A 288358-nucleotide genomic window follows, 5' to 3' on the forward strand; every position below is an offset into this window, starting at 1 on the left:
TCTCTGCCGGCTCCTTAGACTTTTATGCACGGCGATCCTACTCGTAGCCCTAAAATTAATATTTTTCATAACTTTGTTTACTGCTTAGAAGTATACAATGTCATGTGTGTAATTGTTTTTCTGTTATAATTCGTCTTTCTTTGTGCAATGGCATGCCTGATAGCTATGCTTTCATCAAGGTTTTGCCACCTAGTGGCCTTTATTTTCAATACCTGTTTTATTTTTCATTTCTGTCAGGAATGTTTTTGAATGTAAACGTGTTTGAATATAATATAAGTGACACTCGCATCATTCAGATACTTTTAATTCGTTCCGGAAAATCGTTGGGCTCAAGTTAATTCGGATATCGACTTTTCACCACTAGATTTCATATATGGTTCAGTGTAATTCGCGAATATATTACTTATAATCTTAATTCGGCCTAGCATTCGTCCACGGTTTCGAGAAATCGTCTAATTGCGAAGATTGGTGTTGATTGAATTTTTTATACATATATATATTGTTAATTTTCGCGCTTTGGGTAAGCAATTCGGTAACAGGTCATCTCGTACCTTGGGCAACTCGTACCTTGGACAACTCGTACCTTCGGCAAGTCGTATCTTCAGTTAAGACGACTCGTACCTTCACGCGTAAGTCAAGTCGTACCGTCAGTCAGGATAATGATCCGAGGCTGAATAAAGTGGACCGTAACTCATTGAAAGTGGACTGCTTATTAAAATAAAGGCGAATCTCTTTTTGGTATGGGCTCTCTTTCTCCCCAAAAGAGGAATTTATTTAGCGCGAAGCCGGCCGCTATGGCGTGTCAAACGGTTGCAATATTCAATATTTTGCAATGTTCAATATGTGTTTGTTATCTTTGACATTTATATGCGATGTTCAATATAAGTGTGCGATGTTTTTCATTATTTGCGCGATGTTTAATATATTTGTGCGATGTTTTACAATATATGTGCGATGTTCAATATATGTGTGCGATGTTTCACATTTATATGCGATTTTCAATATGTGCGATGTTTTTTACGATATATAATGTGCGATGTTTTCAATATTATGTTCGATTTTTTGCATAAATGTGCGATGTTTTTCGATACAATTATTGTGTGTGTTGTTTTACAATATATTTGCGATATTCTCAAATATGTGAGCAATGTTTCACACATATGTTTGACATTTCGAGCTGTTTGTATTCGATGTTTCATCGGTATGTTTGCATTCGATCTTTTGCAATATGCATTTGATATTTCCCTTTTCATTCAATGTTTCTTTAAGAGTCAAAGTCTGGTTACTAGACCGCGAAAGTCTGACTATTTTGCCTAAAGTCAGTGTATGAGACGTCAGGGGATCGCGTAAAGTGATTAGAGCCAGACCTAAACGGTAAAAACCGGAATTGTGGGTAATTCTTTAAGCATACGCAATGCGTTCATCATTGTTTGGGCAGTACCCCCAGCTGTGCCTGTACTACCCATAGTGTTATGTGCATCATCTATGCATTGAGGAGTGCATGACACATGGTCTGAGCTCCAAGGCCGATGTGCACCTGTCCCGTTTAATGATCCAGTTACCTGATAATTTGTTAGCATAAGCTGATGTAAAATTCATTACTGGACCAAGCCCAGTCTAATGTGGCTTTCGCGAACCCGTGAATCCCGGGTTCGTATTCATGAGCCCCCTACTAAGATAATGGCTATTTAATCAGTTGATGACCATAAATATGTTCTTGATAAGCACTCAGGCTATCCCCAATGTATATGCGTCTGTTGTTTAGAGCCAGCCTGCCTCCCATCAGAATTTGAGTGGTGAGTGTTGCGCCAGTTAAGTGCTGGAAAGAAACGTACAGCTAAGAAAGCCACTTTAGACTGGGCTTGGTCCAGTAATGTGGGCAAAATTAGATGTTTATGAAAAAAAAATCAAATTGTAAGGGACCCCGCTAACCGTGGACGACGAATCGTTACCATATTTTTTTTAGCAAAATCGGGAAAAATCAGATGTTTTTGGAAAATTGCAGATTGTATGGGGTTAGATGTTTATGAAACATTTCAAATTGTAAGGGGCGAAAAATTTCAGATGTAAGGGATTAAGGCCAAAAAAAAAAGTCTCCGGTTTCTGGTATGCGCGCGCGTCGCCGTAGCCATGCGCGTCGGCAAAATGAAAAAGTTTTTTTTTCAATGAACGATGATGTCTCAAAACCGCCAAACTCACTGGTTTGACTGGAATCCTGCTGCTGCAAAATTTTAACGTGTTTTAGATGGGGTTATGATCGAGAATAAGCTTTATGTGGCCTCTCTGGTCTCCCATAATATTTGCACTAAGTTTAGTCGGGCACCATTTGCAGTCATCAGCCGACGTTTGAAGCAAAAAAAAGCAGGTAAAAAAAAAAAAAAAGCTGCGTCGCCGCACCACTTTTTGGGCTAGCTCCATACCAGAAACCGGAGACTTTTTTTTTTTGGCCTAACCTTGCTTTTTAAGTGAAATTTTGCAAAGTTAGATGTTACGAAAAATTTCAAATTGAAAGGGGTTAACCTCGCATTTTTTTTAAAGCGAAAATGGGAAAAAATCAAATGTTTCTGGAAAATTGCAGATTGTAAGGGGTTAACCTTGCTTTTTGAATAAGATTGGGGAAAATTAGATGTTCATCAAAAAAATTCAAATTGTAAGGGGTTAACCTTGCATTTTTTTTTGCAAAATAGGACACAATCAGATGATTCTGGAAAATTGCAGATTGTTAGGGCTTAACCTTGTATTTCTAGCAAAATTGGGCAAAAAGAAATGTTTATGAAACATTTTAAATTGTAAGAGGTGTACCTTGTATATTTAGTAAAATTTGGCAAAATCAGATTTGTATGAAAAATCTAAAATGGTAAGGAGTTAACCTTGCTTTTTTAGCAAAATTTGGAGCATATTTTACTAAAATTGGGCAAAATCAGATGCTTCTAAAAAAGACAGATGTAAAGTTTCCGCAAAAACAGCTGTTGAAAAAGAGCCCAATGTTGAACTTTACTGAGTCTGAGGTCTATCGAGGGGACGATCCTTATTTCAACTCCCGGAGATTCGCTGACAGTCTCTATTTTTCTTTTTGAGAAAGTCGAAATAGCTGAAGAGGGAGGTGAGAATCTATATGTGCCCAGATACAAAGAGTAGAAATCTACGCGTCTGCCTTTTGAAAATACACAATTGCGGTGTTCATTGTTGCGTAATGATCCGCCTAACACAGGACTGTTTTGCACAATGGGCTGTGTTATGCAGCTTCCTAACAAACCAAACACACTGGGCTCATTATATCGACTTGTTTTTACCCATTAAGGTAAAGCAAATGGACCCAGTAATCTTCCTGGCGCGTTTGCTCACCTATAAAGACAACTTTTCTCAGTTTAAGGAAAATTCTAAGGTAACGAAATGGCCGAGTGGTAACGATTCGTCGTCCACGGTTAGCGGGGTCCCGGGTTCGAATCCCGCTGGTGTCTTTTTGGTTTTTAACGAATGAGTTCAATTATTCACTATAAGAGATTTAATTTCCCGTCGTAAAGTACCAACAGTACCTTAGCTTAATCGGTAAGCACTGCTGCTGGTACTGTCCGCGAGTTCCAGGTTGGCGCCTTCGTACAGGTTCAGGGCATGTGGTCCACTCGGAGGATCAGGGCTTAGGGGCCGCCCTGTTCCTCCCTTAGCTCTTTGCTTTTACATGGTGCCTGGCCCTCCGGGGTTATATGGATGGATAGGGAAGGAAGTGTGTATTGGTCGGGACGCCGAGACCCCGGAAGAGAACTAAGGGATCGGCTGGGGCATTGTTATGGCTCAGACCGATCCCTGAAAGCTTGACTAGCACATAACTTTTTGATTTTGTGTACCCTCTATCTTTTATACTTTGGTTTAGTTTGATATCTACAGCTGCTCGGCAGGTCTACGGGTAGTATCAACATTGAAACAAAGGTGTATGTCATTAATCAATGAATATTTCATAATTGACCATAATCAAAACGGAGTTTCGTTTGGTCAATTTGACTAAGGGGTTAACCTTGCATTTTTAGCAAAACTGGGCAATATCAGATTTTCATGAAAAATCTCAAATTGTAAGGGGTGAACCTTGCATTTTTAGCAAAATTGGGCAAAATCAGATGTTTCTGAAAAATTTCAGATGTAAGGGGGTTAACCTTGCTTTTTTAGCAAAATTGGGAAAAAAATCAGATTTGTATGAATAATAAAAAATTGTAAGGGGTTAACCTTTGCCAAATTAGGGCACTAAAAAAGCAAGGTTAACCCTCTTACATCTGAAATTTTCAGATGTAAGGGGGTTAACCTTGCTTTTTTAGTAAAATTGGGCAAATTTTAATGTGCATGAAAAATTTCAAATTGTTAGGGGTTAACCTTGCATTTTTTAGCAAAATACGGCAAAACCAGGTGTTCATGAAAAAAATCAGATTGTAAAGGGTTCACCCTGCATTTTTAGCAAAATTGGGAAAAATCAGATGTTTTTGAAAAAAATTCCGATGTAAGGAATTAACCTTACTTTTTTTCTTTAGTGAAATTTGGTAAAATATGGTGTTTATGAAAAATTTCGAATTGTAAGGGGTTAAGATTGCATTTTTTTTTAAAGCAAAATAGGGCAAAATCAGATGTTCATGAAAAATTTCAAATTGTAAGGGGTTAACCTTGCATTTTAGCAAAATTGGGCAAAATCAGATGTTTCTGGAAAATTTCAGGTGTAAGGGATTATCCTTGCTTTTTTAGTGAAATTTGGCAAAGTTAAATGTTTATGAAAAATCTCAAATTGTAAGGGGTGAACCTTGTATTTTTAGCGAAATTGGGCAAAATCAGATCTTTCTGGACAATTTCAGATTGTAAGGGTTTAACCTTGCTTTTCTAGTGATATTTGGAAAAATAAGATGTGAATGAAAAATTTCAAATTGTAAGGGGTTAACCTTGCTTTTTTAGTAAAATTGGGCAAATTTAAATGATTATGAAATATCTGAAATTGTAAGGGGTGAACCTTGCATTTTTTAGCAAAATAGGGCAAAATCAGATGTTTCTGGAAAATTTTAGGTGTAAGGGATTATCCTTGCTTTTTTAGTGAAATTTGGCAAAGTTAAATGTTTATGAAAAATCTCAAATTGTAAGGGGTGAACCTTGTATTTTTAGCGAAATTGGGCAAAATCAGATCTTTCTGGACAATTTCAGATTGTAAGGGGTTAACCTTGCTTTTCTAGTGATATTTGGAAAAATAAGATGTGAATGAAAAATTTCAAATTGTAAGGGGTTAACCTTGCTTTTTTAGTAAAATTGGGCAAATTTAAATGATTATGAAATATCTGAAATTGTAAGGGGTGAACCTTGCATTTTTTAGCAAAATAGGGCAAAATCAGGTGTTTATGAAAAATGTCAGATTGTAAGGGGTTCACCTTGCATTTTTAGCAAAATTGGGAAAAATCAGATTTGTATGAAAGATCAAAAATTGTAAGAGGTTAACCTTTGCCCAATTAGGGCAAAATCAGTTGTTTCCGGAAAGTTGCAGATTGAAAGGGGTTAACCTTGCATTTTAGCAAAACTGGGCAATATCAGATTTTTATGAAAAATCTCAAATTGGGCAAAATCAGATGTTTCTGAAAAATTTCAGATGTAAGGGATTATCCTTGCTTTTTTAGTGAAATTTGGCAAAGTTAAATGTTTATGAAAAATCTCAAATTGTAAGGGGTGAACCTTGTATTTTTAGCGAAATTGGGCAAAATCAGATCTTTCTGGACAATTTCAGATTGTAAGGGGTTAACCTTGCTTTTCTAGTGATATTTGGAAAAATAAGATGTGAATGAAAAATTTCAAATTGTAAGGGGTTAACCTTGCTTTTTTAGTAAAATTGGGCAAATTTAAATGATTATGTAATATCTGAAATTGTAAGGGGTGAACCTTGCATTTTTTAGCAAAATAGGGCAAAATCAGGTGATTATGAAAAATGTCAGATTGTAAGGGGTTCACCTTGCATTTTTAGCAAAATTGGGAAAAATCAGATTTGTATGAAAGATCAAAAATTGTAAGAGGTTAACCTTTGCCCAATTAGGGCAAAATCAGTTGTTTCCGGAAAGTTGCAGATTGAAAGGGGTTAACCTTGCATTTTAGCAAAACTGGGCAATATCAGATTTTTATGAAAAATCTCAAATTGGGCAAAATCAGATGTTTCTGAAAAATTTCAGATGTAAGGGATTATCCTTGCTTTTTTAGTGAAATTTGGCAAAGTTAAATGTATATGAAAAATCTCAAATTGTAAGGGGTGAACCTTGTATTTTTAGCGAAATTGGGCAAAATCAGATCTTTCTGGACAATTTCAGATTGTAAGGGGTTAACCTTGCTTTTCTAGTGATATTTGGAAAAATAAGATGTGAATGAAAAATTTCAAATTGTAAGGGGTTAACCTTGCTTTTTTAGTAAAATTGGGCAAATTTAAATGATTATGAAATATCTGAATATGTAAGGGGTGAACCTTGCATTTTTTAGCAAAATAGGGCAAAATCAGATGTTTCTGGAAAATTTCAGGTGTAAGGGATTATCCTTGCTTTTTTAGTGAAATTTGGCAAAGTTAAATGTTTATGAAAAATCTCAAATTGTAAGGGGTGAACCTTGTATTTTTAGCGAAATTGGGCAAAATCAGATCTTTCTGGACAATTTCAGATTGTAAGGGGTTAACCTTGCTTTTCTAGTGATATTTGGAAAAATAAGATGTGAATGAAAAATTTCAAATTGTAAGGGGTTAACCTTGCTTTTTTAGTAAAATTGGGCAAATTTAAATGATTATGAAATATCTGAAATTGTAAGGGGTGAACCTTGCATTTTTTAGCAAAATAGGGCAAAATCAGGTGATTATGAAAAATGTCAGATTGTAAGGGGTTCACCTTGCATTTTTAGCAAAATTGGGAAAAATCAGATTTGTATGAAAGATCAAAAATTGTAAGAGGTTAACCTTTGCCCAATTAGGGCAAAATCAGTTGTTTCCGGAAAGTTGCAGATTGAAAGGGGTTAACCTTGCTTTTTTAGTAAAATTGGGCAAATTTTAATGTGCATGAAAAATTTGAAATTGTTAGCGGTTAACCTTGCATTTTTTAGCAAAATACGGCAAAACCAGGTGTTCATGAAAAATTCCAGATTGTAAAGGGTTCACCCTGCATTTTTAGCAAAATTGGGAAAAATCAGATTTGCATGAAAAATCAAAAATTGTAAGGGGGTTAACCTTTGCCAAATTAGGGCAAAATCAGATGTTTCTGGAAAATTGCAGATTGAAAGGGGTTAACCTTGCATTTTAAGCAAAATTTGGCAAAATGAGATTTTTATGAAAATTCTCAAATTGTACGGGGTGAACCTTGCATATATTAGCAAAATTGGGCAAAATCAGATGTTTCTGAAAAAAAAATCCGATGCAAGGAATTAACCTTCCTTTTTTTTTTTAGTGAAATTTGGTAAAAATTAGATGTTTATGAAAAATTTCAAATTGTAAGGGGTTCAGCCTGCATTTTTTTTTAGCAAAACAGGGCAAAATCAGATGTTTATGGAAAATTTCAAATTGTAAGGGGTTAACCTTGCATATATTAGCAAAATTGGGCAAAATCAGATGTTTCTGAAAAAATTCCGATGCAAGCAATTAACCTTCCTTTTTTTTTTAGTGAAATTTGGTAAAAATTAGATGTTCAGCTTGCATTTTTTTTAGCAAAACAGGGCAAAATCAGATGATTATGGAAAATTTCAAATTGTAAGGGGTTCAGCTTGCATTTTTTTTTAGCAAAACAGGGCGAAATCAGATGTTTATGGAAAATTTCAAATTGTAAGGGGTTAACCTTGCATTTTAGCAAAATTGGGCAAAATCAGATGTTTCTGGAAAATTTCAGATGTAAGGGATTATCCTTGCTTTTTTAGTGAAATTTGGCAAAGTTAGATGTTTATGAAAAATTTCAACTTATAAAGGGTTAACTTTGCATTTTTTAAGCGAAATTGGGGAAAAAATCTGATGTTTCTGGAAAATTGCAGATTGTAAGGGGTTAACCTTGCTTTTTGAATAAGATTGGGAAAAATTAGATGTTCATGAAAAAAATTCAAATTGTAAGGGGTTAACCTTGCATTTTTTTTAGCAAAATAGGACACAATCAAATGATTCTGGAAAATTGCAGATTGTTAGGGCCTAACCTTGTATTTCTAGCAAAATTGGGCAAAAAGAATTGTTTATGAAACATTTTAAACTGTAAGAGGTGTACCTTGTATATTTAGTAAAATTTGGCAAAATCAGATTTGTATGAAAAATCTAAAATGGTAAGGGGGTTAACCTTGCTTTTTTAGCAAAATTTGGAGCATATTTTACTAAAATTGGGCAGAATCAGATGCTTCTAAAAAATCCAGTTTAGTTTCCGCTAAAAATACAAGGTTCACCCCTTACAATTTGAGATTTTTCATATAAATCTGATTTTGCCCAATTTTGCTAAAAATGCAAGGTTCACGCCTTACAATTATATATTTTTCATGAAAATCTGATATTGCCCAGTTTTGCTAAAAATGCAAGGTTAACCCCTTTCAATCTGCAATTTTCCAGAAACATCTGATTTTGCCCTAATTGGGAAAAGGTTAACTCCTTAATATTTTTGATTTTTCATACAAATCTGAATTTTCCCAATTTTGCTAAAAATGCAAAGTGAACCCTTTACAATCTGACATTTTTCATGAACACCTGGTTTTGCCGTATTTTGCTAAAAAATGCAAGGTTAACCCCTAAATATTTGAAATTTTTCATGCACATTAAAATTTGCCCAATTTTACTAAAAAGGCAAGGTTAACCCCCTTACATCTGAAATTTTTCAGAAACATCTGATTTTGCCCAATTTTGCTAAAAATGCAAGGTTCACCCCTTACAATTTGAGATTTTTCAAAAAATCTGATATTGCCCAGTTTTGCTAAAATGCAAGGTTAACCCCTTTCAATCTGCAACTTTCCAGAAACATCTAATTTTGCCCTAATTGGGCTAAGGTGAACCTCTTACAATTTTTGATTTTTCATACAAATCTGATTTTTCACAATTTTGCTAAAAAATGCAAGGTTCATCCCTTATAAATTTGAAATTTTTCATTCACATCTTATTTTGCCAAATATCACTAGAAAAGCAAGGTTAACCCCTTACAATCTGAAATTTTCCAGAAAGATCTGATTTTGCCCAATTTCGCTAAAAATGCCAAGTTAACCCCTTACAATCTGCAATTTTCCAGAAACATCTGATTTTTCCCAATTTCGCTTAAAAAAGCAAGGTTAACCCCTTTCAATCTGCAATTTTCCAGAAACATCTGATTTTGCCCTAATTTGGCAAGGTTAACCCCTTACAATTTTTGATTTTTCATACAAATCTGATTTTGCCCAATTTTGCTAAAACTGCAAAGTTAACCCCTTACAATCTGAAATTTTCCATAAACATTTAAATTTTCCCAATTTTACTAAAAAAGCAAGGTTAACACCTAACAATTTGAAATTTTTCATACACATCTTATTTTGCCAAATTTTACTACAAAAGCAAGGTTAACCCCTTACAATCTGAAATTTTCCAGAAAGATCTGATTTTGCCCAATTTCGCTAAAAAATGCAAGGTTCACCCCTTACAATTTGAAATGTTTCATAAACATCTAGATTTTACTAAAATGCAAGGTGAACCCCTTGCAAACTGTTAAATCAATACATGAAGTGTCCTATTTGACTTTTTTAAAACAAATTATTTTTTCAGTTTTTAGGGTAAAGAAATTTTCTCTTTTTCCTTTCTCTTTTGTTGTTGCTATATTTTCCGAATTAACTCATTCGTATGGAATGCTCATAGTCAATCAAAGAATATTTCACACATAGGGGCCTAAATTATATTTTTTTAAATTTAATAGAGACGCATTGATCGTGCTATCATATACCATTCTATTACTATTGCGAATTACTGTATTGTTTGGAATGCTCACAATTAAAGACACGTTATTTGAAAGATGTATAAATAATATTTATAAATATATATTATTTTATATGGCGTTTCTTACGTCAATTGGCAATCGCGTCATTATATAATGATAGCCAAATTGATCAAACGAAACTCCGTTTCGATTATGGTCAATTATAAAATATTCATTGATTAATGACATACACCTTTGTTTCAATTTTGATACTACCCGTAGACCTGCCGAGCAGCTGTAGATATCAAACTAAACCAAAGTATAAAAGATAGAGGGTACAAAAAATCAAAAGTTATGTGCTAGTCAAGCTTTCAGGGATCGGTCTGAGCCATAACAATGCCCCAGCCGATCCCTTAGTTCTCTTCCGGGGTCTCGGCGTCCCCGACCAATACACACTTCCTTCCCTATCCATCCATATAACCCCGGAGGGCCAGGCACCATGTAAAAGCAAAGAGCTAAGGGAGGAACAGGGCGGCCCCTAAGCCCTGATCCTCCGAGTGGACCACATGCCCTGAACCTGTACGAAGGCGCCAACCTGGAACTCGCGGACAGTACCAGCAGCAGTGCTTACCGATTAAGCTAAGGTACTGTTGGTACTTTACGACGGGAAATTAAATCTCTTATAGTGAATAATTGAACTCATTCGTTAAAAACCAAAAAGACACCAGCGGGATTCGAACCCGGGACCCCGCTAACCGTGGACGACGAATCGTAACCACTCGGCCATTTCGTTACCTTAGAATTTTCCTTAAACTGAGAAAAGTTGTCTTTATAGGTGAGCAAACGTGCCAGGAAGATTACTGGGTCCATTTGCTTTACCTTAATGGGTAAAAACAAGTCGATATAATGAGCCCAGTGTGTTTGGTTTGTTAGGAAGCTGCATAACACAGCCTAATGTGCAAACAGTCGTGTGCTAGGCGGATCATTACGCAACAATGAACACCGCAATTGTGTATTTTCAAAAGGCAGACGCGTAGATTTCTACTCTTTGTATCTGGGCACATATAGATTCTCACCTCCCTCTTCAGCTATTTCGACTTTCTCAAAAAGAAAAATAGAGACTGTCAGCGAATCTCCGGGAGTTGAAATAATAAGGATCGTCCCCTCGATAGACCTCAGACTCAGTAAAGTTCAACATTGGGCTCTTTTTCAACAGCTGTTTTTGTGGAAACTTTACATCTGTCTTTTTTAGAAGCATCTGATGTTGCCCAAGTTTAGTAAAATATGCTCCGAATTTTGCTAAAAAAGCAAGGTTAACCCCTTACCATTTTAGATTTTTCATACAAATCTGATTTTGCCAAATTTTACTAAATATACAAGGTACACCTCTTACAATTTAAAATTGTTCAAAAACATTTCTTTTTGCCCAATTTTGCTAGAAATACAGGGTTAAGCCCTAACAATCTGCAATTTTCCAGAATCATCTGATTGTGTCCTATTTTGCTTTAAAAAAATGCAAGGTTAACCCCTTACAATTTGAATTTTTTTGATGAACATCTAATTTTTCCCAATCGTATTAAAAAAGCAAGGTTAACCCCTTACAATCTGCAATTTTCCAAAAACATCAGATTTTTTCCCCAATTTCGCTTAAAAAATTGAAGGTTAACCCCTTATAATTTGAAATTTTTCATAAACATCTACTTTTGCCAAATTTCAATAAAAAAGCAAGGATAATCCCTTACATCTGAAATTTTTCGGAAACATCTGATTTTGCCCAATTTCGCTAAAATATGCAAATGTACAAACCCCTTACAATTTGAAATGTTTCATAAACATCTAACCCCATACAATCTGCAATTTTCCAGAAACATCTGATTTTTCCCGATTTTGCTTAAGAAATGCAAGGTTAACCCCTTACAATTTGATTTTTTTTTTGATCTGGAATCTTTCAAACAAATTATCAGGTAACTGGATCATTAAACGGGACAGGTGTACATCGGCCTTGGAGCTCAGACCATGTGTCATGCACTCCTCAATGCATAGATGATGCACATAACACTATGGGTAGTACAGGCGCAGCTGGGGGTACTGCCCAAACAATGATGAACGCATTGCGTATGCTTAAAGAATTACCCACAATTCCGGTTTTTACCGTTTAGGTCTGGCTCTAATCACTTTACGCGATCCCCTGACGTCTCATACACTGACTTTAGGCAAAATAGTCAGACTTTCGCGGTCTAGTAACCAGACTTTGACTCTTAACGAAACATCGAATGAAAAGGGAAACATCAAATGCATATTGCAAAAGATCGAATGCAAACATACCGATGAAACATCGAATACAAATAGCTCGAAATGTCAAACATATGTGTAAAACATTGCTCACATATTTGAGAATATCTCAAATATATTGTAAAACAACACACACAATTGTATCGAAAAACATCGCACATTTAATGCAAAAAATCGAACATAATATTGAAAACATCGCACATATATATCGTCAAAAACATCGCACATATAAATTGAAAATCGCATATAAATGTAAAACATCGCACACGTATATTGAACATCGCACATATATTGTAAAACATCGCACAAATGTATTAAACATCACGCAAATAATGAAAAACATCGCACACTTATACCGGACATCGCACGTAAATGTAAAAGATAACAAACACATTATTGGACATCCAACATATATATTGAAAATATTGAATATTGCAACGTTTGACACGCCATAGGCCGCGGCAGGTTACACGCACTGTGTGCGCGGCATGCACAGGCCCACGCGGTACGTTTGCGGTCAACCTACGGTAGCCATCCGTGCAAAGTGACACGGTTCTTGCGCCGCGCTGATGACCGGTTAATATGGACGTCTGTGCACGCACGGTGACATTTTTGATGCAGTCTGCCGTTACATTTAGAGACTTAGGCTACGTGCAAATATTATGGAACTGATGTTTTTATCCAAGATTCACGTCTTACCATGATCATTTTTGCAATGAATGACCATCATTGAGATGATATATATAGGCCTATATGAAGAAAAAAGTGGCGTCAGGTTGCAACATTTTTTCTATTATTGATCCCTATAATCGCCTGAACTACTTTTTTTCTTCATATATATTATCACCGCAAAAATGATGAGACGTGAATCTTGGACTGGCAAATATTTCCAATTTTGTTAGGAAATACTAATTTTCATCCCAAACTATGTGTTTACCGCAATTTTTTTTTACAGATGAACCATTGCTGCTATATAGTCCACCATTATTAATTGATTTCATTTTAACAAGTCGGACCGTCCGTGCACGGTGACATTGTTGCAGTTTGCCGTTTTTCAACGGCATTTAGAGACTAAGGCCTACTTAAAAAATTGCAAATAAATGTATTACGGAATCGATATACTTTCATCCCAAAACTATGTGTTTACCGCTATTTTTTTTTTTATTTTCAGATGATCTTGCAGGTTTCTGATGAACCATTGCGCTGCTCAAGAGACGATTGCTTGTCTGCAGTTCATCGTGAATCGATTTCATTTCAACAAGTCAGACTATGACGAAACATCTGGCCAGTGGCGTAGCCACCGGGGGGGGGGGGCGTGGGGGGGCGACCGCCCCCCCCATGAAACCTTGTCGCCCCCCCCCCCCAGTCGCCCCCCCCCCCCCCCCCCCCCCCCTGAGATTTTGAGTTTCTAAAAAAATATCATTGATCTACATGACGCCATGGGCCCTATTATGTACTACAATGTATCTTTTGCTTAGAAAATATTGGTTAAAGTGGTCAGAAATTGCCTCAGATAGCACGACAGAGCATTTAGAATCCAATTTTTTTCGGGGCCCTTAAGCGGCCCCCGAACCCCACGCCTATTGCTCAGAATTCTGGTTGCTGATTCAATGACTCCAACCTCGAAAACAATGTTCACCATATGCCTTTAGCTGAAAAACCCTCGAAAATTATGTTTAAATTATTATCTTTTGTGCTAAGATAATTATTGGTTAAAGTGGTAAGAAATTGCCTCAGATCACACCACAAAGCATCGAAAATCCATTTTTTTCGGGGCCCTTAAACGGGCCCCGAACCCCACGCCAATAGCTCAGAATACCGATAGCTGATTCAATGTCTCCAACCTCGAAAACGATGTTCAAATAATTATCTTTTGCCAAGAAAATATAAGTTAAAGCATGGAGGAAAGTCGTAAGAAATTGCTTCAAATCACACCACACAACATCTAGAATCAATTTTTTTCCGGGGCCCTTAAGCGGGTCCCGAACCCCACGCCGTAAGGGCTTCGCGCTTCGCGCTTGCATTAGTAATGATCAAGGTATCCCCCCCCCCACACTTTTGAGAAGCGATTGACGCCCCTGCTTGACCCCCCCCCCATGAAATGTTCCAGCCCCCCCCAGCGCCCCCCCCCCCCCCCCCACTGAAAAATTCCTTGCTACGCCACTGCATCTGGCCAAACCCCCGCCCCCACAATTTGTAAATGTTTCGAATAAACCAGTTGATGAATAAACCAAGTGTTATTTTTGCTTTTACATTTTCGACTTTCAGACGTATAGCTAGGAAATGACTGAATCATTTAAAAGTACTGACTGCTCTTGTATACTTTGGTTATAAGTCTTCACAAGAAAACGCAGAAATTACTTTATTTAGACAAATTAAATGTTTAAATTTGCTTTCTAATATTTTGTCGGTTGGTTTTAATAGAGTTTAATAAAGCCCACTCTGGAAACAGGATGTTAAGATGGTTAGGCTGTATTGCATAATTAAACCACACCAAATCCGCATTTGTTTCTCCACTGTAAAATTCAATAGATGAGTGACACTTCGATAGATGAGTGACACTTCTATAGATGAGTGACACTTCTATAGATGAGCGACGCTTCTATAGATGAGCGACACTTGGGGTGTCCTTGTCAAACTAAAGGCCCCAGCATCGAGATTCGAGAATATCATAAGCTTTGAACTCGCCGTCCGTCGTGTCTTTCCCGAGGTGCAAGTGAGAGGTTGCCTGTTCCACTGGAATCAAGCGGTTTGGCGCCACTGTCAACAACTTGGTCTAGTCATTCCATTCAACAGTGATGTCTCCGTCAGGCAATACATCAAGAAATTGATGGCCAGAACCTAAAAAGAAAAGAAAGAAAATATAATGATTTAAATTTAGATAACAATTTAAATTCATAGATTGACTATTTATGCTAGACTGCGTACGAAATTGTATGCCCCGGCCCGACACGGAAAGCACGTGCAAAGCCATTGCAAATTGGTTCTTTGGAACATAAATTAACTTGCAAAACATCGTATTATGTGGAAGTCAAGGAACCACACGCTATAAGAATAAATTTACTGTCGAAAAGTGTCATCTGGTCCTTGCTAAATCCAGAACCTAAAAAAAAAAAAAAAGGATATTAAAATGTATTTCACAAGTTATCTAGCTACCGAATCAAACGTTGAATATGCACAAGGAATGTACATGTACAAGTACATGTAATTCCATTAAAAACAGAATGGCATTGCCGCGCGCGCCGCGCAGGCCGGCCGCTTCCGAGTCCGAGTCACCGGCATCGGTACGGCGCACGACCGACCGCTGCTCGCGCCCTCGGAGGCCGGCCCGGCAGTCAATTTCATTGCCCTGCGGCAGGCCCAACGCGCAAAATCACGCTGCCTGGCAAGGCCATAAGATCTTGAATGTGGTTCTGTACAAAAACATGATGGATTACAGGGTTCATTTGTTTATTGCGAGAATAAATTGGCAAACTTTCATCACTACATGTAGCTTTGAACCCAGTGCATGTGTTTATATAATACTATGTACATGTGGATTCAAACACTAAAATGCCACTTTTGCAATATACCCCGTAATCCTTCATTTTTCTGTGCGACTTCATCTGTGCCTGCATGGAAGAGGTTTTTTCCCAATTCTTTTCTTTCAGAATTCTAAACATTGCGCGACATGTGCCTCCTGCCTAGTTTAAGTCATATTTGCTATTAATTTAATACACATTTAACAAAATGGGCGTCTGCATGGGTGTCACTGGGGGTGGGATGGGCAAATGTCCCCCGCCCACCCAAAAACAAAATGATCAATTGAGAATATGCTAGAGAGAATACAAGGATTTTGGGGGACAATTAATTTGCTTTGCCTCCGCTACAAAAAAATCCTGGGTGGGCCCAATGAGTGGCAAATTAAGTGCTTTACCTAAGGGCACACGCACCACAACCCCAGGCCGAAATAACAAGAACTATTTTATTTCATAAACTTCTCTTTTTTCGCCATAACTGCTTGCAATGGTACCTCACCAGTTTAGTTTCAACAGAACGTACAATGTAGCCACGAACCATTCTTTCGTTGGCTCAGAGCAAACTTTTTATTACGCCCTGCAAAAACAAGAAAGCCATAATGAAAACATGTATTTTTAGATGATAAGCATAATGTTACACAAACTCCGGGGACTCAGAGGCTCTGTCAAATTCCAAATTGAAGTCTACCGACACTGCTTATGTTTTTGAGTAGTCATAATGTGAACCAAAAAAAAAAGATCACGTCTCCCATATTAGGCAGCTTTTTTTTGCTTCTATTACTTTGACTGGATGGCTGGCTTTAAAAAAAAAATTGTCTTCACAAATTAATATTCATGAGTAGAAACGAGGAAGAAAAATTGTTTTAATCAAAGACAAATGAACAATAGTTGCAGCCTCTCATTTCCAACAAGCCTCCTTCTACAGGATCAGATTTAGAGGGGGCGGTTGCAATTCCCTCTGCCGTTCAGCAGCTGCCTAATTTTATAAACTATTAAAATGGGACCAAAAAAAACCAGAGCAAACTTTTATTATGCCCTGCAAAAACCAAAAATAACAGCGTTGCTGTTGAAACCCCTCAGCCAGAGTCAAGTTATCATCCGGAAACCATTAACCTTTAACTCAACGTGGTGACCTTGACCTTTGGCCTTTGACCCCAGAACCAGTCCCAACATGCCTGTACCAATGGGAAACCCCCTACCGAAGTTAGACACCAACATTTCATTTCTAACTCAAGTTATCATTCGGAACCATTTACATTGAACTCACCACGGTGACCTTGACCTTTGACCTTTTGACCCCAAAACCAATCCCAACTTGCCTGTACCCAAGGGCAAACCCCTACCTCAGTCAGACACCAAAATCTCATTTCTAACTCAAGTTATCATCCGGAAACCATTTACCTTTAACTCACCATGCTGACCTTGACCTTTGACCTTTTGACCCCAAAACCAATCCCAACTTGCCTTCTCCCAAGGGGAACCCTCTTCCAAAGTTAGACACCAAAATCGCATTTCTAACTCAAGTTATCATCCGGAAACCATTTACCTTTAACTCACAATGGTGACCTTGACCTTTGACCTTTTGACCTCAAAACCAATCCCAACTTGCCTACTCCCAAGGGCAACCCTCTACCAAAGTTAGACACCAAAATCGCATTTCTAACTCAAGTTATCATCCGGAAACCATTTACATTTAACTCACCACGGTGACCTTGACCTTTGACCTTTTGACCCCAAAACCAATCCCAACTTGCCTACTCCCAAGGGCAACCCCCTATCAAAGTTAGACACCAAAATCTCATTTCTAACTCAAGTTATCATCCGGAAACCATTTACCTTTATCTCACCATGCTGACCTTGACCTTTGACCTTTTGACCCCAAAACCAATCCCAACTTGCCTACTCCCAAGGGCAACCCTCTACCAAAGTTAGACACCAAAATCTCATTTCTAACTCAAGTTATCATCCGGAAACCATTTACATTAAACTCACCACGGTGACCTTGACCTTTGACCTTTTGACCTCAAAACCAATCCCAACTTGCCTACTCCCAAGGGCAACCCCCTACCGAAGTTACAACCCCAAACAACATTTCTAACTCAAGTTATCATCCGGAAACTAAGCTGCCCGGACGGACGGACGGACGGACGGACACACATACATCCGGACGGACGGACGCCCTAGGCGATGACAATACCCCTCGAGCCTCTCGGCTGAGGGGTAAAAAGCCACAAAATGATTTTTTTTTTTAGAGCATATTTTATTGCTTATGCAGAAAATTAATGATGCGTACAGTCTAGCCACGAACCGTTCTTTCGATAATTCAGAATATAATTTTATTACGTCTGTGCAAAGACAAAACAGCCATAATTTTGTGTATTTTTAGATGACAGGCATGTGTTACAATAACTCCAAGGATTTTAGAGGCTCCGTCAATCTCCAAATTGAAGTTTGACGTTTTTATTTTCGGGTAGCCATGTGCAGCACCAGAAATGCGCTTCAAAAGTTAGATTATGTCTTCCATATTATTTGCCGAGGCAGCAACCAACTTCCAATTGAGCAAGCAGTGATCAAACTCCTACCGTACAGAGGAGCCAGTGGATTGGCCAAGATCCATTGATCACGCCCCTTCGTTTTAGTGAGGAATGTGATTTGCCAGGACGACCGTCATGACGAGCTGTCACGAACCGTCATGACTAACCGTCCAAAACGAAAGAACGCTAATTGAAGGTACGAGTCGTCCAAGGAACGAGGACGCTCTTTTAATGCAAAATATTAAGCGCTGTTCAACAAAGGGACATTTGAGTATAAAAGGGCAGTCCTTACAAAATATAAGGGGGGGGGGTAAATACCCCCTTTACACCCCCCCCCCCCCCCCCCCCCCCCGGTTGGCTACGTCTATGACACCCTTAAAACACATGGATCTTCCATCCTCACTTTTGCACATAGATTTAGTGGCGCAACAAAAGCATGTTCATAACATTAGATTACCTTTTTTTTAAATGAAAAGACAGCACTTTGTTGAACAAAGTCGTTGAAAATGTTTAATGTTTGAATTGGTTTGACTTTTTGACCCAAAAGTATTTATGAAAGTCAATAAATATGTGCTTGTCCTGTATTAAACAAGTACGCGCCTTCGGCTCGGGCCATTATTAGCGTCAGGGCCCCTGTGAGCCGATCCTGAACGTTCTTGTAATTAAAACCGGCCAAGCACATATTGTATTCCCTTTAATTAAATGATAAATGTTAAAGTAAGTGAGACAAACCTAAACTTGTTCATATGTGTAGCGTACTTTCCATGCTGTTTTGACCTTGACCCCAAAAGGATCGCGGGACCTATTTTTAAAAAAATGTTGTTTTTTTTTAATGAGACATCAACCAAAAAATCAGCCCACATTTACCATCAGGACTTCACAATTTTCGATTTTTTTGCGTCCTGAAAATAATTCAGTTCTCGCAGGGTACGTTCTCCGTTTTATGACGATAATGTACATCTTTTAGTAACACTTTAACCCAGGTGATGATTTGCATCAACTTTTCGTGATCTGTAGAAAAGGAGGTAAACAATTAATTGGAATGACTTTTATCACGTTTGTCAGTGCTTTCGGCATGGAAGTCATAAATAGTAATTTCATAAAAAAGAATGATATACAATGAAGCTAGCTTTCTGGGAAGACAAGCCCTATTTTTTGGGGGGGGGGGGGTTGCCGGGGGGGGCAGGTGCAAGATGCCGCCCGGCCCCCGGAAAAATTTGAAACTTAAAATGCTTTTTACTGCAGTCTAAAGCATTTGAAGTTAATTAGACATTAGCATTTCATTATTTTTTAGGCCCACTTTTACTTATACAATATAGTCAGCGACTGCAACCGCGGGAGGGGGGGGGTTGACCCCTATAGATCCGCCACTGCGCCGTGATGATTATTTGTTTAGGTTGATGATGTTCATCAATGTATTATTGATTGAAATATGCCGTGTCCATATCTGTCAAAGGTATGATCGATTGATGTCACCAATAGGGCTCATATTGACACCTCTTGCGCTACAAATTTACATGTCGTGACAAATCATCATTGATCGGGCGATTCAGCAGACAGAACAGCTGTTTCCGGCCTTGTGTCATGATGTAAAAATCCTCTTATGACACAGTTTGGAGAAAAGGTCACAGCGCTAATTGCGTAGTGACGAACCGAATGCAGAATTTTGATTATAAAATGTTGGCGTACGATAGCAAAAAGACGCACCTTGAAATTGGCTGCAATGCTAATACAGATACATGTAGCAATAAAAAATAGCTATTGAAAGAATTAATTGAGGACTTGTTACGGAAGACGGAGAGTGACACACTCAATAAGTCGGAATCTATTTCTTTGTACGTGTGAAAATATTTTTTTTGGGACAGCGGCGTTAATCCGGAAGTGGGGGGGGGGGGGGTTATATACCCCCACACTTTTGACGAGGGGGTGGACTATTGAATCATCTTCCACATTTTTTTGTGATGAGAAAAAAAAAGCAGATTTAGAGGTGTTTTTCGAACACCCCAACAACTAAAATGTGGTACTGAAAAATGGAGAAATAAAGTACAAAACCTTTAAAAATGCACCGTTTTTAGGTTAGCGCGAGTATACATATTGATGTGGTATCCAGCCCAGCCCCCCCCCCCCCACCCGCTTTTCGAATTCCCACGGCCGGTCAATTTTAGGATTTTGGTCATCCCCCATCCCCCCCCCCCCCCCCCCAGGACGTATTTGTGTGAACTATGTCTCCAACATGATAATTTCACATAAACACGACACTCCTCGGTCGGGGCATGATTTCCCGAAGGTGTTAAAGGCCGCGGAAAAACAAAATTGAGAAAATACCCCAGCCCGATTTCCCACGATAAATTGTGCACGCAAAGCATTAAAATGAGTTTAATGACCCTTCCATGTGTTACAAAAAGGCGTTTGAACAAAAGAGAGCATCGATTATTGTTGCAGCAACCGCCGAGATGAAGGTTGTCGCTGAACATCACCGATAGATCTGGTTTTTCAGACAGTTATTATCATTATTATTAATAGGTCCAAGCACGCACTACACATTTAATACCTCATGCAAAAATCACTTTGCTCCAACATCCTATAAAAAAACGGACGCATTTGACTGCCACAGTCAAAAAAATAAATAGAGAAAACAAAAGAAAAATCCCACCCCATTTAAACAAAAAAGACAAGTTGCGGCGCTTATATATCTCGATTAAAACAACCTACCGTCAAACAACATGTTTTGCTAAACCAGCACGGAAAAGAATGTTACTTCTGCTAAAGGTGTCAATAATAGGCTAACGTGCAAAATACTATTAATGAGTTCCTTGCCTTTTTTTACAACGTTAAAAAAGCACAATGGCCATTGCTCCCAATGTGTTATTAATGCTACGCGTTGGTTCTGATCTCTCCATTCGACTGTGGGTTGGGTGAAACATTATTTTGATAAGAAATAATACATTTTGTAAAACATTTTGTTAAACAAAGGTTAACGTTATTATGCCTGCCAATTAAAATAGGTAATTTTTAAATTATTTGAAATAACGATTGTGGGAGTGGTACGTACGGCGGTCGCTGACGTCACGTTGAAAAGCCGATGAGGTATCCAGATTTTTTTTAATGTTGAACTCTTCACCAGACAAAACCTACCCTGGGTCGCGTCGGTGTGGGTGATACCAACACGCCTTACTCTGATTGGTTCATGTAATTTGGTACTCACAAAGCAACTACAAATGATGTGTTGCGTATTAAGGCCGAACAGTTAAAGGGCAACAGCTTCGGAAATTTGGTGTCATTCCTTAGCAAGCAGGCGAAGCTGAAGTATTTGATCATCAAAAGGTAAGTGAAGATATACTGTCCATGTCACAGTAAGCACTGCTGTACAACAATAACAACTTCATCTGTAAATGATAGTCGGATTTCGCCGTTTTCCCTGCCCAATTCGTCAAAATCATCCTTATGGGTCCATCACCGATTCCAGATGCTGTTGCGATTAGTTGTTCGATTCATACACCGAAATTCGTTTTCAAAGACGCTCGAACTTTATTTAAGAAGATCCGCCATACACTTTCACCGGAGTGCCTGGAATGGCGATTGACGCTCGAGTTGTAATTTCATTTCGTTTACTGGCCCTTAAATTTGCAAACCGTACAACCACAGACTGTGGCTGCAGACTGATATCATGGCTGCATACTGAATATATATATTCTCTACACAGGACGACAGACTTAAACTTTAACACATCTTTGCTGAAAATGCCTTAAAGGATTTTTTTAAAGCAATAAAAAAAGAGTTTGATCGCTGTTTACTCTTAGACTATATGAACTTTGTTGCTGACTCGGCAGACATAGGCCTACATAAAACACGGAAGACATGGTCTAGTTTTTGAAGCGCATGTCTGGAGCTGCACATAAAAAAATATGGCAGCTCAAAAATAGAAATCGTATAGGTAGACTTCAGTATGGAGTTTGGAGTTTTATGCAACATACGCTTAACATCTAAAAATAAATTTATTTTTAATGTTTTTCTTTGTCTTTGCATGGGCTAATAAAATTCTGCTCCGAGCTAACGAAAGAATGGCACGAAAGAGTAATTGTCTGCATTTAAGGTATGAGAGGAAAACTAGCGAGGGACGATTCCCAAAAACTTCTCTCACTAGATATTGAAAGACCAATGTTGGCTCTGATCAAATCCAGAAGGAAAATATTCTGAGAATCCTGGCAAGTTGACTTTTTGAGGGACAAAAATAGGGTAAAAATTACAATTTTGCAAGTTCTAAAAACATGTTTTTACGCGTGTTCTAAAAAATAGCACAAGGGTGACGTAATGATGACGTAACAAAATATATAGTATCTTCGTAACGTGGTACAAGTTTACACTGGGTTTTATGATCATACCGTAAACCGTATGGAAGAAGTTTTGCTTTGTTTTGATTTTAGGCTAAAGTCTTCATTTTGAATTCACCTAAGTTTAACCTTCCGGTTGACCCGTAAGAAAGGGTCAAGTGAGTTCATTTAAAAGTTCCATTGACGTTGCTAGCATTCTGTACTCAAGATTTACAAATAGCAAGGTTCACCGTGACACATACCCAACCTAATAGGAGTGGGGCGGGATTTTCATTGAAACTAGTCATGCTTTACGCCAATTCCAGTGTAGTTTCGTTTTAATAAAAAAGCTATTAATGTTTTACCCTCTGCAAGTTTTTCCTCATAAAATCTCAGTAGACCGATAAATCCTGCCATAAAAAGCTATTCATGTTTTACCCTGCAACTTTTTCTTCATTCAATCTCAGTAGACCGATAAATCCTTGCCTAGCCCCAAACTTGCTATCTACCGAGCATAAACATAAAGATGCATTTGGTCTTTTAGTCTTTTACATTTGCCATTCCCTGTAACAAACAAATAGCACTGCAAATACATCGAGAGCTACATCGTTTGATGAAATAGAACTAAAGCGGCCCCTGGCCCTGTGGCCCCACGCCGTAATAAAACAAAACATATACGAAGGAATTTACTAAATGTAAGAAAGCAGCCTTGCAACAATATTATTTACATGCGATGTCATGCATAATGATACAATTCTTTTTCCAGAATGAAATGGAACCAAAAATGGACATAAAATACAGGGTTCTCCACTACAGTTTTAAGACCAACAGTATATTCTAAACAAAATAATGAAATAAATTGTCTTTATAATGTCAAAAAAAAAAGGTTTGCTAAAAAAGCCAAATGAAAGTGGCCAGGAATCGCCCCCAGATTGCACCACAGAGCATCTATATTCCAAATTAAGCCACGACGTAAGGGCTTTGCGCTCCGCTTTCGCATTAATTTTGTCCGTCCTTTATTCCAGCACCCCCTGGCAAAAGTTTGTTCCAGCGGCAGTGCTTGAAGTTTGTCACAAGTTTAATCATGCGGGGTCTGAACTGATTGCTTGATGTATCATGCTTTACCTAGATTGGATATACTAGACTCATGCGTGTACAACTTTTTTACATTTTTTGTACAGTATTTGTATTTCACACTTTTAATGTTCATTGGCATATCAGTACCTCAATCAATCACATTATATGAAGTTGTCGATACATGCATTTAGTGTGTGATTCAGTGCAAAATACAAGAGAATCCACGACAGCAGCTGAAATGAACTTTTCATATAATTTTTTATTAGTTTTTAGAATCGTTGTTTTTTTTAAGACGTCTAACTCTTTCAGCATGAAAGTTAATTTTGACAGCCGCAATTTCCGGTTTAATTTTATTGCGCAATGACCGCCATTGATTGGAATCACCAATAGAAAATGCAGCCTGACGATCAGAAATCAGTTTCTTAATTTTTGGCGTTATCCATGGCTTGTCATATGAACAAGGTTTCTTGGTAATTGTAGGAAAATGGGAATTAACTGCTTCATTCAATAACCGGTAAAAGGCATCGGTTTTACCTTGGACATCAGTGGAGTTACATGTATGCACATCAGCCCAATCCTGCTTTTGAATCCATTAGCGAAAGCTTTTGATGCCAGAATCTTTCAAAGGCCTAACAGTGCGCCCTCTTGATTTTGCTATGCACAGATTTATTACCTGGTTTTAAAATGATACAGTTGTGGTCGCTTCTTCCTATTGGTGGTAAACATATTGGCTCACAATAAAACCTGTCAATATTAGTGATTATCAAGTCTAAAGTGGCTTGAGCTCTAGTAGGAAATTGAATAACCTGTTTCAGGCCATTACCTTTCACAAACGTATCTATTTTAGATCTGTTAAAGTGCACCTACTATGACAAATTATTTCATTTTGATGGAGCATATTAATAACTCTTGTATAATCAGCGAAAAAGTCTTTGAACCCCATTTATAATAACCAGAGCTGTAACAGATTGGGTACGTGTTTTTCAACTATTCCATTGCACATTACACATTGCATTGGACATCGCTCAACCGGTACTCTACACTGGGTCTTTTCGTTAACAGTTTAAATCACATTGGAACGCGTGCAGGAAGAACACATCGCCATTTATAATCTGTTGTATCTCTGGTTTTATGGAATGGATTTTCATCAACTTTTCGCTGTGGTTATAGTTACACAAGAGTACAAACAATATACTCCGTCAACGTGAAATGCTGATGTTGGATACTTTTTGAGAAAATCGAAGATGTATGATTGCACTTTTTAGGGGTCACCCTTTTGTAACTGGGTTCGTTAAACTTGAAACGGGCACCTCACATCATAGGCAACATATTCTTTTATTGAGGTTAAACACGAAATTTAATATTAATTCAAATGTTAACTTTGGATTATCACCTTTGCGTTTTTGCCGGTCTACAACACTGGGACTTACATTGTTGCCACTCAATGGATTTTAAAGGACACGGAGCGATAAATTTGCACTTCTTTCCGTTGAATCATAATAATTCATTATCTTACAGTATCTTGCCGTTTTACCGTAAGCATCAGCTAGTGTTGAGGATGTCTGGACTTCTGAGCAAGTTGATTTCGGCGTTGGCAGTCATCTACATAGTGTGCATGAGAGATGTTCACGCCGGTACGTTCATTTATGAGAATTCTCTTCATTAAAAAAAAAGTCCCCAAGTCTTGCTCTTGATTGCATTTGCAATCGGGGCCGTATCATAAGTCCGATGCCTCATAGGTCCGATGCCTCATAAGTCGGAAATGTCGGACTTATGAGGCACACAATTTATTTATTCCGCCTCATAGGTCCGACGCCTCATAAGTCTGACGTCGGAAACACGAGGCGTTTAATTTGCCGGACTAATACGAGGCGACGCGTGCCTGACGAACCCGAAATTGACTCTTAATGCTGCTCGTAAAAATGTTCAAGAATAAGATTGGGGAAATGGGGGGGAATAACCCCACCCCCACTGGCTACGCTTATGATACAATTGTAGAATGCAAAACACTTTAAAAAAAAATGGGACCTCGTCTTCTTCCCTCCGAAGATTTGTTACAATGCAGCACGTTTACAAAAAGCAGAATGTCATAAACAAGGCGCCCATATGGGAAAACAACCCCGGGCGCCTTCAAATTATTTATGACATTCTGCTTTCTTGCATTATTGAAAGTATTACAAATCTCCAAGTTCTGCTTTCTTGCATTATTTTTATACAAATTTTCATACGTAATCTCAACGTTCGTTGTATTTTTCACAAAGAGGTGTGTTACTTGGACATGAGCGAGCTTTGCTTCTCGAACGCCCTGGCGTGCTGGGCCAACGATCCCTACCCAGGGGAACCCGCGACCCTGGGAAACCACTTCTTCCTGTACACCCCGGTAATCCGAAGATCGAGATAATGTGGGATGACGTCGGATCGGCGGGAAACTTCGACGCTGGACGGAAGACGGTGGTCATCGCGCACGGTTTCAATAGCGGTTACGAAGATGATTACTTCGTAGGGCTCCGTACTGCTTTCATGGCGGAGGTAGGCTGTATATTTAACTTACTAACATCACTGAAAATGCCACACGCAACTGTCAAGTCCATATTTTCAAATGTCTAGCCCTCGGGATGAGTCTATCAATGTAACTCAATATTCCTCTTCGCGTTCGACCGAGACAAAACGACCCCATATCTGGTTAATATCATATAATAACAACATATATTTGCTGGTTACCTTTTAAATCAGGCCTATTATCTCCAAGCTTTTATGCATCTGCTTAATCCCCACAAAACGAATTAATAATAAAATATGATTAAAAATGAATACAGTTTGATCCAATTGGTCAAGAGATAATTTTGTATAAGCTATGGCATTCGTGGCGATTCCCTGCGGAGTGGTTCGGAAGTTTCTTTCTGATAGAAACCGATAATGTTTCCATTGGTGGGTCCGATTTTGATTTTTAGAAACTTGGGTTGTGGCGTGCGGCAGTTTCAGGTTTGCTACTGTTCTTAAGTTTTATTAATGACTTTACTAAATCGTCCGATGTGCTTTCATTTATTCTGTTTGCTGTTGATTCAAATTTCATTATCCCATAGAAACATTAATACAATGTACCCGATTGAAATGGTCAAATTATTATGAGCTTATTTCAATTGGTTCAGGTTCAATAAACTTTCACTGTTTAGCAACTCTACCAGTGAACTTTATATTTGTGAACTTGATATGCGAAAATGGGAAATAAATGAACGGAACTAAACTGAAGAGGATCCCTACTCGAATTTTATGTCAAAATAAAGTCAGCTCAATATTGTTTGCCCGTGTTATAACAGTCCGATCTCAACGTTATCATGGTGGATTGGGAGGAGGCCGCAGAGGGTCTGAACTACATCCAATGCCGCGTGGACACCAGACTGGTTGCGCGGGAACTGGGTATCCTACTGCAGGGGCTTCATGACCACCACGGCCTGAACTACGCTGACGTGCACATGGTTGGCCACAGCCTGGGGGCTCACCTCGTTGGTTTCGCTGGGGAGTATCTGGGAGGCGAGATAGGTCGCATAACCGGTGAGTCGCAGATCTACTGGTACAATCATTCACTTAATTGACTGTATTTCTGGATCCTGGGACCCAAATGGATGGCGTGAAAAGGAGTGTATCGAGAAATAATCAGGCTTTAAAATAACAAATAATTTCATAAAAGAAAAAACAGTTTTAATTATTTGTTTTCTGAATGTTGCACGTTTTTTGGCACAAAAGTCTCCGGTTTCTGGTATGCGCGCGCGTCGCCGGTCAAATAAAAACAGGGTTTTTTTGTTAAGTTTAAGATGATGTCTCAAAACCGCCAAACTCACTGGTTTGACTGGAATCCTGCTGCTGTACAATTTTAACATGTTTTCAGAGGAGGTCACGATCGAAAAAAGCTTTATGTGGCCTCTCTGGGCTCCCATATATTTGGCACTAAATTTAGTTGGGCACAATTTGCACGCGGTGTTGTAATTTTGTTATTGTGCGCGAACCAGAGTGAGGGGGCGATGGCCGTGTATCTCAAGGAACCTGTGTAAACGCTTTTCAATTATTGCAATATGTAAGGGCCGGCGCAGACTAATGGCCAGCCTGGCAGCTCATGCACGATATTGATGTCGCTGTGGTCTGGCGTTACTGTTTTCCCTGATTTTTGTCTTGACTATCAAAATTTCCCGAAGAATGTTCGTGTCTGTCGAGATCGTAAGTGGATGCAGACTTCTCAAGCCTAATACAGCCTTACTGAGGTCACCTCAAGCTCTACTCTGAATTATATTTTTTTGAGAGTTTTAAGGGGATCGAATAGTCATTTGCAACATCAACCGACATTTGAAGAAAAAAAAGTAGGGTAAAAAAAGAAAACGCGTCACCGCACCACTTATTGGGCAAGCTCCATACCAGAAACCAGAGACTTTTTTTGCCTATCGCTTAGGCTATTTGCTGATATTATTATTTACTGACATACGTTTACTGCCATAAGCTACTATACAGAAATTAGAAAGAAAAACAAGAAATTTTGGGCAAAAGGCCTATTTCACTTGTGTGTAGCCTTCGCTCGACTCGTTTCGTACCTCACATCTCAGTCAAATATGCCGCCCAAGTCACCATGCCTTGTCAAAAGTCTGCCATGCTACTACGTTAGCAGCCATGAAAAACAGCCTGATAGTGAGTGACTTACCAATATTCCCCAAAGGACTCGACCCGGCTTCACCGAGCTTCAAATCCTTCACCGACACACCCGATTGTGTTCTGGATAAAAGCGACGCCGAGTTTGTTGATATCATCCACTCCGACGGAAGTTTGAATCTGTTAGGACTGGCAGAGGCGGTAAGTAAACCTCCAGTTTCCTGACTGATATAGTTTGATTTACGAACAAATCGAATACGGCAACGACGGTTATCTCTTTTTTCAAAGAAGATTGGTTATTAGGTATTGACCTTTTGTTGTTGTTGTTCTTCTATATTTAACTTTTTGGCCGCGAAATGTTGGACAAGAAACATTTGGAAACCAATTGTGTCTGTTTTGCCTATGTAAGGCTGCAAGTCTTCCCATCTTTTGTGACCTATACTTAGATTGTGATTTGAATTGTGATATACTTGATGCCTACATAACTATAAATGTCTTGTTACTGTCGCCTCCTCAGACCGGCCACCTGGACTTTTACCCGAACAAAGGCGCATTGTGGCAGACAGGCTGTTTTATGCAGTTCGACGGCTGCGGCCACATGCGGTCCATTGACTTCTTCATAGCGAGCCTGGATCATCTGAGAGACTCGTCTCAAGGCTGCAACTACCCGACGTCTCGCTGCAGCTGGCTCGGAAGTTGCCCTTCCGTTGGCTGTCCCAAAATGGGCATCGAGGCCAGCTATGATGGGGATCTGGAGAATTTTGCCTCTTTTTGCCTAAAACTAAGCACTAGTTGTTACTCATGATGAGTCGTGACTATCATACGCTCATACATGTAGAATAACAACACCGCGCCTTAGCGGACAGTATTTTGCAATCGTGATTGCAACGCTTGATGTAGCAAAATGGCTCTGCATTGGTGAAAAATTTTAACTTAGTTGTAACTTACTAAAGTTATTTGGGGTATGGGGTTTATTTTTTTCAATTTTTAAATGAACAGAATTTATTTTCATTTTGTGGTGTCGGTTGGCTTAATGCATACAAATCAGATCCCGGCAGGGTTGTTTAAAAAAAATCGGATTTTTAAAACGTAAATCAGATTTGTTTTAAGTTAAATCGATTGTTTGGTCTCTGTAGTTTGAGTTATCCAAAAACTGTTCTTCATATTCAATACATATTGTATTATTCAACATCCACTTGTAAGACTCCGTTTTACCTTCCCCATGCGTCGTATCATGAAAACGATATCAGAATAATCCCGTAAGTTGTTTCCTGCAACATTCCAATGGCGGTTCCAGAACACAATTTTTTTTTGGGGGGGGGGAGCCCAAAAATGTTTGGTCCTCCAAAAAGTGGGTCAAAAACTACGGCGTAGGGTTCGGGACCCCTTTATGGCCCCGAATTTTTTTTGGATTCTAGATGGTCTGTGGTGCGATCTGAGGCAATTTCCGACCACTTTAACTAATGTTTTTTTTTGGAGGAAAAGATGGTGGTCTAGGCTACTCATTGCCTGCCTTTATTGCGACGTCGCTTAAAAAAAATTGGGTTCATTTTTTGTTGGGGGCCATGGCCCCCTTTGGCCCCCCCCCGATCCGCCCTCGCGACATTCAAGTATATCTTACCTTGAAGCACGTTGTTTTAATATTGGAAGCAGAAGGTAATTAAAGAATTTTTCCATATGAGCTAGTTATCCTGGTTATGAGAGTGTTTTGATGCGTGTGCGTGTGCGTGTGTGGTTTTTTTTTTCGTTTTGTTTATCCAAAAACCGTGGTTCTTCATATTCAATACATATTATATTATTCAACGTCCACTTGTAAAACTCCGTTTAACCTTTCCCTTCCCGACATTCTTACATTGGTTACGTTTCAGGCTCAGCGCCCTTGAATTCCCCTCCGGTCTGATTTCTTGATTCGCCCGTGTGTTTCTAGGATTTAACCTGTACTTGCAGAAAGTTTGAAAAGTTGCATGCAATCATCCCGGTGTTTGTGTTTTACAGAGTGAGTGAAAAAAAGGGAAACCCAAATGGCACCACCTATTTTCTTAACTTTAAAGAAGTTCTGCATGTAGCACTTTTTAGATCATAGAATGTGAAAGTCCAATCAATATGCTCTCTTTTAGTAAAAGAATCATTCAAATCACTCATTTTCTTTTCTAGATATTTACAAAATTTGGAATACAAACACAGTTCTAAAATGTTGTCCGTGGCATCACATTTTAAGTACGGGATATTTTAGCAAGAGGAAACCATACGTCGTATCATGGAAACGATATCAGAATACTCCCGTGAGTTGTTTCCTGCAACATTCAAGTATACCTTACATTGAAGCACGTTGTTTAAACATTGGAAGCACAAGGTATAAGAAATTTACCATTAGAGCCAGTTATCGTGCCTATGAGAGTGTTTTGATGTGTTTTTTTTCGTTTTGTTCAAATATCACTTACCTTACAATTTTATAAATATATTATATATGCTTGAACGTCGATAACTGCATGGAAAAGTACATCAGTGCTTTGAATGATTTTTTTACTGATAGAATGTATATTAATTGGGCGTTCACATCCTAGGTCTATAAAGTGCTTCATGCAGAAACAGAACTTCTGTAAGAAACAGGGGGCGCCAGTTTTGGTTTCCCTTTTTGGACACGCCTTGCATTGACAAAAAAATGTGTAAATCTTAGTTCTTGTTTCTCCGATTTATCCAAGCTTCTTTGCCATTAATTTTCGAAGGGAAAAGCAAGTATGGTAAAACAACGTCATGAAAAACAATATGTTGACTGTGTCGTGTGTTTTTTTTATTGTGTCCTGAATGAGGAGTTTGAAAGAATCGATGCTAGGCCAGAGCAGCTAAATATCGATATAGACTCCTCATTAATTCCCAGGCCCGGATTATCCAATAGGCAGCAGGAACTGTGCATAGGTCACGCGGAAAATTCTAAAACTGATTTTAGAAAATGTGGTGTTCGTATTAGGCTAAGGGTTGCCTAACGTGAGGGACTTGAACAACTTCAAGGAAATCCCCAAATTTTAAATATTATTGTTGATCACAATAATTATGTCAACGTCTAAACATTTTCTTACCAATAACTCTGGGTATTTCCTTGAACTTATTCACGTTTCTCACGTTAGGCAACCCCGGGACCTTCGCCTACTTTTTAGCCAAATTTACAGACACCTCGTTGTTTCCCTGTTGTTGTTTTCAGGGCTAAATATCACAATGTTATCATTGTTCACATGATTTTAAATAAAATGTTAACAGGGTAACTGTGCCAGTAACCAACATGGTGAATTTGAAGTACTCAATACTGAGGTTTGGCAAGACTACTTGATGATATCTGGAGACGAGGTAAATGCGCGCAACTTTAGGGTGTAGTAGTAGCCATTTTGGTTGTTACTATGTCATCATAATTATTCAGTCACTTGTATGCTTTAGAAAATGATATTGGAGTAAGAAAATGTAAGTAGAATCACCGAAATAAAACTTTTCAAAAAAATTAAATAATTAAAAAATACGCTAATATGGGCACAAATATATTACACAATGGGTATTAAAGATTTATGCAAATTAGGCATATTCCACTAGAAATCAAGTTTGATAACCATCATTTTCGGATTCAGCACCCCGAAATTAGGCAAAATAGCTAAAATATCACCTAGTCTAGTGTGCCATTAAACACCCACACACCCAGGCACGTTTGTTTATGGTGTTTATCGAAGAGTTTCTCTTTCCACACGCAAAGAAAAGTGTCTAAAACGAATAGGTACGTCTCTCTCAGAAGTTCGATACATGTATAGGCCCTAAAATTAGCTGTCGTTTTGAAACACGGTGCCAACCATGGGCGTCAATCGCTTGGGGGCGGGGGCACATGTCGTACGTGTAGCCCATAGCTCAGAATAGCTATATAGGCTACACTGATTCAATGACTCGAAACTCGAAAATGATGTTTAAAATGGTGAGTTTTTTTGCTAAAGGCAAAATTGGTTTGGTGGTCAGAAATTGCCTCAGATCGCACTACAGAGCATCTAGAATCCATTTGTTCCCTTGGGGCCCGCTAAAGGGCCCCGAACCACACACAGTTAGGCTTTGCACTCACATTAGTTCTTGAAAAGATACACATATGTTGGCCTACCACCCTTCTCCACTTTTGAGAAGCGATTGATGCCAACATGCTTTTAGAGCTAGGACCCATACGAAATTATTCTGGCTAAATTTGTACACTGCTTGGTACTCTAATATTATAATGTCAACTTGAATTTGGTGCGGTGCCAAGGGCGCAGTATAGGGCCTATTGAACACTGGTGCCTTTAAAGGGCATACACAACACTTCATCCGGGTCTGTTGCACCTGAAGAACCCTTCGCGTGCTAATTTTTGGCGCTGTGATATTAGACGGCTGCGTGGAATCAATACCTTACCCCAATGTAATTTGAGCTACCCGGCCCTCAAAGTCCAACATTCACCCAGATTAACCCCTGGTATCACTCAGGCCCTATAAACAGTCAATAAAACCAGACACTAACCTCCTCAATGCCATTTGACAGTTCCATTTTTGCCACAGGGGTGATCGCGGTAATCCCTATGTGAACAATGCATTTGTACACAAGCCTATGTAAATGCGCACAAGCACATTAGGTTTTCCCGCCAATTTCTAACCCCTCCAGTAGGATCACAAGACTTACACCCCCTCTAGTGGATGTACCATGGTCCATACTAGGATCTAGTGATATATGACCTGGGCATGGCTACCACGTGGCTGGGACAATAAAAAACAAAGAAATGTGGAAGTGAGTTTATTCACACTGACTCCAGGTAAGGCTGAGATTGGAACGTAGTGACCGATGCCCGCATTGACGCAGGGAGAGGGGAGGGGGTGGCTTAATTCTAACCAGATCGAGAGCGAAGAAGACGAATTAGGCGTTAAAAAAATACACTCACACTCACGCACGGTCGTGTTTTACTATACGCCTATATTGCTACAGAATAAAACTATGGCCAATTTTAAAAGTGTAGTTTTTTATTTAATCACATTGTACAACGGAAAGGACAAAATAACCCGGGAACAATTATTGAAACCAATTCAACTACCCAATCTTAAGAAAACGATGAATGGTTCTCAGGTTTTAAACTCGAATTAACGTAACTGTAAAGTAGCCTAGTGGTTAAATTGCTGACCCACAGGTGGAGAATCGGTGTTTCGATTTCCGCATGTGTCATTTTAATTTTCAACACGCGCTGTTCGACACAGTATATGTAAAGGACTTAATTAACCGTTCAAAAATCAAACGGGAACCGTAGCTAAATCGGTAAGCAATGTTGCTGGTAATGTCCGCGAAGTCCAAAATGTGCATCTTCGAACGAGTTCCCAGTAGAGTCCTTTAAGGAAGTGGGCTCATTGTGATGGTAAGTTTGTCCAGAACCGTCCATGTTAAGGTACCTTTAGACTGCGATACATCAGAGCCATGCGGGTTGGCGCTGACAGGCCTTGCTATGGGACTTACTGCACAAAAACGAAACTAGTGGCATCAGCTACTACATCTGCGGTTCTCTCCAAAAGTTTCAGGTCTAGAGCCTTGCCGATTTGCATGCTGGTTGGCCTATTCATCCGCTTCCACCAGTACAAAGTTTGTCCTCAACCGTCTAGGTTAAGGTACCTTTAGACTGCGATACATGAGAGCCATGCGGGTTGGCGCTGACAGGCCTTGCTATGGGACCTACTGCACAAAAACGAAACTAGTGGCATCAGCTACTACATCTGAGGTTTTATCCAAAAGTTTCAGGTCTAGAGCCTTGCCGATTTGCATGCTGGTTTGCCTCTTCATCCGCTTGCCAACGGTATAAAGTTTGTCCAGAACCGTCCATGGTAAGGTACCTTTAGACTGCGATACATCAGAGCCATGCGGGTTGGCGCTGACAGGCCTTGCTATGGGACTTACTGCCCAAAAACGAAACTAGTGGCATCAGCTACTACATCTGCGGTTTTCTCAAAACGTTTCAGGTCTAGAGCCTTGCTGATATGCATGCTGGTTGGCCCATTCATCCGCTTGCCCACGGTATAAAGTTTGTCCAGAACCGTCCATGTAAAGGTACCTTTAGACTGCGATACATCAGAGCCATGCGGGTTGGTGATGGCAGGCCTTGCTATGGGACTTACTGCACACAAACGAAACTAGTGGCATCAGCTACTATATCTGAGGTTTTGTCCAAAAGTTTCAGGTTCAGAGCGTTGCTGATTTGCATGCTGGTTAGCCCATTAATCCGCTTGCCAACGGTATAAAGTTTCTCCAGAACCGTCCATGGTAAGGTACCTAGTGGCATCAGCTACTACATCTGCGGTTTTCTCAAAAAGTTTTATTTCTAGAGCCTTGCTGATTTGCATGCTGGTTTACCTATTCATCCGCTTTCCAACGGTATAAAGTTTGTCCAGAACCGTCTATGGTAAGGTACCTTTAGACTGCGATACATCAGAGCCATGCGGGTTGGCGCTGACAGACCTTGCTATGAGACTTACTGCACAAAAACAAAACTAGTGGTATCAGCTACTACATCTGCGGTTCTCTCCAAAAGTTTCAGATCTAGAGCCTTGCCGATTTGCATGCTGGTTGGCCCATTCATACGCTTGCCAACGGTATAAAGTTTGTCGAGAACCGTCTAGGTTAAGGTACATTTAGACTGCGATACATCAGAGCCATGCGGGTTGGCGCTGATAGGCCTTGCTATGGGACTTACTGCCCAAAAACGAAACTAGTGGCATCAGCTACTACATCTGCGGTTTTCTCAAAACGTTTCAGGTTTAGAGCCTTGCTGATATGCATGCTGGTTGGCCCATTCATCCGCTTGCCCACGGTATAAAGTTTGTCCAGAACCGTCCATGTAAAGGTACCTTTAGACTGCGATACATCAATGGTTCTCAGGTTTTAAACTCGAATTAACGTAACTGTAAAGTAGCCTAGTGGTTAAATTGCTGACCCACAGGTGGAGAATCGGTGTTTCGATTTCCGCATGTGTCATTTTAATTTTCAACACGCGCTGTTCGACACAGTATATGTAAAGGACTTAATTAACCGTTCAAAAATCAAACGGGAACCGTAGCTAAATAGGTAAGCAATGTTGCTGGTAATGTCCGCGAAGTCCAAAATGTGCATCTTCGAACGAGTTCCCAGTAGAGTCCTTTAAGGAAGTGGGCTCATTGTGATGGTAAGTTTGTCCAGAACCGTCCATGTTAAGGTACCTTTAGACTGCGATACATGAGAGCCATGCGGGTTGGCGCTGACAGGCCTTGCTATGGGACCTACTGCACAAAAACGAAACTACTGGCATCAGCTACTACATCTGAGGTTTTATCCAAAAGTTTTAGGTCTAGAGCCTTGCCGATTTGCATGCTGGTTTGCCTCTTCATCCGCTTGCAACGGTATAAAGTTTGTCCAGAACCGTCCATGGTAAGGTACCTTTAGACTGCGATACATCAGAGCCATGCGGGTTGGCGCTGACAGGCCTTGCTATGGGACTTACTGCCCAAAAACGAAACTAGTGGCATCAGCTACTACATCTGCGGTTTTCTCAAAACGTTTCAGGTCTAGAGCCTTGCTGATATGCATGCTGGTTGGCCCATTCATCCGCTTGCCCACGGTATAAAATTTGTCCAGAACCGTCCATGTAAAGGTACCTTTAGACTGCGATACATCAGAGCCATGCGGGTTGGCGATGGCAGGCCTTGCTATGGGACTTACTGCACAAAAACGAAACTAGTGGCATCAGCTACTATATCTGAGGTTTTGTCCAAAAGTTTCAGGTTCAGAGCCTTGCTGATTTGCATGCTGGTTAGCCCATTCATCCGCTTGCCAACGGTATAAAATTTCTCCAGAACCGTCCATGGTAAGGTACCTAGTGGCATCAGCTACTACATCTGCGGTTTTCTCAAAAAGTTTTATTTCTAGAGCCTTGCTGATTTGCATGCTGGTTTACCTATTCATCCGCTTTCCAACGGTATAAAGTTTGTCCAGAACCGTCTATGGTAAGGTACCTTTAGACTGCGATACATGAGAGCCATGCGGGTTGGCGCTGACAGACCTTGCTATGAGACTTACTGCACAAAAACGAAACTAGTGGTATCAGCTACTACATCTGCGGTTCTCTCCCAAAGTTTCAGATCTAGAGCCTTGCCGATTTGCATGCTGGTTGGCCCATTCATCCGCTTGCCAACGGTATAAAGTTTGTCGAGAACCGTCTAGGTTAAGGTACATTTAGACTGCGATACATCAGAGCCATGCGGGTTGGCGCTGATAGGCCTTGCTATGGGACTTACTGCTCAAAAACGAAACTATTGGCATCAGCTACTACATCTGCAATTTTCTGCAACAGTTTAAAGTCTAGAGCCTTACCGATTTGCATGCTGGTTGGCCCATTCATCCGCTTGCCAACGGTATAAAGTTTGTCCAGAATCGTTTATTTAAAGGTACCTTTAGGCTGCGAAACATGCGAGCCATGCGGGTTGGCGCTGACAGGCCTTGCTATGGGACTTACTGCACTAAAACGAAACTAGTGGCATCAGCTAATACATCTGCAATTTTCTCCAAACGTTTCAAGTCTAGAGCCTTGCCGATTGGCATGCTGATTGGCCTATTCATCCGCTTTCCAACGGTATAAAGTTTGTCCACAACCGTCCATGTTAAGGTACCTTTAGACTGCGATACATGAGAGCCATGCGGGTTGGCGCTGACAGGCCTCGCTATGGGACTTACTGCACAAAAACGAAACTAGTGGCATCAGCTAATACATCTGCAGTTTTCTCCAAAACTTTCAGGTCTAGAGCCTTGCTGATTTTCTTGCTGGTTGGCCCATTCATCTGCTTTCCAACAGTATAAAGTTTGTTCAGAACCGTTCATGTTAAGGTACCTTTAGAATTTGATACATGACAGCGATGCGCGTTGGCGCTGACAGGCCTTGCTTTGAGACTTAGTGCACAAAAACTAAACAAGTGGCATCAGCTACTACATCTGCGGTTTTTCTCCAAAAGTTTCAAGTATAGAGCCTTGCCGATTTGCATGCTGGTTGGACCATTCAACCTCTATCCAACGGTATAAAGTTTGTCCAGAACTGTTCATGTTAAGGTACCTTTAGACTGCGATACATGAGAGTCATGCTGTTGGCGCTGACAGGCCTTGCTCTGGGACTGGCTGTACAAAAATGAAACTAGTGGCATCAGCTACTACGTCTGCAGTTGTCTCCAAAAGTTTCAAGTCTAGAGCCTTGCCGATTTGCATGCTGGTTGGCCCATTCATCCACTTTTCAACGGTATAAAGTTTGTCCAGAACCGTCCATGTTAAGGTACCTTTAGACTGTGATACATGAGAGCCATGCGGGTTGGCGCTGACAGGCCTTGCTATGGGACTTACTGCACAAAAACGAAACTAGTGGCATTAGCTACTACATCTGCGGTTTTCTCCAAAAGTTTCAGGTCTAGAGCCTTGTCGATTTGTATGCTGGTTGGCTTCTGTCTTTCAACACTCCTTACTCCGGAGTGGGTAGGGTCTGGCCAATGGGAGTCTACAGGCTTGTGGTGTATAGTAGTGGTGAGGATTACATGGAAGCTTGGCCTTATTGGCCCATTGAAAAACAATATGCCCATATTTGGAAAACTTATATCAAGTTTTATCACCACTTCGCTGCTCGGAGGGTTAATTGATTACTTGATACGAAAATAGTTAAGCTTCAAGTTTACAATACCGTACAGTGCACGGTCTGTTAATAATTGGCCAATAAACTTTTTTCATAGTCAAAACTTCTTTTTTGTGACGAACGATGATAGATACAGTTCATCAGCGATATACGCAGGTACTTTGAACTCCGTGACCGATATTTGAACTCAGTGACTTTAGTTTTAGGTCTAGTGACTTTAGTTTTAGGTCTAGAGCTCAAGAGCGCTTAAAATATCTGTGTCTAAAACTGTTATCAAGCTTGTTGAACACCAGCGATGACACAATGGGTGCAATCTAAAGTCAACTGTACATTTTTGCTGCCTACCACAAGTCACTGATGCAAGACACACCAAGTTTAACCATAAAATTACCGGGCTTTTTTAGTCATCTATACAGCCAGGGTGAACTCGGTTTCCCCTCCTAATAGCAAGTTTCATGCTGGCGTTATATACAAAATTACGAACGAATATTTTAGTACACATTTGAAGTTGTGTACCAGGCATCGCTTTCGTCATTAAGGAAATCCACGAAGAATTCCGGCTTTGAATCGGAGACAAAACGGTAGGTTTGGTGACATATTTTGTGTAATTTTATTCCGATTTTGTCTCTGTATGCTTCATTCCAATTTAGTCTGAATTCAGACTTAAAGTGCCGGCCATGTAGAGGGTCAGCCGTAATGATCCAGCTTGGAGAGTAAAATATCATGGTTAACAGTATCAAACGCCTTTGAAAGGTCCAAAAATATTCCAATAGAAAATGATTTGTCGTCTATGGCCTTTTGCAATTTATTCACAACATGTGAGATTGCTAACTCAGTAGATCGGTTTTCTCTAAAGCCAAACTGTGACTCGGACAGAATGTTACATTTATTGATAAATGTAATTAATCTAGCATATACTATCTTCTCAAAAACCTTTGAGAACATAGGCAACACCGAGACAGGTCTAAAATTGCCAATATCATGTTTATTACCCCCTTTGTGAATCGGTATAACCTTTCCTACTTTTAACGCATCAGGGAAAATACCAGATGATAAGGACTTATTGAAGATGGCAGCTAATGGTTTAGCAAGGGTGTACCGTGCCTGTTTAATAACAAACGGGCTTAACCCATCAAAATCCAGGAGCCTTGTTACAGGAGATTTTACTGAGGGAATCAACAATTTCCTCTTGTGTAACTGGAGTCATGAAAAAGGAGTGCGAACACATATTGACAAGGAAAGTTTCACATGTAGTATTACCAGTTGGAAGCTTACTCGCGAGTTTAGTACCAATACTAACAAAGTACTCATTGTATGCATCAGCAATTTCCTTGTTTTTATCTACTGTCACACCGTCTTCTTTGACGACAAAGGTTGGGTTGGATTTCTTCTTTGTCTTATTTATTAAAGAATTAATTATTTTCCACGTTCCTTTTGCATTGCTCTTTTCCTAGTCAAACCTCTTATAAAGATAGTTTTGCTTTGAAATTCGAATCAAAGTATTCAATTTATTTTTATACACAGTATAAATAATTTTGTTTTGCGAATTAGGATGTCTGAGATATTTTTTATATAGATGGTATATTATAAATCGATAAGGAGGAAAAACTATCAGTTAGCCATGGAGACTTACAAGTATCATACCGTCGCTTCACCTCATGCAAGGGAAAATGTTTATCATAAAGTTTGTGAACAAGTTCAAGGAAGATATCATATATATTATGCAGATTATTTTGTAATGTTATAAATCTCCAGTCAATTTGATCAAGATCGTAAACAAAATTTCGAATATTATTTCTACTAAAATTACGCCTGCTATATTGTCGTTCATTCTGTTGGTTCTCTCTTAAATTATCAATAACAAAAAATACTGGCAAATGATCGCTTATGTCTGTAACTAAAATACCAGACTGATGATTAAGATATTGTTAAGATATTGTCAATGACAGTCGAAGTATTAGCAGTTATCCTTGTGGGTTTATTTATAGTAGAATAAAACGATTGAGAATGTATAGTATCCATGAAATCACGTACAGTATTGTCTGTGTCATACTGCATAATATCAATATTAAAGTCGCCCATAATATAACACTTTTTATTTCCATTGTTTACACGTCAATATTTCATTGATGTGTTCCATAAAAGCATTAAATGAGGCACTTGGTGATTTGTACACAACTCCAATAACCACGTTGCTATTGTGGTCGTTAACAAGCTCAATAAAACATGATTCTATATCCGAATTGTTCACTGATATATCATTGCGAATCTGATACACAATATCGTCTCTAATGTAGAGTGCCACCCCACCACCTCTTTTGCTTGGTCTGCAGAATCCTTCTAGAGAAAAATTCTGAATTTGGACTAGTGGATCTTGGATGTCTTTTAACCATGTTTCAGATATCCCAATCACTGGAAATGTGTTTTCTAAAACATTTACACAGTTAATAATACTAGTAATATTTTTGGTTATAGGCTGCGTGCATTAATGTGTGGTAATTTCAGGTTTGAACATTTATTTTTGTTAAATGCATTTACAAATTGTTCTTGATCATAGTAATCGCAGTTAATGGTAGGAGCTTGAAAGTTTATATCAGGATCTATGCTAGTTGTCACAACAGTATCGTAGTTAATTTCATATGATCAGGAACATACAGCAATGCTTTACTCCTGCACACACAGACAACACACAGAGATGTAAACAATGATAACATGAACACTTAACAAAATAATAAACTTGAGTATAAATTACACAGACAGGTCATAAAATACTTCTCCCTTTAGACAGATTCGAGAAAGCCGCTGTGTGGGTTGTGTATGCCTTTAGTCTTGGATTGTGAACGCCTATAGACCTTACTGCGCTTGGTTGTCAAACTGCATTTTTGCCAACCACGGCCTGCAAAACTATTGAAGGTCCAACACTGCAAAAATGAAGAAGAGTTATTACAGATCACTAAAATAATATCTGATACTTGAAAATACATCATTTTCAACAAAGCCACAAAACAATTCGTACATATGCCTTTTTACTATGTGTTGATGGCGTAATGAGGACTTTTTTGGAAAAATATGTTGCCAACCACGGCTTCAATTTATGCGCTTACGGCAGCCCATTTAAAATGGCGCCAATGTTTACAAACAAAAGAAAGGCCTATAGAGTGCAAGTCTTGCTACGATCCAGGTGATTAGTAACTGGCATTCGAAAAATGTATTAAAGCTCTACATTGTATGTTGCATTTATATGCAAATTGTGAGTCGGAAACGCTTACGTGTTACTGTTGGGGAGGCGACTGCTCTATGTTCCGACACCCCTATGTTCCGACAACCTAGATTGTGTTACTCCCGGTTAGGGTTAGGGTTAGGGTTAGGGTTAGGGTTAGGGTTAGGGTTAGGAATATGTGCAGTCGGAACATACGGGTATCGGAACATAGAGGTGTAACCGTTGGGGAGACTCTATTCATGATGACAAAGGCATATTCTTCAAGTATAACCATGGTTACTGAACACCGGTAGTAAACAACATAGTATCAATCGGTTGAAATGAAATACAAAATACAGAACAAATTTTAAGGTGGAAAATAAAACATGAAGTATGAGTTAACGAAAATGTGCTTGAGTGTTTCGTCAATTTTCCGTGTAGGTCTTGAATTCCCCGGTGTGCAGCTTGTATCTGATTAATGGCGGAATAGACCAAGGGATGTAGGCGAAGTACGCGCTCATCTCGTCGGATGGTCGGTAGATTGTCTTCCCGCAGCTTCTTACGGAAATCCCGGACCCTGGTTGAAACATCATCTGATATGTAGATTGTTGAACCCTGGTACTTGTTGCCTTTCAGGAGCTTCGCTGCATTTTTTAGGATGAACTGCCTGTCCCCGTAACGGAGTAGCTTACAATGGATCGGTCTTGGTCTTGGTCTTTGACGGCTTGTTGTGGCCGGAGTTGTGGCTTGACTGGCCGGTCTATGTGCTGGGGTTCGATGGGCCCGTTCAATCTCCACATCTTCGGCGCCTTCCAACTTCATATGATTTGTGAGGAATTCAGACACAAATTCCTCACAAGTCCAGTCTCCTTCAGCCCCCTCCGGAACACCGTGAATGATGATGTTGTTACGCCGGCTCCTGTTCTGTAGATCTTCAATCTGGTTGGTAAGTTTATCGATAAGTTGGTAGTTACCACCACATCTGTTGTTGATCAGCGCTACCAGATCCTTGTTTTCCATGTTGACATCATCTTACATTGAATTTTTTTTTTATTTCGCCGACGAGCATGGCTACGGCGACGCGCGCGCATACCAGAAACCGGAGATTTTTTTTTGCCTCATATAACTTCATGAATTTGGCGACCGATTAGTTTTGTTCCTCACCTTGCAGAAGATGTCTTTCAACGCCCACGTTACCCCCAAGATTATGTTCACCACCTTGACCCGCGTACTCGTCCCTAGAATTTGGCGCTACGTCTGGCACCGCAACAGCGTAGAAGACCGGCTCCTTGATTACGTTAAGAAGACGGCAACAAAGGGGGACCCGGCCAGCGTGCTTGCCGCGGTGAGAAAATACAACCAAGATCATGAGTGGACTATCATGCTGGAACGCGATAAAGGTGAGATTGTAAATGAATCCGTTTATATTTGAGGCGTTTTCCAAAACCTCCGGTTTGTTTTCAGCTTCATAACTTTGCACAATTTGACGTAATGCGGGTTTTGCTTCAGGAACATTAAATCCAATAATACAAAATAAAAAGGAAAGGTATTCCCATTTACCTCGGACGTTGCAGATTTTGGAATGATCTAGATACCGTTGATGAAGCCAAAGAAGAGTCGAAGCTGGAAAAAGTCTAGGGAAGGCAAAAGGTCTCAATCGCAAAGTATTCAACTCGTTACTTTTTGGGGTTTTTTTTTTCAATTTTGAAAAACAAAGCAAATAATCTGGAGAGGGTTATGAGAGAGGCCTCACCCAAGGTATGTTTGGGATGGGATGTTACATCGGCTGCTCGGCCATGACCATTGGAGCCCAGATTCCCCCTGGAGGGCGCCTGATCACGACAGAGCCTAACCCGAGATTTGCAGGCATCGCGAGGCAGCTGTTCAGCTTTGCTGGTCTTGATAAGGTACAGATTTGTGAACTGTTGCACGTTCTGCCTGAACCATTTTCTGCATTTGCAAAAGTATTTCTCTTAATATATCTTAAACGGTAAACGTTTCAGGCAGTGGCCTGAAACAAATAGATTATGAAACAAATAGATTATTCATGTTTATTTTCTTCGATGTTAAGATTCATACAAATGTGGACACATTTTGGACCAATGAAAGCATTATAAACGTTGATACTTTGGTAGACAAAACACGCCACACATGCATTTATACAGCCGTAGATAGTGTGCAGCCAACGTCTTTGTACATTTGTTATAAATACATTTGTTTACCATTCTGCGGTTTGATACATTTCTCATTCATAAAAATGACTACACTTGTAAGTTGCTCTATAATGACTTATTTCCGGACCATTGACAATGGGCACGCGCGCGCGTACACAGGCTTAAAAATTTGTATTTTGGTTGCCCCCCCCCCCCAAAAAAGTTCCTTGCCCCCACAAGTGCCCCCGCAATTGTCTACCCCCCCCCCCCCCCCAAAAAAGAGTCTGGCGCCGCCACTGGTTTCAGGTACCACGATCGCAATTTTGCCTTAGCGTCCAGGAGGACTGTTTGATGTCATTTTGAAGAGGTGTTATGATTTGAAACCCATTTTTTTTAAAGGAACATTCACTGTTTTAAGTGGAGAATGCAAATTAGACAGGGAGTATAGCTCAAAGTTTACCACGAGGTTTTGGTTTACAGGGTTTTGTGGGGGTACCTCAGGGTAACACCGCGAAATACCCCTTGTACAAGGTGGTAAAAAAAAAAACGTTTACATTTTTCAGATGCAGATTTCTTGGAATTGGGGAGACATGTTAAAAATGTTTCACGATATTTCAAAACTATAGCATCTTCGTGGTATATGGTGAAAAGGGCGCTGAAAGTAAAGCCTAAAATAATTGAGTAATTGTGATGGTTTTAAACAAAGGAAGAGGGTCAAAACCAGTTTGTCCTCATGCAAATCCATGAGATATGGTCAACACAACATGCGCACACAAATAACTGCATTAATTTTTCATTTAGGTCTACGTCGACTGCCATAGACGTGGACAAACTGAATTTAGTTTTGACCATTCTTCTGTAAAAGGCCGCTATTTCTTAACTTGAGCTTTATTTTCAACGCTGCTTTCTCCATATACGACCAAGATCTTGTAGTTAAGGAATATGTTAAAACAATGTCATTATGTCTCTTCAATTTTGAGAAATCTGCCTCTGAAAAAAAGGGTTGTTTTTTACCACCCTGTATAACTATGCATTCTTCCCTAACCTTTGTGACATCACAAACTTTAAAACGGGCTTAATTTTGGCAAGGAGAGGCCGTTTTAAAAAATGAAACCGTCTGTGCGTAGGGAAAGATGTAAAAAAAAAATGGAGTAGTTGCTCACTCTAAAAACTCTGAATCTGAATCCCAATTTGCTTAGTCATTTCCTAGGTCTAAAATGACACTTTTCTGGGTTAAAATGACCTAGAAAAAAAATGTCATTTTTGATTCCTAAAGGTGTCATTTTGGACCCGGATAAGGACTGAGCAAATGCGGACTCGGATTCCGAATTATTATGAACTAGTATTCGTCGTCTGAGTACATGAATTGTGCATCCAACATGTTCAGGTGATTACTCTGTGCAACGTCAAGGCAGCAGACCTCATTCAAGTCCTTCGCAGTGACCACTCGGTGGACAAGCTCGATTTTGTCTTCCTCGACCATTATAAAGATCTGTACTACCCCGACCTAAAGAGGCTCGAAGCCAGCCGCTTCCTACGAAAAGGATCAGTTGTCATGGCCGATAATGTTTTAATTCCTGGGGCCCCAGACTTTCTGAAGCATGTTGAGACTAGTGAGAAATATAAGACGGAGAGACATTATTTCACGGAGCCTTTTTTCCAAGTGCAGGACGCTGTGACAGTTTCTATCTGCACCAAAGATGACTAGGTCTCAATTGAAGGCCAAGTCCTGTCCGGTCCTGCCGGTCCCAACCTAACCCAGCCCAACCCAGCCCACCCCAATCCAACCCAACCCATCCCAGCCCAGCACAACCCAACCCAGCCCATCCCAGCCCTGCCCTATACCCGACCCAACCCAACCCAGCCCAGGCTAGCCTAGCCCAGCCCGGCCCAGACTGGTCTCACCCAACCCAACCCTGACGTACAGCCAAACCTGTAACCGATGACCCATACATGCAGTACATAATCAGGCTCCAACAAAATTAAACGAACTAAAGATGCATGGCTTCAAAAATGTTTCCAAAGGAAACCAGTATTTAGATGATTTTCTCCATTTTTAAGACGAGACGCATATTTAGCAAGTCTGAAATACCAAAGATAAATATTCACAGGAAATCATGAGGAAAATGGAGAGCGAATTTTTGTCAGATCCATGAAAAATGTAAAAGTGTAGTTTAACTGTAATCATCAAGTAGGCCTATAAAGTTTACAATGATTGCTTTCAAATCTGTTTTGTTTTATCCATTTTAAAGTTTTTGGTGCAACTTGATCTTGTTCGAATCAAGTTTCAGGCCTGATTTAAACTCTAAGACATTGTGATGAACTCAAACGCGACCCTTTATTCAATCTTTCCTTTAAAGATGCCAGATGGATATTATTTTGTAAATATTAAATTTTAGTTTGATTAAGTAAATACCCTTTGTGCTTTTGTTTAAGTTTTTGCTTGACTTTGAGGGCAAGCCTATTGTCCTCTTTGTACCCGACTACTGACGGCTGGTTCATATACTTCATGTATAGGGTGCAGACCAGTAAATCGGTCCGAAATTGCCTGCGCCGGCCAAATCACGATTTGCATGCCCTCAAAATCTTCGGTATTTGGGCATGCTTTGGGCCATGAACTTGAGGGTTTGTAAAAAATATGGGTGGAAGCCGTGCACAGGACAGGGAGCTTGCATTTCTGTGTAATTTTGATGTAATTTGGACCCTAAAAGCGCTCTATTTTGCAATGGAGTGTAGGCATCGTTTTTCAAAATGGCGATGGGCTTCAGTACTATTTTCAGGGGTGATCATCTTCAGATGGAAATTTCCCCTAAAAGTCATCAGTTAACTCCCCGAAAATTGAAAAGAAAATGAAAGATGATGAAATAAGCTTAAATTTGATGTGCGTCTCGAACACCTTGGAGAGTTGTGAGTATTTTTCCCGAATTTTTGAAATGGGAGCATTTACCATTGGGGTCTATGGAAGTTTATTTACTGGTCTGCTACCCGAATGCGATGCAAATGTGACGTCACGGGGCATTCGTTGCTAAATTTGCCGGAAATGTGTAACTAGCCCTGTCGTCACAAAATTTGCGTTCGCTTTCGCGCCGCGTGTGAACCGGCTTTAGTTGACTCACTAACTCGCTGCACGTGTGACTTAATAGACTGGTTGCATGGCTATCATAGATAAATTACCCTCCCCCCCCCCCCCCCCCATGGGTTAAGTCTGGCTCAAATATGTTTTGCTTCACCATTTTAAAGTTTGCAAGGCAATTTGATCGTGTTTGGGAACAAAATATATTAAAATTAAGTTTATACGGCCTTATTTCAACCCCAAGACGTTGTCAATGATGAATTTAATGGCGATCCTGAGTAAAAAAAAAATTGGATAACAGACAGATAATAAAAAAATATGTAATTTTATGTTGATTTAGTCAATACTTTCCTTTGAGAGGAAATCCCCCCCCCCCCCCCCGTTGTCATCCCCCAGCCCCTGCCCCAGATCTATAAGCACAGCCGTGTTTGATGGAATGCAGGATTTGCTCTTGCAATCTTTGAACCATCTTCAATCATTAAGTGGGTAGAGTAAATCATTTTGTGCATTGGTTTCGTTTGAAGCAACACTGCAAAACAGTTTATATTATTATTATTTGTGTTGAACCGCATCTAATACATTTTTTTTCAATCATATTGTATGAAGTAGCATCTCTGGGAATCTTTGCAATCGTGGAAAAAAATCAAGTCATTGAATTCCTCTTTACAATTCAGTTAATTGATAACTGGATACACAATATTTAAGCTTTACGAAGCTGTAAAGTGCACGGTCTATTTATAATTGGCCGATAAACGGTGTGTTTTTTTCAAAGTCAACAGTTCTTTTGTGACGGACTGTTTATGTAATAATTATAGATGCGATTCAGTGGCTGCAAGGTAAATAGTTTGAACTCGGTGACCGATAATGTTTTCGCTTAAAGAAAAATTATATATCTGTGTCCAAAATTATTATCAAGCTTGTTGATACGGATGATATAATGGGTGTAATCTCAGGTCAACTGTACAAGCCACTATTGAAAGACACACCAAGTTCAACCCTGAGATCTCCGGGCTTCTTCTTGGTCTAGTTCAGTCATCCATGCCATGCACTCTAAAAGTGTCCCGGGACATATTTGACTCGGAAACCGCCACGGGTTCTATTTAACCTGGTACTTTTTAGGGTCAAAATGATAATTTTCTGGTTCAAAGTGACAGTTTTGCCAAAATTTCCGGAAAACGATACCTAGAAGTGTCATTTTGACCAGGAAAAAGGTCATTATGGACCCTGAAAAGTATCAAGTTAAATATGAATTATGATCAGTCCGGGTCAAAGCGGACCCGGGACTTTGTAAAGTGCATCAACCGCGGTGGATTCAGGTTGCCCGTCTAATCTTAAAAAAATCTAAAAATGCGATTACCGATTCTTTTGAAATCACGTTTGCTAGTACCAACTTTCATGTTTAGTGTACAATGCCAAATGTTCAGTTGAATCCAGAGAAGGGGATTGCAGCTATCATTAAAACTTTACATTGACCGAATTGTACACAAACGTGTTCATTGAGAGGCGGGAAGCGCGACGTGTTCATGATCGGGGCCGTATCGTAAGTCCAACGCCTCATAGCTCCGACTCCGACTACCGCCCCTTTACATTGGGGGTTTCGGCTTTGCTGATACATTTCAAAAAACGTCTTTTTATCTAAATAAATTGAAATACTATGTCGAAGGTTTCTTTTATTATTTATTTCACTTCATAATTTCAGAAATCAGGGCATGACCATTTTCAGACGTCAGAGTGTCGAGGTCCGCTCATAAGTCCGACGCCTCATAAATCCGTCGCCTCATCATTCCGAAATTTCGGACTTATGAGGCGTCGGACCGTCGATACGGCCCCATTTTTAAAATAAACAGCAGGATTCTCTACCTTATACCATCCTCAAAACTCTGTGTTGTTGGCAATGTACGACGAGCGGCATGGCAATTCTAGGTGTTTCAAATTAATTGGAATGCTGTACACATGATTTTGTTATCTCCCTGTCTGCCAGGTTTGTTTGTCTTGCTCGCGTTTGTCTGCCTTCTTTTTTGGCAATGGGCCGTATTCACGAGTCGGCCGTATTGAATTTTAAGTGAGGTAAAATCTTCATTTTTGGAACTTGCAAAGAGAAATAAAAGCAATCACATAAAGTTAATTACACATTACAGCAGTCTGCTCTAATGAATAATTTTCAATTTGTGATTAAACAAACCCCAATGTTTTAAGCCACAAAAAAGGGAGGCTATAGAATGCATAAATAGTCTAGCACCATCCAATTCAACAGTTCACAATATTAAAAAAAAATACATTCAGGGGACCCGACCAAAATGGCTTTCTCATAAATAAGGTCCAAACAGTTGAAAAACTCAGTACGTCCGGAGGTCACAATCGGACACATGGCGCAAATTTCGAGGAGTCGCTGAAATAACCTTTCTCCATTCCAAGCCTATCCGCTCCGTTCACAAGTACCCCCTCACCGGCAAAGAGAGTATAGATGGGGGTGACCGACCGACGCCATCTTGCCTGACTGCAATTCATTTACCGCGAAGCGCGGCCACTGCGCGTACATACTACAAATTCCCTGGTGTACGTGCGTCACACGCAAGGAACGGTGCGCGTCAACCAGCGAAATGTCCCGCCCAAATAGAATAAATAATGAATAAAAGTGGACATAAGATCGACCCCTAGCCTACGGAACACCAACGTTTTTAGTGGCAGTACCTTTGACATGTTGCCTTCGATATTCACAGACTGACTACGACCACTTAGGTAGGACTTAAACCTATTGATTAAATAAGTTGACATATACAGCTTTTAAATTTATCCAGCAGGTTTTCGGAAGGATTTTGAATGGGATGGTGTCTTTATACATCCCTGGGATTAATAAAACGTGACGACTTTTTAAGAGAAACGCATGGGAACTTTCAGGAGCTAGCTATTGTAACTCAGTTGAGTGTTGCTAAAATTCGTGTTCCTGCCTTGGTGAACAACTGCACTCCGTTATGTATATTGTCATCGTCTCTGCTGCTTACACGAAACCAAGAGGAATCTGCAAAGATAAAAGAAATATGCCCTTTATCTATTATATTACATATTTCACATTCGAAGCACAACCCAAGATTGTCATAAAAAGTTCGATATGCCACTTCTCGAAGACTAAGACAAAAATAGAAAATGAATAGATGAAAAATACATCTAAATCCCTTTTGCTAATTACCTCAAGAATTGGTAAAGACTTGCTCTGCAAGCAGGGCCTTCGGTCCTTCCGTCGGTCCTCCTCCCTGCTTCCGGTTCCTTGGGATTCAGAAGTGATTGTATCTTCGTCCAGAATGACATCTCATCTTGCAGACCGTCATCTCTGTCAGAAGATTAGAAGGAACACATGTAAGAAAATGTGTGCGGGACAATTATGCGCCTGTTGCTCTTCTTTTGTGAAGTTGTTCAGTGATTATCAATAAAAAAAAAAAAAATAAGGTATCATTAATCGCAGCCAAAATAATCAGAACAATTTGAAACATCCTAAGACATTGTTCAAAAGGAAAATAACATTAATATTTTTACCTCGGAAATCAGTAAATGGATAGCCCGGCAAGCAGGGTCATCCTGCATTCGATGTTCCTCCTCCCTGCTTCCGGTTCCTCCGTGTCAGCAGCTCCTGATATGAGCACTCTGGCTTGCCGGTCCTCCTAATCTAATTGCAAGTTGCTGGAAATAAAAGAAGTCTTCCTAGCGGAGCTACATTTTGTAACTACAATGTACAGTGGATTCCTGATCAAATTTGTGACCGGTGCTGTGGTATAAAGAGAAGGAAACGTATATATTAGTAGTCCTTACCTGACCACTATAAAGATACAACCATAGAGAGAGAAAAGGGGAAACTTAATTTAGGTCTACGCTACTTAGATCTCTAAGCCTAATTAGATGCAAAGTATCTTACATACAGACAGTGAAAATAATCCAATTAGTGGCCCTTACCTGACCACTGTAATGGATTCAACCGTTGAGAAAGAAAGCTTAGTTTATTCTAAATAGATAATTTGGCATGCTGGTCGCGAAGATGATATTCCAGTTTGCGTAAAGCAACGCGCATCCGCTGACGCGCAACGCGGTTCAAAGGGAAACAACATTGACATTGCTGACCAGCTGTGATCGGACCATAGAGCTATATTAAATTTAATAAAACTCTATGGATCGGACTGAATTCAAATGTATCATCGATCAAACCCTCCACTGGTGTTGTGGTTGTTAAATTAATTAATGCACATTGTTTTATCCTGTAACTTCATGCTATACACTTTACAGAGCGATTACAAGGTGTATCCGACGCTACAGGTGTCATTACACCTGATTTACAATAAACAAAATTGACACAATGACCCCAACACAAAAGGTAATTATCGATCTTTGCGAATCGGATATTATGGAAGAACAAATCACAAACAATACTTCATGTCCATAAGACACGTTTCGACAAGGATCAGCGACTATTTCATGTCACAAAATAATCGTGGAATCGTTGAAACCATCAATCTGATTACGTTTCACGACCGCTACATGTTTCAATGAATCTGTAAGATCTGCACATGGCCCTATACATGTAGAGTTTTTTTTAACAATAGGCTAGATCTCCAAGAAAATTTGTGTTACATGGACAATTAAAGTAGATTCTTAAACATGGCCCTATAGAGTATAAACCCACTCCATTAACCACGGTCAAGTTACAACAGGTGAGGAATATACAGAGTATACAAGAAAACTTAGATCCAACATTTGAGCTTTTTTTAAGCTTCAAAATAGCTATGGATACTTAACACATGACCCTAGAGTATATTACACGATGATTCGCACTCAAAACGGGATGAATGCACAAGCAGCTTTCAAGAAAATTGCAGAAATTTCTACAGAACGGAGGAATAGAAGATATCTACACTACTTCACATGGCCCTAAATAATTTCGCATAATAAATTGGAAAGATTTTATACAAAAACAAAGTAAGACATGTTCACATGGCCCTGGAATCCTGTAAATGATCTGTCACATAAGTACAGAAATAACGCAAGAAAAATTGAGTTTGGCAGAAATATCTTCCAAACGGCGATGACAGTTTTGTACACATGGCCCTAGGATTTTTTTCACAATGACAATCAATATGGAACGACGAGAAAATGCATGATAGACGCAACTAGAATTTCAAAAAGTTTGATTCGTACACATGGCCCTAAATATCTAACACGAATTTTTACAAACGGAAAAAATATTTCGTACAAACATTGACCCTACTACAGCTCACAATCATTGTCTTTAAATGTAAAGCAGTAGACATGATACAACAGAAATGTGCAGATGGTGCAAATTGGAAGAGAAGTAGAACGATTTACTACACATGGCCCCATCATGATTTCGACATAAAAATCCTTCCTAGATAGCAGGTGCTACGTAGTTTAGCAGTTGGCCCAATCATACACATGCATGGCCCAATCATAATTTCACATGGCCCTATCAATTATTCTGCAGACACTCGTAGTCGTGTACATATTTCGTTCTTGTACGTTACTTGTACTCTTTAAACTTTGTTCGCACTCGAGCTCGAACACGAACTTGGTTCGCACTTGAAATCCAACACGCTCGTAATCAACGAACGACACATTTGTTGTTCTAATATACTTGCAGGTCGATATACCCCGTCTTATTTTCTTCCTATACACTAATCGGTCAAATGATTGACAAATGCTTGACAAGATTTAATGATTGACGCTAACTTTGTTCGCACTCGAACTCAACACGAACTCGTAAATCGTGAACGAACGATACATTTTTTGTTTTAATCAATACCCGCAGGTTCATCGTCTTATTTTCTTCCGATACACAAATCGATCAAATGATTGACAAAATGCTGGACAAAATGTAATGATTGACGCTAAATTTGTTCGCACTTGAACTCAACACGAACTCGTAAATCGTGAATGAACGATATATTTGTTGTTTCATTTCACTCCCGCAGGTCCATGTCTTATTTTCTTTCTATACACAAATCGGTCAAATGATTGACAAATGCTTGACAAGATCTAATGATTGACGCTAACTTTGTTCGCACTCGAACTCAACACGAACTCGCTAATTGTGAACGAACGATAAATTTGTTGTTTCAACCCATACCCGCAGGTCCATGTCTTATTTTCTTCCGATTCACAAATCGAACAAATGTTTGGCAAAATTTAATGATTGACGCTAACTTTGTTCGCGCTCAAACTCAACACGAACTCACTCGTAATCGTTAACGAACGATACATTTGCTGTTTTAATATACCCGCAGGTCGATATCCATCGCCTACTCTTATCGAACAAAATGATTGACATTTAGGGGTTTTTTCGATTTCACTTTTACGCTCCTAGAATTTCTCCTCCTTGATTTATTTTTCCTTTGAAGATTTTTGCCTTTTAATTTTATACGTTATCTTTTTTGAAAGACGTTTTCAATCGAACCGAGAGCGCGCTAGTGCTCATTTCGAATACGTGATTATTTTCGGAATCGTACATTACTGACACCCAAAAACGTTGGCATTAAGAAACAAATTATTTCAAATTTATTTGCACATGCAAGCGGCGGGATTTTTATTCCTTTCCCATCTGGTGCTTGGTAAGATTGTGTCTGATGAACTATTATTCGTGCGGAGAGGTTCCTTGGAAAATATAATTAGTATCTTTAACTCTCTTTGTCTTCTCTACAAAACATAATCTCTTACTAGTTTTACAACTTTATACATTAATAATTCTATACTGAATTAATTTGTTGGCAATGTAGCACCCATCAAGGGTGTTATATTTCTCAATAGAAGCACCCATCAAGGGTGAGGTCTTTCTCGATCACCCATCAAGGGTGTTGTGTTAATCAAAAGTAGCACCCATCAAGGGTGTCGTGTTAATCAATACAGTAGTAGCACCCATCAAGGGTGTCGTTCCTCTCAATAGTAGCACCCATCAAGGGTGTTGCCTTAGTACCACCCATCAAGGGTGTCGTGTAGCACCCATCAAGGGTGTCGTTCTTCTCACTAGTAGCACCCGTCAAGGGTGTTGCCCATCAAGTGTGTCGTGTTAATCAATACAGTACATGGTGTAGCACCCATCAAGGGTGTCGTTCTTCTCAAAAGTAGCACCCATCAAGGGTGTCGTCCTTCTCAATAGTGGCACCCATCAAGGGTGTTATAGTAGCACCCATCAAGGGTGTCGTCCTTTTCAATCATATATTTTAACATCTAGAGGGCGGTATTCCAATGGACATTGAGTTTACAGACTTATTTCGCAAAAGTTTGAAAATGAATGCATAATGAACATCTTTACACCATTATTTCTTCAAGGTACGTCCTTCGGCTTTACACAAAAATAATCAGCAAACTTAATACGGTTGTGATGCGGCCGCAGGCAAGCCCATTAACACTGATGTTTGTTGATATGATAACATCTCCGAGGGTCCGTCTTCATCGCTGATTATTCAGTTTGTATTATTCAAATAAAATCCCAAACGTTAAAACGTTAAAACGTTAAAACTTAATTTTCTTCATACTTCAACTGGCGTTATTATTGCCAATGCACAAAGGCATTGTCAGGATTACGTTGGTATAAATCAAATACGTTCGTTCCCTCCCCGATCCCCAAAGTTCCTAATTGTCTTGCAAGCTGCTATTTGCTCGCTTTTTGCAGCACGCTAAAGCTTCCTAAATTTTATTTTATAAGTATTATTATTTTATTACCACCTGCTCTTTATGCACTTTAATTTTTATACTTTATTTGGCTACATAATATAGCTTTGCCTTAATTTTTATCATTGGTATCCCTCAAAACAGGAAACCTCATCGAGTTTTTCTGAACTTAAGATTCAAAACTTCGGACATACATTTTCATTTTATTTTCCAGTTAGAAAAGCTGTTTTAATGATTTTGATTCAGTAAAAGACTTATTCTTTTTTTACAATAATTATATTTTAAAGAGCTCCACAGTAGCTATGAGTTGATAAATCAATTTTTTTTATCACGGAAGGTGGACATCTATCATCCGTTTTAATGAAATAATTAACTAATTTGGTATCGGAAAATATGAAAATTAAGATATCGTCAACCAGTGAATAATCTTCTCAGAAAGACGATATCCTACAAGATACCATCAACCCGAGAAATATTTCATTTTCTCGAGAAGATAACATCTCACCCAAAAGATATAGTCAGCCCGAGAAATATTTTATTTCCTCGAGAAGACGACATCTCACCTAAAAGATATCACCAATCCGTGATGAAATATTATCTCGGAAAAACGATATCTTACCTACAAGACATCATCCCCCGGAGATACATTTTGTTCTCGAGAAGATGACATCTGACCAACACGGTATCTTCAACCCGAGAAATGTTTTCTTTCTTAGGAAGAGGATATTTCACCTACAAGATATCATCGACCAGAGATTTTTTCTCGAGAAGACAACATCTCACCCTACAAACAAGATATCACCTACCCGTGATGACATTATCTCGGGAAGACGATATCTTATTTACAAGATATCATCAACCCGGGAAGTATTTTTTTCTCGGGAAGACGGCATCTCACCTACAAGATATCACCAAGAACACTTTCTCGGGAAGACGATATCATACATACAATTATAACATTGCGAAAACTACCCCAACGATGTCCTCCTATTTTTTTTTTTAAATGACGGATGCTCATCAACCCATGTTAGCTTAGAGCTCAGTAACGTCTACTTATTTCAAAAACCAAAATTGATATTGAAAAGAAATTTTCTAATATTGATAACATTGTATTTTTCCATAACAATGCACTACCTCGATGCAGATTTTCGTTAATTTTTTTTTAAGGATCAAGCTACGATTTGCCCGACGATTTTTACTGTGCCCGAAAAGGTAATTTTTAAATTGTTTTGTTAAAATATTTTTATAAGTTAATTTTTACACCATGGCTGTGCCAGGTCAAGCTCCCTTACGCTGCTGCTTGTGTGCTCGGCTGCCTACGCGCGCCATGTGCCTATACCCCAACCTACCCCGCCTTAATCCTACGCCTTAACCTGAACCGTAAGCATTCATTTAATACAATCATAACTTTGTCTTATTTGCCTTCTTCCAAACGTCGAATTTCGCTGGTCTCGATCGCAACAGCAGGTCTTCTCCAATTCATTTGAGTTTCAAATAATTCCGTCGGCTATCTGTTATAACATCTCTATTTATACAATCATAATAATTCAGCTCTCAATATTTTTCTTCTGCTGTCCTCTTGAACTTATAGTAGTATTTAAAATATACAAGTTACCCTGAAGCTAATGGTGTAAAGTTAATTATTTTGAGCAATTCTATACAAATTGGAGATCCGTGGATACATTGTCCAAAATAATTGATTTTGGTCCATTGGAATGCCGCCCTATAATACTCAAAATAGTGTGCAAACATTAAATAAATTCAGGTTTATGATAAAATCCGTTGGCTCCGTTGTTGACTCCTTTATGGTGTTCAGGTTTTTCATTTCATCTTTAAATAATTACATAAAAGTTCGAAACTATTTGTTCTGCATCTGATAAGTTTTGAACCTGTAATTTTAATACAATCATAACAAAAAGGCAATCCAAATTCCAAGGAACCCTCCAACGAAAATCTAAACACGTTTACTCCAACTTTTGAGTAAATCCCTATAAGCCCCTGCCTTGCTGGAATGTCTTTGAAAGTGTAGCAAAAATGGTGCACCTGGCCGCATACCGCGCGCACGGCCTTTCAACTTTTCAACCAATAAGAATCACTGGAATCTATTACCACGCCCACACTGTGCCGGCCACGAGCGGCTCACGTGCAGACTCGCACCACGAGCTAGCTTTTGACACAATGCGTGAAACGCGCAATGCACCAAATTTGCAAAAGGCATGTGCATGTATGAAATTTGACAAACAAATTGGCAGGTATTCACATGCTAATAACTCTAAATCAAAAGGGCTTTCGCCTACAGGAATGGAATTTCAACGTACAATAGGTTATTCAGCAATGAAAAAGACCAACTCAATGTAGGCTAAAATGGACGCGATTTCGTTGGCAACAAACACACATGATTATTTCGTGCTTGTCGATATTCCAATTTTCTTTAGCTAATTAAAGAGAATTGCAGAACTGTATCGCACAATATTCAACAATGCAAAATACAACGTCATGTACAGAATGCAATACATTATGCTTATTGCAGATAACATTACATTTTTTTTTAACTTAAATGCGATTCAAGGATCAAAGTCAAAGAAAGGAATGAATATTTTCTGACTCCACCTTTCTTCGAAATGAAGTCTAAAATGCAGGCGGATATATCATATACCATATTGCTATATAAGTGCAGAATATTGGGACGCTTTTTCCTCTTTTGGTTCTGTGTGACGGGAGGAGAAGATAAATTTTCACTCGCCTCGATAGTTCCTTAGTTAAAGTTGGACTTACCCCGACGAACTCCAAAAGCTTGACCAGTATTTTCCAAAAACGTCATTCAGATCATTCGACAAAATTATGAGTTCACAAAAATTCCATGTGTCCATTCAGTTCAGTTAAGCATAAAATGAGCATTCAAAGGAATGCTTTGCGAAGTCCAGTTCAGTTCTATAAAACAAAAGTTATGACAAGTTCTGTAGGCCTACAGCAAAGTTCAAGTCAGTCTTTCAATATGGGTGACGACGACGCAACATGTCTGCGTCGAAGCTTTGGAGTGACCCCGTACATGAGGCCGGTTTTCTGGTCGATTTGCAAGACTCCAAGCGTCCAACATTGATGATTTTGCGCCCATGAAGACTCCAGGGTATGATGTACAAGTTTCTGCTTTGGAGGCTTGAAGCTGGACGGCAGACTCGGAGGTTAAAGTATCAAGTTGTGCTTGTGAAATTTGATGCAATTTTTTGGTGACTAACCAAAAATAGCGGGAAGACATTGCGAGCTGCCTGCGCCAGTACAGTGTCCGTTGACCCGGCCCCGTTCTCGGTAAGTTTCCATGGCGTAATGATATGGAGGTGAAAAGTGTCATGTTTTATATCACTGGCTGTTGCTCCGTATACTGGTCTTTGCGCTGCCTTGGGCCGAAGTACTCAGTGTGTATTTCTCCGCATTCTAAATTTCTCCACTTATACATTATAAAGCATAATGCCAACAATTTCATCACGTATGGAAATTGTCAATTACAGAAAAAGAAACAAATATGATGGAATAGTCTTCCTTTCCAGATGGAGTAGCATCAGTTTCGGGAAAACTAAATGCCCTATTTTTTATGAGACGGGAGGGCGTTCCAGGAAGTATCCGTGACGTAGCACGCGTGGCTCGCTTGGCCTGTCTCTCACTGGTCAGAAGTATGTTGGTGACGTCTTCTCGTCAATCTAGCTAATTTGATTGGACGAGGGAGTCTGGTTTAAAAAAAAATTGGGCGTGAATTAAGTGACGAAATTGAATTAAATTTACCACACATAAGAGCAATTTAACTGAACTATAAATATTCACAGAATTTTATTTTCATAAGAAGGTGTTTTTTAAATTATTGAATTTGCAACTTCTCTGTTACCACTGCAAGCTATGGTGGTGGGCAGCCTCAAACAAAGTCGCGCAGTACAGCGCCACCGGACCATTTTGATTTTCTTAGATGTTGGAGCTAGACTTGAAGCTATATTATAACAAGAAAGGAAGTACACAGATGTTCATGAAACGGCATTTATCATTGGGGTATATGGCCTACGTACGTGTACTGACCATGGTGGACCAACTTGGAGCTGCTAGGCACAAACAATTTGCTTAGCACAACAATTAAAGTCTGGCTTAGTAAATTAAGCACCCGCCAAACTCTATGTGATTTTGCTAAGCAAGCAACAGCTGAATACCAATCACAAGTAATATACATCACATGGAAATTTGTTGGTAATCCTGTTTAAATGTTTTGCCGAGGAAGACTTTTCATGCTAAGCAAATTTCTGTGCTTAGCAGCTCCTTGAAATTGGCCGTAAAGTCCCGGTGCACCCCAAATCTACGCATTACACAGCGCCCTCTCTTGACAGTTCAACCGTACAGTACAGTCGAACCGAACATAGTTAACGTGATTGTGACTAGCATGAGTATAATTAATACACAGTCATCCTGCCACTGGACATGTTGTCCCAATTCTTTATTGTTTCATCGCGAGGAGATGTGCTAATTTATAAAGACTGTATCCTTTAAAAACTTGTGTTAATCTCTTTAAACATAAACGGAAAAATTCCCCCTGGACATCACTTGTCACTCTGTGCACAAACCAGACTGGTCTGACATTCACATTGTCAATGTCATTGACAATTTGTATCTTTTCTCAGTAGGCCTAAATGCTTCTATATTTCCTCTGCGAAATTTGACTTTTTAGGACATATTAATTTATTATCCCTTTTTGATGGCTGATAGGTCACTGTAGGGGAAAATTAGTGATGGCCATATATGGGAATCTTTCCAAGAAGACAATGAAAGGCTCAAGTATGTTTGCCGACTTCTGAGTGTACAGACAAGTACAACAAGGAAACACTTACTCCTAGAAGAACTATGAGGCTCCACGTAGGCTCCACTACGTGGAGCCTCATAGTTCTAAGAGTAGGAAACACTCACTCTAGGACCATTTTCTAGTACGAGTAATCGTGTAGTTTAGGACAACACCCCCCCCCCCCCCCCTTTTAACTGGTTCCGTTCAATAATGACTATTGAAAATGACTGCTAAATTTTCCAAAATGACTTGCAAAATGCAGCCTCAACTAAGCAGTCTTTTTTTATTGAGATTATTTGTTTTTGTAATGTTGATTCGTAGGACCTTGGCCTACTTGGAAGAATAGGCGACTTTCTTACATGTTTTAGCAGGACGTGCGAGTCAAGGCAGTTCAGGCACTGACATCATTTTACCCCATGATTCCTGTTCCTCATAAATAAGAACACTGCCCTCTTTCTACAAAATTAAGCTAACTAAAAAATAAACAGTTACTTTTCCTGCTGAGTGCTGGTCATGATTTTGGTATAAGTTCCTGTTAAAACGTCTTTCTGTTTCTCTTATAAATAATGGGACATGGTCCTAAGCTACACGATTATTAGTTCAATTATGGCTGAAACAGAAAATGAGGCTAATTGGACCAGAAAAGTGCACACACAGTGTGGTAAAAAAAACTGACATCAGGAAACTTAATTTCTTTAACATTTAGGCTAGTTCTAATGTTATCCCAGAATAAAGTGTTTCACGGTAATATCGCCATCTTGTTCACGGGGCAATAGAACACACGTTTCTAGACACAGGCGCAATTTGGAATAACCGCATGGTGACTTGGAAGTGCCAAAGTTTTCCATTGATGATGCGTACACAGCAAGGCAGGTAAAATTGCCCTGTAATGTTAGCAAGATGTTTAATACCCAGAAACACCTACATCAAATCATCTGAGTTTGCACACAGCAACTGTTATAGACTGAATTTTATCCATGTCAGCTTGATAACGGATAAGTTAGAATGGATGAGGTGTTTGAAACACACATTAACTAAAGTTTAAATTCTTTGGGGGGAAAAATTATCTTCCTGAGACTGCATTCACTTTCCGAGTAGTCCGAGGGGATGGACTCCCCAATGCAGCTGAGCTATTCCTGGAGAGATTGAAGCAGGGTAAAGGGGCAGAGCTAGCCCCGGCTGAGGTATGTAAACTTGACCAAAAACTCCTCTTTTTTTCCCCAAAAAAATAACAGTAGTCGAGGTCCTAGACTGAATTTGGATTTATCTTCCAATTCAGCCGGTCCGTAACAAGTGTAGTAGAGGTCGTAATTATCAACGAGACTAATTAACACCAATCTTGAAAACTTTGGCAGCGCTTCCCAGGAAATTCTAAGCATGTATACCTCACTTGCCGCCGTATGATTCAAGCTAGTGCACGCACATGAGATACACGCAGAATTTCCTGGGTGGCGCTGCCAAAATTACCAAGACTTCATGTGCCAGTGCTTGTCAAGGACCCACTTGATGAGGAGGGGAAAAAGTCCAAATCCAGTTTTGGACAAAGACTAAAGCTATGGGGCTGCCAGACATCTGTACGTTCCAAAGCAAATGAAAAAATTTTCATAAAAAACTTCTGCTATAGGGTACATGGTGCATAAACACTTTATTTGGAGAGCTTCCTTATATTACTTTCTTGTTAATCAAATTCTCATTAAAAAAAATCATCCCCAAATTTTCTGACAAGTATTTGACGTTTTTATAAAAAGATTGAAGTGCTTGAAATTCATTTTCTCTATTAGAATACATGGAGCGGTGCAAAAAATTGCTATTTTAACAGCAACTTCAAAACTAAAACTCTAAGTTCTAATGAGACCAGGGGCGGATCCAGGAATTTTCGCGGGGGGAGGGGGGTTAATGCCCATCAGATATTTTAATGTCCGATAGTTGCGGACATACATAGGCAGTGCAGCACATTGTTACTGATGCACTTATTGTTATACTTTTTGTTATACTTCCCCCCCCCCCCCTCCGCGCATCTGCGCCTGGAGACCATTGGACTGTTGTGCTCATCTGACAATGTCTGATGTTCCATCCGCCCATCTTTTGTACAATTCAATAATTATAATAGAACACCATGTTACATGTTTCAAGGCATTCTAGCGCAACATGTACATACTCCAATCAGTAATATCCAGAGGACAAATGTCAATTGTGCACTAACTTATGCCTTCCTTCACTTGTTGATTCTTATAGGAATTGGAGGGAGTATATTTTATGCATGTGAAACGCAACGGTCTGTACTTCGTGTGCACAAGCCGGAGCGACCTGTCCCCATTCGCTACATTTGAGTTACTCTCAAGGTACATTGTGGTATGTTGGGCAACCAATCTTTGAAAATGTCACCATCTACATGTACATGTAAGAGAAGCATTTGTGAAATAGTTCAGGGCTCCAGACCCCCCAAGTTATTTGGGCTGTTTTCAGATTTGTGCTCTCCAAAGTCAAGTTTCATCTCTGTAAAAGACCACCCCATACCCAATGATGTCATCCCCAAGGGTTAAAATTACCCACTGGGTCAAGTCCGTCCATTTATGCTTTCTACAACCAGTCTAGACTGGCTGTCTGGAAGTGTTTCATACCCTCAATGTCCCTCATTAACCCTAACCTTCCCAAATCCTCCAAAATTGTCTTTGCAAAATGGAGGATTTTGCAGGATTGAGGCTATAAATTATAATTATGGCAAAAATGTGTGGCTGATTTTGCAGGATGCACTGTGTCAATTAAGGTCTTGTGCTCAGTCGTGCATAAATTTAGGCCTAGATTATACTTGAAATCCTCCGCACTGCTCCAAGATGTCACTCTGCTTCAACATATTGACAGGGATTGCTGGAAGATTTTGCAGGATTGAGGCCGTGGTCACCCCTCCAAAGATGACATTCAAGAAATGACGAAGGATTTTGCAGGATTTAGGCTTTATTTAGGCTGCAATTTTTATAGTTGGAGGATTTTGCAGGGTTGAGGTTGCATCCTAGCAAAAATGCTTAGGGAGTTAGGGTTAAAAAATGATAAGAAGAGCACTGTTAAAAAACATCCTGCTTAAGGAAAATTTTAGGTCCCAAGTCATTGTTTTTCTTCACTGATTTTTTTCTTTACTTTTCTTTCCATTACTGATAATACAAGGTACCTGTTTTAACAAGGTAATATGTCAAGTTCCCAGAACCTTGTTTTAAAGGTGTTCGACTGTTTTGAATTTGAAGTCCCTAACTTTTTCCCCATTTACCATTAAACCCTCTGATTGAGATTTGCTTAGGCACAAACAGTCACAAATTTCTCCCACTTCCCCTGCCATGCATTTGCATATGGGCTAGTAAAAACAGTCACGTTACATTGACGTCAACACTGTGACTCGGTCAAATTCCATCAACAGACAAAAGAGGTAACTGGTACATGTAGGTACAGCTGGCATATCAATCACCTCCAGTCAAAGCCTGGCTATTAACGAGGGAAGTCTTAACTGTTAATAGCAGTCACTTTATGGATTTTAACTGCTGTGGTGGCGTAGAATGTTCAGTGTACATTGTACATTACTTGACTGGACTCTTCTCAAATTAAACAGCATGTGTTTTTCTTATATTGGCACTGGCTTTGTAAAATGCTTCTGTTGTGCTAGTGTTTACACATTTTAATCTGAAAAATATGAGCCCTGTCCTCTATGAACATTGCTTCTATTCATCACAGGGTGAGTAGCCTGGTGAAGGATTACTGTGGAGTATTGACTGATGAAGGCATCAGACGTAACTTTGCCCTGGTCTATGAGCTGCTAGATGAAATAATAGTAAGTTTTCTGGACTGTTTGCCAACCATATGTACATGTACACATCTTCCATGTTTGACCAGCTTTGGATGTTTCCTGCAACATTAATTATTCAACTGTCCCTGAGCCAGACACTAAACTCTAGTTTATTAACTTTGGTACCACTTACACGTAAAGGCTGTGCTGAATATTTGAATGCTTGAAGATTGACTTGTTAAAATCATGTATGAAATTTTGTTTGAGGGAGCAAATACTTGTATACAATCATGACAATGCAGATACATGTAGCATGTGAAATGTGGAATTTCAATATCAAATAAATCACAATGGGAAACTGAATAAAATGTTATGTTGAAGAAAGAAAAGAATTGACTTACAATTGACAATAATGGACAAGAATTTTAACCATTAAAAAAAACTAAACCTCTCTGAGTGATCCCAAATACTATTTTTGATGTTTGCAGCAGTGCTAATGTCATTAATATCATAACTTTAAGAGGTGATCTCTAGATGGCAAGATCTTGCCATATGGCACGTATACCCAGTTTATGGTTTCTTACTAGCACCCCTTAAAGGGAATGTACATCATTGGCTTTTGCTGTAATTTTCAGAAATGAACTATTTGAGGGGTTAGTATAATAGATCAAATATTGTTACACTGACATGTTTAAAGTTTTGTGTTCGAAAATGCTGGAAAAACCAAGAAAAACCAAAATTTTCAAGTAGTCTGGTTCCTTGACTCCACTAAAGATAAAATGGATCAATTTATAGATGCTGGAAAATTGTAAGGTAAGGGAACCAGTCTGGCTGGCCTGCACCCGTTCATGAACATGTAACCAAAGTAGCAAACAAACTTTGGACTGAAAAAAGTGTAAAGTTGGAGCAGTATTTGAAAAATAGTTAGGTTTTTCCAACGGTGGTCGGCCGACCACTGTTGGAAATGTATACAAAAACACCATTTTCTTGAAAATGACTTCACACCAGGTGCCTTAATTTTACAGGATGCTGTCATTTACCAACATCCTAGTAAGGTATTTCGTAAAAACTTTGTAGTTTTATTTTTCGATGTTTGCAAATGTTGTATATTCCCTTTAAACAACCGCCATCATTGGGCTATGAAAAATGAGTTTGAATTTCTGGTGGTGACGGGTTCAAATTCTGCTCCAGTCAGTTCCTCTGTTCAAGCTTATCAATTCCATTTGATTTTGCTCACAATCGTTGGCAGGATTATGGCTATGTTCAGACGACATCGACCAAATCCCTCAAGCCCTACATCCATAATGAGGCCGAGGTGGTTAAAGCTGACCATCTGGCAGACGTGGGGTTCCTCACATTTGGTCCCGGCCTGGTCAGTTACTTCTTTTATTGGCCATTTGGCTTGGACTGATGCCCTGGTATGCGATATCCAACTGGAAATGAGTTGTTATTACCCAAAAACCTATTTGTAGAGTCTGAAACAGCCTGTTGGTAGAAAAAAAAATCAAACATGGTTTTAAAGTATACACTCTAATTCACAATTTCAGCACAACGACAAGACTTGCTGTAAAGGGAAATGTGAAATTGTATAAATGTACATACATGTACAAGTACAACTATTATAAGGAGAAGAAAAAGCTTTTAACATAAAAGAAAATTGTTGTAGTCTACTGTAGCTCAGTAAGACTTTTGCATGTTCAAAGTATATGCCAGTTTTCTGAATTTCGACTCTTTGACTAATTTTTTATCTCATCGGATAGGCCAAAAAAAAAAATGTTCTGTCTCTGGTCAGACCAAAGTTCCGGAATTGACGCGGGGACACGGCTTTTTTTTTTTTGGCTTTTTTTTTGGGCTTTTTTTTTTTTTTTTCAAGCTTGGTGGGGTACTCTTTTGCTATTTGGTGTCCTCATGTACATTGGTGTCCTCCATAATTTGCCTTGGTGCTCTCGATCATTTGCCTTGGTGCAATTTCCCATTCCTTGGTGCTCTTTGGTAAAAAAAATTGAGGAGGTGCGGCAATAGAGGGCGCTGTTGGAGCTACCGCGGAACATTTTGGGAAAAAAAAGATTGACGCACATGATTAAAATCGACGCTTGCGCTGACCAGAGACCGACTTATTTTTTTTTTTTTGGCATTAGATGGAAAAATGTACAGTATCTGTTTTGCTTTGACTTCTCTCCTCACTCCCTTTTTAAACAGTTTGGGACAGAATTTCGGTTTGCGCCAAGCCATGCAGCCGAGAAGCCCATACCTGTAACACCATCTTCACAGGTGAGTTGATATTGAAGAATTGTTGACTGCTGTGGGACATATAGCATCTTCAACACCTGATGGATGCATGTCACGGGTGAGGCAAAGACGAGTGTGCCATGCAGCCGTGAAGGCACTTAAAACACATGTTCCACATTACCACAGTCATCAGTGGTTTATATTGTGCCAAGAAATGATTAAGCTGTTATGCTGGACATGAAATGCTCTTGTCATCATGGGGCGCACCATATGCATTGTTTATGCAAATGATGTTCAAAACAATATTTGATGATGTGATGCTATATGTTAATTTACAAACAAGACTGTTCTAAACCAACAAATTAACAGTATCCAAGACATAACAGATGAGTAAAGTGAATAGTTACTCTGCAAATCAGCTGTACATAGATTTTGATATAAAGGAGCCATGAGATGAATTTTTCTTAGGAATACATTTTGCGCAACTTTCTACTCTTAAATGTGTGAAAACTATTTGACATTCCTTTTCGGTTAAGTTTATTGAAAAGTGCACTTCTTTAGACGTTTTTTTTAAAATGTCCATGTTTTTCAGGACAACTGAGGGCGCTGTTGCTGTGATGTCATTTCAGGGAGACACTAGTCAGTTTAGGGGGTTTCCGTTCAAATTGTGAACCCAAAAATGTGTTCATTGAAAACATTTGTGAGAAAATTTTGGTCATTGGCTTAATACTGCCATGTACTGACACAACAACGAATCACCAAAGAAAAGAAAATTTACAACAGCAAAATGTCCAAAATTCTGGGAACTTTTGGTGCTGAAATAGCTGTAACATTGAGGTTTCTGCCTGAAATGACATCACACATTTGCTCATCATTTTGGCATTTAGCATAAAACCAAAAAGGCACCAGAATACCCTTGAAAATGACTAAAATGAAAATTGAACATAAAAGTTAAATGGGACACAAAGGTACATTTTCAAGGATTGCATTAAAAAAATTCATTACATGGGCCCTTTAATAGAGTTAACCTATTAGCTGATAACATGACACACTTAATAAGTGAACTATTTTACCCGTTTGTTTTCAGGGTAGCTCTAGGAATGAGGTGTATGTGGATGTTATTGAGAGAATGACAGTCATCATGGCTGCAAATGTAAGTAAATTTGGATAATTGATAATTTTTATCATTCTATGTTCATATATTTTTTTAACAAATCTTGTGGCATTAGCCGTACGGATGCGGTTCATCTCAACCTAATAATACTCTGTGCATTTTGTTAATATTTACATTTGTACATATTTTCCATATTTTGCATTTTTCACACCAGGGATCGCTGATCAGAAGTGAAGTGAATGGAAGTCTTCAAATGAAGACTTTTGTCATAGGAAGCCCAGGTATGTTAAACTTTTTTTAAGTGAAGTATTTCAAACCGTTTGGAAACACAAACCTTTCAATTGACATTACTACCCTGATGGAGAATTTCTGACTTACATCATTAATTAACCCCCCTACTCCTGAGGCGTTTTTGCTAGGATGTAACCTCCATCCTGCAAAATCCTCAAGCTGCCTCCATGTAAATATAGCATACAGCCTCAATCCTGCAAAATGCTCCCTTGAATGTGGTCCTTGGAGGGGTGACTACTGCCTCAATCCTGCACAATCCTCCAGCAATCACTGTCATGTTGTTGAGGCAGAGCCAGTGACATCCTGGAGCAGTGCGGAGGATTAAAAGTATAATCTGTGCCTAAATTTATGCACGGCTGAGCATGAACAACACAAGGTCTGGCCTAAATAAGTGCGTTCGCCAAAATCAGCCACAGACTTTTGCCATATAGCCTCCATCCTGCAAAATCCTCCATTTTGCATAGAGGATTTTGGAGGATTTGGGAAGGTTAGGGTTAAAGATCAGTCATTTTTAATGTGGCAAACTGCGGCAAAGCTATTCTGCCTTTCCCCAAAAACAAGAGTCATTTGGAGTATCTGCTACGGGCCCAATTTTGTATTGGGTTGCTGAATAAAAACTTTCACTAAATATCTAAACATTTAAAACAAAATTCTGTTTAGAGCTGAAACTTGGTCTGAGTGAAGACCTAGTAATTGGCAAGACGAGTGAGATTGGATATGGAACAGCAGTACGATTAGATCAAGCACAGTTCCATCCCAGCGTTGACCTGGCCGACTTTGAACACAAGAGGGCGCTAACCATTCACCCATCTGAAGGAGAGGTATAGCTTTCTTATATAAGGCCCAAAAAAAAAGTAAGTCGGTCTCTGGTCAGCGCGCGCGTTGATTTTAATCATGCGCGTCAATCTTTTCTTTTTCCAAAAAGTTCCGCGGTAGCTCCAACAGCGCCCTCTATTGCCGCACCTCCTCAATTTTTTTTACCAAAGAGCACCAAGGAATGGGAAATTGCACCAAGTCAAATGATCGAGAGCACCAAGGCAAATTATGGAGGACACCAGTGTACATGAGGACACCAAAAAAAAGCAAAATAGTACTCCACCTTGTCTGTACAATCCAAGCTTGAAGAAAAAGAAAAGCCACGTCCCCGCGTCAATTCCGGAACTTTGGTCTGACCAGAGACCGAATATTTAGTTTTTTTTGGCCTAACTGTCCCTGTCTTTACTAGTAGGAGCAGCTTTTTATCTGCAGGTGTAGTTATTAACTAGCTGAGCTATTTCAACCCTATAGACTTTATTCACGACTCGGCCATTTTTGATTGAAAGCGAGGTAAACTCTTCATTTATGGAACTTGAAAGCAAGTAAATGTTCATTACAAATAAATACCAGTCTGCTATGATGAATATTTTAAAATGTGTGATTAAACATGCTTGTTTTAAAGATGTAGTCCATCATTTGTAATTTGTGCATTTTGTTCGTTTGAAGCAACAAAAGTGTTCAAAATCTAATGAAGGATACTGAACAACTAACCTGATGAAGTTTCAGCTCAGCTTCAGCTGTATATTCCGAGAAAAACAGCATTCTAGGATCTCAATTTCCAATCAAAAGTTGCTGAATCATGTTTTGAATTGTTTTGAATTGCAGCTATATGCGATGTCGCACACTAATCCGACGAATTATGGCAACCGCGCGCGCCTGTGCGTCGTGCCAATGCTTGCGCGCGCTGCGCCGAATAACTAAACGAACTACTAATTTAAATTTTCCTATGGTGCGTCTTAAGACGCACCGTTGGAAAGGCCTTCTTTCTTCAAAATTACTTCAAAATGATAGCTTGCCAGAAAGATTAATTTCACAGGGAGTTTAGTCCACTTACTATCTTTCAACCAACTATGTTTTTGAACAATAATACGCCAGTTACTTTTTCAGATGGCTGCAAATGAAGGACTATAGCTTTAAGCCACATTTAAAAGAAAATGAAAGTGAGGTTTGGCACGCACTTCAATCATAGCCTCTGGCACCATCCCATTCAACATGTTCAACAGTTTACAATTTCTAAAATAGAATCAGGGAACACAATCGAAATGGCTTCCTCTTGAATAAGGTCTATAAATGGTGCTCTTTCAAATCACATTGCACAATATGTAAATAAGCAATATGCCATTAGGTATCAAGCAGTCACTGCAATGTTGTGGAAATAATTGGGAAGCAAAAAAAATTGATTTGGGTATTAATTTGAAAGTCTAAATATAATTGAGAGATCCAGTCGAAGTCGAGGTGATACAAAATGCAGATTTCGAAGCTTGCCACACAGATTTGTTTTGATACTGGATGGTAGGAATGTAAGAAAGCACTTTTGGAAAAGTTTGTAAGTTACCTGTTTTTCATTTCCATATGAATGTGCTAGTGCACCATTATGAGGTACAGCATAACTGGGGAGCTACCTAGCCGACTTCCGTTTCAAGTATCGGCCGTTACAACAGAGCTTGAAGAAAAACAGTAGGTGTAATTAAGCTCTTTTCTCAAAAGAAGTAAACCAATTAATTGTGACAAAGCCGAAACGAAATATTGTCCACGCTCTTCAACAATTTCAATTTTTTTTCTAACAATCTTTCTAACTGTGTAGTTTTAGTCTACATTTTGTACTTTTTCCATTCTGGTTTTTTTTTGGGGTTTTTTTTGGCATCTTAAACCCTGTAAAGGAGTCTTTTTTTGTTCCTGGTTGCTTTTCTGCCTCTAACGCAAGGCTTGAAATCAAGTTGGTGATTGGCCGGGTTTTGTTCACCTGCTATGGACCATGCCGTGATATGAACAGTTGCTGCATACTGTCCAATGGTAGGTGTAGCGTGCCACTTACATGTACATGTGGGGACAGTTTGTGCATCCTTGACCCCATTATGCGTGTACGTGTACTTTGATTCCAATTACCGACTTCAATAAACCTTTCTTTGCCTTGAATTTAGCGAACTATGGAAAGCCAACATGGTTCCAAACATCATTATCATTGTATTGTTGAAATTACAGAATAACCAACCATTAACACTACCATAGCCTTAATAAAAATGCCCCTTTCTAATAATGAGGGTGTTAATAATCAATTTTCGCCAAAATTTGTTGCCAACCATGGCTTAAAATTATGCTCAAACGAAAAAAAGGTCAATACCTTGTTCCCGAATTGGTACACATGTGGGAATTGCTACCAGATTTGGACTGTGCAGTCTGATTGGTGAGGAATCGAGAGAATAGCAATATTCATGTTACACCTTACAACGTATGGTTCTCTAGTGCGCACACGTACATACTTTACTTTGCGTGGTGCGCGCATGGCGAGTTAAAAGCTATTCCTGAGCCATTTACATGTAGTTTTGAAGTAATCGTTCCATTAACTTTCATGTGTTGATGCTTAGAAAAAGCAGTAATTTAAAGGGAAAATACAACATTTGCAAACATCAAAAAATAAAACTACCAAATCATTTTGAAATACCTTGCTGGACTGTTAGTGAATGACAGTGTAAAGCATCCTGTAAAATCATGGCACCTGGTATACTGTCATTTTCAAGAAAAGTGGTATTTTTGTATCAATTTCCAACGCTGATCGGCCGATCAGCGTTGGAAAAAACTGGCTTTTTTTTTTCAAATACTGGCCCCAATTGACCATCGCACTTGTTTGCAATCGATTACAAACCTATGAACGTGTACGAGCCAGCTAGACTGGTTCCCTGACCTTACAATTCCCCAATGTATGTTAACTGCTCTGTTTCTTCTTATATGGAGTCAGGGAACCAGACTACAGGAAAATGATTGTTTTTCTTGGTTTTTATAGCATTTTCGAACCCAAAACCTCAAAAAAGTCAGTGTAACTATATTTTCTATATATTTCCAACCCCCCAATTCCATCCATTTCTGAAAATTACAGTAAAAGCAAATGATGTATATTCCCTTTAAAAAGAAAACAGTATTTTTATTTTTTTTTTTAATTTGAAAAAAAGTCATACAGTACAACGTTATAGTCGTTCCTTGTGCTTATTGCCCCAGATGTCTTGAAGTGCAACTTGAGGTTCAGTGTGACCTTCCTTCCTCCAATCACGCTGTTGATGTTGATGTTCACCTCCCTGTTCCCAAGGCAACCACAGAGTAAGTAAAAGCAAAAAAAAGGTATTTCTAAAATCCAGAAAAGGTTGGTTTGGAGAACAATTGAGCATTTGTCAAGCCCCCAATATGGTGCGACAGTCATAGGCTACTCCAGCCAACAATGTTTTGTAAACAGTAGATTGTGAATTTTTGGGATTTTTGAAAAGAGAAAACGCAGTTAACAAATGAATGTTATTACCATATCGCATGTTGTTCCCCACAAATTTGCTCTTAAAGCTATAGTCCATCATTTGCAGCCATCTGAAAAGTAACTGGCGTAATTATTGTTGAAAAACAAACTTGGTTGAAGATAGTAAGGGAACTAAACTCCCTGTGAAATTATTCTTTCTGGGAAGCTGTCATTTTGAAGTAATCAACGGAAGAAGGCCTTTCCAACGGTGCGTCTTAAGACGCACCGTAGGAAAATTTAAATTAGTAGTTCGTTTTGTTATTCGGCGAAGTGCGCGCAAGCATTGACACGACGCACGCGGTTGCTATAATTCGTCGGATCAGTGCGCGACTTCGCGTATAGCTGCAATTCAAAACAAATTCAAAACATGATTCAGTAACTTTTGATTTGAAATTGAGATCCTAGAATGCTGTTTTTCTCGGAATATACAGCTGAAGCTTAGCTGAAACTTCATCAGGTCAGTTGTTCAGTATCCTTCATTAGATTTTGAACACTTTTGTTGCTTCAAACGAACAAAATGCACAAATTACAAATGATGGACTATATCTTGAAGACTAGAAGCTCTGTATGTTTGTGCTTAAACGAGTGTGTCAACAAAAAGCTGGCAGGCTTGCTCAAGAGGGATTTGAACCCATTACCTTCACCGTAGTGCAGACACCATGCTTGCTGAATGGAGCATCAGTGAGATCCACGGGTTTTGTAGCAAACTTTTTGCGAGGTAGCCAAATTGTTTGAAGATTTTAGTTTGTATTGGCACTACATCGTGTAACGTAGTTTTTGGAATTTCAAATATCCCATATGTCCTGTTATATGTTTTCATCCAGTGTGATTGCGAGTACATCGGCGGCTGGCCAATCAGCCAAGTACAAACCTCAAGAGAAGATCTTCACATGGACCATCAACAAGTTTCATGGAGCGTCCAAACTCAAAACGAGAATCAGAGTGAGTGAAGTTGAAAAATTAAAATGCCACAAGGAAACAACACAAAATGGAATTGGGCCTGCAACGCGAGAGTAGAAGAGCAAAGTATCATTTGCTGGGAATTCACTTTTGAAGGGGATTCGTTGTTATTCATATATTTTTGTTTTGTAGTTTTGATGCACACATTGATTTTAATTTACAAGGGTTCCGAATGCATTTGTATTTGGGTGGTACCACACATTAAAGAGGTTGTGGAATGCTCGAAGACATTTCCGTCATTGTTTGGGTATATGTAGCCTAAGGTGTGATGAAATAAAAATGACTATTGTTTCTGTCATAAAATGAGTACAAAAGGTACTTTTGAGAGCTGTTTTTCAAGTCCTGTCATGCCTGTTTCGACCCGAACGTGCCATTTGTGTAAAAGTCGTCGTTGCGGGCAGCAAACAAAACACAGTAAATCGTGATGTAATAAACAGGACTCCCGATGCAGAGTAGCATAAACGAGTCCTGTTTATTACGTCACGATTTACTGTGTTTTGTTTGCTGCCCGCAACGACGACTTTTACACAAATTGCACGTTCGGGTCGAAACAGGACCTGAAAAATAGCTCTCAAAAGTACCTTTTGTACTCATTTCATGACAGAAACAATAGTCGTTTTTATTTCATCACACCTTAGGCTACATATACCCAAAAATGACGGAAATGTCTTCGAGCATTCCACAACCTCTTTAACAATACAGCAGGACAATATGTTGCATCTGTTAAGTTGAAAAGTGGCTTCTTTGAGGCAAACTCAAGATGGTGCTCGTCCATTTTGTGAACCTATTCTTGTTCTATCTTGTGTCCCCCCCCCCCCCCCCCCCCCCCCCCCCCCCCCCTCCCTCAGATTCAACTCTCCCAATTCCATCGAGCCACGGTCAGGGAACTCGGCCCCGTAAGCTTTCAGTTTGAAATCAAGAACTACGTCAGCTCCCACCTGGAAGTGAAATACATGAAACTGTTTGACCGTCAGCATTCCTACGTTCCGTTTCGGTGGGTGCGCTATGTTACGCTGAGTGATTCCTACACAATACGGCTGAGGTGACACTGCACATGACTTAACATGATTAGCAACACTGATTGTAATGTTCTGGGGCAAAATTCATGGAGTCGCCAAATGCAGAAAACATTTTTTTGGCAAAAAAAAAGGTAACCAACCCAAATGCCTTGTGATCTATATATATTGCTTGTGATTTCTGCTCAGAACATAAATTGGCAAAGGAACGTTTTCTGCGTAACAGCTCATGGTCCTGGTTTCGATGTATTGTACAGTAAACTCCGGCTATGCGAATGCCGACTTCTGCTGTAAGTCCTCATTTTGCCGACTTACATAGGCCTAAATTGAATCATGGAGTAAAAAATAGATTGAATGGCCTATGCACATCTGTATCTGAATCAATACTGCAAACAATCTCCCATTATGGGATCACAGGCTTCGATTTTTTTCTACATCCAAGGTTGATTCCAGCAAATTTATCCTCAATGTTTATCATCACATACAGGCTGGGGTATTGATCACAGAAAGTCATGCCCATACAAAGCAAGGGCAGCAGGCCAGCATTAACGGTGTGGTGCAGAACGCTTGCATACATGTGTACGTGTACAGTTACTTATTAATGCGTGGTGGTACTGGTAAAGTTCATTCAATAAAGGAACCCCAAAAATGTACAGAGAGTACAGAGGGCATGCGTGCAGAACAAGAACCAGAAGGGGGTACTGGTATTGATGTGCTCACAGTATCGGGGCAACCCCTTTTTGATCGCGCACGTGGCGATCGCGCATGTGGCAATTTTTTGGGGGGGATGCCGACTTATACGGAGGAATTTTTGTGGTTTTGAGGAAATGGGACCGAAAGTAACACGAAAGTCGACCTAGACGAAATGGCGACCTACAAAGGCCAACTTAAAAATGAAAATTTCAATGGAACTGCAATAGAGACGATCGGGATTTTAGTCAGACGGCTGATTTGAGCGATATGACGAGTTTACTGTATTTAGATTACTGTTAACACTCATTTACCAAATAAAACTAGTACAAATGTTTTCCAACTTGGAGGTCTTTTCAAATCCCAAACTTGGAGGTCTTTTCAAATCCCAAAACTCAAGATTTGTTTTATTTACAACTAGCCTGTATGAAATACACCTTCAGATTTGGCCTTTTTAGCCACAGATCAAACCATTTCTGTTCACGAGGGTTGAGAACTTCATCTTGCATTAGAAGGTTAGAAATACATGCTTGACCCACAATTTGTTTTTTAATGGCATGTACACAAAATATGAATTCCTTGTATATAAAAAGCAGGTATTGATTAATATGTTGCCCTCAAAATTATAATTATTCTTTAAACGTGTTATTGAAAGCCAATACATGTATTGGGTGGTTTGGATCTGGAAAACAGAGCATCTGAAATCCGGGCCCTTGAGAGGTCTCCGACACTGCATGTGCTCGTATTCATAAACTTGCAAAAGTTGGTATGTATTTGGCCCTCAAGGGCTGAATTCCTCCCCCCCCCCCTCCCTTTTTGGGAAAACCTGAGATCCACCCTTGTTAAGTCATGATAAAAACAAATCCAAGGTACCAACTGCGTCAAGTGTACTGCGCAGCTGTTTTGGACAAAATAAATTACTGTATAATTTTAGAATTTGTATTGTGTACATTTGTGTCTGAATACACAACAGCTGGTTTTTTTTAAGTATATAGGAATAAATAAATACCTTCACAATGGCAAATGGACTTTTACACTGTGTGGTTTATTATATTGCTTCCTGTGATCAAACAGTTGTTTACAGTAAATTCGTTTTGAAAAGGTTCTGAATATTATGCGTGTTATTACAAAATGAACTTCCTGGATACAAAATGTGTAGTACTTTTTAAAATTATCATACTTGATGAAAAAATGAAAAAGTGAAAACAAGCCAAAATTGTATAACTTATGAGAGTACTTCTTGTATTTTTGTAACTTTCAGTCTGGTTCAGTAGCCCTGTACTGCCCCATAGCAAGCACTCTGGCTGTTACTCTCTACACATACAAGCATGTAATATTTCCTTGGCTTTTCACTCTCTCAATTTTCACTTCACACTTACAATGCCATTAAAAACTGGAAAACACTGTATGAAGTCATAAATCGTGGAAGGTGTTACTTCCCTGTTGCATACCAGCCTATACTGTTCCAGCACTGAATATTGTTTTAATGCATTTATCAAAAAGTAGATAGACATTTAATAAAGTAACAAGTGCTAATGGATTTACCCTTGCATGAACATACATTATGTGCAAACGGACCACTTCAACAGTTACAGTTACAGAAAGTTGGGCGGGATCACCAGAGGTGGGGGGCACTTTAACCCTAACCCCCTAGTTCCTCATGACTACCCTGCTAAATCCAAAAGAGTCCAACCGGAGTTTCCTGCTCAATCCACTGTGCCTTAGTTTCAGTTGTCTGCTGAATCCAACGGAGTCCAACTTGGCGTTATAATGCAGTTCAGTTGCCGCCTGAATCCAACATTTTGCATCAGGAATGTGCACAAGGGGTCTACTGCTCAATCCAACAGGCTCCATCGGGTATATGATATAGTTGGATCCTGTTGGATTCAGCAGGGTTAGTGCGAGTTACCTGATGCTCATTCACGACCCTTTGGGTTTGTGCACATTCAAAATAATAAACAAATTGTGCCAAATTTACGCCATATGCGCGCCTGAACCAGTACGCACACGTGCTCTGTCTCCCCGGCCCCACTGAAGCCCTCGTGAATGGTGACAAGTATTATATCAAGCGCCATCTGTACATGTACCATGTGTACAGTTCAAGCACAGAGTATTAGCTATTGCATTAGGTTTATCTTTAATGAGGATATCTCCGTCCGTTACAAATGAAGATGTTATCCCTTCCCCTTGTCACTACATTTCACGAATGTTACTCACTGCAAGAATATTCTACCAACCCTAGAGACATATTCTCAAGCAAAAGCTGCATTGACACACACTGACTGTGACTTCAATCAATAAATTATGTTAAATATTTGTTGGAGAAAGTTTTACCAATAAACAAAAGCAAGCTACAAGCCACTGTTATGATTTTGGTGTTGTGTTTATTTCTCTTTACAAGAGACTTCTTTGCACTTTTATATTTTTGCCGCAGGAAAGGACACTTTTGTCCTTGTCAAAGTTGACATGGCAACCACTGACCCTTCACAACAACAGGCCTCTGTAACAAACGGTATTCCGTTCATCCAATCACGTGTATGTCCATATAAGGAGTTTTCATACAACTCCCAATGGTTACAAGACACCCCTCATCGTGGCCAATCAGAATCCAGGATAATGGTTACTTGACTTGACACTCCTTATTGTGGCCAATCAGAATCCAGGATAATGGTTACTGGATGCCCCTTATCACATGGTGGCCAATCAGAATCCAGGACAATGGTTACAAGACACCCCTCATCCTACATATGGCCAATCGGAATCCAGGATAATGGTTACTGGACGCCCCTTGTCCTATAATAGCCAATCAGAAACCAGGATAATGCTTGGCACTGTTCACTTGAGTCCTCCGGCTGGTCCATATGAAACTTCTGTGGGTTCAATTCCTTGCAATTCTTCATATCTTCTCTGCACCATGCGTAGCTTGGCTCTAGTGTATCGACAGTATCCACTGCAACAAGTAGGGAAAAATTAAGAACTTTAATATGTACTCAACTTTTAGTTCAAAAACACCACTACAAGAATTTTTTTAAAAAATAGCGATAGAGGTAACTATTGACAACATGAATCAAATCAAACTTGTGAACTTTGCCAGCATGCAGCTAGACCAAGGAAGAGGACAGGGGCCAATTTCACGGCGCTGCTAAGCACAAAAATGTGCTTAGCACATAAAAAGTCTGGCTTATAACAGCAGGTTACCAGCCAAAACTCCACGTGATGTGTATTGCCTGTGATTGGTATTCAGCTGTTGTTTGCTTAGCATGAAAATCACATGGAGTTTTGGCTGATAACCTGCTTTTATAAGCCAAACTTTTTTTGTGCTAAGCAAATTTTTGTGCTAAGCAGTGCCGTGAAATTGGGCCCAGATGGTTCACCAAACTGATTGGATTTTGAGATGGGAGGACAGAATTGCTTTCACACATGCTTTCACTCGACCTGACTTTTAAACAGTGTCAGCTTGAGAAACCCTGACTCAATTCAACTTACAAGGTAAGCAACGTTGTCATTGTGAAAACGCCCACGCCAATGTCTGAGGATCTTTTTACGCGACCTGGTGAATAAAAGAAGCAAATGTACTATTAAAAATACATGTACAAACATTTTTGCTGAACCTGAAGGGCCAGCCCTCTTCTCAAACTGAATGAGTGACTGACACGAGTATTAAAAAATGTCCAAAACTGTGGCTATTGGGTCCAGCCAGACTAGGCAGGCATAGTCTTGTTTTACAATCTTCATGTACATGATGTTCAGTGACAGTTTGGCAGTATGTTGAACTAAACTCAATATGTGCTTGTGTTCTCGAGCAAGGTAATTATCTCCAACTGTGCATTTTGTTTATATACTGCTAAATCGAAGAATTCTGATATCAATGGAGCTTACATATTCCTGCCAAAAATTAACATAATGGTTCCGTTATGAACACTGGCATAGACAAAGATGCAGAAAAGTGACTTTACTCAACCCACTACCCTATGGGCTGATGACCTCAAATTTCTTCGAGCTCTCATTGGACAGATTTTGACCTGGGTCAAGACTAAAGTGTGCCAACAAGTCCACAAAATGTTCCTACATTTGTTCATTGATCATGGCAAGCAATGAGCTAGAGCTACCAACAAAGACATGTGACATATAACACACCCTTGGGTACGGCGGTGGGTACAAACAAACAATGTGTTGTTTTTCTAATACAGTGTGCAAGTTGACCTCAAAAACCTGAAAGATTTTATGGGAACACGGTACCTCCGGCACCATGTAATCTACAATGCGTGCAACTTCCTTTATTTTTGTGCATAATTTATTTTGTGTCCCGAGTATAGGCTTAACCGGTCATCGACAACAGACGGTCTCGGTGAACATGGTGAAAGGAGAGAAACCATTACAATTTACAACATAATTGAAATGAAGTATTGCATGTTGATGACTTGAATCAATTTTTAAAAATTTACTTCAACTTCCATTAATAAACGATCACGGCGCACATAAATGGGTAAATTCTAACACGGGAGTCACTTGTCGTTGTATTTGGTACCAAGATGTTCACATGAAAAATTTAATGCTAGCTGGCGAGAATTGCGTGCTCTTTTCCTGTCAGCCCTTACTGGTCATGAGGAAACTTGTTAGTCCAGCTCCAAATCCCCCCAGCAGTCCGTACATGAAGGCAGTCCTTGAACAGGGTACTGTTTGAAATTGACTGGAGATCCTTGAAAACACCGACTGGAGACAATGAGAGAAAAGGAAAATCAGCTTTACAAATGGGGAAATGAAAGTAAAAAGATATTACAAATTCATAAAAAATACATTAACCTTTGACTAAAAATAAGTAGCCCTTGAGTCTTCTGCTCAGAAATCTACTTACAATGTAGGCCTATTCCAATTTAGTGTCCCTTGCAACGATGTTGGGATCAGCCCTAGCTGTTGCCGGCTCCAGGCATTTTTTTTTGGGGGGGGGACACCAGAAGAACACAATACAGATACATATATAATTGTTATGCTTGAAAACCTCCTGATATTTAAAACAATCATATACAGTCAAAATTTCCATCCACTTCCCCTGCTATACTTTTAACATCTAGGCTAGTCACTCAGATCATATGTCAAGCAAGCACTGTGACTAGTCAAACTCAGTCAACAGACCAATGAAGGGACAAAGCAGGCAAGTTGAGGTCACAGCTCAGCTGGCTGATCAATCACCTGGAGTCAAAGCATAGCTGTATCAAGTTACAAACAGATCAAGACAGTCAATCCTGCTTTAAAGCTACAGTGCATCATTTGCAGCCATCCGAAAAAGTAACTGGCGTATTATTGTTGAAAAACATACTTGGTTGAAACAGGCGCGCGCGCTTGCTATAATTCGTCGGATCAGTGCGTGACATCGCGTATAGCTGCAATTCAAAACAATTCAAAACATGATTCAGCAACTTTTGATTTGAAATTGAGATCTCTAAGAATGCTGTTTTTCTCGGAAGTGAACAGCTGAAGCTGAGATGAAACTTCATCAGGTTAGTTGTTTAGTATCCTGCATTAGATTTTGAACACTTTTGTTGCTTCAAACGAACAAAATGCACAAATTACAAATGATGGACTATATCTTTAATAGGCTGGGAATTCTTAACTGTTGAAAACAGTCGCTTGATTGATATTGACTGAAAGGATCACTAGGCCTACTTGGCACAGAATGTATGTTTGCATAGGAAGGGGGGGGGGCAATGGTTTAATACCAAGTCAACCCCCTCCCCCAGATAACGACACCCCCAGCCACGGATCACTGCTAATTAGCATCAACCTTTCTGAATTTATACCGGTACTCAGTTTGTGCAGTGTGCAGTGAACATGGTGAAGGTGTTACGCCCAAACTACAGTCACGGTATATTAAACTATAGTTGGGCCAGGTCCATCTAAGTTGAGATGACGTCACACTAACGAACCGGATAGTTGGGATTTCCCAACTACAATGTACTCCGTCATTGTTGGAACCGGCCCAGGTACAGTAATAGACCAATGCCGCACTTGGGCATAATACTATAGCATAGCAAGTAGGTATTCTCTGCACATTGCATCCAGGGACAGACAGCTCGAAAGATTGCACTAGCGCTACAAACAGGGATTTTGCAACTATCCCACAATGCATGTACCATAGGCATATACCTTCACCAGTGTAGTTCTAGTTCTACATAACTTTGTGTTCAGGTCAAGAGAGAAAAGGTTGGGCCATTGGATTTCTGGACCTAAGCCCTACTCCGAGAACTATGAATGCTCCGCGTGTAAGCCCATTATGATATTGCCTACCTTTTTATCTTCTTCATTTAATGCCATACTTTAAGTTCCTGATGAGAAGCGAATGTAAGCAAAGAATCCAAAGGAACTAACAAATTAAATTAAGTTCACAGGAACATTAACTATGTACGAACTGGGAGCTGGTATAATTTCTACATATCAATTATCATTCATTCATAGGCCGGCCGTACAGTACATGTGCACATTCGCGCGGCATCTACATGCTTTGTAATTTTGCACGTGCTACACGAATGCCCAGGCAAAAACGTAAGCGGGTACCCGCAAATAATTATATACGTTAATATAATGAAACGTCGAGGTACCGACACAAGGTCATCACGCGTTCGCGATCGTTCACCCAGCACCCTTCGCAGGTCACGTCTCCTGGTTGAAAACCCCACGGCAATCTGATCCAACGGCTGAAGAAATTGAACAAAATGGTAAGTTTTGGTATTATTCCTTAGAATTGTTGATGACAAACTGAAGTCAACATATCAGAGATATTTCTGCTTGTAGTTTTAATGTAGATGAATGGGTTGGGAGTGTAGCCCCATTATTTATGTTTTGCCGGCCGGCGTCCTGTCTGGCCGCACGTACGCACACGTACTCAGCAGTGCCAATTTCCGGACTGGACTTTTTTATGAGTAGGCCTAGGCCTACACCATTTTTGAAAGAACGTTGCATCCTGACGCCATTTGTATTTTCATCATTTATCATCTCAGTGGAGGTCTGGTCATCAGTCATTGCAAAAATGTTGCAAAGACAGGAATCTGGCCTGGGACCATGGGGACTCAGAAACATTTCTAATTTTGTTAGAACAATTTTAGAAGCCTACTTCGAAATTCTTCTTGACTCTCCATAGATTACATGACCAACGAAGTGGCGTCTGGATGTTTGTTAGGGGTGTTCGGTCGATCTGCACGATCGGTCGATTATGACGGATATCTCGGAGTTTACTTAACTTTTTAAAAAATTCTCAAGAGCTGTGAATTAGAATAGAAAGAAAATGTGTTTGACTGGTGGCAGCGCGATCGGCCGATAGCGTTATGGTCGACCGATAGTGCAGCACGATCAACTGATCGTGCACATCGAGCGATTGCATCCAGCGATTGCATCCAACACTAGGCCCCTACTTTCTTTCCTGTCACTTTTCCACTCTTGAACATGTTGAAAAATAGAAAAACAAAAAAAGAACGCAGTGGCTACCATTACGGCAGCCGTAATGCCATTTTCCAACTGCTATCGTTACATAATATAATAATATTACATAATATTCAACGTCGGGATCTTTGGTTGTTGAAACCAATCATTTAACCGAATGATGCTCGAACTTTATTTCCCTTAAACAGTTTTTTAAAAAATTCTGCAAAGCCAAGGTTACAAAGAAGAAAATGAAATTTACTTTTTAATTAAAAACTAAAATAGAACTATTTGATTAAAAACATGAAAATGAAGAAAACTGTTAAATATTTAAATGTATCATCAACATTATGTTTTGCACAATAGCGATATGGTTTGGAGTGTTTTCACAGAGATAATGTTGTAATATTTAACTATTCAAGTGTCAAAGAAAGAAATTTCCCAAAAAGGCAAAACTGTGACTTCAGAGGCGGTCAAAAGAGGGCATGAAGAAGTCGCTGATTTGCTCAAAAGGTGGTCATAGTAGCTAATCAAATTTTATATTATGTTAAAGCCTATGGTCTGGTTTATAATTGGTGAAAATATCAAGCAAATCCATCAATGCAAACCAGAGATATATCGTTGATTTTGTAAGGCTATATTATTTTCTTTCTGCACAATTAGAATCCTGTAGTTAAACTTACATGTAGGCCAATACATTTCAGCTGTCAAAGAACTTTGCATGTTCATTGTCCTTTCAAAATCTGTGTCAAAGACTAAACACCTGATATTAGGCAATCCAATGGGTATTTGATTTGATTATATAATGTTATGTACCCAAAATGTTTTCTGTGAACTCTCTTATCCAAATGCAACATAAAGGCCATGCCTAATTTCAAGCACTGCGTAACACATACCAATAACCCAATTATTACAAGCAAATACTAAGTGTGGAAATTACATTGTTCAGGTTGAAAAAAACATAGCCTTGTCAAATCAAAGATATCTCTGGTTTGCATCATTGGATTTTCTAGATTTTTGCACCAATTATAAACAAGACCATAGGCTTGAATGTGCTAAATTATGATTACAATGTAGCTACATGTAGTCTGACCAACTTTTGAGAAAATCAGCGATTTCTTCATGCACAATGTTTATTGGGACACGCTGTAGATAATATGTATTTCTTAATGATAGTGTGCCACTTGCTCTTCTGCTCAGCTTAAACAATTCTGTGGGCATTTTAAGCTGAGAAGTTCCCTGGATCTTCCATAATCCAACTTTGTGGCTCCATGGACAAAATAAAGCTTGGCTGTACTTCTGGGCTAAATCCATCAAAACGATGTAAAAACCCGGGTGTACATTTTCATGGAGTTGGGTTGCTGTAGGTAGGGTGAGCAGAGTGAACATAGTTTTCCCCTTCTATTTTGTTTTTGTCTCTGTCTCTCTCTTTTCCGTAGGCTCTCCGTGTTTGTGTCACCGGTGCTGCAGGGCAGATTGCCTACTCCCTCCTGTACTCCATTGCCAAGGGGGATGTGTTTGGAGCTGACCAGGTACATAGGGATATAGGGTCAACTTTTAAACTGGTCAAATAAAAAATTTAAAAAATTTAACAAGATTTTTGGGCGAAAGAGTATGAAGCACTTGTGATTTGGGAAGTATCAAAGAACATGGAATGCACCCATGCATGGATACATCCATCTCACTTTTAATGGATAGCAAAAAAGCCGTGCCAATTACTGAATAACAAAATTGTGCTAACCCTCAGCAAATGTCATGATGTTGATGTACCAAATTTTTAACACAAGAGATTGCTGTCTTTACATCACTAGTTTCATTCAAATTAGCCTCTGGCAGTGCAAAACTGGATTTAGATTTTGTTTCGTAATATACAATTGGTCCTGACCCCTGGTAACAAGCAGTAGAAGGCACCGTCTACATGATAAATCAAATCCAGTCTTTCTCGGACTGGAAAAATCCAAGGCTTATGCATGCCTATAAAGTGTGCTTGAAATTTCTCAGGTCGTAGTGCCAAAGTTCCCAAGACTAGTTGATAATGTCCTCCAGTGCCTTGTGCTGTGCTTGCTGCATACAGTATCATTGCAATAGGAGGAGGACGGAAATAGAGAAAAAATAATTAAGGTACCTGAGTATCTAGCTCATCCTTAAAGTAACATTCTTAATTTATTATTATTACTTTTTTTCCAGCCGCTGGAGCTTTTGCTACTGGACATCCCACCGATGATGACTATCGTGGAAGGTGTGGTCATGGAACTCAGTGACTGTTCCCTGCCGCTTCTGAAGAGTATGTCATTAATGTTTCCTTTTACTGCATGCATTTATGATTTAGAAACAACGTGCCTTCTTTGTAGGTTATACAGTGAAAGATTCCTGATTTTAAGGCGAGGAGTACCATGATCTTTAGTTCTGATATTGTGGTGAAATTTTACACTTCCACTTGAAAAATAAAACAAAATGAAGATACATTGCAAGGTTATTTTTAAAGGGAATATACAACATTTGCAAACATCGAAAAATAAAACTACCTAGTTTTTACGAAATACCTTACTAGGATGTTGGTAAATGACAGTCTACAGCATCTTGTAAAATTATGGCACCTGGTGTGAAGTCATTTTCAAGAAAATGGTATTTTTGTAAAAATTTCCAACGGTGGTCGGCCGACCACCGTTGGAAAAACCTAACTATTTTTCAACTACTGCTCCAAATTAACCATTTTTCTTTCAGTCCAAATTTTGTTTGCTATTGGTTACATGTTCATGAACGGGTGCAGGCCGGCTAGACTGGTTCCATTACCTTACAAGTTTCCGGCATCTGTAAATTGACCCATTTTATGTTTAGTGGAGTCAGGGGACCAGACTACTTGAACATTTTTGTGTTTCTTGGTTTTTCCAGCATTTTCGAACACAAACCTTCAAACATGTCAGTCTAACAATATTTGATCTATTATACTAACCCCTCAAATAGTTCATTTCTGAAAATTACAGCAAAAGCCAATCATGTATATTCTCTTTAATGTATGTCATATATTTCACTCTCCCCCCCCCCCCCCTTGCAGATGTGGTGGCCACTGCTGATTATAACGTGGCATTTAAGGATGTAGACGCTGCTATTTTGGTGGGTGCCATGCCGCGCAAGGAAGGGATGGAACGCAAGGACCTTCTCAAGGCTAACGCCAAGATCTTCGAGGGCCAGGGCAAGGTCATCGACCAGATTGCCAAGAAGACAGTGAAGGTAGACTATCTAACGGTTTTTTATTACTTTGTGTCTCTCAGTCAAAATGCATATACATGACTTGAATGTTCCTTCATTTGAGACAGTATTGTAAGCATGAAATATTTCGTGTTTTAATTAGAAGGAACCTTTTGAAAGTTTTATGGAACAGGTTTTGACAATATCAGTTAACCCTAAACTTCCCAAATCCTCCAAAATTCTCTTTGCAAAATGGAGGATTTTGTATGATTGAGGCTATATGGCACAAATGTGTGGCTGATTTTGGAGGATGAACTGTGTCAAGGTCTTGGGCCGGACCTTGTGTTGTGTATGCTCAGCCGTGCATGAATTTAGGCCTAGATTACATTTGAAATCCTCCGCACTGCTCCAGGATGTCACTGGCTCTGCCTCAACATATTGACCGTGATTGCTGGAGAATTTTGCAGGATACAGGCAGTGGTCACCCCTCCAAGGACCACATTCAAGAAAAGAGGATTTTTGAAGGATTGAGGCAGTATGCAATTTTTAAATGAAGTCAATTGGAGGATTTTGGAGGATTGCGGTTGCATCCTAGCAGAGTTCAGTTTAAACAAACAAAAATATGTGATGCTAAAATGCATATTGTAAATTACAAGCCTAACTGAACATCTTAGTTCGGTATGATTAGGTGTGGTTCAGAAATGGCAAGTTCAGTCAATTGTACTTCAGTTTGGCTATTCGGCTGCAGCACTAGGTAGAATTAGTAGTGTGCAAATTTTTTTATTTTCGATGAAATTTCAAACAAAGAGGGGATTCACAATTAAGCTATACAATTTGTATGGCAATTGGGACGGGAAAATGTTTGGCAACATTGCTGTCGAGGACGACCCTGCGTGACGTCACTCTTCTGTGGATTTAATTCATGTAGTGCCCGCTACCAGGGGCTTGACCGTGCTTACCAGGGATTGGGACCGTCTGTATAAGGGGAACAGAATGTACATCCAGTCTTGGACAGAGACTAGTGCCAGACCAGCCTCATAGCTCAACCATTTATTTTGGTGTTTCCTGTTTTCCTTCCAGATTCTCGTAGTTGGCAACCCAGCTAACACCAACTGCTTGATCACCAAGTCCTGTGCGCCATCAATCCCAGCGGCCAATTTCTCCTGCATGACCCGTCTGGACCAAAACAGGGCCCAATTTCAGGTCAGTACATCTCCATGCCTGGCTACTGTACTTAGTGATCCCTGTCGTGAAATTGCTCACGCAGTAAATTGAAAAAATCGTCGGTTGACAAAGGAAAGTTCCTAAATTTAAAAATAATTGAAGTGGAATTTATTGTGAAAACAAGTTGTAATTTCAACTGTCTGATACGAGCTCATTTTTTGGACAAGTCAGCAATAAATGTTGGCCATGTTGAATTTTTTTGAGAGAAGATCTAACACATTATCGAATATCCGACGAGTGGTTTTGTTCCAAGAGTAAATGGATTTGAAAGCAGTTATCATATTCTAGCAATCATCATATTCTAGCAATACACGTTGACCCAACACACTTATAGATTGATTGCATTCAGCAGCCATCTTTGAGGTGTGTTTTGTTATGTTAAACAATGAATGCAGAAGAGGTCTATTTATATCCCTGTTGTGCAAAAGTACACATCACAAACGATCCATTGACAACTTCAGTCAAATCCATGTAGCTAACATAGCTATTATTGTAGCCTTCCAATGTCTCTTAATCCCTACAATTGATTTAAAGCGTTAATTGGTTTCTTGTAATTATTATTATTATTATTTATTTCTGGGAATGAAAACAAGGATTGTAGCTCGCAAGCCTGAAGAAACCTGTAGAGAGGAGACAATGAGAAGAAATTACAGTTTTAGAGGTCGGAGGAAAACCCCAGAAGAATATTCTGGGGAAATCCAACGGAACCAGGTAGGGACTGAAAATGCAATCCACATGTTGGCCCAGGTGGGATTCGAATCCGGGTCACAGCGGTGGAAGGCGAGGAAAGTACCGCTACGCCAACCTGACTCCCTAAAAATTCACGTCACATTAACACTTTGCAACTTGTTATCCCACGATTGCATTTCCCCCCGCAGATTGCCAACAGGGTGGGCGTGTCCTGTGACAAAGTCCGCAACGTGATCATCTGGGGCAACCACTCTGCCACTCAGTTCCCCGACGTCAGCCACGCCTCGGTCCTGGACAACAGTGGTAAGAAGACACCGGTCTATGAGGCTGTCAAGGACGATGCCTGGCTCAAGGGAGATTTCATCACTGTAAGCTTTTACATATTGTATAGTTTTCTCAACTGTAAGGTTTCATATTCATGTTAGCTCTGTACGCCATAACGATTGTTATCAATGTTATATAATAAGTATCTTAGGTCACAACATACCTAAATCTAACAGAATCTTTCATGGACATGAGTTATGGCAACTGTTGTTGATGACAGCTGTTGTCAACGTGTCAATATGACATGTGATTTATATTACTTGTGACTGGTTCTGTTTGCTGGTTTTTGTTAAGCATACAGCATAAGCATACATACATTTGCTATGCGACATTGGTCCTAGTTCCTATTTTTGGAAAGCCAACTGCAGTTAAACAAAATTATTTGTTTACCCATATGCAACTTTTGCTGTTACATTTATTTCACCTTTTGTGTTACAGACCATTCAGAAGCGTGGTGCTGCCGTGATTAAGGCAAGGAAGCTGTCCAGTGCTATGTCTGCAGCTAAGGCTGTTGGAGACCACATGCGCGACTGGTGGTTTGGCACCAAGCCGGTAAGTCAACAACCATACACATTTCGTACACACGTCCAGATTTACCAAAATCTAGATACTAACACTAGCCTAAGATTTTTCTTGTGCTTGAGTAGGGCATTCAAACATTCTGGTTTGCTATTGTCTAGTCTATTAAGCTCCGTCCACTTTCCAACGCCACATCACCTCGCCAATACCACACTTCATGTTATGGACTCGTACGCCATATGTTATGGGCACTCATTTTGCTTTTTTGTTGGACATTTGGTAGTGCAGTCAGAGCAATGATTGGTTAAAACTAGTGTATGGAATATCCGCTTGCAAACATACCTCTATGATATGCATGCAGATCTGAGGATTCGTTATTGCAAAACAACATGTTTAAAGTGTTAATGTTGAAAAAATACCTGAAGCTTCAGTGAATAGCAACAGTTTATTATAATTTGGCTTTTAGAAGTGAGTGTTGTAGCCTATAACGTCTAAATTATATTTGTGTATTATTATTTTAATATAGGATGAGTGGGTTTCCATGGGTGTGATCAGCGACGGCTCTTATGGCGTGCCCGAGGGCCTCGTCTACAGCTTCCCGGTCAAGATCACCGACAAAGAGTGGTCCATCGTCCAGGGATTGTCCATCAGTGACTTTGCCCGCGAGAAAATGGACCTCACGGCCAAGGAACTGCAGCAGGAGAAGGAGACTGCCTTGTCCTTCCTCTCCCAGTGACTGGCTCAATCCCAACTGTAAAGGAAACCCCCAAACACAACCAGGACCATTTATCCTCCCCCCCCCGCCCCCCCCCCCCCCTTTCCTCCTACTGTACACATCTCTCAGCTTGACCCATATTGTAATCACAATTTAGTTACTGTGCGTGTAACTTCCTAGCCAGTTGTTGAACGTGTGTACTCCACCAAGCCACTTTTACTGGCACACTGAATAAGTATGGGCCCAATTTCACAGTGCCGCATAATTGTTAACAAATTTTTTTTCCTATAATGGCACAAGCAAATTACCGAAGTGAGCATGTATCTCACTAAGCACAGACATTGCTGTACCAACATCTTTAAATCTCATCCGCTTATGCAAAAACTGTTCATTGAAAGTGATGAAAAGGAAAGTCTCCTGCTAAAGATTGCTCCCATTTTGACTGAATTAAGAGTGTGGCAATGCTTGAGCAAAAATGATCGCTTTAACAGTTACTATTAATTGAACAATTTGCTAGGTTTGTTTAAGTCCAAAAAATGGTTCACAGTGCAGCACTACGAAATTGGGCCCGCATCGTGAAAGAAAGGCATAACCAAGAAGAACAAAGCCTTCATAATATTTTTGCTGGTAGCCAGCAATTTTCAGATACTTGTATTCCTACGCAAGTACTTCACCAATGTTTTTGCTGTGCTTTGAAACTTGGCCACTTCAAACTTCTCAACATTGCTATGTACACAAATGTCCTGTCTAAAATGTCTCTATACTCAGTGTGTCAGTGAAATTGGTTGGAAGTCTGCTGCCCTGTTGTAGTAAAAACAAGATTAAGTTGAATTTGCTGTGATCAATTATGTATTTATGCATACTTCCTGTGAAATTAGCTTCATCAGTATTTATGTTTTTTGTAATTTCTTCCATAAGATCATAAATTTCATTCCTGAAGCATTCGAGGAAAAGGAGCACATGCACAGACAAAAATATTCAAAAGTAATAGACCCATCATATTTTTGAGTACATCCCGGTACCAGTGAAAAAGCAAAATCTTGTTCCGTAGCTTGTTGATTGAGTATTATGCCTGGTACGGTTTGATTCAGGCAGTTTTGCTGAAGAGGCGGGATTAAACTTAGTTTCACAAAAGGTGAGGGTATGATCAAGAGCCTATTATTGCTTTGCAGTTTTGCATAAGGCTCTCCATACTATATTTGTGTTGGCTGCAAATGCTTAATATTATTTTCTTTCCTCTACCTGGCCTTTCTTGAGGATCCGTAAAAAAAATACTTGACGGAGGGCAGGGCGTCTTTCTGCTGGTACCAGTATTTGGGTGTGCATGTTTTTCTTATTTTGTCAAAACTCCTTTTGTCAAAACTGTGTCATTGGTGAAATTTCTATAGAACAAAAAATATTCTGCCTGGTCAAATCCCGCTGCAGATGTTTTGATGATTGCAAAATTCCCCAATTTAACGATCATTCATAAATACCCGAGACAGTTTACCCATTCCTATTGGTTGAGAGGCCGTCACGTGGTTGGTTTTTAACAGCTGGTGAAACACTGCTGCGTAGTATGCGCCGTGTGTCTTCCAAGGTGAGGCACATACCATAGTCATGGCCAGAGGGTGTTTCACAAAACAAGAAGTAAAATTGTTGAACCAACTCATTGAAAATTAGTGACTTTTTACTTTTTGACCCTCGTCTTCGGCTCGGGTCATTATCTGCATCAAGGCCCGTAGCGGGTTTTAAACGTACTTGTTTAAAACTGGCCAAAATACAATTTATCCCTATTTTCACTGATGTTAAAAAGATTTTAAAGGTCCTCTCAATAGGACAAAGGGTTTGTATACAGCTTTGGGTTTTGGCATACTAAGAATTCAAAAGTACTAAGATTACAGAATAGAATAATGGCATAAATTATAAGCAATTTACGACCATCCTCATATTTAGACTATCCACCTGTGTTCTGTAAAGGAGTTTTCTAACAGTTGTTCAAGTCTTGCCGATCTTGTGGCATTTCAGGGGAAAAAAACTTTCCTTCTTAGAGAACGTCATGAATGACAGTGTGCATCTAAACCTTGACAGTACCCCCTCTGCCGGGAACGATACCCACTTGAATTTTGGACTCCCTATCAAGAAGTGGAAGTGTTTTTCCTAATTCTTGTTTTTGTCAAGAAGGAAATGAAATTTCAAATTATATGAATAATTGCCCTGTCCATTTGCAATATTTCTGAAACATTTTAATCATGGAAAAGTCAAACACAAAAATGAGGAAAATCCATTATTCAGGCAAGGTTTGTTGATTCGGTGATTGGGGTAATTTTGTCGTCGACTCTTGAACCAATTGGAAAATTACAAAACAGCCCTGTAGTTCTTCGTTCATACAGCCTTGTTCCACATAATGTATTTGAACACTTTACTTTCGAATCCTGCTATGTATGTTGTGTAAAGAAAAACAATCACAATTGAGGCTGTTAAAATTGAAAGTGTAGTAAATGGGTTTATCGTGTTTTAATGATAATATGATGAAAAGTTACTAGTTAGCTCTAGAAAGCAATAAAGGCATGCCTAAATATTGGCTTGGTACTCTCCTTTTGACTTATTTTAGAAGATAGTAATTTCAGTGTCTGATATGACATTTGACAATTTTGATTGATCTCTGCCAAAACAATTAGTAAACCAGTTGAAAATATATCTAGATTTGATTGATGAGTAATCTTGTGAAGATTGTGATATAGTGATTTTTTCATGACATTTGTGTGCAGTGAAAAAATCAATAAAACGTAATGTAATTACCAAGAACCAATCAAATTGTACTTTCGTTGTTTGATTTTCTTCAATGCAATGCCTTATCCGCCCCCCCCCCCCCTCCCCCAAAGAAAATCTACAGGCTCCACTTGCACCCCAGCCACCTCCCGGATCCCCATTAATCACTTACCACTACTACACCCTTTACGATTTATATGAATAAATTAATCAGGCATGACCTTTGTGACCCATCCATAGATTTTAATATGCATGTAGCTCTATGCACTGCCGCTTGAACCAACTTTTGCCCGGGGTGCTGGAATTTCTAAAGGACGGACAAAACTTAATGCAAAAGCGGAGCGCAAAGCCCAATACGGCGTGGCTTAATTTGGAATATGGATGCTCTGTGGTGCAATCTGACTGGAAGCGCTTCCTGGCCACTTTCATTTGACTTTTTTTGGCAAAAGCTTTTTGAGATTATAAAGACAATATATTTCATTATTTTGTTAATATACTGTGCTCTTAAAACGTTTAACTGTACTGAAAAGTGGAGAACCCTGTATTTTTATCTCCATATTTGGTACCATTTAATTCTGGAAAAAGAATTGTATCATTATGCATGCTATCGCATGTAAATATTATTGTTACAAGGCTGCTTTCTTACATTTAATAAATACCTTCGTGTATGTTTTGTTTATTTTCTGAGCTTTACGGCGTGGGGCCACAGGGCCAAGTTGGGGGTGCTGCAGCACCCACAGCACCCCCGTTCCCGCGGGCTTGACTGGGCACATCTTGGTCAAATTACGACTGATCAGTACAAAAACTACAGTTATTTCTAAGTAAATATCATTCCAGCCATACTCTTTGTTTGGCCCCGCAAAACAGTGATAATGTGTACAAAATTACTATGCAATTTATGACAAAAGTTGCATTTTGTATACGTGCAAGGTGAGTGTGAATTACCACAACGTGCACGTGTGCAACTTGAAGTGCAACTGTTTTCCATACCATTTATCATAAATTGCACAAATTCGTACACATTATCACTGTTTTGGGCCAAATAAAGAGTATGGCTGGATTGCTAAGGAATGTCTGTACTGATTAGTCGTTATTTGAGCGAGAGGTGCTCAGTATAGTTAGACAAAAATGTATGTAAGAGGGGGGGACCTATCTGTTTTGGTTGAGTATACTAAGCCCGACCTGACCAAAGATATGGTACGGAAATCCGGATGTCGAAGGTTCAATCCCGCTCCAATCAATTTCTTTGTTCAACTTTATGATTTATAATATTGTATATTATGCAGTGCTGTAGTCGAGTCCACCCCATCCGAGTCCGAGTCCGAGTCCGAGTCCGAGTCCGAGTCCGAGTCCGAGTCCGAGTCCGAGTCCGAGTCCGAGTCCGAGTCCGAGGTATCCGAGTCCGAGTCCGAGGTATCCGAGTCCGAGTCCTTCCTTGGTATCCGAGTCCGAGTCCTTGGTATCCGAGTCCGTCCTTGTCTCCGAGTCCGAGTCCGACTGATCCGAGTCCTTGGTATCCGAGTCCGAGTCCGAGTCCTTGGTATCCGAGTCCGAGTCCTTGTCTCCGAGTCCGAGTCCGAGTCCTTTTGTGAATCTCAAATACACATCATCGTGGTTGAGAACCAGGACAAAGTTTATTGACCCCTTTTAATACAAAGCAAAGGTCAAATGTAATGTGTAGTATACACTTTTACCAAATTCATAAAAGGTTTCGCCCTCAATATTTTTTTTAAGTGAACTTCAGGATTTAAAGGGCCTTTCAAGTGTTAAAAATCCCAAATTCCGATCCTCTTTAAAAAAACAAACAATGTTGCTGGAAAATTGTCGCTGCTTGTACTCAGAATGCCGTGCCAGGTCACAAGTATGAAAATTGTGTTACGATTTAAAATTGTTAATTACGATTTAAATCTATGCTCATTGCATCTTAGAAACATAAGCATTTCCAATATGCGGGAAGATAAGCTGGCACGATGGGGACGCATTATTATACCCCCATGACTGGAAATGCGCTCCAAAAGAATGACTGGTGCACTTGATTGGGTATACAAGTGAAATATTTCACAGAATTGTATAAACGACCAACACAAATGGTTCAAAATTTTGGGAGGGAAAAAAAGGTCCCCCCGCAACTGGAGTGTCCCATCATCATTTTACGAAGTTCCTCAAGCTTATACCAGGATTTGTGTACACGCTGCAGATGAAGTTGGAGGTAGTTCCATGATCACTAATATCAGAAATCGTGGCTTTGCAAAAGTAACAGTTCCGAGTGCAGAATGTCTCTTCTTGCCAGTTTTGTGGCACGAATACTTCTTGCGATTGGTAAAGCGGATGAATTTCTGTTCATAAAAATATTCACATAATTATATAGCATGTATAGTCTAGTTCCCGCGGGCTTGGCTCTATCGGCCCATCCTATCGTTTACTCCTTCCAGTGAGAATCCCAGCCCTTTCTTAAATGTTGCTACAGTTTTGGCGTTTGCTTACGGACAGGAATTCCATATGTTTATACTCTTTGGGTGAAGCAGTTCTTCGTATAGTACAACCAATGCTTAAATTTCTTAGAGAGTGACCTCTTTTACTGGTTGGAAGAATCTGCTGCTGTCTACTTTTTCAAAGCCTTTCAAGACACTTAAAAAATTCTCTGTAAATTCTCTTTTTTTCTCAAGGAAATCATGAGCTACCCAACTTCCTTTCCGTGTTCTTTGTGACCAGGTAAAAGAGTAAGTTCCCAACCAAGAAATAAAGTTGTAAAACAGCGTATTTTCAAAGCCAACAAATCAAATTTTCGCCATACATTGTAGGAGCCTGTGGTACTTCTGGGGCAGCTCTACTCAGCTCTATGCGGTACATCCGGGTATTCGGGTAATGTGCATGTTTGGTACCTGACCACCATACGCACACGAGGCAGTATTAGGGCAGCCTATTAATGACAGCTCAAAGTTGAGGGTACCTTACCATGCTTCTAATCTAAGTTCTACATGACTGAGGTTGATGAAGTTGATCGCTCATCCAGCGAAGACATGTCTTCGGTAAACTCACCAGAACGCCGGCCAGACAATAAGGTAGGAACCTTTTTAAGGTAATCCTTACTTTTAGGACCCCTTTCCTATATAAGGTTAAAAGACTCACCAAAACAGCTGACTATGACACTCAAAAGTGACATTCTGATATTTATTGACACATTTGAACATTTGGCAATGACACCTCTTGAATATCAGCAGGTTTGATTTTGTAGAAAGAGGGCAGGGTTTTGATTTATGAGGGGTTAAAGACGACGATGACAAACAGAAAATAAATTTAAAAAGCAAGATGGCGAACTGCAAAACAAGGTAGGAAAGTCACATTTTCTTTGAAAGTGCTTTCAAAATTATAACTAACATGAGTTTGTCTGAAGAAAAAAGACTTCTTTAGCCTGCAAAAGTCACTTTGGTACTGGACAGTCATCTGCAAAAGTCAGTTTTGAACAGAACTCGTACAAAATAGAGGTGTCCTAAAAGTAAGGATTACCCTTTTTAAATTATCATAACTATTATAATTTCTCTCCCTGTGAAAATATAAGCGTATTAGTATGCTTGTCAAGTGCATGAAATACGACGAGGCTATGCGCGGATGGCAATCAGCACGATCAGTCGTGTCACATGAGTGCTCGCACTGCATGCAGTGCAAATGTTGGTGATCTGCCCACGCCCACAAAATGGGACATTAGGCCAAAAAAGTTCTGCTTCCGGTTTTCCTACCTACCTTATTCTGACAGCCTGTACCCTATTTTTTCATGGAAAAAATGAGGGAAAAAAACACCAAAAACCATCAATTACTACCTTCATGACCTTTTAAGTTTTATGTGCTTGGCTCGTAAAACAGTGAATTGGGCAATGTTGGGGGGGGGGGGTAGCCTGGTGTTGCACTTGTGTTTCTGTAACGTTCTTTTCTTTCCGTTTCTTTGCATTCATTTAAAATAGGCCATATCATGCATGACTTACCCCTAGAACTAGAAGTATGGGTATTAGCCGTATTCAACGCGAACATGCTGTATACTCTACGAATAATATACAATCAACCCGGAAGTGAGTTTTGGAGCGACCGCTATTAATTGGTACCCCAAGACTATGCCCAGTACTTCTTGACACACTCAGGTTCATTTCGCTAACAAGTACAAGGGTTGAATCAATTCCGATGGTGCAAAAAAAAAATGAAAAATAGTCCCATTTCCGTACCGAAGCTACAGTTTGAGTTGTAAATTTAACGTGCACGTGAAGCGTTGTTGGCGTGACGTCAAAATAGTCAGAGTCTTTTAGCTGGGTAAAGTCCCCGGATAGTTACATTACCTACTGCAAAACACTCCAGCGGCCCATAATATCCATTGACGCATGCAAATTTTAACCGGCGCGCTTTGTATGCAATTTCTTTCCTAGCGAGACAGGCAGCTGCAGCTGGCATGTGTAAAACTTGATCGGCGAGTTTTGAATCTTCAAATATTTAGTCAAGTGCGGAAAATTGAATACTAAATTATTCTAAAATGGATTGCCCTACTAACAAGATTAACTTAACCTAAAAAAAATAATATTTCTGCTTCCGGTTAACCCTACCCTATTTTGACAGCCCCTACACTAATTTCGTTGGGGGAAAAATGAGGAAAACCCCCGAAAAACCATCAGTTACTGTCTTACCCTTGACTACATGAGACACCTCTATATGATCATACACACAAAAAATTGCCAAAAAAACATCCCTGCAGAATATACATGTACCTACCCTACATGCCCTATTTTCAAATGCCATGTAATCGGAAGCAGAACTTTTTTTTTTTTTTTTTTGGTCCTAAACAGGATAAAACTTGCTATTTGCACTGGGTTTTTTTTACAGACATTGTATTCCATCTAAGCAACCATCCAAACTAACCATCCTATGCAAGCATACATTCTGTGCAAGTTGTCCTTTCAGTCAAAATCATCAACCAAGTGTCTGTTTTCAACAGTAAGAGCTCCCAGCCTACATAAAGCTAGCCTTTAGTCAAGTCCCACACGCCTATACCCGGACGATCCGGACACGTAACGCACCCCGGAAGCTGGCACGTAAAAAGACTAGCACGAGCAGCGAAGCCGCGAGGGCCTTTACTATCTCGTGGAACTCATCACTTATTCATTTATTCACGTAATATAAATCAAGCAATATAAACCAATCATCTAACGGTGGTTTGCGGTTACCAGCAACAGCAGGTGCGCCATGGCGCGCGTGCTGTAGGGCGCCAGACGGCTGATTTACGTTAGTAATTCTGCATTTTCATTGGTCAATTCACAATTGGTAATGCATTATGCATGTCTACCAAATCGGTAGACAAATGTAAAGAAAAACATAAGCGTTCTCCACGAGATGATAAAGGCCCTCGCGGCTTCGCCGCTCGTGCTAGTCTTTTTACGTGTCGGCATCCGGGGTGCGTCACTTGTCCGGGTAAGCGTGTGGGACTTGACTAAAGGCTAACATAAAGTAAGATTGACTGGTTGTGACTGTTTATGTAACTTGATACAGCTACATTGTATGCTTTGACTGTGGGTGATTGATAATCCAGATATGCCTACAACTTGCCTGGGTTTTTTTGTCAGTTGACTGAATTTGACTAGTCAAAGTGCTTGCCTGAAATATGATCTGACTGTTGGTGATTATCCACAGGTGTAAAAGGCATGGCAGGGGAAGAATATTGATTTGTTGACTATCTCTGACTGTTCAGACAGCAGAAGGGCTAATACATAATTCCTAGGATTTAATTTTGAGGACCAAAATTGTGTATCCTGATTGAAACACTGGCTGACTGATTACATGTCACACAAAAACTGCACTTCAAGGTGTAGGCCTAGTATTAAAAACTATTTTACATTGTACATGTATAGTCGGACTCCCTATTATTGCGGCATCCCTATATTCGCGGCATGGGAAATTTCTCTTTTTGCGTTGCCAAAACTCCTTCAAGTGGTAATTTTTTCCAGTTCACCAGTCATTAAGGACTTTTTGCCAAGTTGTATAAAAAGGACGATTAAAAAATGTTGTGTCTTTCGGGACTTTTAACGATTTTTACCCCTCAGCCGAGAGGCTCGAGGGGTATTGTCATCGCCTAGGGCGTCCGTCCGTCCGGATGTATGTATGTCTGTCCGTCCGTCCGTCCGTCCGTCCGGGCAGCTTAGTTTCCGGATGATAACTTGAGTTAGAAATGTTGTTTGGGGTTGTAACTTCGGTAGGGGGTTGCCCTTGGGAGTAGGCAAGTTGGGATTGGTTTTGAGGTCAAAAGGTCAAAGGTCAAGGTCACCGTGGTGAGTTAAATGTAAATGGTTTCCGGATGATAACTTGAGTTAGAAATGAGATTTTGGTGTCTAACTTTGGTAGGGGGTTGCCCTTGGGAGTAGGCAAGTTGGGATTGGTTTTGGGGTCAAAAGGTCAAAGGTCAAGGTCACCGTGGTGAGTTAAATGTAAATGGTTTCCGGATGATAACTTGAGTTAGAAATGAGATTTTGGTGTCTAACTTTGGTAGGGGGTTGCCCTTGGGAGTAGGCAAGTTGGGATTGGGTTTGGGGTCAAAAGGTCAAAGGTCAAGGTCACCGTGGTGAGTTAAATGTAAATGGTTTCCGGATGATAACTTGAGTTAGAAATGAGATTTTGGTGTCTAACTTTGGTAGGGGGTTGCCCTTGGGAGTAGGCAAGTTGGGATTGGTTTTGAGGTCAAAAGGTCAAAGGTCAAGGTCACCATGGTGAGTTAAATGTAAATGGTTTCCAGATGATAACTTGAGTTAGAAATGAGATTTTGGTGTCTAACTTTGGTAGGGGGTTGCCCTTGGGAGTAGGCAAGTTGGGATTGGTTTTGAGGTCAAAAGGTCAAAGGTCAAGGTCACCGTGGTGAGTTAAATGTAAATGGTTTCCGGATGATAACTTGAGTTAGAAATGAGATTTTGGTGTCTAACTTTGGTAGGGGGTTGCCCTTGGGAGTAGGCAAGTTGGGATTGGGTTTGGGGTCAAAAGGGCAAAGGTCAAGGTCACCGTGGTGAGTTAAATGTAAATGGTTTCCGGATGATAACTTGAGTTAGAAATGAGATTTTGGTGTCTAACTTTGGTAGGGGGTTGCCCTTGGGAGTAGGCAAGTTGGGATTGGGTTTGGGGTCAAAAGGTCAAAGGTCAAGGTCACCGTGGTGAGTTAAATGTAAATGGTTTCCGGATGATAACTTGAGTTAGAAATGAGATTTTGGTGTCTAACTTTGGTAGAGGGTTGCCCTTGGGAGTAGGCAAGTTGGGATTGGTTTTTGGGTCAAAAGGTCAAAGGTCAAGGTCACCATTGTGAGTTAAAGGTAAATGGTTTCCGGATGATAACTTGAGTTAGAAATGCAATTTTGGTGTCTAACTTTGGAAGAGGGTTCCCCTTGGGAGAAGGCAAGTTGGGATTGGTTTGGGGGTCAAAAGGTCAAAGGTCAAGGTCAGCGTGGTGAGTTAAAGGTAAATGGTTTCCGGATGATAACTTGAGTTAGAAATGAGATTTTGGTGTCAGACTGAGGTAGGGGTTTGCCCTTGGGTACAGGCAAGTTGGGATTGGTTTTGGGGTCAAAAGGTCAAAGGTCAAGGTCACCGTGGTGAGTTCAATGTAAATGGTTCCGAATGATAACTTGAGTTAGAAATGAAATGTTGGTGTCTAACTTCGGTAGGGGGTTTCCCATTGGTACAGGCATGTTGGGACTGGTTCTGGGGTCAAAGGCCAAAGGTCAAGGTCACCACGTGAGTTAAAGGTTAATGGTTTCCGGATGATAACTTGACTCTGGCTGAGGGGTTTCAACAGCAACGCTGTTATTTTTAATAAATAATAACGTTTGCCAAAACTTGCAAATTTTCCCTCACCGTGTCTGCTAAAAGGTACCGTCTATATTTTAACATAAATCTTTAATGGTGCTCTGTCCATGAAAGTTCCATTGCCTGGTTCCCATTCTTCAGCTGCAAATGTAAAATGAAGTCGAAGGACGATATTTGCACCGCGAAATCGTAAAAACTTTTACGGGATCAAAATAAGCACAGCGCGTTAACAAAAATAAAACGGCACACCGTGTAAAGTGAATGGCGCCCCCAATCGCCAAACAGTAGACTTGCCTCAGTGAGTTGTGTTCTCCTTTCGGGGGAAGGGCAGGGTCTTAGAAATCATCATGCAGATAAAATAGTCTTTAATCAACTTGAACTTACAGGGAAAATATCAGACTTTATTCAGGGGGTGTTTTGGTCAAACATTAACTATGAATAAAAAAGTTGAGATCATTATAAAAACCACTTCCCGCATACCGCGATAATAGGGAGTCCACCTCCGTTCTCACACTCCGAGCATGTCTATTTTCACAGGCTTCGTACACGGAATAAACCATACCACCGTCGGAATTTTTTATATCAATTTGAAAAGGAAGAGTTATACTACACAAAAGACAGGACAATTCTGGAAGGTTAGTGGGGAATCTCTATTCCGAACGAGAAACGTGATAAGTACCGCGATAATATGGCAACCCATCCTACATGCCATTGCTTTTCTTTTTATGATTTTTTCAACAATTATCCTCTCATAGGAAATGTATTCTAAATGCCAAAAGGGCACATTGCGAGTGAAGGGGCTCCTTTAACAACATCAAGCCCGCGGGAACGAGCGGTGCTATGGGTGCTGCGCTTCGAAAGTCTAGCACAAACACTGTAAAATATCAAGAAGAAGTATTTTCTAAATCTTCAGGCACTGCAGAATCGATAGTTCTCTCAAGGTATCTAAAATCATGACATGTCTATGATATTTCCGCTATAATGGAAGCTTTGACCCGAAAGCAATAACCTTGGCCATGACAATGGTGGCAAAGTTGATTATGCTTGCCAGGATTTTTTCCATTCGATCTTTCAATAGGGGCAAAAGTTCATACCTTTCCCCTGAAGGTTTATCTTTTCATTTAAAAGTTTCATTGACGTTGCTAGCATTCTGCACTCAACATTAACAAATAGCAAGGTTCACACACATCCCCAACCTAAAAGTGGGATGGGCTTTCATTGTTGAAACTAGTTATGCTTTACGCCAATTCCAGTGTAGTTTCGTTTTAATAAAAAAAACTATTCAAGTTTTACCCTCGGCAAGTTTTTCCTCATAAAAACTCAGTAGACCGATAAATCCTTGCCTAGCCCCAAACTTGACATCTACCGATCATAAACATAAAGATGCATTTGGTCTTTTAGTCTTTTATATTCGCCATTCCCTGTAACAAACAAATAACACGGCAAATATATCGAGAGCTTCATCGTTTGGAATTATGTGAAATTTTTTTATGAACAGAAATTCATCCGCTTCCAGTGGAACCATTTGTTTTAACTTAAACAAAAAACAAGCCTTTTATAAGGTTTTATAAGTTTCAGTATACTTCAGTATATTTCATCACAGTGCCTCCAGAATCCAACATTTTCTGTGGCCCCACGCTGTAAGGGCTCGAAAAAAGAAAAAAAAATACATTTGTACACGACGGAATTTACTAAATGTAAGAAAGCAGCCTTGCAACAATAGTATTTACATGTGATGTCATGCATAATGATACAATTTTTTTCCAGAATTAAATGGAACCAAAAATGGAGATAAAAATACAGGGTTCTCCACTTTTCAGTACAGTTAAAAGTTTAAGAGCAACAGTATATTCTAAACAAAATAATGAAATAATTGTCTTTATATAGTCTTAAAAAACTTTTGCTAAAAAAGTCAAATGAAAGTGGCCAGGAATCGCCTCAGATTGCACCACAGAGCATCCATATTCCAAATTAAGCCACGACGTAAGGGCTTTGCGCTCCGCTTTCGTATTAATTTTGTCCGTCCTTTAGAAATTCCAGCACCCCCTGGCAAAAGTTTGTTCCAGCGGCAGTGAACAAGATATACATTTTGTAGTTTTGTAGCATAAATCCTGGAGAGCTACATGTAGAAGGGCAGAAGGGGAAGTACAAAATTTATCTCACCACCATTTATGAAGTTATTTCATACCGTATACGTAGATGTGCACATGTTCTTTATAAATGAATAATTTAATAGTCGTATTTTTGTCTATTTTGTTCGTAATGCAAATAACCAAAGATCTGTCTTTTCAGGAAGGTGCCCTTTTAAAAAAGCAGTTTTACACACAAGTTAACTTTTTACACATATGTACTGTATGCCTGAGCTATTGTACATTGTACATGGAGTGCATTGCACATGCAAACAGATTTCCATTTAAGGGTGTGGCCCTAGACAAGTGACCACACCTACATGTATGGCATTGGTGGATCAGTGTCCTCAAGGGATCAGTCAATTTCAAACATTGGAACATACCGGAATATAATTTTAATTTGTGAGCTCTTCGCCTGAAAGTATGTGATTGCTCTGGCCAGTCACCATTCATTTCAGTCACCATTCATTCATTTCAGAGTACGTACAATGTACACGTGTACATAAAGTATACAGTGTGTATACAGACGGTGTACAACAACATTGTATATTGAGGAGCAATACTGCCCTCTTTGGGTTGGTTTTGGGGAAAAAATGCTGCACAACACGAGCATTGAATGGTCCATTACAGTAATCAGTGTGCTGCATATTGAGCCATTTTTGTTTTGTCCATATTATAATATTCTAGTTCGTGCTTGTTCTTCTTGCAGTATGTATAGGCCCTAATTTAAACTAAAGTCCTTCAGAATTCATTAATTAAAGACAGTTTACCCATTCCTATAGGTCAAAAATCTAATTCTCAGTTGCATGCCTGACATTTAATATGTTCTTTCTTGTTGTATAATGATAAACATGCCATTAGTAGACAACTTTTGGTGGTCATGCTACTATGTAGTTAATGAACAAGTTTAGTATTCAAATATTTTTCCAGTGCTATGAATGAGATTGAGAAACAGTACCATGATGTGTAGATGGGCATTTTCCCACTAATGGGGTACAATTGACTGCAAATTTGGCATTCGAGAGGGGGACACTTGAGGGTACAGCAGAGCAAGATATTTTGTTCAGTTTTTTTTCCTAAACATTTTTCATGTGTACAAAAAATAAAGAGGACTTTGTCTGTACTTCAGAAATTACAGGGGTCATAATGTGGTCATCGTAAATAATTATGTTAATAACATGGACAGAATTTTTGATGACACTAAATTGTGCACTAATTATCATGTGCATGAATGTCATAACCCATCAGCAAAAAGAACACAATTTTTAGGGTGTGTAGTACATACATACATTTGTACATATGTATAAGACACTTACATACACATGTATAATATATGTGTAAAGACAACAAGCCATAGTCCCCTGAAGAAGGTGCACCGCACCGAAAGCTCGGGAGTAATTTTCCGGTTAGCACTGTAAATATTTTTTACTTCTTGTCATGCTCCACAGTGCTATGCAGCATCTCCACTTTTGTTACATGTACATGTAAGAACAATGTACGGTATGTACATTGTACATTTGTAACTTGTAAAATTGGTCTCAAAGCCTTTAATTCTTGGTGAGCACAATCCTCAACAGTGCGGTGGGAATGTACCGGTACAAGGGGAAAAGAGGACAAATAACTTGAGTTACTTTTCCAAATCACTCAGCTCCACATGAAAGCAAGTAGGCCTACATGTGCACGTAAAACTTGTGCAAAGAAAAATTGTGCAAAGAAAGACTCGCTGGTGTACAGACTGTTTACACTGTGTGGAGGAAGGATTTCAGATCTTCTTCCAGTCAAGAACGTGTTCTTTCCATTTTTATTCATGAGTGTACACTTTTGCACAGCCCAGTCTTTAAAGCAAACAAGGTATTGAATCTCAGCAACAATGAACAAGAGCATGCACCTGAGGCAAATACTTATCAGTACACATGTTCATTCACATGGGTAGGTGACACTAACAGACTAAGGTAATTTACATACGTGTACTTACATCACAGTACACAATGGTGTTCTCCAGAAAGTTAAGAGGCAACAATTAAATATTTAAAAAAAATGTGTGTACATATGTACATACATGTAGTCAATTTAATTTTTGTGAAGTCTGTAATTCCCCCCCCCCCCTAAAAAAAGTACAATGTACAGGGGTTACACTGTTCATATAACAACCTTTTGTCTTACAAATGTAATTGTAAAGTCTGTACATTTGGGGAAAAGGGGGAAAATTACAGACTTCACAAAAATGAAATTTGACTATACATACCTTTTGTTTTTAAACATTTAATAATTGCCTCTAACTTTCTTTACAATATATTGTGTTGCTGCAAAAATAATGCACAAATTACATGCATCACGTGTGCACACGCGCATTACACAAGTAGGTTTACATATGTAACTAGTTGGCTTAATGATGGAATTTGCCATTATGCATGTTGTTCTATGGTATATGGCATGCTGAACATGTCACTTCCACTGGACTAACTCTTGTCATTACAAAAGGTCAGAATGCTTTTCTCCAAATAATGTTATGTACATGTACACACATGTACAATGTACATTGTACCTATTGTACAGTGTGGGGGTGTACAGTTCTGTACAGTACTGGTACATCTGGCCACACCCCCTATGCATGTAGTTAACACATGTCAGATCAATTGGAGTTTTAACCATTGGACTCAGCAAGGTTCTTTTTTTAACCAAAGTCAACATATTTGAAGTGGTCGTGTATTATTTGCAAGCTGATAATCGTGTGCTGGTACATGTACATGTACACGCGCTAGTTCAAGCAGTTCATCATTTACGTACTGGGTGGCCGGGTTGGGTTTGTAGTTATCAGCACCCACATGTACATGAACTTTAGTCATCATCAATGGACGAGTATACCGTACAGGTGGTTTTTCATCCATTTGATAATTGTATGTGCATATTTTATTGATGGGTGTACATGTGTGCCATCATCTTTGAGAATACGGCTGAGAGATTGGCTGGCTAGTCTACCCCGCGATATCAGCGTTTCCTGATAACGCCTCTGTTGCTGGTACAATGTACGTACATTGTACGGGCGGGATGGTTACACCTGGATGCTTGGAAACGGGGATCGCTGGTTGAAATCACTGATCAGTGGGAAGATGCTGGTTGGGGTATAATATAACAGTCAGTGTCAAGGGCTTGTCACAGAGAGGCAGGACAGGATTTGTTCGGTCGGACCTTGCCAGACTATTTCTGATTCTGTAAACTTTTGTGTGCTTCGTAAACGTGCATTTACAGCATGCCAGTTATGAATGGAGGATCTGCATTATACAATATGGTAAGTCTAAAGTAGTTTTGGGCATTTGTTAGTTTGTTTGTTTTGTTTTTTCTTGGGGGTTGACAGACATGGGCACAATTGTTATATATTTTTTCAAAAACAACAAAAAAGCAGGGAAAATCATCACTGTACATAGTAAGACTGATTATCTATCTGCATTGTCTTCCGATGGCTTTAATGAAGTCATAGAAAATTGGAAGGTGTGTTTTGAAAAGTGTGCGAGGTTATTCAGATATTTTGTTGGTTTTTTCTTTTCACTTCATAATTGTACAGGAGATTCAGTGATGCAATGAGATTTAGACTTGCGTAATTTAAAAAAGAAATTATGATACTGTTTCAAGCCCTCTTTCTAAGCAGAGGGTCTTCAAAGTGTGTCATTGGAAAGACGGGGGGGAAAAAACATTTACCGGTATTAGTTCAATTGTATTTTTTTAACGTAGAGAAAACGTACATTTTGTACATACATTTGTACCAGTACATGCATGTAAGGCTTCACCTTTCCATTATCCAAAATCTGGAGATGACCTCAAATCCATATACATGTACATGTTCCTTTCATCACCATGTTCACACTTTGAAAATTTCAAAGCAACCCCAGCCAGGACCATGACTGGAAATTGCAAAACAAGGTTCTGTATGCATATTGTGTGCAATTTGTGTGACTTACCGGTGCATGCGTTTGTGGTATAAATCAAGGACACGCACGTACAACATCATCATGAATTGAGAACAGGAACCAAATCGAGGACTCCTCGGTTATAGAACCTGAACAAAACCAATGAGAGCTGTTGCAAAAAAGTTAGAGAAAAACAAAGGAAAAGGGAACAGGAACAATAGAAAATCCTTGATTTACACCATAAACAAACGTGTGTGTATGTACGTGTTCTACATAACCCCCGAGGACCAACACACAAATGGAGAATACTTACTGAACCAGCTATTTTTAGTCTGTAAAGTTGCCAGATCGAGGCTCTGCATGCCCAATGGCGGAGTGTGAAAAGAGCGAATGGTGATTTGATCTTACAAAACTGCCTCATAATTTTTCAAAATCCTTTAAAAAATAATAAATAATAAAACTCCACCCACACGAAACTGGATAAGTGTGACACTTTCTCAAATTAATACTGGACAATCACAAACCCACGTGTTCGATACTATTGTTTCAGTGTACTGGCAGTGCTCAGCAGTATTAGTGGTTACTATAGTTGCGAATGGTCAACTTGTCGCGACTTTTTATCAATAGTCGCCATGGCTATTGAAATTCAATAGCTGTACACACCTACCGGTAGTACATACCCCAGGTACTGTATACAAAAAACTTGCATGCTGCAAGTATACGAGGTGAGATTTAGGAGTGCAAGTGGTTTCAGTCAGTAGCCTATCCCCTATCTACATACCCTAAACAGTATTTTCTTTTCTTTAATAGGACCCTTCCAAAATCTGGAAAAAATCCAAATGACATATTTGTGACCTGTTCTGTCAAAATCAGACTTTTCTGGGCAGAAGGTGAAAAATGATATTTTTGCATATTGTTAAAATATGTTCTTTTTCCTTTTAATAGGTGGTTTAATTTTTGAAACCGGTCATTCCTGGGCAGAGTTATGCTATTTTGAAGTTCATTGTGTCGGAAAGTAGAAAACGGAGCAAATGGCCACTAACGTCACAAAACAGTCATTTCTTATACCTTATACCTTAACAAATATACCTTAACAAATCATCAAAAATATCTAGAGTTCAAATTCGGGTTTCAAACTTTTATAGTATATTTTAGACATGTTCAGGATTACAAATATGCAAAAATTTCAACCTCTGCCCAGAAGCGTCTGCTTTTGACAGAACAGGTCACATTTTAGCACTTCTTTCTTTCGGACTTCTTTCAAATGCCATGGAAAATTATGGCACCAGGGATCTGCACTCTGTACTCTGAAAAAAAAACACTGACCAGTATGTTCTTACATGTAGTTTTAAATTCTCGTTCTCAATTTTTTTTTTTAAAGTTGTTGGATACATTAACCATGATGTTTGATTATAAAGTATTGCTCTGAGAAACAGCAACAAAAATTACTTTATCTGTCAGCTAGTAAAATTTCCTATCATAAACATGTCTGCGAAACTGTCGTCATCGTGCTAACAACTGCATAATATGTAGGCCTACTTATTGTTGTAACAATACTTTGATTGCTGCCTTTGTGTGTCCAAAAAATGCAAATTGGAATTTCACTGATGACGTCACTCACTCAACTATGCATTATGTATGTATTGAACCACTCAGGCAGTACATTAAAAATAAAAATAGTTGGTAGGGTTGAGAGAGCATTGGCATCCGGCCTCCTTGACAATGCATTTGTGGTGAAAGGCCAGTAAGGGTACACGTTGTATAGCCCATATGCATGACAGTTTTGGCACAACCATACACAAGCATTCAGTCTTCATGACATTGCTTCTCTCATTGCTTGCATGTATCATTTAATACTGATAATTTGTTTGTTTTAGGTCCTACACATGTATAGTACACATTCTTTTTAACCCTAACGCCTTGGGCTCTTTTTACTAGAAAGTATTTCTTTCAACTTAGGCTGTGGGTGATTATATGTACACTATGATGTGTGCAAAAATATTTCGAGCATTAATATCTTCTTTCAATGGATTATTATATCTTACTTTTATGTAGTTTATGAATGGAGGTGGCGATCCCAGCATTGCTTTGTCTGGATCGCTTATTTACATAATCCATAAATATGTTGAGGCCTAATAAGCCCAAGCATTGCTTTGTCTGGATGGCTTATTTACATAATCCATACATATGTTGAGGCCTAATAAGCCCCAGTCACAAGCTCCCATTCCCCCAGTATGTACATTTTTGTACAGCATGTGAAAGACTTGGGCAGGGCTACAAGCAGTATTTACTTGACCACATAGCCAAAGAGTTAAAGTGTTGAAATCCTGAATCCATCAAAGTCCTCCAACAGCTCAATATAGAGGTATCCTGATTCCATCAAAATCCGCCCTGCAGTTCCGCTAGGCTTACAATCCTGAATCCATCAAAATCCCACAGTTTGTTCCATAGGGACTAGGGAGGTATCCTGAGTCCGCCAAAATTCCCTGAACAGGGGTGTAGATTTTGATGGATTCCGATCTGTGCATGTACGTTAGGGTTTTTGTAATACATACATTGTACGTACATGTACAGTACAGAGCAACATGCGTACATGTGTACATGTACACGTACACGTATGTACTTTCTACAGGTACATGGCATGCAATGGGGTCGTATGAAACATGAATGAAAACTAGCAAATGCTAGAAAGTGTATTAAGCAAAAAGTTAAACGATTTACTTTGGAGTAAAAGCATTAAAGAAAAGCAAATGCTTGATTTTGTATGAATAAAAGTTTTCCTTTACTGTTCAGCATTTACCATGTTTACCAGACAAATGCTTCTTACTGTTGGATTGTTTTCATGGATGAATTGTTGTCAACACTAGGGTCTCTTTTGTGTACAAACTGCCACACATACATGTACGTAGGGTAATAATAGTCCAAATCAAAGTGATGCATACAGTACGTGTAGTACATTTGATCCTCAAATCCAGCCAAAATGATGAAAACATTTTGTTAAGCCCCCAGGGTTCCATTGGATAAAATTTCTCCTTAATCATTCTATGGCGCACTGAATTGTACACTAACTCTTCGCATATCGTGAACAAAATGCGAAATTATTGTTTCTTCTAGTAATGGAATTAATAATAAAAAAAAGTGAAAATTTTGCATAAGTGTATTCGATAAAAAGTGTATTGTATTACCCGGTATATGTTGTTTTTAACGTTTTGTGTTAATTTTGGCGTGAATAATATTAATAAATGCAGCAATTTTTGCTTTATATTCTCAAGGTAGCCCCAACCCAGCCTTGAAAAATGACCAGTTAATACTTCAAATCTGAAGCATTTAAATACTCCTTTTTATTCATACGAAATGAAGTAAACACTTCTAGTCTAGCAGAAGCTAAAAAGTTAAAAGTAAATACTTCTAGTTTTTAGCAAATGCTTTCCAGTAAAAGCATTTGCTTCATTTTTCTACATACAAATGCAAGTAACTTAAAAATCGGCAGTAAAAGCAAATGCTAGTTTTTGACCCATTGTGTAAGTCTCTGCCAGTGTTGGATTACTCTGATTTCATTTTTGTGTGTGTGCACACAATCAGTCAATACACTTTATAGTAAATGCACCAGAAATTCCTTTAACCGTTTGTTTTACAGGTTGGCAGTGGATGATGCTCATTTCCATTGCTACTACATTTTCACCAAGTTCACTGTAACTTCAAGAATGTTCCCAGAACTGCTTTTAGGTTTCTTTAATAGTTTGAGTAAATCGTACTCATTCTCAACCATCAAACAAGGCCGTCAGAGCTCCCCCTTTAACCCTAACAACCCTGAGCCCATCAAGCTCCAACAGCGGGTTTTGCTTGATTTTGGCAGGGTTGGTACCGAACACTGGCCAGTTGGTGTTGGACTTTGATTGACTGGGTACCAAAGGCCCAGGGAGACCCTGTTGAATTTTGTGAGGTTCGGGGCAGAAGGGCATGAGATTTGTGAACACGTTGGAGTTTGAGGGAGTTCACTGGCATTTCTTCGTGGGTATGCTCACCCACTGTCCTCAGCACAGCTTGTGGTCAAATGTGCATGTACATGGGAGTTCACAGGCATTTCTTCGTGGGTACGCTCACCCACGGACCCCAGTACAGTTCCTGGTCAAATATATTGCTTTATTTTGTTAGGTTTGGTACCATCCCTATCCAATCACTCGACAATACATACCTGTAGGCCCATCCATACCAAGTCAATCAAACTCCAACAGTTGGAGTTTGGCAGGTTTAGTACTGTTCCCCCTACAAGGCCTGTTGGAGTTTGGCAGTTTTGGTACCAGTGCTTACAGACCTGTATGCAGCTGTTGAAATTTGTTAGGTTTGGTATCCTTTCTAGTGCAAGAGCCTAGGGGGTTAGGGTTAAAGCTATAGTCCATCATTTGTAATTTGTGCATTTTGTTCGTTTGAAGCAACGAAAGTGCTCAACATCTAAAGAAGGGTACTGAACAACTAACCTAATGAAGTTTCAGCTCAGCTTCAGCTGTATATTCCGAGAAAAACAGCATTCTAGGATCTCAATTTCAAATCAAAAGTTGCTGAATCATGTTTTGAATTGCGCCTGAATTCAGCGTCCGAGACACGTTTTCGCTGAGCCGATTGCAGCTACGCGATGTTGCGCAGCGATCCGACAAATTATAGCAGCCGCGCGCGCGTGTGCGTCGTGCCAATGATTGCGCGCGCTTCGCCGAATAACAAAACGAACTACTAATTTAAATTTTCCTACGGTGCGTCTTAAGAAGTACCGTTGGAAAGGCCTTCTTTCGTTGATTACTTCAAAATGACAGCTTGCCAGAAAGAATAATTTCACAAGGAGTTTAGTCCCCTTACTATCTTTCAACCAAGTATGTTTTTCAACAATAATTACGCCAGCTACTTTTCGGATAGCTACAAATGATGGACTATAGCTTTAATGTAAAGCACCAAGGATCCTGACTATTACGATAACATTTCCTCTTTTCCCCCATTTTTGAACAGGGAGGGCTGAGGCGGAGCAGCAGTCAGCTAGAGTTCCATACCCAGGGCCGGAGGGATGCCCAGCGGGCGCTATGGAAAGAGCTGGACAAACTCAAGGAAATAGCACCCATGAAAGAGGTGAGATGTTCTTCTAAATGGACAACTGTTTCCATTCTTACACTTTAACCCTAACTCCCTAGTTTAGTTTTACGTGAACAGTTGTATTATGACAGTTATTAATTTTGTTTGGTTGTGTACAGATTGTATCTAAGGAATTTGAAGGCTTCAAGGAACTGTTCAGTCGTTTCTTGGCGGAAACTGGACCGTCGGTTCGCTGGGAGGACATCCAACCATTATCTGAAGATGCTGTGAGTTCCAAGAAAATTTATGATTTTGGTCTGTCGTCAGTCATTTGATACAACTCATTCAGTTTTGAGAATGATGACCCTCCCAAGTTCACAAAAATCCAGCACTATGGATTGCTTAATTGTGATAGAGATAACACTGAATTCCCCAGCAAGAAATTCAAGATTACATTAATTCTATTACATGTATCAGTACGCACATATCATATTCCTTGATGAGCACATTTTTCAAATACGTGTACTAAGAACATGTACATGTAACATTATTCAGAATAGCTGTCGTGGAGTATTTGCTTCGACCAATAGCTAATAGTGGAGTGCGGCCTAGTGGTGAGGGTTTGTGACTCGTGATCAGAGGGTCAGGGGTTCAAATCCAGCTGCTGGTCATATGTTGTGTCCTTGGGCAAGCCACTTCATCTCCACTTGCCTCTTTCCACCCAGGCGTACTGTATGAATGGGAACCGGCATTAGCTGGGGAATAAACTGCAATGGACCAGCATCCCATCCAGGGGAAATAGAAATATTTTACACTCCTTTCATTCTACTGCAACCGGAGATAAACACGGGCCTGATGGGCCACATTGGCTCGTGACAGACGTTACCTCTTACATTATAGCTAAAACAGTTCTTTTACCATTACTGCAGCCCTATATTTGCCTGGATTTGTCTGAAAATAACCGAGCGAGGTTTCGGAAATGATTATTGGCTCAAAAGTCAGGGGTAATAGTTATTCTGGAGCACTGCTTTCCTCTTTACATGTGTTCTTTAGGTTATGCCCTATGATAAGCTCGAGAAGCACAACCCAGAGTCAGTCAGGGAACTACTGGACAAGCTCGTGGTGGTCAAGTTGAATGGAGGGCTTGGTACCAGTATGGGTTGCAAGGGCCCAAAGAGTGTCATCAGTGTCCGCAATGATGTCACTTTCCTGGACCTCGCTGTCCAACAGATCGAGGTAAGACTCGGACCCTGTCCAAAATTAGCATGTGTTGTCTACGGCTATGATTATTTACTGCAAAGTATCGATGTCAAATACCGAAGCCGCATCCAGAAACATCTGATTTACACACAGCCGTACTCCTGTAAAAGCAGAAGTTAGTAAAGGATTTCAAGTTGGTTTAGGTTTTCTTGAGGAAGTCTGATTGTCCGTGCTGCCTTTTTGGGTTTAAATTGGCGACTCACAGAAATATGTTTTCCAAGTGCAACATGTGTAAAGCAAATTACTCATTCCTATTGCAATGTACATGTAGCCACTCACAAGGCGTTAATTACTGAACATTTTTATAGAATCCTTAACGACATGTGTTGTTATTTTGTCAAACAGACTTTTTCAGCTGGTTTTGTAAATTAATACATTGTGATTCACTGGAAATTGAATAGATATTTAATACTGAAGATTGAAAGTATTGCAAAGTAAATATGGAAAATATTTCAACTTCTGTTCAATCGTGCATATGGATACTTCATTTTGGGTAAAGGAGACTGGCTTTATTTGTTAGCTAGACACTCACAGAAAAAGGTAACAAGGATCTAAGCATTACTCTCTCGCTTTATCCACAAGAAGGTTCATTCAGTTACGCCCTTGGTTCTTGTTCTGTACAGCATCTGAACAAGACCTATGGCAGTAGTGTTCCTTTGGTCCTGATGAATTCATTCAACACACACGAGGACACCAAAGCTGTGCTGAATTGCTACAGCTCCTGCAAGGTCGACATCCACACCTTTATGCAGAGGAGGTGAGTGGCTGTCCCGAGACTTCATGCTGGCTGTAGTCCTCATCCAAGCCTGGATCGGATTTTATTCCCCCAATTCAGCGGCCGTCCCTGACCTGCTTCTCCACCAGCCGAGTTCTGTTTTAAACCTGTCGAGATTCCCATAACCCTAACAGACCTCAACCCATCAAATTCCAATGGCATATTTTGTTGGAATCTGTCAGTACCCCTAAACTGACAGTCTAAACATGACCAATATTGAAGCCACAGTTTTCAGGGATTTTTGGGAAAATTGGGAAAATTTCATTCACTAAAGAAATACACATACGCGTGAATATGTACATGTGCAACCCCAATACACACTACAGGGTGTCCCAAAGAAAATGCTCCACTCTCCTTTTTTTACAAATTCAAGCAAACCTGAATGCATTAATGTTCTTATTATGCATGGTAAGAATGCTATGTGTCTTGGTTGTTATCTACCAAAAAAATTGGATCATACTGTCAATCCACTAGGGACAGAAATGCTTAAATATGAACTCGCCTCCGTTTGCCAACTGCGCTTGGGACTCAAATCACCAATTTTAAAATGTCGATTTTTGTCAAGTGTGCTTTTCAAAAATTCTACTTGGTATCTATTATGAAAGACCAGTCATCAGTCGTTATCAAGCATACAAGAGAAAACCAACCAACCATGGCATTGTCCATTTGTTGGACTTTGACTAAAAATACCTATTTGTAAATCAACCACACGTAACAATTGTGAACAATGCATAATAAGAAAATGTATGCATTCAGGTTTGCTTGAATTTGTAAAAAAAAAAGGAGAGTGGAGCATTTTTGGGGGGGACACCCTGTAATTCTAGAACAGTGATTGATGAATTTAATTTTTTTTTAACACAAAGGATTTTTGTTGAATGCATGGTTTTGCAAATTGTTCACGGTGTTTTTGAATGTGCACACAGTGTATACATACAGGTACATGTACGTACATGTATATAAATACATGAGTATACATGAATATACACGTGCATAACATATACATGTACGCAAATGCTGAGCTCAATGCATGTTGTGTTTGTTAAACTGATGACAAATGTTCGTGTAGATAATTAATGTGTACCACATAATGTTGAGTGCATCATTATTTTGGTCTGTACAGGTATCCAAGAATTAACAAGGAAACACTGTTACCAACTGCCAAGACATGCTCCATGGATGGAACCAACCTAGAACAGTAAGTAGACTGGAAGCAAGTCTAGTCCCATCTAATTAGATTACACACAGGTTGCTATAGCAACACCAAGCAGCGGCAAGTTAATATTTTCCTTGGTTCGATAGCTAGGCTGGGAGAAAAGTGCACTGTGTGTGCGTGCTCTTTTCTTGATTGAATGAATGTGGCATTTCCACCACAGACATAATCAATTGGGGTGTCTTACAACGGCAAATAAATGAGCGTCGTGCATTGTAAGTATACCTTGGCAATGAGCTAATCAGATCTGCTACACACTGTGTGGAATATGAGCATCGTGTTATTTTTGTCATTTCTGTGCATTTTTCATTTTACCCAAAATTACAACTTATGGGTACAACAAATTTGGATGGGTAGTATTTTTGTAATTATTGTAAAAAAAAAAAAAGAGCTCAAATACCGCATTGATTTTCCATTCTGTAAAATTCAATACAATTTATCTGTAACAAGAAAGGAATGGCAAACCCCATCCATCGTATGCAGCAACTGTGATAATGAAATTTTATGTCCATAATTGATGAGTGCAAAAACGATGACACGCAGTATCGTTTAGAACATATTCAACAATCGGCAGGTCTATTAAATTAATAGATATGACCACCTGTTTTTAATAAGGGAATAAATGTGTGGTCAGGAGGTATTATAACACTCTGTTTAAGACCGGTGGGAGTCTGGATGGGTGATAATTACCCAAAGCGAAGCCAAGGGTAATTATCACCCATCCAGACTCACACCGGTCTTAAACAGAGTGTTTAATACCGACCGGACACATATTTATTCCCATTCATAAATACCTTTTCGGTCCAAAAAAAAAATCTTTTCGGTCCAAAAATTAAAACATGTCAAAAACTAGACTTTGCCAACCATTTTGTTCAACAATTTTACTTCATGTTTTACGAAACACCCCTCTGACTATAATATGAAATGCCCCTCCACAACTCGTTACCTTATAAGGACATTGGCGTGCGCGTCGCGCGTACTGCGCGATGTCGCGCATAATGGGAGGGAGGTGTTATAATCAAGATCAAAAATTTAAGAAAGCCAGTTCCACGGACCGTAGCCAAATGTAATGTAAAATGTAAAATGAAAAATTGGAATGTAAAATGTGTAGTTTTCTTGTTTGTTTATGTTTGTTTGTTTGTAGGTTGTTTGTTTGTTTTTCTCTCTCCCTAGTTTAACAGCAGGCGAGACAAGAAGAAAAGAGCATGATTACAGGTCACACAAAACTGGGGAAAATTTTTAACAAAAATGGTTTCAGTATTGTATTTCTCTGTATTGAAAATAGTATCTGATCTCATTGAATGGAAATGATTATACCACTCCTGAATAAATCCCCGTCATCTGATAGGTGGATCGTTGATCACTTGTCATAGAATTATTCGTCCAAATGCACAGCACAGCTGCACTGCAAAAATAGAAGTTCCATTCCACGGTAAATAGAATTTCCTTTGCACAGTCATACAGCTCTAATAACTACTCTGATGCTGTACATTTATATATAGTACCAGTTTGCAAAACAAAATTTTTTTTTAAATTAAAAACCTCAAATTTTTCCTTAGTTTCCCAGTATTTTTGAATGCAGAAAGTACTAAATAGAATGCACAGAGATGAAAACGGAAATAAGATTCTCATGCAAATAATCCTTATACCCAAACCGACTGATAAATTGAATGATCATTTCAGCCGAATGACATATCTTCAACTTAGGATGTGTTAAACATGAAAATGTCAGGTCTGACAATGAATTTGAACGTACATGTAAATCTAATATGAATAGCAAATCGGCCACTATGAAGATAATAATAATAATAATAAGACAGTCTTATATAGCGCAAAACATAACCCAGGGAAATCTCAATGCGCTTAACAAAGCAAACATAGGTAAGCAAAAATTACAGTGAATGAGAGTAGGCCAATTGAAACAGATGGGATTTGAGGTTAGATTTGAAGTTGTCTATGGTTGGAGCTGTTCGAAGTGGGGATGGAAGGGCATTCCACAACTTGAATGCTGTTTTTGCGAAATTGGCCGATAAAAACCTGTACATTAAAACATCCCTTTCTCATCATTTCCCTTCCAGCTGGTATCCGCCAGGCCACGGTGACATCTACCAGTCATTCTATGACTCGGAATTGCTAGAATCCTTCATCAGGCAGGGCAAGGAGTACATGTTCATCTCAAATATTGACAATCTTGGTGCCACCGTCGACCTCAGTATCCTTGCCATTTTAGCACACATCGATAATAAAATTGAAAGAGGTACTCTCTGACCTCTTAAAAAAAACTGATTTCTTCTCCTGATGAATTTCCAACTTGATTTGTGTTATTTTGTATGAAAAGTCAGAAAAATCTGTTATTTTGGAGTGCTTTTTCCACTTAAACAGATCTGCTGCTGCAGCCTTGCGAGTAGACTCCAATCATTCTGATTAGAGCAAGAACCAGTCTACCCTATGAGAACTGAAGATAACTGTTTCGTTTGTTTCCCTAGTTTTCCCCTAATATTTTTTTTAATTTGATGTCTCATTCAAAGGTGAATTACTTTGATCTTGCTAACAAATAGCAATCCAAAAAGAAAGTCCGGGTCTTTTGTGGTGAAACTCAAAAATAGCACTGACAGTTCTTTAAAGCAGGGCTCAAAATAAACCTGAGTGGGCCACTAAGGCCAAAAAAAAAAGTCTCCGGTTTCTGGTATGCGCGTGCGTCGCCCTAGCCATGCGCGTCGGTAAAATGAAAAAGGTTTTTTTTTCAATGAAAGATGATGTCTCAAAACCGCCAAACTCACTGGTTTGACTGGAATCCCGCTGCTGCACAATTTTAACATGTTTTTAGATTGGGTTATGGTCGAGAATAAGGTTTATGTGGCCTCTCTGGACTCCCATATATTTGCACTAAGTTTAGTCGGGCACCATTTGCAGTCATCAGCCGACATTTGAAGCAAAAAATCAGGTAAAAAAAAACTTTTTGGGGAAGCTCCATACCAGAAACCGGAGACTTTTTTTTTTGGGCCTAATGTACTGAGCATAATGATATCAGTGTTGGCCAAGAACTCTCTGTGACCAAAGTACTGTGAAATGGTCCGTACAAAGTCCCATACAGCATCCCATTTGACAAGGTCAGATGTTTCACTTTGTGAACGCACGATATATGAATGGGAATTAGGTCAATTCCATATTAATGGGCCAATTAGATTAGGTTTTATGGATGTTGCATATAAAGTGTGAAAGATGAGCTAGTATTTTTTTCTATACCTTGCTTAGTTGGAAGTGACTAGGGCAGGAAAAGACAAAAGATGGTATATTTTTTATTTGAGAAAATAACAGGTATTTTTTACGTGTTAAATGTATGTAACATGGACAGACACACTGCAGGGAAAAGGGTGCTTAGGATATATTAAGTTTCAAATCAGTTATATCCTTCGCAGGTGAGGATATTTGTTCGAAGCTTGCAGCGTTTACAGCAAAAATTGGAACACCAAGATCTTAGTTTTATTATCAAAACTCAAAGGCCTTCACAAATGTCACACTTTTGGGCCCATTAGTGTGGAATTGCCCATTTTCGTTCCACTTTTTGGATATATGGCAATGAATAATGGCTTGCCAAATATTGACTGTGCATGTATTTCTTTGCGTCATAATTTATACTGCAAATGTGGAGCCGCGGGAATTTGACAAGAGTGGGACTTGAACTTCCAACAGAAGAATCAGGACAACAAAGAATCTGTTGTTCTCCCTTTGTCTGTCTGTCCTTGGGGTGTATGTAGTGCACGTACAAAGGGAAACACAAAGCCTTGTCCTCGATAGTATAGTAAAACACGACTGGGTGTGTGTGTGTGTTCACAAGTTGATCGGTCACGTTAGATCGCACGCTAAGTGCACCGCCTCATGGCACAGTCGCCTCCCTGGCATAGCGGGCGAGGCAAAGCCTTGTTAGGCCAAAAAAAAAAATAAGTCGGTCTCTGGTCAGCGCGCGCGTCGATTTTAATCATGCGCGTCAATCTTTTTTTTTCTCCAAAATGTTCCGCGGTAGCTCCAACAGCGCACCTCCTCAATTTTTTTTACCAAAGAGCACAAGGAATGGGAAATTGCACCAAGGCAAATGATCGAGATCACGAAGGCAAATTATGGAGGACACCAATGTACATGAGGACACCAAATAGCAAAATAGTACCCCACCTTGTCTGTACAATCCAAGCTTGAAGAAGAAAACAAAAGCCAAAAAAAAAAAAAAGCCGCGTCCCCGCGTCAATTCCGGAACTTTGGTCTGACCAGAGACCGAATATTTTTTGGGGGGGCCTTACATAAGCAAAATTGTTTTTGAGGTGGAGTGGATGTAATAATTCACATTGAACGTTAAAATATGTAATAACACCACCAATATGGAACAACAACACTGACTAAATGATATAAATCCATTACTTTCTATTGCTGTTTCAAATCAGAATACAGGAAGCAAGTATCCCATCCAGGGGTTTACTATTGAAACGAGGTTGAAAACAAAGTAACCCATTGCACGGGGAGGAGGTTGCTGCCTCCCCTTCCCCCTTCGGCAGCGAGTCATGCAGCATTGTTATTCTAGTTTGCTCTCACATTGCCAACAGCTGGGGAACTTGTCATGTGCAAATAAAGTCTATTATTGAACTGTTTTCAATTATTTGTTAATATGAGCATAACCATCTGTTGAATGTGTCAATAGCACACATTGAAAGATGCAGTTTTGTAAAAACAGGACAACTTTTTAAACATATGTTGACGCAGCTTGCTTGTCTTGTATTGATTATGGGTTTCATTTCTCAGGATATATGTGTGCACTCATAAGCGTTGTACAACATGTACATGTAGGTGTTAAATAGCAGACCTGACTATAATTTACATGTTTTCAAATTTGCAAAAATTTACAAATAAGTGACACCTATTCTGGTGTGTTGATGGTGTTGATGGTGGTGATGAGGTACATTAATATATTGATTTTTATCTTGGCATTTACAAAGCTGACCCTACAGCCAGGCATACCCTGATCGCCTTCCATCACCCCCATCCCCAACCCTACCTTCAGCCTCCCCCCCCCCCCCCCCCCTCAGGCACGAGCCATGGCAGCTTCGTCGTTCTAGTTTTCTCTCGTTCCCAACAGCTCGGGAACTTGTCTTAGGCAAAAAAAAATATGTGTGTACTATTTTCAATGCTTTGTTTATATTAGCAGCACCATCTGTTAAATGTGCCAATAGCAAACACATTGAAAGTGCAGTTTTGTTAAAATATGACAATTTTGTAACAGCTGTTGATGCCTTCCTTAATAATGCCTTCCACAGAAATTCTGAATTTATTGGTAAAACAGAAGAATCGAGATTTTGTGATGGAGGTAACTGATAAAACGAGAGCAGACATCAAGGTGGGTTTTCATTTCACGCTGGACTGGACGCTGATATATCAGCGACTAGGCCCCAAGCCGGTCTTAAACGTACCTGTTTAATACCCGCCTAGCACATATTTATTCCCATTCATTAAATACCATTTCGGTCCAAAAGTCAAAACAATTAAAAAATTATAAATTTCAAATGATTCTGTTCAACAGTTTTACTCCATGTAAGTTTATTAAACATGCCTCATCTAACTTTGTTATGGTATATGCCTCTCTTGAGTAGTCGTAAACATTTTATAAGACATCTCCTTTAATATATGGAGATATATGTGGCGCAGAATGCAGCTGTGCTGTTGAAGTGTGAATTTATGACACTCGGAATACGGACTCATTGGTAGTATTGCGCATGCCTAAGTGAAGATTGTGAAGATTCACAACGAAAGAAAGTGTTTAAGACCAGCCAGTCGGTGTTTTGTCAACTGTTTAAAACCACCCACGTGACAGGCTCTCGACCAATAGGAATGGGTCAACTGCCTTAGGTATTTATGAATGTGTAAAACTATTGTGAAATTTGATCCCAGATTTCCGTTGGAAGCATGTAAAAAAAACTTGAAAAAGTGTTGTAACCATGAAAAGTATTTATGAGTTTGCCTCTGATGATGTGCTTTCTTGTGAAAACATCCAATGTGACCGGCCATTTCATATAAATCGAAGCCTGCACTATATTTTCACATAAACCTCCCACTGTACTATGAAAAGAATTGAACCATTGTGCACAGTGCAGATAATGAGCTCATACCTGCATACACGGCAGTATATTTATTTGTGTGTGTTCTGTTTGCTTTTGTGAGCTATTGTGATAGACCTTTGGCTTTTCCAAAAATAACCTTGTTGGCTGCTACCGGTATATAGACTTGCCTGTAGTTTTATCTGTAAACCTTTTAACTTTTTGAAGTACCACACATCTTTCCAGGGGTTTGGGGTCTATTTTTTTTTGGGGGGGGGGAGTTGCTTTTTTCAAATCTCGGTGTTTAATTATACAGCACTTCCTGATAACTGACATGAATGATCCTACATCTTATTTCTTTTTAAAGTGTCTCTTTCATGGTTGTACAAAATATTCCTGGGGGGACAATAGTGGACAGGGAGGTACATATGAATTTACACACGATGAGATTGGTCGGGATTTTTCTAGATTTCAGGAATTTTTGTGGGGATTTTTCCTGGAATCAGAATTTATATAGAAACCCCTTTGAAACCTGGAATTCCTGATGTTTTTACTGTAAAGGTGTTTTTAACTATAAAAGTTTATATCAAACAAAAAGAATATTGTAGGGGATGCCTTTGTGCAGATACAATACCATAAACCCCATGTTGCTTTTGGGCCCTCAGCAGCCCTCAATCCCTCTGTCGATTATTGTTTTGTGGGTTTTTCATTATCCCCAATCACACCAGGGCGGGGAGTGTGGCCTAGTGGTTAGGATGTGTGACTCATGATCAGAGGGTCAGGGGTTCGAATCCAGCTGCTGGCCATACGTTGTGTCCTTGGGCAAGCTACTTCATCCCAAATTGCCTCTCTCCGCCACCCAGGAGTATAAATGGGTACTGGCATTAGCTGGGGAGTAACCTGCGATGGACTGGCATCCCATCCAGGGGAGTAATAATATTCTCAGTCGTTTCATGCTACTGAAGTGGGAGATAAACGCTGGCCTAATGGGCCATATTGGCTCGTGACAGACTTTATTTACAATCTCGCCCCTGCACAACAAGACCACACAGAGTGAGGACCCATCAAAAGTTCAACCCATCAACTATTCACTCGGGCAGACTTTCCCCTTTTCATTTAAAAAAAGTTAACTGCCCTTTGTTTTGCTGTGCCAGGGCGGGACATTAATCCAGTACGAAGACAAGTTGAGGCTACTTGAAATTGCCCAGGTGCCAAAGGAACATGTAAGTAGTATTATGCTTTTCAAAAAAAAGTATTGCAAAGATACTGGATGTATTGAAGAAAGTGCATGGGTACTTAACTCAGTTCACAATCTTTCATGTGATTTTGTTTTTTACACCAACATATTTTGTATTGTTACATTTCATACAAAAAGGTAACAATGATAAGTGATGTAGCAATTCTTGAAACTACTTTTGTCTTGGAGAAAGCGATTTCAATTCAGCTATAACTATATGATACAGTTTGATATGTTGCTGCTGACAAAAGTACTTGGAATAGCTGATAGATTAACAGAAAAGTTCATTTTTCCTTTCCATGCAGGTGGATGAGTTCAAATCTGTTTCCAAGTTCAAGTAAGTAGTTATAGGCAAGTGAGTTAATAAAGGAGTTTTACAGCAATCCTCAGAAATTCTCACAACATTTTTTTTAAATTACTAGAGACCTCGCACAAACTCAATTAGTCCCCACTAATCCTACAAAATCAACTATATATAAGAGGTTTTGATGGTTTTTGCAGGATTGAGGAAAGTACAGCTCAGCCATTATGGGTGCTCGATGTTTAAATACAAAACGGATGCCTGCACGGATGGGATTTGAGAAGGGTCCTAGCTTGTAAAGTTAAGGTTCAATAAAACAGGAATGGCAAACGTTTTTCTTGACAAAAGGGCCAATGTCAAATTTGAGCATCACTGACAATGTTTGCCATGAACTATATTGGAAATTGAAATTGCAGCACTTTTTTGTTGAGTTTGAGCAAGTACGTGTGCATATATATTTGTACATTTACCAAATGCTTGGCCAGCTGTTTTATCTCCGTTAATATTAGCTTTCGCTTTTTACTTCTGTAGTTCACTGAGTTTCTTTAGCTGATTTCTTCCGGCTTCAAAAGTAAAAATAAAAGTATCAGAGTGCATACATCCTGTGAGTGATCTGTTGCATATAGAGCAAACACATGAAAGAAAGATTTGTATAAAAGGAATATGGGGATGCGTATTTCTTATATATGTCCATAAATCTGTGTTTTTTGCAGGATTTTCAACACCAACAATCTCTGGGTCAAGCTTTCCTCCATCAAGAGGCTGATAGATGAGAAAATGATGGACATGGAAGTCATTGTCAATAACAAGGTTTGTCTCGTTGTCTGGAGTGCATGGTTTTAAACCATTGTTGTGGGATGTACATTGAGTCCGACAATTGCCTGATTTCAGACTTTTTTCAAATAGTAAAGAACATATTGGTACCATGCTAGTGTCTATACTTTTCCTTTGTACCTCCTACATGTATTTTAGGCAAAAATGTCGGAGTCCACTTACACCCCTGCTTATTTTATGCAGAGCAGGTATATCTCAGTGGGTGCCGGCTAATTTAGTTACAGTGAATGCACAAAGAGTTGTGCTAAACTCTTTCCCTTTAATACTGCAATAATGCATTAGGCCTATCATGCGTTGCATTTCATGCATCAGCCGATACAAAAACACGCAGGGGATGGAACTTATTACCAATAAACATGCAGACGATGGATATTGTTATACCACGGTAATAGATTGTGAATTTTTATTGGTCAAGAGTGGATCACGTGACATGGCCGTGGTACATGAGTGATGTACCCTCACGGGGTACATTACCTTCATCTTTCCCGCTTTTGAAAAGTGTCCTTCCACCGCGTTGTATTAATTAAGTGTACTGGTGACCTCGGGTACGAGGTTGTAGCTACGCTGGTACTACGTAAATTGATGTATGTTCCTATGAGATGTGCCATGGGGGACATTGAAGCACTATTTCTGCTACAACCGCCATTGTTTTTTACATCGTTCATCACTGTTCGTCTGTTTTTTTTAACTTGGCCATAATTTGACCATAATAATGTCGGCAGATGACAACAGGTCGCCTCCAGAGAAGATGTTTCTCTCTTGTTCCAAAGACAAGATCAGAAATTTGATTTTTGAACAGGACAGCATAAGCACAAAGAAAAATGGCAAATGGCACCTGAGGCAAACTCGGCTTTGCCTCGGGTGCCATTTGCCCCTCGGGTGTACAAAACACCATGGATCCTGTCACAGCAGGCAACAATTGAACAGTGGCTTACGTGTGAATTTAAAAAAAAAAAAAAAAAAAGTATACCACTTTTTTAGGAAAAAATTTTGCAACCTGACGCCACTTTTTTCTGCATATATCATCTCAATGAAGGTCAGTCATTGCAAAAATGATGATAAGACATGAATCTGGGACTGAGAAACATTTCCAATTTTGTTAGGAAATACTTAAAAAATGTTCTTGACTCTCCATAGACTTTGTACACAACCACTGAAGTGGCGTCAGGTTGCAACATTTTTCCCTTTTTTAGAGAGTTAAATTTAGGAATGTTGTAAGTTTGTGGATTTGGGTTGATCAACAGATTTTTGTTTTGGCAGAGGTGAGTTGAAAACGGCATCTATCCATTTTAAAGTATAGATTGTTTGATTACATGTACGTGTACACCGTATGTTTAAGTGTGACATGCAGAGTGTATGTCTCTCTTCTTTTGCAGTCTCTGGAGAATGGAACGAATGTCATCCAACTTGAGACAGCTGTTGGGGCAGCCATGAAGTGCTTTGATGGGGCACTTGGTAAGTAATTATCATTTTTCGTTGAATTTGGGTCATTTCACACAAGTGTGTAAACAGCTTCAATCGTGAGTAGGCCTACACTGTGTTATGTGGAAGTTTTTTATTGTTAGGCAAATTAGGACTGAGTTATGGGGACTTTCTGCTGTCCCAACAGCGGTTTCGGTCCCCACAAATACCTCGTGCAGACGAGTGTTTGTCCCCACAACTACGGAACAAGAAGGGTTGGGCACCCTATTTTCCCCTTTTTTATTGGTACTTTTTTACTGGTACTTGTACTTTTTAGGAAGACCTCCCATATGTTTTGTAAACGATCGTCAATTGTGGAGCTTTCGGGAATTGTGGACCCTATCGTTTTGTATTGTTCAACGTCCCCTATTGAATGCAAAAACAAACTCACACACACACAAAATTATATTGTTCGATGTCCCCTATTGAATGCCGAAACAAACTCAATCACGCATCACACCCTGACTCAATAAATTCATATTATTTAGCGCCTTGAGTACCTAATTGTTGGTAGATACGTGCGCTTTATAAGACTCCAGTTAATATTATTATTATTATTATTATTATTATTATTATTATTCCTACAAATGTACCATTAGGGAGACACGTTATCATAATTTCTTCAACAATAGGGAGACACTGGTCATTAGGGAGACATTTTTGTGTCTCCCTAATTCCACAGCCCCCCTTTAGAGGCAAAATGTTACTGTCCCAATCAGGTTATATTTGTTGCTCGTGGTCTAATTAGTAAAAATACCGACATTTGTGGAAAAAGGACAAGGGAATATTGGGTTAGGGCACATTTAAGTTTGAAAAATTTTGTGCACAAGTCTATGGGTTTGTCTCCCAAATGACCCATTCTTTATTATTATGTGTGTGCGGTGTAATACATTTTAATACATGTACATAACAATACACTCTTATAACAGATACAACGAAAGCACAGTAGTTTCATGAGCAAGCTGTAAACTCTGTTAACAGTTACACATAAATCGCCAGATCAAACTCTGGCAGCTAGGAGGTCTGTGGGATTTTGGCAGGATTCAGGAAGGTACAGCCATGCCACTAAGTTAACTCTACGAATAGGGCAAAGACAGCTGATTTATTTGTTTGTTTGCTTGACCTTTACCCACAGGTATCAATGTACCCAGAAGTCGTTTCCTACCGGTCAAGAGGTCATCAGATCTCCTCTTGGCCATGTCCAATCTCTACTCCCTTAAGGCTGGCAGTCTGATCATGAGCCCCCTCAGAGAGTTCCGGACCACGCCCATTGTCAAACTGGGTACCCATTTCGACAAGGTACGGAGGAATGCTCATCAGGGTTAAAGCTATAGTCCATCATTTGTAATTAGTGCATTTTGTTCGTTTGAAGCAACAAAAGTGTTCAAAATCTAATGAAGGATACTGAACAACTTACTTGATGAAGTTTCAGCTCAGCTTCAGCTTCATATTCCGAGAAAAACAGCATTCTAGGATCTCAATTTAAAATCAAAAGTTGCTAAATCATGTTTCGAATTGTTTTGAATTGCAGCTTTACGCGATGTCGCGCACTGATCCGACGAATTGTAGCAACCGCACGCGCCTGTGCATCGTTCCAATGCGTGTACGCGCTGCGCCGAATAACAAAACTTAAATAAATATTCCTACGGTGCTTCTTAAGAAGCACCGTTGGAAATGCCTTCTTTCGTTGATTTCTTCAAAATGAGAGCTTGCCAGAAAGGATAATTTCACAGGGAGTTTAGTCCCCTTACTATCCTTCAACCAGTATGTTTTTCAACAATAATTACGCCAGTTACTTTTTTGGATAGCTGCAAATGATGGACTTGGGCTTTAAAGTCACATTGCTGCTTCAAGCCACATAGGATCGTTTGCAATTACCCGAAAACTGGCTGCCAATTTAACGATCGATTGGAAGAAAACTTACATTGAAAGTGGTTTCAAATTACGGTACCCCTGGGTTTGGTTTTCAACGTGCATCAGCAATGGAGTCCAGTTATGAGACCAAACAAATTGTGCATACGTTTTCCCTGCTTTCTTAAAACATATAGTATCAACTGAGCTGAAACTTCAACAGATTAGTTGCTGTCATGGCTGTGGACCCTATTTAAGAGTTATAGCAATTTTGTTGTTTCAAACTAAATCTAAAGATCCTACCAACCTTTAACTCTCAGCAGAAAAGGAGCAAGTTCCAGTGGGAAATAAAAACACTTCCTGATTCTATATATGTCCTGGTTGGATAAAAACAAAGTCACATGGGTGTTGAAATCTTGTGGGGAAGGGCAGTAGGTAAAAGTTATTCACATGTACAAAAATTGATGTATACAACTGTAAAAGTATTGATGAACTCCCGGTATTAATTTGTTGGTAAATCCATGTAGGTGCGTGATTTCCTGAGGCGTTTTAATGGTATACCTGACATGCTGGAGCTAGACCACCTAACGGTTTCAGGAGACGTCACATTTGGCAAAGGAATCTCTCTCAAGGTTTGTAGAATTCCTTTTCCCAAGTCCGACAGGAAAACTCACATTTATATGCGCTGGTGCAGAAGGAATTTGACAAACTAGACAGAGTGGTCCGGGTATGTGGGCTTTTGATTGTGGGTAGGAGTACTGAAAAAAATGTCCAAGATTTTTGCCAAAAGATTTGCCCTTTGTGGATGCAAAGCTGACACAGATATGTACTGTAGTGTCATTTTGAAAACTTTACTCTGTAGCCACACCACAAAAAAAATATCCAATTGAAATCTATCCAGTTGAACATTTAGTCCACAGAATTGTGACTTGGTTACGGTGGAACAGACTGTTTCAAATGCAGTGCATTTAATTTAATGTAAAGTTAATAACTTTGTGTGATTCAGGTTCACAGTTGGGAAAAGCAATAGTACAGGGGTGTGATTTTTCCGGATTTTTCCGGATTTCCGGATTTTTAGTCTAACGTCTGCGGAATTTTATGCGGATTCCGGAATTTTATGCGGATTCCGGATTTCCAACGTTTTCTGTTTCCGTAATATCGCCCAAAAGCTTCTGGAGAAATAGGCCCTAATTTACGATAATGGATGGACTGGTGACACAAGTCTAATAAGCAGTGCGGTCAAGAACCTGTTAGACATCAATGCAGTGTGCGCAGTGGAGTACTTGAGGACCAGACTAAAAATAATTTTCATTGGGTTTGCACCTCGTGTTTGTGTATTGCGTGTGGATGTGTGTGTATTGTGCATGTATTGTGCACTGACGATCGTGAACTAGCAATTCGCAAACACATTGGAGTCAATATTGCCGCAATTTTGTCAAGGAATTTAAGAGTATGGTTGGAAGAATTGGTAATAAAGTGTCACTGTGGATGGAAATAAGTTTGAGCTGCAGTAGTGCTTTGAAAAATAGCCACCACCAACACAAAATTTCAAAAATGTTTTGGAAGCCTGGGACTGGAGTTTAAAGTAAGATTACTATTATATTAAACTTTTTAAGCACCGTTCATATTTTTTTGTGTGAATCGTTTCTTTCTCTCTGAAAACATGCAAAAGTAATAACATCACACACAGAAAAAGACATTGAATCAATCACATATGGATTATATTATTTAATGAACAGAAATTTTTTCGTAATTTTCCCCCATTTGTTTTCTTTACTGAAGCGACAAAATTTGCAAACATTACAGAAATTACAGTAGGCCTACATAAAATGTAAATGCTATATATGGACATATGTGCATGTATATTATGTTTACATGTACATCTATACAAGTATATGTACAATAATACATGTATATGTACAATAATACATATGTACATGTACACATGTCAACCGAAGTTCGCGGATTTTTCATTTTTGTCCAATCACACCCCTGAATAGTATTCAAGTCCAAATAGGTTTGCATAGATGTTGTTGCTTCTTCAATCTCAATTTTTCCCCCCTTTTCCCCCCTTTTTTTCCTTTTCTAACAGGGAACAGTTATCATCATTGCTAACCATGGTGACAGAATAGACATCCCTCCAGGCGCCATCTTGGAAAACAAAATTGTCTCTGGTAACCTCAGGATCCTGGATCATTAACCATTTGTGTGTATTCTAATAAAAGTTGTAGAGTGAGGGTACCAGACCAACTTTTGACTGATAACATGAGTGAAATAGGTGTGCAATGGAAGAATTTTGAGTACAGACATGTCAATTTTCTAGATTATCGGGGTCTCAAGGAATACGTAGCTGATCACCAGTTGAGAGTGATATTTTTGGGTTTACAAACCTCCTAGCTCTGTCTCAGGCTTCCTAGCCTCTTCGTCTCCAGACCGAGATCTGTGAATCGTAGCTGCATTCAAATCCAAAGAATATACACCAAGCAGTGGCCTTGTGTGGCATACTTTGGTGTCCTTGTAGCAGTGAGCAGATTTGTACTGGAGTCTATATGTCGAGTTAGGGGACTAAAATTAGAAAGACTTTGTAAACCTATGTTTTTTATACAGTGGAAGGTCGCTATACTGAACATTTGGTTATACCTAACATCGTGCTTGGCTCCCGATTTTTGTGTACTAAACGTACCGAACATTGTTGTTGAAAAAATGACAACAAGTGGCTATTATTTCCCCAAGGAATAGAAGGGGAAGCCACCCATTGCTGTAGGTAACGTAGTAAGCTCAAAAACTGTGTAATTACACAATTCAATAGCACGCACGTGTTCAAAGTTGTCTTTCAGTAACTTCAAGGGCGTGATTTCTGAAGGGAGTGATTTCTGAAGGGCGCTATCTATTGAAAAGTGAGTACCACAGGCACCGGAGCACCGGCAGCTGAAATACGCTATACCAAATGATTGCTTTTACGAACAATTTATGTGGATCCCGCGATGTTTGTTATAGCTGCGTTCCACTGTATGCGAGATGTGGCGGTACCCTGTTTTTGAGCTTGAAGTTTGATCCAGAGCTGTTTCATTGCAGCTAATTGAATTGAAGGAGACTTAGAGCCTTGAAATCCGTAGAGGACTACAATGCTGCTGTAGCAGACAGATTATAGCTGGAATCCAGCTGCCAAGAGATCATGTCAGTATAAACTAAAGTTTGGGAGTATTTGTATAATTATTAGTTATCCTGAGAAGGGTGTGCTATTTATATTTTTTACGTTTAGCCAATGTGGTGACACTTATGACCTTGAGATGATAGCCATGGTAGTTTTCCACTAGACAAAAAACACATTGTTGTGTCTGCACCCTCATATTCTTATTAGTAGAAGGGCTGACTATTCATTGTACTTCTTGCATATGCAATTACTAATGCAACTACTAACAAATAAACTCGTTTCAATAGCAATTACACTTACAACATTACAACTCTTGAAACTGCATTTCTTCCAAATGTTTCCTTTGTTAGCAGAAATTTTCGATTCTGAAAGGTTTTTTTTTTCTGGGTGTTTCCCAAATGAAGGGGAATTCTAGTGAGGTTTTAGTATGACTTTGAAAAAGTATAAGGTGCTTGGACACTAAAGGTACTGTTTTCAGTTGCAAAGCACAGTAGTTGATTTGCACTTGCAGTATTTTTGCTAAGGATTGACCAGTCAGAATTCAGATTCGGTTTTCAGGTGATTGGTCAATTTATAGTGAAATCTATGAAATTAAAGCTGAAGTGTCTGGGGTTAAAGTGCCATTAGGCCTCTCAAACAAAGTCAAATAGTGCCATAGAATAAAATTGTTCTGTTCTTTTTGTTTATAATCTGTGAATATTTTACAGTGCACTGCACAGCACTCTAGGATAAAGACCATATCAATGTCTTAATCTGCATTTAAATTTTCATTATAATAAGTACATATTATTTATTTTTTGTTGTCTTTTGTCTTCCTTTCCAAAGCATGCATTAGCCAGAATAATAAGTTATTCATGCAATTTGGGTTAGGTGGAAATATGCATGGAAAATCTTGAATCGAATATATGCCTCTTTCTTTTTGCAGTGGTTTTTGCTGTTCATCATTGCAATGGTAGAGACGTTTGTGATGTATTCCATATACATTGTATCTTGTCCCCAAATTCTCAAGACTTTATCTAGCCGTTCTTTCCATGTGAAAATGATTCAGTGATGCTGCTCGATTGTACTATATCCCCACCCCAATGTTGCATATCATGGGATGAGACTTTCACCCAGTAAGTCCACTCCAAGCAAATCTCTGTGACTCAAGAATTGTATCTAACAAATAATTACAATGAATGTTCTGCTTCAGGGGTCATCTGTAAAATATACAACTGTTTTATTTTGGGCCACACTGTTTTTAAGAACATGCTTTGTTTGTGATTTTGAAAGTTCCCTGTTCCCAATGGAAATGAATCATTCGCTAGTAAGCAAGTGTTACATGAGGCATTTACGAGCTGTTCAAACTGTTCCGAAGACTGCAATAAAAACAAAATCATTAAATAGATTTGTACTTTCTTTGACTTTTATTTTAAATGGGAGGTATTAAATACTCTATGAAAAATAATTGTTCACAGATGAATTCAATTTGGTATGATGACCCTCAATTCCCTGTGTGACATTTTGTGTGTGCCCAAAATTGAGTCTGACGTATTTTTAAATAAAATAAAATACAAAGACACAAACATTTATTTTTTGAATAACAAGGAAAGAAAAGAAAAGTAGACATCATTTGTGCTCGGAGAGCACGAACCTTAGTCGTCAGTGTTTGGTGAAGGTCATGCACTTTTTAATGACCACTATAGGCTATTGGCTGACTTTTCACATTAATTTGTAATTTGTTTTAAGACGCCATCACGGGGCTGTCAAGAGCGGTGTAATGACCGTTTGTGCATTCATCGATCGAACAAGTTTATGAAGAAAAAAAATATTTTCTGCATTTTTCATGAAAAAGACTGCTGCTGAGACCACTGATTGACCCTTGGCCTAAATCTGCCAAAAAAACCACATTAGGAACGGCAAGACGGTATAACTGACCAAGTCATGTTAGAATAAACGTGAGAAAAGAGCTATTTTGCACATTTGCCAGAAAATGACTACTGAGTGACCTTTGACCCCACCTGCCAAGACCCTGTATAGGGCTTGGACAAGGAAGCGTTTGACCAAATATGGATAAAATCGGCTGAATCGATTTTCACCAAATGACCGCTAGTTACCAATATTTGGCCAAATTCTGTGTTCACCCTATATGAGGCTCGGTTTGGCTACACCCTGAGACAGCGTTTGGCTGTCATTGGATGAAGAAGCGTTTTGTAATTTCAATAAAATGACACCCGGTGACCACTAGGTGACCTTTGACAGGACGCTGCAGTTGGAGCTGTGAAATGCACCCCCCAAAAACATGGCTTTTTGAATGTTGTGTTTTTCAGAGAATATGCTCAGTATGGTTGAAATGTTAAATTATAAACAGAAGAAATTCTAAACTTCACGTCAGTGAAAAAATATTCGCCGTTATTGATGCCAAAATGTCAATACTGGTCACTGCCGTTGGAACAAACTTTTGCCAGGGGGTGCTGGAATTTCTAAAGGACGGACACAAAAAAAGCGGAGCGCAAAGCCCCTACGTCGTGGCTTAATTTGAAATATGGATGCTAGGCCTATGTGGTGCAATCTGGGGGCGATTCCTGGCTACTTTCATTTGCCTTTTTTAGCAAAAGTGTTTTGAGATTTATATAAAGACAATTTATTTCGTCATTTTGTTTAGAATGTACGGCTGCTCTTAAAACGATTAACTGTACTGAAAAGTGGAGAACCCTGTATGTTTTGGGCTAGGCAAGGATTTATCGGTCTACTGAGTTTTTATGAGGAAAAACTTGCAAAGGGTAAAACATGAATAGCTTCTTTATTAAAACGAAACTACACTGGAATTGGCGTAAGGCATGAATAGTTTCAATGAAAACCCGTCCCACTCCTTTTAGGTTGGGGATGTGTGTGAACCTTGCTATTTGAATGCTAGCAATGTCAATGGAACTTTTACATGAAAAGAAAAACCTCCACAGGGGAAAGGTATGAACATTTGCCCCTATTGAAAGATCGAATGAAACAAATCCTGGCAAGCATAATTAACTTTGCCACCATTGTCATGGTCGAGGTTATTGCTTTCGGGTCAAAACTTTTTTCATGGCGGCATTATCATAGACATGTCATGATTTTAGATACCTTGAGAGAAATATCGATACTGTACTGCCTGAAGATTTAGAAAATACCTTCTCTTGATATTTTACAGTGTTTGTGCTAGACTTTCGAAGCGCCGCGCTTAGCAGCGTGTTACAACTGATAATGTAGTAACCAACAGATAACGTATCACCAACCGATAATGTATCACAAATTGACCGATATTGTATCACTAACCGATAATGTAGCAAAAATTGACTGATAGTGTAGTAAAATTTGTATCCGATAATGTATCACGTGTCGACGGATAATGTACGATCAAACGAAGGAGATATTTGTAGCGCAAGCATAATGTATAGCGTAGCGGCGCAATTTTATCGTCGTTGAACACTGCTGGCTGGAACACATTTTGTTTTGCCCGGCAGTAGGGCGTGCTGAAGCATATTCCAGCACCCCAATCCAAAAAGTTAGGGGTGCTGCAGCACCCACAACACCCCCCGTTCCCGCGGGCTTGATACTGGTCACTGGTAAAGGTGACCTAAAAGACGTGGGAAAATCGTTCGAAAAGGTCCCAAATGTATTTATCTCAATTTCTAGGAATCCTCACAAGTTATTTGACAGATAGTTGAACACTTTTATCTCTAAGTATATTCCGTATAGTGTAAACTCGTGAAGGAGGCTATCTCATATTTTTTACTGCACACCATATATGGATAGGAACCTTATTAATGTTCGTGAGGCTTGAAAAGATTGACAGATATTGCAAACACCAGTATTACAGCTTTGAAAAATGGACATACCCAAGCCTATTTTTCCAATCTTGTACCTTGTACCTTTACTGTATCTTCTTGTTAACCCTCTGGATGGTCTTGGGTGTACAACCTTTTTTTTCAAACAAACACAAAACAAATACGTAAAAGATAGGAATGGGAATAAAATATAAGATAAATATTAAAATACTGAAATAAACAGTAACTATCGACAGCACAGAAATTAAATTGAGCAAAGCAAACAAAAACCGTTGCGGCCCGTTGGATCCGTAGAGTTGAAGGCTGTGCTTTCAGCAGGCCCAGCCATGCTTCATTTGCCACAGGCCCGGGTTTAAAAACACCCCCCCCCCTGCCCCCCATACTAAACGAAGGTGGCGAATGGACTAGGAACTGTGTATGTACATGTACGTGCTAAGAATGTACAAGGTCGCAGTTCCGAGTCTATTGCATTGATCGCGTTTCGCACGGTCAATCTCGTCGCTCTGGTGATTTTTGCTTTCAACTTTAAATAATAAGAATGCAAGGAAAAAATATTGTGGTTTTGTTTGTGTTTTTTTTTTGTGTGTAATAGTGCACGTCTCACCGCCTCTTCGGCCACCGTACTTAGTCATTTGTACCAATGAAAGTTATGTTGGATGTACGCGAGGTGCACGTACGTGGCGATCTACGGCACGAAAGTTTGTGGCTACGGTCCGCACATGACTTGGGTCATGCTTGGGTTAACAGCACACACCCCGAGAAATCGGTGATTGAGTACAAAATGCTGAGCTCTTCAGCAAAATAGAAGATTTGGTGCCTCCTTTGCCTCGTGGAGGTCAAAACTCACGATCTGGAAACCTTGTACAACGGCAACGGAGTGTCTGTAGCCGCCGTGCCTGTTGCAATTGTCTGCGTGCAACGGTACGCTGGGCGACGGAGGTGCATGGCCTGCAACCTCGTCCCCAGGGTGTCGAGCAGTACGCGCCCACCACTACCTGCTCTCTCACCCTGGTATTGGATCATTTGCATGTGCAAGATTTTTGCACACGTATGCAAATGAGGAACAGTCTGGTGCCTGGATATGCGTTACACATTAGCGTTTGTTTTTGTATGCGGTGTCTGGGGTAAAAACAGAGTCAATTCGTAGCAGCGCGAGCACGGCGTGAGTTACGAAAACACGATTTTTGAAATCAAACTGTTACGATCTTATCGAGACAACATGCAGTATCATATTTCATATTAATATGAGCAAATTGGAAAGGAAATTAGTATTTTCGAGAAGGCGTGGACGAATGATCGCGAAAACACGTACTGCACGTTGTGAATATATAGCACCAAGTACACGATAAAAATCCATTACTAGCCAATTGCGGTATCCAATCAGGATACAGAAAGAAAGCTTCCTATCCAGGGTTTACTATTGGAAAAGCGGTTGGAAATAAAGTAAGCACTGGGGACGAGGTTGCATGGCCTGCACATCACAGGACATTGCTGTAACAGGTGATTCACGGGGACATTGGGTTAACAGCATATGCACCCGAAGTTTTGGAGTATAAAGGTAAAAAGAGATTTGGTTATGTAGAACAAAACAAGGGCAATGGTTAATGTGGCATCGGGGAATCAGCATATTAAATCATGTCAGTTTTTATTTGGATTTGAGGATCTAAAGAACCACTTGTTTTTGTGGTGAAAAAATGACTGTCGTGGCATGTTTATCATGTCGGGAAGGCTACAAGTGTGATTTGTTGACCTATGGTGGTGGTTCACAAACACTTTTTTACAAACATTTTAGGGAATACTTTATTGATGACATTATCAAAGCAAGGCAGCCCCTTGCCAATAAGTTCCTCTCCTGCCCGTCGCCTTTGGGGAGCTTGAGCTGGTTCCTAGGTTGAATGCCGAATTGGGTGACAAACTTGTCTAGCTTGTTGTTTTTGATTGGAATTAATGTTCTGATTTATTGGATTTATCGACTCTTGCACTTTTTATGACTTGTGTTTCTAATTCTGTTGATAAGGCGAAAAAAAATAAATAAGTTGGTCTCTGGTCAGCGCGCGCGTCGATTTTAATCATGCGCGTCAATCTTTCTTTTTTCCAAAATGTCCCGCGGTAACTCCAACAGCGCCCTCTATTGCCGCACCTCCTCAAGTTGTTTTTACCAAAGAGCACCAAGGAATGGGAAATTGCACCAAGGCAAATGATCGAAAGCACCAATGCAAATTATGGAGGACACCAATGTACATGAGGACACCAAAAAAGCAAAATAGTACCCCACCTTGTCTGTACAATCCAAGCTTGAAGAAGAAAAAAAAGAAAAGGAAAAAAAAAAACCGCACCGCCGCGTCAATTCCGGAACTTTGGTCTGACCAGAGACCAAATTTTTTTTGGCCTAACTTGTATTGGCTCTTGATCTGTTGTGGAGATGTAGAATTAAACCCAGGTCGTACTGGATCTCGCCACACAGGCAGAGTTCTTTTTTCGAACAACAGTGGTCTTTACAAAAAAACCTTAAGGATCTCACATTAGAAGTCAATCTCATGACGTCATCATCTGTGCTGAAACGTTAGTTTCTGACTTTCGTCATGATGCAGAGCTGGAAATTCCTGGGTTGTGTCAGCCTTGGCTCATTCGTCGTGACGCAACTAGTCGCCAACGTGGTATGTCTATTCATATCCGTGAAGGTTTCTCGGCTCACAGGAAGACAAACTACGAATGCAACTGTCACGAATTTGTTGTTGTCCGTTTGTGCGCTAACTTCAGAATGTTTACATCTTCGGTGCGTACAGAAATCTCGATTGTGACGACTCCATTTACGATTGTAAACGACTCCACTATACGAAGTTGAAAACAAAAAACGCTAGAGCGAGGGAATCTCGATCACAGTTGTCCTTGTCACTGATTTTTTTTATCTTGCATTTTCACACGTACTTATCAGGGGATTTAAACAAGGTGCCGTATAACCAAATTATGCAGATCTTTTGTGATTGAATTTTAAATCTTTTTCATTTTATTGTATTTTTTTGCACTCAGGTCAATTGCATACGAACTACAGAATGGAGTCAGTAGTAGTATTTGTGGCAGTTTGGTGGATTGCTAACATGGTTTCCACCATAGCATCGAAGAAAGCAGTGAGTGACATCAAACCTGACGTCTTTGACAGTCTGACTTCTTGCACACCAGCCTTAAAGGATCTCAGGTGGATTGAATTGACAATGCTACAACACCTCTTGGGGGCGCTGTTAGCCAACATATGGGTCGTTGTAATCCGTGGCAAGTCAGTCTTTCCCAAAAATACTCTCAATCCCAAACATATGCTTCTAACAGTTATTGGCAACGCAGTGGGAAATCTGGCCACTAACGCATCTTTTGCTGCAGTCAGTTCGAGTCTGACTCAAGTGATCAAATCTTGTGAACCAGTCCTCACCTTTGTGTTCACCCTGCTGCTTTACAAGAAAGGTGGCAACTTGACCCGCAGTGTGCTGTTCTCGATCATCGCCATGGTGGTGGGTACGTGTCTGTTTATCTCAGGCGAGGTCTCCTTCAATATCTATGGACTTGGTGCTGCAGTTATTTCAAGCATCGCTTTCCCGATACGCAACATCTACCTGAAGAAGTTGGATGAGTCTTTGGATGATCCTCTTCAAAAATTTGCAGTAATTTCTAATTTGAGCGTCTTGATTCTGCTTCCATTTGCAATTATGAGCATGAGCAGCTTAGATAAACTACCTCCTGTGGAGAGTTACACTGCTGCCATCTTCCACTTCATCTACAACGCCGCCTCCATAACGGTGCTCCAAGCATACAGTCCCGTGGTACATGCTATGTTGAACCTCTCGAAGAGAATGTTTGTTATTGTGGCAAATATGTTTGTCTTCTCCACACCGTTAACATCATGGACAGTCACTGGTCTCTTGGCAATTTTCATTGGACATTACATTTACCAAGGAGGCCGCATCCCTTTGAAGGTAATTCAAATGCCGTCAACCAAGCAATGGTTCTCTCTTGCTGTCATCATCTCATGTGTATCCTCGTTTTGTTGGTTCATTGGATTCATACACCCAATCAGACCCATAAACCCAAATCACATACGATTGGACAAACCCTCACCACAGGCCACCACTGCTTGGGTATATGAAAGGCCTATTCCTCACAATGTTGTAGAAAATTTTGAAGCATTTTTGGATAGGAATCCCTTCATGACCATGAAGGTATTCTGTGGTACCTCGCAGTGTATGGAAGCAGTACAAGATTTAGACAACGCGCGCATTACAGCGAAGTTTCTTGTGCTACCAGAAATCTTTAAGAACACCCCTCTGAAGCTTTGGTTAGCCCGACATCCAATCCACAAGATTCTGACAGGTGTTGACTTTGAAGACCACGTGTACGAGGCGGTGAGGTTAGCACTGCTATGGCATCATGGTGGCATTCATTTTCATCCCTCGATCAAGCTCAGCGAGTTTACTATCCCAGGGCACCAAGAGGCTTGGGTTAGTATTGGGACAAACCTCACACAAACTACAACACACGGAATTCTAAGTTTATCTCAGTTTCCAGCGCACAACGCTTTCATTGCCAATCTTACCGAAATGTTTTGCCGTGAATACTTTCAGAATGTTACTAACGCAGATCCTCGCTCATTGCAACAGTTAAATTTTGAGACATCGGTAAATGATGTGTATAACCAGTTCTGCACATCTGAAGACCACCCTTGTCCAAAAGGTATGGTAACTGATCTCGAGAGGCTTTCTTTACTTGACGTCAAAAGACGTCATTTCGGAACAATTTCATACTCACGTCGAGCCGCTCGCGTTGCACCAAATTTGGGGGATGAGGTTCAAGGCTTCCCTGGGATACAATTCTTACCTTTCGTTGACCGTTTTGTTGATAGAGAGAACTTTGGTGGATCAAAAGAGCAAAATCGAATCCGCTTGTTCCTCAACGCGTGGTATGGAGATACAGCAATGAGATGGCCGCCACCGCGAAACATCGACCCCATCCTGCTGTCTATGCATATCCACAAAAGTGTCAAATTTAAATTCAAGTCACATGCAAAATACCTTCGAGCTAAAGAACCAATAGGATGTAGGGATACTGGGACATTGGAATTTCTGGAGCGAATCGAGGTTGACGCCTTCCTTTCTGGCTGTCTAACACTTCTAATTAAAACTCCAAACATTCAGAAAATACATTCAGGAAACATATTCCTAGTCGACGTAGGAAGAACATTCGCTGCCCACCTTCCTGCGGACATTCAGAAGAGAGCGATTCATGTCACGCATGTAGGTACAGGTGGCGTCAATTCTACCATCATGGGACGTTTTAAAGCAGCATATGGTTTGATACAAAAATACTCCGAGGCAGATGTTGTTATCACGCAACGCATCCACTGCGCACTGCCCTGTGTGGCCATGGGAACACCGGTTATTTTCATCAATTCCAAGAACATGCCCGGAGACGCCGAAGGTGTAAAATTCTCCCGCCGTGTGATGGGACTTACGCCTCTCTTCCACACCATGGATATCCATAAAATGTCTACAGAATCGATTGTGCAATGGCTGCGAGATTTTAACTGGACACACCCACCGCCAAACCCTAACGTGAGCTTGCGCATGCGCGTGCGGGCCACGAACTGGAATGTGATTCGACAGGACCAAGTTTTGTACGATAGCGCTCATAAATTTGGCCTGTTACCCCTGTCAACCCCCGCCACAAACACGCCGCATCAGTTACTGTTCCATTTTATCCCAAACATTACTGACAATCGCACCAGCCTCGACCGGCCAAAATGGCGGTCCATTGAATCGATATTTTATCATTATCCCCATGCCAGGATTATCATTCATAGTGATAGCTTACAGACAGGTCAGTTTGATGTATTAACAGAGAGTGGTTACACTATTGAAGTACACAGCCTCAGTGCAACTGTCGGTAATGACTTCATACAAAGCAAACTTTCTATATATAATCTCGGAAGATTTGATGGAGTCTTTGCAAAACTCGCCGTATTATTACACTGGGGTGGAGTGTACATTGACGCAGATGTTATCCTCTTACGACAATTGGATAACTTGATGACAAATAATCTCGTTTGGAGAGGTGAGGAGCAGAACTCATTCGATCTTTCTTTTATGAAGTTTGAGAAAGGTCATCCGTTCTTAGAGACTGCTCTACTAAAAGGAACTAAACGACATGTCTCCCAGCTTATTTCTACGTACCAAACATCGTTATTTAATACCTGGTCTAACCACTTTAAAAGTAGTGTAAAAGTATTGTCCAAAAAAGGTGTCTTCATGCAGTTTAACGCCCAAAACGCCAAGGAGTGCTTGGAGAGCACATCCGGACCGGCTTTTGAGTCCAGTATGAAACTAGTGAAACAGGATATGGTTTTCGCAAAAGTTACGAGGTTAACAAACCTAAGCAAACTCAAAAGGGGGACTATTTGCAAACATTTGTACAACTCATTTTGTGTCCTGTGTAATAATATCTACTAACGCAAGCCGTGGGTTGCAGTCTCGTGAAGTCGCGTTCACTTTTATGTCCGGGAAAACAAACATTGACTATACAGTGTACATGTATAGCCCTAGACTTCATTTTTGTTTTACCCGATTGGCAACATTCATGATTCATTGCCACAAAGTACTTAAGGTATTCCCTGCTGCTACCTCAATTTGTAAATAACAATGAGCTTGTAAAACTGCAAGCCCAGAGATTCGACATAATTATATAAAGAATTCCTATCATCGTATCCAACCTTCCCTTCCAAGCTCGGTCAATAATTCAATAATTTATTTTGATGAAGCTAGACATTTTGTCATGTTAATACAAAAGAAATTGTGGAAATCCACATTTGTGTTGAAATTACTTCTCTGCTCGTGTGTTAGTGATAATTAACTTTATCAACAGTCGTAAATTAATACCTTTTTACTAAGATTTATCAGGAATTTCACAAAAAATGTTCTTTTAAATGTATATACATGTAATTAGTGTATTTCAATTTTCATTTGATGTTGGAAGGCTGTATAGTTTTGAAGTTGGTATATTGATGCTTTTTTAGGTGCAGTACCCGGAAAAGTACATTTCTAAATTAATTGCTACTTTAATCAACATATGTACCACTTTAAAATTCGCTTTTACATTATATGAACAATGAAGATTCTGATGAGAAATTGCTAGAACAACAACAAAATTGTTATGTTCCATATTTGTCAGTAAGGAGTGTCCCACTCATAATATCAGTGGGAACTATGTAACATAGTCATATAATATTATGATATCAGTTAACAGTCTTCACGACGTGTAGCACATGTGTTTATAATATTAAAAAAATTGAAAACCTAATTGATTGTAAAGTAAGTGTCTGTTCGTTCAAAGGTTCGTGTATTAATAATTGGTTGTAAAGCCGCGGGGTATATGCAGTGGCGTAGCCAGGAATTTTTCAGTGGGGGGGGCTGGGGGGCTGGAACATTTCATGGGGGGGCGTCATGTAGATCAATGATAATTTTTTTAGAAACTCAAAATCTCAGTTGGGGGGGCGACTGGGGGGGGGCGACAAGGTTTCATGCGGGGTCTGTCGCCCCCCCCCCCCCCCCCCATGCACCCCGTGGCTACGCCACTGGGTATGTGCATCAAAACTTTAGTGTTTCATCCAAACCTTGGTGTGGGAGAAATTGCAAAAATATCTTGTTGTAACATGATACCGAAAAGTAAGACAAAAATAAGAGTGACTATTTTTACGATTTGTAATTGGAATGTTGTGTATCTTAGCGATTATCTGATCACTGTTACCTGGGATTTGTTTCATATCAACTTCCTTTAAATATGTGGAGTTTGTAAACTTGTTTATTTGACTCTTAACATTTAGGCGTAGGCAACCAAGCGCAAAAGTCAGGAGCTGGAAATCAGTATACATGTTATATTAATTATTAAGTTACAAGAGGATGTTCACGTGATCACGCAGATTGTTCATTTATGACATCATGATGCTTGTATAAAATAATTGCAAAAAAAAAAAGGTGCCAGGGCGTCCAGTTTCCTGTAGTTTTTCTGTAAATTGTGGTTTGTTTATGAACCGTGGGTGTGCTCTTACATGGCTTTACGACCGAGGATCACACACAAAAGGGAGCTCAAATGTTCTTTTGTCAAGAGGGGGGCACCTCCCCCCCCCCCCCCCCCCCAGCGGATTTGTGTGAAAGATATTTTTTCAGTAAGTAAAAAAAAATGAAAACCAAGCTCCAAAACCACAATACGCCCTGAAAATCGGCATACATTTTCCAGTATGCATTACTGGTCAGTTTTAGCGCTCCATTTGGAAGATGCCCCCCCCCCCCCCCGCTTTGTGATTTACAGAGGCCAAGTTTGCGGAGAATGAGAAAACATGTCTACATTTCCACGTACCGTTGGGCCCCCCACTTTAAAAGCTGGATACGCCACTATAGAAGGGGGGCGGGGGAGGGGGCTTGTGTGCGCCGATTGACATCGCAATGTATTGTGGGTAGCTCAGCGCGATTGAAACTGTATACTTATAAATTTTGGTTATCAATTTTGGGGTACCAGTACAGGTGGCCCTTTCTTCACGACCTCTTTGTTTCACGAGCATAAGGACGGCAAAACGAAACCAATTCACACATATCCCTATGTGATTTGTTTTCGTTTTGCTGAAAGAACACTTATCGTTTTGTGATCCGGGGACAGAACTTTAAAACGGTGGTTTTGTTTAAAAGTCGGACATTTGAGTTTCGGTTTTTTTACTCACCCTGTACATTAGCAAGCGACCAGTCAACGCCATCTTGTAAAGGACAACCAAAACTTCACCACCTCCACCCCTCCTCCACTCACACTTAGGAACGGGTATTAAGGGTCCTTATACTTCTATCCAAAGATTAAGTAAAGTGCAAAAGAAAGGTATAACAATATTTATGGATTTAATGTTGTATTCACGAGAAAAAGTAAGGTACAGCTTATTAGATTTCAAGCGACTCATGATGAAATAGTGGCGTCAGGATGCAACATTCTTTCCCGAAATTGAACGAAAATTATTAAATTATTGTGTGGCCACTTCCCGTTTTCTATCATGCCCGTCTTATGGGGGCGGGGTAGTTTTTAGGCTGCATAACATTTCCGTTGAAATTTCCGTGAAAATTATGCCCCAGAAGAAGACTCAACCAATAATGGCAAATTCTGGGCCGATTGTAACATGATCTGAAACTTCAAATGCAGGCTTTTGAGAAACTGAGCCCGAGATTGGAAAACAAAAACGCATGCAAGTGACTAGGTTTATTTATTCGCAAACGAGCAGTTTGAAATTCCACTCCTAGTATTAAGTGTTATTTTAATTAAAAGGTATAGCTTTGTTTTGTTTTAAACATTGACTACACTCATTGTGTTCCCCCTCCAGCAAATAGGAACCCAATAAATCCCCCCTCAACACCCCCCCCCCCCCCCCAATGTTTTAATATTCTAGCTGGTTTGTTGAAACCATGGTAGCTCTCTGCTTTCGGAATCAATTAGAAAGTGATAGGGGAAAGGTATAGGCCTGAAATCAATATCAGTTTTTGCTTTTCACCGACGTATAAACACTGTATACTCAATGTGAAGGGCAAAAACTAATATTGATTTACATAACCCCGACGCAAAATTCCATCTTATGCATAGGCCTGAAATCGTTGATCTTTGGGTTTTCGTTTTCGTCTCGGGTAGTTTAAGGATACATATCAAGTGATTCCATGATATTCGTTGTCAACTTAGGTCAACCGTGAAAGTCACTCCTAACTCTAGCCAAGCGGCACTAACATCAATCAGACGGAGTTTTTTTTCTTCCTTTTTTTCTTTTTAGGCCATGTAGGCCTACATCCTTGCTAACATTCGCAAGCCGAATATTTACCGAGTTTTAACCCTTGATTATTCAACCATCATGAAGTAATACTCCTTGGCTTGAGTTTGATTTGGGTGGATAATAAGGCATCAAGTACCCATAAAACTAATAATGATTATGAGTATCCGTGCAAGTGTTCTGCGCTTTATTTCGTCTCACGACCATGATGGAGCATTATTATGGGCTACTATAGCTGCAGGCAAATGTAATGATTTCCTGCAAGTCTGGACGTCATAAAAGAGTAGGACCTGACAAAACTTCGATAGCTGCCATGCAGGCATGCAGGGAAGTGAAATTTGCTGGGAAAATATTGGTTCTCATGCTACATGCATCAATATACGTGTGTATGAATGACGTGCCTCCGCACAAAATTAGCAGCCGGCAAAATATATACTGAGGCCTGCTTTATTTAAAAACTAATGCTTCGTTATTTGTTCGTGGACTGGAAGAAAAGCTGAGGAGTATGATCGAGAAACCGAGCGTGTACTCTCGCCGTTTGCAGAAAGCCTTACGAATCAACGAAGCTGAATCTCTTCTGCTCCGTGAGCGGTTAGATCACCTAGAGGCTCAGCGCAGACTCCTTGCCCTGCGGAACGAAAGCCATCAGCAGTCTCTGCGTAAGACGCTCCGCTCAATCCGACAAACTTCTGGGACCCTGTTCCCTGAGGCTCCCGATGCCCAGCACCACGTCACGGGGACTTTCTTCCTGTACGGTGCCCCCGTTGCGCGTTCCACCCGACATCTCCGGCACGCGTACCACCAGGATGCCAGACTCTGGAAATCCGGCATCGCACAGACCAGTTGTGCTTTTCAACCGTCCTCGGGCGGCCCTCAACCCTGTTACCGATTCTCGTCACCAGTGCAGGACATGGACACCAAGGCTAGGCAGGCCCGGGGTTCTTGCTCCTGCCGTTGCCTACCGCTACGGTTGCCCGCATTGCCCCGGGTGAAGCAGGGTTTCAGCATGTACTTCTCAGAGATGTCTGCAGCTAGTTCGGTATCACCGACACAATCTTCAGATTGGAGGAAGAATTCTGGGGTAATACCCCGAAATTGGGAAGCGATAAATTGATGGAATCACCATTATGCAACGACGGTCTTCGTTGAATCGTCTACAAAATGTACAATCATGCTGTCCCCAGGATTTTCCTGTTATGTTATATCTTTCAACACAATTATGAAACTAACAATTATCTAGGTCAACACTCTAAGTTTTAAAAAAAAATTAAAAAAATTCGTCATCGATGTCCCACAACAAAATAAGAAACGAGCGCGAAACAATTTAGTTCGAGCGCAGGAAATGATTTCGATCGCACAAAATATTTAACTGAAATTATTGCTTTCATGTTTGAAATATTTTTGAAAGTCCTTTTGGGGGCTCGATGATCCGTATCGTAGGGCTCTGTAGGCTTGCAAGTTTAGCTACTGTTCAAAATGGTTTAGCTACAAAGCCCGTTGTGCTAATAGGTAGTCTAGGGGCTAGACGTTGTTATGTGGTTTGATACGCGATAACCGGCGGCCGCGATAACCCGCCGCCCGGCGAGAGGTTGCTATCACGACCAACCAATATCGCCCACGGACTTGTCAGAACAACGTCAAGGGAAACTCGTATTAATATGATATGCAGCGCGCAATTCAAAAAAAATTATAGTAATTTCAAAGCAAACTCTCAATTTCTTCCAGTGCAATAAAAGATGTAGCCTTACGCCAAGGCCATCGTGTCTTAGAGTGGCATAGCTGCGAAAAAACGAAGCGACTGGAGCAAAGATTAAGTCAGACGTACGAGTGGCAAAGCCACGAGGCCTTTTCCAACTTGATTTTGTTGAATTATTCATAGTGCTGAAAGGTTAACCAATCACAACGCGAATTTTGCCTAGTTGCTTCCATTTGTGAAAGAAGCTTAGGGTGAGTAAGGAAAACGTAAGAGCAAATAACTGTAAGTTCAGATGAAAAATAAGTTCATACACTCAAAAACATTCTTGAAATACTTTTATAAGTAAAATTAAAATAAGATAATGCAAGAATAATTACGCGGTCACGATCTCGTGGAAAACTAGACTCGCATTTTTTTGTTTTTAAATTTTGTGCAAGCATCCGGCCGGCTATTCTGAATAGCATAAAAGGATGTTGCTTTTCAGAAAAAGTTCCATCAAAAAAACCTTTGCCCAATAAAATACTTGGGAGGTTATTCCCTTTCAAAAATTTGCTTTCTGTTATGATGTTACAGTTACAGGAAAAATGAAACTTTGTTCTTTTTCGCATTACTACTTTGGTACATGGATACTAGCAAGCATAAATAACGCTCTTCGTTTGATTTAGTTATTAATTATATGTTTATTATTATTAGCTTAATTACAACGTTAGTTTGATTTCAATTATGATGTAATTATAGCTGATTATGTCTGCATGTACATGTATGTATTGTATACATTATATACATATTACTTTTTAACTCACAAGGTATGAAAGTGTATGAACAGTTTCTAGTATTCCATTCTTTTTTTCTTCTGAAAATCTATCGGTCGTTCCAATTCATATTTGTATTCTTTGGGTGTCATTGATTCTCGGTGGCACGGTAGGCTATTATGTAGGCCTACAGTGTACATGTACATGTATTTGGATGAGGCAAATCGCCTGCTTGTATGTGTAATTCCTTCATTTGCCCTCCTTTACCCCATCCAAACCTCATCCAATTTTCTTCCCCCATCTCCCTCCCCCTATCTTTCTATCATCCCCCAATTTTATTCTTATTTTTACCGTTAAGTTCCACATACAAGGTTTTTTTTCCTATCTCAATTCGTATTCAGTTCTCCGATTTTTCCCTTTTTTAAATGTACCTTTAAACTAATATTGATGTGTTTTAAATGTAAGTAATTACTGCCAATTGCTTGTAGATAATGTGTTTACTGTTAATACGAACTCCTTTTCAAATCTCCAGCTTGTATGTGTAATTCACCTCTTTGCTCTCCTTTACCCCATCCCAACCCCTTCCAATTGTCCTTTTCATAACTCCTTCCCTTCCCCTATTCTTTATTCCGGCTTATTTTTCTGTTAAGTTTCGTAAACAACCCTTTTCTATCAATTTGTATTCATATTTAATGTATGTATCAACTACTGTTTTTGTGTATTTTTTAATGTAAATTGTATTCGCAATTCTGCCACTGGCGGCGAGGAGTACAATTAAAATAAACCATTCATAATAATAAAACAAAATACGTGTAATGACACGTTCAATTTTCTGGGGGTTAACATATGACTTTTGGGAGAAAATTCCATCCAAAGATGATCACCCCTAAAAGCAGTCCTGAAGCCCATATCGCCATTTTGAAAATGGAAGCCTACGCTCCATTGCAAAATATAGCCATTTTAGGGCCTAATCATCATCCACATTTTCACAGAAATACGAGCTCGCAGTCCTAGGCAAAAATTCTTTTTTACAAATCATCAAGTTCATGGCCTTCAAAATGCTCTAATACTGAAGAATTTGAGGGCACGGTGATTTAGCTGGCGTAGGCACATGCGGACCGATTTACCGGTCTGCACCCTTATACGCGTGCTACACTTTGGTTGTGTGGCACATTCAGCCAATTAATGTGTATGCTTATATTCTTTCTTGTATAGCTTGATCTTTGGCCCTGGCTATTTATATTCTTGCACATCCTGGTATCAGCTGAAATTAACCATCTTCTTTTGAGGGGTTGGTTAACTTCATGCATGTGTTATTGTGGGTGGTCAAAGGCAGCACGGCTTATGCATAATACCTTGACGGTTACATAAAATTAAAAGGCGTAATAAACTAGTTCACGAACACTTGTTATTGTATGAGACTAGAATGAAGTGAGGGTGCAGGGTGACCAAAAAAATAACCCTAAAACATTTGCCTATTTTTCAAAAATGTGATCGTTTAATTTTTATGTTTTGTATATCAGATTAATTGAGAGTTTTTTTTTTCAATACTGAAAAATTCATGAAAAAGGTAAGTTTAATAAGTTAATCGCCATTCATACATTAGTCTATGTATCAGACGTTCGTACGGAGCACACGGCTCGCTCCGTAGAACGGGTGATACTCAGACTATTCATACATGTGGGTGAAACCGAAACCACAGTACAGTCTTTTAGGAGCCCGCCCTCAGTAGCTTGAATGCGTTCAGAACTTAGTCGGATACCCTTTGCGCGAAAGCCCTACACTTCTTAACTCTGTATGTGGCAGTATTTCATTGGATAAAATACCTTGACGCACAATATGCCATGTATGTATCGTAAACCAATAGCCGGTAGCCTTTCATCAATCTCATAGCTAATAGCGTGTGTACAATTTGTACGTACGTAATATTGCATGTATTGCAGTGTTCATGGTGTTTACGGACTAGGGCCCATGTATAGGGATAGGCGCAGGCATTTAACGTGTTACGTACGAACTGTAATCTGAACGAAAAATGTCAAAATCCAGGGACTGTTTTTGGCACAAAATGAAGTCTCTTTTCCCATGAACGTGTGTCTTTTTTGTACGTAAAATAAAGCTTCCTCGTATTGTTTTCTTCAGAATAACGTTAGATTTAATACTTCGCGGCATATTCATATTGTCGTGACGAACATCTGCATCTGCATGGTCTGCATCTGATTCTGACGATCTGACTTCTGACTTTTTTACAAACGCCCGCCCGGTGTGGCTATCCCGTACTAGTAGTAGGGGCCTACATACAGATCTGATTGGCACAATGAAAACCATAACCCAAAGAGCAACTGTTGCCTGCTTGTGCTGCCTTCTTTATGTTGGTAAGTACGCTAATTAAAAGTTACTTGTTGATCTAGCCCAGGTGGACTCTCTTTCCTCCCTACGTAACGGAGGGAGTCCAGGGTATGAAGTGCTCAAAACCAGGCGAAAAAATGTATGACCAATATTTTTAATATTTTTACCTTGTTGTAGAAGCCAATTTTTACGTCGTAGTATTCTATGTGTCCTTATCTATTGGGCCGCTGGGTTCAGAAATTCCATATGCGATGCTGACGTGACCGACCTTAATGATAATCTGGAAAATAAACTCGAAAGCAAATTTGTACGTGTTTGTAGACTCTTTTCATCAGTTTCTCACCGCCGAGTCTATTCTAGTCGTACATGATGTACGTCTGTGTGCAGCGTGTAGTCTGGTTCCCTAGACCGGACAATTATTCTCGACGCTCATACATGTTTTTGTATCACGTCTGGTCCGGGGGCCAGACTATGTAGCATGAATATGCAGTGCGCACGCGTGATTTGCTTAGTAACCACCCTCATACGCACGCGCACTTACTTGAAGGCGCGGTCGCTAATCCAATGACCAAGCGTGTTTTCGCGCCAGTTACCAGAAACCCGTTTCGGCTTCGGTCATTGGTTGAGCGTTTTCGTGACATCGGTTGGCTGGAGTGACGTCACGGTTCCAACCAAAACTAAACAAATGAGGGCGCTAGCGTGCGTGCGCGCTTTCGTACGCACGTACATGTACATTGTACATGACGTACGACTCTGGGAATAAACTGATGAAAAGAGACTACAAACACGTACACGTTTAACGCTGCTTTAGAGTTTATTTTCCTGATTAATGTCGGTCAGCATCACATATGGAATTCCTAAACTCAGCGGCCCAATAGGTAAGGACACATAGAAAATGTAGGCGTGAAATAAGCTTCTGTAACGAGGTAAAACGTAACAAAAATCTGGTCCAAATTTTGGGTGGTCTTATGTAGAGAATTCTCGTCCTGGACGTTAGTCGTAATGCAATGAAGACTTCGTCCAACCTGGGCTAGGGCCTAACCCTACAGGCTACACCCCATCATTTTCCATCAATCAAAGAGCACGTTACAAAAACACCAGCCAATCAGTGATAGCTTGAGTAACATCCAGCTGATATGCTCTTCAGGAATTCACATGTAGCGCTGGAGACATAACTACGGTGTAAAAGTTATACATGTATGTAGATCTTAAGAGACCCTTAAAAAAATGGCCTCCCCAAAATTGCCCTTTTTCACATGCGGCGCAGTGCCCGTGCAACGGCAGTGTATAGTGTGCCCCCAAAGATGTTGAGGATTTATTAGATGATCCCATGATTTTTAATTTATTAATGAGTTTTTAATTAATTTTTTACGTAAAAATTAATTTCTATTTAATTTCATTTTTTCTTATTTATATATTTGTTGGGTCGTCTTATTGCTTGTTTGTTTTTAATCAGTAATGGTTAATTGTCCTGTTGATTAAGATTGTGCCATGTGTAATTTTAATTGTTATTTTAAATTATATATTTATATTTTTACATTTTTTTGATACCTGTAAATGGCGGGTCTCCGCTGTTGGTTATCCAATAAATAAATGAAATAAATGATGTTACATGTACATGAACAAAAAACATTTACTGTATTGCTGTCATACATTTTACCTGTAAAAGTTTTATACTATACAAGTACATGTACATGGCACACTGTTCTTTGCATGCTAGATTATTGACAGAGTGTTAATAAATACACCGATTGTTTATGTGTAATTTGCACAAATACAGAGTGATGTCATCATCGGGTTACGTGACTTCATTTGCATACATAATGCACACTTTTATCCTAGCACTGCCAACTATCTGTAAAAGTTAGCTGTTAGAACAACTATTGAATGCTTTCTTTGCCCTTTGAAAGGACAAAGCATTACTGAGATCAACCAATGTGGAGAAGGGATGCAGAAAAGGACAGAGGTCACAGCACCAATGATTAGCCCATCAAGTCCAAGTGGTTCAGCACAGTTGGTCCACAGGAAGATTGAGGGGACAAGAAAGAAATCCTTAGAGAGTACAAGGCGAATAGAAGGGGAAAGTGGAGAAGGGATGCAGGAAAGAAAAGAGGACACAACAGCATCATAGGCCAACTAAGTCCAAGAGATGTAGCAGAGTTGGCTGACGGAGGGGAAAAGAAAAGGATCCAATGACACCCTTGATGAGTTCTTTATCTGGGTGATAAAGAATGCATTATTGAGTAACCAAAGTTGATTTTATGCTGATATCAAGCGATTGATTATTCCCCAATAAAACAGATAGTTTCCTATTGAATTCCAAGCCATTTGTTGATAATGCCTGACTTTGTGTTGTAATCCAGTCAATGTCTGTCAGTCAGTTTATGTTGGTCTTGCTCAAGTCAGAGATTCCTTAACCAACGCTGCTTCTACCAAGTCAAAGTGATGCGGTCGAGTGGGTTGATGAAGGGAAAGATTGGACAAAGAGGCTATACGTAGATAAGGACAATTACAGACCAGGATACACCAGTGAGAAAAAGGGAGCAGCAAGGAAGAGACCCCAATATTAACAATTATCCTACTTAGTCCAAGTGCTATTGCACAATGTGCTGATGAGATGAAATCTGGAGAAAGGACAAGGCAAGACGGAGATCAACTGAGTGGAGAAGGGATGCAAAAAAGAGACAGAGACCAAACCTGAGTGGTTCGGCACAGTCGGCCACAAAAAAGATTGAGGGGACAAAGAGTGAATCCTTACAAAGAACAAGGAGAAACTGTGATAGACTAATGTGGAGGAGGGATGCAGAAAGGAAAAAGAGGCCACAACACCAAGATGAGTCTACATAAAGTCCAAGAGATATAATTTGATTTTATTCTGATAAAATTTGTTTAGAATGCCTGACTTTGTGGTTTAATCCAAGTAGGCTATATGTTTGTCAGCCAGTGTATGTTGGTCTTAAGAATGCATTATTAAGTGATCCAAGTTGATTTTATTTTGATATCAAGTGATTGGTTGTTCCCCAATAAAACAGATAGTTTGCTGTTGAATTCCAAGCCATTTGTTGGTAATGCCTGACTTTGTGTTGTAATCCAGTTAATGTCTGTCAATCACAAGTCGAAGTGATGTCAATCACAAGTCGAAGTGATGTCAATCACAAGTCGAAGTGATGCGAAAGAGGCTATACGCAGATAAGGACAATTAGAGACCACGATACACCTGTGTGGAAAAGGAGGCAGCTACTGCACAGTGTGCTGATGAGATGAAATCTGTAGAAATGACAAGGCAAGACGGAGATCAAGTGGAGAAGGGAAGGAAAAAAGGACAGAGGCCACAGCACTAAATATGGCCCACGAGGTCTGAGTGGTTCGGCACAGTCAGCCCACAATAAGATTCAGGGAACGAGGAGTGAGTCCTTAGAAAGGACAAGGGGAACTGAGATAGACTAATGTGGAGCAGTGATGCAGAAACGAAAAGAGGCCACAACACCAAGATGTGCATTCTCAGTCCAAGAGATATAGCAGAGTTGGCCTGATGGGAAGGAGGGGAAAAGGATGGGATCCAACAACGCCAAAGGCGAGCCTGGAAATTCTGGGTGTTATTATAAAGAATGCATTATTATCTGACTCAATTTGATTTTAATATCAAGTCATTGATTATTCCCAAATAAAACAAATAGTTTCCTGTTGAACTGCAATCCATTTGTTGATAATGCCTGACTTTGTGTTTAAATCCAGTATACACATGTAAATGTATATCTGTCAGTCAGTGTATGTTGGTCTTGTTCATGCCAGAGACCTGAAACCAATGATGATTCTACTAAGTCGGTGTGATGCGGACAAGACAGTTTATGAAGGAAAGATCGCACAAAGAGGCTATATGCAGACAAGGAAAACTAGACACCAGGATACACCAATGTGGAAAAGGAAGCAGAAAGGAAGAGACCCCAATATTAACGATGATCTTACTAAATCCAAGTGCTACTGGTACTGCACAGTAGGCTGATGTGGAGAAGGGATGCAGAAAAAGACAGAGGTCACGGCACCAATGATGAGCCCATCAATTCCACTTGTTTGGCACACTTGTTCAACAGGAAAATCGAGGGGACTAGGAGGAAATCCTTAGAAAGGACAAGGCGAAACTGAGATTGACTAATGTAGAGGGGGATGCAGAAGAGAAGAGGACACAGCAACAAGATGTCCCTTCAAGGTCCAAGAGATGTATGGAGTCGAGTTGGCTGATGGAGGGGAAAAGAAGAGGATCCAATGACACCAACGATAAGCCTGCAAAGTCTGAGTTCTTTATCTGGGTGATAAAGAATGCATTATTAGGTAACTAAGTTGATGTTATTTTGATATCAAGTGATTGGTTATTCCCCAATAAAACAGATAGTTTCCTGTTAATGTCTGTATGTCTTCCAGTTTACATGTATGTCTGTCAATCAGTGTGTGTTGGTCTTGTTCATGTCAGAGACCCCAAAACCAACGATGAAGCTACCAAGTCGAAGTGATGTGGCCGAATGGGTTGATACTGTTATGTGGAATAGAAAGTAAAAAAGGGAAAAGACCCCTGCTCTATATCAACTATGATCTTACGAAGTCCAAATACTTTTGCACAGTGGGCTGATGAGGTGAAAGAGGAGACAAGGAGGCTACCTTCAGAACGGATAAAGGCCAAAGGGAGATCAATTAATGTGGAGAATGGATGCAGAGGTCACAACAGCGATGATGAGCCCATCAGGTTCAAGTGGTTCAACACAGTTGGGCCAAAAAGAAGATCGAGGGGACAAGGAGTGAATCCTTAGAGAAGACAAGGAGAAACCAAGATGAACTGATTCTGAGAAGGGATGCAGAAAATAAAAGAGGACACAACACCAACCACGAGCCTACTAAGTTCAAGAGATGTAGCAGAGTAGGCTGACTTGAAGTAAGGGGAAATGAAGAGGATCCAATGACACCAATGATGAGCCTACAAAGTCTGGGTGATTCTTATAAAGAATACAATTATTCAGTTACCCAATCTGATATCAAGTGATTGAATTTTTCCCATTAAAACAGACAGTTTTCTGTTGAATTGCAAGCTATTTGTTGTTGCTTGCCTGACTTGGTGTTTTAATCCAATTTATATCTGTCAGTCAGTTTATGTTGGTCTTGTTCGTGTCATTGAGGTCTTTTTGTTATCTAGGGAATCTACATGTACAATGTACGGCAAGCCAGAAGAAAGAAGAAGTGATCTGTAGAAAGGAAAAAGGCGACGTTAAGATGGACCAAAACAGAGAAGTAATGCAGAAACGAAAAGAGGCCGCAACAACAATGTGCCTTCAAGATGTAAGCAATCCAGTTGGCTTACAATTGGAGGGAAGGCATGAGGAGGCGCTCTGTAGAAGCATAAGGAGACACTGAGATAGAGCTATGCAGAGAATACAGAGAAGAAAAATCCAAGATGCACTGATGTGGAAAGGAGAAGCTGATGGTAGAGCCCCCAAAACCAACGACGATTCTACCAAGCCCAAGTGATGTTTAACTCTAATCAAACCAAGAAAAACACTTGAAATTAAATAAAAAGTTATGAAACTCCTACATGTAGTTGATAATTATTAGAGAAAAATAAGTAATAATATTACAAACCAATAATATTTATTTACTTCAGTGTACTTAGTATTGCTATTATTCGTTCAAATGAATCTATGACCTACGCAGTCCTTGAGATGTAGCACAATGGGCCGACAAGAGGAAGGATGGGACGAGAAGGCGAATCCATAATAAAGACCAAAGTTGAGCCTACCAAATCCAAACAATACATTACTGTTGGCCAATAGAAGAGAGGGAACAAGAAGGTGATCCGTAGGGGGGAAAAAAGCATGACGGAGATAGGCAAATGCACAGAAGGATGCAGAAAAGAAAAGAGGCCACAACATCAACGATGGGCCTACCAAGTCCAAGTTATGCTGAGCCTACCATACCAAGTCCGAACAAAATTTCACTGTTGGCCAACAGGAGAAAGGGGACAAGGAGGTGATCTGTAGGAAGAAGGCGTGACTGAGATATAGACCAATGCACAAAAGGATGCGGAAAAGAAAAGAGGCCACAACATCAACAATGTGCCTACCAAGTCCAATTGATGCTGCAGAGTTGGCTGACAAGAAGAAAGAGGGGAAGAGGAGACGTCAGTAGAATGGAAAAAGTCTGCCCCACAAGAACAATTTGAAATTTGTGTAGTAATTATTCCATGACAACTATTGGGATAACAGAGTTTTACCGAAGATGTGTGTTGAATAATTTAATGGGAAAAAAAATGACAAGATGAAAGAGGGATGAGGAGGTGAGTTGTAGCAGAGAGGGGATTCAGAAAGGAAAAGAAGCTTCAACACTGATGGACTTGCCATAACCAAGCAATGCAGCACAGTGGGCCAACATTGGGCCGAGTCCACCGAAAGTGTAACGTCCAGCAAAGTGACGGCCATATTGACGGAGATGCTGGCCACATTGACCGAGACGCTGGTTGTGAGCCTCTGAGATCAACAGCGCTCAGTGTCTGAATCAAAGAGGCAGTCTCAGGCATGACTGGGCCCATTGACACCCTGTGCAGGAGTGAAATTGATGCGGTCAAAATGGCCAACTTGCAAAATACTGTGATAGAGCTTGGCCAGTCCAGCGACAGTGCACACAGCAACATCATCAAACCCATATTCTTCTGCCAAGATAGGGATGGGGCATCACAGACGGTGGAAAGTGAGCGGGGCTTTTTCGCTAACAGCACGCAGAGCCATCAAATTGGCCCTGATTACCAAATGCTTAGCAACAGAAATGTCCTCATGCTCTACAGGATTGTCAATGAATAAGTAGCCATCCATACTGGACATGCCTTACCTCTTCCCGTCTGTCCAATTAATCAACTAGAGATGGTCACCATCTCCAGTTCCCTTATCAACATTGTAGAATCCGAGCTTGCCAACATATTTTATCTGCCTTTTGAACACTCTTTCTGCTTCAGTTGTTTCAGTCAAGCCACTGGAGATCTTCAGGAGCTCTCCAGGAGCTCTCTAAAGCCACTGACTCTCCGCTGATTTGGTTCAGTCATAGTACTTCGTCTCCAGCACCACCTGTTCCTGTACCCTAAGTTTGTAATTTTGTATTGCTGTAACCGCACTGTTGCACTTTCATAAGTAAATGATGTACATGTACTTTACTAATGAAGTTGTGATTTCATCATTAGGGTAGGTAATTATGCATCCAAGATTTTAAAAAAAATCTATAAATGGCAAGCTGGAATGGCAAACATGCCCTGAACAGTCCCTCCCAAACATGCCCTTTGAAAAGAAGTAAACCTGTGTCAATAGAAAGCAAAGAAGAAGAAGCACGGCTGGCATCCAGACGAGAATGTTTACTGAGAGTGGGGCGAGAGACCTGAGACGGCAAGATAGTCCAGCCCCAATGCACAAGCAACATGTATTTTATTAGTTCCCAGTGAGAATTTGTTGAATAATTGAATAAAACAAGAAGTTTTCTGTTGAATTACTTGAAGTCACTTGTTCCCGGTGCCTGACTTTGACTTTGAAGTTAAGTTTGAATTTTGTCAGTCAGTTTATATTGGTCTTGTTTGTTTGTTTGTTTGTTTGTTTGTTAAGTTTTCCATAAGTCTACAGAATCTGCCACATAAAAACGTCTTGGGCAAACAATTACGAAAGTCCCCAATTTTACTCCCCCAGCCTTCCTTTCATTTTTTTTGTTGCCAAACTGAAGTTGCCCCCCCCCCCCCCCAGTTATCCACCCCTTCCCTTCCCAAGATGTCACTTAGGAGTCTTGGGTGGTGCCATCCTCAATATCCAAGCACCACCCCAGACATGTACATGTATCCCACCTGGCCAGGCTCATGGGAGGATTATGGCAGCAGACTCATCGCCGGTTCCAGTCAAGTACTAGCTCGGCAAGTGTCGCCAATATGCCCAGGCATGCCAGACTGATCCGGCGAGTGTTAGCAATTCATTATAGCCCTTTTGGTAGACTACCGGTAATTCCCATGTCTTACAATGGACTCTGTGCACAAACACACGATGCTTACTGACCACTATTGAGAGCTCCAGTGAGAGGAATACACCGAGTGCATGCCACTGGAAGTACACACAACTAGTTGTGCACAAGTTTGTGGCATCCTTCGTGTGCATGTCAGGTGCGCTTGTACTTCTTAGTTGTCTCCCCAAACTCTCCCGTTGAGGGAGTACATGTTGTTGTGCACATAATCCATAGTCTATATTGACAGCAGGTTAATAGCAACAAGAATCCTAAAACTTTGAGTTTCTGGCAATCTGGGTAAAAAAAATCAAATTGAATTTCATTAGGAAAGAGATAGCCAATCCCACTTGCTTTTACAGTCATACTCAGTTGTCCCATTCATAGAAAGTTTGTAAACATTCTCATGTCCAATTTGTGAAATGAGTGAGTGGGTTGATTACAGAATATTATTGATAATTTATTATCATTATAAAAAAGAAGGTCAAAATGATGTGTGAAGGGAAAAAAACCTGAGTTGAATTGTGAGACATTGAAATCATTAAAATTACTTTATAATAAAACAATTGGAATTTGTATTCACAGGAACGTTGCATTTAGCTGAAGCAGACCAAGCCAGGGAGACCTCAAAACAGCAGTCTCTGCAAGAGCAGCAAAAACAGGAGCAACAGAAGCAGCAGCAGCAGCATCAACAACAGCAAGCAGTTCACAGAACTGAGGAGAGTATGCCAAAGGTTAGCCAGAATGTACCCAGGGACGTTGGAGCTGGTAGTCCTTCAGAGGGCATTGAGCCAAATATTGCAAACTCCAATCAGGAAATTTTAACTCAGGCAGCCTCAAATGACAGGACTGGTGGCCAGAGCCAGCAAAAGCAGCAGCAGCAGCATCAACCCACAAAAGAACATGTACATCAATCTCATCCCACTGGTTTGCAAAGTCCACAACAGCCACCTGTTCACCAGCAAGCATCACAGACTCAGCAGCAGCAGCTGCAACAGCCACCACTTTCCGTGCAACAAGAGTTTGCAAACCAAAAAGTTCAAAACATGCATCAATCCAAAACCACTGGTTCCCACATTCCTCAAGACCAGCAATCATCACAGACACAACAGCAGCAGCAATCACATTCTCAAGCACCTAAGCAACAACCTAATGTGGATTCCAGGCCTACACCGCAGCAGGCTTCCCAATCTGACCAGGTCAATGGAAAAATGCAGATGAGCTCGGCCGGTAACCAAGGTACTGGCCAACCATCAAATCCAAGCCAGCAGGTTAGGCCAGATGTGGGATCCAGCACCCCAAACCAGCAAAGCAATACAAATGCCCAGCAGCACGCCTCTGGCCAGCAGACAAGTGGAGGTAGTCAGTCTACGGAACGGTTGCTTGATCCCGAGAAGTTAGAGCAGTTACAAGAAGAAACAGAACGCCGATTACAGCTGCTTCAGCAAAAACACAAACAGCAACAAGAAATACTCAACCAGCAAAAATTGCAGCATCAACAAGCACAGCAGCAACAGCAACAACAGACTCCTCAACAACCTCTACAGCACCAAAATCCACAAGCTGTTGCTCCTGAGCAGCAGCAGCAGCATCTGCAAACTTCACAACATACAGTCGATCAACAACATGCTCAACAACATCCACACCAGCAACCTGCACAGCACCTGCATCAACATCAGCCGCAAGTACCGCAGCAACAATCTCTGCAGCAACAGCAACAAGCTGCAAATCAGCAGCAACCTTTGAATTCACAGCAGCAACCTCCAGCTCAACAGAAGCTGCCATCACAACAGCAAAATCTACAATATCAGCAGCAGGAAAAGCCAGTACTAAATCAGCAACACGTCCAACAGCAGCAACCCGCACAGAACCAGCAACCTCTCCAACAGAACCAACAACTTTCCAATCAGCAAATACACCACCAACAGCAAGTGCAACCGCAACAACAGACCTTACAACAGCAAACCCAACCGCCCCTTACTCAACAACAACAACAACAGCAACAGCAGCAACCTGACACCAAACCCCCAAAGATACCGGAGCCTCCCAAAACTATGCAGCACCAGCAAGCACAGCATCAGCAGCAGTCACCCACACAGCAGCAGCAACATCAGCAGCAGCAACCAGCATCTCAGCAGCAAAATACAGCAGCATCCGGCTCAAGTCCTAAATCGTCAGCATCTAAGACACCAGGCAAAGAGGCAGATGACAGTAAAGATTTGGCCGATGAGTTTGCTCCAATTCCCCTGGCAGTACCACCTCTTCAACAGCCAAAGATTGAAGGTAAGATGAAAAAAAATATTTACCCTAAAACATTCTGAAACACTGGTCCAGGTATATAGGAAGGACAATAATTGCATAATATAACTTTCTTCGAAAGCCTGTTTTTGTGCATGCTCTTCTCACCCTCTGATGTATAGTTTTTGTTTATTCGAACCAAGATATATCCAACATCTAACTACCGAATTATCATGTTTAAAAGTATTCTGTGATGCTGTTGATGATGACTTGTCAGTTTCTTCCCAATTATTCTGGACTTTTTAAGTTGTGAAATGCTCAGAACTTTATAAATCTTTAAAATGAATTGTACACTTTGCCTCCTACGTGTTGCTGTATGTGTAAGTATGCATGTTACATCCTGACAGTCCATGCAAATTGATATTACATTGTCAAAACAATTCATCGGACTGTTTGCAATGTCAAGCTTGGAATGCACCAGAGTTCAGGGGTGCGTTTTGGTGGTAACCAAGCATTGGTTCAGTGGTTTCTTGTCGGTGAATTTCTTCAGCAATTTTAATTGGGTTAGAATTCAAATGATCATGTAGTACTCAAATCCCCAAAACAATTAACCAAAGAGAAACCACCGAACCAATTCTTGGTTATGACCGCCAAAACGCACCCCTGGAATGCACAGTTGTATAGATGATACCGTTTTACATATATATGTACTTTTCTAGATGATGAAACTTTGTTCGGCAAAAGACCACAGGATCCAAAGGAGGCTGAAGTTTGGGAAAAGGGTAAGATAATTTCAATGAATGATGTACTGTAGAACGCCATGGTCCAGTGGTTACGGTGTTTGACTCATGTACGAAGGTGCTTGGGTTCGAACCCTGCCAGGAACATGGTGTTTGTGCCCTTGGGCAAGACACTTAGCTACAATTGCCTTTCTTCACCCAGGAGTATAAATGGGTACCTGTGAGGGTTGAAGACCGATTGAGCGCTGATATGGGCTGCCGCATGGTCCCATGGCCTGATGAACGGGGTAATAATCGTAAAGCGCTTTGACATTGTTGATACGATGGAAAGTGATAAGCACAATTATTATTATTATTATTTATTAATGTAACAAAAAATGTTTTGAAATAGACACGGGCAGATTATTTTGTTTTTTACCAGGTGCTTAACCCTAACCTTCCTCAATCCTCCAAAATCCTCCAGGCGGTTTTAGAGGATTTTGAGGATTTTGAAGGATTTAATTCAATTCAAATAGCCATTCATTTCCGTATACATCAAATACACAATAGTAAATGATTAATGATGACAATTATACAAAGATACATGTACATACAGAGATAAAATTTGAGGCTGAATGGCAAAAATTGTCGGCTGATTTTGGAGGATGCATTGTGTCGAGTTTGTAGGATGTACCTGGCATTGTTTATGTTCAGCCATGCATAAATGATCCCTGCATTATGCTCAATATCATTCACACTGCTTCTGAATGTCATTGGCACTGCCTCCACCCATAACAGTGATTGTTGGAGGATTTTGAAGGATTGAGGCAGTGATCACCCCTCCACTGAACAAATTCAAGGAATAACAGATGCTTTTGGAGGATTGAGGCTGAATCCAGTTTGTACATGGTGGCAGTCGGAGGATTTTGCAGGATTGAGGATGGTTCCTAGCCAAAAGGGCTTAGGGGGTTTAATAGGATTAAGGGGGTTTAATAGGATTAAGCATCCCCGATACCTACAGTGTTCTGTTAGTTACAAGTTCATCTCATCCTCATGTCACTTGTTTGGCACTCCAGCAATTTGTGTATGTTTTTATGTAATGGACCGATCCAGTAAGCTCCGCCCAGTACGCACGTGGGTAAATGAACATGTGCTCCTCTCCATTGCCACGCTGCATTTTCCTTCCGCGCGCATCATACGCGCGTGCACGCATGTCGGACTTTAGTGCACGCACGTCGGACATAAATCACGGCTGTGATTGGTCAGAACACCATGGGGCGGTGCTTACTGGATCGGTCCACTGACCGCATGAAGAATTTTGAACATGAAATGAATTTTCCCTTTTATGGATGCAGCTAATAAGATGTACAAGGATTCATTGCCGTTGATCAATGGAAGCAAAGAAATGATTACACGGTAAGTTCATGTATTTATGATTGTTGGCTGTTTTCTTTGTATAAACTGCTCAAGTCAATGGGTTCCAACTAAAGTAAGGTGTAAGCGCACAAGTACATGTACTCCCTTAAAGGTATATATCATTTGCAGCTATCCAAAAAGTGTACTTGGTTTAAAGAAAGTAACAGCACTAAACTCTCTGTCAAATTATTCTTTCTGGCATGATGTCATTTTGAAGAAAACAGTAAAAGAAGGTCATTTCCAAAGATGCATCTAAAGACGATTTTTTTGGAAATTTCCGCTAGTACTTCGTTTTTAATTCGGCGAAGCCGTGAATGGTTGCGCATCAAGCATTGACACGACGCACACATGTGCGCTGTTGCTTTAATTCGTTAGTTCAGTGGGTGACATCGCGTAGCTGTAATAGGCTGAATAAGGACGTGTCCTGGATGCTGAATTCGGGCGCAATTCAAAACATGACTCGGCAACTTTTGAATTGAAATAGAGATATTGTTTTCTCGGAATATACAGCATTCATTGAGCTTAATCTTCATCAGGTTATTTGTTTAGCACCCTTCTTTAGATTTTGAGCACTTTGTTGCTTCAAACGATGATGTACTCTACTTTTGATATACACAAGTGGTGAAGACACTGTGTTTAGGAAATTCAGAATGAAATAATCATGCCTGTATGTGTGCTTATGTGTCATGTGTGTGTCTGCTCTTGTATGGCATTACGATTTGAGGACAGACCCACAAAGGATAACAAAAGATCCTTTCAATTCCTCGAACGGCGGTGCTTTTGTTTGAAACTGTCCTCGATCCTTACGTGCTTAGTCTATGGGAAAGTGTTAAAGTACAGGGACAAAGGGAAACACAATAGGTTGTCCTCAGGCGTATTGTAAAACACGACTGTGTGCGTCCACACATGACAGGAGCTACGATTCCAGCATGTACTTGTACATGTAGATACGAAAGGCTCAGTGCATTTAATGATTCATTTTTCAAGTATACCAATTTCCATTTGATCAAAAATTCATATATTGAGTGTTTCAGGGGGAGTCTGGTTCAGCATGTGAGTAATCATAATACATGCAAATAACACACAAAACTGCATGTTGTAATCATAACAGCGTCTTAATTTTAGGGAAAATTAGAGCTACATGTATGGTAGTAGCAAGCAGTGCATTACAAAAAGTTACAGAAATAGAAAAGTGAGAAAGACAGTGTGGAAATCCACAAATCTTTTTTGTTCTGTTATGTTTGATGCAGACAAATTATTCAATAATTTATCAATTATTGTATTACTTGTTACATACATGTACATATGTATGCACAATGCTGTAGGGGTTAATAGTGACTGAGTTGAATGATCTGTTCTTGGACTTTACAAAATTTCCAAAACATTCAGATGTTTTGAAAGAGGATTATCCACCAACAATTTGTCACCATTTGAGCAACTGCAATCCGATGTTGCTAAAAAGGCCAAGTTTCTGTAGTCCACTTCTGAAAACTTTCATATTTCATTTAAATTTGTTTGCATTTGCCTTTAATTTTAGTCCCAAGTAAATGTTGAAACTTTTTTTCGTCTCTAAAGGCAACTGTCAAGTCTAGGTCCAAAACACAGCAGATAGCAGAAACTTCCATACCTTTTTACAATCAAGTTATCAACTGAAAGAATTCTGTCAGTTTTGGTATTGCTGATTTATATTCACAGAGCAAGTCACAATTATCCACTCAAGTAAAATTTAAAAAAATCTTTGCCTTTTGTTCTTTTCCCCTGAAAATAGAGGTTATGGATTATTACGGGATGCAGCGTACCTCAACCAATCGAAAGCCCAGGAGTTGGTCAGCTATTCATACCTCGTGGGTAACCATCTACCCATGAACCGAAGCGGGGCTGAAGATATATTCCTCCGACTTGCTGAGAAAGGGATACCAAAAGGCCAAACGGTAGGGCATTGACCGAGGCCCGTAGCCTGGGAAAGGTTGCGGGGATCAAACAACCCAACCCAAATCCGGCATGGGACATTTTTTAGCAGTATATTTTCAATGGTATAACAACTGTGAAAATAAAATTTTCAAGTATTTTTACTGGCTTTTAACCCTAACGTACCTGAATCCATCAAAAATCCACACTCCTGTTTTGGAGGGTTTTGGTGGATTCAGCATACCTCTATATTGAAAAAGTTGGGGGATTTTGATGGATTCAGGACAGTAAGCCAAGTGGTATTGTAGGATTTTGATAGATTCAGGATACCTCCATATTGAGGGGTAATAATGATGTAGCGCCGTGAGCGCCAGTACCTGGTGGATACGTGCGCTTTATATTAAAGTACCCAACATTATTTGAGCAGTTTGGGGACACTGATGGATTCAGGATCTCAACATTTTCACTCCTTGGCTATATATTTGGTGTGTACGAGGTATATGCACTACACTGGTGGATTCTGATGGACTCAGAACACCAACATTTTTTTGCATGACAAAATTGGTGGATTTTGGCGGATTCAGGATACTTTCTAGCAAAAGTGCTCAAGGGGTTAGGGATAAAGTGAAGTTGGAAGCCATGTCTTCAGCTCACATTTAGAGGGCAATTCCATGCAAAAGTGGACATGACTGAAAAGTAACAAGTTTAAGAAATCTTCAGAACTACGAGCATCGCAACCTCAAATGTGGTATCAAATTATGATATGGCAGATAGGTGCATTTGATGACACAAGCGTGGCAAAAGAGGATGTCATGAGAAATGTATTTGGCTATTGGGCTCCGTGTGCCAACAACAGATTTTTTACCACTTTGGATGGGACACAGTGTGTGCGTACTGCACTGGTTCGCGCCCAAAGTACGCACGACTTATTTATCCTGAATGTGCACAAAGCTAAGCCATAGTGTCTTCGCGCATGAGCGTTGGGCATCGTCGGCGCGCGAACATGTTCGAATTTGACTTGCAATGGTCTCCCAAACTAATCCCGCCCCCAATAACTGTGGATCATTCATAATTTGCAGTGGATGGACTGGGAACCAGTCTACGTCCTCTCCAACTCTCCTGTTCTGGCCGTTGGAGGTGTACTTGTGCACAGAGCCCATAGGACCATCGCAGATTTGTCCTTTGAAAAGCTTTCCTGAGTGAACTCAAACTTTAAACCTCATGTTTACTAGTGCTGACGTGCTAACCACTCCACCACAGAATATACCAGGATCTGCTAGCCATTTGAAACATGGTCTAAGTTTCCCTCTATAAAAAGAAGGGATCAATGCATTAAAGGTATTTTTTAGCAGAGCATGTATTGGCATTCACAGTGTGGAGCAAGAGGAAAAACTAGTTTTCTTTCTTTACAGGGTTTAGGCTTCCTGTTTGCCAACGGCATCAGCTTCAACTCCAGCCAAGCCAAAGCTCTGGTCTTCTACACCTTTGCTGCCCTAGGGGGTGACCCCCACGCCCAGATGATTCTGGTAGGTTGGATATGCTACCAAAATGTGATTTTCACTTTCTGTCCAGGTCAGGCTCTCTGACCTGGTGCTGATTTCATAAAAATCCTAACGTCTTCTCTTAGGACTTAAGACGAGTCCCCGCTCTTAAGATCGATCTTAGCTAAGAATCATCCTTTGACCAATTTCACTAAACACATCTTAAACAATATGCATAAAAACTACCAATTTGATGGCAGTTTCATGTTTAAGACGAGTCCCCACTCTCGGATGGATCTTAGCTAAGAAGCATCCTAAGACTGATTTCCCTAAACACATCTTAACAAGACGAAAGAAAGTACCAATTTGATGGCAGTTTCAATATTTGTTTTTCTTTACGAAACAGCCGTTGAAAAGAAAAGCGCAAAACAAATTTCCCGCGTATGCATAGAACATAAACTTGCACCAGAAAAAGTACTGTACTCAATAGATTTCATACGCAAGGAAGTTCTACACAAGATACGATAGAGTCATTCTTGCTCCCCGTTTCATAACTCTATTTGAAAAAGTTGACCAGATGTTGGCATAGGCTGTACTTAATTTTTTTTTTAACTACCCGTACCCATGTATCGGAGATCTTTTCAAACCTGTTTATACAGCGGTTTTCTCCCTCGAAACTATTACTCTAGGTCGTCACTCGTCTTTAACAGCAATGATTTCCAAACAATATACAAATTAACACACTCATTAACGAGTTAAGCCACGTGGCTAATAAAGGAAGTTGGGACGAGTTGAAACAGTCTTAAGTTTGGTAAAATCTATCCTAGTACAAGCTGCAAGTTAAGACGAGTATTAGACGCGTCATAGCGTTTCGTGAAATCGGCCCCAGTGCATTTTATAGTGACGTAATCGTGTACGTTGAACACTTGGTCACAGACAGCAAATGTACTCTATAACTTGAGGGTATATTTCATGGAATTAACAACTGAAAATGTTCAAGTTCTTTCCAGAGTATTTTACTCGACAGTGACTAAACTAGTGAGAACTACAATTGTGCTTACGTTTTATGGGAAGTAGATTATAACATAACGTTATGATTTTAGGATTCCTTGGCAAAATGCTTTGTTCACGTGGACTGCTGCAGTGTGCATAACTCGGTACCGGTAACCATGGTTCCACCAAGATAACTTCCGAGTGAGGTCACAACTTTTTAAGTGTATTTGCCAGGCACTGTCCAGAATTAATTCCCAGGGATCTAGAATCATCAGCTACTGTAGAGAGTTGATTCCAACTGAAGCAGGCACGATTCAGATTCCAATTTGTAATATCTTGATGTAGATTGTCCAAACCTAAATAATACATTTCGCTTTATACAACACCTGAATAAATTCCCGTCATCTGATTGGTGGATCACATGTCATTGAATTATTTGTACATTGAATTATTGCTGCGCGTGGTGCGCAGCACACAGTGCAATGGAAGTTCTATTGCACAGTGAATAGAACTTCCATTGTACGGTGTCACTGCTGCTGGTGGTGGCGCTGTTTTAAATGGAGTTAAATTGAATAAAATTGTTCTCAACCTGTTGAGCAGGTTGCAATATTAATATAAATATGATGAACTTGTCGAACTTTTAAACAGTTTTTAGCCTGAATAAATTGGCTATTAAAAGTCAACCAATCAGATGGCAAGGATTTATTCAGGTGTTATATAAAACAAATAATGAATGTTTCACGTTCGTGCAATGGAAAGAAGAATTTCATTCGGTGACATGAAATGTTCCATTCCACTCGGCTTCGCCTCGTGGAATGGAACATTTCATCTGTCACCTCATGAAATTATTCTTACCATTGCACTCTCAAACATTCATTATTTGTATAATAATTCGACCATGGTATAGGGCACAGCCTTGTATGTACACGTAACTTCAGTTTGAAAGCCTTTTTTTCTCTTGTGTTTTCCTCTTTTATAGGGTTACCGTTACTGGTCCGGCATTGGGGTGACTCAACATTGTGAGACTGCACTGACATACTACAGGAAAGTTGCCAATACAGGTGAGTCTAAAGCCTAGCATGTGATTCCGTATCTTAGAGCTCTTAACTGTTGAAAACAGTCACTTGATTGATTTTGACTGAAAAGACAACTTTGCACAGAATGTATGTTTGCATAGAAGGGTTAATGCATACTGAAGACAACAACACATGTGATGCATCCATGGTATTTATTTGTGTACCATGTACCACTTTTTGCGCAACACTAAGATGCGCAAATTGATGCTAATGTGACCTCATTTAACAGCAAAAATCAGACCATACTGTGATGGGGAGAACTTTGTGCCCATTGCCTTCAAAACTGTTATGAGATACATTGTCTATATTGTTGTACCAAGTAACTGATGAGTTGTTCAAAGAATTTCCTTGGTTTCTGTTTAATAATGGCCTTCCTGCTTATAATATGTATAACATTATGAGAGTTTCAATTGTCACATTGTGCAGCAGTGTCGCAGCTAAATAGTTTACAGTTTAATAACAGACAACATAGCTCAGTAGAAGATGATTTTTACTCAACTGCACTACGGTTGAAAACATCGTCTATATTAGCCTTAACTCTTCATTTTTGCTTCGTATTCTTTTTTTTTTAAATGAACGTGTAGTTGCAGACCAAGTATCCCACAGCGGTGGATCATTGGTGCAGCGGATTCGACTGTATGATGAAGATGAGAGTACAGGATCCCATGGAAGTGTGTTGGATGAGGACCTGATTCAGTATTACCAGTTCCTGGCAGACAAGGGGGACACCCAGGCCCAGGTAATACCATAACTTATGAGATTGCCCAAGCCTTGGCTTTACTCCAGCTTAGGCTTCAGGCTCCGGTTTCATAATTTTAGGGCCTGGACATGGGAGACAGAGGCTCAGTATTAGGTATGAGTATTTGATATGAGCACTACAAACAAACAAACTTTTCATTTTATTTCATCATGATAGACTTTTCATTTACTTCATTCAAACCTTGGAATGTCAGTTTGAAATGGGGGTAAAATGCTCTGCAAGAAATTGGTTAATCTGCAAGAATTGGTTTGGGTCATCACAGTGTAAAATGGACTTGAAATGCTCTATACTGGACGTTTACAATGCAAATGATGTGCAAGACAGTTTCGAATAATGCGAATGATGTCATATTCGTTGTTACATATATTGACATGCGTTCTGTTTCAAGTGATGTGAATGATGTCATATTTGTTGTTACATATTTTGACATGCGTTCTGTTTTGAATGATGCGATTGATGTCATATTCGTTGTTACATATTTTGACATGCGTTCTGTTTCAAGTGATGTGAATGATGTCATATTTGTTGTTACATATTTTGACATGCGTTCTGTTTCGAATGATGCGATTGATGTCATATTCGTTGTTACATATTTTGACATTCGTTCTGTTTCAAGTGATGTGAATGATGTCATATTTGTTGTTACATATTTTGACATGCGTTCTGTTTCGAATGATGCGATTGATGTCATATTCGTTGTTACATATTTTGACATGCGTTCTGTTTCAAGTGATGTGAATGATGTCATATTCGTTGTTACATATTTTGACATGCGTTCTGTTTCGAATGATGTGAATAATGTCATATTCGTTGTTACACGTTTTGACATGCGTTCTGTTTCGAATGATGTGAATAATGTCATATTCGTTGTTACATATTTTGACATGCGTACTGTTTCGAATGATGCGAATGATGTCATATTCGTTGTTACATATTTTGACATGCGTTCTGTTTCGAATGATGTGAATAATGTCATATCCGTTGTTACATGTTTTGACATGCGTTCTGTTTCGAATGATGTGAATAATGTCATATTCGTTGTTACATGTTTTGACATGCGTTCTGTTTCGAATGATGTGAATAATGTCATATTCGTTGTTACATATTTGGACATGCGTTCTGTTTCGAATGATGCGAATGATGTCATATTCGTTGTTACATGTTTTGACATGCGTTCTGTTTCGAATGATGTGAATAATGTTATATTCATTGTTACATGTTTTGACATGCGTTCTGTTTCGAATGATGTGAATAATGTCATATTTTGACATGTGTTCATAACAGAATTCAAGACATGACATTGCAGTTTTGATTGTTGTTATCTCTCAGGTTGGGCTTGGCCAGCTGCACTATCAAGGTGGACGTGGTGTACACCAGAACCACATGGTAAATACCACTTTCAAAATTTTCTGTGGTAAATGCAATATTAGAGAAGCATGGTTATTAAAGTTGTTGCAGTCTTATTTGACTGCATGTTCAACTATCTTAAGTTTTAGGAGTTGACATCACCTATTGAACACTTTTGTTCCTTGCCTAAGTAATAGTTTTACTTTAAATTGCAGAGAAACTGAAATTTTGGTATATTCAAAGTACATGTATGAATTTCCTGACTTATTTAAAAGTTACGGGAAAAATGTTACATGTACAAATTTATACAGTGAACCTTTTTAAAATGACCCCAGAAAAATTGAAAAATACATTTTCTTGCAAGCATTAAGTTGGTTATGCAGATTGAGATAATTAGGATTAATCAAATTTCTATTAACCTCACGGAAATTCTTACAAGAAAACATACTGCCCAGTTTTGAGCCGAATGTTCAACACATTTTTGAACTTCTTGACTAAATTTCATAAAAGGACTTGTTAACATGATTTCCATAACAATTTTGTTAAGATAATAGTACCAGTATTCAGCTAATTGAATTTGAAGCTTGTCAACTAAGGAGTTTGGCAACACTCCATCAGAAACTTTGGAAGAAAAGTCCAAGTGTACCGGGTTTAAGAAACTCATAACAATTGAGGCCAGAATTTTGGGATTAGTTGTAGTCATGTTGAATCACATGTTGAATGTGTTTGTTGTGGTCTGACCTAGAGAGTCTCATCCTTGTTCAGCATTTCTTATTGAGGTTCTGTCAGTGCTCTTCAATTTATTTTCTTCAAGCCTTTGAAAGAAGAAAGGGCTCATATTTTGGTTTGCTTTTGCGCACATACGGATCCGCCTTGTGAGTAGACTAGTTCCTGGGGCCGATTTCACGAAACTCTAAGACGCGTCTTAGGAAGGGTTAATCGTCTTAACTCGGGAATCGTCCTAAGATAGATTTCACCAAACTTCAGGCGCGTTCAACACGTCCTAAACTTCCTTAGCAATGCAGCTGGACTCGTCTTAACTTCAGATCGATCTGAGGGTTGTCTTAACTCATTAATGTGTGCGTTAATTTTGATAATAATCTGAACGAAACGGGGAGCAAGAATGACTCTATCGCAAGCTTGTGTAGAAATACCTTGCAAATGAAATTTATTGAGAAGAGTAGTTTTTCTGGTTCGTGTTCTATACATGCGTGCGCGGGAAATTGGTTTTGCACGTTTCTTTTCAACGACTACTTCGTCAAGCGGTAAAAACAAACATGAAACTGCCATCGAATTGGTAGTTTTGATGCGTCTTGTTAAGACCTTCTTTTTTTATGACCTGCTCACATTAAGGAGCACCCCGATGAAAACAAGCAGAATATCCCATAGGGATAGCTAAGTGCTTGTTTCAACAAACCATCCCACAATAAAAAATAAGAAGAGGAACAATATTATTGGACTATGCCTCACTCACTAGAAAGTGAAGAGAGACATGTCTATTAGCATCACACTGCAGTCACATTTACCCTCAACTGATTCTTTACTTAATGCGCTTATTTACTCTACATTTGAAGGACTGCATGCCCTGGTAGTGAAATCGATCTTAGAACACGTCTTAGCTATTAAAGATCAATCTTAGAGCGGGGACTCGTCTTAAGTCCCAAAATGAGTAAGTAGCAAGATAAGAGGAGTTTCGTGAAATCGGCTCCTGGCCCTACATTGATGGTTCTGATAAGGGGCAGGAAACAGTCTACCCTGAGGGAACTGAATTAATGTCGGGCCGCAAATACTTCGTGATTATTAAAGTAATTGTTCCGTAACTCAACTTGGGCCAGGTTTTTTTGGGGGGTGTTTGATGTCTCATTCAAAAGTCAATAACTTTTGCAATCCTGGAAAAATTCCCCAAAGTTTCATTCTTCATTTTCTCCTTACAGAGGGCGTTTGAGTACTTCACACAAGCTGCAGAGGCTGGGGACCCTACTGCACAAGCTTTCCTTGGGAAGGTAAAAACCCTTATAACATAGACTATCAGATCTTCAACTTACCTGGCAGGCTTCTGGTCCATTTTACTGTACTTGTGCAGAAACTTTGTGACTGTTTATGAATTGGCGTAATATTAGCCGACTTGGTTATCAGAACGAATGTAGGAGTTGACGTTTGGCTCTCAGTTCCAAATAACTGGCTTTTTCGCAAACTTGCCAAAAGCCTTATTGTTTGAATTCATCATGACGTTGTCAAAAAAGCAATTGGTCAAAACACATATTGGATGATCTTTGATGACGTCATCAATTTGTTTTTCGGCCATCTTGGATTACAAACACACATTTGCACACGTTCTTGATTGTACGTGCCATTGCATGCAATCATGCATGTCAAATCGGATGTCCACTGTTTTGAGGCAAAATCGGGACCCATTCGGCCCATTTTTTGTTCATCACAACAGTTTTGAGTATGACAATAAATACCAGACGGAGTTTTGGGGCAAAATGTACATGGGTTTTTGAGCAAATGCGTTTGTTTCTGTCTTGAATTCGTGTGGTAGCAGCCTGATGATTGCTCAGCATGTGTAGCCATCGTACACTTACTGGCTTACGCATTTACACTGTCTGTAATCAAAGATGGCTGACCCGTACACGTTACCAAGAATAATGTGAAGGGTCAAAGCGAAGGGTCTATGGGGCAAGATCTAGTTGTCATGAAACTTGGTGGGTACAGAGAACTGTTATTTGTATGCAATATATACATTTTTTGTACTTACAAAATTTGATATTAACTTCAATCAGATGGACCTCAGACTTGGCACAAGGATCACATATAAAAGTAAAGGTGTGCATCACAAGTGACATCATGATGACTTCTTCATGTGTCATGTGATTCAGCTTAAACCCACATTTTTCAGAGTCTTCTAACTTGGTTCTTGGTTCTTGGTTGGTTCTTCTCCTAAATACTCCACGTGGGAGTTTATACAGGAGGCCAGAAACACCGGGTTAAACCCCTTCTCTTAGCGATAAGTGTCACTGGGTTCTTTTACGTGCATTTATACAACACACGGGACCTACGGCTTAACGTCCCATCCAAAGGACGAAGCAATAATGGTTAAGTGCCTTGCTTAAGAGCACAAGTGTCCGCCGGCGGGCTCGAACCCACGTCACTGTTGCCTCTGAAACACCAGAACGTGAGTCCGGTGTTCTTAACCGCTAGGCCATCACACTCCACTAGTAACTAGTAAGCTTCAAGCCTGATTGGGTTGAAACTCTGTCTGCATGTTCATATTAAGAGCTTATAATTTGAGATGATGATGGCTTAACTAGGCAGTCACTTTGACATATTACCCCCCTTAACTATACACCAGGTGCTCAGCAGGCAACTGCGCTACTGGACAGGCTGGTTTGTGCACATTTAGACTAAGATAACTGGTGTGCACCTCACACCATAAGCACACAAACTAATGCACCCAAGTGTGTCTTGCACATATATGTGTCTCATGCCGCATCTACATGCACTGTTTGTGTTATAGTGCTTATACAGTGGAGAGATACATGTATGTTATTGACTAATCGGGATGCAGAATAACATCCAGATTAGTATAGTACACATTGAAAATCCCCTAAGGTTGGGGTTTTTTTTAGATGGAAATAAAATCAGAACCCATGCAGGGTTTCAACGACTTTGTCAATGTTTTTGAACGTCTGTGTGTGAAATCCCAGTGGATCGCTTATATTTTGTGTGTGCTCAGATGTACTCTGAGGGAAGCCGGGTCGTCAAACAGAACAACAAGACTGCCTTCCAGTATTTCAAGAAAGCAGCGGACCAGAACAACCCTGTTGGCCAGAGCGGTCTGGGCCTGATGTACATGTACGGCCACGGAACTAACCAGGTATTCATACAGTTCAGTGTTGTTGTCAAGTCTCTATCTCAAGTAGCATACAGTAGGAATCAAGCCTGAACACCAAGGCTGTCTGTTAATGAGCTCTTTAACCAGTTCGTGTCGGAGGATGTTTTTATATACAGGCACGGCCAGCTGATGGGTTAAGATGTCAAGATTACTTTGAGTCGCCTCAGGGTGACGTCTTATAAACATGCTAATCCCTCGTGCCTTTTGTACACACACACGAAGTCTGTGGAGGCGGACCATGTGTTGATCTTGAATTGGCTGTTGTGCACAGCCTATTGTTGTTTATACAACACCTGAATAAATCCCCATCATCTGATTGGCGGATCTTCCAAAGAGGGGATTTTGATGGAGTTGGGAAGGTTTGGGTTAAGTGAGTAGGATTTTGAGTGATGGGCACAAAGCTGATACATGTGTGCACAAATGAACTTTGTCTCAATGTTCACAACATTACCCATGATAGAAAAGCCCAAGTACTCCGTCCACACTCGCTTATATTCCGTGCAAAATTCCTTCTACATACCCCTCTATTGGAGTATACCGGTACCTGGTGAACACAGCAAAATGACGCAACTTCAACACTGAAGAACACGTTCCTACCTTTTGTAGTTGTCCGGAAATGAAAAAGAAAAAAAGCATAGATGTATTCTCAAAACATTTTCTTACGTTTCACTTGTGCAAAGCAAACTGCAATGAATTTCTTTCACAATATTATGCCAACATGTATCTATGCACGTGCATCTATGGGAAGTGAATTCAGCCACTAGCATACAGCCGTGTGGTAACGAAGGATGATTGCTAAAGGTTACGTAACACTTTATTTTGAATGAAATGCACACAGGCATGTTCATGTTGGCGGGTGAAATCTTTGAAAATGAATTTCTCCCGTATGGAAAACTGTATCTTTATGTAACTTTCAGGGTTTATTTCCCTTGGGTTTATTTCCCCAGTATGTGATAAAATTGTGATATGTTCATTACTTTTTGTTGAAATTAGAAAAATAGGCCTCGCTACGTGCATTTTTGAAAGTTGTAACACATGGCGTTTGCAATATCTGTCAATCTTTTCAAGCCTCACTAATATTAATAAGGTTCCTATCCATTATGGGTGTGCAGTAAAAATCTGGAGAAAAGCCTCCTTCACGAGTTATTAATTGATAAATATCACCCCTTTTGCCGGCCTCCATTGGTCAATACCTAGACCACTGATCTCTAATATACTGACTGGATAGCACTTCGGGCCGTGAGGGTGAAGTCACTTAAACACATATTAACATGAGTAAAATAACACTGTGGGCAAAATGAATAACTACAAACTTGTTTGATGATCCAAAATCGCTTCCTAAACTGTTTCTGTGCTTTCTGTATATGGATTCGTGCCATGTGGGGCTATTGAGGGAGCTTCAAAATGGCCACTGCGTGTGTGCGAGGGCGTCATGGTCTTGCGCACACGCATATGGTCGAAGCGCTATCCAGTCAGTATAATACACATCAGTAACCGAGACCCACGCCAAGTCATGCCAAGTGACGCTTATGAATATGCTAATATGCCCTTTGTCATTGTGTTGCTGGGCAAAAATCGGTCAATCGTAGTGCCTACGGCGCTGTAGGATCTTTGCTGAAAACCATGCACGTGGGTTTTGTCGGAAAAAATCCTCGTCGAATTTTCCTTGGAGATAGTTCAAGATGTAACATTAGCGTTTGCAACAACAGATTAAGCTGAAATATGGAATTTACTTAGATGATATAAGTGCACAACTACTCGTGGAATAATAACTTGGAGATATTCCTAGAAATTAAATACACTATAGATTTGGGGACGTTTTTGAATGATTTCTTCCTGACTTTAGGGTCAAATTTACCAGTAACCAGTATTGACGTTTTGGCATCGATGACGGCGATTTTTTCACTGACATGAATTTTAGAATTTCTTCTTCCGTTATAATTTAACATTTCAATCATACTGAGCATAATTTCTGAGAAACACAACGTTCAAAAGGCCATGTTTTTTGGGGTGCATGAATTTCACTGCTCTGTTATAACGTCGTAATCGTACGTAATCGGATTAACTTTGCTTATCAATGGCCGACGTTTTACCTTCGCAACCACAGGGCTGCATAGGCGCTAAATTATAAATACCTTGGAATCTTGGGTTGTGTATATAGCAATGTATACTCGCTGTGTTTGCACTGTACTGGTGGCTTTATTATGACATCACACATACATGTAGAAACTGGATATTAAGAAAAAAACAAAAATCAGTGGGGGGGGAAGAAGGCTGTATGAATGCATTAGTAAAGTCCCCCTCCTCCCCCCCCCCCCCCCCCCCCAGGTTTGGCAGCATCATGCACTTGTTTATACCTGGAGGGGGTTTGGTCTGTCAGCAAGCCCCCGCCTGTTTTAACACCTAAGTGACTCTGGAAATTAGATTTCTCTTCATCACCTGTTGGCGTTTCCTGAGTGCGTTTACGCCCAAGGCTTTAGTGATGCCGCTTCTGATGTTGCACTCTTGGTGAACTATGATTTCCCCCCCCCCTTTTTTTTCTTTGGCCATGTCTTGCCTTTTGACCAGTTCAAGCACAATCAAACATTTGCACAAAATTCTCATTTGTTACAGTCTACAATAAGCTTTAATTTGTAATTGATATTGTTCTATTTTGAAATGCTCCGTCTAACGAAGGCACCAGCAGGACTTTTAAGCATGTTGGCATTTCCACGGAATTATAAACCTCAATGCTAAAACAAGACCACAAATGAAACAAGTTTATCATTTTGACATGTTTGAAGCTTATCATTATTGAAACATATTTTTTTTAACATTGTTGAACAGTTAAACTGTATTGAGCTGTTACTTTTAACTGAAAAATTAATTTAAAAGTGCACACAATAAATACTAAGGTGTTTCGAGTTGATTTCTGCTACAGCAAAAAAGTTCGATGAATTCTTTCTTTTTTTTAATCATTGTAGTCAGCACCAGTATCTCATACATTTTATCAGAATTAAAATCCACTTCATGATTATGAATTGTTTATGCACACTGTTCAATTGTCCAAAATGTACATCAGACATCGTGGAACTGCCCATATACAAAAATTAAAGTCAGTCTTTTTACATTTATAATTTTTGATAGAATCAAAGTCTTCACAAACACTTAACCTTGTAAACAGATATTTGTGCCTATAGATTTGAAATTTGCCTTGATCAATGCCAAATGAGTGATTTTGGCACTCCTCGTAAGTAGAAGGAAGGGCGGTAAAATCCTGTTTAATTTCTCATGCTTGGAACATGAAAGATTGGTAAAGACATTGTTTCCAAGGTCACGCAAACTACTGTCATAATCATTAGACTTTGGAAGTTTATCTCAATAAAAAAAATTTCAGCGATTTAAAAAAGCTTCACAAACAAGCATTCTATGAAATTCCTACTTAATTCTTTTTCTGTGTACAAGAACGGGAACCGAAGTTACCAGTACGTGGTGTCATATGCGTCTAGCAGATAGTGTAACTTTACCTCTCTATTATTAATGAGAGCTAAGCTAAGCCAATTTCCTGAAACTGCGTAATGCTGTAACCTACTTATCGATTCCCCTTGAACTGTCTTCCCATTCAGGACTACACCAAGGCCTTCCAGTACTTCCAAGCCGCAGCCGACCAGGGCTGGGTGGACGGACAGCTGCAACTCGGCACTATGTATTACAGTAAGAGAAGTTGGCCCAACTTTTTTACATTTCCCTTCTTTCATCAAATAATTTCCTCCTTGCCTCAGCGTGTAGAGTTCTGCAAATAAAATGCCCCAAAATGACAGATCACCCCTCCGCAGCGGCTTGCATTATTCAGTCTTCAGAAGACCTACAGCTGGTTTTTTTTCCCTCGCCATTATTACTTGACAGAGGGGTGTTGTTTATCTTTTACCTTAACATTGATTGCACTTTTTTCTGCATTCAGTACAAGTGCTGTTTGCCCAGAGCATTTCCTGAGTAAGGCAAAACTGTTGAATTCATCTCAACGAAAATTTCAAACAAAATGATCTTCATGAAATAATATCTGGTCATGCCAAGTGTCGAACCAATAGAAACTGTGCAGCTCAAACGCCTTTAAGTAGAATAAGGCTTGTTTTACTCCTCACAAACTTTACACATTGTTTACAAGAAAAGTACAACTCTAAAACACCATTTGTTTTTTGAGAACTGCACTTGAAAAATATTTTAGTGGCCAAAAACAGAACTGTTAAACTAAAACACTTGATGCTTTGGCTTTTTACACGGGCCTCAGTTCATGTTGAACTCAAAACAAAAGTACAATATTATCACAAGACTCCAATTTCAGAAAGATGTGCGTGTCTTGTGGACTGTTTATTTAGACTGTCTCAAACGTTAGGTGTGCGTGAAATTTCATGACAGAAAGTAGCACTCGGCTGCGCACTAGCTTTGATAGTGCATTCCTCCTGTAACATTAACTGCCAATTCACATTCCATATGCATTTTTGTTTTCCTTTTGTTTGTGTGCTTTATCCATTTTGAAATGACACCCTCTCTGCTGAAATGACAGTTTGCATGGCTTTTATCACGTCCTGTGTATTGTGGATTCAGTATGACAGCTGCAGTGAATATTTGTGTCAGATTATGTGTGTGTGTGCTTTACCTTCATTCTTTTCTTTGTGCTTGCAAATTTAAGTTATGCTTTTGGTCGTTAGGGTTTTAAAAGGTCTTGGAAAGCTTGTAGAAAGTGTCATTGAGTCACAAAGTGAAGAATAGACTGATACGTTAAGCCCAGCCCCAAGATGTTTTGACCAATCGCAGCCTAGATTAATGTCTGACATGTGGTCACATGCATTTAACATGCGCAGTGGGAACCTGCAGTGTGGCATTAGAGAGGTGCTCATGGTGTCGACCACGTGCCCAGTGGGCAGGGCTTATTATTGGATCGGTCTGTTACTGCAACGCAGTTGTTCATCTGCCCGTCAGTTCAAGCTTGCTCACAGTATTGTGCGACCTGTGCAACTAGGGAAGATTGATGTGCAAATTGACTAGTCATGGTGTTGGGACTAGTTTATGGGACTACGTGTTTGGGACATTCATGGGGGAAGTTTATTGGAAGATCGATGTACATGTACCTGCTTACTTGTACATTTGTAATTTACGAATCGTTCATTTAAATGGACATTCCATCAAACAGAAGTGTTCCGTAACCCATAAAAACTGGAATAAAACTCCACTGACAAACTGCATGGGTTCAACATGACCAAAAATGCTTACTTAGCATAGTAGTGCTACTTAATAAAGAGAGAATTTCTTAATTACTGTATATATGGCAAATTGTCCCGAGTAGTTGGGGAGTCACTGAACAATTGTTGACTACTGTGATGTGGGATATGTTGTTTCTAACACCTGAGGGGTGCCGAGGGTGCTATGGTCCCTGAGGGGGTTAAAAACGGCAATAACTCTAAAAAGATGAATGGTTGTAACTTACTGTGTGAGAAATAAATTAAACCACTGCGATGTAACCTTTGATAACTGAAGGTTTTGATGTCCTGCCGGACATGAAACTGAGCATTTGATGTTGCAGTTCTCATTGCGCAAAGCTAGCGCGCCGGCAGGTTCCACACGCGCGTAATGAATGTAGTGTGATGTCACCTTATTGTCCAGACATGTTGCTGTCCTAGACCTGTGAAATGACAGTATCCAAGCACACGATAACTATTCCTAACTGGCATTGGGAAAGAAAACTATAGGAAAAAAAAGAATTCTCTCCCATCCTTAGTATTCTATGTTGTTTTCTATTAGTTTCCTTTGTATTTTGGCAACTTTATGTTTGTACACTCCATGTCAGTTAGTGTTTTCTACCTGTAATTCTGTTCTTTGTATTTGGTGCGGTTGCCCTTGTTTCACCTAATAGTCTACAAGGACAACAGCATCAAATAGTGCTTAGAAACGTAGTATTAAGCGCGGTATAAATGTTTGCTATTATTATTATTATTCTCCTTACTTGAATGCATTTAAAAAAAAAAAAGCAGTGAGTGTTTTCCTTCTTTATCAGAGTTGTAGTGAAACTAATACCAGGCCTCACAACAAAGCCTTTAAAACCTATAAAACCTCATATAAAAACCTATAATTCAACTTGGGGCCTATTACAGTTTCAAATTAACCTATACACCTTTAAAAACCTATATTTTTATTCTGCTGTACATTTTAGAAAAAATTCAACAACAACAAATCAAATTTGACCCACAGTTTAGTTTTCATAATGCCAACATAGCCACATTGCCAATATACCTGGGTAAGATTTGTTTGCAAGTGTTTGCATGTGATGATCACTTCACTGTATTTCTGTTACATCATGCTGAAAGTTATACGATTATGCATCCTTAATAAAATATATATAAATGCCAGAGCTATTTTGGAACATAAAAGCCATTAAAAACGTATCTTTTGATTTAAAAAAAAGTATTGAAAAACCTATATTGATGAAGAGGAGCATTGTTGGGTTCTGTTATACACATAATTGCCTTCATGCATTGTACCTTATTTCGGGGGGGGGGGGGGGGAGGAAGGAAAAAAGGAAGAAGTAGGGCAAGTGTTGCTTGAGAGCAGAGATGTTTGTGAAAATCACCTGCCTGCATGGTGTAGAGAGAAGTGGAATATGAACAAGTCTGGGCCAAGGGCAGACACGAAAAAATAGCCGGTAGGGAACATTATTAGAAAAAATCATTTTCTAATTGAATGTTACGCTGTGGGGTGTGGAATTGAAAAAGGCTGGTAAATCTTGGCACTTGCTTTTCTGACTGATGGCTTGTGTGTTTTTTGCTCTGTTTCGTCAGTTCTCTGGCTGATGGCTTGTATTTTTGTCCTTTTTTAGGGGGTGTAAGGGAGGTTAGCTTGTTTTTCTCAAGGTGATATGGCAAGTGTCGCAAGTGGACACATGAGGAGGGTTGGCAATTTGTAACTAATAGCTCGTGCAGGCTTTTGGCAGTGTCGACATGTAGCTCACGTCATGCCTGGATGTGGGAGTCAAAAGTGCCTTGGGGTTGAGAGCTCACATGTCTGACCCGGTAATCCAGGTTGATACATATATTGTTATAAAGCGAACAAATGATACGAGATTGGAGAGGTTTGACTAAACGTACGCATGCCACCAGGTACATACACATGCAAATTTGACATAGTATAATTACCTTTATCTTTAATATGCAGTTTGTACATGTATGTCAACCATGGACATACAGGTACATGTATATGTAAACATAAAAAGGCATGACAATTTCCGATTTGGGATAAACACATCACACAAATATATACACCTGTCTATGAGGGCAACTGATTCTGCAGTATGCAATTTTTGCATGCATTAAAAAGAGATGGAAATACATGTATTGTACAAGTTGAGCAGAAGGTAACTAAATAACATGCAACATCTTTTTCCAATTAGTGTTCATCTTGAAGCCAGTTTTCAACTTAACAGTTGACTTTGTGCAAATGTTATACTGTTCCACAGTCAACCAATTTGGGCGATTCACAATGCAGTGCACCACCAAGAGTTTGCCATGGAGAGTCCATTTTTCAAGTTTACGGTCGACAAAACATGGCTCATTTGAATGAGTGTCAGTAGACAACTTGATCTAATATGTTATGAATTGGAGCATAGCGTCCTGCCGCCTTACAAAAAAACACCATATTGATAATAAGAAAAGAAAAGGGCAAACAGATCCTCGAATCATACGCTTATGAAACTACTAACCGGAAAAACTAACAATTTCAAATGTCCCGCGCTGCGAATTTGTAGACCATCTCCCACAATGCACTGGGAAAAATGAACTCTCCGTGGCAAACTCTTGGTGGCGCACTACATTGTGAATCGCCCGAATTCCACGACCTCGTCTTTTTGCAGTAACACACATTGCATTCAGAAGCCTCAAATATGTACATTCATTGTATTCAACGTAAACTTGAAGCATCCATATCCCCAAACATGTAACAAATCATAAGTCACCTTACAGTGTAGTGTAAAATGAATACCGTTGGGCAGCGTCTACAAATGGGTGTTGACTTTTACCCATGATGCACTGCAGGTTAAGTAAGATTTGCAGCTCAAATGTTAGCTCTATAATTTTGTAAATTTCCCAAATTTTGGAGGGTTTTGAAACGAAAGTGATTTAGGCACCCCGAAACTTGTTTATCATTACATACACTTGGCTGCCGAATATGCAGTCAATCGTTCTTTATAAAGGGCAGATACAACATTTTTCAAACATCAAAAAACATAATGATCAAATTATCACGAAATATGGAATGACAGTCTAAAGCACCCTGTAAAATCGTGGCTCCTGGTGTGCTGACATTTTCAAGAAAAATTGTATTTTTCCAACACTGGTCGGCCAACCAGCATTGGAGAAAACTTGCTTATGTTCAAAAACTGCTCCTAATTTTTCTTTGCAATTGATTACACACCTGTGAAGAGGTACAAGCCTGCCAGACTAATTCTCTGACCTTACAATTCCCCAAAGTCTACAAATTACTCTGTTTCATCTTAAGTGGGGTTAGGGAACCCCAAAACGTGAAACAAGTCAGTTTAACAATATCTGCTCAACATTCTAATCCTCCGAATCCATTTATTTCTGAAAATTGCAGCAAAAGCAAATGAAGTATCTGACACACTTGATTGATATTTGGGGCTGCCATTCTGTCTGTCGGTGGAATTAAAATGCCTGCAAGCTGTGAACTCCTTCACTCCATCAACACGAGTAATGACAATTAAGCTCTGCATAATTGATGTTTGGCTTTATTTTTCTGTGTGTGGGGAAGCACTGCAAACAGTTTACCTCAAGAGTCCTTTCATCAAAGCTAACAGCAGTACCCCGGGTGCTAAATATCTGGTAAGATTGAGGAACAGGACGCGTGGCGAAAAGATGAGAGATTAGCAGGGCCCAGGTGGCAGGTGGCTGGTTTTTGTCTGCGACGAGCCAGCCAGGTGCTGCATCCCTCCCATCAATCAGTAGGTGGCATGTCGGTTCCTGGCCAAACGGCATAGAATTGGCTCTCAGGGGGAGGCGGGGAGAAGACTGGGAATTGTTACGTGTTTCACGGAACCACCTGTGCTACTGTGCTAGGAGCGGAAACGGCCATTCAGCCACATCTCAGCCCACCAGTGGGCTGGATGTGATGTTCAATTGTGCCACATCACCAGGGGGGTCTGTTTTGTCATCCTCCTGGGGAAATCACATGCAACAGTACATGTACTTAACAAATCTTACCTTGAAGGGAATTTGGTATTAAAACAAGCAACGGATGACACAGAAAAGCTGCCTTTGGGTGGTGCTAATCCTTGTTTAACTGTTACTGTATCATGGGAAAGTCACTAGCCATATACGCTAATTCAGCAAACAAAATTAGAAGCCATTTTTAACGCAGAGCCATGTTAGCGCACATGCCGCACACATTCTGAAAGACAAGGCACGTGCATTTTGGTAACACTATTGGATGAAAGAGCCCGGAGTGTGTCCATATTACCTGAGTACGACTCGGGGTTGAAAGTTGGTATGTCATCACATGACATGTGACGTCATATTAAAAGTGCATATTTATTTTGAAGGCCTACCGGTATATCTACAGAACTACAGGTCCGATTGGGTTGAAAGTTGGTATGTACCTAGACCGGGATGTGCTATAGATGAAAATTGAAGGGACGTCACGATGACGTCATCATATGACATGTGACGTCATATTAAAAATGAATAGAAGGCCTATACCTGCAGCACTATAGGTCCAATTGGGTTGTAACTTGATATGTACATGTACTAAACCGGGATGTGCTACTGATGAGTTGTAAAGTGACGTCACGATTACATCATCACATGACATGTCACATCATTTTAAATGTGCATTGTTATAAGCCTATAGCTACCGAACTATTGGCACTGATCACTATGCAACTTTCTACTGCACATCTCTGTCCTATCAATCTATAAGATGACATAAAAATACAATAACAAACAGCCATGTCTTTGTGTACAAACATCTATTTTTTTTTGGTTTTTTTATTCTTTTGTTTTCTTTCTTTTTCTTCCTTTTTTTTTTTTTATTTTGTTTGGGGGTGATTTACCTTTGAAGTGGAATTCGTCTTAATAATAGTCATGGTAGTCAGAATGCATCACATGTGTTTGTGTGTGTACAGTTAGAATGCATTCTTTGTGTGTGTATGAATGACAGCTGAACAGTTGAAGAAGGGTGGTCAAAGAGTGATGTTGAAATGTCGCATCTGAAAGGTAAAAACCTTTGTGGCGCACTTTATTGTGGATCCCTTCCAAGTAGTGAGTCAATTTACGTTAGAGAAAACATGTTGCGTCTCATATTTTGGACATTTTATACATTGTTTTTAAAAATCCAGACATGTTGTGGACTCGGAAATTAGAAGTTTAAAGATGTTACACGTCAATACTGCAGCCTATACATTTCAGGTTCCTGGAAGTTTACTCTGTTTTCGCCTTGTGGAAAGGTGTTGAAGCTGACAAGATCAGCTGCTGACATTTTGCAAAGGAGAGAAAGTCCAGTGTAGTCGTGATCATACAGTACATACTTAATCTGCATCTTTCATCGATGCATTTCAACGTTATTGGGACATGCATTATGTGCAATGTGTGGCATTTGGATTCTTTGTGTTGTCATTTCTTGAGGTTGCTGACAGCGCATTTTGTTGTAGAGGCCACCTGGTCTCCGATCCAGCAGGATCAGTGGAGTATAAGAAAATGCGTCTGTGTTGACATGAAAGGGTATGCTAATATACAAGCATGTAGGTAATTACCCAGAAACAAACCTACCAATTTAACTAGAAAAAAAACCTTGCTCAAGGCGAAGATAGGGCTGGTACGAAATACCCTGTGAAATTTTGCCACCTGAAATGATATTGTTCTGAAGAAAACCATAATTGGAATTTGGTTTAAAAAAGTGTACCCGCGGGCAAATTGTTTTGTTCATTTAATATTTGTTAAACACTGCGAAAATAACCCAACCACAAGGACGTCGACGTCACATGCATGTACAATAACCAACTGAATGAGAGGTTGCATTTCAAAATATGAAATGGCAGCTTTTGTATCGGGTGTAAGGAATCCACATACAAGACCAAAAAAGTTGTGCATAGATCTTCTCTGTTTTCTCAGAATGTAAAATGTACATTTCATTGTACAATACACTGAGAGTTCAAAAGATTTATTGTCTTGCACCCTGCTAAAAATTGTGAGCAATTTTGTTGCTTCAAAAAAATACTATGCAACAAAAGCAAATAATCCTTTGTACCTTTATGCCTCTAGTCTTCTTGAATGAAGCCTTTGTGAACGAATCTTCAGTTTGTTTGTTTTATTTAAAGGGGAAAAGCTACTTTTTTCCCCCCTATTTTGGACATTTTCAACCCTCTGATAACACACTTTTATTTTGGTTAGCTTTTGTGCCCACAATGCTTTATGCCTGAATTATTGTCTGGCTACAAAAAGTTCAAAATGTGTACGGTAAATATTCCATAACTAAACGTGGGCTGCTTTTTTAGGGGGGGGGGTCTATATATCACACACTCAAAAGTGAATAACTTCGGTATCGCTAGAAAAATAGCAATTCAAAAAAAAAATCAATTTTTCGGGGTGAAACTAGAAAATAGCTAAGGAAAAGCAACTTTAAAGGTAGATTTTATCATTTGTCATTTGTGCATTTTTTTTTTGCGTTTGAAGTAACAAAAGTGCTCAAAATCTAAAGAGATTGGTAGAAGGTTTAGCTCAGTGAATGCTGTATATTCCGCAAAAGCAATATTCTAGGATCTCGTTTTCAATTTAAAAGTCGCTGAGACATGTTTTGAATTGCGCCTGAAATCAGCGTCTGGGACACGTTCTCATTCAGCCGATTGCAGGTACGCGATGTCTTGCACTGAATCGACGAATTATAGCAACCACACCCATTCACGGCTTTGCCGAATTAAAAACAAATTACCTTTTAGACGCATCTTTGGAAATGACCTTCTTTTATTGTTTTCTTCAAAATGACAGCATGCCAGAAAGAATAATTCACAGGGAGTTTAATGCCATTACTATCTTAAAACCAAGTAAGCTTTTCAACAATAATTTGTCAGTTTTTTGATAGCTGCAAACAGGGCCAGAGTAAGTGTTCCGTAGGCCCTAGGCACCAGTGTTCCGTAGGCCCTAGGCACTAGTGTTCCGTAGGCCCTAGGCACTAGTGTTCCGTAGGCCCTATTCCGCACTAGGCACCAGCACCAATTTCATGTTGATGCTAAGCTGTACTAAGCAAGCCAGTCCAAACTGGTAGCTCTTAAAGCCTGTTGGCACACAGTGGTATGTTTCATAGGCCCTCAATTTTTTCTTAAGCCCCCGAAGTTTTTGTAGGCCCTAGGCACAGAGCCTACTGTGCCTATTGGATAATACAGGCCTGGCTGCAAATGATATACTCTACGTTTAAATAGAGAAGAACAATTCAGTTGCTATCCGAAAGCTATTGAGTGCTCACACTAGTTCAACACCTGACCAGCTGAAGTAAGAAACAGACACATGCGTGATCCTCTTTACATGTAACCTGTAAATTTGACACTTTTTTGGTGTTATCCTGGACATTGAGGGAGTCCATGAGATTACAATGTAGAAAAAAAAACCTCAGGGCAGAACAATAAAACATGTAACACCATGTACATGTACTCTGTGTACTGCTACCCTAAATGTGTACCATTCCCCTAAAGACACTGAGCTACACTGATGGATGGTTGTCACGTAGCAAAGTGCACCCCAAGGCTGGGGCAGTAGAAAGAACCAGCTAATGTGTTTATCATGAAGGAAAAAAATGGAATTGAAATTGTGAGCAGTGTATGGACTCAGTTTATTAACTGGTACCGGTTCATGTAGGTGCAATTAAGCAGTGAAATGTAAGGTTTTCAAGTTTGATATATTTTTTCTTATAAATTGAAGAAGAAAATTGTGAATGTGTAAGACCAGTTGGCATGTTGATATGCACTGATATACTGTACAATTATGAATGGGAAATGACATATTTGACCAGCAAAAAGGGGTATAAAGTCGCGCTGAGCATATTGTGTAATGGCCCGCTCAACAGTAAGAGGGTGACAATTTCGTCAAAATGTGATTGTCATTTTTTGTCATGAATGACATGTTTTATACCTAAAGTTTCAGGTTTCACTCACAGAAATGTTGATTTTGATGAATAAAGTTGAAAAAACAACCATTTTGTGTGCATCGTTCTGTTGTTTTACAACAAAGCCAGGTATTTTAAAGCCTGTTTTCTCGGTTGTGTAATTTGAACTCCAAGGAAGTAAATAATATGCAAATATGTCATTTCTCCAGAACGAGAGGGGCTAAGGAGTTCTATTATATACCAAATGAAAGCTTACATTGTGGGCTTTCCAACCATGTATATAACTCAATTTCACTTTTTTGCGATATAATTTCCTTTTTTTGTGGAGCCGGTCACATATATATTGTCTTGCTGTTGTTGAGATATATTGCTACATGTAGTGTTGGAAAATTTACATTTTTCTCATCCCAAAGGAGTCCTGTTTACCTGCATTGTATTTCACTGAATCACTGACTAACTGACTGCACTTGTGAATAAGACTTGCTTAACCAGATCGCGTCGGAGGACGTGATGACACGCACTGGTTGTTTTTATACACAGGCACGGCTGACGGGTTGAGACGTCAAGATTGCCTCGACTCGTCTCCATGTGACGTCTAAACACGCTAATACCTCGTGCCTTTTGTACACACACACATTAGTCCGTGAAGTCTGTGGAGGCGGACCGTGTGTTGATCTTGAATTGGCCATTGTGCATGGCCTATTGTTGTACAATTAACGCTCCAGTGCACACCCCGGAGTATTGAAACATAGGAGGTTTCGGCAAGAAATATCGTACAAATACTGTTGAAATGACTTGCAAATCAGTATTTGTGGCGTTTGGCTGTATATCAGAAGTTGGCTGGGAAATTTTGCCTGTTACGAAAAATTGAAATTTTCAGCAAATATAATCCAAAGTAGTTTAGTCTTACCTAGGCCCAAAGATTTGACTCAGATGACTAGGTACCGTAGACCTTTTAGTCCAAATTGATCTTGGACCAACTTTACTAGGCTTGTCTTGTCGTGTTGAATGCCAGCACGTACTGACTGGCTTAAAAAATGACCGCGCTTGTTCATAATATTGTTGATGAAAAGTAAGTGGGGCATGTGATGGGCATTGCATATGTTATTTCTTTTGTTGTTTTTCTTTCAACCCAAGGTGGTCTTGGTGTCCGGCGAGACTACAAGATGGCCGTCAAGTACTTTAACCTGGCCTCGCAATCCGGCCACATCCTGGGCTTCTACAACTTGGCACAGATGCATGCCACGGGCACCGGCGTCATGCGATCCTGCCACACGGCCGTCGAGGTAAGATATCACAACTATTTGCGTAGTCTGGACACCGGAGCCCCCGCGCTTCCGTATTTTACTGAGGATAGGGCAAAGGCTCTCCTAGCCTTGGTCAAGGCGCTAGTTGTTATTCATCCCGGCCGTAGCGCGGTAAACGATATCCTTGCTAGCGCTGTGCATGTGCAGTGCATTAAAAATACAGCGCGAACAGCGACCTCACGCGGCCACTATTTTTATGCAAATCAGTTGGACCCAATCTAGCGCCTTGGTTCAATCGTCCATGTGAGGTTTTGGGGGTGGTGCTCATTATGTTAATAGCCTTAGCTGAACGTAAATGTCGTTTTCTTATTGGTCGATCGTTGCGTGGAAACTTGCATAGTGAAACGTGGCACCGTACATAATCCATACACGTACACGCACACGTTGTGTGTCTCTGCACACGGCACCAATGCACAAAAACTGTGGTTCCTGTCACGTCCGCAAAAGGGGAATAGCTGCAAATAATTTGATGACGTCCGGATTTACCAAGGTGTGATTGGACTCTCCACATATTAGCCCCGCCTACACTTATCTGTATTCGCATACGAGGTCGTGCACTAGAAATCCAGCACAAAATAAAGAAAAACATAAGCTTTTGCCGACGATTGAACCAAGGCGCTAGATTGGGTCAACTGATTTTTATAAAAATAGTGGCCGCGTGAGGTCGCTGTTCGCGCTGTATTTTTAATGCACCGCACATGCACAGCGCTAGCAAGGATATCGTTTACCGCGCCTTGACCAAGGCTAAGGCTCTCCTGGCTTTTGAGATTTCATTGTTGGCTATTCGCCCTGACAATTCTTCCCCTCCCTGTAGTTGAACTGGCTTATTAAACTGATCAGTAATTATGCAGAGCACATGTTTGTGTGTATCTCTAAAGTTTTCAATTAATGTGGCATCACTACTAATTATATGTAGCTGGTCAGAATTGAGTTATTTTTGGGAATCAGTTAACATGCACTTTCATAAATTTACAACACATTCAAGGGGCTTAATGCTCAATTATTATACAGATTAAAAATTTAAAAATTTTAAAAAGGAGTCACAAATGAAATGTTCACAACATAAAGAACTTTTTAATAATACAAATTATGCAACCCTCCCAAAGAGGTTATGGTTAAGTTTATCTCTTGTTGCTTCCTTTTAACTTTGTGATTGACATTACTTTTTGAAGAAGAATGTTAAAAAGTGCACATCTCTTACAAATTCCAAGATATTAAGCAATACACATATCCCAACGAAAAATTCCATTGCACTATTTGCACTTCCCCTTGCTTTATCAGCCAGCTGACCCAGGTAGCTGAACCGTTGAGTAGTAAGACATCTGCACCATCAAGTAGGAGGTTAAAGGTTCGAATTTCACCTGAGAAAGCTCTTGAGTTTTCCTTGCAAACCCTCATACAGTATTGAGTATACAGTGCTTATGAAAATATGTGCAGAGCAAAACCCAATATTGAATTACTGGTACATCTTCCTGACGCATATATACAAAATAATGTTTGCATTTTGTGAGATAGTCACTCACCTCAGTGAGACAGAGAGTTTCTTCAGGGTTGAAATTTTCACCCGTATCACATTCCTATCGATTTTTCATGTGACGTCATCACTTTTTGCGTTCTTCTCATCATGATACAAGAAAATGACATGTGAACTATGTGTGGAAGCAACTTGACATGGGATCAGTACCTACAAATTTCCATTTCTCGCTCAAAGTTTCAGCCAGTTTAATGTTTATATCAATATCTCATTCTTAATTTATGATGTACCCGACACGTCGGATTGCAATTGGAAGCTATTTAAGAGTGAACTTTTCACAGCGTAAAGTGAACTTCGAGCGTTTTCGTGACATAACATTGTGACTTGGTTTCCTTAGCAGCAATGCGTTTACACAGAGGTGTGATGGCAAAACTGACTTTTGAACATGACCTCTTGTATGCTTACACTTATCAGCCATAGTCATAAGGATCCGTAAAAAAAAAGTTCCGGATGTCAAAAAGTGTCTGTTATAATACCCCTTTTCTTTGTCTTTAGTTTCCGTGTTTTTCTGTTTTCTTCAGTGTCAAAACCCTAGTGATAAGCTACATACTTCTACCCTCGTGAAGGGCCACTTTCATTACAAACACAAATATATCCGCAGACAAACGTATACATAGCTGCAGGTGATCAATATGATTTATCTAATTGACCGTGTATGTATATGACCAGTGTACATTCCTACCCATGATAAGAACTTTTGGTCCTGTGGCAGTTTCTGCCCCCGCTGCGTTCTTTCCTTAATCTCAGAACATTGGCCCAGATATGTCTGCGGAAGATAAAGATACACAGCCACAAGGTATAATGTATCCGTCTGGTTTATTCAAACCTTCGATGTGTGCACTCTGTCAAAGCACTCTGTCGCCTACATTTTGTAGTGTTAAGAAGGAGAAAATGTGGAGAGTAGTGGTTGGTAGAAGTGGTGGTTTTGGGAAAGGGTTCTGTGTAGGTTCTGGATATGGACATCGATGGCCCAGAAAAAAAATGTACTTAGAGCATGAGTTTTTCAGGAACAAATGATTTACACATGTACATTGATATTATGATATTTTGTACATGTACCTTAGCTGCTTGTTTAGCATTGTGAAGGGTGTTTCTGATTAATTTAGAAAAAGTGTTTGCTTACAAATGTAGGTGGAGTGTTGTCATCTGAGAAGTTTGGCAAAGACTAGCCCCAACTGGCCTCTCCAACTGTAAACAGCCTCTCTTTTGCCTCTTCCTACTTCGTCCTTTCCCCTTCCCTGCTACCCCCTCCTCATCCCCTCCTCATCTCCTCTCCTCTTCCTTGACATCCCCTCCACCAGCACCTTATCTCTGCCCTGACATCTCCTCATCCTTTCCCCCTTTCTGACACCCCACCCCCCTCATCCACTTAACCTTCCCTGTTAACCCCCTTACCTTCATTGACCCTTCCTTCATCCTTCCTCAATCTTCTAAATCCCTTCCCAGACCACCACATTTTCATCCCCTCACCCCTTCCTTGATGCCATGTCCATCATTTACTTACCTCCTTCCCTGACACTTCCGCCACATCCCTTACCCCTCCCCTCATTCCCCTCCACCATCACCTTTTCTTTTCTCCTCCTGTGTGCGCATCTTCTCCACCCAAATGTTGACTCGGTACTTTTGCCTTCAAAAAATCTTACACCTGCTGGCCCTGCATTGACCCCAGCAGCTTAGCCGGTATATCATAATTGCCTCTGCCACCCTTAATGAGTATGGAACATCAGGCGAAAAAGGGAAAACAACGGAGACACCGATCGAAGGGAGGCTCTTTAGAATCGGTCACCCTTGAAATTGTGTAAAGAACATCTCACCCACACGAGCAAGCATATATAGAGGAATATGTACACCTCATTGACAAGGATGATTCAAAGCACTCTTTGAGTAGAAGATTATGGCATTGCACTTTTGGGAGTCCACTTTTGTATTTGTTGCTTTATAACATGTGAAAAAAAAGTTTACAATTTTGTTGTAAAAGATTTGTCTTGGGACCTTTGAAAATTCACCAGTGGAGTAGTTATTTCAATATCAAAACATGTTTATCTTATTTTATGAAAATATATACTCAAGATTGCTGTTGAGTAATCATCCAGGTTAGTAATTTTGACATATCCCGAAATCCTGTTTGAAATAGGGGACAAGACAAGAAAAAAAAAGAACAGGTATGTGCCCATGCATAAGTGTTGTACTTGTACTGATGAAAGACTCCAAAAACATGTCCCTTTTTCAGTTTTGTAAATGCCCACATTGTTTTATGTAGGACAAGATCTACGTGTACATGTACTTGCATATCTATCAATGCCTCCCTCTCCATGCCAGTAAACAAGTTTGGCGGAAGGTTCTTGATGTGCAAATGTCTTTCTGCCTCTGATGTCGTTAATATTGAAGTTAATGCCCTCTTGTCACTCGCACCATTTCCCAGATACATATTCGCCAGAGATGACAGATGCTAAGTACAGTGACCTGCAGATAAACGAAGAAAGTGGTTATGTGTACTGCATATCCAGATTCTGTCTTTCGAGTTGTTTTAGTGTGGAGGGATATTAGCTAGACGTTTCGCATGCTTACATGTGCACATTTAGGCATTTACTCACGATGTACGCGTAAAATGTGCATAATCTTAAACAGCTATCTTGAACGGTTATTAATGGATCCTACAATACAGCCTTCATGGATGCCCCATGTTCGTAGCTAGTCTTGCCTTGAAACATAGACAATTTCTTGTCAATATTGGGAGGACAGAAGCTTGGAAATTCAAAAGGTCGGGGGGGGGGGGGTCTACGCCATTGGACTACAGGGGCGCTGTTCCAAGATGTATGTATGCACCCATACAAGTATACATACGCACATTTACACCTTTTATGTGCAATTGCAGTGAAAAGGGTGGTGTACAAGCAGAATCTTACACCTATAACGCCATTTTTGGGGGAAAAGTGCAACTTAAGGTAAATTGGGCTAAATTCTATACACACACTGGGATAAATTATTGGCTGGGACGTCATTGAAAACCCCCGCCCTAAAGTTATTGCGGGTCCCCCTTCCCCCCAGCCACCCCCCTGGTATAGCTGCCCATGCCCCCAGATCACTGCTCATGCACTAAGACTTTAATTTAAATTCCTAAAATACAAGTTGGGAATGGTCGGTTATGTTCTCAGCTATTCATTTGGGGGAAGGGTTTGCATACAACTTTTAAATACTAACCAAACATGGTAAACATGCTGTTGGTGTCTATGTTATATCTTTAACCTGTTTTACTTGAAAATATCATGCTGAACACGCATAGTACCGGTACCCCAATGCTCAGAAACTTGGTAAGATAACACTTTGGTTACTCTGAGCAATATACTTCATCTACAAATATGTCCAAATGTCAAAAAACGTTCCCCAACTGCATGGAAAGACCCACATCCGTAATTCCAAACACAGACAAATATCCTGGCTATATAAGTCACAACTTTTCTGCTAGATGTCCGGGGGAAAAGTATTGCCATAAAATCGGTTGATGTAATTTAGCGGAACTTGTAACAGGTGCCAGTCAAATGCGTACAGACGTGTCATTCACATGTCGGCACCTTTGCGTCAAAATCAACATGCACCGTGGTCATGTAAGCAAGATGTTTGCACATGCACTTGTACAAGTGTGCTCAGCTGTCAGAAAAGGGGGGGGGGGGAATTGAAGTGGAAAGTGATTTGTAGTGCTCTTGTTTTTTTGTGTGTTTTTTTTTTTTAGATTAATCGATTTCATGCCTATCTGGCAATAGAGCCATTCATGTCATCTTAACAGTATTCGTATCAAACTCAAGTACATGTACATTGTACTAGACAGTCCTTACTGTGTAAATTGAAGTGTTGTTTAACATGGTTAATGTTGCTCATCAATAATGCTTGTGGTAGAACGACATTAATATAAGGTTAATCAAGAACTCTCCAGGCATGTGGCAGGCTGTCCACACAGGTTGTCCCCTTCACTGATCCAAAACAAGCAAGAAAAATAGTCCAACCTACCTGGAAAATGCCCTGGCGAGTCCCATTCCCCCTTCCCTTTGCATCCTAGATCTGGACCATTGGGTTGGAGGGGACGTGGCACTCTGAAAAATGAGCCATCTATCACCCAGCCGATGTGGGGATGGAGTACTATCACTCGTAACACAAAGACAACTGGCCCCGCGGGCTGAGGGGAGTTTGCAATTTCACGCACCATCACCTGCAATGAAAGGAAACACCATCTTTGAGGAAGGGTTTGGATTGAAAGGTTTCACAATTCATCTTGAGGAAAGAGCCGTAGGTCAGATAACAACATCCGCTGTCTGTTACATGTTATCATGTGTGCTGAATATGTTATTTATCCAGTTTTACATCGGTTTCACATTGGATTTTTTTTGATGAGTTTTTGCATAAATGGGGATTACCCCTTCCAGGTAAAATATGTTTTACAGGTAGCAGGGAAATTTAACCCTCAACATCCTGTTTCCTAGTGTTGGCAGTTTTCAACTTCTCGAGGTTTTTCAAGTCAGTTGGCATCGGCTTAGCAGATTCAAGTATTTAACAACAGGATATAAAAAAAGTACTAAAAAGTGAGGAAGGTAAATGAAAGAAATCATTTCCTTTACAGTCTGCAGAAGGGCTCATGATTGTTTTAAAGATGTTCTATTAAATCACAGAATGAGAAAAGCACTTTATTGTACATTACATTCTCTGCATGTAAAAATAGCATATAAAGTGGGATGTGAAATATACTTATCTTCCTGTAAAACAAAGAAAAGATTACATGCCACGCAAAATTGTATACATAGTCCTGGGAAAACTGTACTGGGACATTACCAACAGATTACCTCACGTGGCAAAGATATTGATGGGTTGGGAGACGGTGAACATTGGCATAAAATGCACTGTCATACATGTACAATGAAAACACAGGCAAAAAAACTGTTGTGTTTAATACCGGTAACATTGCCAAAAAAGGAAGGGTCAGTAGGTACATGTAGGTTTTCTGTCATCTGCTGAGTAACTTTCTTAAATGGAACTACATGTAGATGAAAGACATACATAGAAACACTGGTAAATTTTACACTGAACCTGATTACCCTGCCAAACGTGTGTTCACCGTCGATCGTGGACGTCCTATTGTCCCTCTTTTGTTTGTACTCTAACATTTTAGGACGACTCCCATCGCGGATGTATGCTAAGAATCGTGGATGATATTGTTCTCTTTTGTTCTCTGGTATTTTTCATCCGCGGTTTGAAAAGATGAACACGTACAGAAATGTACCTACCATACATTTGCACTTATGTAATGAGATAAACCTTGTTCAAAGTGAAGTTGGGGCTGGTCCCAAATACCATGTAAAATTATTCTGACAGAAATGGTATCGATCGAAAGATAACAATAATTGAAGTCAGTTGAACAGGTGTGCCCACAGGCAAACTTTTTAGCGCGTTAGCAATGGTATCCTTTTACGAGACCCAAAAATGTGCATTACATGTGTTTTTTCTGTTTTCTGAAAAATGTAGAGTAGCCACTGAGCTAAAACTTCAACAAGTTAGTTGAACCTACATGTGCTTAAGCATGTTAAGATTTGGAGTAATTTTGTTGCCTCAACTAATAAATGCACAAAGAGCAAATGATCTTGTGTGCTACAATGCATCATTCAGAAGTAATCACTGGGTTAAGAAAGTAGATGTGTAGAAAGTAGATGTGTAGAAAGTAGATGGTGAAGTTTTCAAGCGACAAACTTTTGATAGCAAACTTGGCAGGTATTGTAACTCACATGACAGATAAGTACATGCTGACCCCAACGCTTAAATAGTCTAGTTTTGTGCAGTACCCTTCAGGGGTCACTCTTTCACTCACAGAGTGCATCCTTCCAGTTCCTTCGCTTTCATCTTCCCGGAATCTCTCGGGTTTGCCAATATTTATTTCTTTGGCGAGCTCAACCGTTCGTGGCGCAATCAAGTCCGACTTCACCGAGCCAGAAGACATTCCAGGAACATCTGTCCTTTCTGTTGGGTCGGTCATTCATCTTTGATTCTGCCGCCCGCTAGTCTGATTTGAATAATGAAATCACTCATATTCTCCAAACACTTGTGAGTTCGCTAGTTTGCCAGTTCTACCGAATTGGCTAACCGCAGTCATAACACACCTACGACATCTGGCCGTATTTGTTAAATGCTGAGATCGGTTCCAATATCCGAGGTCACTTTTTTATATCCAAGTTCACTTTCATATCCAAGTTCACTTTCATATCCAAGTTCACTTTCATATACACTCATTGATCCTGTAATTTCCAATTTTGAAATTGAAAAGAAAACAGCCTCATTCATATCACAGGTGGCAGTGGTAAACCCTACATTGTACGTGTATGTGTTGCAGGTTTAAAGTCTGTAGAAAGAAAACATTTCAATTTCAATCAATCATGAATCAGCTGATTTTCCTTATTTCAATAATTATAACTCTATAACCACTTTTATTACATACACATTGATGTACCGGTACATACATACATGTATACGTGTACTACATTGTACAAAGAACTTAATCCCAGTCATAAGTCATCAAAGGAATGTCCAGGGACGAGGCTGCATTGCAAAAATCCTTACGAATCACATAAAAGTTGATCTCCAGAAAGTAGACGACATTCGTGCGTGCATGCTAGAAATATGAAACAAAACTCCATTGACACTTTATCAGTTTCCGGAAATTCACTTGGGGGAACATTCACAAATGACATTCCAACCTTGTTACTATAAATCCCATCTCATGAAACGTACCACTTATAGATGGACATAAAAGCGAAGTCAACATTTTGGGAAATTGGGGTAAATTTATGAAATGCAAGAAGATTGTATTTGCGATGTGCCACATGTAATCTTGTAGATGGGTATTCTCAAAGGGGGAGATCTCAAACAGCACCCCAATGGAAAATTGCCATGCTGGAGAACAAGTGCTAAGCTCTGGCCGTCTGCCACGAAAGTCTTGCATGGAATCTATCCTTGCCTGACGCAGTCTGCCTTAATGTAGCCCGTACTAGTGTTAATTTGCGTTTAAAGGGTCATTGTGTTTAAATGGTGATATTCTTTGACTGGATTGAGCAATTTCAGTATTTTTTTCATCTAAAAGTAGTTTATGAAATTGGCTTTCCAGTCATTATTATTTTTGGTGCTACATTTTTTTTTAAATATTAAATATATGTATTTTGGGTTTTGGGTTTCACTTTTCTTTACTCGCCCTGTACATGTACATGTAGTGTGAATGCCGAATAAGTACCGGTAACTGGGTACTTATTTAATGTTGAATGTCAAACGGTACACCGATCTCCTTTCCGCACCTGTGAATGACCAAAATAAGCATCCTAATTTTCCCATAAAATATAGCACACATACCACGTGACCATAACATTACTGCACATAACTTGCCTCCATTTACAAAATTTTCATTTTCAACTTCACAAAGTTTTAGAAACAATTTTTGTGAAGTATTTAATTTATTTTGTTTCCTTTTTTTTTTTGTGCAAATTAAAATTTGGTATTTTATGGGACTTTTATGGGACACTTAGTGGGTTCACTTAGTGGGGTCATTTTTTCGGGGACCGACCGACTGACCGACCACAGAGTGACATGTAAAAGTTCTGTGCCAGAGCTTAAAAAAAACAAAGAGTTTGATTAAAGTCGTTGTACTACCGGGTACAAGTACATGTATATAAACTTGAAATTGAAGGAGAGATGCCTTCATACAAAAGTCATTAACTAAACAATCCAATCGTTCACTTGAACCTTTCTTTCTCTTTATTTGAACTTGTTAGCTAGTGGACACTTTCTGACTGTAGGGCTGTCCATTTTCGAATAAATTAGTATTCGATTATTCGAAGCTGCACTTGACCGAATATTCAAAACTTGCCGATCAAGTTTTACACACGCCAGCTAAAGCTGCCTTCCTCGCTGGACAAAAGAGCCATACTAAGCACGATGGATAAAAACCAACCACCACGCACCCTACGCTCTGGCTCAGCACTGTTGCTGAAGACTCCCGCCATTCACACCAAAACGTATGGACATCGGTCCTTCACACACTCATCTGCTACTCTCTGGAACTCTCTCCCACAACACATCAAGACTGCAAGAACTGAAACTGAGTTCAAAATTGCACTTAAGACATACCTATTTAACATTTAATTATTTTGTGTGGTAAAGCCCATTGAGACATTGTGTAACGCGCTATATAAGAACCGTTTTTATTATTATTATCATTATTATTAAAACATGCATGTGGCGATGGATATTACGGAATGCTGGAGTGTTTTGCAATTGCAGTAAGTACTGTATAAGTGTCCAGGGACTTTACCCAACTTAAAAGACTGGGACCAATAAATAAATGTATGTGTCAACAAGAAAGTTACCGTTGACACAAAAATATCATCTGACAATAAAAATGCAACTTTATGATTAAAATGACTCTACAGTCCAGTGTGCACGTGCATAGTTTTCTCTTTTCGATTATTTTAACCAGCAAAAAGCTATTCGATGTTTTGATTGATGATCGAAGATTTGAACAGCCCTATCTTACTGTAAAGCTACATGTATGTTAATGTACAGGGTAGGCATACATGATAATGTGTAAATGTAAAGTGGATACAGGGAATAATTAACTTGGTTATAGGGGATTTACCTGTCAAAGGGCCACAAACAAGTTTTGATCCACAGTATCAAAATTTAATCCAGCAATTTTTTTATTGTGCAATAGTCCAGTGTTTCCTTTCCCTATTGTATCATTGCACATTATAAGTGTGTGGAAAAAAGTTTTATTGTCGTTTGAGCATGTGACTTAATTGTAAACATTTTCACACTTGAAAATCAACTCAACACGGGTTTTGAAAAACAAAGTTACTGAAGTGAAGGACCCTTGAACATCAGTTTTAGATTTTTGTTGTTGAGAAAACTACTGATTTTTGTCAGAGGAAAACCCATGCAATGACATGGGAACTGACAGTATATCGAATTCACTAAGTGATTACGATTTGAACTGGCCCATGGGGTCATCACAATTGCACTGCAAGAATAATGGTCATCCGCACTGAATTTTAGATGTTCAGTGCATTTTAATTGTGTCAAAATCTTAAATGCAGAGTTTTCTGCAGTAAAAAAAAAATGCAGGAAAATTGCCAGGACTAACCACTACACTCTGAGTAGGCCCTCGCAAGTCTGTGTGTATTCTTGCTTGTGTGCATGTAGTGCAGCTCTAAGGAAGAGGGATCCAGAAAATGAATAACGGCAATCCACTTAGCCGCTAGTGTTACAGGCTGAACGAGTTTGTACAGGAAATGCAGGCGACTGTCAAGTGGCAGTTTCAGAAGAAAACCGAGTGGCGCTTGACGGCCGTCAGTTGCTGTCGCTACGTTCCTCCCAGAAGTTAACATGCTCAGAGCCAGTGCTTATTTTTTGCCTTCGGCGGAATGTGGGTATGCACATCTCTGTCCCGACAGGTCTGGGTTATCTACACAATTTGTTAAGGGAATGAAGGGGAAAAAATCTGAGAGTTTGGTTTGTTAATATCTCAGGAATGCAATCAAGTTTCTTCCTAGGTTTTACTATAGAAGTCTGAGAAAAATGAGAAAATTGGGGCTGTTTGAAAATGACAGGGATGACTGTTGGCAGTTATACTACCTGTTTGCTAAATGATGAAGTTGAAAATAGAAAAGTGCTTTCATTGAGTCCATTAGTCCATGAGCATAAGACCCATTATACGGGTAGGGGCCAAGCAAGATTAACTGGCTGCAGTAACTGTGGGTGCGTTCGAGTAGCTCACCCAGATCGACTCGGGTAAAGGCAGATGGGTTAGCTATACTGCAGCCGGACTAATCGGAAGCTCAACCGCAGGCCATTATGATCCTCACGTGACTTCTGTAGCCACGACAGTAGCTAGTGATAAAACGCCCATTTAGGGCTGGGTCTTGGTTTGAGATTTACTGCTTTTCAGTCAATTGCAAAATTCAAAAAAGTGGAGCTTGGATTACAGCCTCTTAAGTCGCAATGAACTCAATAAATAATTATCTTTAGACTTCAAATAAAGTTGGTTTTTGGGTCTACTTGGGATGTATGCTGTCCGGCCGCCATATTCGCCCATTTCTTGGAATGAACAACGCATGCGTGTGACGTATTTCCACCACTGCTTTTGCTCCATGAGCAAGGTCTGTGGTGGCTGACGCTGTGGCTGACCCTCCGGGCTAACCCGAGTTGCTGCGAGTGAGCTAGTCGAACACACCCAAAAGGATTCTGATAAGCCAGTTGTACCTACCAGTTACCTGGTTGTGTCTGTTGATGGAATATAGTCAAAGTGCTTGCCTTTCATATTATCTGTTGGTGACAAGGTATGGCAAAAGAGGATTTAATTTTTGAATTGAACTTCTTTTTTTTTCAGGTGCATTTTTAAGTCATCCCCTTTCCCAGGCGCGGTTCTAGAACCAATATTTTTTTTGGGGGGGGGGCTAGCACGTGGATCCAGAATTTTTTTCAGGGAGGCGTTCTGAAATGTAGACTGTTTATTTTTTTCCAGACACTTAGGTCTCCGAAAATCAATGGGGGGGGGGGGGGGGGGGGCTCATGCCATATTTTCAATGGAGAGCGCCAATAAGTAGTTGGGGGGGGGGGGACTCACTGGCACAGTTTGACCTTTGGCATAGAAATATGTAAAGGTCACATAAATATGTAAATATGTATATATAAATATGAATTAATGGGGTTAGGAAATTCTGGCACAGTTTGACCCCTATTGTATGGATGGGATGAATAGGAAATAGGTGTGGGTAAGGAACCGAGTACAGTTTGACCTATTCTATGGGAAAGATTGCATAAGGTATGGAAAAATATAAATGTTTATGGTACATTTAAATCTTAGCTCGAATATGAGTTTCATATGTTAGTCCCTGTGAACGAACAGCTGTGGTGTTATATAATCCCCCAACAATAGACGGGAGAGGGCGCGTGCCAAGTCAGCGCACTAGTATTGTTACGAAGTTAATCCGATCGATACAAAAAGTAATTGGATTTCCAAATGCTCGAAAGCAGAAAGCAGTAATAGATTGCAAAAATGAATTTTGCGTTTATCAGACTGAAACGAGTACGATTATTGTCTATTTGAAGAATTATGTTAAAGTCATTTTTATTGGGTTTATGGGTATTGTGCACGTTGCGTTTTCCAAGTTATAAACAAACACTCACCGCAGCATACTTGCAGGGTACAGCCTGTGTCGGCCATGGGGGTATATGATAAATCCACGATCCATAATCCAGAATTCTGGTGGCAGTGTAGAAGAGTGCCATTGGTATTGTATCGATTAACAAGAGGAATATAGGCGCACGGACGGAGTTATTTGTTCCATGATTGGTGCGATCATCGAGGGGTGATCGACCACCGGTCTCCGTACAGACGCATGGATTATGGATCGTGGATTTATCATATACCCCCATGGCCGACACAGGCTGTACCCTGCAAGTATGCTGCGGTGAGTGTTTGTTTATAACTTGGAAAACGCAACGTGCACAATACCCATAAACACAATAAAAATGACTTTAAAATAATTCTTCAAATAGACAATCGTACTCGTTTCAGTCTGATCAATGCAAAATTCATTTTTGCCATCTATCACTGCTTTCTGCTTTCGAGCATTTGGAAATCCAATTACTTTTTGTATCGATCGGATTAACTTCGTAACAATACTAGTGCGCTGACTTGGCACGTACCCTCTCCCGTCTATTGTTGGGGGATTATATAACACCACAGCTGTTCGTTCACAGGGACTAACATATGAAACTCATATTCGAGCTAAGATTTAAATGTACCATAAACATTTATATTTTTCCGTACCTTATGCAATCTTTCCCATAGAATAGGTCAAACTGTACTTGGTTCCTTACCCACACCTATTTCCTATTCATCCCATCCATACAATAGGGGCAAACTGTGCCAGAATTCCCTAACCCCATTAATTCATATTTATATATACATATTTACATATTTATGTGACCTTTACATATTTCTATGCCAAAGGTCAAACTGTGCCAGTGAGTCCCCCCCAACTACTCCAATAAAATCCTAAAATCATTCACACTATATTAACTAATGCACCCTTGTCACGGCTATTTCTTCTTTAGGGGGAGACCGTTCGCATGTACATTACAATCCTTTTTCCTAATGCAATTTTTTTTTAACGGAATTTATTTTGGGGGGGCTAGACAAAATTGGGGGGGGGGGGCTACAGACCCCCTAGCCCCCCCGTAAAACCGCGCCTGCCCTTTCCCTTTTTTTAACTTGGGTATTTTAAGTGTTCAGTATGTATCTCAATGGAAAAATTGAAAAATGTATGCTTGAAAACGTGAGCCTCTTACATGTTTGATATTGACTCAGTGGTTTTCTTCTCTGACTGTAAAAACCAAGTTCTTACAATACTTCTGGTATAATTGTTTGTGTACAAAAAGTGCGAGTGCTCAATAAGCTCTGGCAAAAAAAGGGAACCAATGGCACACATGGAACACCATACTTTTCGTCAATTTTCATTTCCTCCTTATGGATACCGTCCAACCACTACACAAAATACCAGGTTGCTACAACATTACTGCACATATCTTGCCTCCGTTTACAACATTTTCACAAACAACTTTGCGAATTGTTACAAATAATTTTTAGAGTGCATTTACACGACGGCATGGCATTTGCTCGATTTTTGTGAAATTTTTTGTGAAATTTTTCGGTGACCGACCGACAACAGAGTAACTTGTTGAAGCTCCTGCCAGAGCTTAAAAAGTCTACATTACTTTCAAACTGTATCCATCATTCTTCACCTTTGCTTATAAACAACTTGTTTTCCCTGTATGTCTGTTTCATGGTCAAGCATGCTAATTTTTAGCACGAAGTGCACAGACGTACGTACATCCTGTCATGGAAATCATTTACGCGCCACGTCAACTACAAATGTACATCAAATGACATTTCCGGCTGCGCTCTGCTAAAATTGGCAGAATGACTCTTAAAATCATCGTGAGTATTGGGTTTATGTTGAAAGATTTGGGTATATTAGTGAATATTTCAAGCTAATCAAGGTATTCATCAAATAAACAACAAACATTGACAGTCAGCTACCAGTGTTTTTGTGCACTATTTAAGTTGTGTATACAGGTGCTTCGTGGGGTAGGCGGCTTGGCCCCCCTCACCTGCTTTAATTGTGGCAATCAACCTACGCAAACACACATCCCTTTTCTACTGTATACAATGTCGTACAGCAATGATTTGCAGTAACATGTTGATCCACTCTGGAAATTCATTTGTGTATCATATGGGAAAAAATCAAAGAGGGTGATAATTTTAAGTGAGGCAGGTGAATGTACATGCACATGGAAAAAAATGGCATTTTACAGAACCTGCAAATAGCACAGTAATTCTAGAGTGCAAATCTTTTGAAAACGAAGTTGCCTGATGTGATCTGGCCATCTAACGCAAATTAATGACATCTATGGCTGGCAAACAGGTTGTAAGACTCTACAGAGTTTTTCTTTGTTAAAAAAAAATCCACTTCAGAGTTCGTCAACCCTCTAACGAGAGAAGTGTAGGGTTATCATCAACAGTTTCAGAATTCCCAATTGACCAGTCCAAGTAGATGTAAATCAGCAAGTCAAGTTCTAAATCAACTTTAAAATCAACGGAGGTATGATATTTTTTTTTATTTTTTTTTAGAAGCAATTGAGGTGCAGAGTGTCAAAATTGTTTTTTTCAATATTCAGAGTTTTACGAAACTTTACAGCTACAAAAGGGATCGGTAATACAGGGTATAAATTCATCCCATGCAATGTTTCTCACTTCCATGACTAGTTTGAAATTATTGTTTGGGTGGAAATTAACCATGACTGATTTGTGAAAGATCCAGGGGTGGATCCAGGGTGGCCACCCTGGAGGGAGAGACAAACTGAATAGGGCAGTTCACGTCAGACCATAGCCTGCTAGGATTACAGCAGTTGCACATAAGAGAACCATTATTATTTGGGGTCTGGATAGCTGATTCAATGACTCCAAACTCGAAATCGATGTTTATTTGATGATCTTTTGCTAAAAAAAAACAATGGTTAAAGTGGCCAGATATTGCCTGAGATCGCACCACTGATCATCTAAAATACAAAATGTCAAATTTTCCCAACTTCCCTTCACCATTTGCTGCATGTTACATTTCACACACCCCCCTTTGTGGAAAAGCCTGGATCCGCCCCTGAGATCTACATGTGGAATTGAGAAACGGAAAAACAATTGATCCTGTCTTGATGACAAATTATTTCAGTTCAGATTGTGTAGAGTTTAAGCTGTTATCTTAGTGTCTTATGCCATGCCTACAGTAATGAGAATTTATTTTTCCAAGGCTCCGAGGAAGAACAGTTCTTTGAAATCTGATGGGGCTACCCTGGTTAACAAAATGAAATTAAAACAAAAATTATTACATCTCCTTCCTTCAGAACAAAAACACATCCACCGTAGTTCTTTTAATCGGATGTTGTATTGACTTTCTTGGAGCTGGTTGCCACGGTTATGTAAGTTAATCCAACGTGGATGTGCCCTGTGGGAGCTGAGGTTTTACCAAAGTGTGGCACACTGGACATCTTCACTATGTGAAGAGCTTTTGACTGCCGGCGGCCATATTGTCCATGCGGAAGTCAGTGCCCAAAGCTTCCATTAGTCCCCCGTGGCGGGCATTAACCTTATGAGAAGTGCTCTCGAGTCCAAAAGTGAGAAAAAAGGGTTTGCTTTTTTTCCCCCCAGAGAATTTCGTTTCACTGTCAGAGATAGCTTTTTGCAGAAGTGATCATTTCAAGATGTCTTGAAACGTTCAGCGTAATCTTCATTAGAGATTGGCATAACATCTGCAGTATCAAAATACAAACATGTACGATGTAAACTGCATGTTTGTGTGCCAGCAGGACATTGCCTACTAGTGCTTTTGGTTTGGTATACTGGTATGGAAAGTTTGTAGAACTTCCATGTATGGTTCCATTTTGTGACTTGGACAGTCAAGGTTAAAGAGTTAAAGGCATATAAAGGATCATTTGCATTTATTATCAAAGAGCTTACTTCGATTAACCCTCCTGCTATCTGAACAGTCAAAGACAGTCAAAAAAAAATCAATCCTCTTCCCTGCCATGCCTTTTACACAGGCTAGTTACCAACAGTCAGGTCATATTGAAAGCGAGCACTGTGACTAGTCAAATTCAGTCAACAGACAAAAGCAGGCAAGTGGTGGGCACAGCTGGCTTATCAATCACCTACAGTCCAAGCATAGCTGTACAAAGTTACATTATAAACAGTCACAGCCAGTAAATCCTGCTAAATCCTGGGGGGGGGGGGGGGCTTGCCTTCTTTTGACGCTATAGCGCGCTCTTTTTTCTTATCAATTTATTCACATTTCACAAAGCTATGCTGTCCAGGGTAGTCAAAAATAGTCAACTGGATTAATCTGTGTTTAAATATACTCAAAACATCCTGCTTTATGTAGGCTGGGAGCTCTCAACTGTTGAAAACAGTCGCTTGATTGATTTTGACTGAAAGGACATCTTGGCACAGAATGTATGTTTGCATAGGAGGGTGAAAGATCGTACCGGTACTAAACACCCCGCAAAATTACTCCATCTGGCTTGCTGTCATTAAGAAGAAATCAAGAAATGTAGGCAGTTTCCAATCAATTGACTCATTTTTGGAAGTAAAGTGTGCTATAGACCAAATCGTTTTTCATTGCTTTTTTTTCTTCGCAAAGTGTACATGTAGTATTCACTGAGCTGAAGCTTAAACAAGTTAGGTGTTGGGCATTCTTCTTTGGATTTTGAGTGGTGTTATTATTGGAAACGAACAAAATGCATGAAACACAAAGGATCCTACATAATGCCTTTAAAAGGTAGGCTATGGTAGACCTATAGATTCCATGCACAAGTTTCCCCCTCGGTGGTTACATAGATAGATTCAGATGCTATTGGTTGGTGTACATTCAGACGAAATTTGCGTACTAGCCAGGGTTACTTTGTCATTATTTGAAAAGAACTACTTATGTATAATAACATTTGATACAGTTGAAAACATGAAACATAGTTCTACATTTGAAGCATACATGTATCTACGTGTTTGTCACGCTCACATCAGGTGTGGGATTACAGAACCCGATCAGTTCTTTGCACTATGGCAAATGCACTCAAGTTTCTTGTGCCCATCCAGAGGTACTCTGAGAAATGCCAAGACAATCAGCCGTATACATGTTCTTTCCTTTAAACTTTTCTTATACACTACCGAAGTGTGATGACACCTTCTCCCCCGGTCAAGCTCCCATCCTCAACAACGGTTTACAGGCATTCTTTAACAACACATTCCACATACGTGTACATTTAACATAAATGATCACAGACTGCAATTTTACATCCTACTATTATCATGATTATTAAACATTTTTCTCAATTAGTACCTGAAAATGGTAAAGTGCTTTGCAGCGGATCATCACCGCACCAGTTAAAACCAGGTTGTACAGTGGAACGCCACTATAACGAACAAGGCTACATGTATACCAAACAATCGGCTATACTGAACATCATCCTTGGCTCCCGGTTTTAATGTACAAAACGTGCCAAACCTTGTTGTTGAAAAAAGTCAACAGATTAACCAAAAAAATCTACCGGTTGTATTAAACACTATTTGGGCCACTTTTAATTCCCGAACATCAAACGACCCATAGTTACATCGTGTTTGAATGTTGAAGAGCGATATATGGCTATTATTTCCCCAAGGAATAGAAGGGAAAGCCACTCGTTAGAAATGCCAGTTCACTAATGGTCCAAAGAGGGTACCGGCGGTTCAAAATCGCTATACCGAACGATCGTTATTACGAACACTTTCTGTGGATCCAACAACGTTCGTTATAGCGGAGTTCCACTGTACTTATTTGTGCTTCCAGAGGAGATTTCGACCACTTTTAACCCATTAGTCACTGTAGCGCCCGAAACTGCCCCAGCACTCTTATGGTTTTATTGATTCTTCAGTGAATACACACAGTGTCATATATATAGTTCGTCCTTCGAAATTCGAAGATGACAGCCAACATCTCCATACTAGTTGGTGTTGTGTGTTCGCAGATGGCTAATAAGTCCAATTCTAGCCAGGAAGCTACGGTCCTACACTGGACACACTAGGTTGGGGGTGGGGGTGGACACGTAGGGAAGCATCTAGCTGACGAGATTTTCGTTGCTGTCGTTTCAGCTCAGCCTCCCTGATGCGACGGGCTTTGAAGCTTGATGCACCTTCGTGTGATAATCTTCTCCATGCCGTTCGATCATGGGCATGTTCTTCCCAGCTACTCACATTGAAGTTGCATTGCTTCATGGTTTTTAAGGCAATCCTTGTATCTCTTGAATTGACCACCAGCCGATCTTTTGCCTGTTGTTAGTTCACCGTAGAAGATCTTTTTGGGGAGTATGACACAGTGTCGTACAATGTAGTACAACTGCTAATTGGGTAAAACTTGGGTGCACAGCTGCCATAGCAAAACACTGTGTTCACGTGGGCCACTGCAGTGTGTGTGAAACGATATGATTGCACTGAGTTGAACTCTGACATTTTTTTTTCTTCATTTTTTCCAACAGTTATTCAAGAATGTTGCAGAGAGGGGCAAATGGTCTGAGATGCTGATGGAGGCCCATGACTCTTACAAGGACCACGATGTCCACTCAGCACTCATGCAGTACTCGTTTGCAGCCGAGCTCGGCTACGAAGTTGCCCAGAGTAACGTGGCATTTATCCTGGACCAAGGTGAGTGGACGAGCTGTTCTTGACTAGTGGTGGGATTAACATTTTGTGTAAACAAAAGAGGGACAATAGGGGGTCCCCGATTGCAGGCAAATACACACTTCCATGCTCATACACGTTTGTTTTTAGGATCTTCTTTTGTTCCTCTTCCCTTTCCTTTGTTTGTACTTTAACTTTTTCGCAACAGCTCTCATTGGTTTTGTACACGTTTTCTAATCGAGGTCGTCCTCGATTTGGTTCCTGTCCTCGATTCACTGATGATGTTGCACGTGTGTGTCCTAGATTTACACTATAAACACGCACTTACATATTGGCACCTATGGGGTACCGGGAACAAAAGGCAACAATAGGGACAATGGTACCCGCAAGTCTGTCTTTAGAAATTGAAGTACTCCATAGCCCTAACGCTATGTATTTGGAGATTTCTAAGGGGACAAAGGAGAACAAAAGAAGGTAATTAGGGTCGAACAGTAGTGGTACCCCATAACCCCAAATGCTAAGTAAAGTTGTGTACATGTTCATCTTTTCAAACCATGGACAAAAAGTACCAGAGAACAAATAGAACAATATCGTCCACGATTCCCAGCAAACGTCCGCGATTGGGGTCGTGTACAAAACCTATGGGAGTCTTGCTAAAAAGTACAAACAAAAGAGGGACAATAGGACGTCCACGATGGACGATGAACACATGTTTGGGTGTGTGTGTGTTCCTGCATGGCATTACGCCTGAGGACAGACAACAAAAGGAGCACAAAGGGGCCATTGATCCTCGAAGGAAGGTGCCTATTGTCCTCGAACGCAGGTTTGTGTGCTTAGTCTATGGGAGAGTGTTATATTACAGGGACAAAGGAAAACACAAAGCCAATCCTCGGAAGCATAGCAAAAAACGACTGGGTGTGTGTGTGTGTGTGTTATGTTTTGCTTAGGTTAACTTTTGTCAGCGTGGTAACTTGAGAAATACTTCACTAAGGAACTTGAAATTTGGTTTGTTGGCATAACATTTTGTTGGCATGGCTGTGTGCTGAATGAGAACTTCTGGTGAAATTCGATAACCGTTATTCAGTATGAAAAAAATAAGATAAACGGATTTTGAAATCTCTGATTTCTCCCACCACTATTCTTGACCCCGTATCTGAATTTGGGAAATTAACGCAGCCATTTTTGCGCAGGACTATAAATGAACAAACACAAAGAAGATAACTGTTACCAGTTAAATAAGATCTGATGGTTTGCATTCTGAAGTCAGCAATAAGTGTAAGTTTGCCAATGCTGGAATGCATATCGGCTTGCTAGAGACTATTAACCAGTATAACTGCACAAACACGATAGTGCATTGCTTCATTGTGTCTTAACCCTCCTATGCAAACATACATTCTGTGCCAAGATGTTCTTGCCATCGAATTAAACAAGTGACTGTTTTCAATAGTTAAGAATTCCCAGCCTACATACGGCAAGATGGAGTGGATGGGACTGTTTAAGTAACTTGATACAGCTATGCTTTGACTCTGAGTGAGTGATAAAACAGCTGTGACCACAACTTGCCTGCTTTGTCTGTTGACCCAGATTGACTAGTAACAGTGCTTGCTTGACATGATCTGACTGATGGTGACTAGCCTTTGTTTAAAGTACATGTATAGCAGGAGAAGTGGAAGTGAATTTTGACTTTCTGTGACTGTTTAAATAGTAGGAGGGTTAAGGCATATAATCCCATACTCCAGTTAAGTAGGCTTGCAACCAGGTCATCGGTTCATAGCCTACATTTCTCAACCTTAGCCATGTTGTTAAGTCTCAATGCACCACTCTTTTGCTCTGTTTGTGCATCATACCACAGGGCACAACTTGCATGTGAGATTTTCAGCGCCAGCAATCTGCATTGTAACACCACAGGCAATACCTGAACAAATGTCAAATTAAGCCCAATATAGTAGGAGTAATTTGCTCTAGCTTGCCCCACAAGTTCTGCCCCTGACCAAAAGCACAAAGAACCAGAGCCTAAATGTAAGAGTAAACAGTCATTCCAGAACCGTTTGGCTACACCAGTTTCCAGACACTGATTCAATTCTGGCTCCCTTATTAGAGATCTCCCCCTCGGCTCATGGTAACTTAGCTTGTTCATATTAACACACCTGCTGGCAGGAGCGACAAGATGCGATTTTTTGACGCGGAATTAAAGTATCAAGGGCTCCTTTGTGTATCAAACATGATAGCATAACCCGTTTGTCGGGTGTTTATTCTGGAGCAAGGAGAAAGCAGACTGCAGCGATTCAAACAATAACAGGAAAGCTTTTTGGACTATTCCTGTTTACAAACGTTTTCACTGTTTTTATTCAATGTTGGATCTGGTTAAAGGTGTACATCAGGTCTTGGCTCAACATGTACAGGGTGAGTAAAAAAAACCCGAAACCCAAATGTCGGGACTATTGTTTAAGTGAAGTTCTGCATGTAGTACTCTCCAAATCAAGGATATGAAAGCCCAATTCATAAGCTTTCTTCTAGTACAAGAATCATTCAAATCACTAATGTATGCAGCAAGTTACGGAATTTTAAACACAACCACCGTTTTAAAGTTCTGTCCACAGATCACCAAAAAAGTGATTTGTGATTTGTTTTTGTTTTGCTGAAAGAACGCTTACCTTTTTGTGATCCGTTGATAGAACTTTAAAATGGTGGTCTTGTTTAAAATCCCATAACTTGAAAATCACAGGACTGATTTGAATGATTCTTGTACTAAAAGAAAGCTTTTGAATTGGGCTTTCATATCCTGGATTTGAAATTATTTTAGTGAAGTTCTGCATATACATGCAGAACTTCACTAAATTAATGGTCCGGACATTTGGGTTTCGCTTTTTTTGACTCACCCTGTTTACATATACATGTGCATAACAGCTAGAATATAAACAATTGATCTAGTAAATTATAAAAAAAAATATTACAAGATAATCGATAAAAAGCTCGAGAATTTTACAGATGATATGACATAACCCTTCCAGAACTCCCCTTTCAAGAATATGTATAAAATTAAAATAATCAATAAAAAAGGCTTAAACATCTTGACAGTAAAAATCGTTAAATTATCAATAAATATCAATAACACACACACAACCCTAACTCCCTAGGGGGTGTGCAAAATCGTATTGAAATTGGAGGATTCATGACTGTTAAGGTTAATAAAAAGCTTGTTTAAAAAGGTGAGTCTTCAGCACTGATTTAAAACACCAAGGCTAGCAGCGTTCCTAACATTAAGTGGAAGTTTGTTCCAAAGGTGTGGTGCACTATTCTCAAAGGCTCGATCCCCAAGAGTAGCCTTACTGCAACCTACAGGATAGTTCAGAAAAATACCATCACCAGAACTGCGAAGGCAGTAACGAGACTGGGACTGGATAGAAACAAGCGGACTTAAATAATTCTGTTGAATGTTGTACTTTCAGCTCAATCCCCAAAATCTGTCTGCAATTTCTTGCATAAAAGTAGACTGTGCATGGTCCTACACATGCCCATGGGAAAAAATGCCAGACTTAACAAACAGTTGGGTTTTTTTTTCTTCAAACTTGGCGAAGAAATCATACGTGTACAACTATTGACAGCCATGGGCGTAGCGAGGGGGGGGCAAGGGGGGCACTTGCCCCCCCCCCCCCCCCCCCTGGAAAAGCAACCAAAAAAAAAAAAAAAGGAAGAAAAGAAAAAAGAAAAAAAAAAGAGGCGCGAAGACAAAGTGGTGTTAATTTAATGAGGGGGGGGGGGCAAAATGTCCCTGCCCCCCTCTAAAACTGATAAATCGAGAATGTGTTGAGAAATACAAGCATTTTTTGGCTAAAAAAATTTTTGCCCCCCTCTACAAAAAATCCTGGCGACGCCCATGTTGACAGCGCATGATGCTTAAGCCTCCTGCTATCTGAACAGTCACAGACAGTCAAATAATCAATCCTTACCCCTGCCATGCCTTTCACACAGGGTAGTCACCAACAGTCACATCATATTTCAAGCAAGTACATGTACTGTGACTAGTTAAATTCAGTTAACAGACTAAACCAGGCAAGTGGTAGGCACAGTTGGCTTATCAATCGCCTACAGTCAAAGTATAGCTTATCAAATTACATAAACAGTCACAGCCATGTAGGCTTGGAGTTCTTAATGTTAACAACAGTCACTTGATTGATTTTGACTGAAAGGACAACTTTGCACAGAATGAGGTTTGCATAGGAGGGTTCAACAAATTTTTACACCTGTAATTGAGGGCAAGATGTACCTACATGGTGGTAGCTAAAATTGCATGCACTGCAGATGTTGCTTCTGATTTGCATTGGAATGTAACAATTGACTTTCTCCCTCATTAGCTTAGATTTGCTCTTTTTTTTAATCATGCAGCAATATACTTGTACACCAGCATGTAAATGTGATGCGATCAAGCTAAATGGGTTGTTTGTTGGGAACTTTCATTAAGAGATTCAGGCCAAAATAGGGCCACTTCATAATCACATCACTTCTTCACATCTCTTGGTGTTCCGACTTCCATAATTTTTGTACTAAATATGGTACCAGCATGCGGTTTCCACAGCAGTAATGTTGAGTTTGTGCTCTTTTCAAATCTGTAAATTAAAAAAATGACCAGGGTCGACAAACGACTCATGTAGCTTGATCGCATCACAAATGCTCATGTGCATACGTATAAAATGCATACGGTATGGAAGCATTAGAAATATTGAATTTCAAACTTTGAGGCTGAGTCAATTTAACTCTACTGTTGAAATTGACAGTAGCAAACTCAAATACCGGTACTATATGTAATTTGGAATATTGCTTTTTGTCTTCAAGTGGAATCTCGAATGTACCACAATTGTGGAATGCCTGGAATATTGGCTCTTCATACTCTTGACCGTGAAAGCTAAATGTTTTTGTGTAATGCCAAGTGGTATGTTTGTTTCTCGTTGCTCTAACCGCTGCACTCTGTCCACCTTGTTCAGCAACTCTCCAACTTGCGCATACGGGTCTCTTATGTCAACACCCGACACGCGCGTACACAAACACTGCCGGTGCACTTGTGACACGCTGTTGACACCGAACGTGAGAAGTGCAGGCTGACCGCTAACCCTCGCTATTCTCCGTTTTCTTACTGGGGAACATATCTTCCTGTCTGATTCAAGTGAAAGTAAAAAATGAAAATCTGAATTGCCGAGGTCTCAATCAATCACTAAAATGCTCTTCTTTCTGCATGTCCTGTACTCAACACAAATCTGTTATCAATGGTTGTTGCCAAGTGGCGTGAGTCCCGTTTTCAGAAGTTTGTGTGGGTGAATCCCATGAATACGTTTTATACTTATTCCTAAGAATAGGTACAAAACGTAGTGTTTTTTTGTACAAATATCAAATCTTCCAACAATGTGCTATTCTAGAGTAAGTGATTAACTGTATAAAGTTCCATCCAATTTGCATTTTTACATGGTTAAATTAGCACTTGATTTCTTGAGTTATACATGTAAGTAGCTTAAGAACGCAATCGTTTTGCCATTCAACAAGCAGTGTCCCTCCAGCAAAAAAAAAGTGGCATTGTTAAGTTAGGAAAAAAATCAGGGTCACACGGTATGGGCTGTGTGCAAATGTTTTGCCTTCTAGTGGTGTACGTACAAAATTACAGAAAAGTGTGGGTAGGGCACTCAAATAGGACTGAAGTACCACTTTTCCTCGTGTGCCCAGAATTCTTCATAAGCACTAAATTGACCAAATTTGTACACCCTACATTTTCAGCCTGCGGTTTGCTCATATTAAATTTTTAATTCGGTGAAGCCGTGAATGGATGCGCGCAAGCAATGACACGATGCACGCGTGCGCGGATGCTATCATTCGTCGGTTCAGTGTGTGACATCGCATGAGAACGTGTCCCGGACGCTGATTTCGGGCGCAATTCAAAACATGACTCGCCAACATTTGAATTGAAATTTAGATCCTAGAGTATTGCTTTCTCAAATAATACAGCATTCACTGACCTAAAACTTCATCAGGTTAGTTGTTAAACACCCTTTTTTAGATTTTGAGCCTTTTTGTTGCTTCACACGAAAAGAAATGAACACATGACAAATGATATACATGTAGCCTACTTACATCGCTAACGAGAAAGCAGACACATTATAGTTTGCATCATGGTAAATATTTACGTTAGTATTGACAGGGGGTTTCAAAATTGATTGGTAAGGGTCCCAGCCACTTATCACCTGGGTGTCAGGAGAAAAGTTTCTTAACTTGAATCTGTTATAGGCAAGACAGGAAATGTCACAGCTATTAGGCCTAGTGGTGGGATTGCAATCCGGATTTTTAAAAATTTGGTTTGAATTCCACTATTTGGTGTGGATTTTGGAAACCGGATATTCGAAACCAACCTAAAAAAAAAAATAAGCCCTCCAATTTTTTGTGACACAAGCTCAAGAAAGTATGTGTAACATCCCCTTAATTGCTCCATGGTTTCTGATTGTGACCACATTCACTCGCTGATGGTCTTCTGGGTTCATGAATAGCCTGCTCATTGGACTGATCAGAGAGTTAGCATCCATTTTTTCACCATTTCAACTCTGGTGTATTTTTTGTGAAGGAGAAGTAGGCAAGGAATCTTATCGTGAAGGGCATTGCATGCAGCACCTCACTCGTCACTTTTAGTTGGCATATGACTCTGAACTAAATGAAAACTTCCGTTGAAATCAGATAACTGTTATTCGGTTTGAAAAAAAATTAGGATAACCGGATTTTGAAATCTTTGATTTCTCTCACCATTAATTAGGTCCAATTCTGCTATATTTGGAATTTGACATTTTTTATATTTATTGATACCTGTGACACTTACACTTTCATTTAAAACAAGCAATTCACCTGTGTGTATATATCACTCATTGACTGTGCAGTTTCAATTCATTTCATGCATCCAATGTTACAACTTGCAACTATTTGAAGTTACCAATTCTGTTTTTCTTCTGCTCATAGTATGTAACAGTTGTTTCAGGGTTTTTTTTCTAATAAATGGCAGATGGATTTTATATGAAATTGTCTAAAAAGGTATACAAATTTGTGCATATATGAATGTATTATCCATCAATTTGTCCCATATTTTCCTACATTGAGCTTGCCAGCAGTACAGGTACATTTACATATCTATACTTACTGACATTTCCATGCAAAAGTGGAGAATTTTCAGAACTACAAGCATCACAACCTAAAACGTGGTATAACATATTAAGGGGACAACAAAATCGTTTTTTTGAGTGGTGTGCCAGTGACATGTTGTAAAATGTACTTTTTGTCCCCCCCAAAAAAAATGGTTTTGGGGCTAAAATTATAGGTAAGTCTTTTTGGCATCTTGTTTTCACAAGTGTTGTTTTGAGTTTTGGTTTTTAATGCCGAGAGAAAGGTTCATATTTTACAAAAATAACACACAGAACTTAGAATACCATTATTCAGCATGTTTTCAGTCATGTGTGAGAAGTCGATTTCATACAACACTACAGTGTGACGTCCGTAACGCTATAATGTAACATCCGTAACGACAAAAATATGATGTTTCCATAAAATCAAAGTAGCTTTCTGTTAAATGTCATTAGTGTTTTCATAGAGTGAAGCTACCGGTATATATACATTTATCTACTAAATTATTATAGTTATTTCATTGGATTGATCACAATATACACTCCTATGTATGTTAAATATAAAAAAATCAGCATCCAATTATCCCCATAATATCATCCAACATGACCAGAACACAGATACATGTATCTACTTAATCTTGACTTTTTGTAAAATCGAGTATAAGCCCCAAGCTCATTTCAAAAATAATAAAAGATTGTTATTTTTTATTTTTGTTGGTGTTGCTAGTTTCCAATAGGGGTTTCAGAGAGCCCTGCTCCTAGTTTAATATCAAAAGTGACCGACATCCACTAAGACTTGCAGGTGCATTTGGTTCCCCTCTGTCCTCCATTTTTTTTTTCTTCCTTAATCCTTTTAGTCCTTGCGGCTGCGAATGCTCGTATTAGGGCGAAGTAGGCCATTCTTGGAATAGCTTTTCCCATATGAATGGGTCGGCTCTCTTCCCACCAGCAGGTGTTGAGCAGGAATCTCTTGCGGTGCACTGCCCGTAAGTTTTCTTGTTTATTTTCACTTCCGTCTGCGGTCCTCTTTTCAGGCCAGCGCACAGCTCCAAAATGAGATTCGATTGTTTCAGTTTGATGAACCGCAATTTCCACCTGAGGGAACTTATTACATGTAGTCAATGTGGTCAGGATTTTTTCAGTGAAGGGAGACTTCAAAAAATAAATTGATTATGTGTACACGTAGGTACATGAAATACACGTGTTTCACTTATGTGAAGTTGAATTTGCACTTTGCTTAAACATCTTGGAAGACAAACCTCCTGTGAGTTTAATTTGCATAATTTGCTTTTCGAATGTAATGATCGTAGCAGATTTTTTTTCTGACCAGGTAACCTTGGAAATGATGTCATAAATGCATATAGAGCATTAAAAAAAATACAGAAAATATAAATGTACATGTATGTCTTCCTATAAACTTCTTGAAAATGTATTCAAGATGTGACTGGTTAGCAGTTAAAGGTACTATAGTCCATCATTTGTAATTTGTGCACTTTGTTCGTTTGAAGCAACAAAAGTGCTGAACAGCTAACCTGATGAAGTTGCAGCTCAGCTTCAGCTGCATTTTTCGAGAAAAACAACATTCTAGGATCTCGATTTCAAATCAAAAGTTGCTGAATCATGTTTTGAATTGGGCCTGAATTCAGCGTCCGATACACGTTCTCACTGAGCCGATTGCAGCCAAGCGATGTCGCGCACTGATCCGACGAATTATAGCAACCGCGCATGTGCATCGTGCCAATACTTGCGCACGCTTCGCCGAATAACAAAACGAACTTCTTATTTGAATTTCCTACGGTGCTTCTTAAGAAGCACCGTTGGAAAGGCCTTCTTTTGTTGATTTCTTCAAAATGACAGCTTGCCGGAAAGAATAATTTCCCAAGGAGTTTAGTCCCCTTACTATCTTTCAACCAAGTATGTTTTTCAACAAGAATTACGCCAGTTACTGTTTGGATAGCTGCAAATGATGGACTCTGGCTTTAACAATTTTTTACTGCATGCTGTAGATGTTGGATATGACGTTTTTAACACCCGAGGGGCACATAGATTTTTGCTATGCGCCCCAAGGGGTTTAAAACGGCACGTCCCATATCACAGCAGTCAACAATTGTTTTGTTATATTGTGTCAATAAGTCAAAAAGATAAATGGTTGAAACTTACTGTGTGAGAAATAAATTAAACCACTGCGATGTAACTTTTGATAACTGAAAGTTTTGATGCCCTGCTATGCCGGACATGAGACTGAGTGGTTGACGTGGCAGTTCTCATTGCGCGAAACTAGCTCGCCGGCAGGTTCCATACGCTTCTAGACCAATGAAATTACAGTATCCAAGCACACGATATAACAATATGAAATGAATAATGAATTAATTACATTTGAACCTTGAGTTTTTCATTTGTTACGGTCAGGCGCGGTTCTAGAACCAATATTTTTGGGGGGCTAGCACGGTGGATCCAGAATTTTTTTCAGGGAGGCGTGCTGAAATGTTGACCGGTTATTTTTTCCAGACACTTAGGCCTCCGAAAATCAATGGTGGGGGGGGGGGGGGGGGGGGGGGGCTCATGGCATATTTTCAATGGGGAGCGCCAATAAAATCCTAAAATCATTCACAATATATTAACTAATGCACCCTTGTCACGGGTATTTCTTCTTTAGGGGGAGACCGTTCGCATGTACATCACAGTCCTTCTTTTTGCTAATGCAATTTTTTTTTTTACGGAATTTATTTTGGGGGGGCTAGCCAAAATTTTTGGGGGGCTACAGCCCACCCTAGCCCCCCCCCGTAGAACCGCGCCTGGTTACGGTCCATGATTGATGAAACTAGCTAGCAAAAAAATATATGTAACGTTCTTTGTGGAAGGTGGCAGTTTAGAGTGCAAACTACTGCTGAACTAAAGTACTGAGCTCAGAGAATAAGCATAGCTACAAATTTTATGCATGTGATGTGCATTGGTAGAAAATGGTTCTAAGCTGAATTTTTGCACAAACTTAAACATGAAATTAGCTCCGACATTTGTTGGAGGAAAGGCAGTTATTTGTACATTCCTCAAAGACGGTGTTTGCATTACAAAATTGAAGTACCTACACAATTTATTATATGCAATATACATAGATGTAGAATGACATCTTAAATACCTGGATGAATTCTAATGCAAACCCCTAGAATGCAAGCATGCAAGTTCACACACAAAATAGAAATGGGAAACATTTAAATGGAGAAACGTGATTATTGCAATTCAGAAACTCTTCAACCGTTTCCTATAATAGGTGTGTATTTATTTATTTACATTGTGTACTTATTCCATTTCTTTAACCAGGGTACCGGTATGCCCAAACAGTTTAAATCAGGGCCATCAGGGCCCTGCATACATTACAAATTATTAACTAATGTTAAACAAAGGAAAACTCATAAGGAAAAAGTTTACTGGTGAAATAGACATCGAACATTAATAGTTAAACATTTTACAAGTATTTCAGAAATATTACGGAAATACATGTAATGTTATAAACACAACACAAGTTCATTTTAAATTACAAGTATGGGGCATGAAGTACTGATTACGGGATGGGCAAAAACCCTGCAAAAACCCTCTTGGGGAACAAAATTACCATGGCAACCAAGTTTATAACTCTGTAAATCAGTGCGTCCTTTGTTTGCCCTTGCATTCTACTTTGTTACTCCACTGGTAGAGTTAACTGTGAAATTCATCTTACTATAAATTCTGTGCACACAAAAAACAGCTTACATGGAAATGCACACGTCTGCCCACATTTGCTCAGGGCCTCTGACTTATTCCTGGATCAGTTGCAATACTCCTTCAAGCAATGAGGACTTTACGTTTTGTGGACTTTACGTTTTGAGGAAACACCTTAGATTTTCTCCTCAACCATTCTTCGCCAGTAGCATTGATTATTTCAATCCCATCTCAGACTCTGAATCCATTTTTTATTCGCTTCTTGCTCCACCCCTTAAATTTAAGTATGTCTTCAAGGCTAAAAGATGCGGTGACCTCATTTTCAATCAGCTTAAGCATGTCATACCATCTGTTAAGTTAAAAAAAAATACAATGTTGCATGTAAAGCAAACATGTTTGATTGAGATTTGTAAAGATTTACATGCTGTTCCAGAAACTAGAATGGTGCCGGGCAATTTGAGGAGGGAAACGACTAAACAGCTCTGGATAATCTGAGGTTTTATCGGCTCAAAATAATTATTAATAAATTCTAGTTTACAGAGTCATCAAATAAAGTTTAAAGTTGAAATGAAACTTTCTGAGAAGTGAGGGCCAATTTAATCTTTTTAAATAATAATATCTGTCTTCTATGTTCACTAGCTTTACATTAGTTTTGGTTACATGCTGGTTCACCCTAACCTTCCCAAATTCTCCAAACTCCTCTTTGCAACATGGAGGATTTTGCACAATTGAGGCTACATGTATACGACAAAAGGCTCATTTCAGAGGATGCACTGTGTCAAGGTCTTAGGCTGGACCTTGTGTTGTTTATGTTTAGCCGTGTATAAATTTAGGCCTGTATTATACATGTACTTGAAACCCTCCACACTGCTCCAGTATGTCACTGGCTCTGCTTAAACATATCGACAGTGATTGCCGGGGAATTCTGCAGGATTGATGCAGTGGTCACCCCTCCAAGGACCACATTCAAGAAATAACAGAGGATTTTGCAGGATTGTGACTGTATGCTTTTAATTTACATGGAGGCAGTTGGAGGATTTTGTAGGATTCAGGTTACATCCTAGCAAAATTGCCTAGGGAGTTAGGGTTAGACTATTGAGACCTAAGTTCTCCATAATTCAATATTGCCTGTCTATTTTGGGCTGGTCTTAAACCCTTTCTCGCATCACAAAGTCACAACTACATGTACCCATTTGAACACATGCCAAAACCAATGCAGCTTCTTTTGTTTCACAATCGCCAACAGGTAATCTCTTGTTGAAAGTGTGAGAAGAACAATGTAACTGAAGAAACTTAGGCAAACAGTTCATCTTGAATGTGTTGATTTGGTTTTTCCACTTCGGCTGTTATAAATCATGTGTGATTTAACTCTCAGTCTGCAATGCTGACCATAGACACTGATACATGTATTTCTGCCATTTCAGTAATGGAGAGGATGCAAACATCAGGTTTTATTTACAAATTACTTGTAGGCTTGTCCACCCTTGTCAATACTGAAATCCCATATTCCCTACTTTCTTCCACAGGAGATACTTCACTATTCAGTGTCAACGAGACCTACCAGCGAGCTCTACTCCACTGGCAGAGGGCAGCAGCTCAGGGTCAGTTTATTAACAGCATTGGTTTTTTTTTTCTCCTAGACCTTGTTTGTAATGTCTTTCAATTCCTGTAATACTTTCACATTCTGAGTGGAAGCAAGTTTCAAAGATTTCAAATTAATATGTTGCGATAACCAATTTGTTAACCATTAAATAATTTTTTTCCCCTGAAAATCAATCAGTTCCCCACTTAATAACATATACCTTTGAAAACTGTAACCTGAATGTTGGTTCTAGAACTGGTCTGTAAACCTCCTAAAGAAACATTTGGTCGTAGTTTAACTGTACCTGCTTCTATCCATGCTCTTCATGATGATGTTGGTTCTAGAACCATACTGTATGAATTCCTGGTCATTAGTTAGATGTAGTTCCTGGGACGGGTTTGTAAGCTCCTCAAGGCAATGTTGGTTCTTGAACTAGTCTGTATCAAAAGCTCCTTAAGAAGATGTTGGTTCTCAAACCGGTCTGTAAGCTCCCCAAGGAAACATTGGTTATAGAACCAGCTTGCGTCTAAGCTCTTTAAGAAGATATTGGTTGTAGTACCAGTCTGTATCTAAGTTGCCCAAGAAGATGTTGGTTCTCAAACCAGTTGGTATCTAATCTGCTCAAGAAGGGGTCTAATCTGCTCTAGAAGATGTTGGTTCTAGAACCAGTCTGTATCTAAGCTGCTCAAGACGATGCTGGTTCTAGAACCAGTCTGTATCTAAGCTGCTCAAGACGATGTTACTAGAACCAGTCTGTATCTAAGCTGCTCAAGAAGATGTTGGTTCTAGAACCAGTCTGTATCTAAGCTGCTCAAGAAGATGTTGGTTCTAGAACCAGTTTGCATCTAAGTTGCTCAAGAAGGACGCCGCAGGTAATGGTTCTATTTATAACCAGTTTGTATAAGCTGCTCAAGAAGATGTTGATTCTAGAACCAGTCTGTATTTAAGCTCCCCAAGATAATATTGATACAAGAACTGGTTTGTATCTGAACCACCCATCTGTCCTTACCTGTAGGTTACACCAATGCCAGAGTGAAGCTTGGGGACTATCACTACTACGGATATGGCACGGATGTAGACTATGAGACTGCAGCCCTTCACTACAGGCTAGCCTTTGAGCAGCAACACAATGCCCAGGCTATGTTCAATTTGGGCTATATGCATGAACAGGGACTCGGCATGAAAAAGGTAGGAAACCCCAATACTTACATTCTCATTTCATGGAAAACACTTTCAGTAGGACTTGATGTTGGAAAATAAAGTGTTGGAAAGTGGAATCCTTAGTTTTATCCATCTACTCCGCCCCCTTTGATCTCCCCCAGTCCCTGTGCCCCACTGGAGCTGTAACAAGTTGCGTACAGGTTTTGGTTCCAGGAAGAGGGGGGTGCAGAATGGCTAATTTTTGTGGTTGCTGCAAAATAAAAAAGTTGGGGGGGGGGGACTGGACACCATCTGACCATTGGGCATTGTTCAAAGCGGACACTTTTGAACACTATCACGCAATAGGTGGCACTTTTCAAGGCAGCATAATATTTGCCAACACTCATACGACTTTGCGGACAGGACGACGATCGTGTGGGTTGTAACACCCCCACCCACTCTATTGACGCCCATTGGGAGCGTCTTAGTACTAGCAGCAGCTGTATGTATAAAAAAAAAAATTGGCAACATGTCACCAGGTGGGCAATTTGCCCCCCCCCCCCCCCCTTCAAGAAAAGACACTGGCTGTATCCTGCTTTGGGTGAAATGCGATTAATGCTAGCTTTTGGTCACTATAAAAGCCCCATTGATACTGTTTTAATAATTAAATACATTCCATTCAAAATCATGATTTTGTTTCCTGATACAACACCTTTAATCGACAAACTGCTGTTGTGGTCATAATATGAGTTTATGGAATGTACAATTGAATTACTTTGGATTGGAACAAGCAACCGAAGGACACCTGCTGAAGGGGAGAAAAACAACTGCATGTTTTTACGTTTGATCGTGTGACAGCTTGTCAATAAGGCAGATGGACAGATATTGTTTGATTAGGAGCCTGTGTTGTTTTCTTTGCTGTTCATCGATCCTCGTGCAGGACATTCACCTAGCCAAGCGATTCTATGACATGGCTGCCGAGACCAGCGCTGATGCCTACATTCCTGTCATGATTGCGCTGTCGAAGTTAGGCATCCTGTACACGTGGCAGTACTTGCAAGAATTTGAGGTAAGGCATGAGCAATCATAAAATACCATCAGCAATTTTTTTAAAAATAATAATAATTATGTGTGGGATAAAAAGGAAATCTTTCATTCAGATTCTAGTAACAAAATTCCTCTAATGTCCGATTTTTTTAATGGAAATTTTGTGGCAGTTTTGCTCAGTTTGTGCAGTTTAAACAAGTTCTTGGGAAAAAAAGTTTTCACATTTGGAATAATGGGTTTTTGAAATGTGAAATTTTGTTTTAGCCCCTGTTCCTTCCCAAAGAGGGAATTTAACTTAGTAAAGAATAAGCAGCAATTCATGGACTTGGGCACAAAGGTACTAGATAATGAATTGTTCTGTTTATAGCCACTGTAAAGCGCTCAGTAATGACTGCTGTGTGAACTATTAACCCATAAGTCAATGTACCACCCGAAATCGACCTGGCTGTTTCTCCCTGTGGCACCCGTCAATTGACTGTTTTTAACAGCTCCCAGCCTAAATAAAGCAGGATTGACTGGCTGTGACAGTTTATGTAACTTGATACAGCTATGCTTTGACTGTTGGTGATTGATAAGCCAGCTGTGCTTACCACTTGCCTTCTTTTGTCTGTTGACAGAATTTACTTGTCAGAGTGCTTGCTTGAAAAGTGGTCTGACTTTTGGTGACTAGCCTGTGTAAAAAGCATGGCAGGGAAGAGGATTGGTGTTTTTTTTTTACTGTCTGTGACTGTTCAGACGGCAGGAGGGTTAATATTTATAATTTTTTTAATGGGCTTTTGCACAGTCAAATTGCCATGACACGTTACATTCTCCACTCAGCTATTGTTGTGGAATTGTATACATCCAAATGTCACACTTTTTTCTGGTATATTAAGAAAGCCATATTACATGAATGTCAGAAAGAACTGAAAAACATAAAAAAAAACATTGTAAAAAACACTACGTTGCCTGATTTGGACATAACCTGCATATTGCCTGTGACTGCTAAGTTATTGGCCCATGTTCATAACAGAAATTACTATACCGGTACGGCGCTACCTCATAATGTATTCATTCTCGTCTCAGCCGAAGTTTACCAAGCGCGCACGCAAGGTGTCACGCACAGGTAAAATATGCATGTGTAGTCAAACCTTCGCACTGGTTACCTGTGCGCTAGTCTACCAATATGCGCGTTACGAAGCCGTCATGGAACTAGTGCATAGGGATAGTGCACACGAGTGAACATTGCCCTAGCAGCATGCAGCAGCTACATGAAAAGATGGGGCAAGCTCACAACAACTTTTTGCCAAGAAAAGTTATGCCCAACTTCATGAAATTTGTGTGCTTATGTATGAGGTATAGTCAAACAAATATAATATGGTTTAGTTCGGGTGGAAAGTCGATATTAGCTCCCCTCGGTATTGGAAGTTAAAAGACTAGTTCCTGAGGCGAAGCCAAGGGATTTAGTCTGTCAACTGCCAATACCTCTGGAGCTACATGTAACATCGACTATCGACCCTCAGATCATGTTTTAATTGTATACTATTTGCTCAGCAAATAACTCACAAAGCAAAATTCGTCCGAGAGCCAATAACAATCAGTGTACGTGTACATAGTATAACATTTGGACTCTTAAGCTGTTTTTCCTCAGCAAATATTTTCTGTGGTTTGTGAAGTTTATGGCTTACATGTAGCTGTTTCATGAATACAGTGTGTAATGGACCTCAAAAACCTGCACGACTTTGGGAATACAGTACATCCAGGCACCATGTCTAGAATCTACAACGTGTGCATCCTATTTTTTGCATATATTTTGTAACCTGACTAGGTTTGTCCAATCAAGGGCATTAGATATGGACTCTGTGAATGGAGAAAAAAAACATTACAGTTTACAGTGTTTGGTACCAAGATGTTCACATGAAACTTGAACTGGGGAAACTTGCATGCTTTATTGAATCCAACGCTTAATTGAAAGGCACCATGTTAATATGATGGAGAGTTGTTCTTGCCAGTATTGGCATGGTGTATGTACCTGTACATACCGGTACACAACATGTCCTACTAAAAATAAAGACGTGATGGATTTACCCCCACAGGAATTCAGACACCCAGAGTATGTTGTGATTGCCGCATTTTTTCGGGGGGCTGGTCGGCAAAAATGAGTGATTTATCATTACCACTTTGTGTTTATTGATCTTATTAGCTCCAGCGTGTAGCTCGTCAGCCGTAAAATGAAATATGCCCGGAATTGTGCCTGATTGATCGTATGTTTGAGCACGACTATCATCATTGATAAATTGACAAAGTTGCTTGTGTTGAGCGACCATTGAAAACGTGTGTGGCCGTTTGATGCACTGGGCTCTAGCTGTGGGTTTGGAGCGCTCAGATTATATTTTGGGAATTAACCAATTCTTCAGTACCTGATTTTTTAAATGCTTTGCAAAATGTAAAGGCACTGAAACAGTAAAGTGTCCACAGTGCAGCACAATTTTGTGTGGATGGGGTTAAAAGGATAATTTAATTTCTGTGGAATTTTTACCATTTTAAACCAAGTTTTTATGTCACTTTACTTTTCCTCATTTTGAATTTACCATTTACCCTTTTTTTACCCGTCCATTCCTTACGTTTAATTTCAAATTTTGGTTCTGAACTGCAAATGTACCTCTGTATGGGAATCTCTGCACTAACAATTTTTTAATTTTGAAATTACTTGTAACATTATCCTTTGTGTTATTAGCATGTTAGTTTTGTCTTGTACCTTTCGTACCTTGTCTTTTCTGCCTGACAGCTGATGTGTCAACTTCTGAAAAACAAGATCCTTGAAAACATTGATAGAATGCATGTATTTCTATGTGTATGTAACATCTGCCTTGCCAAAGCCCTTCTATCTGAGCCCCTTGTCATTGAAAAAAAAATTGAGACTGAGTGATCTGTCAAGCAATGTAACCAAATCTAGAATCACAACTTTGAATTATTATGATTAGAACTCTTCTATTTTCTTTTTTCTTTTTTAATTATTGCCAACCAATTTGTTCCTCAGCATCCAGTATCAATACCAGTATCTGATAACAGAGTGAAGGAGTTAATTTCTAGTCAGATTTTCTTGGCTAAAGAATCTTCTTCCTTTTAATCTTTGTGTTGCCTCCATCATGTCTATCGGATGCCTCCTCTATCGCCTTTCCCAATCCGGCCAATATCCAGATGCAGATACTCATCTGTAAATACTTTGCTAGAGCCACCCTTAACGTCCCAAGCACGCCCAAGTTCAATAATTTCACCCTCGGCGCTTTGAAGACGCCGGTCCGCCGTGTACCTCGGTGTGATAACACGCAGTGGCTTAGATGGGTATCATATGATTGGCTCCCACAAATCATTCTCACAAATTAAGGGTTCATCGCAAATGTCGCTGTCGGTTCTGGGGTACGCCTTCTGGGGTCAAGAGTCGTAAATCTTTAGCAGATAAGAATCTCTAGCTTTTAGCAAGTTTGATTCGCTGCCACAAGGGTTTTACTCCAGGTTTGGTTTTGTAACATGCCAGCGAATGATGTTTCACTTTACAAAGTTGTTCTTGTTTTTCATAACAGCTTGAGGAGTTTGGACAGTGATTCAGGTTTTTCAATGTAGCCTGGTTTGATTTTTTTTTGTGTGAAGGTAGTGATCCTGGAAACTCGCAGTGTAGGGTTTCCACTCTAGCAAAGGGGCATTCGCCGTGAAATGTGAACCACAGTAGCACACTCTTGACTTGTTAATGATTGTTTGCTCTTCTGTGGACACGCACTTCTACTTGAAGTCTTTGCTGTTTCAGTGTATTTTCCTAGTTTGCAATTCCGAGAAAAGAAAGAGTTAGTTTTCAGTTGAACATGCAATGCTGACGCAAATGTACACGCATGCAGAAGGCACATGGCCTCAGAATAACACCCCGAGTAGATGAAGTTTTCATGGGTAAACAGAGCTTAGACAGCCAGGATTGATGAAAAGTACATTCGTAACATCTTCATCTCTGGCTTGTGGGGATTTTTTTGGGCGGGGGCAGTTTTAAGTTTGCAGGTCTTGATTGCCATTACTAACCTTTTGGGCGTGTTTACTTACCCTTTGCTATTAGTTTTTAAAGCCTGTAGGATTATTATCCAATTTCCAGTTTATTTTCATGATAAGTAACATTGGGATGCTTATTTTTTTGGCCACTCTGTCATGCAACTAAGTTGCACTAGCCTTGCAGCGTTTATGTATAATTGTTTACTCACCCATATTCCAACAGAATATGGTCAATTTGGAAAATTCATCCCTCCATTCGGCAGCTATGATTATGAGATCATGTGTAATAGTCTGTTTCATTCCGCTTACTCAACAGTTAAAAGCCCTTAATCAGGCAAACTGATTGTCTTGCCATGTCGTACAATCCTTCCGAAGCATGCGTCTCAGGTGACTCTTATATTAGAACACTCCATTATTAAACCCTGACTCCCTACTGTCTTTTACTCAGTACTTGACCAAGTCCGCCAAAATCCATATCTGACCCTGCTTCACATAATGCTTTAGGACCAAATCCACTGAAATCCACCACAAGACCTCCGCTACTATAGGTGGATTTTGATGTACATGTACTTAGTGCAGATGGCTTGTCTGCCAAAATCTCCCAAAGGGGGATGGATTTTGATAGAGTTGGGAAGATTAGGGTTAAAAGAAAAAGATTGGGGTTATTATGTCTCATAGGCCATCGGGTTTGCACTTGCTATGGCAATTTTCAGATCTGTTGAGATGCTTTCCAATCCTGCCGTTTACCCTCAGAAGGCATGTTGCAATTGCATGGTTGTATTAAAGGTATTTGATTTTTGGTCCAGATCATTCAAATTTTTTAATTGATGTTTTGAGATAAGAAACACACATTCAGAAACAAACATTCACTTGTGGAAGGCTCATGTTGAGCACTGTCAAGGTTGCTGGGTGCTGACAGTACACTCAGATTTCTGGTTTTGAAAGTACTTTTAAAAGCATAGTTCGAAAATGTGTTTTATGAATTTAAAGGAAAAACTACTAAAGAGGAAAATGAGACTTTGAAGTAAATATGTTTGTTGCAGTTTACTAGGCCCATGCATTTTCAAAAAATGTATTCGATTATATTAACTTGGACTTATCAAATGTTTGAATATATTCAAAATGCACTGATGAAGTTTAACATGCACCGGACTAAACTAGCCGACGATCAGGAGTCGCATATGCCAGTATTTGTTGAAAATTGACAAAGATCTTACTAAAATTATATTGAGAAGACGTAGCGGAACGGCTGATATTTTACCAATTTTAAAGAACAAATTTGAGCTAATACTCCAGCTCTCAAATCAGGCACTAGTGAAAGTTGCCTTTGACAAAAGTATGACCTCTGACAAACAATAAAACCACACAACTCAGAACATCGTGCACTTTTTGTTTTTTTCATCATCTCCTTGAGACCATTCATATTTTTTTAATATTTGAATAGAGAAAGTACTATGCAGATTTCAGTTGATGATTGAATATTCAAAATACATGTATTTAGCACAGCCCTAAAGTTTACTCAAGTCATGGATGCTCAAATTCACTGGTGCTAACAATATGGATGAAGACGAAAAGAGCATTCTGATAGGAATTTCGAGTTTTACAACCAACCGGTTCTGTTCAGAATTACACATCTTCCCAAAAGAGATTTCCACTTGGTGTCGCTACACTCACTGGTTAATGTCAGTTATTAAAGAATTTTTAGGTCAATGTCTCTCATTTTCTCAAAAAGATCATGCTGAAGTATTTTTTCTGGATTACTTTTTCTTGAAAAGTGACATAGTTCTATGGAAATATTTGCAAAATGCCAAGCCAGACATACACACATCCAGGAGGTTCTTTACATTCCATTCATAGTTCAATTTGGTTTTCAACTTCTTAATTTCAATGTGTACAACTGTTTTAAGGCTTGTTGGTGTCTCTTTTTATTATAAGACGGTCCAGTGGTTACAGCCTTACCTATGTGTAAAGAAAGAATCCCTAAGTCTGGGTGATTAATGAGTTAATATATATTTGATTCTTCGAGATTGAATTTCAAACCATTCGCAAACCATTAACTCTGCATCACCCATTGAGCAGACAGATACATGGACCGATTAAAATTGCTGGAATTTTGCTGTAATTAAAAAAAGATTCATACATGAAACGGGGGCCGGTGATGATTCAATGGGCTCCAGCTGGAACATGAAAACGCATACAGTAGCAAGGCTGTCTGACAGCACTAAAAGCAATAAAAGTGATATGATTACTACATTCCTCCTGAATGGTGGTATACCAGAGGAAATGCCATGGCTTGTCAGTTGATGAACCATGATCAATGAAATAATAAATCGGTCAGGGTTGGGTTCTGGGTTCCTTTGGTCGGGTAGTGTCAGTCAGTCAGAATGAATTCTCATATACATTGTATAAATACCTGCTCAGTGGAGACATGAATTAAGGAGGAGGGGCTAGGATGAAGCCGCCTCCCGTTTGAAGCCTGATTAAGAGACCCATTTTTTACAGTTACTCCAGAACAAAGTGAGCGATAAGTAAGCCTGAATGAGAAGAGTCCACCCAGTTATATCAGTGTACATGTACATTATATCATATACATGTACCTCATATCATATACATGTACCTCATATGCTGAGTTCTCAATCCATGAAATTAAACATTTATGATTTTTAAAACATTTAAATGTATAAAGTCTGTAACATTTAAAAGTCATATTCTACAGGTTTTGCTATTGACAACTCATTATAAACATCTCTGGCTTGAGATCAGCGTTTAGAGGAAAAAGGTCAAGGACGCGTCTCAGAGTATTTATAAAGGTTTTAGCACCAGTTCATAATCTGTTTGATTTGGGGTCCCATAAATGGTTGTATTTTAGATATGTTTGGGTGCACCATGAAGTGATAAATATGATAGTTTCGCTAGTGTGATGGATCATCAATGGATTCTGCGACTATCCATTATACATGTACGCATCCCTGTGGTGTATTTGGAAGTATGCCATTGATCCTAAAGCGTTTTTTTTTTTTTTAGCCAATACACTTACGTGTCATTGATTTAAATTTATATGGCAACGATCACTGTGGTACATGACTGACACAATATATTGAAAGTCATCTAAATAATCCGCTGTCAACATCCACACGCCGGGAGAAAGCCTCGCGGAGTGCACCCTCCGTAACCCGCTGCCATCACTGGCAATCCCTGGTCGCACTAATTCTCCAGAATGCTAGACAATTGATTGCTTGTCTAGTCAATGCTGATCAACTCTTGTGTTTTGTTTTGGGGTTTTTTTTGCATTCTTATGGGTAAGTTGTCGTTAGGATGGTAAGGCCGGGGTGGCCTTTTGATCGAATGAGACTATGACACCACGTGAGTCTTGTCTTATGAGGCGGCCTTGCTCCCATCAATCTGTCTCTCATAAAAAAATTCCTCCCTGTTGCTCTGCATCATTGACGCATCCTTTAAGATGTGATGGCCTGTACCCTTTTTATTACTGCTAGAACCTCTTGACACTATTTCTCAAGCCACCCAAGAAATTATACGATTACTACCAGTGCGTGTACTTCACGAGGTTTATCAGTGGAGCAACTGTTGGTGTTTATCAACAAGAAAGGTTGGGTCAAGGCCCAAGGGCCAGACCTCATGGGTCAGATTATCCAATTCGGAACATGATTCTCGAAAAAATGAAACTGCACAAATGAGTGAACCTTTACTACTAAATGTGTTATTGTCAGTCTTTTTTCACAAAATACAGTTCAGGTATTAACCCTAAGTCCTAGCCATTACTTTGGGATAAAGAACTGAGTACTACTACACAAATTATGTATGCAGGCACCAAACACCAAACAATTGCTACTGCATTCTACAGTTTACTATACCAGTAGTATTTTGTAGCTTTAGGTGAGGTTTATAGGGCTAAAAAAAAATGCAAAACGTGTACTATGTGCACTCACAGCTTGTACGCCGGGCTGAATTTTTGCGGTTTTGCTTACGGACGGATTTTTTGCTGAAAAGAAAGTGAAGCAGAAAATGCCACAAATTTTAGCAAGGAGTTTTGGAGTGTGGGTATGCAGAGATCCCTCAACTAAGGATTCAATGCGTACAGGGTAAGCAAGGTTTACATAAATGTATACTACCACTGTATTTGACACACATAATGGTGATAATAATGACATAATTCTGTGTTTAGCAGAGTCATAAGGTCCAAAGCTCTAGATAAATGAAGAGTACTGTTGCATTTATCTAGAGCTAGTGGTATCCTTAAACTTGGACACATTGCAATACTGATTGCTGTCTTTATCTTGTCATATGGGTATGTGCACCTGTTCATTATGGAGCCATTTTGTCTCCAATTTGTAAGTATACATGTACCATTAACAAGAACTCCATCTTCGACACACAACAGGCAACTCACAAAATAAGCACTGTTCTTTTTTATATTTCCACAGTATGCAGAGCAGTGGGAGCAGCTGGATATGGAGTCTAGGTTTGGACCTCATTGGGATATGTACCTGGTCACCATTCTACTGGGCCTCAATGTCATCCTTGGACTGTACGTCCTCGCCAGGCGAAATTATCTCTAATCTCCACCATTAAAACTCCAATTACTTTTCACGTGACTGGTAATGTTGATTTTTATGTCATGGGGTCTGTGTTATTCACGTTTTTGTGTTAGGTTTTAATCTGTTATTTGTTATGTTTATTTTTGGTCAATTTTATTATTTTACTTGTTAGCGAGTGAAGGGACTAATTTTCACAGAGCCGCTAAGGAAGCAATATTTGCTTTGAGGAAATCATTTTGGGAAGCCGCAGTGTATATCTCACTGTGGTAATCAATCGTGCTTAGCGAAGCATTTCTGCGCTTAGTATTTTTTGCATGTGTTCTGTGAAATTTTCCTGAAGTTGTGTATTTTTTATTTGTATTTTTTTGTCCAGGTATCTTTGAGTGCCCCTGTAAGTGTGTTTAAGTGGTGAACTGTTCTTTTCCATCATAAATACTTTTATTTTTCCTGTCCAAAAGGTGTTACCAATAAATAAATTAGGCGTGGGCGACTAGTGAATTTCAGTAGTCTCGACTGGTTGCGATAAAAAGTCACAACTAGTCGTGACTACTAACACATTTAATTATCCAGTCAAAGGACCACTTTACTAGTAAATTCATTATTTATGTGCGCATGCGGCCATGTGCATAAATGTCGGCAAAGAAGCAAAATTGGTCCATTGAAAGGTTACGTCTCGATAATCCGACGTATATTGGTTCGACGTCCCATTGGTCCAACATCCCATTGGTCCGATGAAACATAATACTGTGTTTACTGACCCTAACCCTAATCCGACATCGGACCATTGGGACGTCGGACCAATGGGACGTATAGACCAATGGAATGTATGGAGCAATGGGCCGTCAGACCAATGAGACGTGGGACCAATGGGACGTCGGACCAATGGGACTTCGGACCAGTGAGTTGGACGTCGGACCAATGGGATGGCGGACTATAGAGACGTCCCCCATTGAAAATATACAAGGATACAAACGTTCTGGTCATTTTCTCTCAATTTCTCCAAGATTTGTCCTTTTTGAAAGAAATTTGAAGACTGCTGTCTGTACAGGTAGGCCTATGTCTTTGTGTGTAACCACATTGTTTACTGTACACGTGCACTATTTCATGTACAACAGGGCATACAGTGTGTAGGTGCAGTCACGCTGTGTGACTGTCAGCGTGTACTGCATTACACAATGTTACACATGGGCTATTCATGGACTGTGTAGTTGCTTCAGAGTTACAGTGCAGCGACTATTCGCGGTATAAGAAGAAGTCGAATATTTAGATATTGATAGTCGTGACTACAATGCATTTTAGCATTGGCGACTAGTCGCACTAGTCGTACACGCCTACCAATTATTGCACCATATTACGTCTGATCAGTATCATACATCATGTACATTGCATTTGCAGTCTTCTTTTGAACAAAGTTCTTCCCATATAAGCGGAGGTGAGAAATGTCAGGATATTTTCTGATTTCAGGATTCTTATTATTGTTTTTATTAATCATTTCTGGTAATGAAACCAAGGATTCCTCAAAAGCCTGAAGAAACCTGTGGAGAGAAGACAATGAGAAGAAGTTACAGTTTTAGAGGTGGAAGGAAAAGCCCAGAAAGATAAACTGGGGAAAACCCACGGAATTAGGCAGGGACTGAAAACCCAATCCACATATTGGCCCAGGCGGGATTCAAACCCGAGTCACAGCGGTCATGGGCGTCGCGAGGGGGGGGGGCAAGGGGGGGCACTTGCCCCCCCCCCCCCCCCGGAAAAGAAAAGAAAAAAAAAAAAAGGAGGAAAAAAAAAAAAGAAAAAGAGGCGCGAAGACAAAGTGGTGTAAATTTTATGAGTGGGGGGGGGGGGAATGTCCCTGCCCCCCTCTAAAACTGATAAATCGAGAATGTGTTGAGAAATACAAGCATTTTTGGCAAAAATTTGTTTTGCCCCCTCTAGAAAAAATCCTGGCGACTCCCATGACAGCGGTGGAAGGCGAGGAAAGTACCACTTCGCCAACCTGACTCCCCATTTAAAAAAAACTTTGCAAAATCCCTTTTGGTTTTACCAAAAAGATGATATTGTCTACGAAAGCTAGGCATGTACATGTATGTATAAGTTTCGTAGGTAATATCACACAATAATATAACAAAAGAAAATGATATTTTGAGGGTTACTTTTAGGCAAATACAAACATAAATCATAGACCCTGTGTTGCTGTGGGACCCTCGCAACCCCCCCCCCCCAAAAAAAAATAGTCTGTTGATTGTTTGATTGATTTATCATTTTCCCCAAATCTCACCTCTGTAAAAGATTAAAAATTAAAAATAGACCTGTGTATATTACAAATACCGGTACACAAATCTTCCTCTACATTATTGTTTTTTTAGTCATTTCAATGCTCTTCTGTTTTAAACTAAATATTTGAGTAGGTTTTCCACCTAATTCGGCCTAATTGTTCTCTTCCATTTTGAATATAAATTTCACCAATGTTCTGCCACATTGCCAAAGCAAGCATGGTGTATATGTATTTTTAAGGTTGGTCATGACTACCGCTGGGCGAGTATGCAATTACTCAAGTACTCGCGTGTAGTTTATGCTACTCGTTGTTCTACTTGTGGTTTTTTTTATCTACTCGAGTACTCGTCCTGGTGGAGGTAGAAGCAGGTACTCGCGAGTAGCAAAATTTAGCTTTAGGGTTCACGGCTTAAAACGTCCCCTCCAAACACGGAATCACTCCCGCCACCTCCCTCTCCCAATAGGATTCCATTCGTCAACAAAAAATAAGAATTTGAAGTAAATCATTCAACTGTCGCTTAGTAAGGATATATCACTGCTGAAGAATGTAGTGTGACTTTGGTTATAGTTACTTCTGGTCATTTTTCTGCTTTGATGGGAATTCAGTTAACTACTCGCGAGTACTCAGCTACTCGTGAGTAATTTCTTTGTGATGAGTACTTGAGTAGAAAAATCCAGTACTCGCCCAGGCCTAATCATGACTGACCTCCCACCTAGCAGTGCTGTAGTGAAGTCTGTCACAAGTCCTCATCATACGTCGATCATAAGTCATTCAGTGCCAAGTCAAGTCACAAGCTGTCAATATGTTTTTATTGTTAATCCTGTTGCTTGTGACCGTGCTTGTGAATTGACATGTGATTTACTCGTGGTGGACTCCACTACACACAACACTGCTTCCAAAGCTATGACGGATATTGGAGTTAACACATACAGACACAAAATGCCCTAAAATGACATTGTACAGGGTAAGTAAAAAAAAAAAAAGCGGAACCCAAAAACAAATGAAATATATTTCATTTTAATAAACAATGTAGCACCAAAATTACTTAAGACTTGGAAGCCCATTTATTAAACTACTCTTAAGTGAGAATGATTTCACTTGCTGTACATGTTAAAATGTTATCACTTTTTTAAACGAAGTAGCCCACAAAGCACTTTTGTCAAAAATATCAAATTTTTCATCAATTTATTGTGTGATCTGACTGTTTGGAACAACAACAGATTGACACAGACTACTTGTTTCAACAACTGTAGTACACAATATCTTTATTAACAACCCTGCTTTAGCTAACAATAGGATTTATAAAATCCACTTCTGTTTTTAAGACGGGCCTAGCCTTCTAAAGGAGTTTATTAAATATGTGTAACTTTTAAGCTGAGGTTTTATCGCTGGTGATGTTTGAAGACATTTCGTTTAAATGGTGATATAATTTGAACGGATGGAGCAATTGAAGTTTTTTTTTTTCATCTAGAAGTAGTTTATTAAATTGGCTAATACCAGTCATTATTTTCGGTGCTACATCTCATTTAAATATGAGATATTTTTCTTTGGGTTTGGGTTACGGTTTTTTCCCTAACCTGTATGATGTTATTCCATTTTGGAATATCTATTTTTTTAAACATTGGTAAGAGAAAAGGGTATAGGCAACCCACCACCCACCCAAATCTGCCGTAACAAACAAAAAAACACGGAGAAAGTTGGACAAGTGGTTTAAACTGCAGTCCGTATACTCATGGCATTTTTATTTGTTTCTGGTCCCTGGGTTTGTAATGTTTGCTTAGTGCTGAATTCGCATAGGCCTAACTACAAAAATCCTCGGAGAAATTGGATTAAGGACGCATATTCATTGTGTACTCCTCACTCTCTATAATTCATTATTTAGGCCTAACCAGATCGTTTACATGGTGAGACATAACGGTGTAAAAAGTACGAACATTCATCATATCTAATCTTATTCAGTAGATTTTGATATTCCTTGTAAATTTGAATTTGTAAATTGGTAGCACATTGTACATGCAATAAGTAATTGATATGTTTTATTTATAATTGACAGGATGGTAATTTAATTTGCTTGATTGGCACCATCGGGTTGAATAGCTTTTGCTGTTGCCATTATTTCACTTATTTGCACATTTCTAAAATTCATTATTGGGCAAGGGCTCAGCACCTTCGAAACTTTAAATTTGCTGAAATTGAAGATGCGGTACTTTGCCTTGAGATTGATATTTACTTCAAATTGTGGAATGCACTTTTTTGTTGTTGATTACTTTGTGAAGTGGCAAACTGGTTAAAAAATACATTACATTTTCTTTCTTTGTGGAAGTTTAATATTAAAACATATTCAAAGGTGCAAACAATCAAGGAAAACGCCCTTGTACCTGAATTGGTGATGCCTATTTTGCGTGTTTTTTTTATCCAGTTCCCTCCTTTACATATATTGAAATAAGGGTGAGTTTCACATTCAAACAGGAATTAATTTTCTGAATTTGTATGTTTGCCTTGTCAGATTCACATTAAGAGGATTTTTCAGCATTCTCTCCGTAAGTGGAAAGCATCACGGACCAATGAAACGTGGTTGGATAACAATCAAAAGTACTTAATTTTTGTCGAGCTGTGGAGGAATGTTTGGTCACAACATGTACCTATATGTTCCGGCACACCTATATGTTGCGGCACACTTATAATACCGTAGTCTTACATAGCGCACGTATCTACAAACAATAGGCATATACTCGAGTTGCTGGAAATTATGTCTATTATTAAAGACAGGTTAACGAAGTTAATGAGAATATGAGACCCGTGCACCATGTTGCACCTTGAAAGGGTTTACAAGGTGCTGCGGCGCATATTGCAGCCACTGCCAGACACACCAGGGCAAACCCCTTCTCTTAGCGATACGCGTTACTGGGTTCTTTTACGTGCATTACATAACAAGGACGAAGGAATATTGGTAAAGTGCCTTGATCAAGAGCACAACCACCATGTTCCCACGGTCAGGATTCTAACCCATGTACCACGGCACACGAATTGAACACGGTAACCATTGGACGACAGCACCTACACCATTACCGACACACAAAGGGTGTCGGAACTTAGAGCAGTCACCGGAATGTTTTACCTTTTTAATCAGAATCTCGACAAACAACGCTCCGTGGGCATCAAAACACTTTGAGGTCGAGTGTTATCTCACAGATTCTCTTTGAATTTATTCATCAGAATTTCTTTTCAGATTGTTTGACCTTAATGGACCCTGCAAGATTCCTTTCAGCTATACTCCGTAATAAAACAATGAACGGTCAGTCCCATCAATAAAGTCATTCTGTTTTCAGTCAGAAGAAATCCGTCGCTTTCCGCCATTTCAGCGCTGCCTGCCCCATTGCCTATTCTTGTTTCTGCGGCATTACAAAGTCCAAGTGTAAATTATTTTGGAGGATTTTAGGGGGCTGATGCCGCGCCAATCGGACACTTAACCAAAATCCACTCCAACTGTGCCTCCAGGGGAAGCAATTGAAAACGAGGGGGGGGGGGGTGTGCGGCTTACACAAGAGCTCTCATCTCAATCAAGCGGTGAAAATGAGGTGATTTGATGTATGGGAAATTGTTGCTTATCGTCAACACGTGCACCGTATGCATCCCTCGGGGGTTATAATAAACAGGACTCGACTTAGCAATTCAGATCAGTGCTCGACCGGATTTTTTTTTTCTTGTAGAATTTTTCCGGAAAAAGAAAACGTGTAAATATTCATCATTATTTATGTGGGGGATAAGACAGTTATCTCAGCAAACACAATCTAAAGGTCCAATCTTCTTCCCATTTTATCTTCGATGTCGGTTGGTGAGGTCATTGAACCACATACCACTACTACGTCTGAAAGAAAGGGATATAACCGAGTTCACACTACATAATAAACAAGACTTCGCCGAATTGTATTCTTTCCTTTTTTTATTGCACCTTGCGTAAGTCGTGACATTTATACTTGGTGTCGCGTAAAAGTGGGCTTTTGACTCGTGGAGTCTTGTTTTGTCTTGTGCACGTTATGAAGTCCGCTGCAACAACATTTCCAGCGTAATCTATACGGCCTCTTTATACATTCGAATGAAAGACTTCTTTATACTTTTAGTGGAGGTACTTAATCCATGTTGTGCCAAAATCGTGCACTTTGTGGTAAAAGAATGAAAGTTGGCATGCAGGGCTGAATAGGGCTAAAATATCATTTGACGAGGTGGACCAACCACAGATCTTGCCCGTTTTGGGGCGAAGCTTGATTTTCTTTTTTAAAGGGGTGCACAAAATAGAAACTCAAGAAAACTGTGTTTAACATTCATTTTTCTTTTCTTTTTTTAAGCTTGTCGGCGAATAGTAAACCCTACGGCAACTTTTAGTTTCAAACTCTATAACAACTTGTGAATAGATCATAGGGGGGGGGGGGAGACCAATATGATTATTTCACTTTGTAGAACGTGCGTTCACTCAGGCATATTTCCACGATCGTTATAGCGAATTCCGAGAACCAAAATATCTGAATCAATCACAACCACAAGAGAGAAAAAACGCTCATTGAAATCGGGAGTCAGTTGACATACTCAATGTCAGTTGCGTGGCCAAACAGTGGTTCGAAAATACACCAAGTCAGTCAGTTAATAGAAGTGATAAATACCGGGCACCCGCTTGCTTCTCCTGGTACTCGGTTCCACCTCGGTGACGTCAATGCGAGACATTGGAAGCATCTTCAGCTACTACAGTTCCCTGTAACTATACACCCGTTCGGAGACCCTGAAGTGCCGTCCAGGTAGGCTATGATGTGCGTGAATCGCGCCGGTAACAGAATCTCTATCTGTGGACGTGTTGCCGGGGCACTACGGCTCTCTCGTCTCCCGTTCGTCGCGAATCCAATCTGCGAACGACCTCTTCATTCAGGGACTCGATGACGGCAGGCCACCGTCACTACCACACCGTTATATCACCCCCTTAAGATTCACGTGATGGCCCGCAACCGTATATAGCACATGGCTTTCGCTCCGCGGGCGGGGGTAGCAACATTAGATAGAGACCATAGCTTGGCGTCCAACACTGCATGTTACTGACGTTTGGTATATAATCATGTTCTCTATCTACAGGTTTTCGCAACACAAAAGATAAGTCGTGAATCCTAACGCCCTTACATTTTGTAGATGTCAGTGAAATTTCAAAGGACACACTTCGGCTCTTGAAAGTGCTTTTTGAACCATTTTTGTTTCAAAAAGGAGATGAAGTTTGAAGTGAACCAGAAACCAACGAAACACACGGAACAGCTGTCCACCAACTGCCATTTTACACTTGATGGCGGACTCTGCGATATTTTGTAAGGCTCTCTGTACTTATAGCGGGACTGAAATTAGAAATTTACCTAGAACAAAGACAAGTTCACTACAAGGTCGCGGGGTTTTTTTTACTTCAGTTTCGCTTGGTTTGCCTCAATTGCTTTTTCATTCGCGTAATTCACCCACTAATAAGGTGAACCTAACCAGGGTTTCCAGTTTGATGTTCAAACTTTAAAATGGACATTTCGACACACGGCAACAATGACCGATAGGCCCAATCCAACCTGAAACAAAGTCACTTACCTGGGGCTTTTACGGACGAAAACGAGGAAAGATGTAAAAACTGTCTCAAACTTGATATCGGGACCTCCGCGCAGCTTGAGGTGTCAGAGTTTAGAATCTATCCATTACCCTCGAGATACCAATCTAGCAAGGGTTTACGGGATGGATGCCCTGTGAACTCATCGGGATATCCCCGGAGCAAATCGGAAATGAACTCCCTACGGGACGGATCGAATGGCGCTCGGCGGTCTCTGAGCTCCCAAAACACCGGTGTTTCTGCCGTAATTACCTGGGTCCGATTTGCGTAAAACTACATCACAACCTCACCTCCGGAAGCGATCTTTGAGACAACAACAACTGTTGGGACGCCAAAAACTAATCTTTGCTGCCCTCAGGGAAGCAACGAGACACGAGCGTATTAGTTTAAAGTATTATTTTGTAGTGAAAAAAATCTACCTTTTAATCAATTTAACTTACCTGTTCAATTAGCGTGTCATATTGGTTCATCACAAGTTAATACCAACGGTTACATTTGCTTTAAACGCAGTGCATCTATGTATATTTCTGCCGTGCAGTCATTCTACGTGTGCGGACCGATTTTTGCCTCCCGACAAAAAAAATAATAACAAATCCTCACTACAATTGTTCCCTCTTTGATACGATTGCGTCAATGAACGATGAGATCTCCTTTAGCAACATGCAGGGTGAACCGCTTGAGCCAGTACGTGTGCGGTGGAAATTCCAAATATCAATTGCGTCGCTTCGTAATGCGACATATAAACATAGGAATTTGTTCTGGGAATGTAGCTTCAACGATGTTAATATCGAACACGATACGTTTTTTAATCAAGCCAAATTTGTAAAAGCCTTTCATTAATCTAGATGTGTCAATATACGGTGTAACACTTGTAGTCATGTTCATTATATACGCTTTGGTTATTAAACACGCTTCGTATATTACGATATCTGGCAGATACTCATTCGATTGTTAAAGGACACATTGGCCTACTGGCTTATGCCATACTTTTGGGAGGCTGTTTCAAAGCAATTGGAATGAATGAATGAACATTGCTTGAGAATTATATTTTCTGAAGTCTGAACAATTTGGCTAATGTTTTGCTTAACATAAATACGACTTGTGACGAATGCAATAATACGCTTAAAATGATTCGGTACCACTTGCGGTAACTTCTGTAGATTTTGGTAAGACTTGCGGTAACTTCGGTATATTTGGTAAGACTTGCAGTAACTTCGGTAGTTATTTGGTCAGACTTGCGGTAACTTAGGTAATTATTTGGTAAGACTTGCGGTAACTTTGGTAGAAGGTCTCGTTCCATTTCAAAGAGTGGACACTTGTGGGTTCATAATGAACTTTTGGAAATAAAGCCCTAATTAGCTTTTGGCCTAAAAAAATATCTTTATGAGAATGTTTACCGTGCTTTGTGCATGGAGTCGCCTCTTCGACATTGTGCTCAAAAAGTCTGTTTCGACGGAATACAGTGCAGTTTTTTAAATTATTTAGCAATTTTCGACCGATTCATATTGCTGTGTTGATTGTTTATTCAAAGCATATTTTGAATCACATATTTTCCTGATCGTTTTTAAAATTCAGCACTAGCTGAACATAAAAGTACACGGATGGGCTAAAGCTGAAGCAATCTGGGCCCAAATTCATGGTTCTGCTAACCACATAATTCCGCGCTTACGATCACCATTTTGTGCTAACAGCACTAGCAGAAAAAGTCTGTGCTAACCAAGCACAGAATTCTTAGTTACGAGATGAACGCATGCGCAGAAGCAAAAATTCCTCGCTAGCGCGTGAAATACGCTTACCATAAGCACGCAATTTTCTGCTATAGTAATCAGGGTGTTTTTGCTAATTGTCAGCAGAGCAAAGAAATCTTTTTTTCACCGACCCTTTTTTAATTATGCCATTTCAAAGAATGAGAGCGAGAGTGTGAAGAAAGTGGTTCAATAATGCAGCCAAAAAAAAAATGACTGCATAAATACCACATTTTGAAGATACGCGCACCATCATGATTAGGTTTGTGATTGAAAATTAATTTATGAAAAGCGATAGCAGAAAATTAATTTGTACTGATTTAATATGTTCCTTGACGTAAAGATTTTTACTCGCCCGAGGGTTCATATAATTATAATCATATGAGACACATTCTACATCATTAAAGGTGTATCGGGGAATTGCGGTACTTTTTTACCCACAGTTTCCAATGGAAATAAAGAAATACTGACAATGTTTTGTAGTTCATATATAAGAACTAAAATACAACGCGACACGGTTATAGCTTCCGATGTCCCAGTCAGTATAATGAGTTAACAGTTAAAGTAAAGTTGACCAGTTTTCCGATGCACGAATTTGACCCTGAATGCCAAGTCGTTGACCGTTTAAAACTCAAATCTGAAATGACGTTTTTATTTAAGTGTGTTTGGGTTTTTTGTGTGTGTTTTTAATGAAAACGTAAAATGAACATCTGCACTTTTCTCATTGTGTTTCTTCTGATCAGTTCTTGAAACTTTATTTCCCAGTGATGTGTGTCTCGTGGCTCAAACATTGACGAATAAAATAGCATGGCAGTATTTCTTTTTCACCGTTTGGCAAGGCGGCCACGGCACTTTGCTTTCAGAGGAAAAAGCACGGAAAACCGATATGCTCCGCACGAGGCCCCATTGATAAGCCCTTGCTATCGCCCGGCCTGGACCTTCATCATCCCCGGCCAGAGAAGATGCGACCTCAACTGTCATTGTCCATTGTCCTTCCGACTTCCTCTTGTCGGGAATATGAGCTATGCAGAATAGGATGCGACTGCCTCTGTGACAATGGCCGCAGCGGAGTTGTGAGATGTCGAAGACGGCCGACAAAGCTTGTTTAGCCCGTCTCCTTCTTCATGGAATACTCCCCAAGCCCCGTTTCCATTCGAGAAAAGAGCATTTGCACTGTTCAAATCAACACGGAGGTTTCTGATGTCGCTGAATAGTCGGAGAAATAAATAAATAAGGACAAACAGGTATTTCTGCTGTATTTGAATGTGTTGCTTTGAAATAGTCAATCACACACACACAATCCGACCCCCATTTTATTTGGTGCAAAATTGACTTTTTCAGCAAAAAAAGTCATTTGCTCATGCGAATCAGCATCATGCTCGTCCACTTTATTGTAAACATGACGTCTCTTTTCCATGTCTTTCGGCAGGTGAAGACTCAATCAATTTGGTGCCTTGAGCATTCTGTCGGTTATTCAGTGACTTGACTCGTTACATTCCTATTGAAAATGTAAAGTAAAAATGGATACATTGTTCTCTTTAGTCCGGATAGGGCTGGGTGGCTGGATTTATTGCCAGCACCGCCAGAGGTTTTCAAGCAGCTGTATTTCCTGACTATTATTTCGATAGACCTATATTGAAATTCAAGCGTATCAATGAAATGCCATGCCGGGATCATTATTTACTACCTTGGCGGTTTTTTTCTTCTTCTTCATCGGTGAAATTCGCCCAAACCATATCATCAGCGCAATAAAAAAAAGATTAAGAGAGAATTCAAATAATTATTCTTTCCATACACAAGGACTATAAGCTAAGGAATGCATGGTGTTTTGGCATGTGGGGATGTTATTGTGTTCAAAGCCTCGAGATTCCAGGTAACGGTTTATGTATTATGCACGGTTTGAGTTCTTATGTCGGTTTGTCTGTAAGTCGAAAAGGTATACAGTTTTCCAACATAACGATTTAAAAAAAAAGTCTAGGGCGGATCCACAAGGGTTTTTTTTTTGGGGGGGGCCAATAGGGCTCGATTGTTTGTTTGTTTTTAAGGGAGGGGAATAAGTATAGCGTCGTGCGCTATTTCCACATTGTAATATTAAAACTAACAGTTATGTGTAGCTGATGGCTTGCGAGGGAGATAGGGCCTATGCAACGTTAATGTATTTCCTGAAAATGTACGATAAAAAGGTGTCTTCACTCCGATTACCCAAAAAAAATCGTGGTGGCATGGCCCCGGTAGCCCCCCTCCCCCCATTCGCCCATGAAAGCAGCTGTAATAAGTTTTGCATAATTATGTTTGCATCACCACTGATGCATACATCAAGGGTTGTTGACACGTTGACCAACTATGGATCTGGACCTTGTGGTTGGCAGGAATGAGCGTACCTTTGATGCATTCATTGTTATCAAATTGAAGTAGCAAATAACAGCTTGTGAGATACCTGCAAATCACAAGATCTATCTGATTACAAATGTATTTCGAAACTTAATGCTTATTTGCCAGACGGGATCTGCGAATCGTCGAAAGGAGAGTCGTGCGTACAGCTGTGAAATCTCCGGTGCGGAATGATGCAGTCTCAATTCCCAAACACCGACCCCGCATCAAAATTCACCAAATAACTCGAAACACCATCACGACAATCGGCGTAGATCGGCGGAGCTCATGTGCGGGGATGCTGGCGCGTTCCCCGGGCGGCAGTACCGGTCTAGCTATAGGTCGCGGTGCCGGTCCGATGCGGTTCGTTTGAAGACATCGGCCAAATATTTACTCGGCGCGAACCGAACTGACACTTTTCGCGCCGGTTTATGATTTATACTCTGCAACATTCCTGTGTCACGTTTATATGCCCATCGTTCGTTGGCCAACTCCATCTCCCCTTGCCCTGGTGTCTGCTTAACATTTGACTTGGGAATTACTGCGCGTAAACGTCAACGCCGATTCACCACCCCTTGCGTACGCTCGAGTAGGCATGTACATGACGACTATGATTTCATTCCTCTGTTTCGTTAACTCGGACAAATCACATTTTTAAATCAAGCATTTTGAGGTAGAGTTGCAATGCAGTTGATAAGGAGACCGATAGGTCAGCTTCTTGCCATGATATTTTCTAAGCTGAGGTCTCTGCTCCTAATGTCCATCACATTCTTAATTTGTGACGAATACGTTGGCTTCACTTTTTGGAGGGAGGGGGTTAGATGCTCACAATGCTTTGCAGCTGTGTATCTCAAGGCTATTGAAAAGTTAATCATTGATTGACAACAACGGGATTGAGCATAGGCAGATTCCAGTTTGGCTGTGGGGAGGGGTTAGTTGTGACTTCGTGTCGAAGGTACGCCCCTATACATGTGGGGTTTGACGTGTTCCAGGGAGAAAAAAAAAATGAACGTATAGATTCTTATTAGGCCTACTCCTGCATTTTGCGGCATCATTAAGGAATTCAGAGAAATTGGCAAAGGGGAGGGCGTTAAATCCCCAAACCCTCTGCGTCCTCTCGCCCCGTTTTCTTGCCCCCACCCCACCCCACCCCAACTTTTATTAGAATGCAGTATAAATATACCTATACCTATACAAATACCTTTCACCCAATTCAAAACATCGGACAAAATGTGTGGTTTGCCAATTTTATTTGCACTTCCATACCTTTCTCCTCGTGTACCTTCAAAATTATATCCTTTCTCATATAAACATCATCGTTATCATTTCGTATATACATCATAATAATAATGCTCACAAACACGAAATTTAAATGTTCAGCTCTATCACAGAGTTTACCGGAGAAAAAATCTGAATACACATATCATATATACATCCAAACGTGTGCTATTTACAGTAAATACGAGAATGTTAAATATATTAATCTACATTTCATTTTTTTTTTCAAACATAGTGTCAATGCTTACCAAGTAAAAGTTAAATTTCTACATAGAGAAGAAATGAACGTGATTTGTAATTCCCCCGTGTAAAGCATAACGTTGTTTGTTATGGTGAAATTGCAAATAATTGCAATAACCAGTGCAATAACCAGTTCAAAATTGTCATCAGCTATAGATATATTCAAGAAAGATGTTTAGTAATAATAATTATGGGAAATTGTACATTAGGGGGACATTCCCATAGGGTTGTGCACAATAGTTTTCCAGCTTTAATGACCCTGACCCTAGTTTCCCTTATCTTACTTCCACGAAATCTAGCCTATTTGCGACGGTAAAATTTTGCCTCTAAATAGGACTTGTAACATAAGGAAGACATTGAAAATGTCTCCCTATTGTCCTGTGTCTCCCTAGGGTATAACTTATGTCGAAAATGTCTCCTTAAAGGGTACATTAACATGAATAAGTCTAATCAGTATACCTAGAACTGTAATCATGCTTAAACCTGTGTCCCGTTTCTTCTGTAGTTGCCTGGAATACTTGTCTTAGATCTTTAAAGGTAAGTAAGATCATTCGCTTCCCCCCTCTTTTTTTTCCCGTTTGGGGCAATTAAATGTAGGGTAAATAACAACTGGGGTGCGTTTTGGCGGTCATAACCAAGAATTGGTTCGGTGGCTTCTCTTTGGTTAATTGTTTTTGGGATTTGAGTACTACATGATCACGCGTAATTCTAACCCAATTAAAATTGCCGAAGAAATTCACCGACAAGAAACCACCGAACCAATTCTTGGTTATGACCGCCAAAACGCACCCCTGACCTGATGACGTTTCACCTCAGTCACTATGCTATACATTTTTGAGAAACAGACAACATGTGCGCACAACAAAACAAGTATACCCACAGGCGACTTATTTTGATAGATTCAATGTTACTTTTCTTCCAAAACGATACCATTTCAGGCGGAATGATTTCATAGGGTATATGATACCAGTCATACCAGTTCACTTTGAGTTTAGTTGCTAAATACTATCCATCAATACTCTAAACATGTTTAGTTTTCAAACATGTTTACGAAGTGATAGCAAGAAACCGTTTAGAAAAGTGCTTAATTTATAAACACAGATTTTGCAGTGTGGCCGGTCATCAATGCTAAGCTTGGTGCGCATTATTGTTATGCCCCAAGTATAGCAGTGGTCCCAACATGGGTCGGACAGTCCCAACTACATTTGGGGCATTCCTAACCAGTTTAAACTGCAGGTCTAGTTAGGAGAAGAGCCTATGGGGCTAACATTATTTTCAATGATATACCAAATATGGGTGGTATAGACACTATTCTTTCGGGAAAAACAACCGACCGACGACCTTGGTGCACAAATCCGATATTGAAATTACCGAAACTGTTTTGTTCGCCATTACTGGCACGCTTCCATGCCTGAGCTCATGTCACACGTTCGCTCGGTAAAACTTTGAACACGTCAGTGTACATTGTATGAAATACCATCTCGGAGCGAGCTTTGCAACAACCCAGTTATGGCGAAAAGTCATTCCCAGAAATCACAAAAAGTGGACTACTCAGTTTGGTCTATAGCTTTACATATATAGGGCCTAGGCATATTTGTTGTTTTCAAAACGTCACCATAACACTTTTAAGTGCGCCACAAAAATGTGTTCCTTTCAGTTTGTTACCTTAGTAGATAGGGCTGTTTAGCCGGCACAACAAAAATTGTATTTCAATTCGTTTCCTGAAATATTTTATTTTTCATGGCTGCTATCATATGTACCTTTCTGGTTCCTTAAAATAATGATCTCTTACTAACTAAAAGAGCATTTTCCCTGAATGTGCATTGATACAAACAATGTACATACACAATATACACAAATAGATGTATACCTTTTTTTTTTTTTTACATATTCACACCAATATTCACAACCAGAATGGGATATATTTGAACACTTCTATAATCATAACGATGAGTAATAATAATTTATGTTATTGGCATAAAACTCGAATATTTACATTTCAATTGTAAGATATTTTAAATCTCATATCTATGATGATTCATAATGCCACATTACCCTTTAAAACATAGAAAGAAATAATTTATATGTTATTTATTTTGCTGTAATTGTATTCTGATTCTATTTTTTTCTGACTGTAAATATTACATGGTCTGACATGATAAAATCGCCCAACATTTTGTCATTCATCTTTACAGCTGTTTCCAATGATAATGTATTATTTTTATTTTTTATTAATATATTTTAACGTTAACTTAAAGCGTTTACGTTAACTTACATACATATTTTTCAAATGTTCGAAATCGTGAATTTGCATACTTTTATGCACAATCACAAAACGTCAAATATCTGCCTCACATTTCTTAAACAACTCTTTCATACAGGTATGTATTATACAAAACATTTCAGACCAACCATTTCAGACAAAATACCAACTGCAAAATACATGTTTCTAAAACATTTCTTAGTTAAAAAAAAACATTTGTTACTTCATAACTCATTAACTTTGGTAACTTACAGTATGCAGAGAAACACCAGTTCTAACTTCTATTCTCAACGTTTAGCGCTGCATCAGTAGCAAAATATTAAATGTAGGCTACACTTTGAAACAATAGAACGTCAACACAAAATGTACAGTTTGAATCAGTAGAATGCACCATTAGGATACACCAGTAGGCCGAAAATGAAGTTAATGCACCTTAAGGACAACTAAATGCACCGGTAATGTTTACCACACTTTTTGTATAATTGAATGCCCAATTTAAGGACTGCATAATTATGTGACAGGTTGTAAGGCCATATAGTACTTGTATATAGTCTAGGATTGTACGCCTAGCATTTGGGATAAGGCTCTTCAACTGTTGGTCAAACGGTCACACAACCTAATGGATGCATTGTTGCTTCAATTATCGATGGCGCCAATGACCAGTGGCAGTCAACTGGATTTTTTAAATGGTTTTAGCCATATGAATCCCATACTTGGTTTAAACATATGGTGGGCGTAGGCCAAATCGTATGTACACGTGTTAGGGGTGCGGATATAGGGTCAAGCCAGTGAAACTTGTGCAAATCTTATTTTCGTACGGCAACAGAAGTGGCTATACCAGCAGCTTGGGAAATTCGAAAAGCAGAGGGTGAGGGGGAATGAGGAATGGTCCGATTGGATGTCATTTGACTCATGGGTGTGCTATATAAATGTGTATGCATCGGTGTTGCAGTACTCGTACCAAAAACGTACTCGAGCATATTATACGAGTACGAGTACAACTTCATTTGTACTCATGACAAAGTACTCGTACTCGTACTCTTGCAAATGTTCTCCTGCAAGAATTTAAAACAAAATAAGAGGTACATGCAGGAGAAAGAACAATTTTGTAGTGTTTGGGAGGCTTCTCCATTTAGTTAATGCCTAGTTATTGACTCCAAAAAGCCCTTAAGAACAATGTGTAGGCCTGCCCATTGAAATCTGTTCCAACTCGTTGACAGTACTCGTACAGTTGTACTCGTACTCGTATACTCATACTCGATTCGAATTTTTGGTACTCATAGGGGAAAATGCCTTGTGCTCGTACTCGTGGCAAAGTACTCGTACTCATAGTCGTGACAAATTACTCGTACTCGTACTCGTGGAAATGAACACGACTACAATGCTGGTATGTAAGCATATTACACGCACATGATCCCCGCGTTTGACGCCCCGCAATACGTGTCAAATTTACGCGAAGTGATGAACGATCAGCATGCGAGCTAACATACGGTGGAAGCATATTGAACATATTTCCATTTAAAAATTCCCTTAAAAATGTGGGACTGTTATTAATTTGGAGGATAAGTAATAAAAATTAAGTACAGAAAAGGTATGGTATAGCAATGCTAGGCGTCCAAGGAACCATGGCCCATATCTGGAACTACATTTAATGTCTTTAGAATTATGCCAAAGCTATGCCTAGAGCGCCACCTAGAGGTGTTAGTAGAACGAGTGACGTCATTTAAACAAAGCTCTCAATGCCAAATCAACCACCATTTTAATTATTTTGTAAACTGTTCACACAGTAACACGATTACTCTCTTTAACACCAAGCTCATAACACATATATTCACACAGCAAACCAACCGACCGACCAAAAATCGACGAACAAACGTACCAACCAACATACAAACTAGTCAACCACTCCTTTTCAACATTTTTTGCATCATCATCTTTGTAATTTCTCCCCAAAAATAATACAGAATAACGGCTTCATTAGCTTTTGCCATTTTTGTTCCAAAATGCTACAATTGTGACTTCATGAAATGAGAAAAAAAACCTTCAGCAGTAAGTCTGTTTTATGTTGAGAATAGCGTGCATGCAATTGAAAGCATGATTCTTAATTTGTTAAATTTTGGTGATGAACAATAGTTAGTGGTTTAAGTTGATTATTGTTTGTCTTCAACTTATGAAGTGAATTCCCATGAAGTGGGGGATTCATTTTAGAGTTACCTGTACATATACATTGAAGGCAATAACATGGTTGTTGAGTTTTAGGAACTAGCCAGACCTCTTGTAGAAACGCTTCTCACCATGCTGTTTAACATCCTCTTTTGACCATCTCTCTAATACCAAAACAGTCTCTCTAATAGGCAAAAAGTGGCTGACTTTTGCATACTTACGACATTATCCGACATAAGCTTAGAATGAATACTACATTAAAATGTACATTCCCTTGAGACTGTTACTGGTGCCCGAATTATTCGGCCGAATCGGAGGAATCTTCCCAGTCCGGGACATGATTGAAATGTATCATTTCTTTCTCGCACATTTTTGAATAGCAACAAACTCTCGTGAATACTTGTGCCCATGCATCCATTGGGAATTTCCCGCCGATGCGCCGACTGAATGATTAGGATTTTGACTTCAAATTCCAATGGATATCCGACAAGTGCGGATTCAATTGATGTATTTGTATTGTAAGATTTTAGGGGGAAAAGTACACCAAATATTTAAGGCTCCGGCATCTTTTCATTGCCACTCACCTAAAAACAAATCATGTTCCGTAAAAACCGAGGACAAACTAAAGTAAATCAAAGAAGATTTAAGAGAAACCTCGGAGCTGACTTATAAATCTCTCTGCAATCACTGTATCAATCCAATGATTCACAAGTAATATATTTATCAAATTATGTCTAAGAGCTTCAAGACTTTGGTGGATTTCAAAATTCTATCTGCTTTTGCGTAGATACTTCGCAAGTTTTAAGTAGATTGTTTGACTTGATTTCCCTTTGAGCACGTGGCGAGTAATATTCATTTTTGTTTTGCTCTACTGGGAGTGGACTGAAAGACATTTGGCTGGCATCACATTTTTGTGCTCTGAAAAGCGCACGAAACGTGTCTTAAAACGGTAAGTTGAGCTGCTAACATTAATGGCAGCAAGATGATGCGTCCTAATTGCTTCCTTAAACAATCGGTGCAAAGTCACGCTCGCCGTTCTCACGACGTTTCATTATGCACTGTGTGCCAATACTGGTGTAAAGATAAGAGGGACGTAAATGTAAACCTTTCTATCAGTCCCCATTTGCGACAGTGGGATTGTCCTCAGATATCGAAAGGAGAGGGGCTGTGCAACCCGGTTCTTCGTCCGTGTCTTGAACGAAGCCATGGAGCTGTTTCTCAGTCGGATGGGGTGGCGTGTTGCGATTGTAGTCGATGCATGGCTTGCTACTAGCTGCAGGGTTCTCACGGGATCCCTCGTCCAGGGCTACGTCTTCGAAAGGGCCCTCCTCCTCAATTTTGTCAAAGGAGTTTGGGCTGTTGCCAGACTCTTGGGAATTTTTTTGACTAAAGTTATTGTTTTCAAATTCCCCTTGGCGAGGGGAATCGGTTGGTGTGGTCGCAGTCACCGGTGATTTGTTAATGAAGGAGTCCGTCTTGTTCCGGGTCGAGTGGTGCTCGCACGGCCCGCCGTTGGCCGACCCCGAGCTCGAGATCCTCGTCATGTCGATGTTTTCTGTCTCAGACATGGTGCTGTACTGCGTGTTATTCCAACGCGAGTTACGGTCCAAGCCACCGCCGGCCGCCCGACGCCGCTTGGCGTTCGCCTTGGCCCCCTCGCCCCCGACCCGGCAGGCCTCGGTGGCCGGCTCGCTGGAGATGATGGTCACGCTACGCCGTGGGTTGACAAACTTGCTCTTGTTCTTGAAGCAGACCTTGGTGCAGGGGCAGAAGCAGACGATGATGCCTCGGAAGCCCCTACGGAAGGCCCGGCTCATAAACGCGTAGATGATGGGGTTCATACACGAGTTCGAGAAGCCCAAGAGAAATAGTATGCACTGCCAGAAGAAAAAGTTACGGTTCACGAGGAACTGCAGGAAATGATTGAGCAGCGTCACAATGAAAAACGGAGCCCAGCACATGACGAACGCAAACACAACAACTAACACCATCTTCGCGACCTAGAAAGGAAAATCAGTAAAGAACAATAATATGAATGATTTTAATACATCTTTACAGAAAATGACCATTGTTCTGGTTTACAGATGCAGTGGTACAGAGTGGCCGTATGGGTACAGACTTTACTGTGTAATTGACCACACCCAAAGTAGGGAAGGCCTGCCAACCGAGATACAGTTAAACGGTCTATTGTTGATTTTTTTTTTCAGTCGAGGTGCTTCAAATGTGATTTGAAGCTTTGAATGGTGACGAGTACCAACTTGGGGTTTTAAGAAACACCATGTGAAGGGCAAATCGGATCCAGAACCAAATTTTCCGGGGGCCAAGAGGGCTCTAGTATTTTTTTTCAAAAAGGGGGAAGGGGATTAAGTAATATCGTGCGCTTTTTTCCACTATGTTAAATTAAAACTAAAGTGTGTGTGTAGCTGATGGCTTGCGATGGAGATACGCAACATTTTTTATTTCCTGAAAATTTAAGACAAAACGGTGTCTTCACTCCGATTTAAAAAAAAAAAAATCAGGTTTTTTTTAGGGGGCCGTTGCCCCCCCCCCCTTCCCCCGGATCCGCCTATGGTGAAGGGACATATTAAACAGGAGAGTGATTCTCAGAAGAAACAGGGTTCATATGAGCTTCTTTCTCTTACACACAACTGATTGTAATTACTACTCTGTTTTCACTTCTTCTTCTTAACATGTGTGATAGGTCTTTGCAGTGTAACTTGACCTTAGTCAGTTGCGGCCATTCTGGAAGATTTTGTTTGAATGATCTTACTTTTCGCCGGCTTGCCTCCTCCTTCCTCAGCGACGTCTTGAGCATCTTCTCGTCCTCCGTAAGCCGGAAGAGTCGGCGGGCGATGGAGAAGCAGGTGAAGCACAGCAACGCCACGGGTACCAGCAGCAGCACGGTAAACTGGAACAGCGCGTACCACTGCTGGATCATGTGGGGCAAGTCAGACCGGCAAGCCGTACGCCTGATGACACCCAGCTCGCTGGTCATCCGGTAGTTCATGGTCCGGTGCGGGTAGAAGTAGCCGGCCAGGACCAGGAAGGGCATGGCCCAGATGGCGGCCACGTTGCGAATGGCCCGGGACCGCGTGTTGAAGGAGCGGGACCGCAACGGGTGAAGAATGACCAGATACCTACGAGGGGGAAAAATACAAACTTTTAGGGCGGGATCTTGTGAGTGTTATGGTGGTGTCAATTGGATCAAGTTACGGCTTGGTTAAAGGTGTGCTGCGTTGGAAAGCTTCGGCCTCTCGAGTGGATTCTTGTAAGCTGAGCAACCCACGTATTAACGACGCGAAAGAGTCTACGGTTTGCAAGTGCAGCCTGATTTAGTTCTAGCGTGACAATTCCTTCAAGGAACGAGGTACTGGGGTAGCGCGCCCCCTAGTGACGTTGATTAAGCAAAGACCCTAGACAGTTCGTGTGACCCTTCGATTTGGAATAGAAACCAGGATCTGAGAAATCTTTGAAGTACATTCTGGCTGACGTGTTTTGAGGAGTGACTATACAAGAGGCCCCTTTCTATAGAGTTGCTGAAGGCACACTTCGATTTCTTTAAACAGTCACTGCAAGAGTGTCGGTTCGAATCCTGCCTGGAGCGGAATGCAAACTTGGGAATCGAACCCAAGAAGTTGGTCGTCGAACATAACTGCATACCCTCTTCACTCTAAACTAGCCAGAAGCGAGTAGAGCTGATCTCTCTTGGTCCAACAGACGCACGAGGGGGAAATGCACACCTACACTCACGGCACGAGTCATCTCTTATACTCATGTCTTCATTTTGCCCGTAGGAAATGTAAAGTGTAGACGGAACTCGACTCTTTTTACTTGAGCAGCATACCTGGAATTGGGAGGAGCAGATTCCTAGCTCTTGAAGGACATTTTGATAAACGACCAAATGCGACCATCGTGATCCATGGATACACATTCCCTGAACTCTTTTGCACATCACGTTGGTTTACAATCGAAGGAAGTTCTTTACAATTGCTATCATTCATGAAAAACCGGAGGTGTATAGTCGAGATAAAGGACATAGCGTTGACGTCATGTCCACAAACATCGTTTTGAGCCCGTATGGGGAGGATACTTAATGACAACTGGGTCGTTTATATTTCTGTGCTGAAAACAAAGCTTAGCATCCATATTTACGTATAGGAGCAACGTAATAGCAACGCAGATGTCAACCTATATCACATAATGTAGTCATTTCAGATCAGACTCAGCGTGTGAATGATTATGCTCATTGCAAAAAAAAACTCCGTAATGGGCTCAGCTAAAAAGAGAAGGCATTAACAGATTACTTATAAATACACCGTCTTAGGCAGTGATAACGAGCGCAGGCTTCAAAATTAGATGCTCTTTGTCAGTTTTCTTTTGTGCGATGGTCCAGTGACACAACCAAAGCTCTTAAAGCAGTGTCACTACTACTTTTTCATATAGCGTCACTGTTATTACTTTAAGGCCGCACATTCCTTTGGTCATCCCACTAACAGCATCCACTAAAGGACCGCGTGAAATCAATTTTAAATTAATTTGTTGGTAATCAAGTGTATGCCATTTTACCACTGGGGCGGTAGTACTGCAACTGGATGAACTAGGCCAAGCGATTGTCGAGAGATTATAAACTAGACGAATCCCAATAAGGGCTGGTTTCAAATGTGGCCGCGCATCACAGGGCACGTACTTGTTGGATTACTCGAGTGTGAAATGATTTTCGCAGCATCAATAAGCCGGTGCTTAAATATTTTGACAAATATATTTGAACTTTGTAATGGATATGAACGTAATCATTCAGCATCTTACAATTATAAGTTACAGATGCGTCCATTACGCCAATGGTGTACGGTTTTTCCACAATGGCAATAATACCTTTGAAATGAATTATATGGGCCTTATCCACGAGTTGGGCATTTTTGTCGAGGTCCCTGAATGTATTTTATTAATTGTTAACTGTTGAATGGGATGGCGCCAGACTATTTATGCAGGCATAATGCAGTCATATTTTACTGTTTTGTTTAAATCTGGCGTTAAACATTATAGGGAATATTTAATTACAAATGTTAAGTTATTCATTGAAGCAGACTCGAATTAATTAGTAATTAACTTGCTTTCATTTCTCTTCGCAATTCCCAAAAATTAAGATTTACCTCACTTTCACTTCAATATGGCCGATTCATGCAAAATGCACATGGGCAGCACTTAGGAATAATACAAGTGTTGTTTATCAGATGTAATTTGCATCGGAGAGATCTACGTTTTATATTGGGGTTTTTGCCCTTGACTTATTTTTATATATTTAACTAAAAACCGACAGAGTTTTTTTATCAGTACTTTAAGGAAAATGATTTATTTATTTAAGTTAATGATTAATTTTGAAACTATACATTTTAGAGTTCAGATTTGGATTTGCACAGAATATTTTTAAAAGAATAATTTGAAAAGTGGGAAAACCCAATGTGTACAATTCCACACTGGAGACTAGTTCTAAGTTGACGTCCGGATGGCAAAGCCAATATTTTATTTAGGTATGAGGCTGGGCGAGGCTGGGGCAGTGGGTTTGGTAACCGAGTTGACATCACAGTGATATCATTCACGTTCTTTACTCGCAAAGTAGTCCAATGACGATAACGAGGACAACAAATACAACCTCTCTGATGATGTTCGATCCCCACAGCTGTTTATATGGGCAAAGAAGTCTTGATATTACGAGATTTAATTACGTCTTGACGACGAGTCCGCATCCCACGGCTCCTGTTTATTGCAACCTCATTAATTTCTTGATCGAGCGTCCACACCTCAACCTTGACTCTGCCAAATAACTGTACCTTGTCAGACGGTTAAAAAAAAAACACGGTTATTACGGCACAGTTAGCGCTCTATTAATTTCACCTCCAGAAGTGCGCATTTGTGAGGTGACGACGTGGTAATGGCGAGCGCAGTGCGAGCGGTCCTAATCCACCTAACGATTTATTGATTACCTCCCGTGCGTAAACGTTAAGGGCGCGGAGTCGACGAGTCCTTCAGGCAGCTGTTGAACTTGAGTTGACAAAAATCATTACATCAAATTAATATTCCGTAACAGGTCCCGTGAAGAAGAGTGTTCGGTTTACTCATCGTTGTGAAATGATGTGTTTCCTTTTTTGTGTGTAAGTCCATGCCTGATGTGTTATGCTTTGTCAAAACTTGACCCTGTTGAACCTTATTAGATCAATATATTTTAATACGGGGAAATAGTTATCTCTCTTTTTTCCTTCAATTATATATAGATATTTACGACAGCCACCAAACAAACAAAACGGCACATGTTAATATATATATCTTCGAGTAATTCTCGCTAAAACCATTAAGTAAGCGATAACGGTAAAACCATGCCGTCGTATATGGTCTATCTTAACCGTACCAACAAAACTATCTGCAGATTAAATATCAGCAGACAAGATGGCAAAGGCCATGTTCAGACACCATTTTAGCTAAAACGGTAATTTTGTCCAGACATAGTTTTAAGTATAGCAAGTTTACCTCGAAGTGGTTTATCTCAATTTCTAAGGTCACGTAAAACATCCGCCTCGGCAAAAACCGCACAGGTTAAAGTACGAAATTAAAATGTCTACACAGATGCTTAATAACGTTCAGTCTTTGTACATTGTTTCTCTTATAGTCACCCATATTTTTTTATAAAAGAGCCCCTTTGTTAAAAGTGTCCCCTTATTGAGGTTAGTCATACATGAGCCCCTTTTGTTAAAAGTGTCCCCTTATTGAGGTTAGCGTAAGACCCTCAGAAGCCGGATCAAGAAAGGTAGAATGAGGGAATAAAGGTTAAATCCTTTTATTTGATGAATTTTGTTCTGTCAATCGAGATCGTTAATCAATTGCACTGCATGGTCTCACATACTATGATGTTCTCCGCGATGATCTAGGCCTGGTCGTCTCATTGCTCTAGTTTTGCCACTTAATAATTCATATCTCATGTTCCCCCAGCATGATGTATGACTATACATGAGGCAACAACTTCGGGTGTCTGACAGTTGTCAACTGTAATAGATACCATTTGCAAACATTCGAAAACGAAACTGTCAAAGTATCATGAAAAATTCCACTTGATTGTAAGTAAATAATAGTATCATGCGCCCTGTGAAATAATTGCTCCCTATCGATTGCTGTCATTTTCGAGAAAAGAGGAATAACCATCATTTCCTTGCGATGGTTCCGAGCATAACATCGCGCTTTCAAGGGAAACAACATACTTTTTACATTTTCACAGTTTTCTCAAAGCGTATATCTACTCACCTGCAAGTTTGAAAGGTTACTTTTTTAATAACCTGCTTCATATTTATTGTATTGTTGTGCCTTGAATTGTCAGAAACACATTTCTTTTTGCAAATGGTATCCATTATACCTGCAAGTCCCCCTAATCGATGCCGACGTCAGATTTACGTTCGAGAAACTACACCGATTGGGGAACTTAAGTCGGCTCAATCAGCCAAGCTTCCAAATATGTTGCAGTTTTTACCTGTCGATAGAGATGGCCACCAGAGTCCAGATGCTTGTGAAGACGAAGTACGGCTGGACAAATCCCAGGATGGAACACATGGCTGCGTTGAGGATGGAGATGTCGACATCGGCAGACAACTCCAGCAACTTGAGCGGCATGACGAACGAGGTGACGAGGAAGTCGCTGAGCGCCAGACTGACGATGTAGAAGTTGGTCGGGGTTCGCATGGACCGATGCCGGCACACCACAGCTATGACCATGGAGTTACCGGTCAGACCCACCACCATGACCATGACGCTGAGGATGATCAGAATAGCGTAGACGCTGGTCAACTGGGTCAGGTCGTAATACATGCCGTCAAAAAACCAGCGACTGGCCGTCTGGTTGGTGGCATTGCCTGCCTCGTCCAGGTACTCCACGAGGGCTGGCATGGCAGATATCACATCATAACCACTGATACCATTGCGCTCGATCGAAGGTTGAGCCTGAGAACCCGCGACCGTTGTACTCAGAAACTCTGCCATGATTTCAGCTGGTTTGTGTCCAGGTTCCTAGCTCAAAGACGAGTGACTCCCAATTCTAACGTCTATTGGCATAAAAAGGCTCCAGCTCCCCCTTGGGAAACTCAATTCTATATCCATGTATACACTCGGAGTGTAATCTAAATTCTGTTCAAGTGTCGCCCACCTCATGTATCCACTATAAAAACAGTATTGGAGACAATATCTGCAAAGGACAAGAAAAGAAAAGACAAAACAGGGTCAGTGACTTCACAGGCTTTCGTTTGCAGACTACCTCAATTTGATGATGTAAATTGAAACAATAATGAGGCTGGAGGGACCCAATTGTATTTGAGAGAATGATTACTGGGGAGATCAGCGGGGATTGGCACTTGATACTGATGGCTCAATCGGTGTGTGCATTTGGAAATGAAGATAAACTGTTCCAAATTGGAAAAAAACTACCATTGGGAAAGACACTATAAAACAAATGACATACGAATTATGTCGCTGCAGAAAAGTGGTTGAGCCTACTGAATGCATAAATCACGTGCACTCTAAAAGTCCCGGCCCGGGTCAGACTCAGATTGCGAATAACCCGTCCAAGTAAACTCCTCGAATTTCTGAAGATCGACCGATGAAAAGACGGATGTGTGTGAATGGGAGAGAGTGCTAACCTCATTTGTTTCAATTGTTTTTGTGTAGGGGGGGGGCGGTGTCCCAATGTTTCTATGGTTATACATATTCTGGTCTTATTCATAAGCACGTACTGCAGGGCCCACATAATGACCGAATGAATGCCCAAAGGACAGCGATTTGACAAGCGTTTGCGACAATATCTTGGACCCGTGCTTCAGTGTATGCGATTAAATTTGGATAAATTAATGAAATATATATTACAGAAGTAGTCATGCATCAAATAAATAAATAGCTGGCCAATGTCTGGGATTCCCTGCGAACATTTGCTTTCTGTTTGACATGCACTTAGGAAGATTGAATACACCATATTGAGCGACAGGCCTATAATATTCACAATTTTATCGCGCAGGTAGATTTTGCAACACAATTTTTTTGTTGCACCATATTTTGCAGTGTTTATTTCGAAATGATGCTCCAAGCCAAATTTCAATAACACTTTAATTTCGGTGTGGTAAACTTGTGTAGTTTACAGCTAAGACTGATGTTGATTGTATCTAGGAAAAGAGTAAATAAATGGGGGTTTTCTTTGGTTGACAAAGAACGATTTGAAATTAATTAGTGGACAGAGTGGCCTGGGGTAACACGCATACAGGTGTAAATTTATTGATTCGGGTGCACGTTTGGAAGTTGATAAGCAACTAAATATCTATAAACAAACAAAACATGATTGAAGAAAAATTGTAAATTTGCGTCAGTGCAATACGAATGTTGGTGAATGTGAATAAACTACAAATAAACACTGAGTGCTGGAATATATATATTACAAAACGTGATTGATTCAGAGCTATCATGTGACGTATTCTAAGGAACTCAATATAGTACAACCTTTCTCTGAAAATAGCTCAGATACCAGATGTTTTCGCAACGATTGCAATCATTGGAAATTAAAGACGTTAGGAAACAAGCCCTACAAAATATGACGCAACCAAAGGCTTCATCTTTTGAATTTGGATGAATATAAGACATAAGACATAAAGATGCATCGTAGAAGGCTGGAACTATCGATTTCAGTTCAGTTCATTAATTTTCCACTATTATTCAAATTCATTAAAGGTAACAACAAGTACCAGACTCTCATCTCCAAAAAGCAAAGCTTGTAGACCGGAGATCCCCTTAAAGGGAATATACATCATTTGCTTTTGCTGTAATTTTCAGAAATGGATGGAATTGGGGGGTTGGAAATATAAAGCAAATATAGTTACACTAACTTTTTGGAGGTTTTGGGTTCGAAAATGCTATAAAAAACAAGAAAAACGATCATTTTCCTATAGTCTGGTTCCCTGACTCCATATAAGAAGAAACAGAGCAGTTTACATACTTTGGGGGAATTGTAAGGTCAGGGAACCAGTCTAGCTGGCTCGTACCCGTTTATAGGTTTGTAATCGATTGCAAACAAGTGCAATGGTCAATTGGGGCTAGTATTTGAAAAAAAGCCAGTTGTTTCCAACGCTGATCGGCCGATCAGCGTTGGAAATTGATACAAAAATACCACTTTTCTTGAAAATGACAGTATACCAGGTGCCATAATTTTACAGGATGCTTTAGACTGTCATTTACCAACATCCTGTTAAGGTATTTCGCAAAAACTTGGTAGTTTTATTTTTCGATGTTTGCAAATGTTGTATATTCCCTTTAAGTTGTCTATACTTACACGCATTGAAATCAGTTTTACAAGTATAATGACAATTAGCATACACAATAAGTTGATTTAAAGTTAATGTTACACATAAAAGGGAAATGGGACAAACATGTATATAACATGAATAAATACAAAGGGCATAAATCAATCTTGATGATATTTTCCTCGAAGCCAAAGTTTAAGTTTTTTCTTGAAGATGGGGATGCTGTTATTTGATTAAAATTATTGCTTAAAGAATTCCAGAACTTAGGACCCTGAAATGATACACAATTGAAAAATGTAGAAGGCGTACATAGAGAAAATGAACATCTTCAGAAGATCTGGTATTGTAAGAACGAATCTGAGTGTTTGAAATATTTTTAAAAAGACTTCGGTAATGCATAAGCTATGAACTGATGCACACATGTGCCAAGCTGGAGCAACACATATCACAAACTTTGATCAGAGGGACTACGAAAATGAACACCGTTGGTAATTCTGATAACTATTTCCCCCATGATTTTAATATCAGGCACCTGACTATCCCGAGGAGATTTAAGCTTTAATTTAAGTGCTTGTTCCAAGCCTGATTAAAAAGGATCATGCTAATGAAACATCCATTATAATCCCTCATATAGACAGACAGGCTCCTTAGACATATATTGTCCTTCAACGAATACCAATTAAGGTATTGCATACGCCATTTACCTGTATCAGTTAAGTACCAAATTACCCTGATCATGCTCACACTAGCTCGCAATAGCTCCCAATAGTGTGATTAATTTCCCAGCGCGCTAATGCAAGGGAGTAAAGTAAATCGTACCGTGATGATCAAATTTCAAGACGTTAAAGCGGGCTTTTATGATAAATTACGTCTGCCCATTTCTGTATGACATGTTTAATACACTGTATACATGGACAAACATTATTAGGCCTAAAGGTGGTCATTATTCCCAAAAGCTTAAAGAACATGAAGTGATAAAAGCATTAAACACGGTATATCTTTCGTTCGGGCCAATGACAACGTCAGAAAATGTGGCTACTGGCTACGGTTCATTTAAGACAAATGTCACCAAAACTGTAGATCATTTAAAAAGTCATAAAGTGGACATTTAATAGTAATGGCTAATTGTAATCATCCGGTCTACGCGTAAAGAAATATTCAACCTCCACGAGAAACTGATCTGGTTCACTTGTAATCGATTATTTTTGTGTTTGTGATTCCTTTTGAGCCGTTTAACCCGAGTGTCTTAAGAGGAATATCTCCGGCGAGGGCCTGCAATTAATTACCTTTCCTTTCTTTGAGCCTGCAGTGTGCATGTTTTGTTTTCCTTATATACGAACACTGTTTATTTTTCAAAACAAAGACAGATCGACAACTGTCAGGCTCATTAAAACTAGAGTTGTTATCTTTCCATATGTTAACAGTGCGCCAAGTTATTCAAACATGTTCGCTTAATTTATACTTGATTGATCGATTTAGGACTGAAATTGTACTCCAAATAGAAACGTGTTAATTGCATACAGTGTATTTGTTGAAGAAAAGAAATAATTATCAAACTGCACAGCTGCAGCTATAAATGTGTTTTGCGTATTTGCCAGTGATTATATACGTGTATATGCAAAAATTAAATATTAAGAGCGCCCTATTAAAAGTATACTTCTGGTTGAGCTCACCTGATGGGTATTCTCCAACTATCGAAACCTTAAAAGAAAAACGGCAACATAAATCATCTCAACGTATGTTTTCTATGTGTTAATAATTCTCTTTTGATTGGATCATTCAATAACTCGGATTGCTCCAAACGTAATTGCTTGGAAAATTGCGGGCATGTTAATACTTATGTGTCCCTTCTCCTACGTGTATTAATTAATCGTGTGTGTACTCAGTCTCAGTGTAGTTGACCGGGTCCATATGGGCCTCATCTTTTTTTCATCCGAGGGGCAAGAAAGTGAATCAGCTCAAAGTATATGTTAACAAACTTCTTCCATCTGCCATATGGGTAGACCGGTAAAAACAACTTATGCACTAATATTGAGGAAATCTGCGGGGGGTTTTCCGAGACCCTCCAAAAATTTGACTTCTCCACCAAGAAATACATTTTCGGGTGGGCAAGACGAACATGTTTACTTCTGCTTTAACAAGTTTTACTGCCAAGTATCAACGCACGACAATTGTATTATATCAAACCATTTACAATGGTATTATATCAAACCATTATATCAAACCATATTAACAGGATTTTGAAAATAATGCGTTGTTCAATCGGAAGCCAGTGAAGAGATTGCAAAAGTGGAGTAAAGGGATGTCGGCGTGGGACTTGGAAACTGATACGAGCAGCCCTGTTCTGAAGACGCTGCAGTCTTGAAATGTCGGAGCTGGATGCTGCAACCAGCGAAAAGAAAGTTGGCATTGTCAAGTCTGGACAGAATCAGTGCCCTCACGACATGAGTATTGAGATGTTACGTTAATTGATATTGATTGACGGACAGAGGGATGTAACATGAGAGGACATGGTCGTGGATGAGTCAAATGTTACTCCTAAATTTCTCACTGAAAGGTATGGGGACATTATACTCATTATCGATTGGGAAGGTGTAATTGATGAGCTTTGGCAAATTATTTTACGATGCGGATATGAAAAACAAAATCAGTTTTGGAGCTGTATAGTCTCAGCTTATTTGCAGTCATCCAGTGTCGAATGTCATCTACGCATAACGATAGCCTATGCAGGGCAACAGCAGATTCACCTGGGATGTTGGGATTAAAGGCGATGTAAAGTTGAATGTCATCGGCATAGATATGAAACTGGATGTCATGAAATCGAATAATATGAGCAACTGGTTGTGAATACATGATGAACGTTTTAGGTCCAATTATAGATCCTTGTGGAATGCCAAATTTCAAATCAAAAATATCAGATTGTTGTCCACCAATGCACACCTAAAGTGTACGACCAATCAAGTAAGATTTAAACCAATGCAGAGCCGTGCCTTTAATACCAAAGTCGAACACAAAAAGCTGGAGAAGAATTTCGTGGTCAATGGTACCAAAGGCAGCGCATAAGTCAAGCATGATCAGGAAGGCTGCACGGTTTTGGTCTAGCAGCATTTTGGCCAAATTCCCCTGCTTTATGAATAATGCACGTTTAAACTCACGACATTTTGCCCATGTTATTCAAATGAGTTTGACAAACGAGAACTACAATATTGGATTACTAGTGATTGCCCTCGGCAACCACTGTACAGATGCATTAATAAGTTGCGGTTATTTCTTTATATATAATTTTTACCACAAATTGGTTTGATATGATTATGAACACTGTCAATCGTTACGGACTTACACACTAGAGCGCATCGGATCGAAGCGAGGCGAGCTGTGTGCTTTCCCAGTCTCTTGTTACGATCGATGGTCCAACACCGGCCAAATGCTGTTACCCGTGACAACAATAATTCAGCCAAAATTCTGCCAAAACTTCACAAATATTGTTCACATTTTCTCCCCCCACGTGTCATGTTCGCATGAGCCCATCGCGCACTTCAAACACCAATCATGTTGTTATGTGCATCCTGGAGGCCTCTTATACAGACCCAATACTGTTTGTGTTAAACCCCCTTTTGTCGGGCTATATGGCGTCTCGGATAGATTTATTCTGTATCGGTAATATTTAATGCCAAGCCGTTAAGTACTCAGTGTGTGTAGCTCGGATCGATACCTGGACACCTGATACAGATCCTAATGTCACGTTCGGCACATAAACCCCGCAGACTGCATATAGGGGAATTGTTTTAAAAACCAACCCGACCGTCCACATTGACATTGTGTCCACTTGTATAATAAAACCTGTATACCATTCACCCAACGAACACCATCTCACCATCAGACTAGGGGAAAGGAATACGCCCAGGTGTCGTGTTTCCAATAACAAATCTATTTTAAGCCATTCAAACCGGCATATTTTGATTGCTTTGGTAGAGGCCTAAATGAAGATTCGGTTCCAACTGAGGGATGTGTATTTGAATAGTGTACGGTTCTTCTCCAAGGGAAAAACCCTTCATATAGGTATAAATTCCATGTTGTATTTGCCCGCGGCTTGCATATCGTGAACGGATCAATACGCAGTGTGGTCAGCACGTCCACAGGGAATGTGTCTTTGTGCGAGCTAAAAGACCATCACTTTGGGATAACACTTCTGCCACCAAAAATAGTCCCTACATAAAAGGAAGTGCCCCGGGATAATATACTGAAACAGAAGTGTAAACCTATAGCCGGGCAATTAGCCAGAGCCCACCGCCACTTCAGCCAAACTCCTGAACTAGATACACGAGGTCGGTTAAATCTATTGTTGGGAAAAAGGTGAGCCCCGCAGGAGTCTTGTGCAAAAATTTACCGGAAATCCCAAGTCTCCAAAATGTATACGGCAACTAGAGAGCACTCAGAGAGCGCAAACCTCCGCCAAGGCGAGACAATTCCCCGCCATATTGTCAGTACACTCAAAAGAAATGCTCACATGAATGGTAAAGAATCCTTTAAGAAAATCCTGGAGCCAGACCCAGATTTGAATCACTTCCAAAATCTAATCGATTTGTAACATTCCATGCAAATCCGTCCATAACTTTTTGAGTTATCTTGTTAACGGAAAAACCAACCAACCAACCAACACAATCCGATGAATACATAGGCTAACCTCTTTGGCGGAGGTAATAAAGGCAACCGACTTGTATCAGATGCGACCGTATGGCACACATACCTGTGAATTCCGTGGAATTGTTCTTTGGAAAAAAAATACAGACGTTTAAAAGATCAGAATTATGAAAATAAAACACGGTGCTTCAATGATTTATGTATCAACAGGCACTCATTTGAAGACGACCATCTTCACACGATCCTGTTTATTCAAAATATAGAGTAGCCTACGCTACTGATGTTGTCAGGTGTGTTTTTCCCTGCTTGGGCCGGGCCCATTAGATTTTGATCTGTGTGAAACCAGTGTCATTCTAACCTATACAGAATAGCAAGAGTTTTAACAAAACGGGAGCAATTTGAATTTAAAGCCGGGTGTGTGTAATCTTATTCGCCAATAAGGTGAATTTCGTGTTGTACTCGAACGTCTGGGTCAGCCACGTGGCCACCGATCAACTTCAGAATTTGCGCGCGGACCTATCTCCAGTCTGCTCTGGACATTTGCGCGAGGCGATGTGTATAAATCAGCAGACAGGCCGAACATGGGCACTTTCAGAAATGCGCGCGCTCGACATCCTTCTCGAAGATAGTAAATGTATAATGCACGATGACTATTGAGAATTGCGTAGAATAGGAAACTGTCGGTTACCATTACATCTTCAATACATCTCTGACCGGCCCTTAAGTAAATATACAGTACTCTTGTAATAAATGGCGACCTTTAACCAACTTGATTTTGCCTGTTACATCGGGCCTTTTGAGGCTGCTTGTGTCTCGACGGATGTCTTTTTTCCCTTTTTTATTCAAAAAAAAACCACGGCTACAAAAGCAACTCCAAAGTACATGTACTTTAAGTCGAGTGTGTTCTGAAATAGTTAATTCATGCTGGCGTCGTCTGCGGAATAACAGTTCTCCATCTTTCAGAACAGTTTTGATTGATTAATATTGATAAATTGATAAAAGACAGTCTGATGTTGTAACGGAGCGTTCCGATCCAACTTTACTTAATCTATAACTTCGACTGCGGTGTATTTGTGTACCCTGGATAATTTTGGTAAATGGCTTCACGAGAATGTTCAAATTACTATATTCAATCAAATAGGCCTACAGCTGAGATTATTAAAAGCATTGAAAGCAAAACAAGTAAGGACACATTGTCCCGTTTTGACGATCTTTAATGGTCATTTTAATCTCCGATTCGCTTTATTATGTTTACATGATGGGCATAGGCCCACAGCAAACTGAAACTTAATGATTACCATTACTGCACATTTTGATGAACTCCGCGGTCACATCAAAGACGCATTAATTTATATCGTAGCAACGTGGTACCCGCCTCCCGCTGGTTTCCAAGGCATGTTCTCGAGTGTTCCCTCATTTGGGTGAATGTTAAGTGAGCAATTTATCTAAATCGATCATTGCGTGTCCCGCTATTGGATCACGATAGGTATGCAGTCAGAGTCAATGGTGAAATCATGGAGCTATTGCCCTGGACAATGCACGGTATATACCAATTAGCCAGAAAAAACACCCGTGCACGTTTTATACGTAAGACCATCAAACACCTTATTCAATTGCCTATGCATGTCATAGACTCCAATCGGTCATCTGATTTGTTGAGATTTATGACACAGAGATCCTTGAAAGTAAATTTAAAGGTAGAAAGCACTCACAGAGCACAAACCTCCGCTAAGGCTAAACAATTTCCCTCCATATTTGTCAGTATTGTCAAAAGAAATACTCGCATATCTATTGGACTTGCATATTTTAGTGCACGTGTTGGTCTACCTTTCCACTCCCCCATTGTATACAATGGTCTAGTCCATTGACCTGCATGGTTAGATTAGGTGGATGATAAGGCATAGAGGGTCACCGGGCCAATGCCACGCACACGAATCTGCTCAGCGATCTGGTGAAAGTTTTCCATCTGATGGGTGAAAATCCTTAAAACAAATCCTGCATTCAGACGCAGATCCGGATCACTTCCAAAACTAATCGATTTGTACTTGTACCAAGGACCACCCCTTTCAATGTTTTCATGAAAATCCGTCCATAACTTTTTCAGTTATCTTGTTCACAGACAAACCAACTAACCAACCAACCAACCAACACACAAACCAACGCCGGTGAAAACCTCCTTGTTGGAGGTAAAAAGTGCACCAATTATGTATCGTAAAGTCAACTTGAGAGAAAACAGCGAAGGGAATCTTGAAACCAGTGGGAATTGAACTATATGATCACCAGAAGGTAGTTACCAGACGCAGTGATTGTGAAAATGCGTAGGCACCATTTAAGAGCTACCCTTATTCCTGACCCGGTTAAATGAAAAAGTGAAATAAAAGTTAAAACTCAAATTAACAACAAAATTCTGCATGTAACCTATTTGTTCTGTAATAACAATCGTGTCAAATTGTCAACTGTAAGTTGGGTGTTCCGTAAACGGATATTGCGTTGACTTCAATCCAGCCTACCATGATCTTGATCTAAGGGGGTTTTTTTTGGGGGGGGGTGAGGGTGTAGTATGGCTATGGAGAAGACAGTTAATTTTCTCTTTTTAAAATGTCCAACACAGTGGTCAAATTGCCTTTAAAAAATAAGCGTTTTGAAATTAGACAACAAAAAGCGAAATCCTGAGGTTCCTCATGAACAATAGTTTTCTTATTTGTTCTCTTACTCAATAATGTTATGCTATGTGATGTTTTTATTCCACAAATAGGAACAAACCTTATGACCCTGGGGAAGGGTTACAGTAGTGAAATTAAACATAGGCCTACATTACTTGACTGGTGGGTTAACAAAGAATATGCTTTGAAATTACGTCATGCTTTGCCTCTTTTTAAGATTTGTACATTGGAAAATATATTTAGCTACACATATAATAGTATGTTTATCTGCCGACGACATCAGGAAAATGAATTGGTCATTTTTTGTTTAACCATTAAAACCAGGCTCCATTTTACAAATGTCACTGAGAAAGTTTGTTCGAAGATCATTGTACAAAGGACATTCTAAAAGAAAATGCATTTCAGTTTCAACATCAAGTAGACAATGTGGACATAACCTTTCATTTAATTGCTTTTTGTTCACTGACATCGACCCGATCGATAAGTTCCCCTGCAATTATAGCTTACGTTTTTTTGTTCAATTCGGGTGTCGGTTTGTTATTGTCAAAAAGTTAAGGGCGGACGGCGTAAAGTTCTAGTTTAAAACATAGCCCGTGCCCCACCCCTTTCGGTCGATGCAACCACTCAAGCATCAATGCCCTGAACTCCGTCTTGCTAAATTAGTCAAAAACTTGTCTTATCCATCGGCAAGTTTTTAATTTAAAACAAGAAGTGTAAATCGGGAAGATCGCTGAAGTCAACGTACCCCAGGTCTTAATTAAACACTTCTTCCGTAGTTGGTTTAGCGTCCCCCGGCAAGACGAATTGGCTCCATAGGCAAAGGGGGCTCTATCATCAGGTCATGCTCTGAAAAGAGCCAGGGAGACGGTCGAGCGCGTCCGAATCCCCCGGCCCGTCAAATCTATCGCCTGCGCGCTGGTCATCGTTCTCTCTGGAACTACACGCATGGGACGGAATGAGGCTAGCGAAACGGGGCATGTGCATCAAAGATATTCACATGAGCACTATATGCCACAGTTATTACACCGAGCCTTTGTCCCCCGTGCCACCCAGTCTGGCGTGGGAATGTCTTCGCTTCCTTGTTGTTTGTAAAGCAGGATATTACTCCTCTCTTGCGACTTTTTGTGTTTGTGTGCATTATAAGTTTTGTTCAGTTTCTTTGGTTAGGCGCTCTACGGAAAGACACACCGTCCAGACTAATCATGACACCCGTCTTTGCCAGCTGCGAACCGCCGGTGTGTTGATGGACACCCAAATGCGAATGTTAACGCTCGGGGAATGTTGTGTTTTCATTAAACAGGCATATTATTCCGACGGCAGATGGCACAGAGTGCTGGTGATAGTCTCTCGGGCCGCCGTGTCAAAATCACCGAAGGAATTTGACGACGATCGTTGTCTCCGACTTCGAAGTTATTGTTTGCTTAAGGTTTTAGTTTTGTTCAATAAGTTTGGAACAGTTCAAAAATGCTGAAGCTTTGCGCTTATTCTGTTATATACCAACCCCAAAAAGTTGGCAGGGGTGAGCTGGAATTGAATATGAACACCAAGCCGTTATTTCCATATTTTCGTTAGTAAAACAAACTGTTTTGTCATGTATATTCTTAACTATAAGTTATTGTATCTTAATTACATATACGGAACTCATAAGAAAGTGTCTTTCATTTGTCACGACAAGCAGAATGTCTACAGGTTTTGACAAATTCAAAGCAGTGTTGAATGAAACAACGTGTCTTTGTGTTCAGACCACTGACGCTGCCGCACAGCCGTAGACTAGATTATCCTGCACGGCAGAGTGGGGTCGAGGTTGACGGATAACCATGGCATGGAAGGATTGGGCCTGGACTAATGAAGTCTCGGAAAGGTCTGATTGGCCAGACAAAATCATTGTTCTTGGCGTTGGTCCTGATAATCCAACCCGTCCAAAGATTGCATCAAACATCGGCGCCCTTTTTTGACTGATCTGTTTTGCACACTTTATTTTTTTAATTTGCTCGAAATCCGTTTGAATCCTCGGGAGATTTCATCTCCTCGTACGTGGTCCTGTTGTGCTTCTTCATAAAGTGCATTGCAGGCGTCGGAGCGTTCAATCAGACGGCATTCTGGCGCGCTTTTACCGACCACGCGTGATCAGTCTTGATCCAGACAAATTTACCCCGCCCCTGTGAGTCTTCTTCGTGGCAATTGATCAGGCCCAAAGCGTGTGCAGTGGATCTCAAGTTAATTTCATAAAGACATGGTGATGGTAAACCATGGATGATCAGTTTGCTGGGTCCGTGTTTTCGGGACAGCTTGCATGTTCAAGACGTGTTTTTTGATTGAGACCTTTTAATTCGTCAGTTCGTCTGAATATTTTATAGTGCACTTGAAAGTATAATTATTCCCATGCTTTGGGTTGGGGTGGGACGGGGCGGGGTGGGATAAGGCTTCGAAACTTCAATACGATAGGTCTAAGCAGACAAATCGTAAGACGCTTCTTAGTACGTTCACAGTGTTGCGTCATGCCGTACAAGTTTTTACCCTGGACAGCGCCCCCAAGTGACAAATGATGGTCAAGCCCCCTCTTGCCAAAATCTCACCGCAACTCCCATCCCCACCGCACTTGTGACTGCCACAACAAATTTCAAGATTGCCATCAAGTCAACTCGGGGATCTCTGTGTCCGATAGGTTGTTGAACGGAAACATCTCAAGACATCCACGTCTTGATATGTCGGACAAAATTGTCATTTTCCCACCCCCAAATATTTACAGGGTTGGTGTTGCGTTAAGCTCCTAAATTATCGCAAGAAGGAAGCTTCCCTGCTGAGATTTTAAATCTCTTCCTATCAAAACAAAGTTGGGTTCTGAGGGTTGCTTTTACTTGCTTAGCCGGTTTGATTTTTAGTGCAGTATCGCACTTTGGACAATCGCTGGCGCCAATAGGCCTACGGTATACTCGTGGCTGAATTATGGAACGGTCCATATGACATCATCTTGTTGATCACATGAACATGTTTAAGGATAAAATAACTGTATGACATTTTTCTCGGTAGTGAAATGTTTACTTTCCTGGAAGATATAAAGAACACCCCCCCCCCTTTCCCTCACCGAAATGATTGATAGTCAGTGGATGCATAATTCATACTTACCTTTTGCCAGGGAGCATCTCGCGTGAACGCCTGACCACATCCACGCTGTCACTGCTTCAATAAGTCATGGAAGAAAGATGACAAGTGCACCAACATTTTGGGAGACAATTCATGCATATCATTCAAGACCTTTTGTGCAGTAATGGACGAGTGGCCTGGTAGGCCACAGTGCGTCGTAAATTGCTCGACCTCATGAATACTGCCCCGATATCTTGGTATGTTGGGGGCCTATATATAATTATATCGAGAAGATACAGCGAAACGTTTCCCGTTTCATCGTTTTCTTCCTTCTGGAAGAATAAAAGGCTGATTCGTATAATGCCAAATTCACAATAGAACTAAGACATAATGACATCACGCTTTGTTTACATGTGCGCTTTCCTATGGGAGGTTGGTGGATCTCGTCCCACCTGGCTCCCATAGCAAAGCGCACATGTAAACAAAGCGTGACGTCATTACATGTTAGGTCTATGCGAGGCATACAAGGTAGATTCTGACCTTTTCTGCAGATACTGCACGCAGTATACAATTCACTAGACAAATGTTTAGGTTGATAAACAATGAAACTGGTTGCATAGTTTCCTCCATGGTTACCGCGATACGGATATAGCGTGTTCAACAGAAGGATATGTGATAAGTTGATCGCGTTTGTATTTTCGGCCCAACGTTTACCAGAACCATAAAATAAGGAGTCCATAAAGCAAGAAAATTTGTATGCTATAAACTCATTGAATCTTGCCTTAACCACAGCATCCGATTATATGAGCAAGGAAGTGTTACCCTATGATCCGACCATATACCGGTAGCGCAGCAAATTGTCGCAGTACATTCATTTTATACGTTAAACCGCTTACTGCTTGTACTGCATGTACTACCATCACATTAATGTGCTGTTAATCTCATTAACATTGTCATTGTATCGCCGCATCAGTCCACCATTGCGATACAGATAAACCACAATGGTATCATGTAGCTAGACGTACCGGCTCCACAGTTCAATCGCGTGGCTACCGCTATTTTCTGAAGTAGTATCCTGCTCCTTTATAACTACATGGCGTTTGAACACTTTTCGAGTTTACTTGTTTGGATCTATACTAACGATTAAGCTTTCTTAATTAAGGGTTGATAAAAAATCAAATTATCTGCCAATGGCATCGATGCAGTATGTGTGTGTGTTTTCCCGGGACTACAAAGTCACAACTCGAAGACGGTGTATGCGTGTACCTCTGCGACAAAGTCACGCACCTTAATGCCTCCATACCGACTCTTCAATTGACATATTTTCTATGAATAAACCATCGTGTCATGGTGATTTCACGGGTGTGTCACTCACCTTTTTTTACAAAGCAACGAGCTCTGACAAAAAGTTGCAATTGGTTAAAAATATAAATGTCATCCTTTGGGAACAGAAGCGGAAGACAACACCCCCACATCGCCCTTTAGGCCTAACGGATACGGTTTGCATATACTTATTTTTATTTATAAAACCGTCCCCTACAATTGCTATTCCCTTTCTATTTTCGAGTTTCACCAGGGAAATAGTTTAATTACTATTTGTCTGCCAATACAAATAAAAGATAATTTACTATTGAATGAGACATCAAACAAACACAAAACGCCCACGTTTTTAGTCATAGAATGAAAAAACAAAATCAGTTCAGTGCTGATTTGGATCGGCAAGATGGACTAGTCCACAGCAGTTGCATATTGGTAAAAGCTATACTTTCATAACTAAATCAAGTTGTACAGACACGAATGAATTGGCCTGCTCATCATAATACAACGGTGTTAAGCGTCAGGTTAGAATTCGGTCCAAAAGGACTAATATGCGTCGTCAGTTGCTGTGTATTTGTTTTGCCCGTGTAACCCCATTGTGTCAGCTTCGCGGTCAAATGGATCAATAAGTACCTTTTTTTATTATTTTTCTTGTTCGAGTCGAAAAGGAGGAATTCAGTTTGATCACAGGACAGCCGTGGAATAAAGACAGAGCCGGCCCCGTTGTCGTATGATCTATGGTAGGATATGCATGCTGTTTCAATACATGCCACGTCGGGTTGGCTAGCCGGCTATGGCGACGCTGTCCCCCCGCGCCGCGCCCGCGTGTTGCTGTCAACCCCTAATGTTGACTTTACACAAGAACCATTCATCATTCATCATGTGAGTGACACACAATGCCCCCTTCCGACGAACAAGCATACTGTCAAGTTGTCACGGCCACTGGCTACTTCTCCCCTATGGGAATCTATATAGTTTGCAAGCTATTTATCGCAAAATATCGCGAAAGAGGGAGGGGGGTAGAGGGAGAACCACTTCAAACGAACTAAGGGAGGCGAAAAAAACTACTCCAGTCAAATTACTTGACTGTATTTTGTTACATGAGCCGAAATGTCATTGGCACTCTGAGTGGATCGATTCATTGTAATGAACAGCCGCGGAAAAGTAAAAGAAATATAAGAAATCACTCGATTGGCTTTCGATGTCAATGAACTTCATTTTAGTTAATAGTTTTGTGCACAGACGAATTCCAACACATTTATCCAGCATAGTCAGACCACACCGCCATTTTGACGATAGCGTAGTGGCACACATCATTTGTACAATGCTACGGCGAATCTGAGGTGTCCCACAGATCCACTCAAACATGGTAATTAATTTCTGTATTCGCATATGAATATTTTTATTAGAAAAAAATTATAGCCATTTTTATCAATTTGACAACTTATACAAAGAGTACTTATTATTACGGGAAATGGTACATCAATAGGAATTAACATAAGCGAGTACACTGAACGTATAAGGCACTAGCTTAACCCTCAAGGGGCCGGGGGAGGAATCCGCCCGCCCCCGCCCCCTCGACTTTTTCCGCGATAGCCTTGGGGAAAAAATTCGCGACCCGAGCTGTTATGACTTTTTAGCCTCGAGCCTTGCGCATCTTCTGATACCAAAAACATAAAAATCGGACCCATGAAAACTGAATTCCCCATATACGTAGTGTACACAGAGCAGAAGTACCATTCGTGCATATGAATAATTAATTAGCCATAATTCCAAAACCCTTTGACCAATAGTCATGAAATGTCTTGGGTATGTTCATGACAGGTTGTTCTATGCATGTACCGAGTTTCATAATTTTTCGTCGCTCTGTGGCCGATATCTAAGGGGGACGGAATCCGCCCCCCCCCCCCCGGCTGAGAGCTGGTCTAAAAAGCCCGGCCCTTTTAAGGTTAAACAGCGGCTTCGAAGGGTCTTATTATTTGAAAAGTAACCTATTTTCGGTGCTGACTTCGCCTTCCACACCCCCTCTGCACGACCGCACCCTGCCAAAAGCTATAAAAATAACAAAATGGTATAGCATGGCTTCGCCTTTGGAACCATTTGGAACCTTCGGGCAATAATTGTGTTTTACTTGTCAAACACATACGTCATTAGATGATGCGCATCCCAATTTGGTGGACATTCAAATCTATAAAACCTCACACAATGATTGAAAGTGACATTGACCCGGAAGGGATAAAAAATAACCACCATAATCACAGTAATACATGAGTTATTTGATATGGAAATCAAAAAAACAAGTGGACAGCAGTTAGCTAAATTTGTACTAACCATCCAAAATTCGCGTTTAAAATTTACCTTCGTTTAGCTCCACCGTTTTCAATAAGATTTAAAACAATCTACTCCCCATTTGTAGACCTCTTAATAATTACCGGTTGTAATAACGCGAACGCTGCACTATCGAGTCACCAAACTGTATACAGGAACCACTTGTAGCGAAGGCTTAAACGAATTGACTGGAGTGATAGACTAATATTTACCCACCTGACACTTACGTTTGTACATAATCCCAACTCGTTTATCACGAGCCCCTCCAACACCACTCTAAGCCCGAGATACATAATGGTTCGTTCGATACACGACCTTTCTAATTTCAGGAGCGTTTGACAATTTGGCTTCATTCGTGGCGCTGGCGACCGCTGTAATTGTTTTTAGACGCCGGGACTTGGCACATTTCAGTATATGAGTGCAGGTGCACTTGTTTAATTATGAACGATCGCATTCATTATTAAGGGCTGAAATGTCTATACCATGTGACTTTTTTTCTAATTCAAATGTCTATGCGTTATACGCTTGGTTGTCTTGATTACAAGGTGACACAAAATAGTCATAGGCACTACTCGGCGCGTATGTTTATGGTTTAAGAAGTGTTGAAACCACGCTCACTCCTTAGCATTGCTGGTAACCAGACTAGAACCGAAAAGATGGCATACTGTGGAAACAAGACTAGACCACCATAGCAGCACAGAACAGCACATGGTCCACGCACAACTTACAGTAGGCTACAGCACACGGAATATACATTGTACAGCCAGGAAATGTTGGTGTTAAGATTCTAACAAAGCCAAAAAAGCCCAGACTTCCATTGATCATACATGTCCATAGCAAGATGAAATAAACAAAATCAATGTGTTTTGAACCTTTTCCGACACACCGGACATGAAGATTACTTGAACAGATACGTGGAGCATTAGAAATAATGCGCGTTAGGAACTTACGTAAGAAAAACTTGCCAAAGTTTATCACTATTTTGTGTGGTTATTTAACAAGGTCTACCTCATCTACATGATGTCACAGCACATTGCCCATACTGTGCCCGATGAAATATTAACGTTAAGGGGTGTGTTAAAGGTAATTTTACAACATTTACAAACATAAAAAAAAACTATCAATGTTTTATGAAATACCTTATTTGACTGTAAGTAAATAATAGTCTCAAGCATCCTCATGGCACCATGTGTGCTGTTATTTTCAGGAAAAGTGAAATTTCTGTATCAATTTCCAACGATGGCCATGGTCAGCCGATCATCGTTGGGAAAAATATGCCTACCAGCCCCCATATCATCAATTTCAGCAAAAACCAAATGTATAATTACAGCAAAAACCAAATGATGTATATAACCTTTAACAACATATTTTTCCGAGCCCCCATACCCCCCCCCTTCTCCCATCGTGTCTGTAATGGTCCATAAAATCAATGGTTTCGCTATGGTGTGAATTAAACACTGGCAGCGGTCCCACCACTGATAACTCAGTACTGAAATGACGCCGAGGTGTACTCCAAGAGTTTAGCATTTGCCGATTGTGGCGTAATTACATGTATACATTTATAATGCACACATGAAAGGATATCGGCTTTCAAACACAGGCATCAAACTGCAGCGCAAGGGGAAACAAACATGCCCAAGTTGCTCGTCACAGGCCTATAATCCAATGTAATCTTTACCAGGAAAATCCATGAAATTTTCAGTGTACGCGTTTTAATTTACGTTACCCTTACTCTACACGTTCATGTAATAATCTTTATTTTTTTCCTACTCTGTAAATGTTTGGCTTTGGAACATGATGAGTCGGCATGTCTTGCAGATACGTTCTCGGGCGTCTTAAGTTTGGCATGTCGATGTTTATCTGGGTCTTCCGCGCGTCTTCGGGATTAGACATCTTTATCCCCCCGCGCCCGACGAGCCACTTGCGTGTGTCATTCACACTTATCAACTGGAGAAACACAAGGGAGGCGTATATCTTTTTATCTCATGCCTAATTTGTCCGGCTTACAACTTCAGATATACCATTATATGCAGCCAATATAGGTTGGCAGAAACAATCCGCACGGGGAGTAGACCTAGTATCCACAATGCGCGAAGAGGAACAGGTCATGAGGTTATGCCTATATACCTCCCGAAACCTCAGGAGAAGTATGCATTTCACCTCGTATTCCAAATTGTTAACCTCGCGGAATCTCTGATTTCCATTAGCAACACGTTTGGGGGGAAAACTCACTGGTTTTCAACCTGATCTTTGTTTATAAGGGAACCTACTGTTGATTGGCTGAGGTTTTTCCAAGTTTCGCCGTGAAAATTCTGAAGGAAGCTTCTGGGATCAAGCCTGAGATTATAGGAGTTTCCCAGAGGAAAGCTTAACTGAACTTCCCATGTGAACTGAATATGCAAGCCTTTCTCTTGTTATAGAGTTTTTCTTTCGTATTTACACGAGTAGCTACAAGAGGTTGGGTGACACAGAAAGCAGGCCTCACCCATTATGGTGGTGTTGACCTCAGTGATTCGTGTGCCTCGTGGCGGAGGTTCGTGCTGACATTATAATGTAAACTATGCGTGTCAAAATTAATGTGGACGGAATAATGCTTTTTCCTGACACAAGTTGTTACAGAACTAGACCGGCCTAAATTGACAAATTAAGGATGGAGCTTTTGCCTCATCGGTATGTAAGCTCACGTTTGACCCACATTCTTTGCTGTTTACAACTGACCGCTTATTTGCCGCGTGGCAATGGGCCGAGTACAGGGCCCTCTGACGCCGATTTTTATTCCAGTGCAATTCCTCATCCACTTCTCGAGCGAACAAGGTATATAACTGTCACAGGCTCAGCCCATTTGCTGTTTCAGAAAGGTTGAGTTTTTCCTCGTTTGAAACATAAAAATGCGTATGTGGTTTGCACGATTTCTGTGTTCCGGGTTCAAAAGTTCGACGCACTGCAGCTACCATCTCACGGCAGAAAAAAATAGAGTACATGGATTCTCGAAACATTTTACAAATATGATCAATCAACCTAACGTCCTCTTTACTGCCATTTAATTGACCACTTCAAAGCGGTAACCTATCAAAGGTTACCACTGTCATCTGTGATTGCAGCTTGCATAGGAGATTGCCACCTCTGGTCATTGTGGTTGTGCAGAAGATTGCTTAGAGCCACGTAGAATCATTTGCAATTACCCGGATAAGTACATATACCGATTAAATTACAGAAACCCTGCGCAAAGTGAAATGGTGTTGTTGGGAAGACAATTAAAGTTGAACGTGGCCTGAAAATAAGGTTCCAGCGGGCACACGTTTTAAGGGCGTGAGCAACGGAATTCACTTACGAGACCCAACACATTACGTACACGTATTCTCTGTTTCTCAAAACGTATAGTATCCACTGAGCTCAAACGTCAACGGGACGGTTGTTTGTAGCCAAGTCCTCTAAGGAAGACCAGCAATTACATTTCTTTTAACAACGATAGTTGGCGATAACAGCAAGTTCAGCTGCTGCTGCCTGCTGCTGTTGTTGCGTGTGGGTTTTTTTTGTGGGGGGTGGTTCATTGTGCGATGCACTGAACTGACATAAAACAAATTCCCGTGACTTATTCAATAACTTAATGCGACAGTTTAAAGGGTATAGTGTTATCAACTGTTGATTTCTGGGATTCAGTTAGTCAAATCCGATCATTTAAAGTTGTCATACACTTAATAGGACTCACTTTCCCCACGCCAAAAACTCATTGAAATTTCGAGAGCACCAAGTATTCAAGCATTCACCCAGTCTGAAAAGAAGATGCATTAAGCAGATATTTCATATGGAAAAAATAGTTCAAGTGCTATTATGGGAAGTTAATACCATGTGTGACGAAAACACTCATATACCCAACCCAAATAAAGCGAGACACTGTGGATATAACGCCACGGCCCCACTGACGCAATTCCGTACATTATCTTCTTATGTACAATTTTTGATATATAGCCCTACCACCCGAAGGAGCACTTCAAACCTTTTTAAAATATTTGCTCTGGATTAATTAGGAGCCGAACAGACCAAAATATCCCGCTTCTTTGTATAGCTGCATGGGTAATCTTAATTCCGTTGACTGGCCATATTTTTTTTCAAATGAGAGAACTCTAGGCATACAAACAGTGGAAATATCACGTTTATAATAGCAAATAAGCAACTTTGCTTCAATCTGAAACTTGAAGATTGCAAACATGTAATTATTAAATTATAGCTACATCTGAATAGTTGGGCCTGTTTCTTTCATTCGAGATAAATTGATAGAGCGCCGTGCGAAAACAAACAGAACTACTCTCGCGTGAGGTATAGGCGCACACGAATGTCGTCTGCTTCAGATTGTGTAGGCAAAAGGGTTATTTTATCTATAATTTCCAGAAAAAGTAAATCAGTCGTAGCCTACTATTTGTAAACACGAAAACACATATTAAAGAACTACGAAGATAAATTGTCACAAAAGCTCATTTGGTGCTTCAAATCTACTTTAAAACATACCACTTTTTCTGTCCGTCTGACGCGCCGTCCCCATTTTTGAGCTGGCGAACCCACCTCGCGAGCAGTATCCGTTAAAACGTGATCCGGAGCAGCTATATCGACGCGTCGGATCACGGATCTGCACGAAACAAACAGGCCCTGTGTCAATAACCTGGGATTCAGGTCCATTTATATCCCCAAATGACGTAGTTATAGCTAAAGATTCGCTAAAGATTGCAAGTTTTTGCAATCCATTTCCTAAGTCGTATATTTGCTGATGTCACCCACTGCTTTCGTGGGCAAAGGCATGTCAGTCAACCTTGTAGAGGCGCTTAAGCTCTGATGTAGATCGACACCGCTGAATGTCGCGTGAGGGTGATATAGTGGGTGGAGGCCGTGGGCGTAGATAGTGTCACTTTTCCCGCCTCCACCTGCCTGCCCACCTCGGATCAGTGCCTGGATGAGAAGACATATTGACTCTGGTAATTTACAGCCATTTGAGTCGGGACTACATGTCACCAAACCGAAAACATTTAAACAGTTGCGAAAGACTGATTTATGCATGCCAACCTAAATGCCTCAGTCCATCCATTTTGGAACGATTACTGAAGAGAATGTTTCGGTGTCTAAGTTCTCGTGAAAGCAAGTGCTATGCGGTTTCAAAACAAATGAAAGCTCGTGGCTGAAGGTTTTGTCAAGAATACTTAGGACCCTCCTTAACCATTCCCGCTAGAAATTACTACAACGCCTTCTACGTCTTATACACTCTAACTTGTGAGGAGTTTCCAGACATGTTCCAGCTTATGTGCTAAGCTCCTTGGTCCCGTTGCATTAAATGACGTTTCGAAGTCCAGACGCTACTCTTTGCTTTGTCAAATTCAAGTGTATGCGGTTAATGCTTTTGCAAAAGCTGGGCTTGCGCTGGGGATGGAAGAAGGATGATGGTGTGATTGTATTTGCCTTCAAAGCGCCGTCCTGCCGCTGTAACTAGAGATCAACGCCTAGCGCTTCGGACAAAACCAGGCCAGACAAACACTTTCCCGGATTTACTGGATAGTGTTTCGGTTTCACAGTTAGAGCTACTCGTACCATGCTATGCACACCAGAGACAAGAAAGAAAAAAGAAAGAGAAAAAAGATCTCAGCAGCCAATGGAGGTTACTAGAGAGCAGGTAATGGAGAATCGTCACCTCTTCCAAACGAGAGTGAGAAAAGAGAGATGGGGAGACAGCATCACGATGGAAGATGTTGATAAAGCGAAGATGCCAATGAATGAGTGTTCGGTGGAAAATTGTCCGGGGGATCATATTCAATAAAGCGGCTCAGCTCGTCATAATCATGGCCCGATCTCTCCCGGCGGTATTTTTTCTCTCGCTAATTTTCTCTCTTTATTCGGCGTTCATTTCCGGGTTGGCGAAGCGCGCTCAATCAGACCCAACTTTTTTTTTCTTTCTCTCTCTCCTTCTAGTGGTGGGGTAATCTTAGAGCTCATCTTAGAAGAGAAATCAGTGCCACTGATCTCATCGTTTCTGTCGCGGGTATGCTCTCTTGATGATTGGGCCAATGTACAATTAAACGAAGGGGTAATTGCTCCATTGCCAATGCCAAAATGTATGTCCTGTCGGACAACAAGTGCTTGCTGCGAAGTCTTGGTCGCGTCGGCAGATGACATTGCCCCCAGCAAAATTATTTCACTATATTGCCTCTTCATAAAATGACTTTAAAGTAGGCCTAGTTGAGTTCTTAGCTCATTCTTTTCTAATTTCCCTTCGCTTTTGCGTGGAAGGGACACCAGAGTATGTTCGTCTGTATAAATATCTAGAAGTACAACGCGAGCGTGTGGTTTGTCCAAACTGTTTGATTTCTAGCGAGTGAATGGACTGACTCGATGGCACTGAGTTAATTAACTTGTCGTGTCTGGCCAACCAAGCTCAGTCGGCCTAACCGAGTTCGTTTTTCCTCACAGTTTCTCCCACAATGCAGCATAGTAAAACCGTAGTGCTATCGCGAACTGTGTTTCAACAAATATAGGCTATGTGAACGTCTCGGGAGAGTAAGCTATACCAAATGGATGGAATATTAAACGTAGTAGATAGCCAACATGAATCGCACATTGCATATCACAGGTTATGTTGGCAAGAGCATATCGGCTTACAACTTGCCAGAGGAAATCTTTAGGCGGTCTGCTAGTCAGGCACTTCTACCATTAAAAAGAACGTTTCATTACAGGAAAATGCAGCTACTGCAGGCTAAATTGCTCATTGGTTCATTTGTATCCTCTTTACATACATTTGATCCGATTCCGAATTGGCCTAGTTCAGTTTACTTCCTTCGATCGTTAAAAATACGGTATTTTAAGGTACAAAAAGAATTTTGGAATAAACATTTCTAGGTATGTAAAAAATTACTGTGAGTTATTTGGCTCAGAACACCTGATCAGGCCAGAGACCGGAAAACATTACCCCCCACTAATGCTTGGATTGGTTTAGCGTGTCATAAACGCCGGGCAGATTGCGTCCGGGCATCCGTGTTCAATAAAATTTCCTCGAATTAACTTCTCGAGCGGGTATTTAACGCTTGGATTTGCAGGCTCCTTTTTCGCCCCATTGACGACCTAATTGTTGAGCACAGATGCTTTCCCCCAGATCAACAAAATTAGCCCGAAATATCACAAGAGGGAGGCAAATCGGCTCGTAATTTCCCCGGAGTGGTGGGGGATTTTTTTGTCGCGTCGGTAATATCAACGGGATCGGGACCGTATTTTTTAGTGATGATGCCAACCGGCGCGGCGCACGCGAGGAAATTTCCAGCCGTGAGCGGTGGATCTTGGAACCCCGCATGTGTTGGGATCACGTTCCGGGATCGCGACGCAGGCGGGCCCCGGGGTGCGAATCACAACATTAACGGCCAGGGTTGATTTTCAGTAATCGCAGGCCGGGAGATAAAAATGGATGAGTGGGGCGGGTTGAAACCAGGACAAACTAAAAAAAAACTCGATTGCGATTCAAGAGCACAGGCTCATCAGAGTCATTGCCCTGATTCTGATGTGCATTTCCAAACATCATACGACCTGAATCGTACACTGTCCTCACCTCTAAGTTGCATGCAATTTCGGCAAGCATCTTTTATTTTCATTTCCCTTGGAGATCATACGGCATGCACTATTAAGTGTGTTCCCCATATCGTGGGTCTCACTTTCAATCTCCAAGTGCGGGAGGAAGGCATCCGCTTTCTCGCTCGAGCACTTCATTATCGCAGGCAAACGCATTGGAAATAATCCACACGTCGTTATGATCCAGCCAGCCGCGAACACATGCATAGGCAAGCAGGTCGATGGATATCGCTAGCGATTCTTGTACCGGGTGAGTCTGCCCGTCCGACAGTCTCTCCCCTTCCAATAATTACGGGATCACTTGACTCAAAGATCGTGGTATCACTTGGTGCTGACTTGGTAAAAGTGCAGACCAATCCAGATATTGATACAGCATATACACTAGGCTGGTGATGACCTCAGTGCAAAGGGAATCCAGCTCTAGGGAAGCAGAGTCTTAACACACTTCATGACACCCACTCACAGATGGATTCGGAACTGCTGTGCTCCTCTCTCTCAAATTGTCATCGTTAACTTACGTCTTATCCAGTCTAACTTGCGATATGAAGTCTTTACTGCCTTCATTAAAACAGATATCCCAGACACACACATACACAAAACAGCTTATAAAAGCCAAGAACACTTTGTACTATGGATTTGACGATTCTTACTGAGGAAATCTAAATGTTGACATAATAGATGCTATTTTGTCAACAGGCGTACAGAATAGCATTAATCCATTCCTAAGCTCTTCCTTGTCAGTCTTGTCTCGAAACCTCCACTTGCCGGTTGTTTAAGTAACTGACTCCTATTGCACCTTGCCATCCTGAGTACAGATACACATCCAAGAAAGGTCTGACCAGTTTCCATGAGATTTGTGTAACTTGTAGACGCGCTGATATTGGTTTTTACTTTGATGTAATGACTACATCATGTTACATGTGATGTCAAACCGACAGGCAATCGACAAGCAACCCAGACATCAAAGGATCTCTACCGAGGCGCTACCATCCACGTGCCGCGTAAGCGGGAAAGAGCCACTGTTTCTTTTTAAATACATGTATAAGCGCTAGACCAAATGTCGCCATTATGAATAACCTGGAGGGTAGGCCTATAGTGTGTAAATAAAAGGCCTGGCAAATTGATCGCACTTTATAAATTCCCATGGGATTGGCTCGATTTGACGAAACAAAGTATGAAACTCGTATAGTAATCGATTGCAAGAGAAAAATGGGCGGTATTCAAACAGACTTTATTTTTCCAGAAATTACTCCCTCCACTTTAAACAGAGGAGGAGGGAGGGGGAGGGGGTGAATCAATAATGATTACTGTACATTTTACAGTTGCAACACAAGCGAGGGAATTGAGTTGCGCAGGGTTCTGTTAAGATGGAAGGCCAAAGCGTGACGTAGCATACCATGTGACGTGTCTTGTATCCATTGCCGTGTGCCTATATATAGCCAGAGCCTCGAGAGGTATCGTTCGTTTGGATTTTATTTCAAATTCAATTTCACTCCAGCCAGCTGGATGGTAATATAGGTCAAAGCATATTGTGGCGCATTAACTTCATCATGTACAGTCTGTGAATTATGTTCCTAGAGCAACCAAGTCCATTTAAAGAGAATCAATTATTTTTCCATCTAGGAGAACCAAATCCATACAGCTGGTCGAAAGTGTACTGACGATTCTCATAGCGTGAGCCAGCAATTTCACATGAATCGGAAATTTCAGTTAAGGTTTTATAATTAGAACTGCATGGGCAAAATTTGGCAAGTTGAGCTACATATTTATGAATAGAGAAATACTACAAAAGATGAAGTGTCAACTCTTCAACTAGTGCTTCATCCCATGGCGCTGAGACCTGAACAGAATGAGGAAACGATGATCTTAAGAAAGACAGGGGTGCAAGACATAATAGTTCAGACCAAAAAGAAAAAGTGGAGTATGGCAGGACATGCCATGAGAAGAGACAACCATAGATGGACGCTGAAAGTAACAGATTGGACGCCATTATCGTTGAAGAGGCGAAGAGAAAGACAGCCTAAGAGATGGCGAGATGAAATCTCTGATTTCAAAGGGAAGAAATGAAAACAACTGGCAAGGACCGACAAGCATGGAAAGTTGGAGTGATGGTTCAGAACTGGTGTAATATTTTAGGCAATATAGTTTTTAGGCAATAGGGTTTTTATATGTGGCCCATTGCAGTAAAGATTGAACTATTGCGCATCGGGTTTTTTCGCACATAACAGCAGTAGTGATTTGGAAGACCAGCAGCTTTGGAAGTCTGAAAAGTGGCGGGGCCTAGACGCTATCTGACTCAATGCGACGTCTTACATGAATGTGTTTATGTAAATGCACGTCTTACATGATTTTAGTACGTATACTATCAACATTTTGGAAATTGCTGGGCAGCGATCAATGTCTTCAAGTTATTATAAGAGTGGGAAAATTGTTGATAATTTGACGTATTCACTTGAAAAGAATACGTACAAGCCTGACAGGTCGCACAATCTGACAAGTCGAAACCTGGGAAGTTGTTTTTTTTTGTGAATTTCCATCCATCGTTTCACAGTGCCAACACACGCCTACTCGGGCATCACATTTCGGTGAGGTTTGAGTAGTCATTAAGTCCACGATGCGGTTGAGCGGGTGTCTCCCAATTATTTGTTTTCTTACAAGACAAAGGGCCTGGAGCCACAGAATACGCGTTGGCAATCGCAACCCGTCATTACACAATCTTGCCCGTCTGTCATTCGGTTGAAATCGAAAGCACGGTTCTAAGGTGGTCTTAAATATACCCATTTCGAGTTTCATACTTACATTGACTGCCGTAACTTTATACTTCTATCTGCCGTATGCGTTAATGCAAGCACAACTGCGCACGAGTTTAAATGCAGCACGGCCAAAAAAATGGTCTTTAAAACATTATGAGAAGGGGCTCGCACAATGTGTAAAAAGCTTGGGCAAATGGGTTGGTATTTTGCCCAACATGCATATACCAACTGCCGATACAATTCTTCTAACCTCAATGGTGTAACTTCATACCAATGTAGGGCAAATAACATCGCCGTGCCCAACAGTGTGTGAGGTACATAATAAATAGGTTCATTGCCGCACAAGTTGTTGAACGAGCCTTAGGCGTGTGCTACACCGACCCGATACACTTGCCATTATGTCACAGGTCACCGTATTTCAAATTACACCGCGTTGAGAATGGGCGAAACTCGCCAAATCTATGCTCCCATATAAGTCGGGGGTGAAATCGTTAAGCCCCGCGGCAGTTAAGGGCGACACTCTATCTATAGCTGGAGGAATTCGCTTCACTTGTTAACATTCATACATTCTGCATGAAATACTAGATACACCCTACTTGATCTAATTGGTGTTTCTGGTCTTCTTCATTCATGTTGTGCAGATGGGCATTTCGGTATGGATTCGAAACTTATATCGATTAAAATTAACATACAAAAAAAAAATTGTTCCGTCGCGCCAAACGTTTCACCCACACTTATATCCGTGCCACAAAATTCCTCCAAGGCTTGGATCGGGAGGGGGGGGTTAACATTTTTTAATGTTTTCTTCTGAAAATGGGGCCCTTTTTTCTTTAACCGTTCAAATTGGGAAGGATACTACTATCATAGTATGCCTGCCAGTTGTGAGTTGCTTTCTAATATCAACAATTTAAACTTTAAAAAATATAATTGCAAAATTGAAGCCGCCGTGGGTGTGAGGGGCAAGTTCCCCCTCCCCCCCCCCCCCGGGAAAATACCACTGCCTGCACTCATGATCCGAAATTTCGCCAGTATTGCTATTTCGAAATTTTTCAATTAAATTTGGCTTACAAAATAAAAGAGCTTGTAATACGAAACTGTTTTTAATTGGACTTGTTTATTTGTAGGATTTGCATAACTGAAAAATATTCTAAACCGGGTAATTATCATTCGCAATATTCCAAGATAAATATGAATTGCCATTTTGATCAATAATTAATGTTTTTAATATTTAAAAGAAAGATTACACCGCGTAGAAATGAGGGTACATGATGGATGAGTGCGAAGCGCGCGACATTGAGTTTGACCGTGACGCTGTGGATGATTAGACCGCCAAACTACCCTAGCATTTATCGTTAAAGGTACGTAGCAACATTGGTAATCACCCAGCAACGAGCCTATCGAATGAGCAAAACCGGTACCAAATACCATGTGGAATTATTCCTCATGAAGTGGTAGGGCATATCGTTTGAAAGAAATATAGAAGGTGGGTTTCAAAAGTGTGGGCACACTCTGTTAAAACTGACGATATTCGTTAAACAGTGCGAAGATTACCTATTCACTGGAACTTCGACGTCACATACACAAATCTGCTGAAATAAAATAACGTCCCGAGTGTTAATTTGGGATTGTACACGAGAGTTTCTGTTTTAAAACATGAAAAGGAAACTTTTCAAACGGAAGCGCTAGTAACGGATTCAACTGACGAGTCAAAACAGATTGCGTAGTTTTTCTCCGTTTTCTTAAAATGTATATAGCATCCACCGAGCTGAAACTTTAACAGGTCAGTTGTTATGCGTCCCAAAATTTTGAGCAATTGTGTTGCTTTGAACGATGACAAAAATGCCCAAAACATAAATGATCACATAATAATGTGTACCTTTAACGAGGATTGTATCTGTGTAATAACTTGCGGTCACATATTGTCCATTTGTGTGATGGACGACATCATTAAACCCTTGTGTGCCGTTTGCAGCCCGCACCATGCGTTAATCTAATTCATATCGGGTATAATCCTCAGCTATGCTCAGAATTATGCAGTGCTTATGATGCGCTCCGTTGACTAATTCAATCATTATATGGCAAGGATATATTCAAAAGAAAGGAAAACCCATCATGTTTCATGAACTAATCATAGGCCTCCTCGAATCATCTTCGCATAGTCTTGTAGAATTCCGCACGGAAAAGCATGGACTTGAAGTCTTGAACCACAGCTTCGGCAGACAATGAGGGGTAAGAAGGTCTCATCGAGTAAATTTAGGGAACCGAAGCGAGCAAAAGTTCCCTGAAGACCACCCCCCCCCCCCCCCCCCCCCCCAGTGGCGTCACCAGACTTTTCAGTCTGGGGGGGCACAGGGGGGGCACCAGCATTTGATGGGGGGGGGCACTTAGGTGGATACGGATCGCCGTCCTGGGGGAGGGGTCTAAGGGGAGGGGGTACCCCCCACCCCTTTGGAAAATTTTCGCATACGGAGGATGGGCTAGATGCAAAATGGTGCCACATTTGATGCTAAATTCGATCTGAAGATATCTCCAGAAATTGCTATTTTTGAGGTAATGATTTTAACAACGCGCAGAATTTTGCAGAGGATAGGGGGGCACCAGCATTTGATGGGGGGGGGGCACTCGGGGGGCACTAGGTTTTCCAGGGGGGCACGTGCCCCCCCCCCCCCCCTTGGCGACGCCACTGCCCCCCCCCCCCCAAAAAAAACTACTAGTCTTCTGCACGAGATGTAGCGCGTGGACACATCGGTTGTATAGGGCCGTGTCAACTTGTTACTTACAGGCAATCTCCGAGAAGAAACTTTTCTTTAAGTCCCTGTAATGTTGTGAACAATTTATGTACATCTTTGGGGAAATGTGCTTCGTTCTTCCCGAGGGTTACTTTACCTTGCAGTGCAATTGGTTGCCTCCAAGTTGTCGATTAAAATTTGCCTTGCCTAACTTGGCCCTTATACTAGTTTTGTCACTGAGGCCCGTCAATACTAAACTTGCTCAATGTTGCTGTCGTATACGACGGCCATAAAGTGCCACTTTCCATGCATGGTCTGTGCACATTTTGAAAATTAAAGTTTGATCGCACCATTAGCGTGCGCCGTGGAAGCACATTGTCTCGAGTACTTTTTTTTTTGCTCCCTCCCTTAGCACAGCATTATCTGGAGAGAAATGGTCTGAGATGGTTGTGGTGGATGATTTCATGGATATTTTATGCCTCACAGTGAGAGCATGTACGGCCCCGACAATGTCTGTGGCCGTGAGACTAATTGACTTATTTGTCAAAACCATAGCAACTGCTGAGTCCTTTGCGTGTGTAGCGATGCATGCAGTACTTCTCATGGTCTTTATTTTATTGATGTTTATTGGTTAAGCCTTCTCATGACAGGGATACTACTGTCGTGTATTAGCCACGACAGAAATGTATGCATTCATTTAAGAAACGTGTATATCAGGGAGTCCCACACTAGGTCCAAATACGCAAAATTCAAATACTTTTCAGAGCCACGCAGAGAGCCTGAAAGTTCACCCTAGTAGCGCGCTTCCGGAACCCTTGAATATACGAAAATTAACGTGGAAAAATTCTAAAAATTGCAATTATTTTTGGTACATTGATTTCTTAAGAAAATCACCATCGAAATAGGCCTTTGTAAAATTGTTACTAGCATCTCAATTTATGGAAACTGAAAAAATCGCCTAATGTGAAAGAGAAATATCGTGCCAAAAACTGACCTCTCGCAAAAAACTAAAATACATGTGGAACTCGGTGTACTCGTACAAAGATGAACATTTATGAAATAATTGTGTGGCGGTCATTGGGTGAAAACTGGAACTTCAATAGGAGAATAAAATGTCTTTTAGGACATACAGTTTGTTTTGAATAAATTTGAAGGACTTATTATCATTTACAAACAAATCTAAAATCACCATTGACTGCAAATCTTTGCATCTTTCTTTACGCAGGGTATGCCCAAACAGTTTCAAACTGGTTTCCATTGGGGCCCTATACATACATAACAAGTTATTGAATAGTGTTAAGTAAAGTTAAACTCATAAGGAAAAGTACATTGGTGAAACATACGATGAACATTACTATTTACAAAAATATTTACAAATACAAGTACATGTATCTTTTGGGGAAAAAAAACACGGGGAAATTCCCGATCCGGCTCCAAATTAATACCATGGCAACCAAGTATATAACTCCGAAGATCAGCGCATTATGAACTAAATATCACTCACTTATGGCTTTGCGTAGTTCTGATTTGAATGTACCTATAGTTCTGACTTCTTCATGCAAATTATTCCATGTTTTTGCACCACTCACAGCGAAACTTTTGGCATAGCGTTCCTTTTTAGCTAAAGGAACTTTCAATGCATTGTTAGTTGATTGTCTTGTTTCACGAATCCGTGTAAATGGTGTGAAAATATTCGTCATGTTTAAATGAGTCATTTGTTAAGACATTAAAAAACAAGAATATCCTTTTTTATGGAACCCAGTTTAGTCTAGCAAACATAATATCCGCTGAAGGGGTGAGGGAGTTACATTCAAGAATCATCCGTGCGGCTCTTTTCAGATATTTATGGAGAATGTTGTCGTGAGATATGTACCTTCCGTCCAATACAGTACTACAGTATTCTAAAAAGTTGGCATAACCAAGCCTACAAAAGTGTGTGCAGATTGCTTTGTGTAACATAGTCACGAATTCTGTTAAACATACCCAGTTTAGACGAAAATTTTTTTTTATTCAACGTGTGGGCCCCAACTTAATGTTTCATAAATAATAACTCCCAAGTATTTACAACACTTTGCTTTAACAATAAGATTATCATTTGGAGATTTTCTACCTTGAACCAATAAGCATGCATTTAGTTTTGTTGGCATTTAGTGCAAGTTTGTTTCTTATGCACCAATTGTGAATTCTATCAAGAGCTTTATTCAGATTCCTTTCTGGAAGAGCTACACGTTAAAGTGGAGTCATCTGCATAGGCCTACATAACAAATTACAGTTTGAGGGGATACAAGACGGTAGATCACTGGTGTAAATAATGAATAAAAGTGGACGTAAGATCGACCCCTAACATGCGTTTAGCTCTCACACAAGTACAGTCCGCGATGTGCCAGCAAACGTGATCAAACAAGGAGACCTATAGGTACGAAAATGCCGGATGTGAAAGGTCGCAAGTGAAATCCGTATTTGCTAATCTCCAACTTTTTAGCAGCAACTTTTTTAATTTTTTTCTCGTGAAATCCAAGATAAAATTCCACTATGAATGTTTTTTGGGGGGTGATTACGGTTAGAAATCATTACGTCAAAAAACTATAGCAAGAGAATGCATGGGCAACCCGGTGTAAAGTGCCCATAGGCGGGTCGCGTGAGGGGTCCGGAAGCTCCAAGACAAAATGGCGTACTTTCAGGCTTATCATCCGGGAATTTTGACTCCTAAGTGACAAAGTATGACATACCTTAAGACGTTTTCCTTCAAAAAGATGTAATGACTGGTAACACTTAGTACGCAGGGCCTACACGTCAAAACATCCAGTCCGAAGGTCACGATCCAAATTTTCTAAAGTGAGCGTAAGTACTTCTGCCTTGGGATGCGGCGGGGGCGGGCACATCCTTGCGCTTTGAGAAGCTAGCGCCGACAGGGATGTTTGTTACCTCGCATCGCCAAGGGGATGCCTACATATCCAGAACACTTTACGGCTTCGTGCTCTTAATGTCTTACTTTCGACACAGAAGGTGCATTGAAACGCTATTGATGGGAAGACTTAATGAAAAGATAGACATCCTTGATGAGGGTTATCACACGCGTCAACTGTTGCATGATCATTGTGGAGTTTTACTTCCTGTATAGTTCAGGCGTTAACTGTTGCAGAACACCACAATATTGTTGTTTATTTGATGAAGAAGGATAATCCAAGTTGAAACCAGGATACTGACAATCGCCAACCTAGTTCAACGTTACACATTCTGCGTTACTTTTATCACTCTTAGAGTAGGCCTAACCGTGATTTTTTTTAATGTGCTTTTCATGAATGGCTTTTCTGCAGTCTTGAATTGGCATGTGACCGCACTATACGTTCAGATTCAGCGCTTAATTGAACACAATCATGCTACTAAAAGTTAAAAGGGTTAATACCTGCTGCTCGGAATTTGCATCAATACAACGTGAATGATAAGGCCAATATACACCTCCACTCCAAAATGCATATAGGCCTATCTCAACGCGTTGATCTTAATACCTTTGAATAAGTTATTAAACAGACGGACCAATTCAAGCAAGACAGTATGGAAAAATAATAAAACAACTGAAAACCCACTGCCGTATAGGAGTCTTTGCACCTGTAGTGTACTCTGCTGTGATTTGCTAACTCAGTAATTAGGCCTACATATCATGCGTTAAGAAACGTATATACAGAAGCCGAATATGATATAATGTGTTCGTATATAGTGGGAGGAGTGAGGAGTCGTCATTATGGAAGCTCAATTGACAAATTGAATGTCATTTAATTCGACTCCCACTCAACATTTGTAAGATTTTTGTTTTGAAGGGTGTTATTGGATGCCTTATTGCCACTTTTGCTTATAGTTTTCAGGTAAAGTTAAGCTAACCACCTACCTTTGTCCTTGTGTTGCTGGTCTTCAATTTACATCTTGGTATGCAACATTCACCTCGTGGGATGCGCCTTGAATGTATCACACAGCGCCGAAAGACAGACTACCCAAAACTCAGAAATGTGATAGATGGGGCCAAGTTCAACAGATCCTCTTCCGATGGATTTATTATTTTCCCCTGTTTGGCACTTGGTATTGTACTGGAACTTGCAAGTTTAGGTTTGGTCTGACTCGCATGCAACACGCGATGCCGAACTGTCGTCAATCTTTGGGTTTGTTGAAGATTCTTCCAAAACAAAAACAAAAATTCCCGCTGCTCTGTTTATAGATAGTGAGCACAAATTACTGCCGGTGTAAGAAAAGCTCCCACTGCACTTGGAAACGCAGGATGCCACCGTGTGAAATGTTGACAGCGCGGCGCCGACACTGGTGTCGAAACCTGCAGTTGCCACGGCGCACTCACTTTGCGCACTCGGTCACGCACCGCACTCCAATTCGTCTACGTTTGTTTACATGTCGGTGTACGTACCACTGCGCGGCAGACGGGGAGTCGTAAGCACCCCCAAAGTATGCATATTTGCCAGAAGGTGAGAGGCACAGACGGAACGGCCTGAGTTAAACCCTTTTTTCTATGTAATCGATTGGTCATTAGTAATGACAGGAAGCGAAAGATTCCTCCACGGCTGGCTCAACCCGATACACCTGCGAATCTCAAGAAGTTTTGTCTGGGAGCCCTTGGCATTCTGATAGTGCTCGTGCCGGGAGGAAAACACCCGACCAGCGAGCTAGCTTGGAGCTGGCCGAGGATGGCACCGCGCGGCAATGCGGCGAGCGCTTGCTCTGCGTGTGCGTGTCGGCGGAATATCCAATGCCCTTCGATAAGGCAACGGGATCGATAGGCCGAACAAAATGCGCCACGCGTGGGTTGCCTTGTGTATCGCAAAAAAAGAGAGAAGTTCTCTCCAAAACCGGCTGTCTGGCATGCCTTGATGAAATTATTAGATTTGTCACGGAGCTATTCCCGCTTTGATTGAGTCGTATAGCAACAGATACGCGACTACACTGTGGCGGGGGATTGAGGTGGCGAAGAGGAGGAGGAGGGAAGGGTCACAGGAAATTGGGGGAGAACACCGCCTGAATGCACTAGACACAGACTCAGTGAGACAGTGCAAGGACTCCCTATAGATAGGTACAGACTCTTAGCTGCTGGGGGAGAGTATGGATAAATGTTTCAGTTCGATGCAATGACTTTCTGACAGAGTTGACCACCGATGGCTCATACAAACGTTTAGGTCTATAACTCGAGCTCTCAAAACAAAACACGAGACATTCCATCAGGGCATACTCTCTTAAGTCCAAAGAGTGACAATTCACTCCATTCGACTGAAGATTCACTCCCACAGTCGGAAACTAGGAACTAGACGTTTTAGAGTGAAATTTCTTCAATCGCAAAGATCGAGTTTTCACTCGAGCTTCGACTGAAGTGGTTCATTTTTCAGGCTATTTCAGGGAATTTAGAGAGTATCTATATAGGTAGAGTAGTCTGTTCAACTGTGCCCATCACAAACTCGTATAATTACATACTTAGCCAAACAGGAAAAAAAGAAGGCACATGAAAGATTTAAAATGCACTAGCTCAAGCAAATTGTATTGGTCGCGTTCCTGCCAACCCCCCCCCCCCTCCCCGAATAAAGAAATTCTAGAAAGCGAACACGAATTGTGGCGTCGCGGTAAGTTTTCAGCGCTGCGAAATTGCACAACTTGGCCTGTACGGATGAACACATTTCAAACCCGACATCTCGCTGTGAATGCTTGGAGCCGTCAAATTCGCTTCGCATTCACACTAGTGTAAAGTATAAACTGGTTTGTAAATTTTGTTTCCGATCAGTACTGATTGCACAGCGCTTAAAAACTAAGTTACGTCGATGAGGGGCAAAGGCCAATGTTTTATAAACAAATTTACAGAGGTAAATTTGTCTTATTAAACAACGGGCGAAATTCCATCAAACATCGGACTGCAGAACTTTAAATTAGAAGACACGCTTGTAGGAAAGCCACGTAGACAAGCGAGCAATTAAATCTTTTACCGCCATTTTTATCTTCCAATCCATAACTCTGTGTAAATAATAATTAACACTGATGTTTTCAACTTCCTCCTCACTTTACCTTAAAATCCAAAAACTACAAGCAATAAAAGACATAACCATGAACAAATAAGTTGTTTTATCAAAGTGTATAGCTTTTTATGTCTTGCATATATCTTTGGGATATCTTCTAAACATTAATTTGGGACACTTTTTTTTTAACCGATTTTGGCAATTATGTGACTCGACATCAAAGTATCGGAGTTTTAGTTCAAAGGAGAGGATGTAAATAACGATGTGCTGCCTAATTTCCCTTGGAAAGTGTCCTACAAAGGTAGTTAATTTAACATAAATTATTACATGAAATATTGTCTAGGTCTGATGCGTATATATAGGGATGTTTCACCTTGAGCATCGCATTTCAGAAATTGGCGATTTATGTTTATTGTGTTTTTATCTTTGTTTCACGTACAGTGCGTGCATGTACGACCTAAAAGCAAAAGGCTTTATTTTTAGGAACACAAGATATTTTGTTTGGCTACGATATGACATAAACGTTTAAAGCTAATCTGTACCCTTTTTCACGACTCTAGGTAGCTATGTTAATCTGAATAAACCCTGGCCTTTCATATCAAATGAGTCATTCATATATCCGTATAGGTTTCTGTCAGTGCTATGGTCAGAACTTACATGCAGGCA

At 40.1% G+C, this 288358-nt stretch overlaps 7 protein-coding genes, 1 long non-coding RNA gene and 1 pseudogene across 9 annotated transcripts; 6 read left to right on the top strand and 3 right to left on the bottom strand.

The window, feature by feature from the left end:
• Positions 1-21363: 21363 nt before the first annotated feature.
• LOC119742508 lies at positions 21364-29712 on the top strand (annotated as a pseudogene).
• Positions 29713-48934: 19222 nt separating this feature from the next.
• On the bottom strand, positions 48935-50175 carry LOC119742516. Its single transcript, XR_005272866.1, has 3 exons — positions 49872-50175; positions 49528-49668; positions 48935-49359 (listed from the first exon to the last, which is right to left on the bottom strand). It is a non-coding gene; the product is annotated as an uncharacterized LOC119742516 (long non-coding RNA).
• An 8224-nt stretch (positions 50176-58399) lies between these two features.
• Positions 58400-72630, top strand: LOC119742518 (AP-4 complex subunit mu-1-like). The gene is made up of 13 exons (XM_038218479.1): positions 58400-58521; positions 59920-60005; positions 61057-61163; positions 62542-62638; positions 63843-63965; positions 64793-64864; positions 65910-65975; positions 66151-66217; positions 66888-67048; positions 68629-68720; positions 70257-70355; positions 71367-71484; positions 72351-72630. Exons 1-13 carry the CDS (start codon positions 58464-58466, stop codon positions 72546-72548), a joined length of 1344 nt encoding a protein of 447 aa, XP_038074407.1. The 5' UTR covers positions 58400-58463; the 3' UTR covers positions 72549-72630.
• Positions 72631-75146: 2516 nt separating this feature from the next.
• On the bottom strand, positions 75147-79645 carry LOC119742531 (cytochrome c oxidase assembly protein COX20, mitochondrial-like). The gene is made up of 4 exons (XM_038218505.1): positions 79494-79645; positions 77807-77921; positions 76695-76758; positions 75147-76158 (listed from the first exon to the last, which is right to left on the bottom strand). Exons 1-4 carry the CDS (start codon positions 79518-79520, stop codon positions 76044-76046), a joined length of 321 nt encoding a protein of 106 aa, XP_038074433.1. The 5' UTR covers positions 79521-79645; the 3' UTR covers positions 75147-76043.
• A 156-nt stretch (positions 79646-79801) lies between these two features.
• LOC119742526 (malate dehydrogenase, cytoplasmic-like) lies at positions 79802-90078 on the top strand. Its single transcript, XM_038218490.1, has 8 exons — positions 79802-79921; positions 82061-82153; positions 82809-82905; positions 83677-83852; positions 84891-85013; positions 85913-86092; positions 86487-86600; positions 87094-90078. The coding sequence occupies exons 1-8, from the start codon at positions 79919-79921 to the stop codon at positions 87301-87303; spliced, it is 996 nt and encodes a 331-aa protein (XP_038074418.1). The 5' UTR covers positions 79802-79918; the 3' UTR covers positions 87304-90078.
• A 2886-nt stretch (positions 90079-92964) lies between these two features.
• LOC119742532 (UTP--glucose-1-phosphate uridylyltransferase-like) lies at positions 92965-126700 on the top strand. 2 transcript variants are annotated; one of them, XM_038218523.1, is made up of 15 exons: positions 92965-93095; positions 108887-109003; positions 109126-109233; positions 110000-110182; positions 110830-110963; positions 112102-112176; positions 114270-114403; positions 117495-117574; positions 119426-119494; positions 119814-119845; positions 120523-120619; positions 122020-122098; positions 123240-123403; positions 124483-124587; positions 126048-126700. In XM_038218523.1, the coding sequence occupies exons 1-15, from the start codon at positions 93012-93014 to the stop codon at positions 126153-126155; spliced, it is 1569 nt and encodes a 522-aa protein (XP_038074451.1). In that variant the 5' UTR covers positions 92965-93011; the 3' UTR covers positions 126156-126700. The 2 variants fall into 2 exon arrangements, with proteins under 2 accessions (XP_038074451.1, XP_038074462.1); XM_038218534.1 differs by lacking the exon at positions 92965-93095 and adding an exon at positions 102764-103272.
• Positions 126701-133946: 7246 nt separating this feature from the next.
• On the top strand, positions 133947-138347 carry LOC119742533. Its single transcript, XM_038218548.1, has one exon. The coding sequence runs from the start codon at positions 133966-133968 to the stop codon at positions 137401-137403; it is 3438 nt and encodes a 1145-aa protein (XP_038074476.1). The 5' UTR covers positions 133947-133965; the 3' UTR covers positions 137404-138347.
• A 6794-nt stretch (positions 138348-145141) lies between these two features.
• On the top strand, positions 145142-226737 carry LOC119742542 (protein sel-1 homolog 1-like). Its single transcript, XM_038218559.1, has 18 exons — positions 145142-145561; positions 154128-155825; positions 156500-156562; positions 157855-157915; positions 159684-159846; positions 161236-161349; positions 163277-163358; positions 163958-164112; positions 165463-165519; positions 167415-167483; positions 169217-169357; positions 172981-173068; positions 183644-183792; positions 202994-203159; positions 215503-215577; positions 216574-216746; positions 217639-217767; positions 226202-226737. Exons 1-18 carry the CDS (start codon positions 145504-145506, stop codon positions 226334-226336), a joined length of 3576 nt encoding a protein of 1191 aa, XP_038074487.1. The 5' UTR covers positions 145142-145503; the 3' UTR covers positions 226337-226737.
• Positions 226738-241711: 14974 nt separating this feature from the next.
• On the bottom strand, positions 241712-252483 carry LOC119742550 (galanin receptor 2a-like). The gene is made up of 3 exons (XM_038218571.1): positions 251780-252483; positions 247037-247403; positions 241712-246266 (listed from the first exon to the last, which is right to left on the bottom strand). Exons 1-3 carry the CDS (start codon positions 252283-252285, stop codon positions 245379-245381), a joined length of 1761 nt encoding a protein of 586 aa, XP_038074499.1. The 5' UTR covers positions 252286-252483; the 3' UTR covers positions 241712-245378.
• Between the last annotated feature and the right edge of the window lie 35875 nt (positions 252484-288358).

This window comes from Patiria miniata, unplaced genomic scaffold (genome assembly GCF_015706575.1).
Source record: "Patiria miniata isolate m_02_andy unplaced genomic scaffold, ASM1570657v1 HiC_scaffold_11, whole genome shotgun sequence".
Lineage (NCBI taxonomy): Eukaryota > Metazoa > Echinodermata > Asteroidea > Valvatida > Asterinidae > Patiria > Patiria miniata.

Bases quoted from the DNA above. Each gene is read 5' to 3' on its own strand.
- LOC119742531 (XM_038218505.1), bottom strand. From the start codon at position 79,520: ATGGCATTAAATGAAGAAGATAAAAAG. The intron at 76,759-77,806 runs GTAAGGGCTGAC...TTTATTCACCAG, and splicing joins AACAAGTTTCCTCATGACCA to GTCGCGTAAAAAGATCCTCA. The intron at 76,159-76,694 runs GTAAGTTGAATT...TACTTGTTGCAG, and splicing joins ATGACAACGTTGCTTACCTT to TGGATACTGTCGATACACTA.
- LOC119742532 (XM_038218523.1), top strand. From the start codon at position 93,012: ATGACTGAGGTTGATGAAGTTGATCGCTCATCCAGCGAAGACATGTCT. The intron at 120,620-122,019 runs GTTTGTCTCGTT...CTTCTTTTGCAG, and splicing joins AAGTCATTGTCAATAACAAG to TCTCTGGAGAATGGAACGAA. The intron at 122,099-123,239 runs GTAAGTAATTAT...CTTTACCCACAG, and splicing joins GTGCTTTGATGGGGCACTTG to GTATCAATGTACCCAGAAGT.
- LOC119742550 (XM_038218571.1), bottom strand. From the start codon at position 252,285: ATGGCAGAGTTTCTGAGTACAACGGTCGCGGGTTCTCAGGCTCAACCT. The intron at 247,404-251,779 runs GTAAAAACTGCA...TCCCCCTCGTAG, and splicing joins GTGGCCATCTCTATCGACAG to GTATCTGGTCATTCTTCACC. The intron at 246,267-247,036 runs GTAAGATCATTC...TTTCCTTTCTAG, and splicing joins AGGAGGCAAGCCGGCGAAAA to GTCGCGAAGATGGTGTTAGT.
- LOC119742518 (XM_038218479.1), top strand. From the start codon at position 58,464: ATGTTGTCCCAATTCTTTATTGTTTCATCGCGAGGAGATGTGCTAATT. The intron at 66,218-66,887 runs GTATGTTAAACT...AATTCTGTTTAG, and splicing joins TTTTGTCATAGGAAGCCCAG to AGCTGAAACTTGGTCTGAGT. The intron at 71,485-72,350 runs GTGAGTGAAGTT...CCCCTCCCTCAG, and splicing joins AACTCAAAACGAGAATCAGA to ATTCAACTCTCCCAATTCCA.
- LOC119742533 (XM_038218548.1), top strand. From the start codon at position 133,966: ATGGAGTCAGTAGTAGTATTTGTGGCAGTTTGGTGGATTGCTAACATG.
- LOC119742526 (XM_038218490.1), top strand. The intron at 86,093-86,486 runs GTAAGCTTTTAC...TTTGTGTTACAG, and splicing joins TCAAGGGAGATTTCATCACT to ACCATTCAGAAGCGTGGTGC. The intron at 86,601-87,093 runs GTAAGTCAACAA...ATTTTAATATAG, and splicing joins GGTGGTTTGGCACCAAGCCG to GATGAGTGGGTTTCCATGGG.
- LOC119742542 (XM_038218559.1), top strand. From the start codon at position 145,504: ATGAAAACCATAACCCAAAGAGCAACTGTTGCCTGCTTGTGCTGCCTT. The intron at 173,069-183,643 runs GTAAGAGAAGTT...TTTCAACCCAAG, and splicing joins ACTCGGCACTATGTATTACA to GTGGTCTTGGTGTCCGGCGA. The intron at 203,160-215,502 runs GTGAGTGGACGA...TTTCTTCCACAG, and splicing joins GGCATTTATCCTGGACCAAG to GAGATACTTCACTATTCAGT.